Here is a 278,907-nt window from a genome sequence, read left to right on the forward strand (position 1 = left end):
AAATTCTGTCGATTTGACAAACCGCAAGTTGTGCTAGCAGCCATCGATGAAACCCGTGACAAACAACTAGAAATAGGGATCAAAACATGGTATTGCGTCACGACTGTTAAATTTAGCCAAGAACTCTGTTTTTCGTCCACGATATAGATTTCAGCGAATCGAATTTATCTATCGTAGGCGACAAAGCGATGATATTCCTCTATTCCCTACATGTCACTTTACTCTCTGAAGAACAAGTTTTCATAGATCAACTTAAAAACATCTGAGCATGTCAGACAAGAGCGATAACACTACGCTTCTCAAACCGACCCCCACCCCCCGCGATGACTTTTCTCAAAGAGAAATCCCGCCTAATTCTGAGAGCAGTCTTCAAGTGATCCCCAAATAGGCGGTTTATTTTGTCTCCAGATTGGACATGTCTAGCAACTGAATAAACTTTTACAAAATATTTTAGTCACGATGAGTAAACCTGGGAATGTTTCCAGCAATGTTATCTGTCATGCTGGCATTACTTGGGATCCTCATTGACTTTGCCAAGTCACAGCGACCCATCGATATGTTTTCAGCAAAATTCTCTTTTTGTGAAGACGAAATCACAAGAACATGTTTTCATTCTGAGGAAATATTCCAATCATTTGCATTTGCAGCCACTTTGCTTACCTTTTGGAAATATGTATTTTTAAGTTTAGTTCGACGTTTTAGCGGATATGAAAGTCTGTTCTGCTCACAAGGACGACAGATAAAATGCGAAATTCGACCGCGACTACAAAGAATTTGACCTAATAGCTGATCTTCAAAGTGTAGGTAAGTATTACCTAATTCACACAAGCTTCGGCGAATCCCAGTAACATGGCGAGACAAACGCAAAATGTTGGTTTGAGCGCCTGTACAAGACATTTCGGTGTTTGTTTGTAATAAATAAGAGATACAATTTATGTTGTCATGGAAACAGTGTTTACGTAACATGATCGGGTCAAAACACCATCAGCTTCACATACTTCCGGCTGGACAAACATCAGACCAGGACGATAATATCGAATATCGAAAAAGAGTGTAGAGTTTTACGTCTTTTGTTTCTGTTTTAAAAGGTTTGCTTGCGTTTACTTCGCGAATAACAGTGTTACCATGGTAACGGTGGAATTCCTTATGACTGTATGTATCCACAGAAACACAGAATAAATAAAATTTGAATATAAAAAAAATAAATAAAAAAAAATTGACAAACGTACAAATGGAAACGAACTTCCGGAAACTGCAGATAAGCTATGTGAAGTGGTTAGACAAGACATTTAGTTATAAAATTACTTGCATACACGTTAAATTCGACGTAAAATCGCTAAATTAACGTCATCCGAGCATGTAAATAATCTGAGAATGGTTTTATTTTCTTTGATTGTATCCTTCGATTGTTTTCTCGACAACTTGAAATATTGGACACATTCGTGTGCTCTCTTCCTAATGTCGATAAAACTGGAAGATGGCTTTGAGAACATGGTGAAAAAATCGTTTGTTTGATTTTGTAAGGTACTATTTCGCGAAAAACAGGAAATAAGCATGGTTACCTACACAACTCGGCTGTGGGTACACTTCGCGATGTTTCTTCATGCAACCGTTCCTTCATTACAAACTTGGAAATATTCTTACATTTTGGCAAGAGTTTTATTCTGAATTCAAGATGACGACATTGAGCAATTTAGCTTCAGTTATTTGTAGAGAGACGTGTCGTCAAAACGAAATATCGTCATTGGATCGGATCAATTTTCTCAGCATCCACCGACCATGGATATGCAGCTTTAGAAGCAGGTTCCTGAGAATGTGTCCATTATAATATCTATCTATCTATCTATCTATCTATCTATCTATCTATCTATCTATCTATCTATCTATCTATCTATCTATCTATCTATCTATCTATCTATCTATCTATCTATCTATCTATCTGTCTATCTATCTGTTATCTATCTATCTATCTATCTATCTATCTATCTATCTATCTATCTATCTATCTATCTATCTATCTATCTATCTATCTATCTATCTATCTATCTATCTATCTATCTGTCTGTCTGTCTGTCTATCTATCTATATCTATCTATCTATCTATCTATCTATCTATCTATCTATCTGTCTGTCTGTCTATCTATCTAAACACACGAGTACGTAGACAGACAGAAACACACTCACACATACACACAAGGATACAAAAGATTTGACGATGATCAAATTACTGCTACAAAACAAGTCACACATTCCAGTTGAAGGCGTGGCTGGTGACAGTTTTGTAAGTTTGATTAACAGTACATATTACAGGTGTTTGAATTACTTCTCAATGCGTTGCCTTAACCAAAACTGTTCACTCATTTCGATAGAGAAACTCATGAAGACTTGACACAGGTAAACGGCCGGCACGTTGAACCAGGAACGTCCGGTAGAAGTGAAAGTGTCCTAGTCTAGTGCCACTATCTACAGCTCAGGGATTGCCCATTGCTCACGGCGTTATTTCGCCGAATTGACCTTTTATGTTTGTTCTTCGAAAATCAAAAGTACTGTATCCTGCGCTTTTTAATTTCTTTATTTACTTTTAACAAATGTTTGTCTGATATCCGTGTCTGGCTTTGTTGTCGTATCTGTGTGTGTATTATGAGATAACGTGAAAGATCCGGTCCCTGAAATTCTACGATGCTGGTAGTCAACCCGAGACAGTCGATATTTTGCCACTTTTGTGACGATCAGCCCGCAGTCCTATTAAACATTTCGGAATGACATCGCCAACGAGAATAAGCTGCTTCCGATGTCAAGATGACGATGGTCACGACGACTCGCTGTATGACATAACTCGTGACGAGACTGGCTCCTTATCTGTGTTAGCATACTAGCAACGAGGAACTATTCTCACGAAATTTTCAGTCGATACCCGTTAGCAAACGCTGAGAGAAGAGAGGCGAACCGGAAAAGTTCAATAATGTGAGTTCATTGAGCGTGCCAGGCTTGTATGTACGTGATTAACATTTTGCGGAAGACAACTCACTAAAATTACAACGCACGGTACAAATGTACTCATAGCCACCCGTACCGACCGTTCAAAAATCGTGACCCAGTTACAATCAAATCGTCACGCTTCAAGTAGGACGGAAAACTAGCTTTAACCTTTACAGCTGATTCACAATGGCAACCATAAAGGACAGTGTTCATGCTATAGTATTTTGTTATCAGAGGTAGACAGATTTGCAAGGAAATCTCTGCAAATATCTACTGAAAAGCCGGCTTCTTTTGGCTTTCGAGAGTTCGCAAATCTTAAAATAAATTTTAAGATTTGTTTTCTGGATACCGGCGAACAACGAAGCGATCGTGATAATGGTGTAAATATATTTGCAATCCTCGGAAAAACCAAAACGTCTGGTCAAACCTCGAAATGATCTTTGTCTCGTAGAAAACCTTTTCTTCATTTCCCTGTCATGGAAGAACTAATAATAGAATAGGTCTATTTAAATAACAGTATATAAAGTGAACGTCTATGTCATATAGATATCCTCTAGATAGATATAAACTAAGACCCTGTGTTCATCTTAACTTCTGATAATGAAGTATATGCCACAGTTCTACGTCATTCAATGCAATCATTGGGTTACAATGTCGTCAACAGTTTCACTTTCATCGTAGCGTTTCTTGATGTGTTCGTATGTATGTATGTATGTATGTATGTATGTATGTATGTATGTATGTATGTATGTATGTATGTATGTATGTATGTATGTATGTATAAGTATGTATGTATGTATAAGTATGTATGTGTCTGTATGACATATGTCGACAAGTATCCATACAATCAATCATGTATAACACATAGGGGTCTGCAAAGAGACACATAAACTCGCTAACAAATGTATTTATTTTATGTGTATGTCTATCTGTCATATGTATTAATGAAATGACTGCACTGTAAAGTCTCTACCATGACATGAGAAGCAAGTTAAAATGAAGCCGTCAATTAATAGGACCTGGATAGAATTAATAGATAGGGTGCAGGGTTGGTTGGATTGGAGAGGTCCATCTAACGGTTTTTTTGGGAAGCGCCATTTCATTTCGTGCATAAATCAGATTGGGCAGGATCACCAATTTTTAATGTGAATCATGGATTTTCAGCAACTACTGGCCATAGTTCATTTTTTGTGCAGGGATGCGGAAAGTATCAGCGACTAATACTTTGAAGTGCCACACTGAAATTTGAATGCAATAATTGAAAGGACATTTAAGTGAGCGGGAAATAATGAATTATCCACAAGAATGCATAAAAATGACACTGTAGTTTAAACTATACTTGAAAAGTCAACGCACATCCTTGGTACAACAGTTAGAGACATGCATGCAACATTTGCATGACTAACATTTTTCACAAAATCAATTCTCAAACATATTAATCATCAAAACTAACTCAAAAGAAAACCATGTTTCATTTACCATTTACACTGATCACATCTTTTGTTTCCAAGGGCAAATCAAATTATTTGGCATGGGGGGGGGAGGGTAACTGACCTTAATCATGGAGAAGCGGAAAGTCAGCATTTTTTGTGCAAGCAATCAGGTGAGGGTCGGTGTTTTCATGCATCGATTTATTTTTGAAAACACCAGGCCCTCCCTCCCTGTTAATTCTGTCCAGGCGCTTAGATCATTAAAATATGGATGCAGGGTGGCGGAGTAATATAAGTATCTGCTTTTGCGGTGTCCATTCGTGTACAGCAGAACAATCCGATGGGTATAACTCTATGAATGTAGAGAACGCCTCCCCTTGTCAAGCGTTATCCCTGTTGTTAACTTCACATCACTGGTACAAAAACTGTAGCCATTGAGAAGATTTGTCCATTTTGTCCAAAAGTACAAAAAATAATTACAGAAAAAATCAGAGAATTTGGTAAAATATTGCACTGAAATTGTGGTTTGGAAAAATTACAGAAATTGAGTCAAACAACGTCAAACATTATGCGAAAGAAAAGAAGTAGGCTTACACTAACTTAATTCGAAGCACATTGGTTATTAGAGTTCATCATGAACTCGTTGCACTTGTTTTTCAGGAATCGGGAATAATTTGCGTTCTTGGAAGACCTGGAGCCGCACCGAAATCCTGGAATAAGAGTGCGTAGTGGAAGGGTCATGGAATGGTTGGGAAAAGTGGGAAAGTCCCTTGGAACATGATCCCACTGAAAGAAAAACACGTCTAGCACATCTAATATCAGCATACAGCCTTGATCAAATCACCCTCTCAAACCCTAACCCTTCCTGTGTCAGTGCTTGGCCCGGAAAGTTCACATCTCTTCCCCTCTCTCTAACTGCTGAAGTCATCCTTGCCCTAGTTACATTAACCATACCTATGTGTGCAGGCGTGCTTACGTGTGTGTTTGCATGGGTATGTATGTATGTATTACGAACGACAGATGTATGTATGTATGTATGTATGTATGTATGTATGTATGTATGTATGTATAGAGAAATACGTTCACACACACACAAACACACACACACACACACACACACACACACACACACTCTCTCTCTCTCTCTCTCTCTCTCTCTCTCTCTCTCTCTCTCTCTCTCTCCTCTGTAGTAGTGGTGCAATTTTGTATGTGTTCCTTGCTGCATGTCAGAGAGCTATATGACGTCATTTTTGTAGAGGTTATGACACTTTTGTACGCAATTTCGTGATTTACGATGAGTCTGTGATTTCATACAGTGGGTCAGAGCAAGCTACGCGTTGCATCATACCACCGCTGTGTACGTTCCTTCGCCAACGTTCCTGCGCTGATACGCATGCGCCGGCTAACGATCGCTCGATTCCATCGCTCAGGGCATTCACCCCAATGAGTGGGATCAGCCATTTTGCCGCAGTGAGTGGGGTGCAAATTTAGGTCAAGCCACTTTGGGTCAAGGCTACGCTGAATCGTACTCATTTTAGCGTCTCACGTATGCTAACTTATTCAAGGCCGGTCTTTCTCCACATCGCACGACCTCATTAGTGAACCGAGCAAGCTAGGCCAATCCAAGTGTCATTTTTGACCCAGGGTTTTCTAGCAACTACTGGTCGACGAGTCCCTGCGATTTTTAACAAGTAAAAATGTCCGTTCGTTGAATCGAATAGGGGTAATGACACCGTGTGTGTGAAACATTACCGTTTGGTTGTAAACTGAGAAGAGAGTTGTTTCAGAAAAAAGATGGACATTTCTCAATTCGAGAATGCAACAATCAATTATTGCAGAAAATCAGATTTTGTCATTCTCACTTATTTTAATTGCGTCATGACTCTTGACGCCTACAGACCTTGAGATATAATTGCACAGAATTTATCAGATTGTCCACTTTTCCCTTTCCATGGACAGGACAATCCGTGGAGAACAATCAATACAGCTATGCCTGAAGCAAGTAATACTCAACAAAGCAGGTTACCTACAAAGTGAAGTAGTGTGGCAAACGTATATTGTTTCAAAAGCCGGCGAGAAATTTATATAGTTGACTTTACGTGTAAATAGTCGGTCAGTCTGGCCTACAATTGAACTACGGCAGTCGATGTCACTTTCCACACAATCGGAATATTCCTGTCGTCGTAGTGATAACTTTTGATGTCAGTTTTACGACAACCATGGTACAAACAGAAGAATACTGAATCATGGAGGGACACTGAGTTTTTTCGACCATAACGACTATCTTCTAGAACCTCCTACAAAACTGTCGCCATTGCAAAATTTTTGAGGTGATTGATTTATGGTCTTGTTTCGGTCGGACCACAATAAGACAGACGCTACATGTGCAAGGCAGGGCTGGCATAGGAAACATTTTATTTAAATTAATGAGCACGCACTGTGCCTGTCACACAAATTTTCTACTATGCGAAGGCTATAGCATGATTGAAAGTTGCTTATTAACTCAAATCATCTGACGCAATAGTCCGGTCATTGACCTACTGTGTCAATATGTGATACATCGTAGAATGGCAATAGGATTTCTTATCCGTTGCTACGACACTTCATTAAGAATTTTGACACTTTCAGGAATGTTTTCATTCGTATTTGTTGAGAGTAATCTCCTTAATACGATTTTTCAATCACGCTGAAGCACTAATGAAGGTGAAAGACCGTGGTGTGTTCTTCATAAGGTATGCACACTTCTTAATTTTTAAAGTGACTTGCTCAGATTAAAACTGCTACTACTGCTGCTACCTCATAACATTTATACAAGAAACATATATTTTTTAGCTTATCCCAAAATTTCCTAAACACATTATATATATATATATATATATATATATATATATATATATATATATATATATATATATTGTATAATACTTAACATGCTTATTGCTATTTTCTGTTTATTCTTTGTATTTCTTTTTGTAGTCCCGGTTCTTGTCTATGTTCACCCTTGAGGGAATAACGTCAATAAATGTATTATTATGATAATTACTACTTCTATTTTTAGGTCAATGTATGCACGGGTGTGTGTCTTTGTCTCTCTCCGTCTGTCTGCCTGTTTGTCTGCCTGCCTGCCTGCCTGTCTACCTACCTCCCTGTCTGTCTGTCAGTCTGTCAGTATGTCAGTATGTCAGTATGTCAGTATGTATGTATGTATGTATGTATGTATGTATGTATGTATGTATGTATGTATGTATGTATGTATGTATGTATGTATGTATGTATGTATGTATGTATGTATGTATGTATGTATGTATGTACCTACTGTCGTGGGCAATGTATGTACCTACTGTCGTGGGCAATAAGCCGAAATTATAGTATTGCATTCTCCGGGTTTTGCTAAGTCGTCATACGTGTCATAAAGGCAATTGTTTATGTTTATGTCCACTTTAAAGTTGTGGTAAACAAACCAGTAGACAAGAACGTATTTTCGTACCCACCGTTCCGTAAATCAGTAAACCAGTCATTACCTATCTATCTATCTATCTATCTATCTATCTATCTATCTATCTATCTATCTATCTATCTATCTATCTATCTATCTATCTATCTATCTATCTATCTATATCTCTATTTATCTATCTATCAATCTGTGTGTATTTGTTTTACTCTTATTGTGTTATAGATTTATCTTGAAAATTACTCAGCAGAGTCAATGTGATTTTATCTGTGGTTTATGCAGATATTGTGAAAATCTCACCAGGATAGGCCATGGCCCTGGAGATAGCCGCCTTCTCTGCTTTATACGGAATACGTGGGCGTCCGGGAGAAACGAACCAAAATGTATTTAAAAAAATTATACTTAAATATTCAGAGAATGAAATCGTCAATTGATCAGGAGATATTGCTGGCCCTATGTAGTGTAAACCCCTTTCTATTTTTCTTTTTCCTTTGAAATAATGATATTGACTGTAATGTTATTCACTATAAAATGCAATTCAAAGCTCTGGCATTTCTAAGGGGATTAAATTAATAACTTACCATAGGGAAGTACGTTGTGAAAAACCGTTTTATCAGCATTTTGGGTTTATGACGTGTTGTGCAAAGTTTTGAATCGGGAAGTATTAAGCTGTCGAAGTTACACCAATGGTGTGGGGAATGTAAAGTTTGCTTGTGCGGCTGTCTGTGAAATCTATCTGGCATTGACCATAAATAAAAATCTTTGTACTCTGAGATATTTTGAGTTGTTTTTAGCTGATGACTTTCTGTATATAATAAAACTTGTTAATGATAGCGATATTCGATGTGTCTTTTTTCTTTCTTCGTTATCAGAGTGGGTGTTTGGCTCGACAGGTCAGTGACTTCCATTATAGCTTGGATGATCATCGGTGACGGCTGTATGGCTGAACGGCTTGATAGCCTATAAATCCAGCCTGTATTTTGGCGTACCGGGACACAAAACACTCACACATACATGCGTGGAGCTATCCATCGGATCGCTGCTTGTCGACAATAGTAACTGTGGCCGGCTGACCTGACCGACCTCTTTGAAATGTTTGCTCGGTACGAACGTCACTCATTCGGTGAGGTGACAAAGTGCACGTCGGAGCCTGGTCACGTTCGCATCGCTCGGTCTCTATCCGTACGGTTAGTAGCTCAGCACCAGGGACGATGTAGTGTAATGGGTAGAATTCGTCTAAATTGATACAATAATGATACCATTGAGCCAGGCGGCAGGGGGGCTTACGGTCGGGGCAAACGACTAGAAAATAGAATCAAACCAAATAACAACGCCGACCATCCAGGCGACGCGCTAAATTGTTAAAACATAGTAGCTCGAACTTTGGCGCCAAGAAAATAAATATGTCCTCGCGATTATGACATTGTCTACTGACGCTGTAGCCATAGACAAATTGACAAAATATACCCCACCATGACAGTTAATCATGATTATAGCCGCACACGTTGTTTTCAAATTAGCCGACAAAAAACCGCAGGCATGATCGTGGGAGGTCAGTCAACAAGCCCTTACTTATCTCCATGGCAACAAGGAGAGGCATCAAATGCAAATATGGTGTTAGCATATTCAGATTTCGTGTGCCATTGACCTTATAAAACGAAGTGCGCAAACAAATAATTCACTAAATGTAGCACCAATTATAAAGTCCGACGACATTTCTTTGAAGTATAATTTATGTTTTTTATTTCGAATCACATTACATTCAATTCATTGGTATGGGTGCCACAGCTCGTAAAACTGAGATTATCGTCTTGAAAGGCACGCTTGATGTCGTGTTTGAAAGCGCTGTGGACGGATTAAGGAATTGAAAATATAACTTTGTATGAATAAATTGGTTGATTAATGCTTCAAGTTGCATGTCGTGTTAAACGAGGCACCCACGATTGACGTGTATATCCTCTGGGATTATTGCAAGCCCTACACGTCATTGTTGACAATTCAAATCAATGTAACACGCCAGCTTGCTTCAATGAAAATTGCTTGTTAGCTGTAAATGTCAAGATAAGGACATTCTTAAAGAGTAAGACCAACTTAAATTATAAAATATTTTATTAAGCATACAGATTTTGATACAGATCTGCCTGATTCGTCACTAATAACTGAAGGTCAAAGTCCAAGTTCAATCGGGTTTTTTGATCGCAGAAGGTGACTTGGAAACGCGCAGTGGCTGCTGCACGCTGGCAAAGAGAAGACGAGGAAATTAAAAGAACTTGAGAAATATTGATTTGAGCTTTGACCGAGTATTGGATGTACCAGCTATAAGATCAAATGATGGATGGGGCCTCTCTGTTTTTATCGACGTCAAACATCATATAATTCACTCCTCACGGCGAAAACGTCAGCGATACACTGAAAACCGTTAGCCGCTCTACTACAGCAAGCGTCGTCTCATTTTCTTCCCTTCGGTGAGAATTGAAAGTTTGCATGTAAAGACGGATCACATTGCTCTTCCACGATTTTCATCTGCGTTGACAACTGTATGGCTAACGACCTTTCCTCTCTGTCTGACTGTGCTGCAGTCGAGGCAAACAATTCAACTTAATAAAGTATATGCAGGTCATAATATCATATCGACACCGAACACCACAGTGCAAAATCGGACACAACAAATCATTCTCGTTTCATTCACATTTATATCAAATCACACCATGACATTCATGAATTCGTCAGCTATACCTTTGAATGCTTTCTAGTGTCCTTTTTCTGTTAATAAAATACAGTAATATCTCTTCAATTCCAAAATATTACGTAGATATATCAGCTTGTCACTATGCTTGCAATGCCCAATGTATCTATGTTGACAACTGAATTATTGTCCAGACCAGAATTCACTTGTCAACAATTGTATATTGTACACAATGCGATGTGCATACAGAGCAGCTAATATGTCAAACAAAACCCGAGGAATGTATTCCAAAATTTATATTTATTGAATAAAAATGATACAAAAGTCGCACCAATTTTCCCTCTGGACAATTTTACAAAAGTATAAATCATCGCGTTCATAATTTGTAAGTAGTGAGTCTGGAAAATGCGTGCACCATTGCAGACTTAGAAATGTGACTCCGCGCTGTTGATGTTCCACCTGTCACGGTATCATGTTCGTAAGGGGTAGTCCACTATAAAAGCTGAAGCTTTAGAAACATAATTCCTTATTTTTGGTGTCAATTTACCCCCCCCCCCCCTCGAAAAAAATCCCCGAAACTCCTTGATACGACATCGGTTTCTGGAAAACTGTGTTATTACTATACATGGAGCAAATACCAATCTGTCTTCAACACGTGGTACAAAATGTCCCTTTTCAACGTTGCAAGTAGTCTTTATTTTCCCATCACAATTCCATTTATTTCTTATTTTCCTAGATTGTCTTAATCTGTGTCCGTTTTTCACTATGAGCGTGAAGCTGAGAGCCGTATGATTACATTTATTTGCACACAAATACGTGTTCTGTATCTGTAATGTCATTCAGTCTCCTCTGTTATGGTTTCGCGGTCTGATATTTCTTGTTACATCAGAGTCCTTATTGCGAACGAACTGCGGTCGCCCCCCCCCCCAAAAAAAACCCCAACGTAAGGACTTACATTTCTAGTATTTCAGATTTTATGATCGACAGTCCCTAACATGAAATCACACCGTACACAAGTCAAAACCCCTTCTTGAGATAGTATTACATCAGACTGCTATGTGACGTTAACTCACATATACGCACCTGATCACGCCATACTGTTTTCCATGTGAGATACATCTGATGATTTAGCGTGGTGAGGATATCACATTACATTTGCCGCCATTTCATGACTAACTTGTAAATTCATTAAGTCAACTGATAGCGTGAGACTAAAAGCGCTAATATTAGAGGATAAACCTACTTTCTTGCGCCTACGAAAAAGATTATTGCTCTAAATCTCCCCAAATACCTATCAGATAGAAGACGCTGATGTAAACATTCTTAACCTCGTCAAAGCGCCATAAATCGATTTTCATCCCCTCTGGATAAATCCAAGATTTCTGTCACTTGTTGGTAATCTCTCAACACAATCACATTACCTCTAGAGCGAGGTCAGCCTAGCGGCAGCGTGTTTCTTCCCCATAGCTGGCATTCAGTGCCTTCATTATTCATGCCTATCAATTTGCAATGGAAACTTTTGACAAGTGTTATGAAGTGGTGTCCTTCGGCTTCAAGGGCTGTGTATTCACCTGGTTCTTTTGTTAACTCGTGTCCCCTCTTCGACCGTTCAAGCTGGCCGAAAAAAGATAGTCAAACCTTGCTGAATGTATTGGGCATTTCTGTTTGTACCGATGACAGATATAGGTGTGTTCTTTGTCCATTGTATTGTTGCTGATAAAATGCACAACTATACACCAATCGTCAAATCATTGACCGGGCCTCGTTCTTTGAGTTCAACAAGTTGATTGAATTACTACACAGGTGCGAATGGACAGCTTTGTATAAAGCCTTACCGATTGCATGCTAGTTTACTTCTGTAATTAGTATCTCTATCTGTCTCTGTCTGTCTCGCAGTCTCTGTCTGTTTCTGTCTGCCTGTCTGTGTATCTGTCTCTGTGTCTACTCTCTCTCTCTCTCTCTCTCTCTCTCTCTCTCTCTCTCTCTCTCTCTCTCTCTCTCTCTCTCTCTCTCAATACACAAAGTGCGCATTCATTTTGTGATCTTCCTTTTACTTCACTAAAATTATACACTCTAATGATATTAATCTCTCTCGGAGCACCTTTTACTACTGATTCTATCTCTCGTCTATACTCCTGAAGTGAACTCGGCCAACTACAAGTCTTTCCTAAATATCCAAAACGATACCATGCAATTACATCGCATCTACCAACTCCCCTGTCATGCCTGTAAACCCCTCGTAAAGTTGACACTTAGCGAATGAAGCATGTGTCCTCTTTTGAACTCGACACTCTGACTGTGTCAGCCGAATATACTCAACATCTGCACGGGCACGTGCTGTCAGAGTGACCGCAGATGACACCGCTACGCGTCGCCGAGGTTATTACTCTCGCTAGTTAACGTTCATCGTGGTTTTCAACCAAGAAGCCTAAGTTATTCCACGCTCGTGTGAAATGCTTTAACTACCGAGTTAATTGCTATGCACACCAACTCAGTCGCTGTTGACCCCAAGTTACCCAGTAGTTTTCACCGGAAGCATAGGGCGGGGAGGTGGAGAGAATCGAATCCCCTCGACTGCGACGCGGCTGTTCCGTGATTTACGACGGCCAGTCAGGGGGATCCGTGTGATACAGAGGCTAATGACGCCATATTAAAGTTTTAAGAGACAACTGATACACTGTCTTGTTGGTGTGATTCGCAACAAGATGGTTGAATACACGCATAGAAGAAACAAACATGTCATTCTTTTTTACATACATCAGAAGCAAACGAAGAGGCCGATGTAGACAGAGCGCGATCCCACGGTTGTCAACCCTGTCACGTTCCCGTGTGTGCTCTCAATGAAACTGAATTGTCGACAAATCTTCTCCATCCTACAAATATGTCAGTGTAAAGCACACCTTATATCTTCCTCTCACGTAGACATTGTCTTCAAATGCAGTCAATCAGTTGCTTAATGAACCAGCCCTGAATAACCTATGAAACAATATATCATGTATTAAATCGGTTATCCATCGGTTGAATGCACTGTGTAAAACAAACTTAGTTTAACTAAGTTGTATATTGCATGATGAAGAACAGCGATGTACTCAATACTGAGTGCACAAAACGTTTTTTTACTGTTGGTCTTGTGTTTGTATGACTTGAAGGATCACGTTTTTCATGTAAGCTAAACATTTCACTTGCTAAGCCACTTCAACATCTATCACGTATGTATGTATGTATGTATGTATGTATGTATGTATGTATGTATGTATGTATGTATGTATGTATGTATGTATGCATGTCCATCCATGTCCATCCATTCATCTATCTGTCTATCTATCTATCTGTCTGTCTATCTATCTATCTATCTATCTATCTATCTATCTATCTATCTATCTATCTATCTATCTATCTATCTATCTATCTATCTATCTATCTATCTATCTATCTATCTATCTATCTATCTGTCAACGGTAACCATCTGTCTATATTTAACGGTCTCTTGGGCTGTATGTTTCCAAGTTCTACTGTCTGTCACCTGGATTAGCCAGGCGCGTTGATGCGTCCCTCTGTCGTTTTGGCTGCCTAAGTTTCTCTCTATCTGTAAGGTTGTCTGTCCGGCAGTGACTCTTGTCACATTCAATCAAAACTATTTATGCCTTTACTCTATCAAGTCTCTGATCAATCATTCTCTGTCGTTACTTTATCTGTCTTCTAATCTCTTGCAGCCTCTTTGTTTCGAAACAACTGAAGTTGCCACCCGAACCGAATGGTTCGAGTTTCAAAACTAGAAATTGACCCCCACCCTCCTATAAACCCATAACACAGAACTAATTCAATGATGTGTTCCATATGTCGGGCAGACTGTATCTCTGGTTCATGTTCCCTTTTGTTCGCGTGACTTGACAAATAGAAAGGTGATAAAACTTATAATTTAGTATTGTTCGGTTTTGACATATGAAACCCCCGCACTTAACGGCGCGGCTGTTTCGAGTGTGTTTCTCGTTACACCAAAGATTTTAAATCTCGTCGTTTCCGAATGGGATCAAATCATTATCTGTCATTTTGCAAGAGCATTTAATAACTAAAATTGCACATTGCGCAGAGCTTCCCGTATTAGGGAGCTTTCAGTAATTACAGGGGGGTGGGTCGGGGGAATTGGAGGGAGGGTCACTTTTTAGAAAACAGTTCAAGGGGGAGGGTCACTTTTTATAAACCTATCTTGGGGGAGGGTCACTTTTGACAGAAGCTGATTTTATGGCCAAAACTTTGATTGTCCATGTGATATTTCCTGAATAGGAAATCACCAACAAAATACGCACACACTTATAGACCGCCATGCATAGTGAATTGACATTTCAGTGAAATTCCAAAATCAAATTTCTTACACAACCATAGACTTGTAACCACTCTAGTCTAATCAAGAACATTAATATCAATAATCAATAGTACACAAATGCAAAGATTAACCTATTTTTGTATTGGAAAAAAGTATTCATAATTTCATCATGATGGATAGTGAACCAACTTTTTAGATGAAATTCAGAAATCAATTTCTTGTACACAAATGCACATTTTACTTCCCTATGAAGTACATTTAAATACATTATCAAACATATATAAAATACAGATATAGCATGTTTTGTGAGGGTAAATTTCAATAATTTGCCTGATAGAATCCTTGTATTATGATTTGATATTTTTGGATGAAGCACTAAATCAACTACATCTTGCCTTCTTATAGTTGCACAAAATATGGTGACCCTCCCTCAAATGTATGAAATACCATATCTCTTCAAAAATTATTGCGTGATAAATTGCGACTGTCCCTCCAAAAACATCAGCCCTCCCCTCTGTAATTTGTCCCTAACATAACAATTGAACCAATTGTTATGTAAAATAGCTTATACTGTTTTAGTTATTCCTGGGGAAAAAACTGCAGTGGTTGGGGGGGGAGGGTCAAGTTTTAGAATGTCGGACAAGGGGGAGGGTCACATTTTAGACAGGAGTATAGGGGGAGGGTCACATTTTACGGTACAGGTGTGCGCGGAATTCCACCCCCCCCCCCCCCATGTAATTACTGAAAGCTCACTTATTCAGAAAGTTACCAGATAACGACACCAGATGTACTGGCATTTCAGGACATTATTCAAGTTCAATATCAACTGCTGGATTTGTCAGAAGGCGTTCACAAAAATCAAACTCGCTGTATATGGCTCTATTCACCTTTAACTTATACAACTGACTGTCAAATGGAAAACCAATACCAGATATGAGAGAGAGAGAGAGAGAGAGAGAGAGAGAGAGACAGAGAGAAGAGAGAGAGAGAGAGAGAGAGAGAGAGAGAGATCCGGTTTTTAGACTGTCACTCGACACACAAGTCCGGTTTCTGATTGATTTCTGTGGTTTTCCGGGTTCATTGCGCGGACAGCATAGTATAAGCCTAGAACCACACATTTTGCTCATTTTTCCGAAGCGTACCGTTGACTGAAGAGCTGCGCACGCGCAGTAAGTTCTATGAGTTCAACAGGCGGGGCGGCAGGATATGGGAACAGTGCCAAGTAACAGGGTAAAGCAGTACTCAACTTCATACACATGGCACGAAGTCGTAATATATCACTTGGTGTAATTGTTTGCAGTTGCCGAGTCGCGCCTTTCGAGAGGTCAAATCAGTGATTTATTTCATTGTTATGAGTGACGTCAGTAATTCTATGCTCGTTGCGATGAACTGTGTAAAAACTGAACGACATATGTCGATAAAATATGAAGCGTCAAAAGATTTTTCAACATTAAAAGAACAACGAGAAGAACAACAGTTATAGCGTCAAAACAACAACAACAACAACAAAAACAAAAACAACAACAACAATAAGAAGAAGAAGAAGATTTTGATTTTTCAAATGAACGTTTATTACTAAAATTAATCTCCTGTACAGAAAAGTACATATCAAAACAATTCAAATTTTGAGACGAAAAGCAAAAATGAAATCAGACAAATGCGTAATTGCAAATGATGTTCAATTACTGAAAATACTAAGCAAAGTTGGACTATAAAAATCAGCAAAAACTGTAAAATGGCTAAGACACTGATGCTGGAGCGAGACGGAGAGAACTGGTGAAAAGGCAAACAGGTAGCTATATCACAGCAACATGGGGAAAGATATCAATTTAATCTGAAAAAACACAATTTTGTCATTGACAGAAGGCAAGATGCGAGGTGCATGAAAAGTCTTCACTGAATAGGAGAGAAGAAGAACAAGAAGAAGAATTATACGGTGTTTTATCGAAATAGTCGCTCCATATTTGAATTATACCATTGTTGTTTTTCATTAAAAAGACTTGCTACTATTTGCAGCCTCCGTACTGGCGACATAATAAGAGACAGAAGCCATGCGAGTCAGACAATCTCTTCATTTTCGAGTAGATGTAATTACCATGATTATAGCCAGATTGTAACATGTGCACTTGACTGCTGAATGTTCGGTTTTGATACTGTTACTGCGTACTTGACCCCCAATGACCCCGCTTTCTGACAAAAAGTTATGAAACGAAAGAGTCAGTATTGATTTCTGCACTTGACTCACATTAAGTTTTAGGAGAAGTAATCGTCTTTTTATTGGTTTTCTATCTTGGTTTCGGTACTGCTCGTCATCGATTGGGTTACTCTGATTTAAACCAATGTTTGAACTTTGCATATATGGATTAGTACTGAACAAGTGTTCAACCAGTATGAATGTTCACCACCAATTCGGAATTTCACCGTCGCATGGTACATTGAAAGGTAATTGGTAATTATAGCATCTGGTGGCCACACCGTCATGTCTTGATTTAGGGTCGCTAATCTGAAACGGAAACGTGTGTTATGAAGAAGAAGACGAAAAAATCACGGTCATAGGATGTCTATATATAACTGTCAAACAGATGTAATGATAGATGTTTTGACAGGCCTGTAAATGTCGGCCAGTCTCTCTCTTTGTGCAACAATTCGGCATTTGAACGAATTTCTGACGAAAGTCTGACATTCATGTACCATATTCCATAACCACACAAAAACCAAGTCGCATTTGTTCTTTTGAACTCTTTATCCCCTCTATTTGTCACACCATTCTTGGCCCCTCCCCTTTTCTTCCCCGCTCTCTTGTAACCGATTACTCGTGAACCCATCCCCACCCCCGCCGCACCTCTCTCTTATTCTTGTCACGTCGATTCATATACACAATTATTCTCACTATTTCGTGGGGGGGGGGTGGGGGAGGGAGAATTTCCCTGTAGAAGGTGTGCCCTCGCACGTTCGTGAATATTGCACCTCGTCGCTTAGCTGTAGCCATTAGCTGTGTAAATCATTTACCGATGTGTTTATTTAAACAGCCCATTGCGGGGACGTTAACAATGCAGTGAGCACAATATCTGTACGGTCAGTGACACTCACAGTTAGTGTATGAAGATAATCATAAACCCGTCTCTACTGTGACGGAGCGCTTTATACCTCAGCTATCAGCACGATTGAACGGGACAGTTTATTAAAATGTCATATTTTTTGTATCGATGTTCATGTATTTACGGATACTGTAACCTTAGAGTCGAGATCAGTTTACTGTGTTGGATACAATTTGTTTCCCAATTTACACCGAATTGTCATGACAGGCAATGATTGATCTAATCGGTAACGACTTTAATAATGGTACAGTGGAGTCATCGGCCAACATATGAGAGAGAGAGAGAGAGAGAGAGAGAGAGAGAGAGAGAGAGAGAGAGAGAGAGAGAGAGAGAGCAAATCAGTTTACCGACTTGCCGGTCATTGACACTGTAGCTCTGGTCTCAGAGCAGTATCACATACGGCCTGGTCTCTCTGATCATTGAAGCTTGTCAGAACCTGCGCTTCGTAGAACAGGTGAACTCTAACAATGGTCCGTCACCACGGTGCCCTACATAATCTTATTGTACCTTTTTTCACCGCCTTTCATATTTAAACCAACAGGAAACGCTCAACTTTGTTTGCTGTCATGGTAAATTTGACAGGGGGGAACCTCTGAAAACTAGGTCAAGCCACGATGCCAAAGTATAGAGCTCAAAGTATAGAGCTTGTGGGGAGTTGTACAAACGTCGCGGGTGTGTACATACATTGTCATGCGTAAATGTTGATAATAGTTGAGTTAGTAACTCAGGGTACAGGGTGCAGCTACGCACATACACGCACTGGGTTTGCCTTTTTGTGATGGGATAGGTCTTTGACCTGATACTGTGCCTCTGGAGTTAAAACGTACCACTTGTCCCCAAACGATTGGCCCTGATGTGGAAAACATGGATTGATAAAAAACAGTTATATTTGAGTTCCATGTTCTACTCAATTTAGTTTGCCATCGAAATGATTCCAGACCGTGTATATGGCGAAATTCACATCTACTGACTTAAATATACAGCTTATCGTGACCATTCGGGAGGTATGACTATTTTGACTCTGTAATCTTAGATAATGTGGTCTAGTATGTCCCGTGTATGACGATAAACTACATTTATCTATAATATTTCCCACCGGAATAACTTACAACCAAATATCAACACATTTTAAACAGATTATAGACAACTTGAAAATGATAGACAATGTAGACAGTGAATGTGTGGCTAAAATGTAGATGAACACAAAGACAGGCAGCAAACACAGTCCGCTCGGAATGATTTAAACTCGTAGAACGTATTTGTCTCTTGTGTAATGACCGAGTTCCTATTGTATGTAGATTTATCTATTGTCTAGTTTTTGTTATAATTATAGATTCTCACTGGAGATTTGCTATTTGCGTAATAATAGTCCAGGGTCTTAAATGAAAATAAAAGTATGCATGAAAAATGGACATACATTTGTGGAGGGACGGGGTTTTTCACATTGTCTTTTAATAGTCGAATCATGAGGTGATTTGTCGATCGACAACGCAATGCCCGACCCCTGATATTTCTGATGTGTCAACCACCTGTTAACCATGGCAACAGTACAGGTAACGACTAAGAGACTGGCAATTGTATGAAGACGAGATATTCTCCTTGTGACGCCAGCTAGTGTACGTTGGGTTTCGCTCATTTAGTTTTTGCTGAGTCATCAAAGTCAGAATTCGATTGTTAGATGAAAAGAATAAAGATATATTGCAGCACGGGTACACCTACCACTAAGTCAAGTCAATATATCATTCAAACGATATTTTAAATTTTTTTTTAATCAAACTTTAAGGTTTAAACGACGCAGCAAAAACTAAATGAGCGAGACTCAAAATACATGTCTGGGTGTTTTGTCAACTTGAGTTTATAATTGCTGAAACGCCGATGTGAATTATAATCGGACTTAAAGACAACTTTGAATAATTGTGATAATTACAACAGAAAAAAGAAGCTGTAATTATTAGATAAATGACAATGGGGGAATTCATTAAGGAACCGCCAGATGAGCTGTTGGCAAAGTTTTCGCAAGCGGTTCCTTGGCCGGCGGACAATTTTTCACCTTCTATTAGCGAGCTAAGTAAGAGCTGTCGGGCATTGAACTCATTTTAAGCGGGCACATTTAATTTTGTGTCCACCAGCATTCCTTCCACTGTGGTTCACCTAATAATTACAGCTTCTTTTTTCTGTTGTAATATCACGACAAGAAACACATTGTCATGTCGTTCCGAGTCGTTGAACTCATATGAGTAATTCCACCCTGCTCCAACCTTGCAGAGAGTCCGTGTGTGTCTTGGATTTTATTCAAAGTTGTCTTTAAGTCCGATTTCAATTCACATCGGCATTTCAACATCACCTTCACAAACCATACCTTACGTAAATCACTCTATACAACACAATGAATGGATAACCTTGTAGCAGACTCATTTGCAAATCAGGGAGTGTACAAGGCAAAACCGAGGTATATTTCTAGAATTCTGATTACGTCACTGCATGTTCAGTGTTTTGGTGAACCCTTGCTGACACAGCATGTTGAGTGGCTTGAAATTGTGTTCTCGTCCATAGATACTGACTGCCAATGGAACCGCTGGAACCGGTAACGTGTAACATTTAACTTCAGTTAAATACGAATTGAACCAAAACGCAGAACAAAAAGGGACGTATTCAGATATGTATGTATGTATGTATGTATGTATGTATGTATGTATGTATGTATGTATCCATCCATCCATCCATCCATCCATCCATCTCTCTCTATCTATCTATCTATCTATCTATCTATCTATCTATCTATCTATCTATCTATCTATCTATCTATCTATTTATCTATCTATCTATCTATCTATCTATCTATCTATCTATCTATCTATCTATCTATCCGTCTACCGAGGTTACCTGCTAGATGGTAAGCCTCATTTGGAAATCTAAGATTAAGAAAGACACGAATCGCTCTCATGAACGTAATGAAACAAAATGAGGTTGTAATGTATTTGCGATCAAGGACGGTTTTCCAACTTTTGGCAATTTCTGCTTTTGAGTTATGTCAGCGAGATCTGCGTGCTACTGACACGATTGTATCGATTACATCTACCGAAACTACGATGTCAGGTCATTGTTTATACCGCGAACAAATTCCAGTGAACATCTCATCTACAATTTCACTAAGATTCTAGGTTTTGCTTCCCAATTCGAATTCTCTCAAATCAAAGTTGATGTAGCAAGACTTCACTGCTTTTTCCATCGTAGCCAGGAGATTTCTTATTTCTGATCACATTTTCAAAGACAAAAAATTCCTTGAGACTTATTTGCCCTGCAGCTTTTATATAGTAATTGATACAATTGTGATAATAACTTTATCAACGAAGCGAAAAACGGAACGTCATGCATTCATGCACGCCTCGTCTGAATGTTAATGTTGCGAATACATGTCTGGCGTGCTCAACATACGAGCTTGTGATACATTATCCACCCAGACGTCTCCGAAACCACAAAACAAATATACATACTTATGTACAAGACACTCAAAGGTCAGCTAAGAGAACATGATATTTTGTTGCGATTTTTACAGTAAGATCTGGATGTTCCAAGCCTTTGCGTGTCATTTGCGTAATCGGTCAATGCTTTTTGTGTATTGTACATTTGCATATAATATTTGCATATGAAAAGCACTTTTCTGATACACGCTCACTGACACTTCCCCGCCCACGTTATTGTATTCATTGTAATGATTTTCACCGTACTGCTATTGTGTTTGCTGTATTCAACAAAGATCCGATGACCCGGGGTTTTTTTCACGTTACGATGTCAATGCTCTTCACGGCATAGAAATTGAATCAGTCACACTGGACAGCAAGCAGTTTAATTCTATGAATGATGTATCACTCAACTTTCACCTACTGACACAGATTTTATTGATTGAAACACTCTTAAAACTTCCTTATTTTAAAGTTCTCTCTCTCTCTCTCTCTCTCTCTCTCTCTCTCTCTCTCTCTCTCTCTCCCTCTCTCTCTCTCTTTGAAAGGCTGTATATATATATATAATATATATATATATATATATATATATATATAATATACATACATACATACATACATACATACATACATACATACATACATACATACATACATACATACATACATACAAACACTTTCACATTGTTTTATTTGATAAAAAGGTTTCAGACTGCCATCCAATGTTAGGTGAACTGATCATCTTCTCGTCGTACACAATTTTAGTCGGCGGATGCTTTATCTTTTTACCCTGTGTCATTTGATTATTCTCGATTATAGGAGATAAATATAAATGTTTTCTGTGTCTGTACACTCTCTCTCTCTCTCTCTCTCTCTCTCTCTCTCTCTCTCTCTCTCTCTCTCTCTCTCTCTCTCTCTCTCTCTCAGCCTTATCTCAAATTCTGCCTGGTCATACCGTATAACAGCATGGCGTACAATTCGACATGGCCATTTGCACGTTTTTCTACATTATACCTGTTTACACATTTGAAATGTCGGAGCCAAATGACAGAAATATCACATGTTACAATGGTGGTTTCTTCAACCTCTTACCACAGTGTTTACCTTCATTGCATTACGCACTTATGCTGACGATCCTCAGACTCAGAAACTACTGGGCCGCATCTTCTATAGCCTAACGATCTACAGTTCATTGACCCCTTAGCTTTCACAATGTGGGCCTGCTTGAGTCATAAACCACACATTCTCTTGCCGTTTACGCTCGACAATATGCTACACAGCTGTTGTATAACCACACTGCGTTCATGTCATACTGTAGTTGGTGTTGAAAATTGCCCACAGCATGATTTCGAATCTCCATTTGGAATGACCAACTGTTCTAACATATCGTGTACGAGGCGTATCTGCGTCGCGTGGTTCTGATATCTTGCCTCTTTTTAGTAGACGAAATTTTGTGTTTTGTAAACCAATTAAATTATCTTTCAGAAGCTCAATTGTATTAGCACATACATTAGATCAGATCACGACTTGACAGTTGATAATGACAGGACCATTAGTGTTCTACGTCACGACTCGCATGTCCTCTCAATATCATGTCTTGTGTAATAGGGATTTACATGAAATTGATAGACAGCTACAATAATAATAAATTATATATCAAAAGAAAGCTCTCTTCGAGACCAATTTATTGCATTTTGTTTGATGAAAATCGGTTCAGTACATGCAGAGATATGTCCTGTTGAATTTGAAAAAAACTTCCTCCTATTTAGAAATTATGCCATGGTAGACACCTGTAGTTATCATAACCACCAGGTGACCCCATGTTGAACATTGTTTGAGGAAACTAGAATTGCAATTTCTTGTGCTTTTTGCAATAACTGAAGCATTTCTTATTGAAAATTGATGAAATTTTTTGTGGATATTGCTGACGAAATGTTCAATGGTTTTTAATTTTTATAAATGAAAAAGGTTATTTAGAATGCTGTTTACAAGGTAAACAAAAAAACAATACCTGTAAAAAATCAAATGATACCTGTGACATTGATCGCTGTATGCATTATGTATTGTGAACATCAACAGAAATATGATAATAACATTCCATCATATTTACTTTGCATATATGAAAAAAGTTATTTAGATTTATATTTACAAGGTAAACAAATAAACAACAATACCTGTAAACAATCAAATGATACCTGTGACATTTTAGAACTTGATTTAAATTTAACAAAATATTTTTTTAGATTTTTCTTTCATTTGAACTTCGAATTTTTTTAAAAATTATTTTGGGTGATTACAACTTTTATTAAATGATTATGAAATATGTCTGATTAATGTAGATTAGTTTAAAACAAAGAACTCTTCCAAAAAGTCAAAAAAACTTCGTTCTCAACCCTTTGTCAATGCCGTAAAACAGCAACACGGATTTATAGAATGAACGACTGCATTAAACTGGATGCAAAGTTAAGCTGCCCCGGAAATAACATAGACCCTCGAACATGTCGAAGTCAGCGGTCCGAAATACAAACCAGTATAAATACAACTTTTTCAAAGTCCGGGACACCATCAATGAGGAAAGAACAAATTAATAATCTATGGCCTTGTTCTTCAGAGAGAACCAAAATAGTCCCCTTCTCGGGAACTAAAGATAGAAACTAAAATTTCAGTACAGAATCGGCAAAGTGTGGTGCTCGTGCGTATGCCTACACTGCAGTGCAGTGCTGGCTTGACAACTTCTCAGTGTCTATCGAAAAATATCACCCGGAAGTCAAACTACTTCGAACAAGATAACGTTTGAAAGGGTAAAGTATATTTCTCTAGATCCTTGCGTTAGATAAGAAATCAGACAAATCTAGCTGCAAAATCATGAACGTCGGAACTCAGCTTAGACCTCCTGACACAGAACATGCGGCGAAGCGCTTATTACTTGTATGTGATTCCTGGGAGTGCCCGGATGTAAAGTTGGGGTGAAACCATACTCGCTAAAAAGGGCCTTAAGCATCATTTTTCGCATCGTCAGACTCGTAATTATTGCAGAATTACAATTAATATTTATCATAAAATTAAGTTTGGGGCCGAACGTGTAAGGAAATCAAGATTTTCTTTCAAAAAAACACAAACGAAACACAAAGTTTGATCACAGATTGAGTTTTTCTCGGCCGATTTTAACGTTTGCCCCCTCAAAATGAAGCCCATGATCATTTCTTTTGTACCAACCAAAAAAAATAGTGATGCGATCAGAATAAGTCATGCGGAGAGCCTATCAAAGAGGTATATGTTCGATCTCCTTCGCGGGACATTCGAGGTCACGGCACAACGCTCATAATGGACGCCAAAATCGCCGGTACGCGTGAGTTTGTAGTCGTGCTGCTTTGCCATTTATCGTAGTACAAAAGTGAAAATTTCCCAAAATGAAGTTAAAATAATAATCTTCAACACTACAGTTTCATTTTCTCTGATTATTTGGTCTTTTAAGAATTAACACGAAAGTTCGGACTAGACCTGCATCGAACGCGTACGTTCAACACAAATGTCACGTGACCTAAAATCCCTATGTGTAATCAATTGGATAGGCTCTGAGCTTATTACAATTCTATCAAGTATTATTGTCGTGATTCCGTGAAACGACCCTATTACGATAATTTGAGAATTTGACAGAAAATATTGCCGCTTGACTGAGAACATGTTCTGTTTGTAGAATGTTTCGAAAGTTGAAAAACCATACGACCTCTCACCCGTGTACCCGCACCAGACAAAGTCGAAATCTGCTTGCCAAGGTCTTTAAATCAACGCCTACGTCTGCGTACAAATGTCTTGCACTGTGTTTACAATCGCTTCATTGCTCTTGTAAAATAACAATTTACGACAATGATCTTCGGCACTGGAAGTAGTCGCACCAGTAATATGGATACAAAATGGTATGAGTGTTTGTATAAGTACTACTTCAACTTCAAGTTACGTCAGACCCTGTGGTTTCGACGCCTGATTTGAATTGAACCACTGTACTATCGTGTAGTTCTGTGGAAAGGTTCCGTAAAAGGTAGGCGACCAAGCGTAGGTTTATATACAAGAAATGTGGCAAAACGGTGGGGATCACAATCACGAAGAAGTATGACTTGGCGATATTTGCTTGCTTTAGGGATAAAAAAGCGAAATGGATCTTTGAACTAACTACTGTAAAATCCGTGTCCGCTGTTATAGCGAATTATCATACAGGACTTTCACCCCAGTCTTCTTGCCGAATCCACATGTAGGTCAAAGACCAGGGTTAGGAGCATTTCATCACATATGCAATTTTGGGTCAGAATGTTTTCTGTTACCCTCCACCTTTCCTAGAACTGCCGCTATCTTGTGTATTGAACGGCCATGATAAACAAACAGGCCTTTGTACAAGCCTTTCGTACAATCACCTGGCCCAGGTATACATGGAGATTGGCGAAGTTGGGTCAACGGCCACTAGTTGCGTTGGGTTCGTTGACCGCAGCTACTGAGCGTTGCGCTGTGTCCAGATAATGAATCATCGCCCTGTAAATGCAGTGTACATGGTCACCATGGACAGCGTGACCTGACCTTTTTGATCGATTTCGTACTTTGAATACTTTTTGCAGTTGTCATCTATCTTGCACAACTATGTATATTTTTTATATAAATCCTTTATATGTGGTCAATGAACAAATGTACAGTGTAGTGTACGCTGACTTGAAGGAAAGAGTGTATGAATTTGTACTTAGTCCCTACACTCTATTTATGCTTCATGTAACAAGTTGAAGGACCGTAGACTACGATGGCAGTACAGTTATACTGTAATAATTTATACCGCTGTCAAAGTTGTGAAAGTCACCTTTGCTTTTTGCCCTATCTATTTGTTGAAGTATGGTTCGTTCAATGAGTGTCATCGCATGAGTGTAGTAAGCCGATAGCCTGAATTGTCTCGAAATGTATTGTTCAATGCACTCACATGCAGCTAAATTTAAACCAATTGAAGTACCAAACATGATACATGCTTGATAGCTCTACAGATGCACAGTCCTTATCTAACCAAGTGAGTGAAATGACCAACTATCTTGTACACTCAGTCCCTCCATCACGGTGACTATCCTCAGTACAATGAGCTATAACCTGAAATTAAAATAAAATAAAAAGACCACAAAGTGTTTCCACCAGAATTCCTTCGGGAATCAGAAAGGTCGTTAGTGAACTTCACGTGTTTTCTAGGATCAAACGGTTAAAAATAAGAAAAGTGCGGTGATATCGGAAATACACACGGTTCTTCTTTGTCAGTGTTATTATGTATATGACGGATCACACATAATCAGGCTTATGTACAAGGCCCTAAAGTTATTTACATGATCCTACGGGTCTTTACCTTTGGTTGTTGTTTTTAATTTGCTAGTAGCTTTAAAGTATGATAAACTAAGACAGGGAGAACATTATTTAAAATCTTATGAATAAATAAATTCTGCATGAATCCATAAAAACACGGGATTCCCTTCTAGAACTCAATAAAATGGCTTCGTTTTCAAAATCAACATCATTAAATATGCGCTTTAATATTGTTTTAGCATAACCAAAAACTTTTCTATGCGGTAGCCAAAAGCAAAGTTGTCATTATCACTTCTCTGGTGACATGGGTCTGTCATGTTTGTGACTCACGGTTACTTTAACCCAGCGGGTTGGGGTAGAGGGTTAAACCGTGATGCATTATAGAGAATACAACAATGGCCGCAGACCCACATCCGACTCTCTTTTGCCTCTTTCCATTATCCAACACGCTATCCTCTTTTGGTTTGTGGTTTCCATCGGCTAGTCGTTCGTCGCAGCCGTCGTATGCTGTTACTTATTACAAGCACTACTATATTGTCTGTCTTCGTCGACGTCAAAATGTTTGATAAATGGGTCAGTGTCATGCATGTAAAAATTGGAGGGAGGGGGGTCTTCTTGCAAATTGATTTAATTAGGCGATAAAATCCGATTTTTTTTCAGCGATTCTGCATGCTCGCTTTGGCGTTTGTTTGCGTGTGTGGTTTGCGGTAATTAGTTTAATGAGGGAAGGTGTCAATATGCCATGCGTGTCGCAATAAACAGCGGAACCACAGAGGGACCAGAGAGTTTGTTTTGTTGATCCATAGACCCTAATTAGGGTCTATGGTTGATCAGAGACTCCTCCAAAATGTTAAGACACACGTTAAATGTTATTTGAAATATTCCAAACCACACAATGATCAAGAATTTCAGAATTTGAATCAGTTAGAAATGATGTGAGACCCAATCCTGTTCACTATTTGTAAAACACTACCTTATTGTACATGTACTTTGTGTTTTGTGGTTTGTATTTCTTCCATATCTCCATTGTGCCCCTACCCCGATCACTACACGACTATATCTCCGAATGTTGCCGACGTTTTCTGTCAGTGTGGGTGCTAAATCGACATCCATGCTATCAGAACATGCTGTACTTTAAAGCAAGTCGCTGAACCGTAAACACGAGAATAGTGTACGTCTCTGCACGACCAAGTGACCTTATTTATTGGTGCATCGCTTTGATCAATTCCTGAGAATTTTCTAATCACGAGTTTCCGCTGTCTTCCTCCCTGCTACACACATCTTTGATCCCATCTCCCAGCAGCAGAGTGAGGCACATCTGTCCCGTATACCAGACTGAATGAGAGATAAGAATGAAAAACAAACAGAACAATAGCAGAATTCAGATTACGAAAGAGGAAAAATCTCATGATTTCTGTAGTAGAGTGTCAGGAAATGCAATAAACGGGGACTTCATCAATATCAGGCAGATAAGACAGTGACGTAACGGACCACAATCTCTCACAGCAGTGCCTGAAACTTTGCCAGTGTGTCGAGATAAGACATAGCATCCGGTAGAAGACACGACATCCAGCTCCATTTTATGAAGGAATGGCATTTAATAGTAAAACCACTTGTCTGATCCATAAAGTATGCAACACTCGGCGCACAAAATGGTCACAATTTATTATTAAGTTTACAGTGCGTTTCGCTTTGTCTTCAAAGTACTAGTGTTTTCAACGTCACAGTCATTCAAAAGTATTTGAATTTCATTGTTCCGCAGTTAATACCTGTGCCATTGATTGAACAGTTACGTTTCGTCTCTCAGCACACATGTTTTCATTTCTAGCCAGGTGGATCGTATCTGTGTTTTGAGGAGTTTAAGTGTTAAAATACTTTCACAAATCCAGGCGGGGATTTTTGACCAAAACTTCGAGTTTCTAGTTGTTAAAGGAAGAATAACTCAACACTCACATTTTGTAGTATGACTGAAGACAATTTATCGGGATGCCTTGCCAGAATTGCTAAGAATTTGTTTGGATAATGGTTTGTACTGGCTAACACGAAAAATCTTGCAAAAGTATCTGCCATGTAAAGCATAGCATTTACCTAAAATGATAGACATATATGATTGAAATAACACATACATATTCAGAATATGTATTGCACTTTGAAAGAAAAATTGTTTTGTCATCTTTGACATCTCCCGACAGAGTGTATACCAACTGTTGGCGGCCGAAACTTCCAGTGTTAAATCAACTCTTTATATGCGTTTTTCTTGAAGTCACCGCGATGGATAAAGTTGTCGGGTCGGCACGTCACAAAGTTCCCAGAGTCTATTCTGCAAAAAATGTCGTTTTTAATCCGAGTGGCGTTGGTCGCGAATCGCCTCTAATTGAGATCTGTTTTTGTTTATCAAAACAATTTCTCTGAACTGAGCCGACTCCTTGTCGGCGAGTTATCGGCTCTGAGTCGTCTTTCTCCGACACCACACGGGGAGACTGCGACAACGCTTTCTCTCTTTGACTTTGCCGAACTTTTGCATTGTACATTTAACACGCTCGTCCATTCTAGATGACAAGCCTAATAACCTGCTAATCATCGGTATTGTTTACCACAAGATATGGAACAAAAAGGTTTGGATTGGAACATACACACAGGCAGACGTCGGTGCACTTTGTCGGTATTGTCTGTTTTTGTTTTGCCACCAAAAGCAAAAAGAATCAAGCGCTAAAATGCCGATGCACATACTCCAAATGCTCTATCTCGAAGACCGATCTCTGTAACAGGTCTCTCGTTCCGACGCACCAAGGGCGGGCCCTTTCATGTGGTCACTCAGATCTCTTGATCAACGCCGCATGGCTGTTTGTCCGGCACTGAATAGCCCCCTTGCATATGTCCTGTTAACTGGGTCTGAACTTGAATGTCGCGCGAAATTCCCGCGTGTCACTAGAAATATAAATGCTTTGCTAGGCTGAAGTACCCCCAGACTTTCCTGCTGATTAAATAAACGCGGGTTGTTTTAGCTGCTCTTTAAAAGCCACCTATGGAAATGTGATCCACCAGGGTCATTCAACTCGGTCACCAGAGTGTAAAATGTTAATTGTGAACTTCTAAACACATTATGCTGTTAACACTCACTATTCCACTAGCTATGATCATTTCGTTAAGCAGCAGTTATAAAATATGAGACCTAGTCATCGAAATTTAGTCAGGTCTTGTAACTTATCACCTCTTAGTGAATACGCTTCTGAATTGAATACAAACTCTTAGCATTATTGACTACAGAAAGGGGCAAAATATCGACTATTTGCACCAGACTGATAATGTCCATTTAATTTTTCTTTTAACTTTCTAGCGTATTTTCGTAGTTTATGAGATGTCGATCTCTGCTTGTCAATAGGAACACCTCAATGTTCTACGCTTTCTCGTCGCCTAAGAAAACACATTTAGTCAGAACAAACGACAGGAACAGAGTAAGCCGATCAGAGCTATGAATACTATAGTACACTATTTTCTTCGTGATTTAACCATACATATCAAGTCTTACGGATTTTTCCTTCGACGCGAACTTTTCTCATGTTTACATCTGCTTAGTCATTTTAATGATTGATTAAAAAATAATTTCAGTTCATATATATGTTTTACCCCCTGATGCCACATAAGCTTTGCCGGGAAATAGTATCTCCATGGTAACAGTCGTCGTGGGAACGAAGAAGACGCGTTGTGTAAAGCTGCCATCGCTGAGCCAACGCATGTAAGCGCGATGTATAACATAGCCGTTGTCCTGGCCACGGTCCTGGTAACCGTATCCTGGTCCAGTCAAGACTGCCATCACAATGACCGTGACCCGTTCTACCGTCAAGCAATTTCAGTAAATCTGTCTTGCATACCTTTTGCATAACGTATCGCCGCTGCCCGATCGTGTTACGCGTCACCCTGTGTGTATCGCTGGAGTCGTGACCTGCAGTTTCGAGTCTTCTACAACTTGAAGCTAGTCAATCCAGCAGAATGATAAGACACGCCGTAAACACAGTCTATTTATAGATAGAATCGTTAAGTGCAATCCGTAATTCAGGATAAACAGTTGATATTTTGGTCAATTATCGAATCACGATCCCAGTTTTGTAATTATAAAACAATCCTTCGGTCAATACGAGCTCTGCGTCTTATTCCAAATACTCGAAAATTGCGCTTATCATGTTTGTCACTGAGAAATGGGTGCTAAATGTTTATGCCTTCTATTTTGGTAACTTCTGTGATAGCGTACGATGGAAGGGGATGTATGAAAATGTCATATTGCAGTCTCATCCAGCAATATCATACAGTTACAGTAGATTTGACAAAAATTAAAACCTGTTGAGCGTTTCTTTCTCATCGTTTATTTGTCACTTTTGTGGATTGAATATTTCTTGTCTGGAAAAATTGGGTCAGTCGTCGTTCGATGGCGAGACCGGTTTACCACTTTGAGTGGGCGTGAAAGGGAGACACGCTCCATTCTTGTGGTTGACTTGTACAGAATAAGATACAGCGGTAATGAGAAGGACGCATACGTACACCATATGTGTTTACTGAATCTCTTTTGTGTTTTATTTATAGTTCACAGGTCGCCTTCAAAGAACCTAGACACTCCCTTTCACATTTTTCTCCGACGAAAAAAATGTAGACGTCGGGAAATTTCAGACATGCACTACGTTCACCTTGTCTAGTTTTAAGGGATTGGCTTGTTTTTGATGTCTGGTTTCAGGAAAAAGCAGACGGTTGCATTTGTCAGCCTGTGAATATGTCTAGATCGATGATTTTTATGTATTCACTATCGCAAAGAAGATACTAGGTTCCGAGTTAAAACAACCATTGATGACCAGAGAAAAACGATTTTCTCTCTATTCATAGCAAGTGTTACAGACAATTTCTGGTGCACATGCTTGTCGGGCAGTGTGTACATGCACACCCGACAAATACCGATTTGCTGTGGTTTTATGATTAACCGCAAAACTAATGAGAGCGAAGACCAAATTTCCGGCCATTTCCACTTGTACGCACCTCGGCATCACACGAATCACTCATCAATTATGATTTTATTTCTAATTTTATTTTTTCAGAATTTTATAATAGAAATATATCAGTTATATTTTAATACAACAAAAATACATGATTGCCTCCTCCATAAAAGTTTGAGATATTGGTTTTTTTTAATTTTGATACACACACACACACACGTATCCTATTCTGTGCCGTACCGTACACAGGTAGGTAGATATATCGATCAATAGAAAGATAGATGAATAGGTAGATAGATAGATAGATAGACAGATAGATAGATAGATAGATAGATAGATAGATAGATAGATAGATAGATAGATAGATAGATAGATAGATAGATAGATACATCCATCCATTCATCATCCATCCATCTACCTATCCATCCATAGGCTTACAGAATGTTGTTGCGTGTTACCTCGATAATTAAACGGAGTAAACAAAATAACAAATTATTGCTTGATTTCAAGATTACGCCGGTTTATCAGAAATTTGTTGCTAACAGTGTCATTTGCGCTTTACTCCATTGGAATCGTGCACCCTTATTTATTTTAACATACTTTGGACGGTGATCTTCCAAATTTAATATTCTCAATGAAGTAATTCTTTAAATATTCTTCACATCAGGGACAATTTGCGAGAACGTGAAGTTCTCTTGTTTAAGATTTTGTCACATTCTAGGCTCTGCCCTGCAGGTTCGCAAACTCGTAGTCGAGGTTCAGGTAAAAAACTAGCACTTTGCTAAGTACTCAAGTGAAGCAAAATATACTAGGCACAAGATAGGCCTATCAATAGCTGAGAGGAATATTAACAATTGTCCGCACTCAGCGATTTGTGGGGCCTCAACTAATCGAAGTAATGTGTAAAATGCGTCAAAATCTTTGAAATACTGAAAGAAACAACGTAATCACAGAAAAGTACGTAATATGCGATGTCACTGTTGTGGATCGTTCTGGAGTGACCCTCTTCCACGAAGCCGCTAAGCAGTGGTCTTCGTGGTAAACAAAGATAAGCGAACCCAAGTGCAAAAGGTCGTGAGTGCCATATATGGGCATTGCCGCCAACGCACGTATGGATTCTTCTCGGAACCCGACTGACGCAGTCGGATTGTGCTGATGTTTATTAGTTCTTCGAACTCAGATTCATTCATGCCGTCGCACGGTACGACAGCCCCATTCTGATTGGTCAGTGCGCTAATAGATCGCGCTACGACATTTGCATATCAATCGCAGGCATAAACAAGTCCATTGATCGTGACGTCACGGTACTCTGACGTCAACAAACAACAGCTATTTCAAGATAAAAAGCACCACCTTCTTTCATTGAATTTACCCAATGACATGAGCTCATTACCAGAGTGGACCAATCGGGTGAAAGATACTTTATCAAAGAGAATAAACATCATGAATATTTAACAAGACATCGGGTCTTCCCCGAGTTTCATAAAACCAGCCGTATTGCTCTGTCAAGTCAGTACAGCCGAGGACAGAAAAAGGAACGCGCTCGCCGACCAAGTACATCGTTTTATACCTTTTGATATTTTTGATACGAGCTTGTTTACATCTGACTCACAAGTGAGTTCCAACCTCATCGAGTGTCTAATATCGTCTATATTTTTGCCATTCAAATCGGACATTTTGTACATCGTCACGACGTGACTGCGATCACGGTTATCGCTGACACGGTTAACACAGCTGAGAGAGTTCTACGATAGGAACGGCTCACCGACATTAGGAAAAAAATTAGTGACTGGTAGGTAGCAATCTTATAGGTTTCTTGTTGTCTTCTGTCTTTTTAAGTTGTTTTGTAGAGAGAATATTATGTCGCGATCAAGTGTAGGACCCGTCGCGTCGGGCGAATGAGACTCGATCAAAACAACATGGCGGACACTCAACATGTGGGTTGGTGATCCAGTTTATCGTTCGGCTCAACAATATTCACATTTTATCGTTTCGCTCTTTCCCCAGTATTCTTATCCCGTGTGCCTTGGACATCGAGATGTACAGCGTGAAAGTTGAAAACGTTTCGTTCGACAACTCAGGACCCTGCAAGATCGCCAAGGTAAGAAACATCGAGCGCTCATTCAACATGATAGATCATTCGCATGATGCAACGTTGATATGTGTCACCCATCACTGTTCATTCATTCGATCTCTCATTCATTCAAGGCAGCCACACGCGACAAGCCTATTCACAAGCGTTGTTCCTCCGTTGTCGCCCCGTTAAATTGTAATTGCTGCGTTGGAAAACTGTCATATGATAGGGCCGTGAAAATCGCTTACCCGGTAAAACGACAGTCAAGGCCGTTCACTATAAATGCATGTTAAACAAGCTAACCAAATTACGCAATTGTCGATATAGTTAGACGTCTGTCATTTTTACGTGATATAGTTGTAGATTCCGTATTCGGTCATGTTGTGATCAAATTATGTCATAATTAAATTTTCACAAGACCTCAGTTTGGAGTGATGGCTATTATTACGTCGCCGCCGATTTTTATCGAAGTTTGACGGATAAATGGCGGATTTGTCGAGTATTATGAGGGTAGTTTATTTTGGATCACTGTGTGCGTCAATGGTTGATGTGAAGTTGGCATCGTCGTCGACTTCGACTCGTGGTTGTATCACGTTGGCGTTTTGGTCTCGTGTGGCAAGCTATCTGGTACTGTCAGGTCACTGAACGTTTTTACGCAATAGTTGAACGAACGACCAAAACATTTATTCAAGCGAAGCGTCACAAAGGGGAGTGTGCAGTAAAATATTGACAGATTGAACGTAGCCTGTACCTCATTGGTCAAATTACGAGTACTCTCGTGACGTCACGCAAGTGTTGATATTTCGCAGTCAATGACTTCTGGCGCACGTTTGCGCAGAATCCAGCAAGCGTTCGATAATTTTCGTTTAAATTATGGGCGAGAGCAATAATTTGTTTGTTTTTTGAATATTTAAAATCCCGTTGCATTGCTCTTGCGCAATGGCAAGATATGGACCATTGACATGAAAGAGGGAACGTATTCGTTTTAGGTTTCCATCGCTAAATGTGAACTCATCAAAAATGTTTGTAGATTCGAAAATGACACTATTTGATATTAAACCAACATGAAATGGAAAAAAAAATCCAGAGACATAATATTGTCGTCATCTTTGATCTTAAAGGCAGTGGAAGGCCTTGAGTTTGTTGGTATGATATACATCCCCTTTTCCAAGAAGAGAGAGGGGGGCTATCCTATGTCAAAAATCATTCAGTGAAAGTTGTTGTAAAGAGCATTGCAAAGAGTGACTTAGGGCAGAGACAGTTGAGGGGGGAAAGACCTGTAAGTCAACCTTTCATAATTGTGGTTTTGCGGCAATTTGCAAATTAGTTGGAACCTGTAACCTTTTGGAACCCATGCTGATGAGATCAAAACCTGATACATGTAAGAAAGCATCTGCAGCCTCCTTCTGGCCATTGCCATGACAACTTTCTCCAGTACCAATTGGCAGGCTTCCAGACCACAAAGTTCACCCTGATTGGTCAGTGACATTCTCCCTGTTTTGCATATTACAATTATAGGTCTATGCTGGTGAACTGGCTGCTGAAGTGGAGAGGCTGAACAGTATGTTAGGAGATAGCGATAGCTACACTTACAGAGAAACCCCACAACAAGTTGTACCCACTGGGCTTGAACTACCTGACGAACTTCAAATTGGTAAGTCTCAATTCCAATTATATTTCCTTTTATCCAAGTTTCTCCTTCCACTCGTCTTCGTAGTGTTTTGTGATTTTTTCCCACATTTTTTGGATTTTCTGCAGCAGCAGTGGCTGGTTTGTGTGTGTTGTTAGTTGTCACTTGTGACAGCCCGGTGATCTGGTTATGAATTGTATATAAAATAAACTGTAAACACTCTTTGATAGGCAGATATGCTGAAGTGACAGAATTGTTCAATTTCAATCTTGCTAAAGTGAACACAGTAAACTGAAAGATTTTAACATAACTTTTGGCTAAAAAGTATACAGTATATTGATTTGCCATCCAGTGATTCATTCATTCATTCAGGTGTCTTTTGACAAAACAGAGTTTCAAGTTTACTTACTTTGTGCCTCATTAGAAAACTTTCTATTTTCTTGGCTTTTTTGGAAAAATGAAAGTGTCAGAATTTGTACCTGAAAGTTTAAAGAAAAGTAACTTGGATGGTCACATTAGGCTGAAATGGTTGAGTGAAGTCTGTTTACATGTCCTTTAATATGGGGGAGGTGTTTTATGATAGTGTCTGGTTTTTTGTGGCAGACAGACCTAGTCAGACAGGAAACCAGTGCACCCAGACATAGTATGATACACACATAGAGTCAGACAGTCTTGTTCTCTTTAGACATGGCACTCACTCACTCATCAGACAATGTTTAGTTTCTGTCTGATTTCACAGTCACACAGGGAAACAACAGAAGTCGTGAGTTTCAGTTTAAGTCATTCATCTGCCCACTGGCCCAATCTGCTAAGGTCTCCTCCACAGGCCGTCCTCTGCTCTCTGAAGAGCTCACTTGAGCAGGAAACTGCTCTTTCTCTCCTTTTCAGCACTGTTCTTCCCTTAAAAAGGCCTGAGTGAATGGGTTGACGTTTTTCGTGCTAAAAATAGCAATTTTTAAGGGTCACATAAGAAGCCAGGAAGCATTCTGGTTCTCTTATCAGCAATATCACCTGTTCTGCGATGGCTGTAGCAGATTGAGAATGGATGGTGAGTTGTGTAGATTATCGATGGCTAGGCAGTATCAGGGCCTTTCCTTCCTGTTCTGTGAGTGTGGGCAGTTGAGATAATCCAGCAAAAACATAATTGAATCAAAACATGTTATTTCAGACATTGAGATAAGGAACTCAAAACCATACATCATTGTCAAAGTGTTCCTATAAAGGTTTTGTAATTGATCAGAAAAAAATATTTATAATTTTGTATTGTTTACCTACATTTTATCAACTATTTTTCTGAGAAACTTTTGTGATTCAGCATGTGAAATTTATTTATTTGCCAGTCTTCGTGTTTGTGTTGTGCTTTGTTGTTTATCAAAATTTCATATGTTTACTGAAGAGTACCTATTGATGTGACAACCTTGTAATTTGCTTAAAATTGAAAACAACAGTCCATGGGTTTAGATTGTAAACATACAGCAGGCGTAGTTGTTTGTGAATGAGGGGATTATACACTAACTGGTTGGAACTGACTGTAAAAAAACTCTTTGATGGCCATGGTGCGGTGTGCTGTGGCAAAGTTCAAAACACTGACTTCTTCTCTTGCCATTCATTCTGGCGCTGTGACCGCCCCATACCATGACCCAACCCATTGTTTGCCCAATAGTAGCATCTCCTTATATGGGCATGAGAACAAATAGACCATTGATGATGTCACTGTTCATTGAATGTAAATGAAGTATTGATATTCTAATGAGGAGCCACCACTAACCAATGGCAAGTCAGTTGAGTGACAGTGTCAATCTTTCATTGAAGGGGGAGTTTCATAGAAGCATGACAGGGACTTGGCTTCATGGATCGCATCAAAGGCTTCTATTCTTTGCTAATTATCTGTTGTCATCGCTCACCTATGGGACCAAAATGATCCCAAATTATTCCTAGGTGTCTCTGCGTTTTGACTAATTAGGCAAGTGAGTAGCTTATAATTGGCATCGTCATGGGATTATATAGCTATATCCACATTGTAAAATGTAAGAGGAAACTTCATATCTCTGTAGACACTGTTTCATGGCAGCCACGGCGGCGTGATTGCTGGCTATAGTTTGTGTCAGAGAGTAATTGGCATTAATCCAAATTCACAACTCATGTGATGTTTTCTCATCCCTTGCTGCAGGCCAGTTCTATAATAAACATCAATTGTCCGTGTTGATATTTTTTGCAAGGGTAAAAGATAAATTTCAAAAATTAAAATCATAAGTGTTTCAGGGCATTTACATAGTTCACTTTGCTGTGTTTTAAAATGGAAAAAAATTAACTAGCTCACAAATTTGTCACTGTTTTCTTTTTGAGCTGTCGGTGAGTGACTTATTTCAAATAAACAAGCCTAATAGTTTTGTTTTTAGAGCAGGGCTGTCGCAGTGTCATTGACTTACAGAACAATACTTAGCTGTTACATACATTAAAGAAGTACATTGTGAGTGACTAATCTAAAGTGTTGTATCATTTCAGTGAACATCTCCGCGTAGGTAGTGTCTCCATTGTCTCTGACAAACAAGGGTTTAGTTACAATTGTATCATGTCTTTATTGCCCGTCAGAGGGCAGATGTTATTTTCTCCCAAATTTCTCATGGTCTAAGGGGGGTCAAGACTTGTTTGCTGCACCCCAAGCTATGAATAATCCGCCCACCGAAAACTCTCAGTGTTTTATGCCTTGTTGTTGTTTGCTTTGTCATGGTTAGTTAGCGGAGGCTAATGGCCATCAGGTCATTCACCTCTGGTGGTACATGAGTCAGGCTGTTCATGATAGCAGGTCCCAATGTAAAGGTCAGGTTAGGGGGGAACCGGGTGTGAGAACTTGATTTAGATGTCATACAGGGTTACAGATATTCTTCATAAGATTTTCTCAAGATTTGTTAAATGAAGGCTAGGCTGAGTGCAAATAGGGTGCAGTAACACCGACAATGTAATAGGTTGGGGGCTCCCTCTCACAAGCAAGTAGCATTTCTGACAGCTTGGTAAGGTTTTATGTTGAACATAAAAAAATATTTCACCAACATATAAGAGCTTAAAATGGTGTAGCAGTTAGTTGAACATTGCGGTACGAAAGTTGAAGTACAACATTAGATTTTTGTGTCAAAATGTAATCTTCAACGTAACTTAGGTAACTTGGCACATTGCCAAAACTTGTGATGATCAAATGACCACTGCCAATCAATAATTGGAGCCGCAAGTATATTGTCGCCTGGGGAAAAATTTTAAGATGTTTAAAAATATATCAGAGAACAGTTGTCTTTCTTTTGTCGCCAAGATTCCTGCATTATATTAGACTGTATGTTTACGTAGATCTCTTGTTCATCAAAGGGATTTTCAACGCAAAACATGTTACTACAGGTGAACTGCTAAGACAAGAATATACAAATGAAAATCTATTATGTTTGGCCTCTGTCTTAAAAATGATTAAATTTGCTAAGACCGTTCATGCTTGGCTGAGTCTCAAAGAAGCTTTACAAGGGGGTAAAAAAGTAAATGAGTTGATCGTGAATTAAAATCAGCTATGTCTTGTCCTTGTGGAGTGGAGCGTGAAGCTCTCAAACCAGAGATGCAATGACCGCCAGGTCATCTTTTGTAGCACAAAGCAAAATAATAAAACTCTGACCATAATGATATGAATAAGAAATGAGGGCAGGAGTCGGAAAACCAGACTGTTTGTTTTGAAAGAAGTTTGTGGGTTGTCAGCGACCGCTGTAATTGTGTGAATTGTCAATAAAACGCACAAACAGGAGGAAACACATCCATAATACTTGGTGGTCAGTGACATCAAAATCAGCCACTCTGATTGGCCCAAAATTTGCATAAGATAATGAGCCTCGGCTTGTGATTGGCTGGTGATTTATCTATTCATAATGCAACTTCCTGTTGCTTATAAATATAGGTTGCTGACCAGGAGTTCAGTCAGACTAGACGCTGAGATACCAGACAACTAGTAACAGTCAGCCACCACTTGTTAAGTGAGACTCACACTTGTTGCACAGTTATACCTTGTGTTGTTCACACACACACACACTTGTCAGGGCAGAGTTTGAAAGTCTTTAGGATAATGTTGCTTCATCCTCACCAAGCCTCTTGGAAAACCTACCACGTGTACTACCAGAGACAGCAGCCGCCTTCATCCTTTGCTAAGTGCAATTCTTGGATGGACTCTACTGGTACGCAGATCCCTCAACGTAACATTTCCTTTTTCAGTTACTGATGTTGCAGTCCCCAAAGATGACTTTTACTTTACCGTCGCTGATACACAAGCCTGTGTTTTCACAATTCGAAACACAAGTTATTGCACAGCTTTCTAAGTTTGTTCCTCTTTTTTTTACTTTTCAGCAGATATGCATACGCAGGTTCCACCAACCCCAAGGACCAAGGCGCTAGTCAATGCCTGTGTCACAGAGAGTTTCAAAAGTTTCCACAAAGAGAGGGAGAGTCTTGGAATCCCACAAGGTACGCACATTTTTTTTCCCCTGTCATGATTTTAGTTATTTTTTACCAACATGATCTTTCAATTTTGAAATGTTTCATGTGTTTTTTTTTCCTGCTTGTACACACTGCATATAAATATCATGCATGCTGACGGTTTCATGTTCTGTTTTTTTTGACAGATCCACGGAGTTGGGATGAGAGCCATGTGATCCAATGGTTGCTGTGGGCCATCAGGGATTTCTGTTTGGAAGGTGTGGTTGTGGCAGGGTTTGCCATGAAGGGTCATGAACTCTGCAGCATGCCCAAGGAAGAGTTTCTGTCAAGAGCGCCCCCATTTGCCGGCGACATCCTGTGGGAACATCTTGACATGTTACAGAAAGGTGAGTTGAAGTAACTTACTCTTAGAATAGTTTTTGTCAAAATTATCTGAAGTCCAATATTATCTTAAATACTGAGCACTGCAAAGTGCATAGGTAGAGGTTCATTCTCAGAAAATTGCATTCTTTTAACTGTGCAGTGTTTAACTTAATTTTTTGTCCCTTTATGTTACAGAGAGTGACAGAATAACCCAAGCATTGTCATTGGCAACCACGACTGCCACCTGTACCACCACCACTACCAACGTTCCCCTGGAGCACGTACCAGCCAGCTTCTATGAGTCCACGTGTATGCCAGATTTTGATGACTTCCTTTCTAAAGGTAGGTCCACTTATCATTCTTCAGTTAGCCAGTCCATTCTGAGTTCATAAATCTTGCAAGGGCTTCAGCCAACTCCACGCTCCAACGGTCTGACCATTAAGGTGACCAGCATCACCATGGCAATTGTGAACACTTTTCAGTCATCCTGGGTGTTCATATCATTGATATGCGGGCTCCAAGATGATGACATCATTGTCATAAAATCTAGTAGTTCATAGTGGGTGGTCTTGTCAATAGGAGAAGTCAACCAGCCTTTTAGAGATTTTTGTATTGTCTGCACTCTGTAATAATCTGATCAAACAGTCAAGTTGATACAGTGAGACTAAGCCAGATGAATGGAAAATAAGGGTTGTAAATTAGACACAAATCACCCCTTCACTGAGTAGGACAAACAAAAGCCAACAAAAAGACCCTGTATAATTTCATCTTGTGTGGGCCTTTGTCCTGGAGTAATGAAACGTAGAGCGAACAAATGCTATTGACTCTGATAGGAAGCCGGTGAATATCATGGCAGAATGAAATCAGTGTGTTATGAAAGACCACCAAGGATTGAATGTGGCATTGAAAATAATTGAATGAAATAATAAGATCAATCCTACAGCTTATAATAACTTGTCAGACCACCTTTGATGTCTAGATCAAAGTGACACTCCAATTGGAGGAGTGATATGAACAGTAATTCTAACATTTTTCTTCATCTCTTATGTTTTTCCAGGATACGGAAACAACCCTGAGCAACCAAAAGCGATCCCGGTGTCAACTGCTTCATCCAGCTACAGCGAGACCATCTATCCATCTATCTCGGAGAGCTTGCAGACGCTAAACGACATCAACGCCGAGGAACTTCTCAACATCAAGCAAGAAGACACCAGTTCAGATTACTACAGCCAAGAGCCGTCACCGTGCTCCAGCTACAGCGACAACCAGACTTTGGATTTCTATGGTCCAATGATCAACGATCACCAACCACAGCCAAACATCACATTCCAAGGCAAAAGCCTCAACACAAGTAAGTTTTGAGAACTCTGTCTAAGATCTTTCAAAGTAGATGAAAAAAACTTATCAAAAGGAAAGTTGTCAGCTATAAATATGGCATGACCATGATAAAGAGATTTGCTTGAGGTATGTCAAGCAATATTAACATTGACCTTCTCCTTCAAAAATAAAAGTTTATATAATCTTGATGAAATCAAACCAAGCAAGTTCCTTACTTGAGTGGCAAGATATACTTTGACTAATCAAAATTTCTCTCCCTTCCTCTACAGCAAATTTTGGCCGCCTAGATGTCTCCCTCGATGGCAGCTTCAACAGCAGCTACCAGCAAGTTCCCCTCTCCAAGGCGCTAAACGACAAATCGGATCTCGGCAGCAGTTTCAACAGCAGCATCAGTATGTCACGCTGTGATTCACCAGCCAGCACGTCAAGCCAAGAAATCCCATCAAATCCTGTCATCCAGGCAGCAGTACTTGCAGGATATTCAGGTGAGAATCATCACATTTTCTTTCCAAATTCATAAATCATTATTGCATAGCAAGTAGGGCAGACAAAATATCATATTGGCCCCTGTGAAATGTATTATTGCATCGCAAGTGGGACAGACAAAATGTCATATTGATCCACATGAAATGTAGGCCTCTAATGACTAACACATTCCAATATAAAAGGTCAAATATACTTTAATATACTGTTTCAGGGTAACTATAACTAAATATCTGTTTTCTTGTATAACTTTGCAGGTAGCGGACCTATTCAACTGTGGCAGTTTTTGCTCGAGTTGCTGACAGACAAAGCATGCCAACATCTAATCAGCTGGACTGGCGATGGCTGGGAGTTCAAACTCTCAGATCCAGATGAGGTCGCACGCCGATGGGGAAAACGCAAGAACAAGCCAAAGATGAACTACGAAAAACTCAGTCGCGGTCTCCGGTACTACTACGATAAAAACATCATCCACAAAACGTCAGGGAAACGCTACGTCTACCGCTTCGTCTGTGACCTGCAAAGCCTTCTGGGATATACACCAGAGGAGATCCACCAGATGGTCGGCGTCAGACCGTTGGACAAGGACGACGAGTAAATCTTGGTTGCCATAGTTACAGGTTGCTGTCCTGTAATGTCTTGATCTTTCACAACCGGGAAAAGTGCAAAAAACATTAATTGAACTCTGGAACAACCGTGATGCCAGCACTGCATCGCAATGTTTTCCACTTAGCTGTCGCGTCTGATCCAGTCATGTGATGTCTGCCCAACAAAAACCAGAATTATCTCGGCCATCGTCCATGGATTTTTACCAGGGACATCTCTGGCTCATCGGACAATCAGAATCCAAAGCATGCACTGGTTTCAAACAGAACGAGTAACAGCCAAAAAGTTAGCTGATAGTAATACTCTGAACAGCAATAAAAAACATCCGCAGAAAATAAATGTTCACTGAGGTCGTGAGATGAAGCATCTCTCAAACTTGTAGATCAGTTCAGACCTGAGACGTCTCTCGACGCAGTGAGGTGTAGAATTTACAAAATTTGTGTCTCGGTGCTACGTTTCCAAACAGAAACGGATAGTGTGAGAGGGAGTAAACCTTCAAAGATAGTGTTCTAGAATGGAAACCAACTTTTCAGGAGTATGTAGTTGATAACAAGATCTGACCCTCAGCAGGGAGATATTAATATTATTGACCTAGTACAGGAGATATTGACTTTTCACAATATAGACTCCTTTGAAAGATATTGACTCCTTGTTATATGTTTGATTTTGGTTCAAATGTTTTGCCAATGTTTTTTTTTACTTTCATTGTGTCATATGTTTCTAACTACTTATATACTTGTAACTGTTCAAAGTATTAATTTTTGTAACTGCGTTTATCTTATTGTGGAATTCTTTTACTGTAAATTCCTGAAACTTTGAATAGGTAGCTGTAGGTACGTGTAAAGTTCGGAAGTTCTTTCATATAATGGATTTCTGTTGGTGCGGGCATCAGAGAAATACCAAAGAGATTGTAATTTTAAGTTGCCAAATGTATTAATCTTTTCAGTTTTGAGTAGGTACAGACTGGTTATACTGATATTATCATAATGTAAATGGTCAAATTGTAACAGGATCTTTTCCTGAGAATGTTTCAATTTTTTTTATTTTTGTATGGAATAAAACATGTACAGTGTTGAATAATGAAAAAAGTCAAAGTTCTTTGGGATCTTTCTTCCTGTTTTGATATGGTTTAAATCAAAGTGTATCCAACTTTAGCGACAGATTTCTCTTAAATTAAAGAGAATTGGACTGCTTTATTTGATAGATTCTATAATTCAGTTGGCGCAGGGAGCTGGTGCAAATTGCAGCTGTAATTGGCTGGTCCAACTCATTCTGAACATTTACCGGACTCCAGTCCACACAACCTCTATGCCATACAGGCAAAATAGAATCTTCCAGTTCATGCTGGACCATTCCATTGTATGTTTAGGGTTGTGTGGGCCAAAGTCATCTCTGTGCTGTAGAAATGCTTGTTCTTAGGTTGTCTTAATCTGTGAAATTGTCGCAGTCGAGATTTCCACCTTGGTGTCAACATCGCTGCGAATATTGTGGCATGAACGTGGCTGAGTCTAGCCACAGTGGTTTTTGTATTTTGAGAGTTTTCTCATTACAATATTACCGTTTGAACTGCCAGTTTTTCTGTTCAGATATTTGTTGCCTTGTTTGACTTCATGTATTCAAAGTAGTGTACAGTGTTCATGCCAAGTACAGTGTTAACTTAAAGAGGACTCTTCTTCAGATGACTGTCTTTTTAAAAGCCCTCAAGATTTGTCACAAAATTTTCACTATACAACTCCATCTGTTTTTTGTCATGCAGAGGCCATGGCGGTATATATATGTTCATATATAATAATAAAAATGTTCTAAAATTGAAGATATGCTGATGTTGGTTTGATTTTTCAGCTGTGAAAGTATACTGATAGATTAAGATGCTTGATCTGTGTGTGTGTGTGTATGTGTGTGTGTCCGTATCTGGTGTACATGTCTGTGTGTCTGTTGTTTTATCGTCCCTGAAAGATTTTCAAAATTGCACCTCAAAATCCTATAGTTATTATTTTCCATAGGATATCGTACACCACTGACTTTGTTGATTTGACTTTAAAACCTGAAAGATAAATCAAAAATTTCATTTCAAAATTTATCATTTCAATTATACCTTAAATATAACTCTGGCAGTGATACATTTCTCTCATGATTTGATCATTACATTTTCTGCAAGATTTCATCAGCCTAAACTTTTAATCGTGTAGTGTTCAGTTCAAAATGTTAACACAATCTGTATGTTTGCAAGGGCCAATGTTATCATTGCCTGCTAATTTCTTGTCCCTACTAGAATTCAGTGGTTTAGAAGAACTTTACGCAGTGTGTTGTGTTTTTAAATCCTGCCAAGTTCATATATCACCATCAGATCAAGTTGGTTCAAGTCGTTGATATTAACAAAGGCTTGAACATTTTAAGTCCCCCGAAAACAAACAGAGATACTATCACTGTAGATATGAAAATACGTATGGATTTGCCTCAATGCTACTTTTTACTGACTCCGACTCGGTAGATGGGGATATGATACTGTCTTTTACTTTGTATCCCAACAAATTGCAAATAAGACGATGTACCTCTCTTGTTGAACAAAATGTTGCCAGTTACAGCTTTTATCCTTTAATGCAAGAGGTTAAAAGGTTTATAAGAAGACGTGTATTGTTTTGATTATGTCACAAAGTTGTATCTTTTTACACAGTGCTGAAGGTACATCTCTTAGAAACATGTTATTCTACTCCGGTCTGTAACATCAAGGCACAGTTTGTCATTTCAACCCAGTCTGTAACATCAAGGCACAGTTTGTCATTTCAACCCAGTCTGTAACATCAAGGCACAGTTTGTCATTTCAACCCAGTCTGTAACATCAAGGCACAGTTTGTCATTTCAACCCAGTCTGTAACATCAAGGCACAGTTTGTCATTTCAACCCAGTCTGGAGCATAGTTTACCAGTAAACCCAGTTTATAGCAGCCAGTACATCAGTAACCCAGTTTGTATCAATGACTTAGTGAAACTTTGCTGAATTGTTGATGTGCACGCACTGCAAAGTGCCTGGTTGAAGTATTATATGTATGTTCATGTACCGTAGAAATGAGCTAGCTGAATACATGATTTCAGTGAATATTTCTATTACCGTTTGGTTTGTCTGGGTATGTATGGAAGATAATTATACGAATACAAATTCCAAAGTGACAATCCCTTCTCCTTAGTAGGGTACATCATCTGTGACGTTGAACTTCAATTGTGAAAAATTATTCATGGTGTTAAATATTGATTAAAATAATGATTTTTCCTGGTATATTTTTAGTACTTAACTTGGGCGATAATTTATGACTGTAAGCTTAAACGCTAAATGGAATTTTCAACAAGCAGTTTTCACGTTAAAGCATTTAGTTCAGCCTTGTTGTGTATACAATTACTTACTATTGGATGACCTCAAAGTGCGTCTACACGCATTTTAGTAGATCGTCGGAGATTATTGAATCCAAATTATATACTTATATCCGAGGACTCTCAGTTCTTCTCTTCATGGGACGGGGAATTATCACATACCTTTAACAGGTGAGTAGCAAGCTCAGTGGGTGATGGACAGTGTGGGCCGATGTCACGATTTTGTTGTTTGTTGAGTTTGTTGATTGGGAGGGCAATGACTGCGACAAAGAGAGACATCAGTGGGGAAAGGGAAGACTGTAGTGGGAAGAGGGTAAGCTTGGGATTGGGGTTCCCGATGGGTAGAGGTGAAAACGAGTGGGCAAGGACAGTTGGGAAGACAGTCTCTTTTTTCCGTGGAAATTTTACCATTCGTTCAAAATGCTTACAAATTCTGAATACCATTTGATTAGCTGCCTCCGTTTCGCATTTTCTGTTCATCTACCATTCATCAGGGAAACAATTCAGCCCACATATCTTCCAACAAATGATTTGTTTAACTCCTGGTGTACTGATATAAAGCCTGGCTTCACTTTTAATATCACATCTTCTAGAGGGAGCTTGATCACAGTCTTAATGTCCATACTAATGAAATTACATCTCTCCATCACTCCAAATGTATCTACTTTGGATGATTATTTCCAACCCATATATCTCTGTTATATTATGACTTGAGAACGAGCTAAGTTGAACAAGTTTAAATTTTGAAGGTGATCTGAAATTCCAGCTTATCAATTTTCGCCATGTAATGAAATTATGTTTCAAAGATTAAAAGTCAACTGGATATGTAAAATAACCACGCCATTCATCAGACAGACAGATATTACTTTGCAGTGAGTAAGTTTGTGTTATTATTCTGACGATGTGTTTTTAGCATCGAGCACTGTAATTCCGACGAAGGGCTCAACTTATCTTGTCTTCGAATTTTTCCGTTGCTTTGCTTCTGTTGTTTCGCGCTTGGTTCTGCGTGTTCCTGACTCCGTTGTGCGTGTTTCCACACAGTACGCTATAGATGACAAGCTACAAGAAGTTTGTATTTTGTAGAGTAGAAAATGAACTTGCTATTGACATACAAAACAAGAAAAGTGAAGAAAATCGCCAAAAATTACAGCTTCAATAACTTTAATATGGACTATCAGAAAACAAGCTATTACCACCTCATATTTTCTATTTTCAAACTTAAAAATACCTTGGCTGTTACTTGCACGGATGTATTTATCAGTGCCCAGCGTTTGTCAATGAGTGCTGCAGTCACGGTGGACTCGATGCTACCTTCTGTCACTTTGAATATTATTTCCGGACCAGAATTCATTTTTCAAGAGTAATTTGGAATAATTTACAAAATGTGCAGTGTTCACAAAGCTATCTTTCTTAGTTCATTATACTTCAGGACCATTTGGGTAAAAGGAGAATATAAGACTGAATAAATTAATAATGTACACATTTTCAAAATGACTCCAAGCAAACCGTCAACCGGGCGTGGGGGTGGGGGGACTTTGACAATGTGCAGTAACCTACGCCAGCCATGGTTGGACCCGTCAGGTTACTGAAATATTTCAACGAACATGATGAAGCCTCCCAGATTCCAACATACCATTCCATGGCCAGTCCTCAATACATGCAATACAAGGGACTCCGTTTCTTTTTAAACTGTGATTATTTACTTTGGGCGATCTGATCACCAATCCTGTTTCTTAGCTCTCTTGACATGCACCCATTGGTTGATTGATTGATTAATTGGTCCATTCATTTTCTTACTTATCCATTCATTCACGTTTTAAAGTAGACAAAGTTCACCGTATTACCAACATATCTGACTTACGGATATCGGTGGCTTTGGTCTTTCAGCTAAACCATGCATTCCCGTATGCTTCTTCAACACCGTGTCCTATCACAGAAAGCTAACATGCCTGTGGATAACTTTGAAAGGCGAAGAGAATATTGTAGTTTGTTGAGTATACCTAAAGCTTACCACAGAGATTATTCTCAGAAAAACAGGAGTCCCTCATGTACCTTTTATCACTTTTGAAGATCCAAACACTGTTTCATTGTTTAGCATACCATCATGGTGTAATACATCGCCATTGATACGTCTATTATATCTATCACTGCCATTATCATATTGCAACGTGATCATGATATACTGTGACGTACACTCGTTACCGAACCGTTCACAGTAGACAGCGGAAAAAATACAAAACACCGAAGGACAAAGTTGCACACTAATTTCACTTGGTATATTTTTTCAAGCATTAGATAAATGATATACCGCGATCTGTGGCTCCACTCCCTCGATTGTGTCAGTATAAATAGAGCCTCTTTCACCACGTCTACCGTCATAGGGGATGTAGTAGGGCTACGGATCACAGCAATGTAATAATAAAACACTGAATTCCCATGTAATTTATATTTACTTAGGACCGAGATCCGCCGTTTCATCACTACACACAACAGAGAATACCAGGTATGCATACGGATTTAGCTTCAGGAATATAGAGATCAACTTTCACACCGACGTTTCGGTCATGGACTTGAAGTAGCTTGTATCAAAAAAGCACCCGATAACGTCTCCCACGCAACGAATAGGCAACGTTCGACCTTGGTTTCACTAGTCACTGAGGCTCACACCCGAAGTGTTATATTTGGCCCTTTCTCTAGCATTTGCTAGAGCTCTACATAGTCTGCCAATGTCTTCGCGTTAAGGGTTACAAAGTTCGGTTTGTGTTTGGTTATCACCAGTGTCAGCACGGGACCGTGCCAAAGCCGTCTTTACTTACAGAAGTCAAATGTTTTATCATCCATAGGTGTGTTCAACGAACCTCTGTTCATAGCATTCCGAAACAACATGGAGTTGCCTTCTAAAGATACCCTAGATAGAGCGTTAAATGGGGGGGGGGGGGGATTTTGCAGTTAGTGAACAACATTTAGGAAAAAACACATCAATAACTGTTGTGGTATTCTCATACTGTAATATACCGTACTAGTATGTACAGTACTTCCAAAACAATGGAAACAAAAAGAAAACGACATCATGACGTCACTTTTACCAAATGTCAAGGATCAGAAATTAATCTGTTTTTCTTTTGCCGAAACTGATCCCGTAATGTATTGCAACTGTACGCGTGCTAGAGTCGAAACGATCGTCGTCATTGCTACCACTAGTGTGTCAGTAAACATCAATCATACATAACCCTACTCCCGCTTAACTTGCGTGGCACACAACGTCCGGTGGACACTCCTACCGTGCATGTGTCCACAGTATCTGATAACAAGAGACGCGTGACACGCCGGGTTAAGATTGAAGGTGGCGCCAACTACTCGCCAATCTCGCGAATATACTTGCAATGAGTGTTAAAGGAGACTTGTGGTGTCTTTCTAAATATCAGCGAGCCTACCCCTCCTAAGTCTGAAAGACATTGGGACCGTGTGATATTGCATGACCATCACAGAATGTTTATTCAATTAACTCAGATTAAATTTATTTTTATTCAGTCTGTATCAGCCTGTCTGGCTCTGTCTCTGTCGCTCTGACTCTGCGTCTCTCTGTCCTTGCCTGTCTGTGTGTCTGTCTGTCAGTCTCCGCTCTCAATAATATTCTCCCTTAACAAAATAAACCTTCCGGATTGCTAAAGTAGGTTTGTCATTAAACTGTTTAAACACACCACAACTGGCCCACTATTCAATATTGACACTAAATAATGTTGGAATGTTTTTGATTCGGATAAATGATAGTTACTAGACTGTTTTTGTCAGGGCGGTTTTTACGCTGAAACACTACTTGGTTACCGACAGATACGCCGTGTATAGAGCTGACTTCAAGTCGCATGAGAGCAGCGTCAGGTCAGGGTTGCCTCTCAGGTGTTTCCAATGCAGCCCTGTTTGAGCTTACATTACCCTGATTTTCTTACATCAGGGATCACAGGCGCTTGGCACATTGCTGGGATAATAATCGTATTTAATATGTAGAATGTCTATATAAGAATCACTGTACGTGATATTACTAGTGTAGGCTTATAGGCATTATACCGAGTGGCTATAGCTGCCTGGCTCGGCCCGGCGAACGCACTGCATAATCATCAATGTGTAGAATGTCTACATGACTTGATTATTTAATAAAGAATAACGGTACGTGATATTACTGTACATGTCGGCTAGCTTAATCGAGCGGCTGTAGAGCTCTGCAGGGCTTGGGCCCGGCTTGGGCCCGTTGTCCACCGCTGCACATACAGGATGAAAAGGCCGGAAAGCTTTTCACCGCCCGATTTCATAAATCAGCGAAATTCACGAACTCTGAGCGTTTCCGGTGATAAAAACTGGTCAACGGTCAGATGGTTGCATAAACAATCGATCGACTGACCTCTTTTGCCTAAAATCATACCTTACCCTATGCTACTGGTGAGAAATCGTCCTGAAATCGGCTGGGCACCACCAACCCAGCGCCGGCCATTTTGAATCAGCTGCATGCAATGTACGCGTCTGCATACAACCCTTCGCAGATGACGTATTGTCTTTCAATTGCTCTTCTCTCATTGGACGCGTACATTGCATGCAGCTGATTCAAAATGGCCGGCGCTGGGTTGGTGTGCCCAGCCGATTTCAGGACGATTTCTCACCAGTAGCATAGGGTAAGGTATGATTTTAGGCAAAAGAGGTCAGTCGATCGATTGTTTATGCAACCATCTGACCGTTGACCAGTTTTTATCACCGGAAACGCTCAGAGTTCGTGAATTTCGCTGATTTATGAAATCGAGCGGTGAAAAGCTTTCTGGCCTTTTCATCTTGTCTGTGCAGCGGTGGACAACTGGCCCAAGCCGGGCCCAAGCCCTGCAGAGCTCTACAGCCGCTTGGTTAAGCTGGCTCACATGTACAGTAATATCACGTACCGTTATTCTTTATTAAATAATCAAGTCTTGTAGACATTCTACACATTGATGTTTATGCAGTGCGTTCGCCGGGCCCAAGCCATAGCCATTCGTGTATAATGCCAGTCAACATGTAGGCCTATAGGCCTACACTAATATCACGTACAGTGATTCTTTTATTGAATAATCAAGTCGTATATAGATATTCTACATATTAAATACGATTATTATCCCAGCAATGTGCCAAGAGCCTGTGTCAGGGATAGGTTTCTTAGTAAGACATACTACCATTAATCTTAGCAGCTGGTTAGCATGTATTTTTAACTTTGTAATTGAATTTCCAAACAAAATGTTACGCCTATAAGAGCGTTGTCGCTCACACCAAAGTCACTCGAGAGGCCGGGGTCTCAGCTCACAACCGCACCAGCACAGGGTCGGTGTACTGATCGGCTTGGGGTGAATGACCTGGCCGCCATTTGTTATGTCCATGGCACGTGGATTAAAATTCCAAAAGAAAGATCAATAACTAAAAGGAGAAAGGGAACTATCTAAGGTGATAGGCTGATGGCATGCCAAAACAAGAGAAACCATGGCAACTTAAATCATGGCAAACACACGGCAGTGCTGTCTTTAATGATGAACAAGCGTGCTGTGCAACCACACTCAGATTCAAACCATGAAATAACATTATATGTGTGTTCAGCTTCAATTCATAGTGACACATAAGTCAGTTAACGGTCAAGGCTTTTCACCATCGTTCGTATGAATTGTGGTAAGAAACGTAAACGAACACGGTGTTTGACGTGACCGGCTAATGCTGCGGTCAAGGTTATGTACATATTACACACTGTACAGAGATAATAAAGACATCTGTGTGTGTGTGTGTGTGTGAGAGAGAGAGAGAGAGAGAGAGAGAGAGAGAGAGAGAGAGAGAGAGGTGTTCCAACGAGTCACCGAAAGATGCTATATCTTGACATTATCATGATATTTATGTTGATGAATGCGTGGGCAGAAAATGTGTTGACTTCACGTTAAACTGGTTTTGTTTAAACATCAATCACATAGAAAAGCATTGCAGAAGTACCAGATTGGGTAATGACTACCGGTCCGTAAACGTGCAGCGGGTAAATTATTAGCAGGACAGGTGAGACAATTGACGGAAAAAATTCCTAATTTAGATTAAAAAAGTTTGCTGATATCAGAGAAGTGGTATGCCGGTATACAGTATGTAACACGTAATTATCAGTTCAGGTACTGACATGTGGAGGAAACATTACATGTCACCTGCCTGGATGTTTGGTTTATATTTTCGAAGAATTTCATAAACTGAAACCAGTTACACGTTAATTGCAAATAAAGCATCAAAACAACACGAGAAACAGAACTATCACTCGCCTGTTGGAAGTTCAACATCCGATAGTTCGATGTCTATTTTCATTCTAAGAATTTGAATCTTGTGAAACTACGATTCAGCAGAGATTGATTGGTTGATTGGTTCATCGGTTGACTTTACAGAATGATTGAATGATAGAACTGTGAATTTCGGAGACTGCTCTGACTCGGTGAACAAGACTACGTCCAGAGTAATAGAGTAGTACAGTCACCTATCAGCAAAATGCCAACTCGGGGACAGATATTCGGACTCTCAAACTTTTACAATTCTCTTCTGATATACCACTTTTAGGGGTTCATTTTAAAGCTCTTGGTTTAAGAAAACATTTAACCGGCTTAGTTTTTCGAAAATCGAAAATTATATTTTTTTACGTAGAGTTAACACATCGAATGCGGCCATTTTGAATTTTAAATTATCGGTAATCGTGGGTTTCTCTAGTACCAAAATTTGCATGGTGACCCCCGATTTTTATTCTTGATTTAGTAAGAGAATGGCAGAAAGTTTTATGAAGAAAAGTTAGAGCAAAAGTTGAGTCTTTCACTTTCGAGGCGCATACTACCTTAATAGATGAGAAATGTCTAAGTTTATTGATAAAAAATTGCTACCAGTGTTACTTTCCTCGTTGAACGATAATCACCATAGAACGAAATCTGCCAAAGTATCCGCCATGGCTTCAACGTATTGCCATGTGGACTGTATGATTGCAGGTTGTCGTTTAGGTTCCTTCTATGCTAGATTATTTGCACACGTTACTCTTTCAACCATGTGAAGGTATCACGTCCTGGAGAGACAGAGGCGATGCTTGTAATGGCGACAACGTTGACGACGATGACGACAACGACGACGATGATGATGGTGATGACGATGGTGATGATGATTGTGGTGGAAATTATTCTCTGCCGTTAGTTTATGAAGGCTATGGCGATCACGGCAGTCCGGACCAGAAATAGACGGACGTAATGACGATACTCTCGACAAATTGTAATTTTGAGATGATCGTATCTTAACTCAAAAGATTCCAAAGAGACAAGAGTTGTAACTTTGATTATCTCATAGTTATGGTTCTAAAAATCAAACATATTTTCTTATACTTCTCCTTTGTTATACTTATCTATGTTCTCATTCAAAGTATAGCCATTGGACTGAAACCAAGTTGTCAACAAAAACCGCTGGAAATTAAATTAGTTCATATAAGTGGCTGTCTAAAGTTGACAAGTTTAACACTACTAGGCGTTCTGACGTGATTTTTAGAGCGGAACAAGAAACAGAAATTTACAAAAAGGGAAAAAAACAGTAGAATAACTTCCAAACGTTACAGCTAATGGAACTGTAAACAGTGGATTGGCGTTGAAGTATCAAGTAACAAACACTGACTCACAGATATTCAATTCTGTAACAGCTTTCAATAGGTGACAGTGATTGTTCTGTAAGAGATCTCTGGCTAAATATAGAACATGCACAAATGTCGCCATGCCAACCGGGGGCGTATGATCTGCAACCAACTGCTGACGATAACCACAGCCTTGAGCTTAAAGTAGTACTATGCGCCTCGAACAGGAATGAATTAAAACTTTTCCTCAAGCTATCTTCAATGAAAATTTCAACCATACTCTTGCCAAAACAAGAATAAAAATATTGAATCACCGTGCAGTTTGGTACAAGAGAAACGTTACCTGACATTTATGTATATCAATATTTGAAATTCAAGATGGCCGCCATTCCTGTGACGACTCTGTGGTAAAGATTTTAAATCTTCGAAAAAGTAAGACAGGGGAGTTTTTCTTATTCACAGAACTTTAAAATGAGCTCCCACAAGAGGTAGGTCAGAAAAGAAATGTAAAAATTTGAGAGTCCGAATGTCTGTCTCGAGGTGCATTCTCTTACATGTAATGCTAACGATTGGTAGGATGGTTTGGCCATATCAACAAGATTACTATAATGGACAGTGTGGTTTTAGACCACGACCCAGCTCAGGACATGTTACGTTCATAAGCAAGTGCTGGCACGTTTTTGGCGTTGAGAAGTCTGATTTGTAGAGACAGCTGCCAACTTTGCGTGTTGAGTTCTTCTGTTATTAATCGAAACACACATGACATGTAACTATATCGAAACATCATGAGTTAAAATTTAACAGACGCTTGACTTTTGAAAACTTAACTAAGTACTCAATCTTTTTTATTAACTTTCAACTGTGTGACTGAAATTCCCATAAATACACTGTTCTGTCGAAATGTTGAGAAAAAAGTCAACCAGTATAAGATAGGTTGCTCAGAGAGAGAGAGAGAGAGAGAGAGAGAGAGAGAGAGAGAGAGAGAGAGAGAGAGAGAGAGAGAGAGAGAGAGAGAGAGAGAGAGAGAGAGATGTAAATTGGCGGTGCATGACGCGGGATCCGTGTAAGAGGGAAGGGATAGCGTTAATTTTCACGCATTTGAATAGTGCGCTAACATTCTTCAGTATGTGTAGATACGACAGCGTAGTCGACACAGCAACGTCATAAACACCGGTTTTGTTAACTTCCGTGAACTTTTCAGTGACTTATTACTATTTGAACATGTTTGGTAAATAGTTTTGTGATGAAAATCCACTCACTTCTACGACACGCAAAGCCAAGACATGTAATAAAACAGCAATGCTGTCAGAGGTCCCGCCAGATTTTCTCTTGCAGGGTCATTTGGCGACCCTTGTTTTCTTTTATCGGTAGAAGGTCAGTGAACACGCATCGAAACATGATAATCTAGTTTTATAAGCAACATTTAATGCCAAGTATGCACAGAATAAAAAAGTAATTTTGACGATAATTTTTCTCTGCCTTAAGACGATGCGAAGCACCTTTCTCATTAGCTTAGTTCTTTGACGAAGTATTTCTGCCTTCGAAGATTTTTGGCCTTCGCGCATTCCGAAGGAAAAAATATTTCATCTAGGGCTACATTCCCATCGGCAATTCACACTCAGTAAATTCAATTATTTTGTTGCAAAAGGAGGAGGATACTAGGAGTATCAAACAGAACCAAGAAGCGATATCTTCCAAGAACATGTTTTCTAAATTATCTTTCACGGCTTAATTTCGACATCAGAAATTTACAGTCAAGTCGTCTCGGTAATAGCCTAGAATTCTATTCGTCCGCTTGCCTCCGTACCTCCGACCCACTCCCGGTAGTGGGCTGGAGGTACGGAGGCAAGCGGACGAATAGGATTCTAGGCTATCTCGGTAACCGACATCTCTGAATGAAAAGGGCAAAAAGGGGCAGAGAAGTAAACCTACAGGCAACACATAACAAACAAAATTCACCCCGATCCTGCTCTCTCTAAATTTTTCATCTTTGCTTTTGCTCCACACACAGTGAAACTACTTTTATACAAATTATTTATGTCATAGACGCCCATTATCATTTAGCCTTCACTCAAGAGGCACGACTTTCCCTGAAAAAGTGCTTCTGTCACGTGACGGTTGCGCACCGTTCGCCCTTAGTCTATTGCATACAGTGGCTTTCTATAATGCACACTTGTGCCGTTCAAATTATACATGTATACACAACCTCTCAGTTGGTTTTCTGAAGGTCTAGTAGTCCGATATGCGTTACCAATTCAAATTATACTGTATAATACTTCATAAAACGACATCGATCCTAGGTACTCGGTGTGCAAAGAGACAAAACAAACAACCAAATGGCAACGCTGCCCTTGCCACAGGAAACCAACCAGAAGTATCACTGATCCGATCACGCAAAAACCACAAACAATATGGAAGCAAACGAGCTATTATTGTATTACCAATGAAAATGTCGAGAGAGCAGAGACGCGACGTCGAGCCTTATGGCGCGCGAACTGATGAACGCAGACGAGTTTCGGCAATAATTGAACCGAGGCGCGCAGTAGAGTTATCGTAACTTTAATCGGCTGTTATCTGTGGAACAGAGACTACAAGGCTGGTAGTTCATATCTGAAGTCACTACAAATTATCCTTTACAGCTGCCAAACTCCTATCCCCGTTACAGTCTTCATCATCTGTCAGATGGTGTTAGTCAAATACATCTCCCAACAAAGAGAAACTATTTATAAACAACATAAATCATTTGGGTTATCAGGACACATGTTACCTATAAAGCGATAGATGTCAGCAAAATACAGGCCGGGTTGACTTGGTTAAAACTGTCCGAAACCGAAATCTGGGCATAGTTCGACACTGTCGTAATACTTTGCGCCTGCACTTCATATGCGCATGCGCAGATGATGTAGCGCGATGTTGGGACTCGCATCCAATTAGAGTGCGTGGGCGGAGAGATTAAGTTTCAATGGACAAGAAAAGAAAAGATCGCTAAACTATTGGTAGACCAACGACCCGTGTTACAAAACCACTGACGAAACCAGAGCGGTGCGAGCCTTCTATTGCTGTAAATTAGACACGTGGGCGGAGATGGATTATTTTTGCAGAATATTCGTCATTATCGAAGTCGAGACGATCGTCTGGTTTTGGCAGTCTAGTGACCTGTGGATTGTGAGGCAATGTCTAGTCACTGTGTTTTTCAGACATCTCTCCATCGACACTAATATTTGTGTCTGAAATTATTGAATTACCGTCTCGTTTTTGAAGGTGTTCGTTTGAGACACACTATCTCGACCCCATTTCTCTGTACCCTGAGTCCGTTTTTACGTTTTGCTCGGCCGCTGAAGGACAACTGTGTACTTGATATTATTCGTGTGAAAACAGTTTCAAATCGCTACTTTATGGTGACCAGCCAACAAGCTTCCAAATTAGTTTTCTATTTTTGTAAGTTTTGCACTTCCACTTTTGATGTTGGATCAGCGTTGCGTGGACTAGTTTAGTGTAAATAAAGTAAAAGCTGTCTTTCGATATTGTGACATGCCCATGGGACTTGCAAGGCCGTTTTCTCGTGCAAAAATAAATATCCATTATTTCACGCGCCTAATACTTTTCAATTTTGCCAAGCTTGTGATCTAGCAACACAGCATGACACGTTTCTTCAATGCTCGCGACAACTTGAAACTTATCTAACTATTGATAAACTCTTCACAATTTATTCAAAAACCAAACGGCCGCGTTCATACACATTTTAACTTTTGTCATTTGCTATTTAAGTCTTCGAAGGGTCGAAACAAATGCGGTAACATTTTTGAAAGTTGAACTTTTTAATGTCCAGTTTACATAGCATTCATATACATCCTTGACATACGTCGTAAAAAGTCAGCAAAAGGGAGTTTTTAACGTTTTGTCTTGTCACGAACTGTTTAGCCTAGAATCCTATTCGTCCGCTTGCCTCCGTACCTCCGACTAGGGAGGTACGGACGGATAGGATTGTAGGCTACGAACTGTTATATGCCTAGGTGTTTTGTGATTTTCCAAAATCATTTGGAATTGGCCCGTTCGCATAACATCTCGGAAAGTCATTACAAACCTGTGATTTTGAGTGTCTGATTTGACGAGAGTTAGTTCCTCTTATTTCACTTTTGGTTTAGTTGTAGACCAGACTTAAATTAATATTCAAAAATCCCAAGTATTGTACAGAGTTATCCAGACTTCCTTGCATGTATCATTGCTTGGAATCGTGCAGGGTTGGAATGGGATAAGTTAAACGGTGCAACAGATATGGAAAGCTGGTTGAGTCGGAGATCGTGTCGTACTACTTGTACTCAGGCCAGGTGGATATATGGCAAAAAAAGTCGGTCGGGATAATCTGAGAAAGAACTAGTTCATGAGTACGAACGACAGTGAATTGGAATATAATGGTTCTCTCCGCTTCGAAGGTGGATAGAGGGACTGTGGTTGGATCAAGCGAGACACTTTTTCTCTCGGCCTCACTGCCAAGGGTCTTTAATGAGGCCACGGGACAAATTTCACGACTGACCACTGGAAAAGGGCTTCTGTTTATTTCTGCCAAGTTTGTTCACCTGCCTACCAAATATTTTCCACGACAGTCTGAAAAGAACATAAAGCCGAAAATACGACATACTTAGTTTCTAGACGGCGGCATCGGAGGAACTCCGTGAGACGAGACAAGACGGGGTCACTAGACAGTCTCGATCGCTGTCTGATTTTTTTTTTCGGACGGGCCGAAATGATTCAAATAGCCCGAGTTGCCCTTGGCACTAATTTCCAAATATGGAAAGGCTGACGTGTCCATCATGTACGGAGCTATTGTCCAACTGCGATGACATCATCACCAGCATACTAATTTATTGGGAAATTCCTTCCCGTTGAGTAATTACAATACTCGGGACATATTGACTAACTATAGAGGGCGCCGTAACAAAGTGACAGAATTTTTGTGTTGGGAAGAAAAAACGAACAAACGAAAGCAATAATCATGGCGGCAAACTCGAAACCACAACAAAATTAGGCAGTATTAGTATTCGGCTACGTCCTGAAGTTGTCTCACACACTGTCTGTCTTGCTTAAGGAGAAAATTGTGAGTAGCTTGGTGATATACAAAATGATTAGGATTTTTAAGTGAAGTTTTCGTATCCTACTTTCGCGTGCCCTCCGTAATTGAAGTCCCATCCCACAGTGTCGAGGGGGACTGTCATCTGACGTTCTGCCGTTTGCTGAGTGAAAAAGATCATGGGTGTAAAAAGGAGACATCCATGGTAAGACTGAGGTAGCACAAACACCCGAGGAAACAAATTGTGCATGTAACTCCCGTTCATCATTCCGTGGAGGTGTGTCCCCCATGGTTCCACAAACCCACAGTTGCATGTGCGTCGGTGGCTGTCTCCAAGGTCGAACCCCATGCACTCGCATAGGCGTTAATGATTTAGTCTTGCCTGGCCCAAAACCTTCACACTTCTAAATGAAAACGCAGATGAGAAATTTTAATACCTCGCTGCTAGCTCTGCCTGCAGTGTCAACAGTGTGTTGTCGTTGGCTAGCACCTACGCCTACAATGCGTGGCCTGTCGCAAGGAGGTATGGACTGCCTCCTTTTAACAACAGCATTCAGCAAGCTGGCTCGCTGCGCACTGTAGCCTCACCGTTACCACAGTCCCTCGTGGGCTATTCAGCTCTGGGAGGTTCCCAGACACTTCGCACCAAAACCACTTCGCACCATACCATCTCGTCCCATACCATTTCGCACCAAAACCACTTCGCACCAAAACAGGGTCCTACTAATTACTGCCCGTGACTGCCCGTAGCTGCCCGAGGACTGCCCGAGAACTGCCCGAGCACTGCCCGAGGAAAAAGTGAGCCAAATTTCGCCAATTTTAACACTAGGCCAATAGGTTCAGTTTATATCATGCCCAGCCAACCAAAAATATCATTGATTTGGCGTTAACCTGATGTTTTCTCCGGCGGTTTTTGAAACTCTGAAGACGGCCCCGCTCGAAGGACATCCGCCAGCTTGATAGTGAGATCATACCATTTAGTCCGAGAGGTGGTACAATAACCTCGCCGAGTGCGTACAGCTTGATAGCCTACCACCCCTTGCACTGAATGGTATGATCTCACAATCAAGATGGGGACGTCTTTCTCGTCGAAAGCCCGGCGTCTTTCGGGTTCTAAAGCCGCTAAAGAAAACACTAAATAAATTATATTTTTGGTTAGCCAGGCATAATATAAGTTCAAGCTATTGGCTTAGTGTTAAAATTGGCGAAATTTGGCCTACTTGCTCCTCGGGCAGTCCTCGGGCAGTTCTCGGGCAGTCCTCGGGCAGCTACGGGCAGTTACGGGCAGTAATTAGTAGGACCGCGAAAACAACCTCGTACCAAAACCACTTCGCCCCAAAAGTCATGTCCCCAAACCACTTTGCCCAAAACTTATCGCTAACTGGTAAAGCTGAAAATAACCACCTTTCTGTCATCCCGGGACTGAAATCTTGAAAGTGTACGCATTTCGCGAAATTGACATCGTGCAATTCCGCGCAAGGCACCTGAGTTGTAGCATTTGCGTGTTTTTATTTTCTTATTCTATCGTTTATGGTTTCATGCAACAATAAATGGTTCGTGGTAGCCAAAATGTCCTAACACATTAATGCTTCCAAGTTGTAGGTAAAAACAACCTTATGATACGTCGTAACATCGTTGTTTCAGGACGAGTTGACGGTACTATACTTTGGGCGAAATGGTTTAGTACGATGTGTACTTGGGCGAAGTGGGGTTGGGCGAAGTAGTAATTGGGACGAGGTGGTTTTGGTACGAAATGGTTTTGGGACGAAGTTGTGTGGGGCGAACTGGTTTTGGTGCGAAGTGTCTGGACCCCCCCTGGGACTATTCGCCCCATAGACGAGTGTACATAAGCGAGAACAAACCCAAGTCAGGAAATGAAATGGCTATTTTGTATAGGGATTGTGCCACCATGTCATCTTCGACGTTCGATTTTACTGTGAAAAGTAGCAAGTTCATCTATCATGTAACCGTCGACCGTTCCCTATCATTCTCAACATACATACCTGGTACTTAATTTGCTTCACAAACGCTCGTTTCGTGTGATTTTCGGCCGAATTCGACGGACACATCGCTAAAACATAAGGGTGAGCAACATTCCGGTCACCTCACAGTGGACGTTGGGCACCTCCACTTTACTGACGTTAGCGCCGCGTACCAATGAGGGGTGACTGGAAGGTTGTTCATGCCTTATGTTTTGGCGACGTGTCTTCTGAAGTCGGCCAAAAATCACACGAAAATTCATACCTGATACTTCATCTGCTTACAAAATGCTCATTTCGTGTGCTTTTCGGCCGAGTTCGAGAGACACCTCGCCAAAACATAAGCGTGAGCAACATTCCAGTCATCCCTCATGGGTAGGCGGCGCCAATGTCAGTAAAGTGGAGGTACCCAAGAGGTGCCCGGAATGTTGCTCACCCTTATGTTTTGACGATGTGTCCGTAGGTCAAAGGTAACAAATTCTCAAAAATAATATTGTAAAAATCTTCTTAATACTATCATGGCTTAAGACCTAGATATTTGAAACATAGCAACCTTATCGTATGGTCTACAAAATTAATGTACAGAATTTTGATTGATCAATTTTAATGTTACAATTTTACGCACAGTGTGATTTTGAAAAATACTGGCCCTCCCTCCCTATAATTTCTCTCGAGTCCCTTTCTGCATATGCCCCTTGATGTAGAATTCGTAAACACACATTCGCTGGTCACCAGTTCATGCATTTAGAAGGCGGCGTTGAAGCCCTAATGTTGATTTATCCATGAAAATGAATCAGTGAATTAAATTGGAGTGTAAATGCACCTATTTCCAGCTTAACATGCTAAGCGTGCATCTTGAACTTAGGCTCGCGGCACGCGGCACGTGGCAGGTGAATTAGGCTTACCCCAGAACCAACATGCCTGATCATTTACCAACTCGCCCGATTCCAACTCGCCCGATACTAACTCGCCTGATACCAACTCGCCTGCAACCAACTCACCTTATACCAATTCACCCATTGTTTGAGATGTACATGTAGCAATAATATATCTTGTGTTATAGATTCCACACGCTTTGTGTTGTAAAGTTTTACGAAGTTGATAGGCCCTGCGCATTCGTCAAACTGCTTTTCTTCCACCTAAATGAAAAACGTGTCGTTCTTCCATGTAAAAATTACCAAAAAGTTCAAATAAGTCATATATTTAACATTTTTACACATTAACGAAAGCCATCATACACGATACCATATCATGCTAGCAATGGCATTGCATTAGCCTTGTCCAGTACATGTATCATGTTCTATACATGTATTTTGGCCGATTGTCCTTGTCGATTTCAAGTATCTTGTGTCGTGCATATCACATTGTTTTTTATGTCCATGGTCTGACAGACCACATATTCGTCTATCTGCACATGGAGACCGTGGTCGGATGTTCTTTTGATGCATGACCACCGGTTATTGATCAGAAATATCAGAGTTCAAATTAACTGGTGGTCATGCGTCAACTCAGCTGTGGATCACACATAATGACAAATAAGGACTGGTATGGATATTTATTATAGTGACATTTGCACTCGCAGCTCTCCGCTGCAACTGTGACAAAATACAAAATGCAAAACTGTAAAAAATACAATACGTGCAATACGTGTAAGCCCACACAGGCTTACAGGTCACTTAAAAGCAGTAAAATGCGATAAATTAGCGCTGGTGATACAAAAAAGTGACTATAAGGACTATAAGTTGGGACACTGTGGGAATATTGTGTCCAAAAATTAGTCTTGCTTGTGTAAAGTTTGGTTTACTGGTCCTTGGAATACTGTCACTTCATAGCCCTGGATGGCATGACCTTTGACCTATGAGACACTGCTCTGTTTTATCCGAGGAAGATTCTGTGCATTTAATGTCAACAGACCAATAGCTCTTTGTCTTTGTTTCATTGCATTTTATTTGATTTTTCATTGTTTAAATTGAGTATGTAGTCACTGTGTCAGTTCATGTCAACAATTCAGCACAGCCTACTGTTCAACAGTCTCTAGCTGAAACTTTATTATAATCATGTCATCAATTTACCAGTATCACCAGTTTCTGATGGTTTTTGATTGTGATGTGATGCGTTCACAGTATATACAATGAATTCAAACACATGTTGATCATGTTATGGCCTCAGTTACAAACAAAATGATGAAAGACTGCCTACTGTACTCTGAGTTTTGTGGTTTTCTAACACAGCATTCAGCTCATTTGCATGAATGCCTGCTTGATAACAGAAATAATATCATCATTTCTGTACGTTTTGTCAAAAATCTTTCAGCGATTTTCGACATGCTGACCATCTTAAAATATGTGATCATGTGATGAGAGTTTCATAATATTGTCACCCAGCAACTCTGACTTTTCATAATATTTACATTATCTTTGCTTTTTTATGTCAATTAGGAGTTCTTGTTCTACTCCCTAAAGCATGTTGAAATACCAACTATTTAGCTTGCCGTAACATTGTCTTTATGTGAAAAATGTAAGTGTTTAATATATGTAATTTTATTTTATTACCAGAATGCACTGGACAACAATAACAATACAGTCTATACATGTGCAGGCTGAGTTGATAAGCTGAATATCTCAACATGCTTTGGGGAATACACCAAGAAACTGTAGTTGATAAATAAAAACATAAAAGTTAAAAAATTAAAAGTTACAGTCATTGACCCTTTCATTAAATTTGAAATAATTCTCTTTATTCCAGATATGCTTGACGTCTGTCTTTGATTCCAGTGTCTGTTTATTCCAGATATGCTTGACGTCTGTCTTTGATTCCACTGTCTGTTTATCGGTGAAACAGTAACGATGAAGAAACAGACAAGAAGACCACAGAACAATGGATGCGACACTGCTTCACTTGGCAGTGTCAGCCCTGAACAACTAGCAGCTCATTTGCATAGATGGAGCAATGAAGAGATGGGTTTTCAGACACATCAGGGACAGCCTGCGCCGACAATAAAAGATCTGGAATGGTAAGTCCTCCGGTAACAGCTCTTGACAGTTGTCATTGACGGCCTTTTTTTCTGTTTTGTTCTCTTTTATTTTCTTGCTATGCTTCTACTGGAGGGCATCAATATCTATATGGCCTTCAGTGGCTGTTGAGGTCTCTATTCCTCATTAGAATTCAATGCGTAGGTGAGAGCTGTAATCCCCTTAGAAACGCTATTCATACAGTATGGTTTACTGATGTATACACACTATGAAATCATTTACAGTCAGTTCCATGGATTATGATGAAAATTTCGCAAGAACCTCTCTTTCACTGTTTTCAATTTGTTAATAAGCATCAAGATATAACACATTATTATCACCATGCTTTGTTTTTCACACCAGCTTCCTTCATTCCATCACCATAGAACAGCCGTTGATGAGCTGAAACCATCAATAGTATTTGTTTTTGCTGTTACAAAAGCTCTATGCCCAAAATACTTTTGATTCAGCACTGATACATTCTTTTCCCAGTCTATTATTTTATTATCAGCACCGCACTCTAATGTCTTAATATGATTTTTAGAGCTGTTTCAAACAAAGTAAAACTTTAAATGTAACAACTTGTGATTTAACTGTCAATCAGTTTTTGTGCAAGATTGAAGAATATTTGACCCCATTGGATAAGCAACATGCACACAGTAAGTGAGACTACCCACAATTCCCCTTGATTTGTGCACTCAGACTTTATTTGCTTAAGGCTTCTACAATTTTTCAGTTTCTGAATAATTTGAAACTTAGAATTTAATTTAAGGATTATTGGTTAAAACTATGTTCCAAAATTACTGATTTCGTTTAAAATTCAAGAGTAAATTGATTGAGAAATTCGATGTTTGAAGGTGCTGAAAATTGTAAACTTGTCAAGGTAAAGTTATCAGCAACTAAGATGGTCTCATCAGACCACTTGTCAGACATGTTAATTTCTTTTGTCACGAACATTAAAAAAATCAATATCCTTTCTTTTGCCAACACAGATGCAACTTATTCCCTCAGTTTCCTTGAAAATATTGTGTATGGCTGTCAAAATCTATGTTGACGAAATTACGAAATTTCTACTCCTCCATCGAAAAGGGGTTTGTCTTCCCATTATTTACAGTGGGAAATCAGAAAATTGTGATTATCAAAACTATATTGTCAGAATTTTGAGATATAGATCGAGCTGTTCTGTGTATAGAAGAAATTTGCTTCAGTTCAGTGAGTGATCTCTGTGTGTGCCGATCATGGAGAATTGTGGGTAGCCTCACTTACTGTGATGCAGCCACTTGATCGGTTATGTCAGATTGGTTAAGTGGCATATTTACAGCAAGTTAAGGAGTCTTAGTCTAGGGCTCTGTTCTCTATGATTTGCTGCTTGGAAATAATTCAATAAGAATAATGAGTCTCTGCCAACCATTTGTCTAACAGCTTCCGAGACGCTACACATTAACCCCTATTAGACTGTGTCACAAATCAACACAATACTAAGGGGTCCTTTTGTTGTGGCCTACAGGAGGGCCCACTAAGAGAGCTTGATTATTTTGACTATTGTGAAACCTGTTGAAACCGAACCCTGTCTAAATTGGAAACCTGTCTAAACTGAACCTTTTTCCAAGTCCCATTCCAACAAAACTTTATGTTTAAAGGACCTCTATAAACTGAACACCTCTTCAAACCAAACAATTTTCTCAGTCCCTGAACGGTTCAGTTTAGACAGGTTTTACTGTATATTTGTAAGGAAGATTTTGCTCAGTAGTGTTCTTTGGGTTTATATCCTTCAGTTGAACTCTGACAGTATCACAGCAATTTAAGTTCAGGGGATACCGATAGATTCAAATCGCAAAGTAATCATTTCAAGAGGGTATTTGGTATTCAAGACAAAGTGATTTTATTATTATTTAATGTACAATTGAGGACATGACAATGGAGAATTGATCATATAAATGTCTGGTTGCCAGCCTGAGATGTTTTGTCAAAGAAATGCAAGCGATGCAGATAAGTTTTAAAAATATGATTTCATATGTATCTGTGAATTTAGTCCAAACCATCTGACTGTATCTGAGAAAGCTTTCTGTGTCACCAACTTGTCACCAAGCATGAATTTTGACTTTGCCAAAAAATCTATGCTTATCCCTGATGCTTGGGACAAAGTTTCCATTCTACTAAAAGTTGCACACCATTGACCCTAATCTTTTCAAGTTCATATACTGCTACTAGCTGAAGTTGGTTAAAACCAGTGACACATAACAGATCCCTTATGTTGCATCTCAACAAAAGTTGAATATTTGAAGGCAACGGAATACCTTGAAACTGTAAATTTTGTTTTTAATGACGTCCAAGCTTGCAATAACATACCAAGCAAAGAAGTGAAAATTCCTATTGATCTAGCTCAATACAACTTTTTACTGACTTGGCAGATTGGGAAGTCTGGCAGGATTAGGGTTGAGGTTAAAAGTGACTGATAGTGTACAACTTTGATCAGGAATATATAGGGATATTGCAAGCATTAGCAATCCAGTGTGCGTTGAATCTGTCACCGTTGCATTAATAAGATTAATACCATTCAACCAAGAGTATGATTTTTTTTGGTATGATGATATTGATATTTGATGGCATTTATTTGGATTGTAGGATATGTCGGGGAAACATGATGGATATATGGAAGTATGTTCTGACCAATGTTCACTCAAGACAAACTGTTCAGAAGATTAAAGGAAATCTTGCAATGTATCCTTGACACACAAACTAATATTTTAAAAAACAAATAACTCTTATTGATATCATAATTTACTATCAACTGTTGTAATTTTATCTTGTTTTTCTATTAAATTCATGTGATGGCATTCTCTTACTAACCCTAACAAGACTGAGACAGTATTAACCCTTTGAGTGCCAAAGTCAATTTTTGTCCCCTTTTTGAACAATTTTTTTCCCTGATTTTTGCCAAAATTTTGATAAAAATCTGTAGGCAATGTAATGTGATATACATTTGGTCCAAAATTACCCGAAAGCTTACAGAAAAATTCATGAAAATTGGTAAAATGTTGCACTAAAATTTTGATGGGGAAAATTACAGCACTCAAAGGGTTAAGTTACACTTTGAACGATTGTGTTTGGAAAAAATACCCATTTCAGGGATATAAATTATAAATGTTGTCATGCTTAGTCGTGTTTTTGAAACAGGATGCCTTGTGTGTATGTGTGTAGTGTGTATTGAAAGAAAGCATCCGTCAGTTTTAACTATGGTTCCAGTGTAAGTAGATGTGGTGTGTCTCTTGCAGTCTTTGCTGTCTTTGGCCAATTGTATTGGATGTTCCTATCAGTTATTAGCTTGCTTGAGGTGCAGACCTTCCCATTCTTCCTATTCTAGCCATCTTCATCAAATTGAAGAGTGCTAGTTGTATGCATCTAAACTTTACAGAGTGTTAAGGATATACAGAAAAACAGCTCTGTCAAAGTATTTTGACACTTTGGTTCTGAAGGTATCAAGTGTTTTGGTTACTTGAAAATGAAAACCACTTATGTACGACTACAAGCTAGATGGCAAAATACTATAACCATCAGAAAAATATCTGGGATATATTTTGACATCTGAACTTGATTGGCACGATAATATTTTGTAACAAAGCTAACAAAACTCTTGGTTTCTTTTGCTGGAAGGAATGTTGTATTTGTTTATTGAGTTCGTGACTGATACATAAAATGTATTTTTTTTCCTTGATGTGAAAGAACTGATAAAAACTGACTGTGTACTTTTGATGTTGTGAGGGGACAGCTGTACAAATGCTCAACCCATCTCCTTTCATTCTTTAACTTCATAATCAGGTGACTGAGTACCTTTGACCCATGACCTATGACCTACAACCCTTCTGTGCATTTCCATGTATAGGTTTATAATATCAGCATATCAGTGAAAGAGGGTCATAAATTGTTTATTGCTGTTCGTAAAATTTTCATTTGCTTTGTATTTTACATGCCATAGCTTGATGTTTAAATGGGTTTCTAAAGTCGTTCGACGTCACCATGCGAATGCCATGGAAAACCAGATTTGTTTCAGCGCGTGACCTTGTGGAACTTAGCCTACAACTTTCATGTTTATTCTTACTCTGAACCAATAATTCTGTGTTACCTTTCCCACTGTGATGGGAAATGAAAGTGAGGCTACTGCGTTTTCCATATAGTTTTGATACTTCTTGTAACTAAGGGAGTTCAGATTCTTTCCCCTGCTAATGTGCAGCATGCTTGGAAGGTTATATCTGATTGGTTAATTGTCACTATTCACAGCAACTTAGGGTGTCTATTTGTATTATCGAATTATAACGATCACATTCAGCCAACCAATTTGATAACAGCTTCTGAGATGCTGCACATTAGGCCTCCTCTCTTTCTGCAGTGTTCACCAGTGTTCTCAAAAAATAGTTACATGTGTGGGTCTGGATATCATCTGATGTCTGATATAAAAGAACCCTTCCCAACAGTCATTGACATTTTTGTTCAACCATAGACATAGACCTTAAGGTCTATGGTTGAACTCACTCTTTCAATGAAAATGACCAAGTAAGTAACATTCAAATGAATTTAAATCTTTGTGTAACACCATTTAGTCCACATTTGTATGACAGCTCAGTCAAATACAGAAATATGCTGGTCTGGCACAATATAACCGCATCTGTTCAATATTTGACCACCCTCGATTTGTGCAGTGTTTCATCTAGAGAGGGGGATGGGGGGATTCCTCCTCTGTTGACATGTTGGCACTCCCTAGTAATTTGTCAAGGGGGACCAGCCCCCATGAAATGTTGCCAGTCACACCTTAGAGATACAAGTAGAACACATGAACTGGTGCAATCCCCCCTGAATTTTCTGGTAAAGGCAGAAAACCCCCCCTGCTGCTGATGCCATCCTGGATGAAACACTGTTTGTGCACTCATTTTTAGCTGTCTAATACATCCACATGAATACACTAATCAGTGTGTATGAAACCTAGCCTGGGCTAATGTTGTTTGTCAGTGCCTGATGTGTCCTGTTGCTATGGGAGACGTCCATTTCATTGTCACTAATGGTCAGTTGTAATTGAAGATTTCCTGATGTATCAGGTTGCTATGGGAGATGTTCACGCCATTGTAACAAATGGTCAAATTTCTTGCCTGGAGACAAATGGGTCATTTTACAGAGGTTATATGCCAACCACTGTCAACAATATAGCTGTTTTTACCAATACTTTGTTTTCAGAAGCTGTGCAATATTTAAATACAGACAAAATTGCACTTATTATATATTAATGCTGCCAAATTTGTTTTCTGCCTTCTGTCATTTAGGAGTGATAGAGTGTGCTGTATTAAATGTGATAAGGATCATTTTGGAAAATCAAAGTTTTAGACATGTTGTATATTGATTCAACATAAATATGGAAAGTGTATAAAAATGGGACCTCCCCCAGCCAATGTATCCCCAGTGATTTCTGATAGCACAGCGACCAAATTGTATAACTTTACACAGTGTTTTTGCTAAGGTTGGGGAATATTGGTAAATTATTTGGGAACCCTGGTAACATTTCTTCCGTCCCTTAATCTGATTGCATTGATATACCAAGGGGAGCCCTGGTAAAATGACAGGGGAACCCCAGTAACATTTACTGGTGTACCAGCCTGAACAAAAACACTGATATAATTAATTGTTATGTCAAAGAATTTGTATTGTTTTACCAAAATTAAAAGGTAGCGGCCACCATGCTTCTATTGCTGTATGGAGAACACTGCGTTCTAACCAGAAGATACCCACCTATGACGTAACTCTATGACAATACTCCTTTTTTCAACATAAATGGGTCAATAATAGCACATAAATTGTTTTCCTTTGTTTCTGTGACATTAATTTAGATTACTTTTCTTCAATTTACATGTATTTGCAGATAGTTTTGTTAAATTTTCATCAAAACAACATTGAACTTTACTAATGTACAAGTGATAACCTCTTGTATGTACAGTGAAACCTGTCTATATCGAACCCTGTCTAAACTGCAAACCTGTCTAAAGTGAACCCTTTTCCATGTCCCATTCCAATGGAACTCTATGTTAAAAGAACCTCTATACCCCAGACACCTCTCCAAACTGAGCAATTTTCTCAGTCCCTGAATGGTTCGGTTTTGACAGGTTTCACTACATGTTCCAAAGCTAACTGGACCCTGCTTTCAGCTAGTTTATGTTCCTGACCTTTGGAGAGTGTTTTCTTGGCAATGCTAACACAAACTTCCTTTTCAAGAGACATGATAGAATCTTTTGCATACACACTTTGCTTGTGTGATTTCCCTGACCAAAACACAAAGACACGGCAAAGGTGACTATTGCCAGCACAGAGAAGAACTTGTCAGAGAACTGAGAGAGTTGGAAGCGGAGGTGAACATTTCAGTGAGAGATGTCAAAGTGTTACAAGGTGATATACAGAGAATGGAGAAAGATATCATGAACACAGGTGTGTGGATATACTGTTAAAACAAAATCAAAAGAGAATTGTCATTCAAAGTACAAAATGTATCAGAGTATACTTGGGTGATGAAAAATTGCCGTGAATGAAATAAAGTTATAATGTTTTACTTGATCGTTCTGAAATATATGCTCGTACTATTTATATGTGTGGATTGACTGAGACATCATGGCCAAGCTTGAATACGTCGACTTGAATTTTATTTGTTGATCCCTCATGACTTAAGGAATAAATATACAATTTACAGGATAGCCCCATATATCCCCTGACTCTGATCTAAAAAATTAAAGTTTTATATCCAATAAAGAACTTATGACATTGCTCATCAGGGGCCTGCAACTTCAAAGCTTTCATACATTTGGAATTGTGTTGAATTTGATAGAATTCCTAGCTGTTTTTACCCAACGAACAATAAAAGCTGTATTGGTAGTATGGTTGTATTTCCATTGATGCGTGGTGTTCATTTACAGAGAGGGAGTATCAGCAATACTGTGATGGCGTTCGTCAAATGAAACATCAGACAACACTATTGTCAGCGTATTCTGGTCAGTGTAAGGGCTCAGTTGAAAAGTATGATGCATACAGCGCTGAGATGAAAGAAACAACTGACAAGTACGACAAACAGAGGAGGTAAGGTCAGAGAAATAGCGCTGATTGTGACTGTTAGGATTGTTTCTTATACCCATCCTGCCAAGTTCAAATGTCAACATCAGGTCAAGTTGGTTAGAACTTATGGTGCATAACATCTGTCCCGTACATTGCAGTTTAAAAAAAGACCTAAACATTTGAAAGTCCTTAGTCCATAGTTCAGAATTGGGAAAAAACTTGTTTGTTTTACACCAGTGACAACTTATGTAGCCTGCAATCAGGGCTCTTGATGAAAATAGTCTAATGTGATATCATTGGCAATGGTTTATAGAAAATTTGAAACATGAGACATAGTGGTGATGGACAATGATGGCCGTTGCCATAGTGATAGCTACTGTGATGGGCAATGATGGCCATTGCTATAATGACAATGATGATGTACCGAATATGATGTTGTATTCTGTGTGAAATAACAAAAATGAAGTAAAATGTTAATAATTTTTTGGAAAGTATAGTGCATTCCGTAAAGTATATATAGGAGGCAGAAATTCAACTGTATATGGTTTAACTTCTTACATTCTGCATTATTCTTGTTACAGCAAATCATACACAGATACTCTGTACTTCACCAAACAGACATCAGAGGATGTTGAAGATAATGGAGCAGCTCTGGAGACTGCATGTGGGGTATGTATTGAATATTGTAAATCTGTATGTGGGGTATTAGCTGTATGCAGTGGGGTTGGCTGCGTCTATGCGGCCCATCAAAAGGTCAACCCACCACGGACAGCTGCGGGTCGTCTCGTAGGGAAAATCGGTGAACAACCCAACTTGGGTCAGTACTTTTAACGGTAAAAACCAAAGTGAGTGTAATTCAGTAAAATGACCTATACCTGCCTGAACTCGGATTATTGCTCATTCCCTTACTCCTTTTGTGAATAAAGTCTCTCCTTAATTTACATATTTAGGAGTATTCAAAATTTTCACTCCGGTAGCAGACTTTGTCCCCTCACTCTAACGCATGACTTTCTCATTAGCATATCAGTAGGTCTGAGTGAAAATCTTGAGTATTAATTGAAAAATCAGCCTAAATGTGTAAAGGAAGCAGAGATTTTGTACACAAAAGGAGTTAAGGAATGAGCAATGCTGTGTATGGCAGGGTTGACCTTTTGATGACCCGCATAGATGCTGCTGACCCCACCACAGACAGCTGTGTTTCCACAGCTTATGTGGGATATGTATGGAATATTGTGACTCTGGAGACTCTACGTGGGGTATACATGTATATGGATGTAGCAATATTTAACTGTACATGCCATGTTGACATGTTAAATACACGGTATTTGTAGGCAGAGAATGAAGCTGTGGTTGATAAACAGAACAAAATAATGCCATGTTAAAGTTTGCTCAGTATTTGTAAAAAAAGAAAACAATTAAATACAGTAATCTAATACATGACCCAGCACGGTGCAGTTTTAAGTTGTGGCATCTTCACCAATAGTTGTTGTAACACTTATTGTATAGTGAAATTGAACTCTTTCCAAGTTTCACTTCAAGTTTCTGTGCATTGACCAACCATTCTATCAAAACTTGGTGTGGATGTACAAAAGGTTAGCTGTGAAGGCTTTGATTGTGAAACTTCATTGTAGTATTATGCTCATTGAAAAAAACCCAACTATCTATGTGTGATGTAATGCTAGTGGTTCTACTCTGGAATAAAAAGCACGCAATATGTACTACATACTCAGTATGCGCTGTGATGGTGATACAAACAAACCCACATGTACAAATGCTGATGAAATACACATATTTCTGTGTGTGTTTGTGCACATAGATTTGTTTGTACCATGGTCCATTGGAATCCCTTGTTTAACCTATTCACAACAAATGTTTAGATAAGGTGTATATATGCATGTTGCAAAATATGGCTATCTATTGTGTGATTTTATTCCGATATTAATGAGTTCACACCAAACTCATCCATGGTTCTGTTGTTTTCTTCAACAGAGAAGTGTCAGAGAAGCGTGTGAAGCCATTGCATCATTCCACCAGCAACTAGTCAGGGGACAGTTCACAGACAAAGCCACCTTGTAAGTATTCATTGATGAAAAAACATCAGTTCATCAATGTAAACCAGATAGCCCTGTTCTTCTTCAGTAATTGAGTTCATATCTTTTTGAAAACTGTCATACCAACTCTGACGCAGGGTACAGTACTTGCATTTGTGATTGACACTTTTCAACCTCATTACTCAGGAATGTGGATAATTTTCAAATTTTTCAAATTATTCCAAAACAAAAACATGCAGTATGTTTGAAAGTAATTAATGGGTAAATATACTGAACTTTATTCTGTGTATTGATTCTAAAACTTGAAATCTAAAATGTCACTTGATCCAAGAAGTCTCCTTTTCAAGCTCCCAGTTGTCAAGGGAATTCTTTTTCATTTAGCATACTTTTTTGCCGATGATAACTTCATTCAAACTAACTACAGTTTAGATAGCAAGCATCTACACACCAAATACAAGTTGATAGTTCTTAAGTTGATACACTTGATCCAAGAGTTGACCTCTGTCAAATTTGGTGAAAATGTGGGGAAATTTTCATGTTTGTATTTGGGACAATTTCCTGCAATTTAGGTCAAAAATAATTTTCTCTGAATTAACTAATTTTGATGTACCAGGCTGCATAGTGTTGTATGTATGTATGTCCATTGCAACAGTTGCTAACCATTACATACTTTGCCTTAGTATTTGATGAACTATGCATCAAAGTGTTAGCCTAGACCCTATTCGTCACTTTCGTCCTCCGACCAACTCCGTCTAGCCTCGATGTCCACTTTTAGCGCCGCAGCATAAAAAACAGCTCATTTGAAAGTGAATGGTTTCCGGGAGAGACGATGATGTCACTGGCGTCCCTTTGAAAGTTGATCAGTCAAAATGTTCCTCTCATGATTGGCCAATGATTAAATGGGTGTTCCTCATAAACTAGCCAGAGAACGTTTAGACGAAGCGACGAATAGGGTCTAGGCAATCAAAGTGTGTTCAAATGCACTGGACATTATGATTATTACAAGCTATGGCCCATAGAAGCTATCTAATATTGTATGTACCGGTACACTCACTCTGGCCTGGCACATCGAACCAATTGTGAGCCAAGTGTCATTGATGCTATGTTTATTCTTGATTTGTAAGAGAATGGTTGAAAGTTTTGAGAACTGCATTGCCACTGGTAGAAGTTCACTAATTTGGGTTTTTCATTCAACTATTTGCCTTTAAAGGGGAAATTTACCCAGACTTTCTTAGGTATTCAGGTCGTTATTTAGTGAAAAATAATCAAAATAGCATAGGTTTCATTCACTTTCACTTGCGCGTATTAGCACAGTGGCCACTAGCTGAACGCACGGAAACCGGAAGTGACGTATCAAACTTGCTAGTCACAGCGGGTTCAAAGCGAGGTCACTTATAACAAAGCTCTTCTACGCCAAGTGGAGTAAGCGTACGTGGTATGCAAACCTCAGCGCTCGACTGAAAATCATATTATAAATGGCCAAAATAATCGGTAATAACTTCAAACCTGAACGAGCAATCGATGATCCAGACTGACATCGTCAGAAAGTTACAGCGACTCGAGTTCGGAAAGTGACTATTCTAGCTCCGATGACGAAGTTCAAATATTTCTCGGCGATCAATCATGCCTGTCATTGTCAACCCAATCACTGTGAAATCATGCCGACACCGAAGTAATGCCAATGCTCTATAGAGATCGACATTAATTCTAAAAGTGCAAGCATTTTTAATGTGATACAGAACACCCTGATGTAGCCATGATTAGTCTAGAGCCGGCGGTCCTATCTACAGCGTTCCGTTTTTAGTGCCTGAGCGTACGCACAGTCCCATATGTACAAGCAAAGCACTTGGGGCTGGATATGCCCTGGGCAGTTTTCTTTTTGGCTTGTAGTTCAGTAGTTGGACTTGCAACTTTCGCTAAAAGCAGCCCTTCTCAAAGTTGAATTCGCAGAAAACTTTATTTCTGCTCGACTTAAACATCGACACCGAGTGCCTGGCCACTATATTCTGTAGCCATTCTATAAACTATACAGTTGCACACGTCGACTGCTTCAATGACCAAGTTTACGACGTCATTTCCGGTATTTTAGTACACCGCTGTTCGTTAGCCAGTGAGTGAAAGTGAATAAAATCGACTCGAAAGCCTTTCAATGACCATATCAGTTTAATATTCCAAAATTAATTTTCAGGGTAAATTTCCCCTTTAAGGTATAAAATGTTGCCCCTAAGAAAAGAGTCTTTTGGATAAACCATCTTAAAGAAACAATTACACTGCCAGTGTACAGTTATGTTAGTATGTGTGTATGGCAAATTAGGTGACACTGACTAATATCTTTTCTTCAATTAGGCACAAGAAAAGACAGCATCTGTGGACTAAAGTTGAGGTGAGAGTCAAACAAACAAGCACACTCTTTGACATGATTAGTGGTAATTCTGTATATGATAACTTGAATACATGGGTTTCTGTGCCCGAGAGCAGGTGACAATTTGCTCAAAGCCAGGAGGGCAAATTGTCTCCTGCTGTGAAGGCACGTAAACCCATGTAGTCAGGCAATAATATTTTTATTACATGCCTCTTCACAGTTAATGCAATATGACATTTAGTTACATGCAGGGCATTCTCAAACTATTTTACCGTTATCGACATGCATCAAACAGATTTAATGAAAGTCAAAATAGCAGCGTGCGTGTAATAAAGTTAGTTAAAAGGACAAAGTCGGCAATTTTTCATGAATTTTGTTTGATGCGAGATATTACTTATGTTGAAAGATAATGGATGAATGGGTGACCATGCATATATATTTGACCCTGATTTTAGATAAATTAAATGAAACCACCACAAAAATGAATAAATGGTCATGACTATTAATTTATTTTCGCGATGGTTCATTGATCATGTCAAAAATCGGGGTTGAATATATGCATGGTCACCCATTTATTCAACATGTCAAACAATATTAGTAGTATCTCGCATCAAACAAAATTCATGAAAAATGGCCGACTTTGTCCATTTAAGTTCATTTTATGAAATAAAATTTGCAACCCCAATTTTCATATAATTTAGAGTTTCTTCACTTTCTCAGTACTATTTTTTGTAGCTGTCAAAAAATGGCTGACCCCATTCCAATTTTTGAAAAGAGGGTGCACACCCCACACACACTGACAAAGGTAACACAGAAGGAAAATATAATATATATATATATATATATATAATATATATATATATATATATATATATATATATATATATATATATATATTTTTTTTTTTTTTTTTTTTTTTTTTTGAGTATATTTTAAACGTTCAGTCATTCTGTGTTTTGGTGAAATTGTTGTCATGTCAGTTTTAAGATAGGAACCTCAAAGCGTCAATTTTAAAGTTTGAATACAGTATTTTAAATGACTTGTGAATGTATTCCACACTTTCTATGCGTAACCAGATGTCCAGAACTGTTGTACATAAAAGGATGTTAATCACAAATGTCAAAGAGAGAAAAGCAGTAAATCAAAACTTCATTCGGTAATTAGACTTGCCAGTCATCCAATTACATCTCCTGAGAAACAATATCGGGCCATTTTATAGGTTGTAACCGAATCTGATATGCACAGTGTCTGAGAAGACCTTCTCTTTTAACATTGAAACCATAAAAGCACAGCTAGTAATGACAAAAACTGCCTTTTGTCGACTATCATTTTACTCATAAAAACGCCTTGAAAATCTGTGACAGAAAGGATATTAGTTGCATCAATGAGGATGAAAAATATCTTGTCATTTTTCTCTTTGTAAAGTATGTCACTGTATCCAATGTATTGTGAAATATCACAGCATGTTGCTTTCCAATACTGAATTGTCATTGAGAAACCAGAAAAGAATCAGGAATTTGTCATGCTTTTCATATGAACTGCAGATTTCATAATGATTAGTACACTTTGAAAAACAGACTTTCAGTTTGCAAACATCAAGATATCTCTTACACATATATCTGATATATTAATGTTCCGCACCTGAACAGCGTACCGAAAAATATTAAACATCCACATGTCTCATCTCTGATATATATATGTCTATCTCGCCTTCGGCTCGAAGTTGTACGGCTCCGTGAAAAACACTCGTATACGATGACGTCAAACAGAGAAAAATACCATGGGATTATATATTTATCACATGAACAGTCTTCTTATTTTTCTTTTGACGTAGAGGAATCAAAATTATTGTAACAAATTGCGTGAATTTCGTCGTGATTTGTCTTTTATTTACGCGGATCACTTTCATTTAACGGGTAAAACGGCCCGTCACCCAGCGGATACTTTCATTCATAAATCCCATTAAGTTCAAATTTTGATACATGGAACGGTATTTCTACCAATCAGACATACGGATTCGGTCACGTGAAGGTCTCAATCATTGTCTCGCGCTGTCGATACCAGGCAAGTCGTCTAACGGCGGACATGGCTTTCACCACGCTAGCGACGGATAGCCATAGTATTTAGAATATTTACGAATAGATTTATAAAATAAAATGCAACGACACGATCGAAACAGTAATTCTCATTCTTAGAGATGCTGTGGCTTTTGAAAAAATCACACAAGTTTTCGACTTTGGCGAGCGCGAAAGATTCAATTCGATGACACAAATAGTAGGCCACATCGCATGTTTGTTTGTGTGTGGCCGCAACGCTGCCATCACCGGTCTCCGCCGGTGTCAACTCGGATCCCGATCTCGGTCGTCAATGTTTTCGTCTGACGGACTTTGATGTTTGCAGTGACACATATCTCGCCCGTAGATACATCCTAATTTTATTACTTGAGGGAAACTCCGTTCTGATGTGTGTGTTGTCTGAGTCAACTCTCGAAATACATCGGATTCCACGGCGCTGCACTGAAGAGTTATCTTCGCTACAGCCTTACGCTGAGGGTTTGATTCCGAGCTACATTACGGAATTTTTAGTGTGATGAAGGAAATTTATCGTTGTTAGTCGAATGACTTTATGCTTTTGCCTCCTATGTCGCTTTCCCGAAGATTATACTGTACTCATTTATTCAGTTGAACCTACGTTGAGGTGTAGATTTCAGGTTTATTGCCAACCGGGATCGCCAGGTACTATACAGGTACGACTTCCACATTGAGCCTTGCCTTTACGACTCGACTGGAGCCTAGCCGCGACGCGACGTTATTGAGCCATTAAAAAACGATCAACGGTATCCCCATTCGATTCTCGGTAATAGCTATAGTTTTTGCGACTCGAAAGTTCGTTGGACATGCCGTCTATGTTTCCACGTGCGCATTTGTCGGGTCACCTTTTTGTAAAATTGTCATGAGAGCATGGCATAGATCACGACAAATCGGTCTGTGTTCGTCGCGTCTCGAGCTCGACGTGCAGGTGTGAACGGTACCATGCAGGAAAAAAGTTCCGGTTGATGACGTACAACAGGGGTAATATGGATTTCTTATCTGTGCTGGTTTACGTCACACAGGTGGAGATACGGGCCAGTTCATGTGATAATATATGAAAGTTTCACGCCCGCACCAAAAGGGTGCCGAAAAATGCAACTGAGTGATGAAATTGTGGCTGGTACAATGTATTTTAGGCAAGTATGAGCTCGTGTTGAAATTCAAAAACACATTGACACCCCCTATCCCCCCTTGGACATTTCAAAAATATGGTGACTGCCTTCATTATCAAAGTCAAAAACAGGGTGACACCCCCCTTAACAATCTTCTCTAGTGCCAATGTACATCTCATTTGAAATTTCATTTGTATCATCCTTAATGTGAGTACTTTCAAGTTTGTGAAAAACATTTCAATTGGTCAGATGGTTTTACAGCCATTAGATTCTACAGAAAACCTATAATAACCATGATATGATATTAAAAATTATTCTTTACAAGAACCAAAAGACCATTCAAGTTCAGATTTTGCATATAGTATCATCAGTGTAAGTACTTATACCGTGGCAACCGCTTGGGCCCCACCAATGCAGCTCGCAGCTTTAATTAAATATGGTCCTTCTCAATCAGGACCTAATCCTTCCCCCCTCAAATTATCAGTAAAGGGGCCATTCCCCTCTTGTAAGAGAAACTCTGAGAAAGCAGTGTTGTTTGAGAAGTCTAAACGGTGTGGAAATTAATATGACAGAGAAATCCTTAATTCCATTTCTTCTCAAAATAGACTATTTTTAGAATCCTCACAAGCTGTGTCCATACATAATTAGCCCCTTAGGGATGATATGGTCTTCTGTAATATGCAGTGATTCTGCACGCTCTGAAATGATCTGAAGTCGTTAATGGCAAGGACGGTCAGACCCACTTTAATTTCATAATATGCTAACAGATGAGATCAACATTCACCCATCAAATCAGAATTTCCCATTGCCAAAAGTTTTGTTCCCAGCTCCAAAGAAATTGCAATGAAGTTTGAAAGCGAGTATTGGTGCCTGTACATGTGCAAATTTAGCCTTGCAATTCTCACTTTCAACGATAACATGCCCATACTTTTCAGGTGCGACAATATCAATAGACAAGCAAACACAAGGAATAAATTACACAACTAAAATTATTGTGTAAAATTATCAGTTGGATTACCTACCAGAAGCCTTTAAACCAGCTTACAGGGGAGGACAAAATGTGTGAAATGGCAAAAGTGATAAGTGCCAATTAATATTTGTAGTTAAAAACCAGCTGTTGTACTTTCTGGATAAATTCAACATCCTTATTAGTACTCAATATGGTTTTCGGAAACATTACAGCACCACACTGGCTCTTGCCGATCTTGTATCTGATCTCTCTGACAAAATGGACGAAGGTTATATTACATTTGGTATTTTTATTGACTTACGTAAGGCTTTCGACACGATTGATCATAACATTCTCCTTCATAAACTTTCTCACTATGGTATCAGAGGACGTGCCCTCAATTGGTTCGAAAGCTATCTTGAAAATCGGCAACAACTGGTTGATATAGATGGGAACTCGTCATCCCCAATGGAGTTGAAATGTGGTGTGCCTCAAGGTTCTATATTTGGACCTATCCTTTTCCTCCTTTACATCAATGATATTACTTCCTCAACTGATGCTTTCAGCTTTCGTCTTTTTGCAGACGACACTAACCTCTTCAGATCCATTGATACCCCAACTGTTGACTTAGATGATTTAAATGTCCATTTTAACAAGGTGTGTATATGGTGTCGAGCAAATAAGCTCACTATTAGTCTTGAGAAAACTAATTACATGATTATTAAAACTCAGCAGAAGCAGATACATGTTCACGGATCATTAGTTGTTGGTAGTGCGACTATAAACGGTGTGTCCTTAACAACTTACTTGGGGGTATCGATTGACCCTTCATTAACATGGAAAGCTCACATTGAGAGAATACGACGTAAGATTAGTCCCATTGTTGGTATCATTTCGCGTATACGCCACTATGTTCCTAAAACTGCTCTTCTTTTATTATATAATAGTCTCATCTTGCCCCACCTTATGTACTCTCTCGAAATTTGGGGGAATGCTTATCGGTCCACCCTTAAACCGCTTCTCCTTATTCAAAAGAAACTTGTAAGGTTAATTTCTTTTTCTGCTTTTGATGCCCCCTCAGCTCCCCTGTTCGCCAAATTTGGTATCCTTGACATCCATGCACTTTGCAAACAACAGTCCTGCTTGTTCCTATATGATCTTAATACAGGCCACTATGCACATAGTCTTTACCACTATTTACCTCGTCCTGTTCCGCATTTATCTCAACTCGCTCAAGTACCAGTGGAAATTTACCAGTTCCCAAAGTAAAGCTCACAGTCAACCATCACAACTTTAAATATGCAGCAACTCGGCATTGGAATTCCCTTCCTTCAGCCATAAAACATATTACTAATAGACATTAGTTTAAAAAACATCTGAAAAGATATCTCCTGGCAGAGTAATGTTTTCTATTTTCCATCCATATTCTTATTTTATTTTTCTCGCTGTGCATTTGTCTGTGCTATACGATGTATTTTTCATTATTTTCTATAGATCTGATTATTTATGCCTACATGGCATACTGAGAAAGAGTTTTAACTTCTCAGCAATATGTATATTTATCCGCATTTGTTGTTAACATTTGTTAATAGAAGTGATGTCTGTCATTCTTCGTTGTATCTCGCAATAAGATAGGTCTAAATATTCATTACGGACCATAGACTCGACTAGGTATGTATACCTATTTTCTATGGTCCTCACCAGAGTTAGAACTTGCTAAATTCACTATTTGAGTCAGATTTCAACATTAATGTATTTAACTTTGGTGAAATAAACAGTCATATCATATCAATATCTTGTGCAACGTTGCTGTCTCCTTAAAAAACAAGAAGGAACTGAGACTGGTAGTTTACAATGTGTAGACTGCTGCTTGGTGACTGTGTTATCTGATATTGATTTTCCACTTCCCTTGCTCTGTGGAGGAAACTATTCTTATAAAAGTTGACCACAGCACAGTCATGCATCTTTTGCTTACAAGAATGAATGATTATAGTAGTCATACCATAGAAAAAACGGGCTGATGCGCTGACCATTTATGGTCAAGGGCAAGAGGAAAGCCAAAAATTAACGGGCGAGGCTTGCCGAGCCTGGTAATTTGGCTTTCCTCTCGCCTGCGCCCATAAATGAAAGTTAATGGTCAGCACAGAGTCTGTTATTTCAATTATGTTATCAACGAACCCCAAAAAAACATCAAAATGTATGAAAATTTCCCGTGCAAACGATAACGGGGCCCCTGAACCTGTCAGTGAGTTGTGTGAGCACTGTAAAAATTTTGCAAATCCGGAGATTTTTTCAAAAGTGTCTAAACTTGGCCCACAAGTATTCCATTTTATTTTGTGATTGATTATGATCTTTGTGCAAATTACAATTTACGTTTTAGCTGAAAAGTTATGATGTTTACGATATTATTCATATTCACGGGCACATAAACAAACCATTATTGCGTATTTGTGGTTTGTCACCTGGTTCAGCTCGACCAATTAAAATGCGACGGACAGGGCATGGTAATATAATGTGTGTCATTCATTGATTTATATCCTGCATAGCAATTATAGAAGTATAGTTTGTAAAATTCCATGCGGACATTGCTCTGTATATTACTCTCCAAGTTGAACAGCACTGCCTAGCTTGGAAGTAGAGGGAGGTAACACAGTCGGAAAACGGCAGTCTACACATTGTAGACCACCAGTCAAAATTCCTTGCTCTTTTCTGAGGGAGATAGGAACACTTGCAAGGGATATTGATAGGGACTTGCCAATTTTGCTTCCTCAATCATTTTGTTGTCTGCTGTAACATGTCATTCCATTCAAGAATTGAAATACACAACATCAAAAATGAAAGTTATTGCTTTGTTAGTGTTTTACAACATCACTGGTAATGTCTTTATGCATTTTAATACAGTAAAATTCAGCAAAATGACAAAATAATAATAGATGTTCAATGTTGTAGTGGCTTTGTTACAAAGTATCAGAGTCATTATTCATGTGATACTTCAACCTCCTTTATAATTTGGGTACGAAATGTAGCAGTTAACTTTCCGCCCTCTTGGGTAGGTTTAGGAAGAGTTCTTGCGGTAGAATGCACCAGACCCGCAAACTCTTACAATCATTTTATGGCGTACCACTTGTGGAGGCTCATGTTGAAGTTCTTAAAGCCCCACTAGCTTTATCTTTTAGCATCATTTTAGTGATTTTCCTTTCAAACTATAATAAGTTTGTGAGAATGTACTCATTTACATGTGTGTGTACACTTATTATTAGCTACTACCTGGGACTGTATGTGCAATTTTGAACAAGATTAAATATTTGTCCAGCCATTAAATCATAGCCCCGTGCTGAAAAGCAAAAAACCGTGGATACTGTGCATATCTGCACTGAAATCTTCACATAAACTGCACAGAGTAGTCCAATGTAGTGTATAGCCTAGGGTTGAATGTTTTAAACTGTGACATTGTATGTTCTGTTTCCTTTGTAATATTACCAATTTTTAAGAATGGGGGGAAATCAAAATGACCGTTAAAATTTGAATTTACTCGTGAAATGTTTCACAAAGGAATGGTTTCCTAATGCAGTAAAAGCCCATATCCCTTCAGAGGGTAGAATTCAGAGAAAAGCAGAAGAGAGTAGGAAGATATTTTGAGTTCAACAAATTTCAAGCGTTACAGCTAATGGGGCTTTAAGAGAATGACTCAAAAGTATTGTTCAGCAAAGTTTAAGTCTTCTAATTCTGAGACATGTACTACTTTAAAGTTAACTGTCTAATCTTTAATCAATGCCTTGACTACAAGTAATAATCTTGAAAAATTCCCTTCCAAACATACGGTGAACATTTATAGAATCTTTGCTGGAACTCTCTGGCACTCATGACATTCTTTATGGAGTCTTGCAGAGACCCTGCGATTCGCGTTCTTCCCTGTTGGAACACGCGTGCGCCCTTCAGAAACGCGACGCGAACCCCATGGGTCTGGACGTTATTGCAAGCGACCGGTCGGATTTCTGCCTGATCCGGGTACTTTATAGAACTCCACGCATCCGTTAATCAAACAAAAATGACAAGTACCATAGCCAAATAAATAAAAAATGAAAAATAAAAACAATACCGCGTATATAAGTCTACCAGCTACAAGTATATATTCTCTCCGCCAGTTAGATAGGTGTTTCTTTTACATCACTACCCTTATGAATATCATATACTTGCAAGAACCGACAGTCGCTGTGGCTGGCAGCGCGTGCTCACAGCTGCACACAGCCTTCGAATGCAGGCCCATCGCGGTGCGCACAAAACAAGGCACAGCGACTGTGGAGAGTCTATTCTTTATGGTGCTTGAAGTTTCCTGCAGTAAAAGTAGTCAAGGGGTTGAGCTTTTGTCATCAGTTTTAGGATCTTTGCTGTTTTCACAAGCCTGTCATCATACTATAAATTATAATAGTCAGGTGATACGTGATGGAAAGAGCAAAGTTTCACAGCTATTTTAATGAAGCGGATATGTTTTCATGTATTTTTAATTGACCAGGTTTGCCTCATGAGGATGTCAATATATAATGATGGAAAAAACAGAACTCAGTATATGTCAAAGTATCAAAGCCATTGTCAATGACAGAAGCCATGTGGGATCTTTTGATGACTTTGACTTTCATGATATCTTTTTATAAAATTTTTTAGTGAAGTAGTGTGGATCAATTAAAAATCTTGGTGTAGCAATACACGACCTTGAGCCTCCCCTGTGTTTTGTTGTTTCGAGCTCAAGGAAGTTTCTCGCCCACCTTTGTTGACGTACTTGCTGCTGATTTGCTACAGCAATGACACGTCACCATGAACAAAGCAGAAGAAAACCCAAATTGAACAGTTCTTCTAGCCATGCACACGATAAAAATAAACAGGAAGACTGAGGCAAACCTGACAGTAACTACAGGATGGTATTAAGGGAATAAAAACAACCATACATGTGTCAGTCCACGTGTAAGTCATTGTAACCTGAAGGACTTTGATTGAAGTGAAGTAGTGCACTATTCCCTTGATATATCTGAGTTAGAATCAACTCTCATGATCAGTAATTAATCTACATGATTTTGATGTCTATGAAGTTGTTGAGCTAATACCAAGCTCATGAGTACTTTGTTTAGATTATTTTGAAATGCTCATGAAAAACCAGAAGCAACTAGTCAAATCATCTGTTGCCAATATTACATACTTAAACACACATTCCTTTGTATACTATTTATATATTTATTTATTTAGTAGTTTTAGTGTAATCAACAGTGCCATGTGATGGCCTCTCACATAAGGAAAACAAGATAGGATGCGCCTTGAAATAGAAAAACTTTAACTTTTGCTCAGACGTTCCTCAACCATTCTCTTACTGAACTGAGAATGAAAATCAAGGGTCACCATGCGAAGTTTGGTACTTTGAAACAAACTGCCTAACATTTACTGATAGTTGAAATCCAAATTGGTCTCCATCACTGTGTTGTCTATGCAGAGAAAAAATAAAATTTTCAATTTTGAAACAACTAAGATAGTGACAATTTTTCATACCCCAAGAATTTTAAAATAAACCCCCACTAAGTGGTACATCAGAAAAGTATTGATAAAATCTTAGAAGACTTAAACTTTGCTGAACAAAACTTTGAGCCTTTCTATTAAAGCCCCACTAGCTGTAACTCTTGAAATTTGTTGAACTCAAAATATCTACTGGTTTTCTTTGAAGTCTACAGTCTGAAGGGATATGGGCTTTTACTGCATTAGGAAACCATTCCTTTGTGAAACATTTGACAAGTAAATTCAAATTTTATAAATACTACAAGGGAAACAGAACATCATAAAGTCACAGTTGAAAGCATTCACCCCTATGCGTTACATTGGACTACTCTGTGCAGTTTATGTGAAGATTTCAGTGCAGATATGCACAGTATCCACGGTTTTTGCTTTTCCACATGGGGCTGCGATTTAATGTTTGGGCAAACAGTGTAATCTTTATCTTGTTCAAAATTGCATATACAGTCCCAGGTAGTAGCTAATAATAAGTTTAAACACACATGTAAATGAGTACATTCTCACAAACTTGTTATAGTTTGAAAGGAAAATCATAAAAATTATACAAAAGATACAGCTAGTGGGGCTGTAAGAACTTCTATTCAAGACACATTTTACCTCAAGAATTTATTGAAACAGCTGACATATACACCTTATCCCCTACCAATATTATCATATTGATATGACCATATTGGATCATTGCATAAAACAAAGTTATCCTAACTGTTTGAAAGAAACTTAGTGATACATCTCTGTCTCATTCTGTCTCTGTCTCTCTGCACCCCCTGCCCCTTGTCTCTGTCTCTGTTTGTCTGTCTGTCTGTCTGTCTGTCGGTCTATCTGTCTTTTCACTAAGCAGCTTGGCAGCTAAATTTGAAGCAAGTATGTTATGAAAATTCATGTGCATAAATTTACGACTTGTGTCCAGTTTGATAGACTTGGCCCTGAACATGAATCAGTTAACCAGAATTCTGAATGTGGCACTTCCAAAACTGCTGCTAGGCCATCCCTATGATCCCTATCCAAATTAAGAAAAACTATAATTCATTTCTAGACTTTTGCTGGAAAAAGAATCACGTTATGAAGATGCTTGTGACAATTTGCGAGAAGGAAACACCGAGTGGATAATAAATGTGTTAATTTAAAGAAGGCTTCATACTATTTAACATTTGTGATATGTTAAGGAACAGTAACGATTTTTTTCATATTATTGCGTGACAAGAATTACAAAGAAGTCAACTTAGTTTGTAGGAACATTTGAAATAAAAAAAACATGTGTAACTGTCTTCCCTTGATGGTGTCCACAACCACTAGGGACATCAGAATCTGACAGTCAACTGTTGAATTTATGATAGCAATCTGCTAATTGCTCCTTTAGGGTCACACATCCAATTTTTTTCCTTCATGGAATTGCCATCTTTGACCGAGGTGATAACAAGCGACAGAAAATGGTACACAAAATTTGTTTACGGCTAAAAATGCAGTCAAATGTCATAAGGTCCTAAATCTACTCTTTGCCATTAAATTACCCTATGTTTTTATTTACTTCAGTTTTGATCAACAGTTGTAATGATGTGATTAATAAAAAAAGACCTCAGTGAAAACCATGAGTAAAAATCATTGAACACCACAACTGTGTAACCATAGGCATTTGAAAGATGTCACAGTTACCGTCTTGTTGTATTTATTTTATTTAGTTTTTAATTTTCAACAGAAGCCAAATAGATTTATGTCAGAAAACTAACATGTTATAAGTGTGAACATTTTACCCAATGCTATTGGTTGTAGATGTGATACATAAATACTTTGAAGAAGACATTTTTTGTTAAAGGGGAAGTTCACCAAGGTTGATTTTTAGCTTTTGGGTATCTTGTTCTGGAAAAGCCATTTTCACTCAATATAATGTGCATGATTTTTACAAAGAGTATCATGAGAATAGTAGCGGAAGTTGCATTATAGGGCTTCATCAACTCAATGTATTTTGAATCATGGGAAAAAAGCACCAAGCTTGGTGCTTTCATCACTTGATATGGCAGGGACCATCTTCTGATGGGTATGACATTGTCATTCATGTTCAAAACAAGCTGTTTGTATTTGCATAACTATTGATTATGTTTTGTAAATACACACAGCGTGGCATGAACGTGAGTGAGTGGACAATGCCATACCCAACAGAAGATGGTCCCTGCCATATCACATAATAAAAGCGCCAAGCTTGGTGCTTTTTTCCCCATAATTCAAAATACATTGAGTTGATGAAGCCCTAGAATGCAACTTCTGCCGCAATTTTTATCCATTTTTGTAAAAAATTGCACAAGCTATGAAGCGAAAACAGATTTTCTGGAATAAATGACCCAAAAGCCAGCACATATGTAAAAATCACCCTTGGTGAACTTCCTCTATAAAGTATTATAGGCCTTGAAAGTGAAAGACTTAAACTTTTGGCCAAACTTTCCTAATGGAATATTTTAACGATTCTCTTTCAAAATCAAGAATAAAAATCCGGGGTCACCGTGCAAATTTTGGTACCATCCCTCTGTTAACTCTATGGAGAAAATAACATTTTGGATTTTCAAAAAACTAAGACACTGAAATTTTTTCTTACACCAGGAACTTTAAAATGAGCCCCCATAAGTGGTAGATCAGAAAAGAATTGTTTGAATTTGAGAGTCCGAATATCTGTCCCTGAGGCACATTCTACCGTGAGAATGATACCCCAAAAGTAACGGTTGTACCACAAACAATTTTACCTAGGGGTTCCCTGCACATATTACCATAGGGGATCGCACATAAAATCCGTCCGGGCCCCACGAATAGGGATGGGTTAGGGGTGTCTAAGCACATGGTTCTTATTGCTATGGTTTATTTTAATACGTTTGAATATGATATGTATAAGATTTATACCACCAACCTTTCTTAGCAGCTTTTGGTGTCTGTCTTATTTTAGCACTGGTTTTGTGACGATTTCTTTTCGTCCTTCGCCTTGCGACGTATTTGTCCTTTGACAATCTTGACTTTAGCGCAGTTTTGTCACCAGCAAGTTATACCTTGCTGGTGTGTTCGTTGTTGACTTTGTCAAAGTTAATCCGGTGATAATCTGGTGACAGCGTCCACAGATTAGTAATTTACCCTTGCTTACTTTGGCTAATTAGGCACTCAAACTCATCAGATAATAGACTAAATTACTACCCTTGCTTGCCTTGGCGAATTAGGCAATCAAACTAGTAAGATAATAGACACAACACAGTGACAAAACTTCACTTAAGATTGTCAAAGGACAAATACGAAAAAAGAAATTGTTACAAAACCAGTGCTAACATAAGACAAAGACACCAAAGCTGCAAAGAAAGGTTGGTAGTATAAATCTTTATTAGCAATACATCATTGTCAATTAACGGTTAACATAAAATAAACCATAGTAAGAAGAGCTTTGTCCTGAGACCAAGACACCCCTACCCCTGGGGACGGACTTTGGTGGAATTCCCGATGATATTACCTAGGTTTTCCTTTGTACATAAGAGCTGTCATGACACCCCTACCCCAGGGGACGGACTTTGGTGGAATTCCCTATAATATTACCTAGATTTCCTTTGTACATAAGAGCTGTCATGACACCCCTACCCTGGGGACGGACTTTGGTGGAATTCCCTATGATATTACCTAGGTTTTCCTTTGTACATAAGAGCTGTCATGACACCCCTACCCCTGGGGACGGACTTTGGTGGAATTCCCGATGATATTACCTAGGTTTTCCTTTGTACATAAGAGCTGTCATATCAAGAGAAAATAGAAATGCTACCCTCGGTACGTGAAAGCAGTCAAGGGACAAATCATTTACCTTTACACCCAAACCATTAAATTCCTCGAATATTACTGCTGATATAATCTATTATGAATAATAACTTGTTGACAGGATATTCTACGAGATTACAAAGCTGGAAAAGTTGTTCTATCATTGGCTGATAATGCTGGACAGTCTGCCTACAGTTTGCGGGAGATGACATCTAGAATCGATATTTACAGAGACATCGAACAGCTCAAGTAGGTCATGAATTTTGTTACTCCTTTTATCTTTTTTTCTTATTTTTTTTCCCTCAGTAACGCTTTCATATGGCAGCAGTTGGAGATGAGGCAAAGGAACAAAAATAATGCTGAATACTAGACACTTCACTGGAAATAGGATGATATAAAAGTAACAAAGACACTTAAACATTGCATATTGCCCAAAAGTGGATAGGTGGATTGTTGAAAATCTCGATAAATTTGTTCCTAACATGGGTTCTGAATTTTCATCAAATTTTTGTTTGTTGCTAGGTTCAAGTATGAAAGAGGCAGTCTGCAAGATGTGTCCACACAGCCCAGCCCATCACTCACTGTCCGCAAACTGTTGGAGGTAAGTTAAAATGCAGCCAAAACATTCATTGTGTCTGTCAGCATTGACTGTTCCCTGCTTTTCCGCTTAGTTTTCTGATGACATGGAGTGTTACTGCTTTGAGAGTTCCTTCCCTGACGGCAAAGAAATGATTTGTGTTTGTCAAAAACTTCTAAATACCCGCCTTTGGAACAACACAAAATTATCTTGCCCTTCAGTGTTTGCCCAAGACGCAAGCTGTGTAGCCTGCATCGTCAGAGAAGTGTATTCTCCGGGGTTCTGTGTTTTGCAAATAATTACTCTGCAGTGAGAAATCCCAAAGTGAACAATTACATCGTTGGTGATAGCGTGTGTGAGAACTCGGAATTTAATTAGTATTCCTTGAGGAAAGCTAATCTTGTTAATGCAGTTGGAGAAGGGGAAGGTGAAATTGGCTTCGGTAAAATGAACGTGTGTGTTGCCATTCTAAGAACTGTCTTTGCAGAATTCTGCAAATTCTACAAATACAGAAAGTGTGTAGAAATGCCAATTCCCAGCATCCCATCAAGTCAATAGAAATCATTCCCTATGAAGTCAATAGAACAACAGTATCTCACTGTAGAAATAACGGGCCACGCACTGACCATTAGCGTTTATTTGTGGGCAAGGGCGAGAGGAAAGCCCAAAATTAACGGATGAGGCTTGCCGAGCCTGTTAATTTGGCTTTCCTCGAGCCCGCACCCACAAATAAACGTTAATGGTCAGAGCGGAGTCTGTTATTTCCATTATATTATCAGCGAACCCAAGAAAACCGTCAAAATTTCTGAAAATTTCAGGAGTGAATGACAACTGGGCCACAGAAACTGAGCAATATGCGACGCACTGTCACGCTGTGAAAAATTGGCAAATCCGGAGATGCTTTCAGAAAAAAGTATCTCAACTTGACCTACAAATGCTCCATTTTATTTTGTGATTGATTATGATTTATGTTTGAGCTGTAAAGTTATGATACTTTGAGTTGTTAATCTTATTATTCATATTCACGGGCATGTAAACAAACCATTACTGTGTATTTGTGGTCAGTCACGTATTTCAGCTCGACCAATCAAAATGTGACGGGCAGGGCATGGTAATGTAATCTAAAATACCTCTATTTCTGCAGTAAAATTTGATTAATATACATATTAAAATTTGTACTGCCCAAAAAAACTTTATGTCCATCATTGAAATGAAATTCTCATTTAAAAGAGCCAGTAACACAGTAAAGCATGTTGAGATGCACAGTATCCAGCTTGTCCACTCAGCCTGTACATGCGTGGTCTGCATTGTTATTGTTGACAAGTGAATTCTGGTCTGCACTCGAATTCAAATGTAAACAGTGCATTTTCATATATAGATGCTAAGTTGAAAAGCTAAATATTGGATGTTTCAAAATGCCTTTGGGAGTAGAACTTGAAATAAACATCATGGAAAAATCATCACAAGTGTCATGTTTGGGCTCATATAAGAAGTATTTACCAGCACTGCTGTGATACAGGAAACTCATCAAAATTATTATCTCCATAACGTTATTGATATTCAGCTATCAGATTACTGAAAGGGACAATAGCTGTTAATGTAATGAGATCTTTATTAGTTTTTTCTGTAAAACTAATATATTGTATTTCTCTTCCCCTACAATGTATCAAAATATATAATGTCAGCCATGCCAAGACAACTCATTGTATAGTTGACAACAATGCAAGTTTTAGAGTAAAATTCATTGGGAAACAAAGACAGGCATTTCAATTACACAGATCAAGTTGACATGTTGAATGCTCGACATTTTGAAATTATCTGGGGGATGAATAAAGCACTCTCTTTTAATGTAGAACACACCTCAGGGACAGATATTTGGACTCTCTAATTTCTACAAGTTTTTTTTAATCTACTACTTTTGGGGGGCTCATTTAAATCTTCAACATCTTGAATTTCAAATATCGGTAATTTGTTTCTCTTGCTTCCAACTTTGCACGGTGATCCCTGATTTTTATTGTTGATTTTATAAGAGAATGGTTGAAAGTTTCATTGAAGAAAGTTTGAACAACAGATTAAATAAATTTTTCACTTTCGAGGCGCATACCACCCTAATCACTACGAAAATGCTAGAAACCACATCAAAGTTTAAGATTATGATTTATCTTTATGTACAGTGGCCAAATCTGTTAATAGTGTATGTTTGTGCATACTAGTATGTCTTCCAACAACCAAGTTGAAAGAAAACTACTTGAGTGGCAAATCTGCAGACATGTAAAAATTTATGAATGAAATACACAGAAGTGACAAATTTGAATGGATGTAAAAACTCATATCAAATTTGAATGGATGTAAAAAATATCAAATTTGAATGGATGTAAAAAATCATATCAAATTTGAATGGATGTAAAAAATCATATCAAATTTGAATGGATGTAAAAAATCATATCAAATTTGAATGGATGTAAAAAATCATATCAAATTTGAATGGGTATTTGAATGGATGTAAAAAATCATATCAAATTTGAACGGATGTAATCATATCAAATTTGAATGGATGTAAAAAAATCATATCAAATTTGAATGGATGTAAAATCATATCAAATTTGAATGGATGTAAAAAATCATATCAAATTTGAATGGATGTAAAAAATCATATCAAATTTGAATGGATGTAAAAAAATCATATCAAATTTGAATGGATGTAAAAAATCATATCAAATTTGAATGGATGTAAGGAATATAAGGTTATACAAAGACTGACTCATAATCCTGGCAACAGCAAAAACAAGAAAGATGTTGACCTGGTGAATTCCCAAGTGAGAATATTCATGAAATTTTCTTTCATTATTTCTGCCACTGACAGGATGATGTGCGTATGGAAATTGTCAACGCTACGGGAATATTAGTCACTAAGTATATTCACTCAGACTTTTGAGAATGTAGATGATAGATAGTGTCTGTGAGGAATTGTGTACTATGAATGTACATTGGCTCTTATTTCATTAGAATGTGGATGATATGTGGTTTGAGCCCAATAGAGACATCACAAGTGGTTTAGCTTTTACCGTTATAGTGAGTTTATTTTTTGAATTAGTTGTCAAATAAAAAAGTGGAAATGGACAGGCCCAGTTGCATGAAATACTACACAGTGGAGTTGAACCACTCAGATAAATGAAATCGAAATCATCGTGTGCACAATCTGTGAATGAAGGGCTTGCTAACCTGTTGTAATATAGCGCCCTCACACTCTGATTGAAGAGTGTTTGTTAGGGGTTGCTGCGTGATGGCGCCCTCACACGGTTTGAGAGACATGCTGGTATACGGCCCATTCTGGCATTGAGAGTGCAGATTGACAATATCTTAACCGTAGTGTGTATGATGTTGATGTCACTGTCATGCAAAATTAAATTAAAATGAAATATGAAAAATGGGATCAAGTATTATGTTGAAAATATCCTTCTAAATCAGAAAGGTGTTACATAAATTTTGATGATTTTATTTTTAAGGTAAAGGCGGGAGGCCTAAAATTCTGAAGAAACCAAGCATGAAAAAGTTATTTTTAATTTCTTTGTCAAATCCAGTTGTAGTTTCAGTCCTTTAGGTATCATTATTTTCTTATTTTTTTCAATCATTATTTTATTTAAGCCATTCAGAAGCACAGTACTTCCCATTATTATACACCTACTGCCGTAACCTATGGGAGTTTGACCGTCCAATAACTTTCCGTATTTTGTATAGTACGCGGAGTCCCGAATACGGGAGACGCGCGACGCAATTTTATTTCAACAATCGCGCGCGTTCCACTCATATCGCGCGTGCCGCATCCCTCAAAATTTACCATAGAATAAGTTATACGGACGATGAATGGAGGGAGGTGTATAATAATAGGGTTATACACAAAATACGGCCCTGTATGGACTCGGGCTCAGTGAGTGACGTAGGCCTATTGGACTCGCCTTCGGCTCGTCCAATACGTCACTCACTGAGCCGTCTTCCATACAGGGCCGTATTTTGTGAATAACTTATAGTATACAATGGCATAGTTAGGCAGCCCACTTGCTGCAGTGTGTCCTGAAACATACAGCTTTCATCGCCTTCACCTATTTAGGAATAGTCTTGTGGTCAAGGGGTACCATAAATACAGTCGAGTAAATGAATCCTTGAAGATAATCTGGCATAACACTATCCCAGTGTTCTTGTGTTCTTCCTGAAAATTTTGACATGACAATCCTTTATTGGATCAACGTATTCACTACTATGTATGTTTATTGGGAATTATGTTACCATGCCCTGCCTGTCGCATTTTGATTGGTCGAGCTGAACCACGTGACTGACCACAAAATACACAGTAATGGTTTGTTTACATGCCCGTGAATATGAATAATAAAATTAGTAACTCAAAGTATCGTAACTTTACAGCTCAAACATAAATCATGAATGGAGCACTTGCAGGTCAAGCTGAGATACTTTTTTTCTGAAAACATCTCCGGATTTGCCCATTTTTTGCAGCGCGCGTGACAGTGCGTCGCGTATTGCTCAGTTTCTGGGCCCAGTTGTCGTTTGCTCCTGAATTTTCGGAAATTTTGACGGTTTTTCTTGGGTTCGGATATATAATGGAAATAACAGACTCCGCTCTGACCATTAATGTCTATTTGTGGGCGCGGGCTCGAGGAAAGCCGTTAATTTTTGGCCTTCCTCTCGCCCTTGCCCACAAATAAACGTTAATGGTCAGCGCGTCGCCCGTTATTTCTATAATAGTCATGCCTGCCTGTTTATGGCTGTAACATCCTTTGAATGATCTTGACTTTGATATCCAGGATGCACAGAATGAACACATTATGCACTTTGTAGAGCAAGAGAAATTCCTCCAGCAGTCCCAGAATGCGAGAGGAAATCTTGGACTCCTTCAAGAGCAAGTCCATGAACTTTTGATGAAAATATATCAAGGACAAGCAGGGTGTCTGGAAATGGCAAAGTAAGTACAGTTTGTATAAAGAACAGGTGCTTTGAGAATTCATTTGTAATGGAGAAAGGGAATCTTGGTCTTGTTTCTGAACATTAGCATGTACTTGTTGTGGAGGTTGATACCTACATAAAAGACCAAGTCCTCCTCCCTCTCCTTGCAAACTCTAATTTCCACAGTCCATCAAGAGGATGGTCAAATTCTTTTATTGATCCAATATGGCTATTTTCAGGGTCCATTGGCAACTGGAAAGTCTGTGAAAAGTCCTTGACAATGAAAATTATTCCTGAAAAGTCTGTGAAAAGTCCTTGACAATGAAAATTATTCCTGAAAAGTGTTGGAAAATTGACAAGTGACCTCTGCTTTAGGAAATTATGAAATTATTACCAAATTATCCATCATGATATCATAGAAATGATCTGTAAAATGATATGTAAAAATGTCATATCTTGAAAATGATTTGTGTAAAGTTGTACATTGGACCTCAGGAAAGTACTTGAAAATTCCGGAAAAGTTCTTTAAAATAAAATCAAGATACTTTGATTAAATTGTCTTGTTACATAGAATTTTGACTTTCCAGCTGTGAAGGTATCTGGCGTTATGCATGTGTACAGTGACCATTCGAAGTTACCCCATCTTATACATAAATACATTTAGTTTAAAGAGATGTACAGTCTGGCATGATGTTTTTATGAACTCATAGAAAGCATATAATTTCAATATCCATATGCTACCTCAATAGACAAAGAGACTGAACACTGCAGCTTGCATATATATCTTAATGTGGTGTCAATGTGGAAGTGGTGATAAAAATGATTTAATACATCATCAAAATTATAATAGTAGAAGCACTAAAAACTGGAACCAGAGAGAAAGTGCTTCTTAAATCACGGTAGCTGATAGACGCCAGTTCTGGATTTTGGTCAGACTTTGGGTCATGAAAGAGATGGCCATAATTGTAGGTTTGTTACTAAATATAGCATCACAGGTATTGCACTGACTGACTAACAAGTTTTGTCTGTGTGCTTCTGTGTTTATTACAGCAGTTTGTGGTCCTAACCTGTGAAATATGATTTATCTAGTTTTAATCTTGACACTTGTGGTAACATGGTACTAATTTCACCATTCCTGTTAGAGTAATATTTCGAAAACCTTGTGAGAAATTTTGAAGAATATGTGTTTCTGCATTTTAATGATTGATCTGTTGTATACTTCTTTCATGAATTTGAAAAATGCCATACAGAATAAAACAATTAATGAATTTTTACTGTTTCCAGGTGGTCAAAGAACTGTGCCTGTAGCCTATGACTCTTTGGATCAATCTTGTGTTCTACATGTTTTTTCTGCTCTAAGAATTTTGTGTTTGACTGGCTTCATTCTAATAGTTTAAAATTGAAGAGGACATTGTTATGACTATGTCTGAAAATAGCCAAACAACCCAGTTGATGCCCCTATGAATGTCAATTGTACACCGAAAGGTTGCAGGATTATTTTAAAGGGCCAGTAATCCTAACTTTTGACAATTTTTTTTCATTATTTATATTTTATATGTCAATTGCAAGTTTCTACTCTACTCCCATATGAATGTTGAAACACCCACTATTTAGCTTGTCAACGTAACGTCTATATGTGTGAAATGCACTGTTATTGTGTACATTTGAATTCTAGCCCGGACCAGAATTCAATCGTCATCAATAACAATGCAGTCAACACATGTACAGGCTGAGTTGACAAGCTGAATACAGTATATCTCAACATGCTTTGGGCAGTAGAACAAGAAACTTTGGTTACATTAAAACAAAAATTAGTGAAGTTAGCATTACTGGCCCTTCAATAGCCTTATGATCTCATACTTTTCAAAGTAACCAATGCTGAGGATCTACATGTTTGCGACCTTGTCAACACAGGGCAGCGTTTGAATCAGAGATTGACCTAGCATCTGAGAGGGTACTTGTGGAACACCTTGAATACGTGGTTGAAGAACTGGAGCTAAAAGCAACAAAGAGTGAAGCCGAGAGAGCCTCCCTGCAGCAAAAATACAGTAAAATAAAGAATTTCAACAAGGTGGTGGTAAGTCAACACCATTTATATGGTTTTACCTGCTTGTCTTTCTGATGTTGTTGTGCTTACACCTGTACATTTTGTGGAATTGGGATGGGGAGTGATTTAGAATGCTGTGCTACAGTCTGTTTCACACACCATCTATACTTGCAAGTTGCATTCTTTGCCTGAAGGCCCTCAGTATGTTGTGCTTCATATATATAGAACAAAACAAATTCTGACCTAAACATAAAATTTTGTTTATTATTTCATACTGAATTTTAGCAGAGAATGTAAAAGTGAAACCTACACAAGTGATGGTTGTTGGTATCTATGCTATAGCTGCGTAGACTACAAGTGGATGTTGAGAGTTGAGGTGCCAGTGAATTAATCATGGGTTCTAGAATAATTATCCCATGGACATTACCATCCGATTATCTCCCACACATCTGGGGTAAGGGATTTTGACAGTGTAAGGGAAAGGGGCAAGGTAAGGGATAGGGACAGGATAGGGACAGGGACAGGGATAGGGACAGGGTAAGGGATAGGGACAGGGTAAGGGATAGGGACAGGGTAAGGGATAGGGACAGGGTAAGGGGACAGGGTATGGGATAGGGACAGGGTAAGGGTAAGGGATTGTGAGAGAGTATGAATCTGGTGGGTAAATATCCAGGGGGTAGTTCTAATATGACCGAGTCAAGACTTTAGTTTCACACCCACAGCTGTTGTCATATTATATTTTTCACTGACAGGAGGCCAATCAGAACCTAATCCAAGTGTTGCTGAAGCAGAACAATGATGCCAAGGGAAAACTTGAACAGAGACAACACGAGGTAGGTTATGTGAAATATGAAAAACCTGAATGTTTTAATATGCCATAATTAAGGTAGTATGCTCCTCAAAAGTGAAAGACTTACAGTTATGCTCAAACCTGCCTCTGGAAATCTTTGAACCATTCTCTTTCAAAATCAAGAATAAAAATCGGGGCCCACTGTGCAAATTATGGTACTCGAGAACAAATTACCAAAGATTTACCGAGACTCTATATTCAAAATGGCCACCATCCCTGTGTTAACTCTGTGGAGAAAAATGTAATTTTCGATTTTTGAAAAACTATGACTCCAAGAACTTTAAAATGAGCGGCCACAAGTGGCAGATCAGGAAAGAAATATAAAAGTTTGTGAGTCCAAATATCTGTCCCTGAGGTGCATTGTACCTTAATTGATGAGCATATTGCCTTGACCATCCCGAAGATAATGAAGTCTTGTTGTTATCTCAGGACGTGAGAGATCTTTGTGTAATATTGCGAGGTTACTACCAAATACCTCAAACATCAGCACTGCATGTTGCTCTATGCGAAGGGGAGGGTGATGCGTGGTTCAGATAATAATAATAATAATAATATTTATTACTTAAAAAAAAACGCTTTACATGTAAAAACATCTCAAAGCGCAGTACAAAACTGTTCTAAAAAGATCTAAAATACTGTTTAAAAAGATTGTTTTAAGATTAGCTTTAAAACTGCTAAAAGAGCAACATGCGCAATAAAAATGGCAGCCTATTCCACAAACGTGGAGCACAAACGGAAAAAGCCCTGTCACCGTAAAAAGCTGTATTACAAATGGGTTGATAGAGCATATTTGTACCATGAACGGAAGAACGTAAGGCACGACCAGAAGAGCAAATGGTTAATAGTTCCTGAAGATATACAGGGGCCATGTCATGTAAAATCTTGTATACAATACAGAGAATCTTAAATTCAATACGTTTCTGTAGGGGTAACCAATGTAATCTACTCAACACAGGGGTAATGTGATCTGATTTCTTTGTTCTGGAAACTACACGTGCTGCCGAGTTCTGGATTAACTGAATCTTATTGAGTAGATTGCAAGGCAGACCATAAAGAAGACTATTACAATAGTCAAGCCTAGATGTTACAAAGGCATGGACTAATTTTTCTGTCGAGTCTTGATCTAAAAGATGTCGGATTTTACTTATTCTCCACAAAGCAAATGACGCTGATTTACATAAATTGGAAATGTGTGGTTTCATAGACATACATGAATCAAATAATACGCCAAGATCACGGACTGTAGGTGAAGAATGGACGACGACATCACCAACTTGAATGTCGCACTCCCGTGGTTGATTCCCCTTCACAAACTTAGAGGAAAATCTGATAACCTCAGTTTTACCTTCATTGAGAGCAAGCATGTTATTGCTCATCCACAGACGGATTTCCCAGAATACAACTTTCAACCTGATCACAGGGGAAATTATCACGTGAGCAGACGACATACAACTGGGTGTCATCAGCATAGCACATAGTTTCCAGCTTGTGTTTAATTATAATGTCCTCAAGAGGTGCTGTGTATAAAGTGAATAACACGGGTCCAAGTACGGAACCCTGGGGGACACCACAATCAAGTGATTGTACTCCTGACACCACCGACCCAACACTCACTTTCATCATTCTGTCTTGTAAATATGATTCCATCCATTTAAGAACTGTGCCATTAAAACCAAATCTGTGACGAAGTCTATGTATCAAAATTTTATGGTCGATGGTGTCAAAAGCGGCTGACAAATCAAGAAGAACTAAAATAACATTATCCCGCTTGTCAAGAGCCCTCAATACGTCATTTTGGACCCTAATGAGAGCGGTTTCGGTACTATGACCTTCTCGGTAGGCTGACTGACATTTCGCAAATAAATTATTGTTGGCCAGATGTGAATTGATTTGAGTTAAAGCAGATTTTTCAATCAACTTAGATATGTATGGTAAGTTCGAAACTGGTCTGTAGTTTTTCAAAACATTCTTGTCAAGACCCGGTTTCTTCAATAAGGGACGTACAATGGCTGATTTACACAACTGTGGAAATTCACCTGATATGAATGAGGTATTAATTATATGCATAATTATTGGCGATACCTGGTGTATACACTGCTTTATCAGAACTGTTGGTACTGGATCTAGACTTGAGGATTTGGAAGGTAATGAACTGATTAATTTCTCAACAAACTCAATGGTTACTGGTTCAAAGGAACATAAACTGAGTCTAGAGTCAACAGAAATGTCAGATGGTGGAACAAATGACATCTTCTCAGAATCTGCTCATCTTCGAATGAAAAAACTTAGCAAAGATATCAGGTAACTCAACAGGATCCAATTCCGGAATGGTGGAAGCTAGTGCACGCTTAGTGCCGGCAATGTCATCGATATTCCAAACAGATCTTTAGTGTCAGCATTAGCAATACGACTACGATGAAACGATGAATGTGCTTCTCGCAGTTTGGCCGTGTACTGATTCCGAGCAGATTTAAACATTTCCCCATGGACAACAAGACCAGTCTTCCTCCACTGTCTTTCAAGCTGACGGAGATTCCGACGTTCCGGTAACAGATCTTCAATAAACCAAGGAGCACGAGCTTTATCCAGGACGTACTTGTTAACAACAGGCGCAACCTCATCAATGGCCCATGTCATTGCATGTTGTACATCTTCACAAGTTCGTCCACACATACACACAGATATCCATGTGCATCATTTGCAGTATTTTCATAATAGCTCTATTATTATACATCTTACATTCATGACTGGGATGTCAGATGGGCTGAGTAGTGACAATCTTGTGCAATTTTGTAGTTTTTCTTCCAATTTGCATCAATAGTAACTTTTTGAGCTGTTTTAACATAACGCGTCATTTGCAGCACTGTAGCAGATTTTCAGTGGTTTGTGTCAATTTATGACAGAGAGAATCAAGAATTAAGAGCTGTCAGGGTAAGCCAAGATTGAGTCAAACAGTTCTACGTTGCAGTCTGAATAATAGATCTGAATTGACATTAAAAGGTAGAAAAAGGCTGGCGAAGTGTTGATATTGAAAAAAAAATTCTATAGCTTATATATTCAGTTTTTTTCCATTCTTCATAGTAGACCAGTAATGTTTTAGATCTCATGAGTTGTTGACTTATTTATTTATTTACTTATTTATTTATTTGTAACATATCTTGTTAAATTCTATTGTCTTTACTACATTGTTGTTGATAAATATCTTTATCTAATGAATCAATGATAAGATTCTTGATTTATATGAATAAACAAGCTTACAGTAGATATATAGATAAGTATATGGCAACCAAGTTTTACATGCTCAAAAGTCAGAAATGTAACAGGGATCTAGAAAAAGCTTGATGTGAAGCTTATGTAAATCTGGCTCCTGTAAGGACAATACTTGACTCCAGGACCTGACTCCAGGATGATGACATGAGATGAGCAAGTTGATCCCAAAGTGATACGAGTGATGGCAAGAGAATGATCTAATTATTTGTTTGACATGGCGTGGCTGAAATGAGCATAATTATATGTGCATGAATGTCAGCTTGGAGATGAGGTAAAATGACTTTTAAAAGAAATGACAGCATCATACATCCAAAATGGGACATGCAAGGAACAGCCGTGACAACATTTTTGTAAGCAATAATTACAGGAATTTGCAAACATCATCCAGAAACAAAATTAAGCTTAAACAAATGACATAAAAAAGTATGATGAAATTTCAGAAATTTCGAAAAGCATGGCATTGTTTGCTGTGAGTGTGGTATCAGCAACAAATATAGACATTACATTCTTTTTATAGATAATTGAATATTAGATTAATCGTCCAATTTCTTTTTATAATAATTTATCATGGTAATACTGCAGGCAAATGAGTAAACAAAGTGAAAAACAACTGAATAAATCACAAATTTTCAAACAAATTTTAAGTGCAAATTCAGAAATAACAGAAAATGTGAAATATATTTGATGTGAAGTGTTAAGTTTTCCAAAAAAAACTAGAATGGATCCTCAGTTAGCATAATTACACACTCCATATTTGGAATGTCACACATTCCATAGGATGCAATGGTAACTTGTTGGTGACATAATGAGCGGTTAAAAAATGCCTCCATTCTATCTTTACAGTCAAACATGTGTAGTGGTCACAAAAGGACCAAGAAAAAGTGACCACTATATAGAGGTCGCTTTTCTTTAAGGGTTGGTGTGGCATTGCTTTTGGCACAAGTGATGTGGTGAATTTATGAAAAGATAACTTACATTAAATTCAATACCATAAATCTCTGAAAATCATAATATGTGCCTTTAATTTCTGAGACACTTGTGAAGCAGCTATAAAATTTGTCAAAATAGACTCAATTTTTTGCTCTCAGTCTAAGCATTTGTTGACAGAGGTCACTCAAAGTCAGATATGTTGACCAGTATACACAGGTTTTGTACAAGTTAGAGCAATTACATGTGGCCACTGACCACATACGAGAGGTGGCTATTCTGAAGAGGCCCTTTGACATGTAAAATGTTTAGCGACTGCCCTAAGGTAACCACTATAAGGAGGTGGCCGCTCAGTGTGGGTGACCACAAAGACAGGTTTGAGTTCTTTAGCTCTACTGTCAGGGACATTGACCTTATCAAATAGGCTGATTTTCTGTCGTCGTCGGTCTGTTGTCCATCCATCTGTCAATCATCCGTTGTCTGTCAACAATCATCCTCTCCTCTGAAACCACATGTCCAATTGCTTTGAAATTTGATAGGCAGTTCACTTGGGGTGACCTTTAAGATAGCTTTGTTCAAATGCTGGTGAAATTTGGATATTTGTAATTTTTGGCATTTTTTGCTGTTTTTGGTTTAAAAAGTCTTCTCTGAAACCGCATGTCTGATTGATTGAAAATTTGATATGGAGTTCACTCGGAGTAACCTCAGTTAGGTTTGTTCAAATCATTGTGAAATTTGCACATTTGTATTTTTAAGTCAATTTTGTCATTTTTGGTCAAAAAATTTACAAAAATATTCTTCAAAACTGCTTGTCAGACAGCTTTGATATTTGGGATATAGGTCTCTAGGAGTGACCTATTTCAGATTTGTTCACATGGTGCAAAAATATGCAAATTTGTATTTTTAAGGCAATTTTTGTCACTTTTGGTCAAAAATTTATTCCACCAAAAGTGCTTGTCTGACAGCTTTGATATTTGGTTTACAGGTTCATAGGGGTGATCAAAATGTAATATATTCAAATTATGATGAAATCTACAATTTTGTATTTTTGGTCGATTTTTGCTAGTTTTGGTCAAAAAATTTGTTTCTCAAAACTTGCTCGTCTGATAGCTTTGATATTTGGTATCAAGGTTCCTACAGATGAACGAAGTGTGATGTATTGAAATTGTGATGAAATCTGTAATTTTGTATCTTTTGGGCAATTTTTGCCATTTTCAGTCAAAAAACGTCATATCTCATAAACTGCTCGTCTCATAGCTTTTATATTTGGTATACAGGTCCTAGGAAGGTTTTCTTGTTTATGATGTATTGAAATAATGATTAAATCTGCAATTGTGTATTTTTGGGGCAATATTTACCATTTTTAATCAAAAATGTGTTTCTCTAAAAGTTTGTCTGATAGCTTTAAGTTGACATGTTGTTAAAGATGATCTGTGGTATGGTCACATTATGATGAAATCTTCAATTGCGTTGTCAGGCCATCCTGAAATGAGCTATCAAAGATTTCCACCTTCTTTATAAACATAGTCGCAAATAGTCATTCTCTACATAACACAACAGAGCTGTATTGGCTGTTAGGTCACTTACATTTCACCTATCTTTTTGAAAAACAAAAAGGCTAACTGATAATCTACGTCGAATTTGAAACCTAGCTTTTCACACATTCTCAGAGATCCACTGTTAGTGATGTCAACTATACCATAGGGAGTGTGACCCTTTTTTAACATTTCCACAACAACTTTTGCTACTGCAACACCTGAAAAGCCATTTCCCCTGTATTTAGGATCTGTGTAGCCAATTCCCACATCACCATACTCTTTGAACATTGCCCAGGAAATAGGACGACCATTGTGTTCATGGATACCGGCCGTATAACAGTACTGAAGTGACATTGAGAAGTTTGGTGGAGGTGTGTCGTTGTGTTCTCTCCATCGGCTTTCAAGTAAGGATGCTGAGTCAGGCTTTAGTACCCCTGTGGTAAAACCATTGGGCAGTGACTTCTGTGCAGTGCTATGAATGAGTTGTAGACTTGGCAAAGTGGAAAGAAAGCATTTTGCTTCACGGACCAGATTAAATCCTTTCTTTCGGCAGATTTCTTTTGTCACTTCTAAAGCGTTTATTGGAATAGTTTCAAACATTATTTCATCTGTCTTCCAATCGATAACACCAGGCTGTTCAAGCAACCATCTCAGTCTGGCATTGTCAGTTGTGTGAAGAAAATAAGCCCCACTCTTGTCTTGGTAATGAAAATTATTTGCTGCACAAACCACAGTTGTGAGGTCAGGGTTTTCACAATCTGTGTCAGTGTAGATGCTGACATTAGGCCAGACATTTTTGGTTTTGTGGCTGTTTTTGATCAGGTAGTAGACTGGGTAGCTGGCTGGAGTGTGTTTGAAGAGATGTCCCAACAGGGCTACCATCTTGCGGGTGGTCAGCTGGTATATCATCTTAGGTGGGCTGATACTGTTCTAAGTTGCAAATAGTAAAACAGCCTTTTTAGTTGTTTTAATGACAACATACAAATAAATATATATATATATATATATATATATATATATATATATATATATATATATATATATATATATATATATATATATATATATATATATATATATATATATATATAAAATTGATAACAAGTAGCAAACAGGACTTAGGCGTTACTCAGTTTCACGCTACATGTGTACTCTGTGTGTGTGTGTGTGTGTGTATATATATATATATATATATATATATAATATATATATATATATATATATATATATATTATATATATATAATTACTACGGTAATTAGAATATATATATACTATATATATAAATATATAATATAATATATATTTATATATGTTATATACACACACACACACACACACACACATATAAGTAACCTTGAGTTCTACAGATAGCTCCTAGTGTTGTTCGTAGTGTGGCTTAGTAATAGCAGATGAAGATATTTACACACATCTACTGATCTGGTTGTATATATTCTGTTTATTGCATTGTTAATGTTGATACAACGCTTTGACCTAAAAGTAGGACTTCATTAAGTATTTTCCTTCTGTAGACATCTTTGCCTGATCTTCAGGGATGATGTCACAAATTTCATTGGTATTGACAAAGCTGTGATATAAACAACAGGGATATTCTGAGGTATCTCATTATTTGAAACCAAATATGAATTTTTAGCCCCTCTGAAGTCACACAGTATATGAAAACCTGTCACAACCCATACATTTATATATAATGATTTTGCTGAACTACAATTTCTACTTTGCCAATCAAATTTTCATTCCATATGCTTTAACAGCTGACACACTTGGCCCATACCTAGTCAACATAAAAGTATCCTTAAACAATGTTTTCAATTTGTTTGTTAAATTTTACTTAAAAATGCATATAACAGCAAGGTTATTCACAAAATACTGGAATTTAATGTCCTGGCCTGTACATCATATCTTTTCCATATCTTCCATTAAACTTCATACCACAGACAATACCTCCACAGTCTGATACACAGTCTGATACATCATAAATTCCATTTTTTGATGAGTTACCTTATTAACGTCCTAAGGCAAGGTCACACATCATAATGTTGAAAATTGACGTACAGAATTGAAATAGTATGGACACATGAAATACATAGGACAGCCTTATCATGTCAAGTGATGGCAACTATGGCCATATACAGATGGATGTGACAGTATGTAATATGCTGTTGTTTGTAAAAGAATGAAAAAGTCTTAAATATTGTCAAAAGTTGAGGTATGGACTTACTTTCAGTGGTGATGGTATGCGTCTTCCCTAGGTAATGCAATGTAGAATACAGGATTGCAGAGCAGGATATCGATGTAAATGAGGACACACAGATTAGTTCTATTGGTTATTTATAACATGCCTCATATATGGAACTTTGCATGTTTGGTTTCAATGGTAACTTGTCGATGACGTCGTAGGCCGCGCAGTCATCATTTGAGTGAAAGTGAGTCAGAACTATTTTAAGCTGGAAAATTTTGCAATGTAAAAAATGTTGAAATTTCATGTTTTGCATAGGAAATTTTGTTTTTAGAAGATTTTGCATAAAAATTTATAAACCGCATAACAGTGGTGTAAATATATCAATGCGCCACTGGATGATAAAATGGTGCCACTTTTTACTGATTTTCATTTGAGATGGAAATAAAGCATTTGATTATCATTTGCCAATAAATCTAAATATTTGGAGTGAAAACTGTAAGAGAGGCATGTAATAAAATTCGTAACTGTAAAAGGCATGTTTGGGCCGTAATATATGATATATCAGTAGATGGCGTAATTATGTTGTTACCAATGCTGTTTATAACATGGCTAAGTTTAATTTGATTTATGATGCAATAACCACAGACCCAACAGTTTGTTCAAACTATTCATTGTATCTGCTCAACATCTAGAAAGTTCTAAGACATCATCTGGTGCATATCCAAAGGGCAGAAGTGTTCATCAAAACACACAAAGACAGTCTATGTGTTACAATTGTAAAGATGTGCACACTGCGGCACCATTTGATTAAGTTTCTTAAAAAATATTTCAGTGCGAAATCCAAACTCCACATCCATGGCCAGAAGTCGGGATTTTTTCATTTTAGACATTTTTACATTTTAGTAGAGCATGTTTGACATGTTAGGTCAGAACTAACGTGACCAAAAAAGCAAACTTGCAAACCTATCGTGTATCGTGCAGACCCAACATATCCACACCTATCGTTTCTAAAATGTCTACCGTGTATGTCAGGTCGGAACTAACGTGCCTAAAATGCCAAACGTGCAAACCTATCTTGTATCGTGCAGACCTAACGTTAAGAACCTATGTCTAACATGTATAGCATTTAGGGCGTACAAATAAGTCCTATTCTATCATGCCAATCATGCAAACCTATCTAACCTACCTAAATTGTCTTTGGGACAACTGTCCCAACGGTAATGTGAGCAGCTATCGCTGAGGCAGGAAATACAATCTGTCTGATTGGCTCATTTGAGTTTAATCACATGATAACCAGCGACAGGTTATTAAAAAAGATGGAACACTGTTGCATGTGAATGTAAGTTGGGCTTATTGGATTTGAAGAAGTTTCTTTCGTGTGGACACTTAGGTGTTATCGAAAGAGAGCTTGAAATACTATGTAAATAACTGCTGTAAGAATTTATTTATTGTATACTTAGTATCAAATTTGGTTCAAGAAACATTGACTATTATTTAATTCTTCTTTTATTGTGAAATTCCCAATGTGTTTTACTCACTTTTCTTTTTGAAAACCCACCATGCTGAATGATAATCTTCAAAGATTTGAAAACCAAGATTTCTAAACATTCTCAGAGATGCATGATAATTTCCACATACAATAAAGAACAAATTATGCATCAAATTGGGGAAATTTACAGAGTATTATGGTAAACTGGATCTTAAAAGGGACGATGTAAAACAGGGCAAAATTGTTCAATGTAAATTCTCTTTAGGATGAGTGTCACTACGGTAATGTGAATAGCTAGGGCTGTGGCAGGAAATAGAAACCATCTGATTGGTTCAATTTAAATTTAAATCACATGTTTACCAGCTACAGTGTAGCAGTTAGGTATCATTGAAGGAGAACTGGGAGTACCATGTAAAAAATCACTGAAAGAATTCATTCAGTGTATGTATGGAATCTATGGTTTAAGATATATTTATGATAATTTAATCATTCTTTTACTTTGAATGTGTTTCACTCACTTTTCTTTTTGAAAACCCACCATGCTGAATGATAATCTTCAAAGATTTGAAAACCAAGATTTCTAAACATTCTCAGAGATGCATTATTATTGATGTCAACAATAGCATAGGGAGCATGTCCCTGTTTTAACATTTCTACAGCAACATTTGCCACTGTAACCTTTGCAAAACCTCTTCCACGGAATTGAGGAACTGTATGGACATTGCCTATGTCACCGTATTCCTTGAACATCGCCCAAGAGACTGGGCGACCATTTGTTTCGTAGACACACGATGTGTAACAGTACTGAAGTGACATTGAGAAGTTTGGGGGTGGTGTGTCGTTGTGTTCTGGCCATTGGCTTTCAAGTAATGATGCCGAGTCAGGCTTTAGTACTCCTGTGGTAAAACCATTGGGCAGTGACTTCTCTGCAGTGCTATGAATGAGATGTTGACTTGGCAAAGTCAAAACACAACTTCTTTCTTCATGGACTAGATGAAATCCTCTGTCCCTGCAAATTTCCTTCATCACTTCTAAAGTGTTGATTGGAATAGTTTCAAACATTATTTCATCTGTTTTCCAATCGATGACACCAGGCTGTTCAAGCAACCATCTCAGTCTGGCATTGTCAGTTGTGTGAAGAAAATATGACCTGTCCATATACGGATAATGAAAATTATTTGCTGCACAAACCACAGTTGTGAGGTCAGGGTTTTCACAATCTGTGTCAGTGTAAATGCTGACATTAGGCCAGACATTTTGGGTTTTGTGGCTGTTTTTGATCAGGTAGTAGACTGGGTAGCTCGTTGGAGTGTGTTTGAAGAGATGTCCCATGAGTGCTTCCATCTTGCTTGTGGTCAGTTGCAATGCCATCTTTGGTGGGCTGACTCTCTTAAAAGTAAGAAATATTAAAACAATTCTTGGTGATATCATGACAACATGAAAGTATTATCATTATTTAGCCCTGATATTTATAACATGGTAATTATAGTTGAATAACTTTGGGTGCTGCTGGTCAGTATTTTACCTTTTGAAATTACAGCCATTTTATGTCAACATCATGCAAAGCTGACCATTTTAAGGAAATAAGCATTGTCTGATCATGAAGTCACACATTGTACAAAAACTAAAATCAAAATTGATGAATTTGATGAATATAGTGCACAATGCAGAGCTGTACAGAGCATTATGTAAATGAGGACATACTGACGACTTCTCTTTTATATTGCTGTCTTTAATATATTTAGAGGTTATAATAGCAAGCGAGTGTATTTGGTTGTGAATGTAAGACCTCTGGGTAAAAATTAGCATATTTGGCGGGAAATTACCCAAATACGTTAATTTTCACCCCAGAGATCTTATATCCACAACCAAACAGTACCCAAGCGCACTGTTTATAACCTCATTATAATATGCTACAGTTAAATACAAGTGGACAACGTCATAATTTAGGACTGAAGTTGGAACGAGGGTTCAGAAGCCGAGCCTCAACACAAACTCTGAAAAGATCATTTGAGAATATGCATGCGTGCACAGTTGATTCAATACAATATGGTAACGCAAAACATTGATATCTCGATAACAAATGGAACTTGAAGAATTTTACTAAAAAAAAAACCGCTCAAAAAGAACTTAAAACAATTATGTTGCTGTCGCTGCTTATACAAACTCTTCATTTGTAGGTTCATCGAGCTCAACCAGACTAAAATTTTACAAATTGAATCAAAATCAATCTCAAGCTGTAGACTTGTTCGACATTATGGCACATTGAGCTCTCAAGCTGGAGTTCGAAATTTGTGAAAGCTCAAAAATATTAATAAGCAGCAGAGGTTTTCTTGTTGAGAATATAAACCCTGGCTCCAGCCAATCAGATTGCTGGATTCCAGCTTAGCATATTATAAATAGATAAAACGCAATGCTGAGGCCTGTGGTGTTTATATATATATAACATGGCTTAGTTATTTTCATCAAGGGTGTAACAACTAACAGGTATCTGCACAACTTCAAAAAAGGCCTTAGACTTCATCTGGTGCATATCCAAAGAGTAGAATTGTTCAACAAAACATGCAGTGACTGTCAATTTGTTAGAAATATAAAGATATGCACATTGCAGCACAATTGAAAAACTTTTCAAAACCCGTTTTAGTTCCATCACAGGGAATTCATGCCCCTTTTTTGTCTGTTTGTTTATGCTAGTTTTTATTATTTATGTATGATTCTCTCCGCATACAATAAAGAATCAATCAGGCATCAAACATATGGGAAATTTACAAAGTATTATGGTTAACTGGATCTTAAATGGGACGATGTAAAACAGGGCAAAATTGGTCAATGTAAATTCTTTTTGGGATGAGTGTCACTACGGTATTAAATGTGAATACATGTAGCTAGGACTGTGGCAGGAAATACAAACCATCTGATTGGTCCAATTTGAATTTAAATCACATGTTTACCAGCTACAGTGTAGCAGTTAGGTATCATTGAAGGAGAACTGGGAGTACCATGTAAAAAATCACTGAAAGAATTCATTCAGTGTATGTATGGAATCTATGGTTTAAGAAATATTTATGATAATTTAATCATTCTTTTACTTTGAATGTGTTTCACTCACTTTTCTTTTTGAAAACCCACCATGCTGAATTGTAATCTTTGCAGATTTGAAAACCAAGCTTTTTAAACATTGTCAAAGATGCAGTATTATTGACCTCAACAATAGCATAGGGGTGTGTCCCTGTTTTAACATTTCCACAGCAACATTTGCCACTGTAAACTTTGCAAACCCTCTTCCACGGAATTGAGGAACTGTATGGACAATGCCTATGTCACCGTATTCCTTGAACATAGCCCAAGAGACTGGCTGACCATTTGTTTCATAGACACATGATGTGTAACAGTACTGCAGTGACTTTGAGAAGTTTGGGGGTGGTGTGTCATTGACTTCCCACCAGCTATGTTCAAGTATAGATGCAGTGTCAGTCTTTATCCTGCCTACAGAAAATCCATTGGGCAGTGATTGTTTTACTGTTGTGTGAACAAGCTCCTGACTCTGCACAGTCATAACAAGACATTTTTCTTCACAGTGCAGATGGAATCCTTTCTCTCGGCAGATTTCCCTTGTCACTTCTAAAGTTTTGAATGGAACAGTTTCAAACATTATTTCATCTGTGTTCCAGTCAATGACACCAGGCTGTTCAAGCAACCATCTCAGTCTGGCATTGTCAGTTGTGTGAAGAAAATATGACCTGTTGATGTAATAATGATAATTATGTGCTGCACAAACCACAGTCGTGAGGTCAGGGCTTTCACAGTCTCTGTCAGTGTAGATGCTGACATTAGGCCAGACATTTTGGGTTATGTGGCTGTTTTTGATCAGGTAGTAGACTGGGTAGCTGGCTGGAGTGTGTTTGAAGAGATGTCCCAACAGGGCTTTCATCTTGCTTGCAGTCAGTTGCAATGCCATCGTTGATGAGGTGACTCTTTTCTGAATGAATAACAAATATTTTAAAGCAACCTGGAGTGATTTTTATGACAATAATCAAGTAGATCTTTATTGCATTGCTCTGATATTTATTGTATTCATAACATACTGATTACAACCTCTAATGGTCAATTTTGTAACATTGAAAGTGTTGTACCACAACAATAGAATTGCAGGCTTTGAGCTTTTCTCATTCATATCATTGAGGGCGCCCAATCAGAGAGTTCTGCACTGTCATATTATTTTACATATTGCTGTGATGTTTCTACAGCATCCAGTTTCATTATAAATTGCATTTTCCACACTTTGGCCACTCACCAATGTTTTAGATACTCCTAATACGTAGGAATTCCCTAGGTTGTGCGTAGTTTGTCTTGATCAGAATAATATGGGAGGGGGCACACCACAGAAATACCTTAGACAGCTTTGTGATATGACAGCAGCTACGTACACACAGATTGAGCCAACAGTGTGTAATAAAGACATGGAGATGTATGGAAGTGAATGAGAAGGTCCTCAATATTGTCAAAGCAAATAAATCATGATATTGTTGTACATTTTGTAACATGTCTATGATGTGCTGTACTGCAAAGCTAATGCCGTGGCTATCCAATCATGCTGTGATGAATTAATACAAGATGCTGTAACTGATAGCCAGGAGAAAAAAAGGAAGCATTTCTTACCCTTCCCAGTTAATGAAACTCTCTGATAAGATTGTCGGTGAGGTAAAGTAGTGAAAATGTGTGACTTCTTAAGCTCCTCTGGAGATGAAATAAAATCACATTTATCATGAAGATTAGGTATTTTCAAATAGTCCAATAAATGGTTCCTCCAAGGAATGCCAGTAGCTGTCTTGAAAATATGCTGAACTATGATCCCTGAGCTATTTCAAAACTTCAGCTAAACAGAGCCCCCTATCTCCATAATTTCTCGCCAAGTTTTCTTCGCCATATGCCTTGAGTTGAACTCTCGTTGGTTGCTCTGAACAATAGTTTAGAATACAATCAAATAGTTTCACAGAGTGTAACACAATTTATGGAACAATGTCATGATTTTAGAGACGTAGTAACACTATGTCTGTGTGATCATAGTGTTATAAAATTCATTGAAAATCATTCATGACTTGTGAAAGCATGGATTTAAGGCAGCTATTTCATTTTTTAGGCAGTAATAATACCCGTGTGTGCCTGATCATAGTACCTTCAACAATACCACAACACTCTACCAGTACATTTTTAGAGAATTGTTTCCATTCGGTGTAGATAAACAGTCAAAAGGCAATGCCTACAAAGCATTAATGCTGCTTGCACCTTGAAAATGGAATACTACTTGCTCAAACAATATTCCTCAAGTGAATTTTCAACAAACGAAAATCCGGCGTCACCGAACATATGTTGGAAGCTGATAATCTAATGTTGATCGACACTTGAAATTCACAATGGCCATGATCCCTGTGTCAGCTCAGAAAAATGAGACTTTAATGCCGTTATATTTGATAGCCACGCTTACCCATTCTGGACACCTGGTACCGCCACTATTTTGTGGTTCAAGATGACTCCATTGCCTTTGTCATTTTTAATATGTTCCTTGGACCTGGTAAATTTCTTAGTTACCTTGAATGATAACGATTATTGGACCTGATTTGATGTCTATTACTTGTAACTGATGAGAAACAGCAAAATGTAATCAATTTGATTTCTTTCAATATTCCATAAGCTGATGAAAAACAAGATGCCTGACAGGTCCTGAAGTCCAAAAGAATTATTATTTCACAGTATGACTGATCTGTGCATAAAACAAGATGCCTGACAGGTCCTGAAGTCCACAAGAATTATTATTTCACAGTATGACTGATCTGTGCATAAAACATTGAGATGCCTGACAGGTGCTGAAGTCCACAAGAATTATTATTTCACAGTATGACTGATCTGTGCATAAAAAGATCCATAAGTGCAACTTCTTGACTCAATATGTCCATTCATCGATCTTTAGTTTTTCTGTCTGAAAAAAAGTTGGTCCAAGATGGCCAAATAAACAATCTGATACCAGAGTGCATTTTAGGTGAACTTTGAGTCCCAGTTTATGGTCCCAGATTGGCCTTTTAGATACCTTTTCATACTTGCAAGATTGTAAAATGATGACTGGTCCCAGATTTAAAAATAAAAACAAGGGGACTCGTCCCAGATTGCCAAAAAAGCCCCCATGATTTGAAGCCAGTCCTACATGGCCAAAAAACACAGCCTGGGATTGCCAAAAAAAAAACAAGCTGGAACGGTCCCTTAGGACACTTTCGGTAAACAGGCATGGTCCCAGTTTGCAGTCTCAGAGTGCAATTTTGGTACCTGTACATACCTCACATGTGCACACAAAGACACTGTTGATTACACAGAATTACTTACCTGCACAGTCTTCTAAATAAAATAGATAATCACACACATATATTGAAAGATGGTAGTTTTGACTCATAAAATCAGCTATGTTGCAATGGTGCATGGTAAAATCAACAAGGCAGATTAAGAAATCAACCAACACAGCTGTGAGCAGTGTATCAATATACTTTAAAAATTTAGTGTTTGACATTGCCTGTTATGATATTTGTAAGTCTTACAAATAAAAATGAATTTTTGAGGACAACCTTTCGATTATTTGACGTATTTTAATTTACATAGACTATGTCAGCAACAATACATAGCATGCAGTGGCATTTACAGAACAATTAAAAACAGGGCCAAAGTCCCTGAAGCTACTATAGACATGGATACAAAATTAAGTGTTTCCTGACTGTATGAAATTATCTCACTAAGGTCATCCTAGGGACCTGTAAACTAAATATTAAAGCTGTCTGACCAGCGGTTTTGAAAAAAATAAGCGACCCAACAGTTGACAGAGCTCTGCTGTGTTATGTAGAGAATAACTTTTTGTGACACATGTATTGATGAAGAAGGTGGATATCTTTGATAGCTCATTTCAGGATGGCCTGACCAAAAATGGCAAAATTAGCTGCAAAAATACAAAATTGAATATTTCATCATAATTTCAATATATTACATTAAGATAAAGCCTAAGAACCTGTATACCAAATATCAAAGCTATCAGATGGGTAACTTTTGGGGAACAAATATTTTGACCAAAAATGGCAAAAATTGACCCAAAAATACAAAAATTGAAGATTTCATCAACTTTCAATATATCACACTAAGACAACCCCATAGGAACCTGTATACCAAATATCAAAGGCATCAGACAAGTAGTTTTTGAGAAACACTTTTTTTATCAAAAATGGCAAAAATTGCACCAAAAATACAAAATTGCAGATTTCATCATATATTCAATATATCATATTTAGTTCATCTGCGGGAACCTGTATACCAAATATCAAAGCTGTCAGACGAGTGGTTTTGATGAAATAAAGTTTTGACCAAAAATGACAAAAAAATTCCTTAAAAATACAGATTTGCATATTTCATCACAATTTGAACAAATCTAAGTTGGGTTATCCTTAGGGACCTGTATATCAAATAACAAACCTGTCTGACCAGCCATTATGAAGAAGAAGATTTTTTACCAAAAACACCTTTTTTGGTGCTAATTTGCATATTTTCAACAATATCAAAATATTTAAAAAAGCAGTCTCTCATAATCATATTTTTTTTTCGAGACAACACATGTCAAATTAGTACGGACATACATACTTACATACATACATACATACATACATGTACATACATACATACAGACTGACGCCGGACGGATACCCATCCAAATAGCTTCTATAGACTATAGTCTATAGTAGCTAAAAACAAAAATACGTCAAGGACAGTGTGCTCACAATGTCAACAACAAAAAATAGCCAGAGGTTTGATAAAAAGAAACGGTGGGAGTGGGTTAAAAAATGTACAAGGGATCTGGTCAAAAAGTAATGCTACCTCATCAATCTTCTAGACCCTACCCCCTCCTGAATATCAAATGTTCCATCCCTTGGTATTACATAACGCCAGATGACAGGAAATGTATTTACAACCTTGGGGAGTTTTTAATTAATGCAATGAGTGTTATCATTCTAATGTAAACAGCACTTAAGTTAGTTACAGATAGTGAAATGCCTTCCACTGTGGGCGGTGATTACAACATCTGGAATTATCCTGGATCCAAATTTCTCATCAGTTCTTGTATGTCTTACATAGAAAAGTTGCAAAAATTGGTCTGCAATGAGAAAATTCACCTCAGCTTTGTTTTCTGGATCAAATTTTCCAACAAATTGTACCAAATATGACGAAATTATGTTCACAGCCTTCGAAACTGTCTCATAACATATCCAGGGTTGGTGTAGGTCATTTAAGGTCACAAACAGAGAAATTTACCTAAAATATACAAATTTGGGGGTTTCCCAACACTTTGAGCAGAAATTTATCTGATAACATCCCTCGGGACTTTATACCAAATTACAAAGCTATCAAACAAGTAATTTTGAGAACAAGTTTTCTTGACCAAAAATGACAATATTGTCTTAAAAATACAAATTTGTATATTTCAGGACAATTTCCACATATCTAATTATTGTCATCTCTGTACGTCTGTGTACCAAATATTAAAGCTGTCTGTCCAGGGGTTTCAAAAAGAAAATACTGTTTAAAATTTTTTGACCAAAAATGACAAAATTGCTCCAAAATAGAAATTTTCCCAATTTTGTCATAATTTCAACAAATTAGAAGAGTAACACCCTTGCAAACATCCAATCCAAATTTGAGAGCGATTGGGCTGGCGGTTTCAGAGAAGAAGAATTTTTACTGAAAATGAGAAAAATCACCAAAAAATTCAGCAAAAATACAAAATTAAGGATATCTTCACAATATTCATAAAACTGTATAAGGTTCACCTAAGGTACTTGCACACAAATTTTTAAAGCAATCAAAACAGCGGTTCTCGAGATATTAATTCTTGACCATTTTCACATTTTGTAAGCTCATTTGCATAATTTTGGCAATGCAGACTTCATTTGAACAAAATCCCATCTATAGCCCAGGATGCATCCACACACCAAATACCAAGCTGAAACGTGCAGCGGTTTGCATGTTTTTGATGTTGACGGACATACTGTACGTACATACATACATACATACATACATACATACATACATACAGACGCCATTGACTTCAGCTTATACGATAAACTCACATTGGTATAACCAAATGTGAGCTAAAAATGAGCAAAGGCACATGTGTACGTACTTTATTTCATTGATGTAGTGAATCTGGAAAATCTTTATATTGTTATGCTACATGAGAGATGTTTATTATCTTACACTGTACACAACAGTCTAAAGGTATCACTTTGATACAGCCATGGCAGGTCATCTTACACTGTACACAACAGTAAAGATATCACTTTGATACAGCCATAGCAGGTCATCTTCACTATAGAATATTGGAATACCCCAAATTAAGAAAAATCAACTACCTGACAATTATTGCTAGTACAAATCATCACAATCTTAGTAATGATAGGAAAATGAACAGGCTTTGTGCACTGATTTCATATCATTGCACTTTTTTCTTTCTAAACCAGTCTCATATTCACAAATTATTATTATTGTTATTATTATTATACAATGTTTGTATTAAGAAGGAGTTTATTCTATTATTACAGGGTAAATTGACATTTACTAAGAAAGAATAATTAATCTACAATTTTGTATTTATTCACCAAGCTACACCTACAAGATTCCACAGTTTGAAATATTTAGGAAAACATTCCTTGTACCAAAAATCATATTTAGTTTTGTATTTTTTGAGGTATGAGTGGGACATGTTAGGTCTGCAGACAGACAGTTGATGGACAGACAGATAGACAGACGGACACACACACAAACAGATTGACAGACTGACACACACAAACAGATTGACAGACTGATGACCTTGACTTATATACGCGACCTGGACATTCCCAAGGTTGGGGGGGGGGGTTTAAAAATTACTTGATCCATGAGCTTCCATTTGCTATCACTATGATTTCAGCGTCCAGCTCTCTGCTATATCAATAATGCTATATCATTTCCTATACAGCATTCTGATTTTTCCATTTAATATTAGAAAGAGACAAATATTCTCGAATGCAGGTAGATGCAAAAAATTTAGCTGCTGTGTTTGATCAGTCATTTTCACTACATTGAATAGTTTTATAACCACTGATTCAGTAACTATGTATTTTAAGCCCTTAACATGAAATTGTGATTCTTCTTAGGAAGTTTTCAACAAACTACAACCAGTAGTATTTTCAACAAACTCCTACGAAGAGTACTTTCAACAAACTCACACCATATGTACTTTCAAAAAATTACCTCCAGTTGTAGTATATTCAAACAAATGCACACACCATTAGTGCTTTCAACATACTCCCACCATTAGCACTTTCTACAAACCATGAGTGCTTTCAACATACTCCCACCATTAGCACTTTCTACAAACCAGGGAGTGAGGAATTGGCAAGCTGAAGTTTGAAGATGAATTGATTAATCCATTGGTTTTATATACTTCATCCATCTTGGCACCACTCTTGGACGGTGTCCATATTGCTTTGTGACCAGCAAGTAAACTTTATTTTCTTTTGAAAAGATAGGTTAGGTCTTGAAATTACCCAAAGAATGGAGGAAGAAGGTGATGGAAAGGAATTAGATGTTTTCACTGACTTATTATTAGCCAGCAAGGGAGTAAACAATGACTTATATTGTGATTTACATTATTTAACAAATTCTAGAAAAACTGGACTGGAAAGTTGACTGAATGTGAAGTTTGGGTTTTCATCACACGGTGGACATTGCACATTGATGCGGTTTTGTGTACATAGACTTGAACCCCAAAATTGATTTTGATAGTTCACAAAGGAAAGAGTTCAAAAATAAAACCAGGTGAGATCACTATATCTTTGAAACCCAAGTTTTGTGTGCATGTCAGTAGAAATTTCATTGTCTGTCTCAATTTTGATGAAGGGTATTTCTCCTTCTTGCAGTAACATCTTTGATAACTTTGCGGTCAGAATGCTGGCAAATCCTCGCCGTTGGTAACCAGGTGTTGTGTAAGTCATACCAATATCACCATGCTCTTTCACAAAAACCCATGAAATAGGCACTCCTTCCTTGTTATAAATAGCCAGGTTTGGTTGATATTTTATACTGTTCTCAAATCTTTCAAGTCCTTGCGTCTGCCCAGGCTCCCAAGAGGCCCGCACCATCTCTGCATATTTGGTCTCCAGTGGGGCAATTTTGAAGTCAGCTGGAATTGGCCTGTCAGCAGTTTTGTTGGTCAGTTCCACATTGGTGTTAGTGTAGGTATGAAAATCATAAATGTCTTGAGGTTGCCATCCCATTTCTGTAATAATCAGATCTTTCATGACCAAAGTCGCTGCCTCCTTCTCACAGGCTACTCTCACCTTAGCACTTCTTTCCATTGAAAAAACACCAGGTTTCCTGATCAGAATGTTTAATTTATCAGTATCTGTTGTGAAGACATAGTACCATCTTTCAGCTGGATGGAAGTCTTGATACCAGATAGCAACAACACTTGTCAACTGGTTGAGATCTCCACTGTCTACAAAGATTTTTAGATGTGGGTATACATTGCCAGTTTTGTGACAGTTTTCTAACAGCTTGTACGTACTGTAGCATTCCATTTTCCATTTCTCTAGAGTCCTCAACAATGTTGGAATTTCGTCTGTGTTCACTCCATGTGCCTCCGACTAACAGTGAAGAAAATGAAGAAATGATAAATTTGTGTTTAATCACTCCTTAAAGTTTACACATTTGGAAAGCCATTTTAAAGTACACTGGTTCATATTCTTTCACACTGAAACTATCAGTTTGAAAGTTTTTCCAATGTCACTCATTTCTGAAAGTATTCCTGCATAAACCTAAAAAAGTGTTGCAATTGACATGTCAGTGGCCAGTTCAAGTCACATGGTCAATCATTCCAACACACAAAGATGAAACTGTGACTTTCAAGGTATTGAACTGTCACTCTTATACATCACAGATAACGATATTTTTGAAAATCTCTAAGAATGCTGTATTACCTGAAATATAACAAAATTGAATTTGGCCCAGCTTTAGTTCACAGCAATTTCTGTTCTACAATGGAATGACTGACCCTGTTGCCATTCTAAAGTGTTTATATGTTGCTCCTGCTCTCATGATATTTATACCTTTGAAATGAGGCTGGGTTATTTGTAAACAATTGATGTGTGTTCCTTGACTTTAAGAAAACCTACTGTTTGTGCATGGTAAGATTAGGTAGAACAATGCTTGAAGAAGTCATCCAGGATTCAAAGATGTGTTATAAATAAAAAAGAGTGAATATGTACGTTTTTAATTGGTAACCAAGAGAATTCTGTGAATATACGCAGATATATCCTCATATTTGTAGATAAGTGAACAAAGGCAACCTAGCTGGTTGGCAAGGGTCAAGAGATACGATATATAGGCTGCACAGCACATATGAAAATCCTCAAAAAATATAGGGACTTGCAAATGCTCAAATTGATCCATTCACTAAAGATGGAATGCGCCATGGGGAAAGATATTAGGACTCTAACTCCACTGTGAAAGTTTGAATTTTCAATTTTCACAACAAATGACTAAAAATTCTGCACTTCACTCACCAGGTTTCAACATGATTCATACAAGCAGAAGACCATAAAAGTGTATAGCTGTGGGTCCATAGCTGTGGTGTTTTCAGACAGTATTCCTGCCTTTTACTGACAGGTTTTGACTAATACGATTTTTAAAAATCGTAAATGTCGAAACCAGCCCATAAAATTGCCTGTCATTTTGTACCATAATGTCAATTATGTCAAGTACGGGAGTGTTAGATTAATTAGAATATGTCACAGATATACCACATCCTATAATGCAAGGCAGACAGATCCCTAGTCTTGTAAATTGCAGAAAAGTGCAATGGACAATGCTACATAAATTCTCGTTCCCAATACAAACATGCCTGCCATTGATACTGTCAACATTACAATGTACGGATACTGTACTTTGTATGTTGTGGGTACTGGGACAGGACAAAATAAGCACTTCTATAAAATCTGTGAGAATACTCTACAGACATAGGCATATGTTAACTAACAGACGTTTAGCATAATAATCTCCAAAACACAGATATTATTGCATTAAGTATGTCTTGCTTCAGTTATCAACACAGCCATACTAAGGTCAGAATTAGGCTAAGAACTGGATAGAGGATGCCGATAATACAGAGGGCCTGCTAGAGTGATGTCTAGTCTTACTGGGATTTTATATCACTTTGTATTAGGCAAATAAGACATGGAAATATGCAGCAAAATCCCATATTGACTTGGTCATCACTTAAATTTATCACCTGTCTGTCCATGCAGGCATGTACTCGTGTAAAAGGACACCTTCAGCTCTATTGCTGAGTGTTACCCAATGCTGAGCTTGAAGTTTTGTATGATGAGAAAACTACCAGTACTTACACAGTTGTTTGTTGTTGACGTCACTGTTTCTGCCATACTGCACTGCATATGAGATGTCACCAAATCACGATAATGCGCCTGCATGTGCAAAGTCACATAGCATCAGAGGTTTCAATGCCTTGGTGTTTCAGTCCTCTGAGGTCAGACGAGCAATAGATGTGTTTCAAAATGCCTATGTATTCAACCCTTTGAGGTCAGACTGGTGACATGCGGTGACGTAGTTGCCCCAAGTTGTTAGTGGGTCAGTACTTCATAGTGGGGGTACAGAAGTCACTGTAGAAAGTAGGTCAAGTGAAACCTTGAACAATGGACAAATGCAAAACAGATGCAACGTGATGAACAAGAAACAGTAGAAATTTAAATCGCTTTTATGCAAATATTTAGTCAATTTGTTAACCCAAGATTACAATATTGGTTGGGTTCACCTTTTAGCTTGTCAAGCAGTCGTAAGTTGCGTGATGCAGAAGTGTTAGTTTATGCAAATGTAAGCAAATAACCCAATTTCCTGGCTTCTTTTTTCTCCCAAGTTCAAGATTTCCAAAGAATTTAACTCCACATGGCACTGGCTGGGTTAAATTTTCTGAAATTTTCTCATTATGTTTTTTAAATGCTATATAACAAAACCACTATTTTGTTTGGCAATGAAATTCTTATATTTATTTATTTATTATACTTCCTCACTGGCAGACATAGATTACAAGACGGAACAGAGACATCAAAAATAAAAAACAACATTTTGAATAAGAGGCATCTATCTAAGTTTGCTAATCATGATTTTAATCACTTTTTTAGTGTCAGTCTTCAACCCATGCAATTTTAGAATGAGGAGAGATAATGCAGAATAAAATAGTCACTTTTTACTCCTTATACTTTTCTTTAAGATGAAGCATTTCAGAAAAAAAAACAAATTAATTTTTATCATTAATACCAAAATTGAGGTTTTTTACCCAAATATACACCCACCCACTTCATCCTTTGAGTAAACTCCTGCTACCATACTTAACTTTAGAGTCTCTGCTTTTTGAAAATATTTTGTATGAGGGGGTTTCGTTGTCATCTTTGATGAGAAATATTGCATTGAAAAAAACTTTGTTGGCAACATGCACCTTAAAATAAATAGGCTCTTTGGTCATGCATAGACTGTATTGTATCCTAAGTAGTTGACTTTGGTAGTCTCTGGTAGTGTATTTAGCTGATATGCTTTATGAGAGTGTTTAGCTTCAAAAAAATCATATTTTCTCTCCCACTTTCTTCACAATATGCCTTGAGTTTAACTCTTTTTGGTTGCTCCGAGCATAATACAATCAAGCTGTAATGTAGGGTGACCAGTCCAACTAGTTTAAAAGAGTGTAACAAAATTCACTGAACAATGTTAATGATTAGACAAAGCATGGATTAATGCAGCCATGTCGTGGTTGAGAGGTAGTACCGGTAATACTTTCTGTGTTACAAAATTCATTGAAAAGTATGGTATTCATGGTTTGTGAAAGGATGGATTTAAGGCAGCTATTTCATTTCTTAGGCAGAAATAATACCGTGTTTACCTGATCATAGTACCTCCAACAATATCACAAAACTCTAACATTATATTACAATGTTTCATTCAGTGTATATAAACAGTCAAAAAAGGCAATGCCTACAATGCGTTAAGATAGTTTGTAACCTTGAAAATGAAAGGTTAGACTTTTTGCTCAAACTTTCTTCTAGCAAACTTCCAACCAATAACAATCAGAGGTCATTGAACACATTTAGGTAGAAGATGAATTATCTGGCACTAACAGACCCACTGTAACAGTCAAAGGCTGTTGCACATTGAGACATGATTCTGTGCACTACAATCCATTTCAAACAAGTACAAGCAGATATTCAAAATAGCTAAACCCATGGATAAAAGTTGTATCCTTGTCAAGGACACTGTCTCAGCTACCATTGATAAGAAATTATGTAAGACTTCATAATTTTTGACCAAAGTGGCACATACTAAACAGCAGGCTGTACATATCAGATTTCACAAATATCAGTCTTGTGATTTCGGGGTAGATTTTTACCAAAAGTAGAAGAAATTGCTTCAACAAGCGACCTTTAACAGCTGATATAGCTCTGTTATGTTATGTAGAGAATAACTATTTGTGACGTGTTGATTAAGGTGGAAATCTTTGATAGCTCATTGTACTGGCCTGACAAAAATGGCAAAAATAGCTGCAAAAAATACAATTGAAGATTTCGTCTGAATTTGAACTTACCGGTATCACATGAAGATCATTCCAAAGAACATGTCAACCACAGCTATCAGATGAGCAGTTTTTTAAGAAACAAAGTTGCAGATTTCATCATAATTTCAATATATCATATTAAAATAACTCTAGGAATGTGTATATCAAAGCTATCAGACACGCAGTTTTTGAGAATCAAATATTTTGACCAAAAATGGCAAAACTATCAGACACGCAGTTTTTGAGAATCAAATATTTTGACCAAAAATGGCAAAAATTGCTGAAAAAATAAAAAAATCGCAAATTTCATTGTTTCAATATATTACACTAAGATAACCCCCAGGAAGCTGTATCCCAAATATCAAAGCTATTAGACGAGCAGTTTTTGAGAAAAAGTAATCTCAGAGATGATGTACTGGTATTACACCAAAGTTAGAGAAATTATAAAAACAATACAAAAACTTTGTCCTTGTCAGCCCTACAGGAATAAATTATTTTCAGAAACTGAGACACAAAAATACTTGCACCAGTAATTGGAATAAAACTTCATCATTAGTGTATAGTTTTAGATAGGGGAACATGCATATTTTGAATGATAACCTTTTCTGGTAGAAGGATAAATTTATTGTAAGTGTTGCTTTTTTCCTAACTTTAACCCTTTGAGCGCCAAAGTCAACTTCCGTCGCCTTTACAAAATGTACCAAAGTCAAATTTTTTCAGATTTTTGCCATAATTTTGATGAAAACCTGTAGACAATGATATGTGAAGTCCGTTTGGTCCAAAAGAATAAAAAAAATTACAGAAAAATTCATAAAAATTGTCAAAATGTTGCATAAAAATTTTGGTTGGAAAAATTACAGCACTCAAAGGGTTATATCAAGAAAAGCAATGTAGTCTTTGGTGTTGGAGAGTTTGCTTTAAATGTCTTCAATGGAAGTGGTGCTTGTGCGGTAGGTTTTTCATCCAAGATTTGTGTTGTGAACATCATTATGAGCAAGGATAGATAAAGAGGTATTTGATTAGTTTCACAGTTTGGTTTCCCATTCCCATATTATTAGCCTTCTTGTGCCTTATGGCTAGCTGTCCCTAATAAACAGGGCACACGCATAGAATAGTATAATCACCTCTGGGATACTATGGGTTTTCTGTAAATTATAACGATTAAAGTCAGATAGCCAGCTGTTGTGTTCTACTGAAAGCTTTTAATGAATTTGTTTTCTTTACAATTAAGCTCTCCCTTTAAGTTTTACAAAATTAAAAATGTTCTCTTCTTTAAATATTATGCGGCTTGTAGATTGGCCAATAATTTGATTACATGTTTTTCTGATACACGGTGGACTGCATGCTTGTATACTTGTTGTGTACATTGACTTCAACCCAAAAATGATTTTAATAGTTTTCAAAGGTGAAAGTTTAAAAACGAAACCAAGTGAGATCACCATATCTTCGAAACCCAAGTTTTGTGTGCATTTTAGTAGAAATTTCATTGTCTGGTTCAATTTTGATAAAGGGTATTTCTCCTTTCTGAAGTAACATTTTTGATAACTTTGCAATCAGAATGCTGGCAAATCCTCGCCGTTGGTACCGGTGTGGTGTAAGTCATACCAATATCACCATGCTCTTTCACAAACACCCATGAAATAGGCACTCCTTCCTTGTTATAAATAGCCAGGTTTGGTTGATATTTTATACTGTTCTCAAATCTTTCAAGTCCTTGCGTCTGCCCAGGCTCCCAAGAGGCCCGCACCATCTCTGCATGTTTGGTTTCCAGCGGGCCGATTTTGAAGTCAGCAGGAATTGGCCTAGCTGCAATTTTGTCAGTCAGTTCAACGTTGGTATTAGTATAGGTGTGAAAGTCATAAATGTTCTGAGGTTGCCATCCCATTTCTGTAATAATCAGGTCTTTCACTACCAAAGTGGCCTCCTTCTCACACGCAAATCTCACCTTAGTACGTCTTTCAGTGGAAAAAACACCAGGTTTCCTGATAAGAATTTTTAATTGATCAGTATCTGTTGTAAAGACAAAGTAATATCTCTCAGCTTGAGGGAAGTCTTGACACCAGAGAGCAACAACACTTGTCAACTGGTTGAGATCTTCGCCGTCTACAAAGATTTTTAGATGTGGGTACACATTGTCAGTTTTATGACAGTTTTCTAACATCTTGTACGTACTGTAGCATTCCATTTTCCATTTCTCTAGAGTCCTCAACAATGTTGGAATTTCGTCTGTAGTCACCCTCCTCACCTCTGACTAACAGTGAAGAAAATGAATACATGATAAGTTTTTGTAATCACTTAAAACATCTAAAAAGCCTCAACTTCTTTCATGCTGTTAATGAAACTATCAGTTTGAAGGTTTTTCCAATCGTCATTGATTTCAATAGGCATTTCCTGCATAAGTTTTATTATGGAAGTCAATTGCCAGGTTAAGTTCAATTCATGAATCGCCACCTGCATGTCACCACAGGCTGACATTAATTGTGAGATGGTCAACTATTCAGTGAATTTGTAATAAAAAGGTCAATGAAACTATTGTTCAAGTTATTGAACTGTGACTCTCATATGTGTTCCTTTACCTTAAAAAAACCTACTTAACAACGGGCGAAAAAATCATGAAAGATTACAAAACAGAGGATTGGCTATGTTTTCAATGGGTAATCAAGAAACTTCTGTGAAGATAGCAGACAAGTGATCACAGGCAGCCTGGCCGATTAATAGCGAGGGTCAAGTGATACAGCATATAAAGGCTGCACTGCAATGTGAAAATCCTGTAAAACCTATTGATTTGCAAATGCTCAGTTTATCCATTCAAATAAAGGCAGAATGCAACTTGGGGAAAGATATTAGGACTTTTACTCTGAAAGTTTGAATTTTCAATTTTCAAGTACAAGACTGAAAATCCATTCACTTCACTCACCAGGCTTCAACATGTCATTCACACAAGTAAGCAAAAGGCTATAAAAGTGTGTTAGAGTCTGAAAACTGCCGAGACATTAATGTCAGATGTCAGGTAGAGGTTATAGTTAGATTAATTAGAATATGTCACAGATATACCACATCCTATGCAAGGCAGACAGATCCCTTAGTCTTGAAAATATCAGAAAGTGCAATGGACCATGCTTCATTTCTTGTTCCCAATACAAACATGCCCGCCATTGTAGCCCTGCGTACCGTGCTGTATGTTTCGGGCGTCACACGGCCCCCACCGTGTTGTGGTGGGGGCCGTGTAACGCCCGAAACACACAGCACGGTACGCAGGGCTACCGCCATTGATACTGTCAACAATGTACGGATACTGTACTTTGTATGTTGTGGGTACTGGGGCAGGACAAAATAAGCACTCTATAAAATCTGTGAGAATACTCTGTTGACTCCGGCATGTAATGTTAACTGACAGCAGCTGTATTTGGCAAAATAATTTCCAAAACACAGATATTATTGCATTAACTATATTTTGTTTCAGTCATTAATAAAGCCATACTGAGGTCAGTATTAGATTACCAACTGGATAAATGGTGCCAATAATCCAAAGGGCCTGCTAGAGTGATGTATAGTCTTGCACAGACTTTGTGTCAGGCAAATATAAGGTGAAAATACACAGTAAATCACTTGTTGACTGCTTACAAGTTTCTCAATCTGCTTAACTTGTCTATCGATGCAGTGATGTGCTTGTGTAAACGGACACCTTCAGCTTTATTACTGAGTACTACCTAGTATGTACTGCTGAGCTCAAAGTTTGTATGATGAGAAAACTACCAGTCTTAGTACTTACACAGTTGTTTGTTGTTGACGTTACTGTTGCCGCCATACTACACTGCATATTGAGATGTCACATTGCCTCTGCATGAGCACACTCACATTGCGTCAGATGTTTGTCCTGGTATTCAATCCTCTGAGGTCAGACATGAACAATTGGTTTGTTTCAAATGCCTATAAAGCATTCAACCCTTCTAGGTCAGACAGGGGGCGTGCAGTGATGTTTACGCTTCAAGTTGTTAGTGGGTCAATACATAAATAGGCTCATTTGCAGTTTTGCATCGGATCCTCTCAATGGTTGACTATGGTAGTCACTGTGTCTGGTAGTATATTTAGCTGATATGCTTGAGAAGGGTGTTTATTAGGCCAGTGAAGCTAACTTTTGATGATTTTTTAAATTATTTTTTCAAAGTGTAAACAACTTAAGCATGTGTGCATTTCTAGTTTGAGAGCAACAAGTGTATAACAATTCCGGATTGTATTTAACACTGTAAAAGTGTCCTTATGGCTTTTGGTTTTATGCTTACTCTTACACTCCCCCCCCCCCCCCCCCCCCCACTGCTATGGTATAACCCATTTTCAATTGTTTGCATTGATTAGTATACGAAGTGGAAGGATGCAAGGGAAGGGGAGTTGAAAAAGACTTTCACACACAGCTTCTAATGAACATTGTGCCATAGTGGTATTCTGCCAAGGCTGCATCCAGTTAGTCATTCTGGCAAAAAAATAACGCAAGCAAATGGCATGCAAAAATTCTCTGAGTTGTTGAAGCGTTAACAGCATTTGTAACGGTTATCTAACACCCTAGAAGTACATGAAAACTTGCAAACTTGTTGTATTGCACACTATGTATTGACAAAATAGACAGCTGTGACTGGTCAGAACAGAACAGAATCTTATATTTTTCATGTAGATTTGGTCTTGTGATTTTGATGAGTTACCAATTGTCTGAGCCCATTAGAATTAATTTGATACAAATGCTTGTTAGACTGCCTGCTAGTTGGAGTCACCAATGAACAGTCTTGTTTCAATTTCAAGGCCAAGGTTTCAATGAGAGGCAGTGTTTCGAGATGAATGCTTGCAGACACACTAAAGTGAAGTTATTTCAAAGTCATAGTGTTTGTACCTTGCCTTCAACTCCTGAATATCTACAACATTACCTGAGCACAATAAGCTAGCTTATTTTATGTGAAAAATGGGAAGACAACAATGCGACAGAAATTAACTTTATTCCAATTCAATATTGTGAAATTTTAAAATCGATATTTTGCTGATATGACTTTCTAAATAACAGGCATTTCTTCAAAAAACATACTATTTTCTTTGTTCATAATCAGCAAGGAAAACAGAAATATGACAGACATAATCTTTGCAGCCCTGATACGGGTTTTGCAGACCAAGGTTATACATGTATTGCAGAAGGGCACGAGCGCAAGAGGCCTGTACGCTGTACGACCAACGTTTGCAAAACCCATATCACGTCCGTAAAGATTTTTATCATACGTCTTATGGAATGATAGATAATATTTGTTAAAAGTATTGTGCAAAGATTTGGAGATAGAAATACAAGTGATATAAAACATTTACCACCATTTTCATAAATTATTTTGAAAAGCAATGGCTGCATCCCGTCAAGTATTTGTTTACCTGTGTATAACTTGTAGAGCAGCGTATGTATACCAACGAAGAATGAGGCATAAATCAAGAAGTAAGAAGAACGGCGTGGTGAAACTTATCATAAATAACATTACAACGGCAGCGAGATACGATCATCAATGGAGAGTATTGTGCCTGTAAGTTTGTGAGGATTTGATGATGAATTGGCCGGGTACTTAAAGCTGGGCGCTGGCCCAAGTAGCCAAGTGACCAAGTAGCGGCTAGACTTGGCTGTTATCTGTCGTGTGATCACACTTCACCGGACTTACATTCAGTTCATTTTCAAATCTTTCAAAAACACAAACACCATCAATAGCTTGCTTTAAATTAGTTATCATTGCATTTTAATATGAAACCCTGAGCAATATCACCTGATTTCACTCACTTGACTGTGGCCTGTATGAACAGAACAAGGAGATGTTCAAATGTCATGCTGGCTTTGTTTACGAATGGAATGTTTGCTGATAGCAACACGCGTAGTAACCAGAATGAAGCTAGTTCTGAAATGCATGCACTTGCCCCTATTTGGGCAAAGTGTGCCTGGGTATGATATGGCAAAATTTTACACAAATGAGAGGGCGTTTTTGCCATAGTGTTTCACAGGAACGTGGCTTGACGTATATGATAATTAACTTTATTACATTGTGAAACTTGAAAATTTATAAATGTTTGGTTTATGTAACTTCCAAATAACAGGCATTTCTTCAAAAAAATACTACGGTACTTTCTTTCTTCATAATCAGACATCAACTTTGAAAGCCCAACAGTGCTTCAATTTTAAACACCGCTTGGATTTGATCCATGGTCTTATTGGACAAATGGTATATGTGGGAGACAAATTTGTTTAATGTATCAGAAAAGTATTGGCTGGCAAAAGTAACACTTTAATGTAACACTACAAAGTCAAGGCCAAAAGTTACAATGAGAGGTGATGTCCAGATATTACATGTTATGTTTTGCTGGACAAAATTGTTTGGCTCTCCTTCAGTCAAAGTGTACGTATGTGCTTCCTTGGTAGGTTTCAGTGGGAGCGTATTGTACACTGTAACTAAGTAGAGGTCCTAGACAAGTGGTATCAAAGACATTTGCTCAGTGTACCAAAAAGTATTGGCCATGGAATCTGCAACTCTCTTGATTCACCAGCTCTGTAAGTTCGTTATCCAGACAATCAAAAATAATACCATGTGAGATCACCACATCTTTTGAATCCAAGTTTTGTGTGCATTTCAGTGGATATCGTATTGGGGCTTACAATCTTGATAAAGGGGATCTCCTTCCTTTCAAGCAAGATCTTTGCCATCTTTGCAGTCAAAATACTGGCAAATCCTCGGCTACGGTAGCCAGGTGCAGTGTACGTCATACCCATGTCGCCGTATTCCTTCACAAAAACCCAAGACACTGGTGTTCCTTGATTGTTGTAGATGGCAAGGCTGGAATAATATTTGATAAGACATTCAAATCTTTCCAAGGCATACCCAGGCTCCCAGGCAGCACGGACTCTGTCTGCATGAATGGTTTGAAGTGGCCCAATTGTAAAGCCTGCTGGAATATCTTTTTTGGAATGTCCGTCTATGATTTCAAGGTTGTCGTTCGTATAAATACACATGGGGAAAACCTCAGTGGTTTGCAGACCCATTTGTTCGGTGACTAGGTCATAGAAAATCTGAATGGCAGACTTTTCACAAGCCAGTCTGTTCAGAGCATGCTTGTCTACCTGAAAAACACCGGGTCTGCTGATCAGAATTTTCAGTGCATCAGTATTGGTTGTGAAGGCAAAATACCATCTCTCAATTGGAGGGAAATCTTGATGCCAGACAGCCACCACACTGGTAAGCTTGCTGATGTCTTCATTGTCCACAAAGATCTCTACTCGTGGGTATGTGCCATTAGTTCTATGGCTGTTCTCTATAAGTTTGTACGTACTGAAACAATCCAGTTTGTATTGGTTTAATGCCTTCAAGAGTTCAGGGATTTCACACAACTTCACTTTACGCGCCATATCTGATGAAAAGATGACAGCATAGAGGAGAAGATTCTTAGAACATTCTTTTTTTGTTGTTGTCAATCAGCATTTTTGTCTTTCCCTTTATAAATATGCATTTTGTCTGTAGTATGGCAAAATTTTAATTCATAATCACTCACTGAATGCATAGGACTCACTATTTCATCCCCCCTTTAAGTTTTGACTGTCAGCTGACAAGAGATCAGCCGGTAAATCTGTCTTTTGATAATTAAATATTAAATAAATAAGTGAGTGACTAGTCTGTGCTACATCATAACTAATTTGATATCACATCATTCAGTTAATAAATGAATGAATGAATGAATGAATTAGTGAATAAACAAATAAATGAATAAATTATCAGTAGTACAATATGTGCAGAATCATAATGAATTTGTTATAAACTTTGTTTACCATACAAGCTGTACTTGACAATCTTGTACCATATCATGTCACTTATCTTTGATCATTGTTAATCAGTATACGTAGTGATATCTAAAATGCTGGTGTCACATAGATAAACAGGGCCATTGGACACAATCACATCCCACACTGCATACATAGATAAACAAGGCCATTTAACACAATCACACATGCTGCTTACATAGATAAACAGGGCCATTGGACACAATCACAGCCTATTGCTCCATGCATTTGCCTTGACCCCATGTCAAGGAATGCCAAGACATATTTGTCAGTTTATTGTTCACTGTATTTGCCTTCTTTATTCCCAGTTTTTATGTTCATTTGTATCCCAAACTTCACTCCTTAGAAAATTTACTTCACGATGGATGTATTGCTGTTGGATATAAAAACAGAATTTTATTGGAGCTCAGAATTTACAAAAGCTGTAAAGTGATTGAATTGCCTGAGAAGTGAAGTAAACTCCTTTGAGTTTTGCAGATGACATGATTTCAATTCCCACCCTTCTGAAACTGACAAAAAAAAGGTGATTGTATCAAAATAAATTCTTATGGCTTGGCTTACCGTTTCAACGCCTGTGTAGTTCCTGTATTTTCATGTGTTTATGTGTCCGTCTCCTAGCCGTATTTATGCACTACGATGAGTCACAGCTCATATTGGCGATCAATAGATCTAGGTTATGTTTTGTCTGGTGATAGTTTATATACATACACATTGTACGAGTGACTAGAGTGTGCCTTTGTCAAGACAGCTGATCTGCATGACTGTATCCTCTGTGAAATGGTGCATGCTAATGTTTATCAATTGTGGCGAGTAGTGCTGGAGAGTCTCAGTATTAAATTCTCATAGTAAATTCTGCAAAGCTGACTTACCCTTAAGAAAAGTAGGACAGCATACTATTACAGCTGCTGTGCAGCAGAACATTATGCCATTGAATTTAAAAATTAGAGCTTCATGAACCTGTATGTTCACTGCTTTACCATTGATCATGACATTATTGGCGCGGAAGAAACCCTCAATCACCTCCACTTTCACCAAGACTGTTGCCAATTTTGTGGACAGTTTCACCCATGCAATAACAATTCAAGATTTCAGACTTTGAACGTTTAGAATGGATGAATTGAAAAATACTTAGTTTCTGAAAATCATAAGAGGATTAGGGAAGCTGTAGGAATCAGTCTGAACCCAGTTATGTTACTGTATAAACCACTTGTATTAACTTATTGTTGGTCTTGTCTATCAAACTGCTGCCAGAAGTTCAAAGGTCACATGGCATACTTCACCTTGGTACTTGTGTTGCACTGCATATTGTACCCGACCTTCATCAACAATGTGAAATACTTAGTGATAATGTAAGCATTTCCAGGCCTTAAACACAACAATGGTGAAACAGTTGCACTTCAGCGAGTTAGGATATTCGAAGAAATGGCTGCAGAGTTAATTTGCAGTATACCACAGTGACATAGAAATTTGTTCAGCGTGTTACTTTTTAAAAATTTTTTTGAAGGAAAGAGAAGATTAAAGAAAACCATGATTCTGACAAACACATAAACAGTATCACTATAGGAAATAATTGCGAGACTGGAGTGAGAAAGTGATGCTTTCTCACATTTGGTTAGAATCTCCTGTTATTCTCACAGCTGTGGGTGAGAATTTTTTTAATTCTTACTGGTGAGCTGCAAGAAAATGAACTCCTTGGTGAGAATGATTTACTATGATTTACTATGATTGCCATGGAAAAAAAAAACCATGGCAAGAAAGGGAAGGAAGCCTTAAAGGCTTATATAATCCCTCATCCTATTAATATGCTGGTCCAGTCTTATTTTAAAGTCACATACAGTTTTGGCTTGAATAACATGCTCAGGTAAGTCATTCCAGTGGGATACAGTCCGTTGAGTGAAAAAATATTTCCTAGTGTCCAATCTGACGGTTGATTTGGCAAGCTTTAGTGAGTGTCCTCTGGTTTTGCTTGAATGGGCAAATGTAAATAGTTTGTCTACAGCTACTTTATCCCATCCTTGTAGAATCCGAAAGACCTGAATCATGTCCCCACGACGACGTCTTTCCTCCAATGTAGTTAAGTTCAAAGCCTTTAACCTGTCTTTATAACACAAATGCTGCAGCTCTGGTATTAACTTGGTAGCTCTTCTTTGTATGTTTTCAAGTAGATAACAGATTCTCACCGGTGAGACTGGAAATTCTCACCAAGCACGGCGAAAATGGTAATTTTCATGGTGAGAACTTGTCATACTCATCATTTACTGGTGAGAATCAACCAGACTTGCTGCTCACTTGTGAACAGTGAACAGCGAGTCTGGCTGATTCTCACCAGTGAATGATGAGTCTGGTTGATTCTCACCGATGAACAGCGAGTGTGGTTGATTCTCACCTGTGAATTATGAGTATGATACATTCTCACCGTACTTGGTGAAAATTTCCAGTCTCACCAGTGAGAATCTGCTATCATACTTTACTCTAACCAAGATGTGCATTTCTCGCAGCTCACCAGTGAGAATTAAAAAGGGCATTTTTTGCCATAGTGTTTCACAGGAACGTGGGTCGACGTATATGATAAACTTTATTACATTGTGAAACTTTAACATTTATAAATGTGTGGTTTATGTAACTTCCAAATAACCGGCATTCTTCAAAAAAATACTACGGTACTTTCTTTCTTCATAATCAGACATCATATTTGAAAGCACAACAGTGGTTCAAATATAAACTCCACTTGGATTTGATCCATTGGACAAATGGTATATAGGAGATAAATTTGCTTAATGTATCAGAAAAGTATTGGCTAGCAAACAGAACACTTTAATGTAACACTACAAAGTCAAGGCCAAAAGTTACAATGAGAGGTGATGTCCAGAGATTACATGTTATGTTCTGCTGGACAAAATTGTTTGGGATGGGGACCTCTCCTTCAGTCAAAGTGTATGTATGTGCTTCCTTGGTAGGTTTCAGTGGGAGCGTATTGTACACTGTAACTAAGTAGAGGTCCTAGACAAGTGGTATCAAAGACATTTGCTCAGTGTACCAGACAAGTGGTATCAATGACATTTGCTCAGTGTACCAAAAAGTATTGGCCGTGGAATCTGCAACTCTCTTGATTCACCAGCTCTGTAAGTTATCCAAACAATCAAAAATAATACCATGTGAGATCACCACATCTTTTGAATCCAAGTTTTGTGTGCATTTCAGTGGATATCGTATTGGGACTTTCTATCTTGATCAAGGCAATCTCCTTCCTTTCAAGCAAGATCTTTGCCATCTTTGCAGTCAAAATGCTAGCGAATCCTCGGCTACGGTAGCCAGGTGCAGTGTACGTCATACCAATGTCGCCGTATTCCTTCACACAAACCCAGGACACTGGTGTTCCTTGATTGTTGTAGATGGCGAGGCTGGAATAATATTTGATAAGACATTCAAATCTTTCCACGGCATACCCAGGCTCCCAGGCAGCACGGACTCTGTCTGCATGAATGGTTTGAAGTGGCCCAATTGTAAAGCCTGCTGGAATATCTTTTTTGGAATGTCCGTCTATGATTTCAAGATTGTTGTTCGTATAAATACACATGGCGAAAACCTCAGTGGTTTGGAGACCCATTTCTTTGGTGACTAGGTCATAGAAAATCTGAATGGCAGACTTTTCACAAGCCAGTCTGTTCAGAGCATGCTTGTCTACCTGAAAAACACCGGGTTTGCTGATCAGAATTTTCAGTGCATCAGTATTGGTTGTGAAGGCAAAATACCATCTCTCAATTGGAGGGAAATCTTGATACCAGACAGCCACCACACTGGTAAGCTTGCTGATGTCTTCATTGTCCACAAAGATCTCTACTCGTGGGTATGTGCCATTAGTTCTATGGCTGTTCTCTATAAGTTTGTACGTACTGAAACAATCCAGTTTGTATTGGTTTAATGCCTTCAAGAGTTCAGGGATTTCACACAACTTCACTTTACGCGCCATATCTGATGAAAAGATGACAGCATAGAGGAGAAGATTCTTAGAACATTCTTTTTTTGTTGTTGTCAATCAGCATTTTTGTCTTTCCCTGTTCAATATTTTATTAATTTTTTATAACTATTTTAAAAAATTATTGTTATTACTTTATTATTATTATTATATTACCGTACTTTATCCGCAGACGATATTGTAGTAGTGTAGTAAAGTCATTATTGAATTCTGAGGGCAACTATGATCATGTTTTTTGAAAGTTTGTCAGAAGATGTCACTTTCATTTCTGATAAACAGATAAATCATTCTGGGGTTAATGATTTTGTTGCTATTATTGTTTCTAGACAACCAGAGTTTCTTCTTCTATTCCCTGAAGTATATTCAGACACACAGTATGCAAAACACAGACAGATAAGGCCAAAAAAAATAATAGGTTTGTTTCTGGTCATTGAAACAAACCTATTTTTTTTTTTGGCCTTATCTGTCTGTGTTTTGCATACTGTGTGTCTGAATATACTTCAGGAATAGAATACAAGACTCTGGTTGTCTAGTAGTAGAAACAATATCTACAAAATAATGGCCAAATGATGAGGCGATGCGATTTTTTTTTTCAATTTTTTTTTTTTTTTTGGTGAAATTTGATTTCCCCCATTTTTCCATAGGGGCAAATGAAAAACAAGAAAAAAAAAGAGTTTACGTGCACACTTTAAGTGATGCGTGCGCTGACCAGAAATAAGTCAATTTTTGGGGGGGCCTAAGAAACTTGGCAAAAATGTAGAGTGCGTTCTAGTCAGCACTGTTACACTGGTTCAAACAGGGAAATATTTAGATGTGGGGAAGGAGGTTCGATGCCAATTCATCTTGTGAACTTCACTTCTACACTTACTTTGGTGACTAAACTTTCCTTTTTGACATTTTGTTTCTTAACTGTTACACCAAAGAGCTAAAAGCAGGCCCATACTTACTCCTTTCATTTGACAACATCATACTTAGACAAAATGTATATTTAATGAGTTTGGTGACACCAAGCTCATTAAATATGCATTTTGTCTAAGTATGGCAAAATTTTAATCCATAATCACTGACTGAATGCATAGGACTCACTATTTCATCCCCCACTTTAAGTTTTGTCTGTCAGCTGACAAGAGATCAGTCGGTAAATCAATCTTTTACTAAATAAATAAATATTAAATAAATAAATATTAAGTGAATAACTAGTCTGTGCTGTATCATAACTAATTTGATAGCACAACATTTCAGTTAATAAATGAATGAATGAATGAATGAGTGAATTATCAGTAGTACGTTATATAAGTGCACAATCATAATCAATTTGTTAACCTTGTTTACCATACAAGCTGTACTTGACAACTTTGTACCATGTCACTTCTCTCTGATCATTGTTAATCAGTATACACATAGTGATGTCTAAAATGCTGGTGTGACGTAGATAAACAGGGCCATTGGACACCATCACATCCCTTACTGCATACATAGATAAACAAGGCCATTTAACACAATCACACATGCTGCTTACATAGATAAACATGGCCATCCATGGACACAATCACAGCCTAAATTGCTACATGAATTTGCCTTGACCCCATGTCAATGATGCCAAGACATATTTGTCAGGTTATTGTTCACTGTTTCCTTCTTTATTCCCAGTTTTTATGTTCATTTGCATCCAACACTTTACTCCTGAGCAAATTTTCTTCACAATGGATGTACTGATCATGATGCTGGATATAAAAACAGAATTTTGTTGGAGCACAGAATTTACGATTAGCTGTAATTAGTGATTGAATTGCCTGAGAAGTGAAGTAAACTCCTTTAGTTTTGCAGATGATATGATTTCAATTCCCACCCTTCTGAAACTGATGAAAAAGGTGATTGTATCAAAATAAATTCTTATGGCTTAGTAATGGCTTACCGTTTCAACGCCTATGTAATTCCTGTATTTTCATGTGTTCATGTGCCCACATCCTACCAGTATGCACTACGATGAGTCACAGCTCACAGTGGCTATCAATAGGTTTAATGTTTCGTCTGATGATAGTTTATATACATACATGTATGAATGACTAGAGGGTGGCTGACCTGCAGAGTGACCTGGTGACCTGTAAAAGTTTCAGTGCATGCTGATTTTTATCAATTGTTGCAAGTAATGCTGGAGAGTCTCAGTATTAAAATTCTCATTGTAAATTCTGCAAAGCCAACTTACCCTTAACCCTTCCACCACCATAGTTTGGCCCAAACTCATTGTTATCATGGCGATTGTAGACCTGTATACAGGGAAATGGGGGTGAAAAGGTTAAGAAAAGTAGGACGCATACTATTACAGTGGCACACAGTCCATGTAGCCGACAATGAGATGCAAATGATATGCGGTTAAGGTCTCCTCAACTAACTTTCAGCTGGTTGTTCACTTTCTACTATTTTTATAGTATTTTATACAAAGGCACAGACTTATTCTACCTGCAACTTAAAACTGATAGTGATTTTGTAGCCCTTTCTTGACAATTTTTCATAGTTTTTGGTAGCCGGTAACAGACACTTCGTGTTCGTGTCGGCTACATGGACGATCTGCCATTACAGCTGGTGTACAGTAGAGCATATGCCACTGAATGTCAAAAATTAGAGCTTCATGAACCTGTATGTTCACCGCTTAAATCGTGACCTATTTGGCGGAGAAGAGTCCTTCAATCACGTCCACTTTCACCAGGACTGTTGCTTATTTTGTGGACACTTTTCACCCCGGCAATAAAAAGGTTTCAGACTTTGAATATTTATAATGGATGATTTGAAAAAATACTTAGTTTCTGAAATCATAACAGGGTTGGGGAAGCTGTAGGAATCAGTCTGAACCCAGTTAGGCCAAAAAAAAAAATTGATTTGTTTCTGGTCACTGCCCTCATCACTTCAGAGTGTGCGCGTCAACTCTTTTTTTTGCTGGTTTTCATTTGCCCCCGTGGAAAAAGGGGGCAAATGAATCAAATTCCACCAAAAGTTTAAAAAAAATTTGAAAAAAAATTACGTCGCCGCATCATTTTTGCCACATGTCAATGACCAGAAACAAACCTATTTTTTTGGCCTTGTTTGTCTGTCTTACCACCTTTATTAACTTTTGTTGGTCTTGCCTATCAAACTGCTGCCATAAGTTCAAAGGTCACATGGCACTACACCTTAGAACTTGTGTTGCACTGCATATTGTACCCGACCTTCATCAACAATGTGAAATACTTAGTGATAATGTAAGCATTTCCAGGCCTTAAACACAACAATGGTGAAACAGTTGCACTTCAGCGAGTTAGGATATTCGAAGAAATGGCTGCAGAGTTAATTTGCAGTATACCACAGTAACAAAGAAAGTTGTTTAGATTAAAGAAAACTGTGGTTCTGACAAACAAATAAACAGTATATTTATATGGAGCTTCGAAACATGTAATACTGCATAATACTGAATATGTATTTGAGTATTTATATCTATTGTAAATTGCACTCTTTCATTGACAGGATCTTCTTAGCAGATTTCGAAGCTTGTTGAAGTCTTGATCTGACATCCACACATTCTTTTGGAATTCACAGTAAAATCAGTAGATGTGTTCAGAACTGCTTTTGAATCCCCTGTACCAACAAATACAGGGGAAGTATTTTCCAGTTGCTGTTACACTGAACAGGCTTGGAAAAGGAAATTGCATAATACCAGTATGCTTCTTAAATCAAATGTTGAGGACGATTAAGCAATTCTCTCTCACTCATTTCGTGAAACCAGACCAAATTTTCAAAAAAAACAGCATGTCTCGCCATAGTTGCTGTCCTTGTTCTCAAAATGTTTACCAAATAATGTATTTTCAAAACAACAACAATGGTTCATGTATATATGTGTGTTCAAACTGAACAGATGCTTTATTTGGTCAGGGCACTGCCAGTATTGCTTCCAGTGTTGTAGATTTTCACTAAATACAGTATTGCAAACTATCATTTTCTCTGCTTTGCACCCAGGGTTTTGTTTACTGCAGGTTTAGTCTGATCCACCTTTATTTTGATCTCTCTTGTACCTATAATTTTTACACCTTGTTACAATTTTATACAAAATTTTACAAATTTTACTACACGTATGGCACCGTAAAGTTGTCATGGTCTTGTGATTTTTTGCATCTTTTGACAGCTAATTTCATGGTATACGCCTCTGCAGTTTAGTCTGGCAAGTTTTGCTATGTAATCCTCCAGAAAACTGCTGTGATGCCTTGGTCTCTGAGGTACTTTGGACATCCAAGAGTGATTGGATCTTATGCCATGACCTTGGATACGTTTTCAAAATATCAACCAAAAGAACATAAATAAAAAAAGGCCAAAGGATGCTAATGCTACTTAGTCATCATCAGTGTTACCCACTCAAGCTTTCGTGCGACATAGTCTGGAGAAATAGTACCTCAGAATAATGAAAAAAAAAAGGGTGACAGTGCAAATATTTCAAAAGATCTTGACAAAGAAACACATCTATTGTGATACCAATACAACTTCAGCAACTTTAAGATGGTTTACTTTATATTCACTGGAAAATACCTGAAAACTTTGATTTTCTGAAAAATTGTTCTAAACATAAAGAGTATAAGTTCAAACTCCTGTTCACTGCTGTTATTGTCTGTCACCTAATGTGACAGTAATGCTCTCTAGATTGATATTTGGGTTGGGATATACAAGTAGGGTATCTGTTTGTAGCTGAAGTTTGGGTCTAACCTGTAGCTGGTTAGAAGATGTAATACATTTGTTTACAGGATTTACATATACCGTAATAATCTGTTAAGATAGAATGCTCCTCAGGGACAGATACATATCTACCACTTGTGGGGCTCATTTAAAGCTTTTGGTATAACCAAATTGTTCACTGTCTTAGTTTTTCAAAAAATTAAAAATTGTATTTTTCCCCATAGAGTTAACACGGGGATGGTGGCCAATTGAATCAAATTGTGACTGCCAAATGCAACCAAGTAAAAGATGTTAATAATATATTATCTCTCTGATCTTCATCTGAGACTGAAGATGCAGATCTTCCCATGGAATTTTTTATGCTTTTATGCTTGCTGTATAGTAATTGTATTCATGAACAAATGTACAGTATGTATGACAACATGTCAATAGAAAATAGTATTGGTATCACCATCACGTTGCTGAAATCCCAGCTTGGTATGCATGTCAATGGAATGTTTGTTGTCTGTGTCAATTTTAACATATGGAACCTCGTCACGTTCATGCAACTCTTTAGTAGCAATAGCGATCAGAAGACTGGCAAACCCTCGGCGGCGGTAACCGGGCTTGGTGGATGTGTAACCTATGTCTCCATATTCCTTCACAGCGACCCATGCGATTGGATTGTCTTGGTCATTGTAGACAGCCATAGTGTAATGAAATCTGATAAGATTTTCATATCTCTGTAATGGATACGTTGGCTTTCTATAAGCCTGCAGCATCTCGGCATGTTTAACTTCTAGAGGTGCTATTTTAAAGTTTGGTGGAATTGGTCTGTTTGAGATGTACGCTCTAACTTCTTCCAAGTTATTATGGATGTAGGTATACATGTGATGAACACGACTTGGCTGAAGACCCATTTCCTTGGAAACTAGATCTGTAACTACTTGAACGCTTGACCCCTCACACCGGAACGTGATTTTGATACCTGTTTTAATTGTGATGACCCCAGGTGTTCTTATCAGAATGTTCAGTCTCTTGTCATTTAGAGTGAAAACAAAATGCCATTTTTCAGGAGGGTCAATGTCTTGGTACCAAATTGCAACCACACTTGTCATCTCTACAACATCTTTGGTATCCACAAAGATATCCTCCAGATACGGGTATTTGTTTTTAGTTTTGTAACAGTTCTGTATGATATGATAAGTGTTGTAGCATTCCAGCTTCCATGTTTCCAAAACCTTCAGCAATGCTGGTATTTCAGCTACTTCTATCTTGTATGCCATTACTCTGAAATGATCACAAAGTGTCCATCCTGTGTATCATTACTCTGAAATAATCACAGTGTCCATCCTGTGTATCATTACTCTGAAATAATTTCAAAGTCATGACAAGAAGTATTAGTGTTTTATATGTATCAGGCCAACGACCTTGACATGCTGACTGATGGCAATGTTAATGCTTATTTCTCTACTAACAAAACAAGAGTTATCTTTTAATGAACAACTCGCAGATTTTTACTTTATATAAACAAAGAAATACCTAGTTATATTTATTATTAGCTACTATTATTATACTGTAATACTTTATCTTCATTGAAGAAAAATTTGAACTTATTTTTGTATTACACTTTTATTGCCATAAATGTGACGTAAATCCTATATTTACAAGCAAGCAATAAAATATTATTATTATTATTATTATTATTATTATTATTATTCCATGATCCTGGTGTGTTTCCACACTTTGTGTATATAACTTCTATGGTATTTGAACTCAGAGTCTTTTTAGAACACACGTATAGAGGACTTTGGATGAAAGAGACACATTCAATGTAGACAATGGGAAAATCACATGAGACAGCCTGTCTGGGGCTTTCAAAATGCCACGCAATGAACTGGCCTTGATATGATATTACATTGCATCTGGATTAATGGTATATAGCTTAATATTACTCTTAATTTGGTCAGGTTCTGCTCCCTCAATACTGATAAAGGCTTTTTTACAATTCACAGTCACTGTGGTGATTCCATCACAAATCAAGATTGTCTATACCAGATAACAATTAAATTCACTCAAACCAGCACATAAATATGGTGGTGGTTTCTTTGTCAACTGTTGATCTTTTGACAGTCCCCTGGCCGTAAGAGATAAAAGCAGACTGAATGGCATCTCTGATGCACTATTTATCGCCTTTTATCAAAACAGCTGAACCATTCTGAATTGGATGCGGACGAACATGTCATGTTATTTTTACACATTAAAGAAAGACTCACCCGTCACATGCACTACAGTCCACTGCTTGCGTGTGTTTCCATGACCCTATCAGTTGGGGTCATCAACTGAAGTTGATCCCTGATATATGGGCTGTATCAGTTCACCTCAACTACATGTCTGTCATGAGCTGATTTAAGCTATTGGGCGAGGCCAGAGTAAGTAAACTCTTTGTTAAACATCACCCTGTGTGTAGGTTTTCAGATTTTATTTTTTTAGGTTTATTTCGGAAGTTTTATGCTTTGGAGATATTCTGTTGAAAACAAAGCCTTGACTACAAATACATTTTCAGGGCAGTTATACTGCAACCATCGAACCATATGGTAACTTTAAATGGTATACCCTCCAGAAACATAGTTACGTAAATGCATGTATTGTATAAAAAGAAAATTATGCAAAATAAAAGGCAGATGGATGTTGTGTTAATAGTGTGTACCATGTGTGTGTGTGTTTTATGAATGCTTACCCACCTGTTTTGAACATTGATTGAAGTGAATCGGGGAGACTTTGATCTTTGAATTGTTCAAATTTATCAAAAGCTTGGGTTTTTCCACAGCTGAAAGCTGTAATATTACAAATTACTCATAAAAACAGGTGTATTGCAGAAAAAGAAAAGTAGATGAATTTACATGTCTAGATTGTACCAACATTTATACTACACTATCCAATTATCCCAAATTAGGGGAAAAACTAAAATGAAGTGGGAGGCGAGAGGTGAAGGAAGAAGTAGCTTGGGACAAATGACACATAGATATTTACACTACTATTACTCATAACTATTTTCTAAACATAGCAGGCATAAACTTTGACCTTTGACAAAATTAAATTGTTTTAGTTTGTGCCTACCATGATATATACATGTACACGACCAGACAGAAACATGAGCTTTCACTGATGCTGAATGGCGACAAGATATCCACACTTTTATTAGAGAACACATTATACAAATATCAATAAATGAAATATTATCTTCAAGTTCAGGGAATTATGTTTTAGCTGAAATGGGGTTGGCTTTCTGTACAATGGAGAATATACAAAATATACAAGCAAAAAGACTGAAGGGAGCATATAACTTTTACCAATGCTTTGAAGGGGATATGACATTCACAGTGATAGTAGAAAACATTTTGATAACAATATGAAAAAGTGAAATATTGTCCTCACGCTTACTCAGGGACTTATGTTATTTGACTAGGGGGGAGGGGGCTTTGTGTACAATGCATGATATACAAGCACTAGCACCATACTGAAGGCGGGGCCTATAATTATCTCTGATGCCATGAAGGGGTTATGATATTCACAGTGTCAGTAGAGAACACTTTGATAACAATATGCAAAAATGAAATATTGTCCTCATGTTTAAGGGACTTATGTTATTGGATGAAAGGGGGGGGGGTTGTGTAGAAAGCAATATACAAGCACCAGCACCATACTGAATGGGGGCTATAATTATCAGTGATGCCATGAAGGGGGATATGATATTCACAGTGTGAGTAGAGAACACATTGATGAAAATATGCAAAAGTGAAAAATTGTCCTCATGCTTTGAGTACATATGTTATTGGACGAAGTTGGGGGGAAGCCACAGGAAGTGAGGCTACCCACAATTCACCATGATCTGTACACACTGAGATCACTCACTGAACTGAAGCAAATTTCTTCTCTACAGAGAACAACACGGTCCATATTACAAAATTCTGGCAACATAGTTCTGATAATCATAATTTTCTGATTTCTCACTGTGAATAATGAGAAGATCAACCCCTTTTCCACGGAGGAGATAGCAATTTTGTAATTTTGTCGACATAGATTTTTGACAGCCATACACAATATTTTCAAGGAAACTAAGGGAATAAGTTGCATCTGTGTTGGCAAAAGAAAGGGTATTGATTTTTTTTAATGTTCATAACAAAGGAAATTTGCATGTCTGACAGGTGGTATGATGAGACCATCTTAGTTGCTGATAACTTTATCTTGACAAGTGTGCAATTTTTAGCACCTCCAAACATCGACTTCTCATTCAATTTACTCTTGAATTTTAAACATAATCAATAATTTTGGAACATAGTTTCAACAAATAATCCTGAACTTAAATTGTAAGTTAAAAATTGTTATGAAACTGATAAAATTGAAAAAGCCCTTAGCAAAAAATGTCTGAGTGAACAAATCAAGGGGAATTGTGGGTAGCCTCACTTACTGTGGAAGCCATGAAGGGGGAAGTGATATTCACATTGTTAACAGAGAACACTTTGATAACAATATGCAAAAATGAAATATTATCCTTGCCCTAAAGGGACTAATGTTATTGGACAAAGAGAGCAGTGCTTTGGGTAAAATGCAATATATATACGACCACTAACACCAAACTGATGGAGGGGGAGGGGCTATAACTATCACTGATGCCACAAGAGGGGCGGGGGAATAATATTCACAGTGTTGGAAGAAAAAACTGATAATTTGCAAAATTGAAATATTTGTCTCCATGCTTAAGGTACTTACGTTATTGGATGAAGGGGAAGGTTTTGTGTCTAAATGCAATAAACAACCAATAACACCATACTGATGGGGGCATAACTATTCCTGATGCCATGGAGGAGATATGACATTCACAGTGAAAGTACATGTAGAGAACACTTTGATAACAATATGCAAACATAAACTTTTGTCCTATAAACTTTGTATTGTTGACAGCAAAGCTAAAGATCTTGACAGAAAAACACATCTATTGGTGACAGTCCATTACAACTTCAGGAGGTTTAAGATGGGTTTACGTGAGATTCACTGGAAAATACCCTAAAACTTTGATTTTCTGAAAAATTGTTCTAAACATAGAGAGTATAAGATTGAACTCCTGTTCACTGCTGTTATTGTCTGTCACCTAATGTGACAGTAGTGCTGTTTATATTGATGTGCGGGTTGGGATATATGATATCTGTATGTAGGCTAAAGTTTTGTTCTAACCTGTAGCTGGTTAGAAGATGTAATACCTTTGTTTTAGGATTTACATAATATATGTTAAGGTAGAATGCGCCTCAGGGACAGATATTTGGACTCTCAAACTTTTTTAATTCTTTTCTAATCTACCACCTTTTGGGCCTTATTTTAAAGCTCTTGGTGCAAAAATACTTTTCACTGTTTTAATTTTTTTTAAGTGAAAATTTTATTTGCTTTCTAGAGTTAACACAGAATTTCAAATATTAGGAAATCTCAGGTAATTTGTCTCTCTTGTACCAAATTTTGCTTGGTGACCCCCAATTTGATTTGGTAGGAGAACTGTCAAAAGCTTCATTGAGGAAAGTTTGAGCAAAGGTTTATAACTCACTTTTGAGGTGCATGCTAGATTAAGCAAATTGACAGATAGGTCCAATGATCAAATAAAATAACCACTCACAAGTAACTTGTGTGTGACAGCGTGAACAGCTCTAGATCAGGATGCATGTGAAACATTGTCATCAAAAGCTTTTGATAAGAAATTCAAAAATAGAAGGGTCTTTATGAAATTGGCAAGGAAAACTTGGCTTTTACCAGTTTTCAACAAATTTCATGTGGAAGGAGATGTAGTTCAATAAATTGAAAGGGCTCTCTACTACTCATGCATTGTTTTTGAAAATATCATTGCGGCCATGTCTTTCATTTAGGAGGGATTTAGGCACAGTTCACAGTGATGCATGCAGCAATAAATTTTGTAAAAAACAGCGAATTTTTATTTTAGTCTAATTGTAATAATTATTTACATGTATAATAATAGTGACTATACCAAATGCAATCATGTATAAAAGGCGTTGATAATATATTACGTCTCTGATCTTCAACTTAGACTGAAGGTGCAGATCTTCCAATGAAATTTTTTAGTGCTTGCTGTATAAACATTTCTGTTCATGAACAAATGTACATTGTGTATGGCAACATGTCAATAGATAACAGCAGTCACATGACCATATTGCTGAAATCCTAGCTTTGTATGCATGTCAATGGATGTTTTGTTGTCTGTTTCAATTTTAATATATGGAACATCATCACGTTCAAGCAACTCTTTAGTAGCAATAGCAGTCAGAAGACTGGCAAACCCTCGGCGACGGTAACCGGGTGTGGTGTACGTCATACCTATGTCTCCATATTCCTTAACAGCGACCCAAGCGATGGGTGCGTCTTGATCATCATAGATAGCCATAGTGTAATAACTTCTGATAACATATTCGTATCTCTGTAATGGATGCGTAGGCTTACGACAGGCCTGCAGCATCTTAGCGTGTTTAACTTCTAGAGGTGCTATTTTAAAGTTTGGTGGAATTGGTCTGTTTGAGATGTACGCTCTAACTTCTTCCAAGTTATTGTGAATGTAGCTATGCATGTGATAAACACTACTCGGCTGTAGACCCATTTCCTTGGAAACTAGATTTGTAACTGTTTGAACGCTTGACCCCTCACACTGGAACCTGATTGCAATACCTGTTGTCATGGTGATGACCCCAGGCATTCTGATCAGAACATTCAGTCTCTTGTCATTTAGAGTGAAAACAAAATGCCATTTTTCAGGAGGGTCAATGTCTTGGTACCAAATTGCAACCACACTTGTCATCTCTGCAACATCTTTGGTATCCACAAAGATATCCTCCAGATACGGGTATTTGTTTTTGGTTTGTAGCAGTTCTGTATGATATGATAAGTGTTGTAGCAATCCAGCTTCCATGTTTCCAAAACCTTCAGCAATGCTGGTATTTCAGCTACTTCTATCTTGTATGCCATTACTCTGAAATAATCACAAAGTGTCCATTCTGTGTATCATTACTCTGAAATAATTTCAGTCATGACAAATAGTATCAGTGTTTTATAGTGTATCATACCAACAGCCTTGACATACCGATTGAGGGCAATGTTATTCCATGATCTTGGTGTGTTCCTGCACTCTGCGTTTAGCTTCCATGGTTGTATGCAGGCTGCCCTTGTATGATCACTAGTTGATAGATTATATTGTTCTGTACATCAGGTCTGTGTTGATGGTAGGGGACTCAATCCAAGGAAACAAGTTTGTTCTAGCCTGTAAGAAGATTATTTGTTTTCCATTGAAATTGTAATTTAGTAAGTAAATTTCCTGGCAAGACAATCAGACGCATGATCCATGCCGTTAAATGTATAGGTTCATATTATGCTTAATTCATCAGGGTCCACCCTGATAAGGGCTGTGCTGCACTCGTGCTGTTTTACTGTTCCACAGCTGCTGACTTTGTTTTTTACTGTATATTAAATTTGTTTTTTATTGTGCATTATGTTATGTGCCATGTTGTTTTTTATTTTTCAATTTTTAATGTGTGGTGGGGCAGTTATGGAGGTGCTCGTCACCTGTTTGTCTCAACCTTTCACTGGCCGCCATTTTATTCTAGTGTTGAGTGTCACTCCTGGTGAGTTCGTTGTTTGTCATTGTGTTTTCTAATAATAATAATAATCTTTATTACCCTTAATCATAATAATATTACAATTCAATGATGAATGTACATCTGAGTTGTGCTGTGATAAAGGGTAAATGGAAACGGAAAATAGCAAATGCTAGTCTAGTCCGTTCTTTGTCTTTGTTTGCCAGTGATGAAGTTTAATAAATAAATATATAAATAAAATAGTGCCTTTTATCAAAACAGCTGAACTGTTCTGAATTGGATGCTGAAGAACATGTCATATTGTTTTTAAGCGTTAAAAAAGGACTCACCTCGCATGAACTACAGTCCACTACTTGTGTATTCATTGACCCTATCAGTTGGGGTCATCAACCGAAGCTGAACCCTGACATGGGGCGTATCAGTTTATTTCCATAACACTCTGTCATGAGGTGATTATGTCATGGTGTTTGGGTGAGGCCAGAGTAAGTAAATTCTTTGTTTTACATCACCTTGTGTGTAGCTTTTCAGATTTGAGGAAACAGAGACTTTTCTTTCGGAATTTTCATGCTTTGGAGATATTCTGTTGAAAACAAAGCAATGACTTATACTTTACTACAACTACTTTTTCAGGGCAGTTATACTGCAACCATCGAGCCATATGGTGACTTTGAATGGTACCCTCCAGAAACATAGTTAAATACGTGCATGTATTGTATGAAAAGAAAAAAAAATGCAATATAAAAGGCAAATGGATGTTGTGTTATAGTGTGTGTTTGTTTTATTACTGCTTACCGACCTGTTTTGAACATGATTGGAACGAATTTGGGATTAAAGGATCTTTTAATTGTTCAAATTCATCAAAATCGTTAGGTACCCCACAGCTAAAAATTGCAATATTACAAATTACCCATAAAAACCGATGTAATGACATAAAAAGAAAAAGCAGATGAGCTTACATTTGTAGATTATACCAACGTTGTTAGTACACACTATCTCATTATCCCAAATTAGTTCTAATTTTGTTTTTGGGAATTTTGAGAGTTTGAAGTGCAAAGAATTTACGCACTTTGGCTGAACTGGAATAAATGAAGGCACAATGAAGGTTAATGAACTGATTGGCAGCAGACCGTATTCGTAGAAAGGAGGGCAGAACAAAATGTCCTCATAAAAGAGGGCAGCACTGGACATCTGTAGAAAAGAGGGCAGCACAGTGTATCCCTAGAAAGGAGGGCAGCACAGCATATCCCTATAAAGGAGGGCAGTATAGCATATCTTTTCAAAGGAGAGCAGCACAGGGCATCCTTAATCTTTACTTGCCAAGGTCTCCTCTCCGGGCAATTTGATGCTTCCCGAAATCAGACCTTGGCTGATCGACCCCCTAGATCGTCTTTTAAAGCGCCACCACATGACTGTATGTGACCAGTAAATAGCCAATCAGATAATCGGTTACTACGAATGTGGTAGTATAAGTCTTTTTTCCACTTTTTCTTGGTGTTACATTTAGAAGTATTCGTGGTCGCTGTTTAAATTTCATGCTAAATTCTTCTTACACATTTTCAACGCGAGTACGTAAATTCTTGACACTGTCTTGCAGCTTCGCTAAAGTATTTACTTTGGCGAAGCATGGCTTGCAAATGTACTTAGATCCCACATGCTCTTTCAGTTGTCCGCAAAATTTGCTTAAAACGCCAAGTAAGTCCCTTGGAAACGTTGATGTGAAGATCGTTCGTCAATCTCTAGGGCCTAGGTCGCAGTCGCATGCTCTACACTTAGCCGGCACCATCTCGGATTTCCCGGGACTTGTAACGCGTGCTCTGATTGGTCCGCCTGATTTTCTAATTCCATCCAACTCCCTTAACGCAATATAGTGGCGGTATCCCACGCGGCGTGGTTAGTGGAAGACTCTTGTCTGGCTAACGAGCCGTGCGAGCGGACGATGGGCATCCTTAGAAAGGAGGGCAGCTCAGCGTATTCCCTGGAAGGAGGGCACAGTCAGTAGATCATTTGAATGAAGTTCAGAACAGAGTATCCTTAGAAAGGAGAGAATGGGACCAAGTACGGTACGGTAAAAGTGCATCACCAAGACTGTTTTTTATGCAAGGTTGTGTCGTTGTCACACTAGACTGGGGTTCTCAATGAGTAAACACGGTCTTCAGAATTTAAAGTGTGTTTGGAAAGTGAAGTTAAGGACACAGAAAACTAACAGATGTCAAAAAAGAGTTAAGAGCTGGTACAAGCATTTTGCTGATTTTACATCCAAGATGTTTTTGATTCATGAATTTCCTTCAATGTTCTCTCAGTTCAATGATGCAAAACAGACATCTGACAGCGAAACGTGTTTGTCAATGATAAACTTCAAATATTTCATTATTGATTATGTTTGGCATAAAAGTTTATAAATGCTTCTTGTTTTCCGGTTTATATGTCAAAACTATCATACAGTTTGAGACCAGAACATTAACTTTGCAAGCTGCATGGTTTCTTGATATTACTAAAATAAATTTTTCATTAAACATTGAGGGGTGACAGTATCTTGTTTTCTCTCTGGCAAGAATAACAGGAAAAGGAGAGTTGGAAAAGTTTGATATTCAGGAGTGGGAAGTGAAATGAAATGTCCAATAGTCAAGAGGAATGTGCAAAGAGCTGGTGAGAGTGAGCAGGGTTGATGTACGCCCTCAACGACAGGGCCATGTGAAACAACACTGGTGAAAGTTGGGTGCAGTCATCACCTCAAAGAATACATCAGTTATATTTGTGCGCAAAATACTCATTTTCTCAACTGTCCACATGGATTACAACTATCAATGTAAACAACATTCTTTTTTAATTTGCAACACTTCGACAACCTTAAACCATTGCATTGCAACGTCCCCCTTCTGAGACTATTGAAATTACATCCAGTCAGCAGTCTCCGCCAAGCAGCATTGACAAACATAACCATTTCCTGTATTTTCTGATGATGGATTTCTGTATGTACTGTTCATAATTACAGAAAGATGTGCTCCTGCAGCAATGGCCAAGTTTTCAACTACATTTGACAAAAGTCCTCAACTTAGACGTTTTCATCAGTGGCTTGATGCTTAAGTTGTGCATTGCATTTCAATGTTGTTTCAACTGAGTTTCAGCAAAATACACAATACAATACGTTGTCGTTGAGGAATGTGACTGTATGTTGATAGACTCTGATGGTGTTAAAGTCATGTAACTATTGAAATGTCAACTATTATCATGAGATTGGAAAGGCACAAACCTAACTGAAAGCAAGCAACTTTCTTTGTTGCCAGCACACAGACACAATTTTAATGGGACTACACTTAGTTGGTACCGGTAAACTATAGCTAATGGGAGCTAATAGTTAAAGACAGACATTTCTTTTAAAGCCCCAGTAGCTGTGAATGTGTAATTAATCGATCTCAAAACATGGCCTGTTTTCTCAGTTTTCTTTAAATAAGACCCATTAAAGACTGAAAAAGTGTATAGCAATGTCTAAGTGTTGAAAGTGGCATGTAAATTCAAACGTTTGAACATCACTTTAGATTTCTTGCCATTTTCAAAAACTAATTGTGTACCATTGTGCGTTGGGCATTCAACTAAATTGCATAATGCTTGTTTCTTATATGATCAGGATGTGTACGTGCAGGAAATAGTGCATTTTTTGTACTTTTCAATGGGGGCACCATTTCATGAGTGTGGCACCCGTTTATCATTTAACCTGTTGAAGTGTGTAGATATGGTCCAAATCAACTGGCAGTGATACTTCTGTACATGTCCTTCAGTCATCACATTAACACGAATCAACTTGGTTCGAAAATAAAATCATCAAAATAATGCATAAAATGTGCAGCTATTGGGGACTTTAAAAAGCAAGAAAAATTTAATTTCAAGAGCTTGTTTGAACTGGTATGGATTCAAGATCTGTGTACAGGATGCATTTTGAGTTTGATCAAATGAAATGCATGCCCGGCCTGGGTCAATGGTTTCACTCTATGAATCATTGCTATCCATGTATGCGAAGGCAAGTTGCATATTTATTTCCAAATCCCTTTTACCTAAATAAACACAAAAACCAAACTTTGCAAAAAAAATGAAATACAAATCACAAATAAAGGAAAAAAAAAATTAAGTCAAACATAACTGAAAGAAATTAAATACGATTTAAACTCAATAACTGATTATTTGGTTCCAGTTGATGATTGCTCTCAGGACAGAAAGCCCCCTTTTATACTGCTGACATTCTTATTGTTTAAACCATAAGGTACAAACCTTGACACTGAAAAGTTTTGAACCTTTGCTCATACTTTCCTCACAGTAATATGCCGTGGTCAGAGCAGGAATGGCAGATGAAGAGCTACAACCCGGCAAATTAAGATTTATCTTGAAAGTGAAATTGCAGATTACCAATAGCATTCAGTAGAAGTTAGATTTTTTACATCATTGTGTACTTCCGTAGACTGTCTTGTTCCCGTTCCTCTCTCATGTTTTCCCTTTTCATGTTTGCATTCCAAGGTAAAGTTAGAAATAAATGTAAACTTTTAATCCCTGACTGAGTACATCAACAACCAGGCTGCCATCATGCAATACAAAAGCAGTCCCTGACATGAATACTCATAAAAAGTCAAATCATAAGTGTTCCTAAATTTTGTACGACCAAATTGAAAACCACTTTTCTGTACACAGTTAAAGTGGGACAACTAATGTCTTTGATCAAAAGACAAAGCCAATGTACAACCATTGAAAATGGTCTGGTGGTTGTAATCCTCTGCTAACACAATTAGAGAAGTTATTGATTGTTGTTTCAGAGAAGACAAGTGGCAAGGTTACCCATTTGGTGTGAATGTTGCAAAGAATATAAGGCACAAGTTAAAGTGCTGTTATGACGGGGAACATCTAAGAGTAGTCAATCCTCAATTTATGGGCAGCGTGTATCGTTTTCAACACTACCAACGGCTCCATCTTAAGGCACATTGCAGCCCAAACCAACCAACCAATCAAGACACTGCATTTTGCTGATTGGCTCTTGACTCGCAAACATGACTCTAATGTTCAGGATGTTTGGATGACTTAAAAGTTCAGATACAAGTGAATTCACGCAGTTGTGTTGTACCACGGTAGCTGCTGGTTTGAGTAAGTTTACATTAGAAAAAATAGAATCTCATGCATGTTTAAATAAACAATTGTGATTTGGACTGTATACAAACATAATAAAAGTAAATACAAGAAAACAAAAAAATCTGACAAATATTTTGCGTAGTGCAAAAATTGTACACACATAATATAATTATAAATACATCAGATTTAAATGAACAAAACTTAATCTTAAGTTGCATATTAGAATTCTTTGAGTTTAAATATCACTATTAATTTTAACAATAGCCTACAGTGACACATTTGTATGTCACAAAATTCCTAGTGTAGTTTAATTGCCATATATCAGAAGTTTACTTGGGAAATATACAGCTCCTCAAACTCCCCCCGTTCCCATGACACAAATACTTTATTTTGAAGTTTTCTGAATTTTAGATTATTTTCAGGAAAATCACACACTTAGTATCCATAGAGAGTTGGGGGTCCTTGAAAACCGGTGTGAAATGTTTACATTAATTAGCGTACTGCATTGAATTACACATCTGCTAGGCAATTTTCAATGCTTTCTGGAAGGCCCTTCACGCATTAAAGGGACAAAGTCACTCATTTTGATATTTTTGTGATATCAAGAAAACATGGAATATCTTGCATGAGAGTCATGCAGTTTACAAAATGACAACGGTATGCAAACAGATGATTTTTTGTGACTTCAAGACATGACGGATTTTTCCTATTTGGACTTTCTTTCTTATGATAAATAAACATTGCCACAATGTAATGGAGAGCTGCTATCCTTGTCTACATGAAAGACACCATTGATTAAGATTTCATACAAAAGCTTGCATGAGGTCCAAACTGTACATAACAGTGTGTGTTCAGCCATGCATTATGAGAGTTGAACTTGATTTTTTGTTTCACTGAATGTTTATTCCTGTCTGGCTTCAGCACGGAAGCTGAGTTGAGGTTGTGCACAGTTGACTCAGTGTTTCAGCATGTTTCAAGAAGTAAACAACGCAAAACAATTTTCATATCAAAACAAAATTCATGAAAAACTAAAACTAAAGAGTCACTTTGTCTGTTTCAGTGGTGTCGATTCAAAGGGAAAATAAAAAGTCAATCATAATACTTGATGCAAGAAGTAACAGTTTTGATTATCCAGATTATCTCCAAGCTAAATTGCACACACTGTCATATCCAATGTCTTCAGCATATTTACACACAGTATTTTCTTAGTCTTATTTGATAATCTAAGAAGTTGCCATTATGTGGCGATATTACCATGCTTTGTTGAAAAATATTGATTTAATAAAGTTACTTTTCTAACAAAAAGTTGACAATTATGATCCGAAAGTTTGCATTAATTTAAGATTACCAATATTTATTTATTTAAATTAATTATTGCTGGTTCCAGAGGAATTCAAAATCTTGCATATTTCAGTGAAAAATATTTACAATTAGTAAATTTGTTCTTCTGTGAGTGATGTGTTCAAGGCATAAAATGATCCGCCCTTCATCTATTCTCCCCACCCCCATGATTGCAATGATAAGGAATCAAACTGATACAGCGTGACACATACGGGTCATTCCAACTTTCAAATTTGGGGGTGTTTGATTGTCATTGTGTGTTTACTTACTCAAAGTAAACCATGCAGTCACAACATCCTCATGGCGCCTGAAACCGAGCTTCGTGTGCAACAGTATAGAAGCAGTGTCATTATCACCGATAACAATAAAGGCGCTCTCCCCCTTGTCTAGCATGTGTTTCAGCAGATTGGCAGACACGATGCTGGTGAACCCGTGGTGCTGATATTCAACAGTGGTGTAGGCCATGGACAGGTCACCACACTCCTTGATTAATGCCCATGAGACTGGGCTACCTTTATCATCGTAGATAGCTAGTGTGGGCATGTATTGGATTAATTTCTGAAACCTCTCCACAGATGGGCAGTCTGCCACAGAGGAGGCAGCATACTGACAGGCACTTTGCAGTGTGCTAGAGTGTTCATTTTTGAGTGGTGCCATTGTGAAATCAGGTGGAATTTCACAGCTGGAGACTTTGTACACTGTGTCGATATAATTTGCAAGCGTGTATGTATGATACATCTCTTCAACAGACGCCTGTAAACCGTGTTCTCTTCCTACATCCACAAGAACAGGCAGAGCTGAAATCGGAAGTAGAGAGAACAGAATATTGTCACTGTTCCAGTCTATGACACCCGGCTGCCGTAGAACAGTCCGAAGTTTCTCGTTATCCCTGGAGAAGAGATAATAGCATTTTCCGTATTCGGCGGGGTCGAGGTTCTCACAACAACATACAACACTTGTGAGAGTTTCCAGGTTGTTACTGTCTGTGTAGATCTGAATTGAAGGCCACTGGTTTTCACTTTTGAAACTATTCTTGATCAGGTGATACACTGGTAAACTAGCTGGAGTCCATTTGCCAAGCACCTCCCACAGTGGTTGAACTTCACTTGATGAAACTGAATATGCCATGATCCTGCAGGGGAAAATCCAAAGTGTGAATTTGTGTGAAGTCAGACACTAACATCTTTGTCATTTGTGTTGTATTAATAACGTAGTTTGTGCTTAGAAATTAAACAATTTTTTTTAAACCTTGCCCAAACTTTCCTCAAATTAAACCATTCCCTTTAAAAATCAGGAATAAAAGCCAGGGAATCACCAAGGAAACTATTAAGAAACAAAATATTTGAAATTTACCAACACCTGAAATTTGAAAAGGGTGCCATCCCTGTGTTACTCCTTGACCTTGGGGGACAAAGAAAATTTTCGATTTTCACAAAAATGTGCTGGTGAAAAGTTTATTTAATATTGTGAGTGGTTGACCAAAAAAAGTGTTTTGAAAGTTTGAGAGTCTGAATATCTGTCCCTGAGGTTTGTCAAGTCAATTTGCCTAAAAATGTTGGTGTTTGGCATGTGTTCCTTGAGCTGTAATGGAGTTAGCATTGTTCACTTTTCCGCGACACATGTTTTTCATTTTTAAATAACAGATTTATCAATTATAAGTCAAGTTTAACAATAGTTAAGCAAAAATATTTAGCGGTGTTGGCATGAAACTTATTGATGACTCAGACAAAAACCTGTAAATAATAAACACCTACCAGATATGTAACAAAGTAAATGTATAGTGTGCATAACAATCTGACCGGTGACCTCTGACCTGTTTTTTGCATATTACAGCATGGTTCATGTTATTTGAACCATATAATGGACTTGCTCCAAGTCTGTGAGCATTATTCTATATAACATATGATAAATTGAAGGACTCAACATCAGCAGACCGCAAGCTATTGTAGGCTGTTGCGTATATCATGGATTGAACGCCTTGGCCAGCTAGTGACCCAGCTGCCGAGAAAAGCCGGGCGACTGGAGGCCAGTCTAGAGTCATCTGAGGTTGACTTATTCTAATTTTGGCAGATGGTTCGATTTGTGTACTTCATCTAGAAAACTATGTTGTGACAAATAATAATTACTGGGGTTTTGGGAGTTGAATAACTTGCAGAACACGACAAGATCGTGCACAAATCGGAGTACTACAGCAATGTCGGTAGTGACACAGCAGAAATACGTTTGTGTCTCTCGCTTCTATTGAAATGGACTAACCAAGCCAAGCGTGTGCGACGCGTCAGGTCAACTCGCGTCGCACGTCTGGAAGAACTCAAATCAAGGTCACGATCGATCGACTGCACGCAGCGGCCAGCGGCTACCAGCGGCTATCCGCTCATTCCTCTAAAAATAAATGTTATAGTCCCTTACCTGAGAAACAAAATTATAAAAACGGTACTGCCTGGACAACCGGACTCTTTCCAACATTAATTTCGCAACTTCACCCTTGAGAAAAAAAAACAAATAATGGGGCGAATATGCTATCCGGGTCGACAGGAAAATGGCGTCGATGACCTAAAACGTAGGTCAGAGACGTCGTCATGTGACTAAAGCAAACTGCGGTCAACGGGAATAGCGCCATCTACAGGCGTTTTAAACCAACTTGACCAAAGATGGAGTCCAGTCGGAATCTTGTAGCGCCATCGCCAGTCAATCCTGTCGCGATAGTTACAGAATTGACCAGTTTCATGTGGAACTGTAATGCTATTAACTATATATGGAATAAAAACATACTGAGCAACATAATAAAATCGGGTTCAAATTGCAACGTAATACAAACAACATTGAAACCAAATGCCGTTTTGTGTCACAGTCAGTACTTTTAGCACTGTCTTTTATACGAGGCTTCGAAGTCGCCTTTGAAAACGATAACAAGTAACCGGGTTCTTTTCACCAAACTGGAAAATAGTAGTCTTACGGTATTTAATAGTTTTTGGCATTTATGACACTCCAATCGCCCTGATCGGGCAATCTGGTATTTGTGAAACACAGGCAATTTATGCAAAATCGATAATTTTGTATCCCCAACATATTGTTGACAGTAACCATGGTAACACTAAAACTATGGAATGTTTCCAAAGTTTATAAACATAGGAAAAATGGATTCTAATCAGTGATATACACTATGATATGCTGTGCTGAAAGATAAATAATATTTGTTACAGCATGAGAACATTTTGAAACCAACTCAGAGAGTTTGTTTAACAGGATAGTTTTATCAGCATTGATGTGTAACTTTTCTGATCGACAAAGAGTACATCGTTTTTTTTATGTTAGAGTAACTTAATGCTTCGGCAATAATTGACCATTAAACATCAATGTTCTGGTCCTTGTTCTTAAGAGACCAAAACAACTGTCAATAAATCTTGGTTGCAGTACTAGTTGGTTGACCAGCTTGCATGGATCACCACTTTCAAAATGGATTTGCTAGCCAATGCCAACATTCCTGCAGTTGTCACGGTTGATTTGTCCACTAGTTTTGACCAGTCAGATAGACCTGATTATTCAAGCGGCAAACATGTATAAACATTGGTTACATTTGGCCCTTTGATTTTTATTGCTGTATTGCTTCATAGAACATTACACTACCTCTACACCTCAATGAGCAATGCAGAGAAAACTAGATGGCTGCAATGGTGTACAAAATCAGTCAACCATTAATTTATTTACTGAATTATTCATAAACAAATCCAATAATCTGTTCAGTTATTAATTTATCTCGCCATCTGTCTGTGTCTGTTCCAATTTCAGTTGATGAAGTACATTGAGAGCACATTGTGCAGTCATGAAGCTGGTGTCGTTTCCATGGTATCCAAACTGCATGACCATGTGAAATTGGAAGCACAGAAGTTTCTGTCTTTGGCATTGCCTAACTTGATGTTAACCAACCTAGATGAGTGAGTCATGTGACTTTGTATTCTTGTTGAAAGTTGTATGAATTTTGATTGCCATGTGACCAGAAACTTGTATTTAACCGTTTCACAACTCTGGTTTTTGCAAAACACAGTCATGGATAGGGCACTGAGATCAACAGGTTTAACTAATAGTTGAAAGATATTAGTATTTTTTTGCCATTCTTTTGAAGAGTTAGAATAATAGATGCTGTTAATACTCTTTCAAGCGTATTGAAACACTTTCAAAGGCTTCGGCATACCAAAAGTGAATTTTTATTGTTTTTGAAAGAATGTGAAAGAAATATACCAAACAGTTAAGTGAGGCTGTCATCAGAACTGGATGTGTGTGACTTTCTTCTGTACAAACAATGTATTTTATGCACGATATCGAGATGCATCACGTAAATAGAATTACAACATGTGAATTTTACGATATTCAATATGAACAAATATGTTTTAACTTTCATCAAATTGCCAACGTACCCTAGATACAGTGTTTACATTGGTCGTAGAGGTCACTGGCAACCTTTGAGCAGAGTTCTGATTACAGCCTTCGTTTAGCAAAGCCTTTTCTGTCCTTTGATTGGTCAAATATGTATTGTAAATTCATTTGATTTTTTACTCTACCAAGTTTATATAAATTGTAAGCTTTTGGAAAAGTACTAATACTAGCGTGTAATGAATTTAATTTTTAGCTCCAACACAATAGCTGTGCCAAGCCTGTCAATAAGGAGATTTGATAATAACCTATTCAGCCAGGGAGATGACGCCATGCAGCATACTCTTACAGCGCTCAAATTTCCAGTCTTTAAGGTAAGTTAAAGAAAACAGCGTCAGCATTGTGATGAAATTGAAAGCTCAATTTCTTGTGCCCTCTCTATGCAATCATGAGTGGTGTTAGCGACAATTTATTTCATTTATTGCCTTTTTTAAATCTTTGACAAGTTCATTATTACAAAAACTAAAATAGGCAAAGGCAAATATGGATCCAGAAAAAATAGCTATTTGCTAATCGAGTCTGGTCCCATTCCCTTAAATATTTATATTACATATTCCACCATGTGGCGCTCAGTGAAGTTAATAGTATTAAACTTTCTCAACTAGTTTTAAAACAACCACTGTTTTAATGATTTTATGAACTGATATCGAGATGTACTTATTTTAACAGTATTCAGTAAATTGTTCCATAACTTGGCACCAATGGACACGAAAATATGCACACAGTAAACAGAGTTACTGTAATATCATGACAGAGTTTTTCTGCCACCAAACCTTGTGGTTTGGATAATCAGCCTGCAGTCATCAGAGTGTAGTGATCATCAGGAAGGGACATGATCTGACACTCATGATGACAAGATTTAACCTTTTGAGTGCTGTATTTTTCCCACCAAAATTTAGTGCAACATTTTAACAATTTTTATGGATTTTTTCTGTAATTTTATAATAATTTGGACCAAATGGAAACCATATTTCATAAGCTACAATTTTTAATCAAAATTGCGGCAAAAAACTGAAAAAATTGAACTGAAAAAATTGACAGATTATGAAGGCAATAAAAATTAACCGTGGCACTCAAAGGGTTACTGACATCTTCTACCACTTCATTAAATAAACTCAGAGACTTGTTAAGATTGAGTAAAATTGAATTTGTCAAGACACTCATGACCTGGAGAGGAGAGGATGCTTACGTCAAATAGTTGGTGACAACTATTATGCTTGGTGTGCTGCACAGTGAAAAGAGGTCTAGAAAATTCAAGCATTTTGGCGCATGCTCGGCTGCGACGAACAGCTCTTTGGACGACCTCCCGTGTTTTATGTTCTACAGTCCTTCCTGTCTCATTTTTAGGCAGAAGCCCTTCTTGTTATTTTACTATAAGTGTATAATGTCGTCAATCGTTAGATGTCTGTGTGTTCTACTCATTGCTCTTTCGCTTGTGAGTGATTTCTGTACTGGTCTGGATATCAGAGGTGACCAAAATGGTGGCCTGACGTACACACGTGAGCAGCTTCTCCTGCTTCGTCCAGTTTCAACATCACACCTGTTGTCAACTGTCATCTCCTTTGATGGCCCGAAACAACGTAAAAGAGGTAGGCGTGGAGGTGTACGTACAAGACTGCGTAAGAGGCCTACCAAACCACCTCTACCAGCAATGGTATTTGCAAATGTGCAGTCTTTTTGAGAAACAAAATGGACGAACTTCATGTGAATAGTCGTTTCGATAATGTATACAGAGAGGCATGTGTTATGGCTTTTTGTGAGACTTGGCTAAATGATAACGTGACAGATGATGATATCAGTCTGGATGGATTCACCGTATTTCGTGGCGACAGGAACTCTCACTCTGGCAAAAGCAGAGGTGGGGGCGTTTGTTTCTATATTAATTCTCGTTGGTGTACTAACATCAAAATGCACAAGAGGCTTTGTAACCCAGATTTCGAGATACTAACTTTGTCACTACGTCCTTTTTATCTGCCACGCGAGTTTTCAAACATTGTGCTATCCTGTGTCTATATTCCACCTCGTGCGGATGTACGTATAGCAGCTGATGCCATAGCCAATCACACCCAGAATATGCTGTCTCACTATCCTGACGCTCCGATGTTTATATTAGGTGATTTTAATAGCTGCAGATTAGAAGACATTTTGCCATCCTTCCATCAATATGTTGATGTTGCGACAAGGAAAGAAAAGACTATCGATCTTTGCTATGGGAATATTACCAACGCGTACACTGCCCGTTTGCGCGCACCTCTGGGTCGTGCCGACCACAACGTGATCCAGCTCATTCCAACTTATCGACAGGTGCTCAAAAGAATGAAACCAAATAAAATCCAGGTTCGTCATTGGTCGGAAGACTCCATCGCACAGCTGCAGGGCTGCTTTGCCAGTACTAACTGGGATGTTTTCACACCAGAGTCAGGAGATCTGAATGATCATGCATCTGTTGTCACTGATTATATCAATTTTTGTACAGATTCCATAGTGTCTACAAAGTCTGTTTTAGTCTATCCCAATTCAAAACCATGGGTTACTTCAAATATCAAATTCTTACTTAAACAGAAACAATCAGCATTCCGATCAAGAGATAGTCTTCTAAGGGCAAATAGATTACTACGTGCAGAAATCAAGGAAGCAAAACATAAATTCAGGAAGAAAGTTGAAAGTGAGTTTAGTAACATGAATTCAAGGAAAGCTTTTCAGTATTTGAAAAAGATGTCCGGTCAAAGCGTCGTACAATCAACATCATCTTTATCTGATCCACAATCATTGGCTTCAGATCTTAATATGTTTTACACCAGGTTTGACAAAAAAGACTTTTCTGCAGAATGTAACAGAAGGCTGACCTCCTGTCCACTTCCACTTCAAAATGACATAGTCATTACTGCTTGTGATGTACGGCGCCAGCTGAAAGGTACGAAACCGCGCAAAGCCGCAGGCCCAGACAGTGTTACTGGTCGGGTGCTGAGGGCGTGCGCTGATGATCTTGGTCCTGTGTTTCAAAATTTATTTCAGCGTTCCATTGACACTGGCACTATCCCTAAAATTTGGAAAACGTCGACAATCGTACCCGTTCCCAAAATTTCATCACCTTCTGAATTAAATCACTATAGACCAGTAGCTCTCACATCTCTCATTATGAAATGTTTTGAAAGGTTGATCCTGTCAACTCTCCTCCCCACGTGCAATCAAAACTGGACCCAAATCAGTTTGCATATCAACATAAAAGAGGTCGCTTGCCTTCTCCATAGATTGTTAGAACATCTTGATAAAGCTGGTAACTATGCCAAGATTCTATTCATTGATTTCAGTTCTGCTTTTAACACTATTCAGCGACATATTATGATAGATAAATTAATGAAGTTCAATGTTCCATCTTCAATTATTCATTGGGTTTATAATTTCCTAACTGACAGACCACAGTGTGTAAGGGTTGGACAGTCCAAATCCACGATGATTTCTACAAACACTGGTGCCCCACAAGGATGTGTTTTAAGTCCGTTCTTGTTTATTTTGTATACAAATGATTGCCAAAGTAGTTCTCCAACTAGCCCATTTTCAAATTTTCAGATGATGCAGCTGTACTTGCTCTCCTTAGTGACTTAAACTCGAAAATTGATTACATAAATTCTGTTAAATATTTTTCTGATTGGTGTAGCTCGAATTTCCTAGAGCTAAATGTATCAAAGACGAAAGAGCTTACAATCGACTTTCGTCAGGTTCCTGACCAACATGACCCGATTTGTATTGATGGAGAACCTGTTGAACAAGTGACCTTTTTCAAGTACCTTGGCGTAATTCTCGACAGTAAACTTTCATTAGTCATCATACAACAGCCCTTCTAAAGAAATGTCAGCAGAGGTTGCACGTGCTTAGGAGGCTGCGTTCCTTTGATGTGGATTCACATCTGTTACTCTTACTATATCGGAGTATTATTGAACCACTTCTGACTTATTGCAATATCTGCTACTTTTCGTTGCTCTCTACCGTAAATCGCAATAAGTTGTTAAAAATCTCGCAAACTGCTGCTAAGATAATTGGTAGACGCACTCCGTCCCTTTCAGTGCTCACGGATAGTGCAATACTGCGCAAAGCACGATCAATCACTGCTGACGTAAACCATCCTTTGTATTCCTCTTTTGAATTATTGCCTTCAGGAAGGAGATTTCGCTGCTTGAAGTGTAACAAATTAAGGTACAGAAAGAGCTTTGTCCCAACAGCCATTAAGAGACTCAATCTCTGAAGTGTATTTTTTTTCCGTGTGTTTCTGACTTAGTTTGTGTTTGTTTTTTTTTTTTTTTTTATGTCTGTCAGGTCGTTATTTTTATCCTCTGAGCTGTAAGGTGATTATCCTTTTTAGGACAATAAAGTATATAATAAATAATAATATTCCATGTTCTGACCTCGGATTGTCTTGATCAAGTTGATGGTCCTGGAGTGTCAACATATACCGGGGTCCAGACATTTCGCACCAAAACCAGGTCGTCCAACACAACTTCGTCCCAAACCATTTCGTACCAAATCCACTTCACCCCAAGTACAACCTTCTACTAAAACCAGTTCGCCCCAAGTATAGTACCACCATAGGCCCATACCTAACCGTCCTGAAACAACAGTGTACCACAGCGTTGTTTTTACCTTCAACTTGGAAGCATTAGTGTTTCAGGACATTTTTGCCACCACGAACCATTTATTCTTGCAGCAAACCATAAACGATAGAATTAGAAAAAAAAGGATAAACGTAAACTACTAAATGCTACAACTAAGGTGCCATGCTCGAATTGCGTGATGTCCTTTTCTCAAAATGTCTATACTTTCGAAGTGGTTTTGGTGTGAAGTGTCTGGGAGCCTATATGCCTGCACCTTTCAATCTTTACTACCACTTGAGACACAAGACTAGAGATATTTTCCCAGCCAGGAAGACATTATTTTTGAATCAGAAAATTGATAAATATTGGTGTAAAACATTTTGATTTTGTACTCATAGTATTAGAGTGTGTCTTGACGTTTCTTCATGCTGTTTGTCTTCTGTAAATGTATTATTGTCAAAATGTTGACCTCATTCTTTTATTCCTAATAAATTTAAAAACTGTTAGGTATATTTATCATGCATGCAGTAAATAAACAAATTAGTGCTAAGATTGACTTCATTTGTAATTTGCAGGCCCCAGAAAGTCTGTTGCCAAGGGTGATTGACTTGAAGATAGAGATGGACGATTTAGTTCTTTGATCGCATCACAGGAAGAGCTCAAAGTGACCATCACCAGTTTACAATCAGGAACCAGCATTGATGATATCAGATGTGAGTTTGCCATATTTCAAGTTAATTTATTCCGTCTCCTTTGGACTTCGTCGAAAGTGATGCACCAAAACTATGGAAAGAAGGCTGGAATAGACACTTGTCATAAATTGAATATTTAACTTTTTCGACGATGGAAATTTTGTACCAGGATATTGAAGACAGGCAAATCCACACTTTAATGTGGGAACCAAAAACTTTCAAAGATTAAAGATGAATGACTGCCTTGCCTTATACATGTATTAATGAACACACAGTATAATACACACATTATCCACACATACTATATACATGTGCACATACATGCAGTACATCCTGCCTTTATGCATGCATTATACAGAGATATATGCATAAATACATATGTACATGTATACATACATAGATACATGCATACATACATACATGCATACATACATGCATACTTATACATACATACATAAATACATACTCCTATGTGTATGTACACATTTAATTATCAAAATCCATTACAAAAGTTTTGACTTCATTTTGTAAATTTGCAAGCAAACCCTCAGTGTAACTTTGAATGATGAGATAGATACCCATGCTGTTCATTCTGAAGTGTTGTTGTCAAAGCATGAATATGTCAAGACCCAAATTTGAATATCTCCTTTGCGAAAAATCCTATGATGGGATGTTTATCGCTACAGGTTTAATTGAAGAAATGTCGATTCATGACAAAGAACAGAAAAGACGTCTACTTCCAGTTTTGCTGCAAAGACTGTCTGAGGTCCCTCCTGCCAAGGAAAAACTAAACAGAATCAGAAACCTGGTAGAAGAATGGTATGTAGACTTGGACTTAATTTTATCAATGGATTGCTTTGTTAGAACAGAGAATTTCTTGAAGCAAGGCTGCAATTGAAGCAAGGCTCCAAATTAACTTTTTTCTTTGCATGCAGTGAAAGTCCTTCAACACTCATAACTGATGATGTCTTTCTTGACTACAGCGGCAGATAGAGTAATCAATCAGTCCAAGGACAACTTTCTTCAAGTGCATTCACAGTTTGTAAACAGCTTAACTCACACACACAGAATAAAATTTGCAACCTATCTGTTGCTTTCATGACCTATTTGTTGCTCTGATAACTTTTACCAAAACTCTCTTAATAACTTTACTTTAAGGTCAGCAATTTGGGAAATTCTGCACTCAGTTTGTTATTTTTTAAGACCATTGTAATTACAGTATAACAGTTCTCTGCCTGAATCATTATTTGAAGTTGTTCATATGTGTCAAGATCAGTCCATGTTCATAACTATGGCTACAAGACGGTAATTTATTGAACTTTGATGGATTACCTCTTCTCAACAACTCTGTTATTTGTGTTGTTCTGTTGTTTTAAATTCACACAAAAACTCCATTCAAACACTCATACAGCCAACATCACTTGAAAATATGGAATCACAAAGTATTCATCCAAATCGTTCTGAATTAATGAACTTCAGATAATGGAGACCTCACAGTTTATTATTTAGTGATGTCTTGTCACTTGACAAATAAAATGGGAGACATTGTTTTGATATCAATGTTGTTATGATCACGCATGCAACATCAATGTCATAAATTGTCTTCCCTGTGAAATTATCCTGACTTCCCTGCACTGAGTTGTATTTGTGTTCCTTGATCAGAATTTACCCATTAGACTTGGCATTTATGATAATGATGTTTTTGTAGTGGCATTGAAACATGGGCATTCAATGTAGTTGCCATTTGAAAAAAAAATTGAATCAAATGGTTTCTCCACTGTTACTGTTGTAGGTTCTACCTTTGATCATTCAATGTGCCATATATGCCTAATATAAAAACAAGAATTGTCAAAAAATGCCCAAAGATAGTTTATTATATATTATATATTATAGCCCAAACATGGGACTATGTGCCCGAGGGTAGGTGACCATTTGCCCAACGTAAGAATGGCAAATGGTCTCCTGCCCGAGGGTACATAGTCCCTTGTTTGGGCTATAATGATTTTATTACATGCCTCTCTTACTCAGTTTGCACCAAAAATATTTACGTTTATCGGCAAATTATAGTCAAATGCTTTATTTTCATTTTAGACGAAAAACGGTTAAAAATAGAACGATTTTCATCATCGAATGGCGCATCGATATATTTAAACTACTGTTATGCGGTTTATCAAATTTTTATGCGAAAGTTTCCATAAACCGGATTTTCTGTGAAAACATGCAATTTCAACATTTACATCAAAAAGTTTTCAAGTTGAAAATAGTTCCGGTTCACTTTCAGTCCAGTGATGACTATGCGGCCCGCGACGTCATCGGCGAGTTACCATTGAATCCTATGGAGCGCGCGACGTTCGATATACGAGGCATGTAATAAATCCCTTTCTTGACAGGTTATCATTCATTTTGTCTTACCAGGTGGGAGCAACCAGCCCAGAACATTGTAACCTGGCTGCAAGTTGATGACAGAACATTTCAGCAAGTCAGGGATCAGTGGACTGCAGCTGCCACACAACTGCTGCAGTAGACACTAACTGATGCAGTAGACATGAAACTGATGCTAATTAAACTGTACATACAGAATTACTTGTTGAAGACCTTGTCTTGCAAACTGCCGTTACTGATGAACTGTGTCACTGTTGTTGGTAACTTCAGTATCATAAGATAGCAATTACACTATATGCCAATATGAACTCACTCCCATGTTACTGTCTTCAACAGAATCTCATGCAGTTCTGTTGTTGCATGAGCTAACATGACTGCTTCCTGTATTCAAAGAATTGTATATGCATCAATAGACAGCAATGAGACAAGAAAACTTTCTTTCTGTATCTCAGCATTGAGAAAGTGACATGACTTGTGCAGACTTATCATACTACACACCAATAATTAACAGTGAATTCTATCATACTACCCACCGATAATTAACGGTGAATTCTATCATGCTACACACCGATAATTAACGGTGAATTCTATCATGCTACACACCGATAATTAACGGTGAATTCTATCATGCTACACACCGATAATTAACGGTGAATTCTATCATGCTACACACCGATAATTAACGGTGAATTCTATCATGCTACACACCGATAATTAACGGTGAATTCTATCATGCTACCCACCGATAATTAACGGTGAATTCTATCATGCTACACACCGATAATTAACGGTGAATCTATCATGCTACACACCGATAATTAACGGTGAATTCTATCATGCTACCCACCGATAATTAACGGTGAATTCTATCATGCTACACACCGATAATTAACGGTGAATTCTATCATGCTACCCACCGATAATTAACGGTGAATTCTATCATGCTACACACCGATAATTAACGGTGAATTCTATCATGCTACACACCGATAATTAACGGTGAATTCTATCATGCTACACACCGATAATTAACGGTGAATTCTATCATGCTACACACGATAATTAACGGTGAATTCTATCATGCTACCCACCGATAATTAACGGTGAATTCTATCATGCTACACACCGATAATTAACGGTGAATTCTATCATGCTACACACCGATAATTAACGGTGAATTCTATCATGCTACACACCGATAATTAACGGTGAATTCTATCATGCTACACACCGATAATTAACGGTGAATTCTATCATGCTACACACCGATAATTAACGGTGAATTCTATCATGCTACACACCGATAATTAACGGTGAATTCTATCATGCTACACACCGATAATTAACGGTGAATTCTATCATGCTACACACCGATAATTAACGGTGAATTCTATCATGCTACCCACCGATAATTAACGGTGAATTCTATCATGCTACACACCGATAATTAACGGTGAATTCTATCATGCTACCCACCGATAATTAACGGTGAATTCTATCATGCTACACACCGATAATTAACGGTGAATTCTATCATGCTACCCACCGATAATTAACGGTGAATTCTATCATGCTACACACCGATAATTAACGGTGAATTCTATCATGCTACACACCGATAATTAACGGTGAATTCTATCATGCTACACACCGATAATTAACGGTGAATTCTATCATGCTACACACCGATAATTAACGGTGAATTCTATCATGCTACCCACCGATAATTAACGGTGAATTCTATCATGCTACACACCGATAATTAACGGTGAATTCTATCATACTACCCACCGATAATTAACGGTGAATTCTATCATGCTACACACCGATAATTAACGGTGAATTCTATCATGCTACACACCGATAATTAACGGTGAATTCTATCATGCTACCCACCGATAATTAACGGTGAATTCTATCATGCTACCCACCGATAATTAACGGTGAATTCTATCATGCTACACACGATAATTAACGGTGAATTCTATCATGCTACACACCGATAATTAACGGTGAATTCTATCATACTACCCACCGATAATTAACGGTGAATTCTATCATGTACACACCGATAATTAACAGTGAATTCTACTGACCTTGAAATGTTTACTTGATTAGTGTGATAGAGGCAGCCACCAAGTGTTAAAGAGTCAGCAACAACAAGAATGAAAGTCTTCTTCCACCAATTATTCCATCATTGTGATTTTATAGTACCGTGTCAATATCATCTACATTGATGTTATTTCATGAAATCTTTGAAATGTGACTTATTAGTTTTGTAAACTACTGTCACGCAACACTGTGAGTGGAAATGACAGTTTATCATTAAATATCAATACAATATGCCTATGTCCCTGCTAGTACGTCTCCTTCCAACAATCACTCTATAACACTAACCTGTCTCCTAAAAAACTAGTATTAATATAAACATCAAATGCACCAAGCAAAGAACACAAAATATATGTGACTTGAGGTCACATTATAATACCCTGTGTGTAGTGACTACACAATATTTTGTAATCCCAGTGGGCCATTGTGATAGTGTGTCGCTGTCTGCAAAAGCTATAAAGATTGCATTTAGGTGTATTTTAACCTGATGAGTAGGTAATCCTTATAACTTGATGCTAAAGAAAATCATGGTTTGTAAAGCCAGGATGTTTAAAACGTTCACTTGGAATTGCAGCTATTAACAGTCTTTGAAATATGACCTATTAGTTTCTGTATGTCTGTATGACATCTGCAGTTTTCAGGTGGGCTAAAACCTGCAGATGTCATACAAACATACAAACACTCTTGCAAGTATGGTAAAACATACATTGCAAATCAATTATACACTCAAACTTACAGTTTGAGCTCCCATTCAACAAGTACACTCTGCTATGAAAGGATGTTTGGTATGTCCACCTTCAGTCCTGACCCAGCTGAAAGTCACTTGCAATTTTCCTGTTGTATTAAACCAACACTTACTTCATCAAGACATAACCTTGAAAGCTATGCCTGTCATCACTTGTTCCTGATAAGATCATCATATTATGTCACTTACAGAAGACACTGTACATGTATTCATATGTGATGAATGTCTTATAATTATATGTAGCAAGTACTTGTATTCACCTAGTGTGCCTTGATTATAATGATATCAAATAAAACCTGTCTTCAATGCACATGCTTTGTTAGAATCAAGTAATTAAAAGTTATTTAGAAAACATGGTTGATTTCCATTTCCAGTGTTTGGATAAAATTATGGCACATTTTATGGGATTAAGAGATATATTTCACAGTAACAAAATAAAAATCACATTCAGAAATTTCATGCTCACGCCTTTTTTAACAGTTTTTCTCCATAGAGCTGTATAACTCCCATGATGTCTCACATGATAATGTCAAGAGCTGATTCCAGGAATGACATTACAATTTATCGACTTATCTCTCTTTTGCCACTTTTTCAGCCAGATCTTTGAGAGCTTAGTTCATAAATCTAATGTGTTCCATGCATAATTCTCAGCACAAGTTTCTCCCGCACAGATCAGCAGCCGCTAACCCCGTCTCTTACAAAGAGACAAGATTAGGGGTTGTTTTCTGACCGAGATCGTTTCTTCAGGTACCCAAGTCGACAGCTTTTGTACAATTTCTACAAAGCTTTTGATTTAGCTTATCATAAACTTCTGGCTCATAAACTACAATTTTTGTGGTTTACACAGTAACCTACTGTCATGGTTTCACTCATACCTTGAGGGTGGGAGACAGAGGGTTGTCATCGGAGGACACGAGGCTGACAAGTCTGATGAGAAGTGTGTCCCCTCTTTACTCAGTCACTCTTGTTATTTTCTTAATGATCTACTACTTCCATCAATCATTCCACCATGTCTCTCTATGCTGATGACTTAAATTTTGTCGGCTCATCAACACTGAATCTGATTGCAGGCTACTGCAATCAAATATTTTTTCTAGTTGGCAGATAGCAAAACTTTGAAGTCCATCCGAATCCTAAAAAATGTAATGTCATCTCCTCTTTGAATAAGGGGAACATTGTTAACTTCAATTACGGCTTCACACCTGTCACAAAGACCTTGGCGTTTTTTTCTCTCTTGCAACTAAAGTTTAGCCCACCACGACAACCAGATCATTAAAAAAAACATGTTGGTTTCATTAAGCAGACATACTCTGATTTTACTGATACTGTTTCCATCAGAAGTCTTTCTATTTCTCTTGTTAGGAGTATCCTGGAGTACTGTTTCGTACTGTTGTCTGCACACCATAAATCTTTTATCGACAAAATTAAACAGGTTCTAAAGAAATTTATAAAATTTCTTCGTTTTAGGGAGGAACAGAAGTATAATATTGAAAATTATTATATTTATGTTATTATTCTAATCTTTTACCATGCTACATACGTCGTCAAATTTAAAATCTTTGCTTTGTTCACAAGTGTGCCAATTTTGGCTGATTGTCCTGATATTGCCTGCAAGCTTCATTTTTACGTCCCTCCAAGGCGTCTCAGGTTTTCTGACTTATTCAGGATACTCAATCATCGAGTAAATCTCAGAAAGTATAACACCATGTGAACTAATTTGCGATAATTGGATGGTGAAGTAATGTCGATTTAATCTACAAATGTGATCTCATCTGCTTTTCTTTTTATATTACACACTTGATTTTATGAGCAATTTGCAATATTGCAACATTCAGCTATATGGCACCTAACACTTTTGAGAAATTTGCAAAAAATGAAAATCCAAAATTATCACAAATTACTTCCAGTTGTGTTGTATTCGTTTTTATCTCTGGCAACGAATCTTATAATAGTGTCTATCGTTCTGACGTTGATCTGTTTTGCTAGTTTTGTGCTTTTTAACCAAAGCGTTCACAGATCTCTTGCCGATAAACCATTCAGTGCTTAACGAAGTTGGTGTTTGTCGATCTATCCTTTGATATGCTGCGTGTCTTTCTTTGTTTTGTCTTGTCCTATTATTTGATTTGCTCCGTTCATTTTATCGACCGCATCTAGTCATTGGGCTTCGCCTGTTGGATGTCAGCATACGTATAATAAATAAATAAATAAATAATAGATAGATAAATAAAAAATTGTGTGCTTGTGTGTGTAATGTTCTTATTATACCGCGAGTTTTAACTAGCTGCAAATAGTATACCGTAAACAAGACCAACAGATGGATTGTTTCGTCATTATCCAATACGTAATAATGGAGGTATTCTTATTAACTACACGAATAAATAAATGTAAGAACAAAAAGATATTCCTAAAAGCTTTAAATTGATGTTGAAATACTCTGAGCATACAACATATACAATCATACTCTTCAAGATACGACTAAACAGATACTCGGTATTTGCATTGTCAGAAGAGATAAAACGACAGGAATGTCTCTCAGATGTCGTGGCGGCGCTGTACAATTTCCTGGTTAGTGTCCTGCTAAAGGTCACATGAGGAGTTATATATAAACAGATTGTTTAGGCCAACTTACACAAAAAGCCCTCCGGTTACGTTTGAGAACTCTTGAAATATGCCTGTTGAATGTCCATAGAATAAGAAGCGGATACGAGACACCTTGTTTTCGTATTTTGTATCCAGGAAACATGATACTATAAGGGCAGAGACTATTTTTTGAGGTAAGGACCGATTCTGTAGTGTCCATATTTCTCTGTTTTATTGGTTATGTGCGAGTGAAAATTTCTTCTCACTTTTCCTGGTTTTACGTATGATTCACTTAGGCTCTAAATATAACCTTTACACAGTTTGACAGAAATGTTCTTCATATCCTGGAATTTAGAAATTTCGGATTTTTCTTGTAGTCTTAGGTGGTAGGCCGTCACATGATCAGGCTGTTGGGGGAATCCCCTTTACGAGCAAAGCGCTGAGTGCACACTCACAAATTTCCAGACCACAGGTGCCGCCAACTGGTAAATTTCATCAATTTCACAAATCATTACAAAACATGTTTTGAAGGCTGATATACGGATTTTGCTTATTTTTGACCTTGACCTAAAATTTGGAGGGGAAAGTAGAGCTAGCTATTCGTCACCGCGCTCCCACTGACATATACGGAAACTGAATTTTGATGCAGTATCCATGTATGGTCTGCCAGCTCCCCACTCCCCATAACAATTTAAACTCCCCACTGCCCTCTCTCTCCTACTGAAATCCCCTTAGTATAGCCCAAGATATCCATTGAGCTATATTACCCAGATCAACGCAAAACCGTGCGAGCAGCATACTTTGGAACTTTTTAGGCGCGTAATCTCCCCTCAAGTTCTATCCGCCATGGCATCCCGCACCCCACTCTATGTGTACCCACTGTCAAAAATTTTTTCCCTCCCTCAGAAAAAATGGAATTTCTTCCCCGCCAAGAGTAAATATCGATGTTTTCTCTCTCCCCCCCCCCCCGCTGATTAGTTTTTGAACTTGCCCGCCCGCTGAAAAATTGCGCACGAACATCTTTTTGCACGAACAGCTTAGTTGGCTGCACCTGAGACCATAATAAAGTCTCAGCTTCATAATATGGTGTTTTTGCAGACTTTGTCAAATTACAGACAGTAGAAGGCCCCCTCTGCTATGGTCGAATACGTCGAAGAAGATCTAGATCAGATGAATTAGTGTTTTTACGATCGGCATACGCTATCTAGAGCCAGCTCACAGGCGTGGTGTTTTCTGGGTAGTTTCTATAAGCGTAGTTATTCTACGTTTCGACGTTCTCTTCCGTAGCCTAATCACGTCGAAACGTAGAATAAACTACACTTAGGTAGTTTCTATAAGCGTAGTTTATTCTACGTTTCGACGTTCTCTTCCGTAGCCTAATCAGGTCGAAACGTAGAATAAACTACACTTATAGAAACTACCCAGAAAACATCACGCCTGTGAGCCAGCTACTAGCTGAGCTGTAAAGATTTTAAGGTAAACAAACAAACAAACAAACCGAGATCAGCCTTGCGTATGCATTTTTTTGCAATCGCATTTTTCAGAGTCGAATTGATATCCTATGACTAGACTGGCGTAAGCTATGAGGGTAGATATCATAAAACAAACTTAGAAACATGATGGTTGCAAAATGAACACTGGAACTGAATGAGCTTATATTTGCAGATTAAAGCGACATAAGTTCACTGTCCAATTTATCAAAAATTAGTTCCAATCGTGTTAGTTGAAGTTTTTATTCTATAAACATATTTTCTGGGTCAATCAAACTTGACTTTTTAACGGAACAACATATTCTCTTCGATCGATTGACCCTATCATCATGTCGTAAATCAAACTTCCCCTTTGGAAATCATAACAAGAAGTTGATCAGCCATTGTTGACATTGGTGTAAATGGAGCTTCCCTGGCCGCCTTACGTTTTTCGGTTTTGTAAACAACGTATGCCATGCCATGCCAGTGTAGGAATTTGTTCTTTCGTTATATATTGCTTGTACTCATAGAATAGTTTTTGATCGGTCCAATCATCATCAAAATTGTCTTCAAAATCGGAGAAAATTTCGCGTGGTTTAGTGTGCATGTCACCATACCTGTATATTGATTCGTTAGGTTTTGGTTCAATCTGTCACACATCTGCGAAGAAATCAAGAAGACCGTCCAGTCAAAGCCGGCCAAGGTGATAATAATAATTTCATTTTCGGATGAACGTAACCCATATGTCATAAAAGAAAATACCAAAGTTGACAGTCCCCGAGTTCTTTTAGGGTCTATGGACGCAGAAGGATCGAAAAGACAACATGAGGTGCCGATTTTGGGATTTACCGTGCGCCATTCATTACGGGGATGACAGTAAAAAAAGACAGAGTTGGATAAATTCTTACTTATTGAAAGATTTTTGCGTGATTTGTAACCTTGGCTTAAATTGAATAGGCGAAGTACATATGTTGAGGACCATCAAAATGGTTCCACATTACCTGTTAAGTAAAACAAATTACACTGATGTCACCTGCGCAAGAACGTCACAAGACTTCGTAAGGGCTACGCAGTATATAAAACTGTCGGGATAACCTTTCCATTTGACAAATAGTACATTCTTCCATTCCATTTTCTTAGTCTTCGGTATTTTTCCACTCGGTATAAATCGGCACGGCCCAGCAGGCATATTTTCTTAGAACGTCGATCACAGTTAGTAGATATCGAACAGCAGTTGTCGCTAGCAACAACTTGCATATCAGTGAGTTCAGCTTGCCATTCGTTTTTTTTCTATGACAACTGTGAAACTGGTGCTTCTATGGATTGGCTTGCAGAGACTTGTGTAATTTGTCTGATCATACACAGCTAAAGACTGACAGACCTGTGCCAGGATTTGACTGTAACAGGTCTGACACATGTGTGCAGCATATATGACCGAGCAGGTATTCTGCAGGTCTGGCATATCTGACCTGCAGCATACCTGCCATGTCAGGTATGCTGCAGGTCTGATGAGACAAACATGCAGCATACCTGCCATGTCAGGTATGCTGCAGGTCTGATGAGACAAACATGCAGCATACCTGCCTGGTCAGGTATGCTGCATGATTGATGAGACAATCATGCAGCATACCTGACAGGGCAGGTATGCTGCAGGTCTGATGAGACAATCATGCAGCATACCTGCCTGGTCAGGTATGCTGCAGGTCTGATGAGACAAACATGCAGCATACCTGACATGGCAGGTATGCTGCAGGTCTGGTGAGACAAACATGTAGCATACCTGACATGGCAGGCAGGCATTTCATCACTCCAGCATACCTGATTGTGTTTTTCATAATGGTACACCAAGGAAAATATGCCACTGTGTCTTCTTAATGTCTCCACGTTGCAAATGACCTAAATGCTTCCTAAGTTAATAATAAATAAATACGATCGATTTATGTGTGCATGTGTGTTTGATTTGTTTGAAAATACGCACAGACAAAGCATACTTCTTTTCGGCCAACATTTTTTTTGAACATCCACAAACATTAACAATAACATGCAAAGAATCAAAGCTGCAAGTTGTAGGGCCAAGCACTTGCAAACACTGGCAAAAGTACCTGAATGGCAATAATAACACTCAATGATGATACTCCAATGCTGATGGTATTACAAATAATTAAATTAAATGGTGTCGCACATTTGGTTACTGAATTATAGGAACATTTATCTATCTATCTATCTATCTATCTATCTAGAAAATTTGTATAGCGCCAAATATCCAAAGTTAAACATGTTCAGTGGCGCTTAGAGTTTGACAATGAAAATTCTCTCTGGAAGATGCAAGATTTTAAGTGTTTTTTGAAATTGTTGACATTAGGAGATGTTTCTATGTCCAGGGTAAAGAGTTCCAAACCACTGTAATTGTAATTTATGAATCAAGGTAAAAGGTTGTGTGGGTCTCTTAAGGATTTGGCGAAAAACTTGTTCCAAACTTTCTCCATGTATACCAAAAATCAGACTTCTATTTCTGTTTGCTTGCGCAAAATGAGAAATGCACATAATTAATGAGGTACAGGATGAGGAGCAATAAGGGCCCCTCACTACTGAATATTAAGGGTGTAGAACTTGTGGTTAGATATTTAAAGGCATATATGCATATATGAGGTCAGAGGTCACTGAGGTCACATGACATTTTGTCAAAAAAAATTTCCTCCTATTATTATCCCTTTGTCAATATACCTACATTATTCGATTGACAACACCCCTCTCAGATTCTGGTATAGTCCAGATTTATATGGCTTTAGTTTTGCTACAGAGGTATAGCACAGGTCAAAGGTTATCGAAAAATGTGAAAAATGTTACTTTAAAAATCTTCTTACAAAAATTAATGTGCCTTTGAAATGTGGCATGAAAGAGCCTTATCATATAGTCTACAAATGTTGAAACAAAACTTTGATTGATAAATTTTTATGCAAATGCAATGGATTTAAAAGTTTCAATTATTAAAGATTAAAATGCACTTTTCATGATAGCCAATATGGCCGCCATGCCACGTGACCGATCCAAATGACTTTTGCAAACCTGAAACTTAGCACTAATGATGATACAGGTGAAATTTCAGTTCAATTGGTGTGTTGGTTCTGGTTCTGGTGTTTTTAAAGCTAAAATTGGTATTCAAATCCAATATGGTGTCTAGCAGAGCTGGGTCTGTGAATCATAATCCAAAGAACTGTTGTTCGAGTCATCGTTTTCATCATCAGTACTGGTATACTGTTGCATTGTGTCGTTTTGTAGGACAAATTGCAGATCAAGTTTCCATTGCCAACAGTTTCATACCAGGTTTGATAAGAAGACCAGAATCCTTTCCTTTCAGGTTGCTCTTCTCTTTGAAATTTCCTCTGAGTGAAAAAAGAATAAATATACAAATATATATTAATAATGAATTTCTAAAAGCTTGTTAAAGTAAATATGCATTTTTATTGTTGATTTTCAATTAAAGCTTAATCCTGTTGCCAAAGGTGCAGAAAGTTTAGTTTTGAATTAAAAAAATCAATTATGTTGGTACATAAGACCACATGACATTCAGTCATGCATGGTATGACATAATATGAGGCAGTCCAATTATTTAACAAAACACAACACAGCATTACAGCATACTTGAGGTAACCTAGAGGTGACATGATGTTGAGTTGTGAACCAAAATGTTGCACATATAAAAGGTAAGTATTGGTCGACCCATACATTTATTTTTTCAGATCGACTAATATCAAAGAAAAAATATAACCCTCACCAGTAATGCAACACAAGTTTGTATCATTGTAGTTGGTACTGTCATTTTGTTGCCACATAGGTCGGCTGTTAGTTCTTCAGTTGTCATTTTCTTGTACTTTTGTTTGGTTTCTTCCACACATAGAATCTATAAAGTATAAATAAAGTGATATTTTATTTGATGCTGAAAATAATTGCAGAAAATAGTAGAAATAGTAAAGGTGAATGTACTTTTAAATTTCTCTTTTTTATAAATCTTGCACACCTGTTAAAAAAATGTTGAAAGCATATGTCATCATTGTTTCATTACATTCTGTACATTACATTACATTCATCAATTAAGTATGCAAATTAAGTATGCAAATAAGGAATTGAAAAGTAAAATTGCTTTATGACTTTCAATAATGTTGTTATCATAGTATTTTGGTCAAGTCAATCAAGATATATAACTATATCTTGATTGACTATAATTAGGAAATTTCATTAAATATGCAAATTAGGAATTGGCTGCAGTAAAAGTGCTTGATGATTTCCAATAGTGTTGTATGATAGTATCTCCCATGTACATAGCAAATTTGGTCAAGTTATTCAAAATATATAAACCTAATTAGGAAAGTTCATTAAATATGCAAATTAACATTGGCTGCAATAAATATGCAAATTAGACTTTCAATTCTGTTGAATCATAGTATTTTCAATGTCCATGGCAATTTTTGTCAAGTTTGGTTAGGTCAATCAAGATATATAACCTTAATTAGGAGAGTTCAGTAAATATCCAAATTAGGAATTAGCTGCATTAAAAATCCAAAATGACTTTCAATACTGTTCTACCATTGATAGCATCTTCGATGTACATAGCAAGTTTTGTCAAGTTTGATTGAGGCAATCAAGATATATATCTCTAATTAGGAAAGTTCATTAAATATGCAAATTAGGAATTAGCTGCATTAAAATGTTTAATGACTCTCAACAATGTTGTATCATATTATCCTCCATGTACATAGCAAGTTTGGTCAAGTTTGGTTGAGGCAATCTCTAATTAGGAAAGTTCATTAAATATGCAAATTAGGAATTAGCTGCATTAAAATGTTTATTGACTCTCAACAATGTTGTATCATATTATCCTCCATGTACATAGCAAGTTTTGTCAAGTTTGATTGAGGCAATCAAGATATATATCTCTAATTAGGAAAGTTCATTAAATATGCAAATTAGGAATTAGCTGCATTAAAATGTTTATTGACTCTCAACAATGTTGTATCATATTATCCTCCATGTACATAGCAAGTTTGGTCAAGTTTGATTGAGGCAATCAAGATATATATCTCTAATTAGGAAAGTTCATTAAATATGCAAATTAGGAATTAGCTGCATTAAAATGTTTATTGACTCTCAACAATGTTGTATCATATTATCCTCCATGTACATAGCAAGTTTGGTCAAGTTTGATTGAGGCAATCAAGATATATATCTCTAATTAGGAAAGTTCATTAAATATGCAAATTAGGAATTAGCTGCATTAAAATGTTTATTGACTCTCAACAATGTTGTATCATATTATCCTCCATGTACATAGCAAGTTTGGTCAAGTTTGATTGAGGCAATCAAGATATATATCTCTAATTAGGAAAGTTCATTAAATATGCAAATTAGGAATTCGCTGCATTAAAAATCAAAAATGACTTTCAATACTGTTCTATCATAGCATCTTCAATGTACGTAGCAGTTTCGTCAATTTTGATTCTGTCATTTTCGGATATAGATCCCTAATTAGAACAGTTTATCAAATATGCAAATTAGCAATTAACTTTCATGTCAGTCTTACGTCTTTATGGCCAATAAATCCTTGTGTGATCAATATATGTAGCAAATTTTTTTCTACAATCATTAATTATGTAAATGAGCATGAAATATGCAAACCACAACCACAACAAACTAATCACTTCTTGCCGTTCGCAAACTGCATCTATGTACCAAATTTGATTCTGATCCAATCAGCTGTTCTTGAGATATTTCCCCAAAAAGACAGACAGACAGACAGACATCGCTGCGACATTAGCTCAAATGTGTGAACATTTGAGCTAAAAATGTTCTCAATTTACCTTCCTTGCTTCTTCTTGCCTCCATTCCCCAATCTTTATTTTGCAAAAGGATAATAATTTTTGTAGAATGGCCATATTACTTGTAACTTCTGGTACTGTATCCTGGAGCATATCCTGTAATTTGAACATGATGGTCCAAACCATATTGATCACGGGTCTTGAGTGCAAATAATTGAAACAAAAAAAAAAAAAAAAATACTGCCTATATACAGCTATCAAACATAAATTTGGGTTACACAAATCATTACTTTTAATTTAACAAAAGTAATTTAGACTCTCAAATTCTACAGTTCTTTTTTGATCTACCATTTTGGGGGGCTCATCTTGAAGCTCCTGGAGAAGAAAAACTACATTGTCTTTGTTTTATAAAAATCCCAAATCAATTTTCCCAAAAAGAGTTAACACAAGGATGGTTGCCCTTTTGAATTCAAGATATTGCTAAATGTTAGGCAATTTGTTTCACCAATTCCAAATTTTGCACAGTGACCCTGAATTTTATTGTTGCTGTTGTAAGAGAATGGCAAAGAAACTTTCATTTAGGAAAGTTTGAGCAAAGTGTGAGTCTTTCACTTTCAATGTGCATATTATCTTAACAAAGTCACACTCTGACACTTATATGAAGTGTTGTGTATTAATCAAATATAATTTAATTCTATCCAAACATCTTCAATCACCACTCAGTTGAAGTATTAAAATAAGCATACGGATACATTTTTTAAAACCTGAAATGATGACAAATTAAGCAAGTGTAGTTTTAGAGAGACATTACCTGTATACCAGTTGCAATTTTTCAATATTCTTTTTCAAAAAAAAAATCAGATTCATGTATCTGGCTGTCAGAAAGGCCTTCCTATGTAAAGTGATAATTGTAACATGTTGACAAATGGAGTCAAAGTTTCATTCAATCATCACTGATGACGTTTCTTAAAAAAATATAGAAATGAAAAGCTAAAGTGAGTATGTCATCATGCCACAGGAATTATTCATTCAATTAAAACTCAGGTTCTATTCACTCTATATAAACTCACCAACATTTTTTGCCTTGGTACAGTCCTGGAGGTGTGGTTAAGTACAGTTTAGCCAGTGATGGGACAATGGCATTCTGTTGAGAAATTAAAATACGAATGTTTTACCAACTGTTTGAGTGACTTGACTGAATATTAGTCTTTCACTGTACATATATTTTAGTTTCATCTTCATGTAAAATCATTGACATTTATTAAAGTATATGTTTACAGTTTCTTTTTGTTTAATTGAGAACCAGAGGAATACACTGAAGGTCTTTGTGTTTCAAATTATTTTTTGTTTTCCACTGAAGCAATAGGATGTCATTTTAATACTTACATATTCTGCTGTTCCTTTACTTATTTTGAAATCCCTTATGTGTCGTTTGTTTAGTTTGTTTACAGTCGACCGCAGTGCTCCAATCATTTTCTTCATCTCACTCTGTTCCTTTATCATCACATCAATTTTTTTCCCTTGTTCTTCCATTTTCCTGTTCATTGATTTTAAAGTATTGTTGATGGATAACATTGTTGGTATGGCATGACCCGAACTCTGCTGACTGGAGGCAACTGCTGTCATGTCTGGAAATGTAAAAAAGCATTGAGAGTCTAATCCTGTTTTGGTATTTTGACAATAACTTTAATAAAATGTGTTTGCCCTAGAGTACATTGTGTTAATACTAATAATATGAACATACTGTATGGTATTGCTGTTTCATCCATTGAATATAATATTGAGGAAATTTGTATACAGGTGTTCTTTGGCTTTTTGTCAGATTAATACTGTAAGGGACTGATCAGTTTCTTTGGGTTTTGGAGGGGGGTGGAGTGTATTATTTTTTGGACATCAAAAAGTGGCTCACCCCTATCCAACATTTAAAAACAGGGTGACACCCCTTATTTTAACTTGTGAAAACTGGATGGATCTCCCCTACGACAATGGTAAAACAAATAGTGTTATATTATATATACATATATTTAATTTTTTAATATATTTAAACATTCAGTCATTCTGTATTATTGTGAAATTGTTGACATATCAGTTGTGAGACAGTACTTTCAAAGTTTGAATTTTAAAGTTTGAATTCAGTATTGTGAATGAGTTGTGAATGTATTTCAGTGGGTAATGACTGGTGTCTGCAGTCATCCAATTATATCATGAGAAGCCATAGAGAGCTATTTTTGTTGTAGCCAAATCTGATTAATGCAAGTGTCTGTGAGGGCCTTTTCTTTCAATGTGGAAACCGTAAAAGTACTGCCTTTTGTTAGCTATCATTATACTCATGAAGAAAATCAGCTTTTACCTGAAACTTGTGACCTGAAGGAACTAGCTTCATTGATTATGAGAACAAAAATATCTTATCATTTTACTCGTTCTAAAACATGTTACTGTGTCAAATGTATTGTGAAACACTAGTGTACGTTGCTTTCTTATACTGAATTCTCAAAAAGAAAACAGGAAAGGATCAGGAATTTGTCATACTTTTCGTATGAACTGCAGGTTCTTATGATTAGTACACTTTGTACAGCAGACTTTCAATGTGCAAACATCCAGATATAGACATATTTCTCTAATATATTAAAGTTCTGCACCTGAAGGATATATTGAAAACTGTAACTGAAAGGTGCACTTTGTGTCTGGTATGATACTTTGCAAAACAAACTTTCAATATGCAAACATGCATTCAGATACCTCAGATATATATATATATATATATATATATATATATATATATATATATATATATATATATACATATATATATTGTAAATCAAAAAGCACACCACCCACTACTCCCCATCGAGTATTTCCAAAACATTAACACCCCCCCCCCCCCAAAAAAAAAATCACCAAAGTCAAAAACAGGGTACACCCCCAACCCCTACCCCCCAACCTCCACCGGCTGAAGAAACTGACTGTCCTTAACAAGAAATATATCACAATATGTAGAAGTGATGACAATGCCATGGGCGAAAAAAAATGCACTAACCTTGTCGTAACCTCTTGGGTAGGGCCAGTGTCCGGAAAAGTTGGACTCATGCTTGCAGAGTCGCCTGTTGCGCAATGCATTGTTTTTTGAACTTTTTGCTTTCCGACGGAGGTCGTGATCGATGCTTGTGGGTACTAGGCCCTGCCAGTCCCGATAAACTTGTAGATGGTTTTCTATTCATTATTAAATATGAGACACTAACAATGGTGCGTTAACCTAACATGTATGGTTGACAAATGGTACAGATCGAGTGGCGTTCTCTGCACTGTGTCAGCACTGTCAGTGAATCAGTTTGTTGTAAACGATTGACATGAATGACAGGGCGCGCCTAGCCTAATATTTGTGGTCGCGTCGCGCCTGCTAAGCACGTACGGCAAGCATAATTATTTATAGTGATTTGTTAAAACATTGGATGTCGTGACATTTTTTCTACATGTACAGGACGGGAATAACGTACCTATTTGAACTGAACCAAAAATTTTATGAATAGTTCAGAAATTACTAAAATAGCGTAGGTTTGACATTGCGATGAGGTTTTGTTTATATTTTTGCAAGTCAAAGTTCATATCACACACATGAAACACTTCGTATCATTGGATGTTACCACGCACATTGCAAAATTTGACCAATCATATACAGGCTTATTATCCCACAAGTTATCACACTGTACGACCGATCAGTGACATTTATCTGTTTATGAGAGAGCGGGATGTTCCGTTTGTAGCTCATCACGTCGTTCGGTGCGAAAATCACGACGATACGCTTTTAAAATTGTATAATATTTGAAAAGTATCCCTGGGCAGCGATGGCTGATAGCAACAAAAGCACATTTTGGTAAGTTTTGACTTTTTTTAAAAATTTTATCGATGAAAGTGTGGCTTTTGACTGCGTGACCGAGTCCAGTGTTGTGTGTACAACAGCAGGGTGACACGTATGGCTCAAACTTAATTCAAGTTAGCTGCAAAATTGTAGCGCTACGGTGAGGCGGTCGGTGATTTTGGTTTTGTGACTTCGCTCACCAGTAGCGCTACAAGGCCGATGGCCCTGGGGGTATCATATAAGCGCGTCGTACTCGACCAGGCGTTTTGATGTGGAATGCAACATATTTACTGCATTTGGTCGTACCGATTTATCACTACTGAAGACTAAACAGTATACTGCACTAACTTTGTCATTATGGGGTTTGGAATTTGTTCAACACGACGATCGCGTTCTGAAAACATTGAGCGTGGGGCGTCGGTGTTTGTGGGAGCCGCCATTACCGGAAGTTGGTAATGACGGCTCCCAGAAATGTTTCGGAACGCGATCGTCGTGTTTGAACAAATTCCAAACCCCATAAATGACAAAGTTAGTGCAGTATACTGTTTAGTCTTCAGTAGTGATAAATCGGTACGACCAAATGCAGTAAATATGTTGCATTCCACATCAAAACGCCTGGTCGAGTACGACGCGCTTATATGATACTCCCCAGGGCCATCGGCCTTGTAGCGCTACTGGTGAGCGAAGTCGCAAAAACCAAAAATCACCGACCGCCTCACCGTAGCGCTACAATTTTGCAGCTAAATTCAAGTCAAAGTTAATTCGGTCCACTTTCGGCAAAACAAAATCATTTCAGACCAAAAAACAATCGAGTTGTTTCCGGCCTAAGAATCACGTCAATATTCGTATTTTTAGCTTTTACACAGCTTCCGTGTTCCATGGTTCGCAGGATAGTGACAACACACAAACATGTACACTTCAGCATGCTGCGTTGAAAAAATGAAAAACAATATAAAGTTGAATAACACCGTACTATCTTACAAGAGGGAGTTCGATAGCGCTACTCTTGATTTAGTATATTTAGATAGAGTCATGCCTGCCGCCTGCTTGGTTCGAAAACGAATTTGCTTCGCCAAAAGTCGGGCCGAATAAAAACGATTTTGTACCTTATCGTCAATAAACCGTGTGCACGCTCGTCCTTGTCGAAACGACCGTTGAGTTTGCTGAGTTTTGTAATTTTTGCCTTACCGCACTCCTGAGTGTGTTGTTGAGCAATAAAGTATTGTATTGTTGATATGTATTTGTTACAAAGACAAAACAGTTACCTATAACTTATTACAAGCCAAAGAATGAAACTATGGTGGTGGGTGACCAGGCTGTGAATGTGTGTTTATATCGGGGGAATCGCGATCTGACTCAATATTTCGTGTCATGTGAGACAGTTTTACTTGCGTTATGCATGAGATGATAAGTAGGCAGCAGCTATACCATTTTTTGGAGGGGGGGGTGTTGTAGACTAGAATTCAGTTTCCATTATGATATTGATGATTGCACATATACCTGTTGTGCTGAGAAGCTAACTACATAGTATTTCACCATGCTTTAGGATTGATAAAAGAAACAGCTTGAGGGAATCATCGAAGGATGTTTGAAAAGTAGTTAAAAGTTAGAGTTACAGAGGCGTTTAAAAGTATTTTTTTTTAGTTCCAGTAAAACCTGTGAGATTTGTGTGAAAGATTTTTATACATCTAGACATTTGATCAGGCACGAGGGGACTGTTAGTCATCCAAGAGAGAAAAGATGTCTACTCTTGGAAAATGCTGATAGGCAGGTAAGGGGTGGACCATTTGATATTCTTGGGAGGTCTGGACCATAATGTATTATTTTTCCCACTTTCTCTTCTGGAATTTTTTTTTCTTTTGAAAAATTCTGGTATTTTTTTTTCATAGGCACTTCTTCAGGGTAATTTATTTTTACTCTGCTATCGGAAACACCTATCTTTTAAGTATGTTTGATTGTCCATCATCGTCTTTTGTCCATACTTCAACATATTATTTTATTGGTTTAAGTACAGAGGTTTTTATAGGAAAATTGTAAGGAAAAAAAATGCAATATTGTATTTTGGGAGCAATTTTAGCCATATTGATCAAAATCTCTGAATCTGATTGCTGATTGCAGAATTTCAGATGTATGTGCCATCCCCCCCCCATTTTTTCTTCCGGTCCCGTCGTTAATAATGCCTTTTCTGTAATTGAGATGTTTTCATTGGATATTGAAAAATACAGTGCATATGATAAAGCTAATGTTTCAAAGGCTTTACTTACAGTCTTTGTTTTAAGGTTTGCTATTGCAATAACATAAATAACAATATTTTTCTGTAATGTTGTAGGTGACAAATAAAAGACTTTGCCCAGATTCTGACAATTCAACAAATAAGGTAGGTTTGTAAATTCATCTGTTCACTTGATTGGTCTGAAACAAATGAAAACTTTTTCTTGGAATTCTCATTGGTTTATAACACCCTACTCAGAAAGTTGAATGGCAGGTATTAACATTAAAGAGACTCCAAAATGTGAAAATCAATCAGATTTTTAAAAAATTTCTGTGATTTAGAATTTTTAGCTCACATTTGGTATACCAATGTGAGGTTATCGTATAAGCTGAATCAGTTCATTTGCATCCATTTGCATGTCTGTATGTATGTATGTATGTACGTATGTATGTATGTATGTCCGTCCACGTCAAAAACTCCTAAACCGCAGCACCTACTGTCTTAGTATTTGGTGTACAGGTGCACCTAGGGGTGGAGATGTGAATTTGTTCAAATGAACTTGTCAGTGTCAAAAATATGCAAATGAGGGGAAAAAAGGAAAAACCCTGCAAATTGCTAAAACTCTGTAATCGTTGGTCATTGGGTTGAAACTTGGTGCGCAGGTTTCTGTAGGTATTCTACATTAGGTGTGTACAAATTTGGGTGAAATTTGCATCTTTGTTTTTTTGGGTAATTTTTTCAGTTTTTGTAAAAAAATCTTTTTCTCTGAAACAGCTTGTCCGATTGCTTTGGAAGTTGGTATCCATGTTCCATGCGATGACCTAAGTCATATATGTAAAAATTACAGTGAAATTTTCATATTTGTAATTTTGGGCAATTTTCCCAATTTTTGATCGATTTTTTTCAAAAACTGCTAATCTGATAGCTTTGATATTTGGTATACAGATGCCCAGGGATGGCAATAGTTGGATATATGGAAATTGTCCAGAAATATGCAAATTTGTATTTTTAAGACAATTTTGTCATTTTTGGTCAAGAAAACATTTTTTTAAAACAATTTTGTCATTTTTGGTCAAGAAAACTTGTTCTCAAAAACTACTTATCTGATAGCTTTGTAATTTGGTATAAAAGTCCTGAAGGATGTTATCTTCTGCTCAAAGTGTTGGGAAACCCCAAATTTGTATAATTTAGGTAATTTTTCTCAGTCTGTGACCTTAAATGACCTATACCAACCCAGGATATGTTGTGAGACCATGGTTAAAGCTGTGAACATAATTTTGTCATATTTGGTATCAATTTGTAGTGAAATTTGATCCAGAAAACAAACCTGAGTTTAATTTTTTCATTTTGGACCAATGTTTACAACTTTTCCATGTAAAAGACACACAAGAACTGGTAAGAAATTTTGATCCAGGATAATTCCAGATGTCATAATCACCCCCCACAGTGCAAGGCATTTCACCATCTGTAACTAACTTAAGTGCTGTTTACATTCCAATGACAGCTCTGATAGCATTTAAAAAATCCCCAAGGTTGTGAATAACTCATCTACTGTACATTTCCCCACTCTCTTACCTTTTTTTTTGTCAAGCCTTCTGTAGCTGATTTTTTATTAGCATTTGCTAATGTATGTAGGATCTGCTTGTCCCATTGATGTAGAAATTAGTATGCATGTTTCTAAAGTTTACCTCCAGTACCTATGTTGCAGACCTTATTTGCTGTTGTCATTCTTGTTTTTCTGGTTGTACTGTGCAGAAATCATTGTCATAACATCAATGCAGAATTTTGCTACACTGAACAGATAGAGACAGCATTCATCGTTGATCTTTGGTACCAATACTGGTATGTATCAATTCTAATCAAATGTAAGCGACACCGTATCATTGGCGGTATTTTTTAATAATGTTGCATGGCTTAACTCCAAAAAAGAAAATAGTTAAAGTTTTTTGGGTTAGTGGAATGACCATGCTTTGGGTTATGTGTAGGTTCTGCAAACACACAGTCTTATTTGTCCGACCATATATATTTTTTCTCTGTCTAGGAAATTGAATACACTGTTTCTGTTGACAACTTTGAGGAGTCAGCCACACATATCCAAATTGTCAATGATGGAGAATTGACAAATGATGATGATTTTATCAGTGATGATCTATGTGAAGATGAGGAACTTACAGAACAAGAAGGTGAGCATGATGATTGAATAATTAATGCATAACTAGATTGTAAATTCTATTCAGATTGTTTAACTATGTCTTAAATCACGCAAATTGCAATTACTCCCATAATTCGGTTTGTAACCATTGTCACAAGATGTGTAATGTGTAGCAGTGAATAAAGCTGATAGCGTAGTTTAGTGGTTTAATTAATGACTGCATGTTTCCCATGTAAATAAGTTTGGCAAGAACATTACCAAACATTTTCTTCAAGCAAAGAGAAAATGAAGTTACTGCTTCAAATAACAAAAGGAATAATGTCAAAAGAGTAAATGATTTTTTGAAATGTTTATATCCGTATCAATCTTAAAGTTTATATATCAATTTCCTCACCTGAGTCCTATATATTTTTAACTTATGATGTCAAATCTTGTTATGTTATGGAGAACTTCTACTCATTGATAGCATATTGTCTAATAGTCCCAAAGGGAACAGTGCACTCTTCAATATATTCCCCCCCCTCCCATTTTTACACTGCAGTGTGTGAGGAGGACATGCATCAACATGGTCTGAGGAATATGAAAATCCGTGGTATCCTTTTCCTGACGAACATTATGCTGAGCTAAGTTGTCTTGTGAATGCTCCAAACCATTGGTATGTATGCTTCATGTATGTCTTTATTTTTGTCCTCTTTTACTTTTTACTTAAAGTATTATATAATGTCTCAGTGAGACATGTCAACCAATCTGTGTGTCAAGTAAATAGTCTATGACTATATAAATGCATAACCTGTGCAGACATGGTCAGTAACATGCTAATAATGGGCGACGCGCTGACCATTAACGTTTATGTATGGGCAAGGGCGAGGCTTGCCGAGCCTGTAAATTTGGCTTTCCTCTCACCCGCACCCATAAATAAACGTTAATGGCCAGCGTGTTTCAATTATGTTAACAACGAACCCCGAAAAACCATCAAAATTTACAAAAATTTCACGTGCGAACAACAACCTGGCCCCTGAACCTGTCAGTGAGTTACTAGCTTGCGCACTGCAAAAATTTTGCAAATCCAGAACTTCTTTGAAAAAAGCGTCCTAAACTTGGCCCACAAATGCTCCATTTTATTTTGTGGTTGATTATGATCTTTGTACAAATAACAATTTTCATTTTAGCTGTAAAGTTACTATGTTTACAATATTATTCATATTCAAAATGCATGAAAACAAACCATTACTGTTATTTGTGGGCAGTCACGTGGTTCAGCTCCACCAATTAAAATGCATGGACAGGGCATAGTAATATAATAATTTAGTGTTCTATATTATATTAAATCTTCTGTAGGGTGATGCTAATCTTCAGTATATCTTTCATCTATTACGAAAAAGGGACCCATCAACGCCATCATTGTTCAAAGTACGGGAAGTATGTTCTGAATTACCTGGCAGAATGGAGGTGAACACAGTAAGTTTCTTGTGCCTTTCTTTTTAAAAGGCTTTGTTGGTCAATGACTCCTAGAGTGTTTGGGGTTATACTGTATGACATACACAATGCAATTCAGTCAATCTCCAAAGACTTCTAAGGCAGAGCATACCAAATTTGCTGAAGCTTCAAAAAAAATGCCATGTACCGTACATGAACACTAATTTGCAGAGTCTCCATCTTACACAGAAGAAAACAGTAAAAATGACATTTAAACATGGGAGTCACTTGTGCTGTCACCTTGGAAACATGCTTTCACTAAGGCCCTCTATAAAGGAAAGTGAATATTTGTGTGATAATGGATGTATTTTGTTAACACGTTTTACTTAACAATTGATCACTGTAGATAATTTATCAATGGCCAAGAGTGCCATGGTGTCTTATCTTAAATGAATGACACCATCAGCAGCTGTCATTAATGTATCTAGATAATGTGTAAAAAAGTTAAGTTATGTATACCATTGACCTCAATTTGTGTATTTATTGATAGTTTGCAGATACTGATGGAAAAGAGTTTTCATCTTTGTCTATCATCGATACTATTCGGCAAAGAATGGCCATTCCATCTATAGCATCAAATCTAGCAAGATATCCATAGAGGTCTTCAAGTGGAATTATCAGGTACATGTATGCCATATATATATGAGTAGAAAATTAAAGTCAATAAAAATTGAGGCTCAATTTCTGATTTCTTGACAATTACTTTGCCATGCAGGTTATATATTATATTTGTTGAATTATAGTTAGGAAATTTATGGAAATTTTGGTTAAATAATCTGCATTAGAACATCTTCTTTTAATTTGTTATTTAGCTTTTGATAAAAATCATCCTTGATAGTGTGAAGTCTCCAGTCAATTTGAAATTTGGATAGGAGTTTGTAGGAGTGAACCTAGCCATTTGTAACATGGCACGTGTCAAAAACATGTTGCTGTGAACCACTTTGATGATCCTATTATTAGTCCCCACGGACACCGTCCGGGGGGACTTATAGGTTTGGTTATGTCCGTGCGTGCGTGCGTGCGTCTGTGCGTCCGTCCGTGCGTCCGTCCGTTCACGCAGATATCTCAGAGATGCCTGGAGCAATTTCATTCAACTTGGTACAAGGATTACTTCATATGTCATACAGATGCACGTCAATTTGTAAATTTGGCTTTCCTCTCACCCGCACCCATAAATAAACGTTAATGGCCAGCGTGTTTCAATTATGTTAACAACGAACCCCGAAAAACCATCAAAATTTACAAAAATTTCACGTGCGAACAACAACCTGGCCCCTGACCTGTCAGTGAGTTACTAGCTTGCGCACTGCAAAAATTTTGCAAATCCAGAGACTTCTTTGAAAAAAGCGTCTAAACTTGGCCCACAAATGCTCCATTTTATTTTGTGGTTGATTATGATCTTGTACAATAACAATTTTCATTTTAGCTGTAAATTTCTATTTTTACAATATTATTCATATTCAAAATGCATGAAAACAAACCATTACTGTTTACCCCAAATCCAACATTTCAATATATTACATTGTGCAAATTTATGTCTTTAATATACTTTTGCCAAAAAAGTTCTTATCAGAAAAAGCTTTCCCCTGTTTGCTTCAGATTAGGTTTTTAAGGTACCTAGAGCTTTGATTAAATAACAACAAAATTAGAACAACACATCAAGTCTTTTGGCACCTTTTAGATCGAGAAAACTTCTTTTCCCTGGAAACGACATGTCCAAATGCCCTGAAATGTGATGTTTTAATTGTATCTCTGTACACTTGTGAACTCCATTATTTTCCAAATGACTGATGATCTCTTCATTCAATAAGGTTGTCATGAAAATACTGCAAAGGATGCACGCGGACATTGGTGCGGGGTATCGCCTGATGCAAAGCAGAATGCGATACATAGCGCCAATGTCTGTGTTAATTCCTTGCTGTATTTTCAAGACAACAATATTATACATCTTTCATTTGTAACTGGCACATCAACTTGTCCAAGTATTGACCTTTTTCCTGCAATGTCATCAATTTTTATTCCGATTTATAGCACAAGTGTGGCATGCTATCTTTGATGCGCTTCGATAGCCTGTGCACTACAGAGTGTGAGACATCTTCTGGCACTCGATCGTCCAATGGGTTCCCTGAAACCAGGCCAGCAGTGAATGCACAGATACAGCTCCAGGGGTGCAGGCGCGCCTTGAAATTGTAATTACCATTTCAAGGAAAAGTCATATGGAACAGGTGTTGTGTACAGCCTTTTAACACAAAAAAATCTAGTATTGTTCTTGATGGTAGATGTATAATAATTAAGAATACCTATCTCTCGTTTTCATTATGTAACCAATAATACAGAATATGTGCCAACAAATGTTTTTTTGTCTTTTCAGACCGCCTATGGAAAAATGATTCAAGGTGTGAGACTAAAGGGTGCAGCTGGTCACCAGGAAGTCTGTCAAGTTTTTCAGATGCTTCCGTGCACACCAATGAGATATGACCATTTTAACTGCAGCGTCATAAAAATGACAGACAATATTATATTTATACCAATTGAGAAAATTATTTAGAGAAAAGTGTGAATCCAACATTGTTGTGAATACACAACTTGCAGAATGCTCAGAGGAAAATAGCAGCATGAGCCTTTGTATAGATACTATCGAGTAAACAGATTTTTCCTTTCAGAAGATTTGTAAATGTAAGATGCCACTATTTATAAAGATGATTTGTACGAAAGTTTTCTATTTTATGTAAATCACTACTGTAACATCTTATACTGACCAAGGGTATAATCTATAGACTTTATGACTCCTCAGAAAAAAGAAGCTATTTGCACAATGTCTACAGTTTGTGTGACTTTTTATTTGTTGATACAGTGTATGTTGTTTACACATATTTTTTAACGGAACAGAAGTAACTGGCCAAATGACATTCTACAGAGGGATATAATTCCACTGAAAATAGTCCATTCATTAATGATAGATGTTTTGTGCTGTGATACACAATAAAATTTTGTAGGTAAATATGAAATGCTGTGGATAAGTAATGGGTATACACAATATGTACATGTACACGACAAACATACACAAATCCAACGTCACAACTTCAGTCGCAGATTATGCAACACATGAATTTCAGTTTATTAAAAATATGATGAAATCAGTCCGCTATTGCAAACTGTCTGCACAGAAATCGAAAACCCATTATATCCATGACAATAGTATCTAATGAAAAAAATGCAAGTAGAACTGCAAGAAAAACATCAAATCTGATCTGTTAGACTGTGCACTGCTTAGCATCACACCTGCTCCAAATTTCACAGTTCAGAAATGCAGCAGGTCTAAGAGGTCAGTCTTATTGCAGGCCTGACACAGCAGGTGTGCTACAGGAACGACAGATCAGTCTTGTTGCAGGTCTGATAGGTCAGTCCTGTCGCAGGTCTGACAGGTCATGCCTGTTGCAGGTCTGACAGGTCAGTCCTGTTGCAGGTCTGACGGTTCAGGTCTGGTGCAGGTCTGACAGGTCAGGTCTGGTGCAGGTGTGACAGGTCAGACCTGCTGCAGGTCTGACAGGTCAGTCTGGTGCAGGTCTGACAGGTCAGACCTGCAGCAGTCTGCTGGATCAGACCTGTAGCAGGTCTGATCCAGCAGACTGCTGCAGGTCTGTGTCCATATCGGTGCACATGCCCTGTTGGCCAGACATGCACGGCCATGCACCAGGTCTGGTGCAGACCTGGTGAACTTAGTTGTGTAGAGAAAGATAGATAGAGTGGCAACGGGTATTGTTTAAGGCGTGAATCGGTTACGTAACCCATCCATGTTCGCCTCGCCTAAGGTTGCTCTCGCCTCTCTTTTCCGAACAGTGCCGACCATGAATCCTTCGGTAGTTTTCGGATTTTCGCCAATTGCTAAGCGAAAGTATGTTCGGCAAGTTTGTGTTGTTGTTGTCGTGTGGTGCTGAGCAGAATTGACGTGCTGGCGAAAACGGGAGTGTTTTGAGCTTCAGGAAAACGAGTTTTACCGTTTTAAAAATTCCTCTCATATTTTATGAATATATAATGAGTGTGTTTGAACCAAATTTGAAAGTCTTTTATCGATACTGTCTGGTTTTACTCAATGGTTTACGGTCAGTCGTACCCTGTTTTACACGTGCGTCAAGGAAAGACATGTTTATGAAACTGCTGGCGTGTTATGTTTTGATTGCGTGAAGCAGTGTTTCTGGCCTGAGAGCTCACAAAGTAACTATGGTTGCTACGCGACTGGCAGTACGATGCCATCTCGTCGTATTTTTCGCATAATCTCGTGTAATCATCAACCACAAACAAAGCCTCCAAAAAGTTTAACACCTTTGGAGCTCATTTTAATATGAAAAGCCAATAGTCTACCGAGACGACCATGGAACAAAAGGCATGCAAGTGTTGCTACTCTGTCTATTTTACTCTGTGGTCTGATAAATCATTGCTTGACTGTCGTATAACCTGAAGCCCCTCTTCGATTGCTCTACGATATAGGTCCTCAATGTATTAAAACGAGTCCCTGGGTTTTGGTATATACATCTAAGCTGCTGTTCTGTGACCTTCGTAAAATGTTTTGTCCCCATTTTCTTTCTGATCTTCGTCTGAGACGTCTAGTTTATCTGACATTATTATCAAACCATGGCAGTTGTGGCCTAGGAACAATTTGCTTTGTCCTCACAGGGGCATGTTTATCAATAAGTTCTTTCAATACAGAACCGTATGTTCAGACTAAAGTGTCTAAATGGTCACTCAACGGAATGTCGGGGTCACAATGCTGATTCTAATTTATCGCTTTTAAAATTCAGCATATGAACTGACTTTACCTCAACACACCAATTAAGTTTAGGAAGATTGATAATTACAATTAGTGATTGGATATAAAGTAAGTATTCACGGGTGGCGTAACCATGATTTAATCATCAACCTTGGTTATAATCAAATCAAGGCTGTATCCTGCTTGATTCATGTTTAGACTAGATGCATGTTAAATGAGATTATTTTGCAAACAAATGCGCTAAATGTAGCAGGAGCCTGACCATCAGCGTTTTACAGCTAATTTTCGCAAACACTGGACATTCTGTTCCGGACTTCAAATTTTAATGGATCATAATAGTGTGTTAGGGTATATATTTAACTATGAAAATAAAGAAATAAGCAAGCAAGCAAGCAAACAACCTACAATTTAATGCGCAAAACGGCAATAATAAATGTCATTTGATTTTGTCCTTTACATACAATTTACAATGTGTGTGGAATGTCACATGTAATGGTTAGCTTGTGCGTTGTTAAATTTACAAAGCAAATAGTACAACCTACCCGTACCTTTCTCAAAACTAAATAAAATCCCAAATTACAGTCTAACTTCTAATTACAGATTATATTACCATGCCCTACCCGTCGCATTTTGATTGGGCGAGCTGAACAACTTGACTAACCACAAATACACAGTAATGGTTTGTTACAGGCCCGTGAATATGAATAATAAGATTAACAACTCAAAGTATCGTAACTTTACAGCTCAGACGTAAATCATAATCAATCACAAAATAAAATGGAGCACTTGTAGGTCAAGTTGAGATACTTTTTTCTGAAAACATCTCCGGATTTGCCAATTTTTACAGCGCACGTGACAGTGCGTCGCGTATTGCTCAGTTTCTGGGACCCAGTTGTCGTTCGCTCCTGAAATTTTCGGAAATTTTGACGGTTTTCTGGGTCCGCTGATAATATAATGGAAATAACAGACTCCGCTCTGACCATTAACGTTTATTTGTGGGCGCGGGCTCGAGGAAAGCCAAATTAACGGGCTCAGCAAGCCTCGCCCATCAATTTTTGGCTTTCCTTTCGCCCTTGCCCACAAATGTAGAAATAACGGGCGACGCGCTGACCATAAACGTTAATGGTCAGCGAGTCGCTCGTTATTTCTATACTAATCGTCAGTCATGAAATCTGTCGGTCAAAAGAAATTGTAATCTGTCTTGCATCAATATTATAACAATGGCATAATAGAAAGAGTCATAAATGTTATTGTTGGTCCTTGCAAATATGTTTGTACTACATGTATATTTAACATGATGTCATGTTTTCTTTACTACCATCTAGGGTCTGAATATTCTGTTACACAGGGCTCCAGAAAGAGATATGAAATTGTTGAAGTGCTGGTGAACATTGCAATGAATGTAAACTCAAAAGGAAATGTAAGCAGACACTTTAATACTTCAGATCAGCATCATCTCACTTCATACATTGTTAGTGGCCATGAACAAAGTCCGGTTGACTCATAGTTTTATCAAATCAGTCCCTCCGTCAGTCTGTCCATTCATCCATCGTCAAATTTTTTCAGTGATGCCTGGCGATGTTTTTCAAAGTGTGTCAGAGTGTAAGACCTTTGTCTATTGGTTAGTTTTGCAATACGGTACAATATGGCCACAAGGCTGCCATATTGAATAGTTTCTTGTCATTTTAGAGGTAAAACTAAGATATGCCAGGACTTATTTGTTCGAAAGATGGTAAAAGAAAATAACCCTATATTTTAGGTATTTACATTAAATTGTTTCCCTATACGATCAAATATAGCGCCAAAGTAGAAAATTACCTGCATTCGTATTATCTGAAAGAAAACGTATGAATCAGACACACAAACAAACACACACACACGTGCGCGCGCACGCATATATATATATATTATATATATATATATATATATATATATATAATATATATATATATATATATAATACATATATATATATATCCTATAAAGTTTGGAAATCTTCTCTGTGTATAACAGTGTTCAATGCCTGTATGGCAGAGCGATTTATAGCGATTTCTGATGATCGTCACAGAGAACACATGTAGCGTTAAACTCTGAGTAACGCCCAAGTCCTGTTTTCTACTAGTTATATATATATATTATATATTATATATTATATATATATATATAGAGAGAGAGAGAGAAGAGAGAGAGAGAGAGAGAGAGAGAGAGAGAGAGAGAGAGAGAGAGAGATATGTATACACGTGTGTGGTTCGTTTGTGTGTGTGTAAAATATTACACCTTCACTCAACTGCTTTCAAGGGACTCTCTGATGCCGTAAAATTCCCCATCGATGCCAGTGCTGATTCAATATAAAGAACTAACTTGGGTACTTTTTTGTCATTATATATTTACTTATATAACTGTACATTAAAGGCCCGACAGCTGTCTCTTTTAGCATTAGTTTTTGTGATTTGACTTCCAAATTAAAACAAGTTCATGGGAATGTACTCCTTGAAGGGTGTTTATACAGGTAGAATAAACTGTCCATTGTGACTACATGTGCTATTTTTAGCAAGATAAATAATGAATGTTTGCCCAAACATGAAATGGCGCCCTCATGCAAATAAAGAAAAAACAATACGCTGTGCATATATGCATTGGAATCTTCAGAGAAACAACAGAGTAGCCCGATATAATGCATAGTGCTGAATGTTCTCCACTTGGACACTATATGCTATGTTTTCTTTGTAATATTATCAATTTTTAAAATGGCGGGAAATCAAAATAACGGTTAAAATTTAAATTTATTTGTCCAATTTTTCAGTATTAAAAGATTATATCCTTTAAATTTGTAGAATTTAAAGGAAACTAGAGAAAATTGAAAGCTTTTTTCAGGTTAACAAATTTCAAGAGTTACAGCTACAAGGGCTTTAATTTGGGGCTCAGAATTGACATAAACCATATATTTCAAACTGGCTTTGTGTATACCGAAATAATTTGATTTATTGTTTACCGGAAGTGATAGTTGTCAGAGTTTATATCTTACAGTAAGACATGTTTTGAATGAAGTGCCTTTCTGTCTTATAGATAACGTATAATTTGTTAATTATTTCACAGAATGAAAGGACTCCAATTCATCATGCTGCGAGAGAAGGACACTTTGATATTTTGAAAACTCTAATAGAGTCCGATGGTAATGTTAATGCGACTGACACAGTAAGTCATCTTTCTAACCACAAATACCGTATGTTGACCATACGTAAAAATAAAGTGTTTGAAAATATGTTATAAGGTGCGGATACTACACCTCACAAATAAGGGAACTCTTTCGTTGTAAAATATTGTTGATACCGTTGCTATCACATGAAAATAGCACAGATTGTTATTTAACGTATGACAAACTTGCATTGATAGTACAAACTGTGTAACATTATGAACTATCATACACGCATTCTTATCGTCACATTTCACCTCTTTCGAATGCTGATACTAATGTTCACTATACTGGTCAGCTTCATTAATAGATGTGAATGTTGCGAAGAAGTGCAATCTCTCGACATCGATACTTCATTTTGACCACTTGGTTTATTTCGAACTGTTTCCAAACTTACAAAGTAAATTACAAGCAATATAACCTTTACAAAGAAAATTCTTTGAAGGGTTTTAAATACTCTCTTATATTCAAATTTAGAGTGAGCTATATGAACGCAAATTTTCAGTGGAGGAATAAAGTGTCCTTTTTTTCCATTCTCCCTCTCATCAATATGTGTAAACATGTTGATTCTGTCTGCTGTTGTTCATAATCCATTATGAAAATTTGAATAAACTCAGAAAAGATTACTCCTTTAGATCCAACTTCTCCATGTTCAATGTCTATGTACAAAGTTCACAGTTCCAGTGGGCACACTTTGTTGATTGGTCGAGTCAGTTTTGTACGACCAACTTTTACAGTGACTACGCGCACATGTCCATCAGCACCAGGATGTACCTCAGTAACTCTTCCCAAGGGCCAACATCCACGTTGTACATCAGGAGATACCACTAACACCACATCATCTCCTTGTAGGTCTCTGGGACTCCAACCATTTTTTCCTTGCATTCAAACCTGGTAACCATTCCCGTACCAATCATTGCCACAATTCTTCTTAGATCATTCGTTCTTTTTGCAATCTACAATTGTCCAAATAGCGGCACACCCATGCTTGAATTTCTGTAAGTCGTGTCCAACTTTAAAAGAAACGTAAAGGATTCAATCGGCAGGATACAAATTTCAGCATCTCAATTTGCCCCTTTAATGACAGGGTTTTGGGCCAGTCCAATACAGATTTTGCTAGATACTCTGGACCTTTCCACCAAGATTCTTCACAGGCCAACTCTGAGGCTGTCATTCCCCTAGTTACTCAATCAGCAGGATTCTCCTTTGTTGAAATGTATCTTTATTGTTCAGGACATGACGAACTGTGAATTTCACCTACTCTGTTGGCGATAAAGGGCTTAAACCTTTAACTTCGACCTCGTATCCACCACAGGACGTTCATACTGTTAGACCAGAATATTGCTTGATGCATATCAATATCAAGAACTTCTGAAATTTATTTTGCCAATCTCAGTCCTAAGACTGCACCCATCAACTCCAAATCAGGAATACTTGTGCTTGTTAGTGGAGCTACACGGGTTTTAGCAGCTACCAGACGGCAAGAAACTGAGGTGTCTTGATATTTATATCTAGCATACACAACAGAACCATGGGCGTCGTGTGAAGCATCCACAAACGCATGTAGTGTCAGTGACGCTTGCTCCTTTGGTAATTAGGGAAACTAGGAACTTGGATTTTCTCCAGATCTGCCAATTCATCAAACCATTTACGAGCTCTTAGGGTGAGATTATTGTCAGGGTTTTCATCCCAATCTAGGCCATTCATCCACATTTCTTGAAGCAGTACTTTTGCTCGGATGATAAACGGCGCAAGAAAACCCACCGGATCAAATAATGTTGCAATCTTCTTCAGAAAACTGCGCTTTGTAATATCATAGTTCTGGTCGGGAGGATTCGCTCTGAAAGTGAACATATCTTCTTCAGCTATCCACCATACTCCTAGTGTCTTCATTGAAGGCAAATTACCTTTGTCTATATCTACTTCAAATGCTCTGTCTTTAGTTGGTATCTTTTCTAAAACACCTTCTGAGTTTGACAACCATGTATGTGTATGCATTCCTGCTTGTTCCCAAAGTTCAGATAACTCTTTGAATAGTCTTATACCCTGTTCGTCATTTCTCACTGAATCCATACCATCGTCCATGTATGTAGACTTCAATACAGTCTCAGAAGCCATCGGAAATTCATTTGCATATTCTTGGGCGTGAGTTTGCGTCACTAGTTGTGCCAAGAATGGAGAAGAATTGACTCCGAAAACAACTCTACTGAATTCATACTCATCTGGTGCCCTCTGTTGATCAAGATCTCTCCACAGAAATCGATGAAAGGGTCGGTCTTCAAGTGGAATTTCTATTCTTAAGTACATCTCGGCTATGTCACAGACTAAAGCTACTTGGTTCTTTCGAAAACGGAGTAACACATCGAATAGTTCATGTTGTAATTTTGGTCCTTGATAAATCACATCATTTAAAGAGATCCCTTGACATCTCGCAGACGCATCAAATACAATACGTGTCTTTGTTGTAGCTCTGTCAGGTCTTACTATTGGAAAATGTGGCAAATACCATTTCTTCTCTGGTTTTTCCTCAGTTGATGGAACTTTCCGAATGTAGCCCTTCTCTATATATTGACTTAAGTTCTTTGAATACGCGGCTGCAACTTCTGAGTTTTTCATCAGTCGTTTCTCGGTGTTCTCTAACCGACGTAATGCCATATTATAATTATCAGGTAATTCTGGAGCATCTTCTCTCAAGGAATTCCCACTTGATAGCGACCATTTTGAAGTTTAAGTGACTTCTTAGCTTGATCTACTGCAGCCTGATCTTCCCATGACATAGTTAAAGTCTCTACCGGACTGCTGAGATTTTCTATCTCCCAGAATTTGCGAAGAGTAGAATTTATATCTTCTAAACGTCCTTGGTCTTGAACAAAGTAAGTTCGTACAAAGTTTGTCTTGAGAGCATGTCCTTGATTACCATTTGGATTACCAATACAAGTCCAACCTAATGGTGTGAGTCTTGCAATTGGTTCACCTGGCTTTCCTCTTATGTCTCTGAATGAGTAATGCAGATCAGCACAATCTAGACCAATAAGAATATCAACAATTGGTCTGGCACCAAGTTTTGGAAAGTCTATATCTTTCAGGTGGGGTCATCTTTCAGCTTGCTTTCTCCAGTTTATCACTCGCATGTTGCCTGTTACTCTATTTGTTGTGAATGCACTTATCTTTATATCTACATCACCACTGATACTCTCAAGTCCGACTTCAACAGGAGCCGATTGGAAAGTTTTCACATGTCCATTTAACACATTTACAGATACACTTTGAGTATGTCCCTGTAGTCCTAATTCACGAGCAACATCAGTTTTGATGTAAGTTCCAGTACTAGCATCATCGAGCAGGGCATTAACTCTGAGGTTACGATTACCATGCTTCAGTATAACAGGTACAGTTGGCAATGTAATTCGTTCTATATCAGATATCTCAGAAACCATTGTTGTTGTTGTCTGTAATGTCTTTTCATCGTCATGATACCCCCCCCTCAGTGAAACCTATAGCTTCATTTCTAGAAACAGAGGCTGAATTGTCCCTGGTTTTTTGTTTTTTAGATTCTTTTCTCTGACCAACAATAGATCTACTTACAGTATCTTGGGTTGATGATTGTGGACCATTTTGATTCCAGTTTCTGTGCAGTAGTCTATTGTGAGTGTCTCTTCAACCGTACATACCACATATTCTTCTTCAGGTGTAATTACGGCCCTGGTGATCGTCTCCTAGACATTGAAAGTCTGAACTGTTTTGCAATTTCCCATCTTTGTGAAATGTACATCTTCATGAATCGATCTCAACTCCTTACACCATGTTGTTTACCACAAACTTTGCATGATCTACGACCTTTACTGTAACTTCTTCGACTTTCACTTGCCTGAGAATTTCCAAAGAATGTGCGTGACATGTTCGATTTGTCTCGTCTATAGTCCACCTTCCTATTCAAACTTGTTAGTCCTTGAACAGTTTCAGATGCTATGGTCTGGAATTCTGCTTCTTGGATTACCCATTCTCGAAGTGTTTCAACAGATTCAACCTTGTTTTTGTCAAAGACCCATCTATGATATTGTGCAAGCATAGACTCTGTCATCTTTTTCTGTAGCTTTGTATATAATGAACCATTTCCCAATTCTTCAGTTCGACCAGCTTCTCTCAAGTTAACTACAGCAACGTCCAGTAAGTCTGCAAAATGTTCAATGTCTCTACAATTTCCTGGTCGTATGGGTTTAATATTGTCCAGTTCTTCTAAGTACAGTGCGATTTGACGACGTTTGCCACCATATTTTCGCTCAAGTCTATCTTTTGCAGCTTCGTATGCAGTTGCAGAATGACCCAAATTCTCTATCACTTTAAGAGCTTCTCCTGACAAATATTGACGAAGTTGGAGAAGTTTATATTCTGGAGTCGCAGGAGCTTGATCAATACATGCAAAGAAGGCTGCTTTCCAACTTTCATAAAGTCTTTTGTCACCAGAGAATATTGGAATTGATACTCTTTGTAACTGCTTCCATAAATCTTGACCTAATGCAACTGAATGTGGCACTTGATTTAAAGTCTGATTAGGAGTATATTCCATACCTTGCCTTGTATGATATTCTTCTATTCTATCTTGCTGTTGGGCTGTTGCTCGGTACAATTGGCTCACCCATGCAAGAAGTTTGGCAAACCTCAGTTCTAGATGTTGATGGCTGATTTCTTACACCAGTTCAGCCTTGGCCCTGGACTTGCTTTGCTTCAGCTCTTCCAGATGCTCTTCGGTATCATCGTTGACCCTGGTAGATGCAGCTATGGCCTTGGTCTTGCTGTGGTTCGGCTGTCCTCTGTAGTCATCTCCTCCAGACTGCTCAGCTTCTTCTTCCTCTGCATGCTAACCATATTCTTGTACTTCGTCCATGACTGCTTAACCATGCTCTGCTACCAACATTGTAGCAAATTTCTGTTTCTTTTTTGTTTCTATTAGTGTTGAATTTGTCTCGTTTACACGTTGTATATGATTTTATTACAGGATGGATATACCCCTCTTCACTCTGCTGCTTCTAATGGACAATATGAAGTCTTTAAAATTCTCATCGATTCTGGAGCTGATATTAAGGCTAGGAGCAAGGTTGGACATACTCTTATTTTATTTTAATTGGTGAAACCAGATCTCAACGCTTCACCACCGGGATAGTTAATTAGGTATAGTCACCATGCTGTCATTGAATTAAAAGCAGTCACAAATCACATTACTTGGATATTGTATACGACAACATTCTGTTCATCGGAATAGGAAGTGATGAGTGTTCACTTGTCCAAGAGATACGTCATATTTATTAACAAACCCATGCCGCCTTGAAAAAAAAAAGAAATGTCGAGACAGGCTTTTGTTTAGTGTACCCTTGATTTAAAGATTTGTTCTTGTACAACGAATAAGCTGATATATTTATACCCGACTGGCCTGTGAGAGTGGAATTCTTCCATCGAGATTTGGGAAACGTATGGGAGTAGAAAACACGCTTATAGATTGCAAAAAGTTCATGAGGGATATTTAAGTTTCAAAAGGTGGAATCTAGTTCTTTCGATCGCGTTTTGCACGCTGGCTTTACGATCAAGACATCATAGTAAATCGGCAAAGATTGGAAGGACTGCTTTTTTCATAGCAAATAAATTGAAATGGATACCTTTTACCGCCATGAAAGATTAAATGAATCTGCCTTTGTGGATAGAGATTAGACTCTGTCGCTTGATCCAAATACCACAAGATATGGAACCATAGACTCCTGAAAAAGGAATATGTCCCAACAAACGTTTTACGAAGATAGCAAATGAATCACATTAGGAAGTGGAAATTTTGCAATAAGTGTATGCAATCTATTTTACTCGCTACCCTACTTTACGAATTAGAAATGATGACCTTGGCAATATGACAGTTTACAGTACAGTTACAGTCACCCTTAAACATCACAAAATAAGGAAGTGTGGGGAAGTGTCAAGGACAATTGCCAGCTATCGAAGACGCGTAACGTCGAGGACAATACCGTAGCGTACGATGTACGAGGACATAAATCCCGGTATTTTGTAAATAACCTTATTATTATACACCTTTTTAGTCCAACTTTACTTGTAAAAAGTCGAAATTTAGGCATTTTTGGATGCTTCTGCACTGAGCGATCGCGAGCAGACTTGGAACGCCTTCAGCGCATCCGCTAAGTGCACAGAACGAACTTTCAACCCGTGCTGCGCAGTGCGCGTGGTAGAAATTTTACGTCACACAGCATAATTTCACTCAAATTCACCGATTTTGGACTGACCATGATTTACTTTTGTGAAGTACTAAATGTTACGAAGCATATATTGTTGTAAAATTGTAAAATATTATCTTCTTTTTCCTCGCGTTGATGTAAAAATGCTTTGAGGTCAAAGGTCAAATAGTGTCCAATAACCTCTAAAGTTATTGTACTCTGCGTCAAAGTTATTGGACTCCGCGTCCTCTGATACCGAAACTTACTGTACGACGAATCTCCATAGGTTACAGACGTAGGTGTATAATAATGGCTTTATTAAGGAAAGGAAGAGTCAGCAATGTTGGATACTGCTCCAATCTATCAACAAAGAGCATGGAGGTAAATTCTCAACGTCCGGCGATTGCTACTGATTGAAGCTGCTATTTCTGCAGATTTGTCACCTAAGAATCGGCCCGGCAAGCCCCCAGCCCCCAGTTCAGACCCCAAATTTAGAACAAAAGAATAAATACTCCATCGTCATTTCCAAAAGTACCCCTACACCGTTTCCGAAAAATGCTGTGGGGGTCATACGGAGAGCCCTAGGGAAGGCCCGCTATTCTTTTTTGTCCAGTTCCTTCCAGTATTCTTTAATGATGCTCTCATTGTCTGTCTTGCTCGGAATGTAGAAAAGCATGAACATCCCAATGTTCTCCAGACCTTTTTCTTAAGCTTATGTATAGCTCTGTTAGGACTGAGGCGGTCATGCAGGGCGCTGAATCCCACGTTGACTAGCTTGCCACTCCGCTTCTTCACATCCTTTGATGTGACACGTACTCTAAGATTATCAACATCGCGGTTTCTGCCTGTGTTTTACTGACCATCTTTTGCCATTTGCTTACACCTACACCTATGCCTGCGCAGGGCATTTAGAGGATGATGAAGTCATCGTATTTGAACTGGAACCTCTTGTGGTAGGATTGGTTTTTCAGGAAACTGGGGTACTAGAAAACAATAAGGCTCAGGTATTCTGTAATGCCGTGACAGGTGGGCCCTTTTATGATCATTTAAAAGGTGGTTCTACCCACAAACTGCATCCATCTCTTCCGTCAGGTGCGAGATATGCACACCAATACTTAGAAGAGAATATTGCTGGGATGGTTATGTTCAAACAAACCTGCACATAGGCCAGCATGTGGACTTGCGCCAGCAACCTGTCATTCTGGTCTTCTGTGGCTGTGTTTTTTCAACGTATTTCCAGCGGCGTTCCATCCTTCATGTTCCTCACTCTCAGGTCATTGCCATGGAAATTTTTATGCTTGAAAGTTCTCAAGTACACAAATAGGCAAAACCTGTTCTTAAAGAAATCGGTTTCAATTGCATCGATGTCATGGTCTTTGACACTCTCTATGAAGAAGCAGCAGGCCTCCTTCCAGAAATGTTAGGGTGCCATTGTCTGGGCATATACTTCGTCCACGATCCCTTCCATCATCACACTAATGCTTTTGATGCATCGATTTATGAATAGCTCACTGTCTAGCCGGGCTTGTGCCTGTACCTTTCTGAACAGAATGAGCAGTACTTTCATACTTCAATAAGGGATATTGACATTCTCATTGATGATGGTGTCGATTTGTGTGAAGGGATCGTGCGGAAATTGTTGACATGCTAGTACAAGTAACTTTAAATGCAGTAGTCAGTTATGTCTCAGGCCAAGCCCTTGTATTTGATAGTTTCCTACTACATCTTCATATTAATCGGTGAGTACCAGATCAGTGGTGTCCTCAGAGACTATCAGCTGAGCGGCCGGCGCCAGGGTGATTTCCCAGGTTATATCCTTTCTGGCTTTCTCATATTTGTAAAGATCTCTGTATGTCTTGATCATGTGGTATTGTGATGAATTGAAAAGGAGCTCTCCTCCGAATTTGAGGACCACCCGGCTGATGGATTTTGCCAATATTTGCAAAGCATTCTTTTCTTTTTTCTCCAAATCAAACACCAGGTCAAAGGAATTGGACACAAGCATGACATGAGATTCCAATTATGGGTACCAGATGTACAGTGTCTCACCCAGCTGCGCTTGGTAGGGAGTATGAATGACCAAATGGCGAGTCCTCGCTGATTTTGTTCCTTTGGAAATCTGCGTAATTGAGGGCAGGATTGCCAAATGGAATGGCCTCAACCCCGAATATGTAGTTACAAACATGAGCAAACCCTTTTGGGGATCACCAAGGGTTGTAACCTGAGCTTCAAGCCTAACTAGCTTAAATCAACCACCAGATCGAGGCACTACATACCTGGGAGTATCAGGGAGTTTATGAAAGAATGACTCCAACAAGGACTTTTCAATAATCCATATCTAAAGCTAAAAACGAAATTGACAGGGTTGTTAAAATGTTAAATGGAAAGGGCTAACTAATGGATTCCTGCTATATTCCTGCTATATTCCTGGCGATCACAGCACTCGCTGTTGATCTACAAAATGTTGGAGGTCCCTGAGGTGCAAAATGTGGTGACCCACCCGATGGTGACACAGTTGATGGCCCCTTGGGGAACGCGTATGATGAGGCAAAAGAAGCGGTCAAATAACTTGGCCAATAGGTGAAGACCTTGGCTGCAAAAAGTGCTGCAGCTATCGCTAGATTGATCAGCATCATCATCAGTTTCGTCCTTAAAATCGCTGGCACAATGATAGGCTCTGTGGGCAAATAGTTGTGGATTTTAATGACAGCACTTTTATTGTACATGGTTAATAGGCTGACAAGGTTTCTTCAGAAACACAAAAAAATGTTCGGCTTCACCATTGAGCAAGAATGGTGCTGCCTGTGGAAAGAAAACAGACATATCCCCTAGGAAACCCCAGCAAAAGGCTAATAAGCATGCTCTTATAATTAAACCTTGATTTTGTGCTAGAATGTCAAAAGGCCGACTTTTTCAATAGACTGGTCTTTACTGATGTGTTTCGAGATCCAGAAGAAAGCAAAGAGCAATGTTATCTTAACGAATATTGCGCACTGAAGCTGGTCCATGACACAAAAAACAGATGCATATTTCAATCTCATGGAGATTAGCATGTGATATTATAAAATTATTTTCACGTCTCAGTCTTTACATAAGCCTCCATGCTAGCTGATTATGTGAAAAGAACAGCCCCTTCTTACTGGTGCCGGTGATTGGCCAAATCAATTGTGTCTGAACATCGCACAAGGCATGCTTATCAGCAGCATTCTGGCCATTCAACAGTCGTAGGGGCAATTGCCCTTTCTGGCATTGTCACCGAGGTCATCCATACGAGCTCTGGGATAAATGGGAAAAGAAAAATATACAAACAGCAGCAAATCTGGTGCAATCAGCTACTCATAGAAGTAAGGCTGTGATTGATATGCCCTTGCTGCGGATGACCCAGGCTCGGCCATTATCAGTGATATCTTTGCTAAGGTGTTCCAGATCTAGAAGGCAGAGAGCTTCACTCCACCACTTGAAAGGTTTATGCAGAAGTACTGTCTCAAGGATTATACTGACGAAGAGAAGGAGGGTTAGCGACGACCGTTGTTCCCATCAATGATTTTATTGCTTTGTATATGGGTAGGATGGCTGGGTTCCGAGACAGTATGAAGCATAATGAGGATCTGCGCCAGGTGGTCTCGATTATGGATAAGGCACGGGCACTGCCTGTGGGTGATGTTAAGGCACTACTGACTGGACTCCAAATGTACATGACCATGACAGAAACGTTTGTCACCCATCCCACAGACATATTCAACAATAATATCCTTGCCTAAAGGAACGTAAAGGAGCAAAAAGGCTTACTTGGCCAGCACACACAACCAGTACTGGCCCCTGCAGTTAAACTTCACTGTTTGATATGTCACATCTGGCTGTGGCGTAACTTTCCGAGTCCACGTGTTGGCCTCAAACCTGTTCTCCTTTTTAATGTACATTTCAGAATCGGGTGCATTCTCAACTAGATGGAGGTTGCACTCCCTGATGAATGTGCTTTCAAGTATTGGAACAACCCTGATGACAAGGTTACTTACAAAGCGCTATGCCAGGAGTCTAGCATCAGTGACAACGAGGATTTCAACAACCATTCCAACTACAGTCACATGGTAAACTTAAGAGAATGTGAAAAACCATTGTGATATGCCACTCTGAGGTTATTCATGTTTTTGTGAGTGTACTGCCACCAAAACTGAGAAAAATACATACTAGTACAATGAAAACCAAACAGAGTGACTTTCATTATTTCATGATTATTGCAATTTCAGACTTTGTGGATCAATGAATTGGCCTGAACATAGACTTTATGAACTTGTTTCTTTATATCTGCATCATCTGTCATTGTGTCAGAGACATCTTAATCAATGTTTTTGAGTTCGGAAACAAAGTTTAAAATCTGACCCCCTTTTATGGTTCATAACAATATCGCCGACGGTCATTTTTGTTCGTTTGTTTTGATTTTTGGCCCGGGAGGGGGGTACTCCCATAGAAAGGAGAACGGGTATGTGCCGCCCAAATGGGTCACTTTTTCGCGGAAAAATCCCTAAATATGGGTCGACTTTTCATAGGAAAAATCCCAAAACATGGGTCGGAAACACAGCGAACGTCCCTAAATTTTTTACATGGATTAGAATAACGGTATAAAATCCTCAAGACTCATCCCTCGGGCCGGGCCTGGTTGACCCCACTGAAAGACTGTTACTTAGCAACCAATGTCGTCAGTTCCTGTGCGTCTGATCCTTGGAAGTCATCTGTCATGGCGGCGTTTGGTGTTTAAGTTGTCGCGGGAGGTTTTGCTCATGGCATTCACACATTTGAGGTTAGGATTCCATTTTTTTTCCAGAAAATCCACGTAGTTTAAGTTATAATAAACCCCCGGAAATAAACCTCTATCTTTTATTCAAATGTTACAAAGAGTACGAAGCCGTGAAGATATCGGGATTTGATTTCATTCATATGTTGTCGTCTGCATGGCTTCCTTGGCATGGCTTCCAGTCACACATAGCCGGAAAGATGAAATGTGCTGTGCCGAGCGAGCTCAGAGGATATACTGTGCAGTTATTGTGATTTTGCATATTCTCAAAAATGATTCAGGCTACACAGTGAAAATCCATTTCTGTTTTTTGATGACTGATGGAAACGTGGGCTTATATAGCACAGTGGCAGTAAAGACATTGCATGCATGATAATTAAGGGACTCGTCAGTTTCTTCGGCCTAGGGGGCGGGAGGGCCGATGGATTCATGGGGGGTCACCCTGGTTTTGATTTGGTGATAGGGGTCACCATGTTTTTGAAATGCCAAATAAGGGTCAGTGTGTTTTTGGATTTTGACACGGCCTCATAATTGCGTAAAATGCATCGAGTCAGCCACAAATTTCATCATTCAGTAATTTGTTGCAGTTTTCGGCACGCCCTTCGGGCGCGTAACTTTAATAATCAGACATAATTTTCAGCACACCCAACTTAAATATATCAGACATACATATATCAGAGACATATCATATCTGTATGTTCAATACCCGGGTTTAATATTTTTCAGTGGGCTCTTTGAGCGCATTAATTAATCTATCAGACATTTTTCAGCACACCCTTCCAGCTGATGACTTAGATATATAAGACATATATATCAGAGATATCAGGATGTTTCATATTTTTCGGTGCGCCCTTCGGGCGCCGTACTTTAATGAATCAGACATATATGTCAGAGATATCTTGACGTTTGCTAAGTGAAAGTGTACCATTATGAAATCTGCAGTTCATATGAAAAGCATGACAAATTCATGACAAATTATTTTGTTTTGTTGTACGTGAGCCACGTCTAAGACAACAAAAGTATTGTTTAAGTCTCAGCTAAATGTTCAATGAATTAGTCAAATGTTACCTCAGATGCCACCAGAGAACACCATTTCCACTCAAAAATTTCATTCTTCGCCTTGCGAGAGGGGGACAACCCTCTGGCGCTTTCCCCCTCGGTCACTTCGCTCCCTCGCTGTCCACCAGTCTACTTTCTTAAATTACCTGGCTACTTTTAAATATAGGGACAACACTTTCTGACTATAAGTTACATGGACCGCTGAATGTAAGCACATATGGAAGTTTTAAACTGATAAATGATCAAATGGTACCACACCCAAATGTGGCCACCCCATGTGAATTTTCAAACAGACAGTGAAACCAGTGCATAAATCTACAAGAATTGTACAGACCAACGTGTTTCCATCCAATCGATCTCATGGGACAGAATATACTTCATTGAGACAAGGTATTCTCTATTTTCATTGTAATATGTGAAGTATTGGAAAATTGCGGGAAATTTAAGTTAACTTATTAGACTATGTAAAAATTCCTGGCTGTTTTGTAACAAATTATTGTTTTCATGTCAGTGCAAGGTAATATCACTTTATTGCTAGAAATCAAATAATATCTGAAATTATTGGAAATATTTGAACTTGAACAAATTCAATGACATTGCAGCTCACGGCCCTTTAATACTTTTGTTTGCTAGTATTCTACTTGACAACTGGTCGGCTTATTTTCTTTTTTGATCGCTGCATTTTGCCCGAACTATGGGTCTGATTTTGACAAAAAAGTCCCTAACAATGGGTCTATTTTTGACAATACACATGGGTAGATGTTTTAAACTTTGGCCGCACACCCCCGTATGAAAATATTGAAAGTACCCCTGGGGGGTTTTGACATAGGCATTTATAAAACCGTTTGTGTGTGGCGTAACATTTCTTACAACTGTATTTTGAGATAAAGGATTTTCTTATAGAAATTGAATTGCATATTTTACCGAAGTGAGGAATGTTTGACTATTTAACAATTGTTTGCATATTCTAAACTGAGATATGTGTAACCTCTTTTCTCTAACATTCCTATATCAATATATATCAATAAGACCCTTCTGTCATAATTAATGTACATGTGGAGATATTGTACTGTTTCGCATTAAACAAATTCTGCTGATAATTTCAATGAAACTTTGGAAAAGCGACGAAGGTAATTAAAGCCGTTTGTGTGTGACGTTAAATATTCCTTATACAATTATTTTGAGACAAAGTGTTTTCTTATAGAAACTGAATTGCATTTTTTAACGAAGTGAGGAATGTTTAGCTATATAACAATTGTTTGCATATTTTTAACGAACTTTGTGTAAGTAGTCTTTTTAACCAATCTTATATTAATATCAGGCTAATTATAGCTATGGACCTTGAAGATAACCATTTTTTTTCTATTGTTCATAACAATATCATTAAAGAAAGGAGCTACATCCCTTTACCTTGCCGCCCAAGAGGGACACTCTGATGCCCTGAAAATTCTCATCGATGCTGGCTCTAGTATTAACGTGCATGAAAAGGTAAATTCATCCTTTTAAACGTCTTTTCATGGTTTTTTGGATTTATCATAGTGTTGTACAACATAACAAGCATTATTACAATGCCTTTCTGTCTTCCACTGAAAGGTGATTTTTGTCTACATTCATGGGTGTTAAAGAGTTTTATCTTTAGATTTTAATGTTTATAACATCGGTTGTCTACGATATATAAAATTGACGCAAGGGCTACATTTAGATCCTTCGTGCATAATTAATGTACATGTGGAGATATTGCACTATTTCGAATTAAAAAATTCTGCTGATAATTTCAAAGAAACTTTGGAAAAGCGATGAAGGTCATTTTAAACGTTAAACTTGCTTGTGTTTTTGACATAGGTATTTATAAAGCCGTTTGTATGTGACGTAAAATATTCCTTATACCAGTACTTTTAGATAAAGTCCTTTCGTATAGAAACTGAATTGCATGTTTTTTACGGAGTGAGGAATGTTTAACTATATAACGATTGTTTGCAATATTAAAGTACGATTTGAGTAACCACTTTTCTCGAAAAATCGTATATTAGTATCAGGTCATGTACAGCTATGGAGCTTCAATGTAATGATTTTCTTCTTCATGCTCCATAACGATATCATTACAGAAAGGAGCTACACCCCTTTACATTGCCGCCCAAAACGGACACGCTGATGCCCTAAAAATACTCATCGATGCTAAGTGTGATGTAAACCCGCAGACTACGGTAAATCCATCTCTTTCAATACCTTTTCATGAACGCTACATATATTAAGGTGTTGTACAACATAACAGGCATTATTCCAATGCCTTTCTGTCTGCCATTGAAAGGTGATTTTGTTGTACATTCATGGATGTTAAACAGTTTTCTTTTTAGACGTTGTTATTTATAACATCGCTTGTCTACGATATATAAAGGTGGCGCAAGGGCTACATTAAGATCCTTCTGTCATAATTAATGTACATGTGGAAATATTGTACTGTTTCGCATATAACGTGCATGGAAAGGTAAATTCATCCTTTTAAACGTCTTTTCATGACAACTAACATAACAGGCATTATTGCAATGCCATTCTGTCTTCCATTGAAAGGTGATTTTTGTCTACGTTTATGGATGTTAAACAGATTTATCTTTAGATTTTGATATTTATAACATCGCTTGTCTACGATATTTAAAATTGACATTTAGATCCTTGTTCCATAATTAATGTACATGTGGAGATATTGCACTATTTAAAATTAAAAAATTCTGCTGATAATTTTAATGAAACTTTGGAAAGCGATGAAGGTCATCTTTGTTCGTTTGTTTTTGTTTTTGACATAGATATTTATAAAGCCGTTTGTATGTGACGTAAAATATTCCTTATACAAGTATTTTTGGATAAGTCTTTTCGTATAGAAACTGAATTGCATTTCTAACAAAGTGAGTAATGTTCAACTATATAACGATTGTTTGCATATATTAAACTACGATTTGAGTAACCACTTTTCTCGAAAAATCGTATATTAGTATCAGGTCATGTACAGCTATGGAGCTTCAATGTAATGATTTTCTTCTTCATGCACCATAACGATATCATTACAGAAAGGATTTACACCCCTTCACATTGCCGCCCATAACGGACACTCTGATGCCCTAAAAATTCTCATCGATGCTAAGTGTGAGATTAACCTGCAGACTACGGTAAATCCATCTCTTTCAATACCTTTTCATGAACGCTACATATATTATGGTGTTGTACAATATAACACGCTTTATTCCAATGCCTTTCTGTCTTCCATAGAAGGGCGATTTTGTTCTACGTTAAAATAGTTTGTCTTAAGATGTTGATATTTATAACATCGCTTGTCTACGATATATAAAATTGACGCAAGGGCTACATTTAGATCCTCCGTCCATAAAATAATGTACATGTGGAGATATTGCACTATTTCGAATTAAAAAATCCTGCTGATAATTTTAATTAAACTATGGAAAAGCGATGAAGGTCATTTTGTTCGTTTGTTTTTGTTTTTGACATAGGTATTTATAAAGCCGTTTGTATGTGACGTAAAATATTCCTTATACCAGTATTTTTAGATAAAGTCTTTTCGTATAGAAACTGAATTGAATTTTAACGGAGTGAGGAATGTTTAACTATATAACGATTGTTTGCATATATTAAACTACGATTTGAGTAACCACTTTTCTCGAAAAATCGTATATTAGTATCAGGTCATGTACAGCTATGGAGCTTCAATGTAATGATTTTCTTCTTCATGCACCATAACGATATCATTACAGGAAGGATTTACACCCCTTTACCTTGCCGCCCAAAACGGACACTCTGATGCCCTGAAAATTCTCATCGATGCTGGATCTAGTATTAACGTGCATGAAAAGGTAAACTCATCCTTTTAAACCTCTTTTCATGGTTTTTAGCTTTATCATAGTGTTCTACAACATAACAAGCAGTATTGCAATGCCTTTCTGTCTTCCATTGAAAGGTAATTTTTGTCTACATTCATGGGTGTTAAAGAGTTTTATCTTTAGATGTTGATATTTATAACATCGCTTGTCTACGATATATAAAATTGACGCAAGGGCTACATTTCGATCCTTCGTCCATAATTAATGTACATGTGGAGATATTGCACTATTTCGAATTAAAAAATTCTGCTGATAATTTTAATGAAACTATGGAAAAGCGATGAAGGTCATTTTGTTCGTTTGTTTTTGTTTTTGACATAGGTATTTATAAAGCCGTTTGTATGTGACGTAAAATATTCCTTATACCAGTATTTTTAGAAGAGTCTTTTCGTATAGAAACTGAATTGAATTTCTTAACGAAGTGAATGTTTAGCTATATAACGATTGTTTGCGTATATTAAACTAAGATTTGAGTAACCACTTTTCTCGAAAAATCGTATATTAGTATCAGGTCATGTACAGCTATGGAGCTTCAATGTCATGATTTTCTTCTTCATGCTTCATAACGATATCATTACAGAAAGGAGCTACACCCCTTCACATTGCCGCCCAAAACGGACACGCTGATGCTCTAAAAATACTCATCGATGCTAAGTGTGAGATTAACCTACAGACTACGGTAAATCCATCTCTTTCAATACCTTTTCATGAACGCTACATATATTATGATGTTGTACAACATAACAGGCATTATTACAATGCCTTTCTGTCTTCCATTGAAAGGTTATTTGGTCTACGTTAAAATAGTTTGTTGTTAGATGTTGATATTTATAACATCGCTTGTCTACGATATATAAAATTGAGATTTAGACACTTCGTCCATGATTAATGTACATATGGAGATATTGCACTATTTCGAATTAAAAAATTCTGCTGATAATTCAATGAAAGTTTGGAAAAGCGATGGAGGTCATTTTGTTCGTTTCTTTTTGTTATTGCATAGGTATTTATAAAGCCGTTTGTATGTGACGTAAATATTCCTTATACCAGTATTTTTGGATAAAGTCTTTTCGTATAGAAACTGAATTGCATTTCTAACAAAGTGAGTAATGTTAAACTATATAACGATTGTTTGCATATATTAAACTACGATTTGAGTAACCACTTTTCTCGAAAAATCGTATAGCAGTATCAGTCATGTACAGGTATGGAGCTTCAATGTAATGATTTTCTTCTTCATGCACCATAACATATCATTACAGAAAGGATCTACACCCCTTCACATTGCCGCCCAAAACGGCCACTCTGATGCCCTAAAAATTCTCATTGATGCTAAGTGTGATATTAACCTGCAGACTATGGTAAATCCATCTGTTTCAATACTTTTCCATGAATGCTTCATATAGTATGGTGTTGTACAACATAACTGACATTATTACAATGCCTTTCTGTCTTCCATAGAAATGTGATTTGGTCTACGTTAAAATAGTCTGTCGTTAGATGTTGATATTTATAACATCGCTTGTCTACGATATATAAAATTGACGCAAGGGCTACATTTAGATCCTTCGTCCATAATTAATGTACATGTGGAGATATTGCACTATTTCGAATTAAAAATTCTGCTGATAATTTTAATTAAACTATGGAAAAGCGATGAAGGTCATTTTGTTCGTTTGTTTTTGTTTTCGACATAGGTATTTATAAAGCCGTGTGTATGTGACGTACAACATTACTTATACCAGTATTTTTAGATAAAGTCTTTTCGTATAGAAACTGAATTGCATTTTTAACGGAGTGGAATGTTTACCTATATAACGATTGTTTGCATATATTAATCTACGATTTGAGTAACCACTTTTCTCGAAAAATCGTATATTAGTATCAGGTCATGTACAGCTATGGAGCTTCAATGTAATGATTTTCTTCTTCATGCACCATAACGATATCATTACAGGAAGGATTTACACCCCTTCACATTGCCGCCCAAAACGGCCACTCTGATGCCCTAAAAATTCTCATCGATGCTGGATCTACTATTAACGTGCATGAAAAGGTAAACTCATACTTTTAAACGTCTTTTCATGCGTTTTTAGCTGTATTATGGTGTTGTACAACATAACAGGCATTATTACAATGCCTTTCTGTCTTCCATTGAAAGGTAATTTTTGTCTACATTCATGGGTGTTAAAGAGTTTTATCTTTAGATGTTGATATTTATAACATCGCTTGTCTACGATATATAAAATTGACGCAAGGGCTACATTTAGATCCTTCGTGCATAATTAATGTACATGTGGAGATATTGCACTATTTCGAATTAAAAAATTCTGCTGATAATTTCAATGAAACTTTGGAAAAGCGATGAAGGTCATTTTGTTCGTTTGTTTTTGTTTTTGACATAGGTATTTATAAAGCCGTTTGTATGTGACGTAAAATATTCCTTATACCAGTATTTTTAGATGAAGTCTTTTCGTATAGAAACTGAATTGAATTTCTTAACGAAGTGTAGTTTAACTATATAACGATTGTTTGCTGATGTAAAGTACGATTTGAGTAACCACTTTTCTCGAAAAATCGTATATTAGTATCAGGTCATGTACAGCTATGGAGCTTCAATGTAATGATTTTCTTCTTCATGCACCATAACGATATCATTACAGGAAGGATTTACACCCCTTCACATTGCCGCCCATAACGGACACTCTGATGCCCTGAAAATTCTCATCGATGCTAAGTGTGATATTAACCTGCAGACTACGGTAAATCCATCTCTTTTCAATACCTTTTCATGAATGCTACATATATTATGGTGTTGTACAACATAACAGGCATTATTAGAATGCCTTTCTGTCTTCCACAGAAAGGTTATTTTGGTCTACGTTAAAATATTTTGTCTTAAGATGTTGATACTTATAACATCGATTGTCTACGATATATAAAATTGAGATTTAGACACTTCGTCCATGATTAATGTACATGTGGAGATATTGCACTATTTAAAATTAAAAAATTCTGATGATAATTTCAATGTAACATTGGAAAAGCGATGGAGGTCATTTTGTTCGTTTGTTTTTGTTTTTGACATGGGTATTTATAAAGCCGTTTGTATGTGACGTAAAATATTCCTTATACCAGCACTTTTGGATAAAGTCTTTTCGTATAGAAACTGAATTGCATTTCTAACAAAGTGAGTAATGTTAAACTATATAACGATTGTTTGCATATATTAAACTACGATTTGAGTAACCACTTTTCTCGAAAAATCGTATATTAGTATCAGGTCATGTACAGCTATGGAGCTTCAATGTAATGATTTTCTTCTTCATGCACCATAACGATATCATTACAGAAAGGATCTACACCCCTTCACATTGCCGCCCAAAAGGGCCACTCTGATGCGCTAAAAATTCTCATCGATGCTAAGTGTGCGATTAACCTGCAGACTACGGTAAATCCATCTTTTTCAATACTTTTTATGAATGCTTCATATAGTATGGTGTTGTACAATATAACACGCTTTATTCCAATGCCTTTCTGTCTTCCATAGAAAGGTGATTTTGGTCTACGTTAAAATAGTTTGTTGTTAGATGTTGATATTTATAACATCGCTTGTCTACGATATATAAATTGATGCAAGGGCTACATTTAGATCGTTCGTCCATAATTAATGTACATGTGGAGATATTGCACTATTTCGAATTATAAAATTCTGCTGATAATTTTACTTTAACTATGGAAAAGCGATGAAGGTTATTTTGTTCGTTTGTTTTTGTTTTCGACATAGGTATTTATAAAGCCGTGTGTATGTGACGTACAATATTACTTATACCAGTATTTTTAGATAAAGTCTTTTAGTATAGAAACTGAATTGCATTTTAACGGAGTTGGTAATGTTTAACTATATAACGATTGTTTGCATATATTAAACTAGATTTGAGTACCACTTTTCTCGAAAAATCGTATATTAGTATCAGGTCATGTACAGCTATGGACCTTCAATGTAATGATTTTCTTCTTCATGCACCATAACGATATCTTTACAGGAAGGATTTACACCCCTTCACATTGCCGCCCAAAAGGGCCACTCTGATGCCCTTAAAATTCTCATCGATGCTGGATCTACTATTAACGTGCATGAAAAGGTAAACTCATACTTTTAAACGCCTTTTCATGCGTTTTTAGCTGTATCATAGTGTTGTACAACATAACAGGCATTATTGGAATGCCTTTCTGTCTTCCATTGAAATGTGATTTTGTCTTCATTCATTATCTTTAGATGTTGATATTTAAATTATAACATCGCTTGTCTACGATATATAAAATTGACGCAAAGGCTACATTTCGATCCTTCGTTCATGATTAATGTACATGTGGAGATATGCGCACTATTTCGAATTAAAAAATTCTGCTGATAATTTCAATGAAACTTTGGAAAAGCGATGAAGGTCATTTTGTTCGTTTGTTTTTGTTTTTGACATAGGTATTTATAAAGCCGTTTGTATGTGACGTAAAATATTCCTTATACCAGTATTTTTAGATGAAGTCTTTTCGTATCGAAACTGAATTGAATTTCTTAACGAAGTGAATGTTTAACTGTATAACGATTGTTTGCATATATTAAACTACGATTTGAGTAACCACTTTTCTCGAAAAATCGTATATTAGTATCAGGTCATGTACAGCTATGGAGCTTCAATGTAATGATTTTCTTCTTCATGCACCATAACGATATCATTACAGACAGGATTTACACCCCTTCACATTGCCGCCCAAAACGGCCACTCTGATGCCCTAAAAATTCTCATCGATGCTAAGTGTGAGATTAACCTGCAGACTACGGTAAATCCATCTCTTTCAATACCTTTTCATGAACGCTACATATATTATGGTGTTGTACAACATAACAGGCATTATTACAATGCCTTTCTGTCTTCCATAGAAGGGCGATTTTGTTCTACGTTAAAATAGTTTGTCTTAAGATGTTGATATTTATAACATCGCTTGTCTACGATATATAAAATTGACATTTAGATCCTTCGTCCATGATTAATGTACATGTGGAGATATTGCACTATTTCGAATTAAAAAATTCTGCTGATAATTTCAATGAAACTTTGGAAAAGCGATGAAGGTCATTTTGTTCGTTTGTTTTTGTTTTTGACATAGGTATTTATAAAGCCGTTTGTATGTGACGTAAAATATTCCTTATACCAGTACTTTTAGATAAAGTCTTTTTGTATGGAAACGATTGTTTGCATATATTAAACTACGATTTGAGTAACCACTTTTCTCGAAAAATCGTATAGCAGTATCAGGTCATGTACAGCTATGGAGCTTCAATGTAATGATTTTCTTCTTCATGCACCATAACGATATCATTACAGGAAGGATTAACACCCCTTCACATTGCCGCCCAAAACGGACACTCTGATGCCCTAAAAATTCTCATCGATGCTAAGTGTGAGATTAACCTGCAGACTACGGTAAATCCATCTCTTCCAATACTTTTTCATGAATGCTACATATATTATGATGTTGTACAACATAACAGGCATTATTACAATGCCTTTCTGTCTTCCATAGAAAGGTGATTTTGGTCTACGTTAAAATAGTTTGTCTTAAGATGTTGATATTTATAACATCGCTTGTCTACGATATATAAAATTGACGCAAGGGCTACATTTAGATCCTTCGTCCATAATTAATGTACATGTGGAGATATTGCACTATTTCGAATTAAAAAATTCTGCTGATAATTTTACTTTAACTATGGAAAAGCGATGAAGGTCATTTTGTTCGTTTGTTTTTATTTTCGACATAGGTATTTATAAAGCCGTTTGTATGTGACGTAAAATATTCCTTATACCAGTACTTTTAGATAAAGTCCTTTCGTATAGAAACTGAATTGCATGTTTTTTACGGAGTGAGGAATGTTTAACTATATAACGATTGTTTGCAATATTAAAGTACGATTTGAGTAACCACTTTTCTCGAAAAATCGTATATTAGTATCAGGTCATGTACAGCTATGGAGCTTCAATGTAATGATTTTCTTCTTCATGCACCATAACGATATCATTACAGAAAGGATTTACACCCCTTCACATTGCCGCCCAAAAGGACACTCTGATGCCCTAAAAATTCTCATCGATGCTGGATCTACTATTAACGTGCATGAAAAGGTAAACTCATACTTTTAAACGTCCTTTTCATGCGTTTTTAGCTGTATCATAGTGTGTACAACATAACAGGCATTATTGGAATGCCTTTCTGTCTTCCATTGAAATGTGATTTTGTCTTCATTCATGGGTGTTAAACAGTTTTATCTTTAGATGTTGATATTTATAACATCGCTTGTCTACGATATATAAAATTGACGCAAGGGCTACATTTAGATCCTTCGTTCATAATTAATGTACATGTGGAGATATTGCACTATTTCGAATTAAAAAATTCTGCTGATAATTTCAATGAAACTTTGGAAAAGCGATGAAGGTCATTTTGTTCGTTTGTTTTTGTTTTTGACATAGGTATTTATAAAGCCGTTTGTATGTGACGTAAAATATTCCTTATACCAGTATTTTTAGATGAAGTCTTTTCGTATCAAAACTGAATTGAATTTCTTAACGAAGTGAGGAATGTTTAACTGTATAACGATTGTTTGCATATATTAAAGTACGATTTGAGTAACCACTTTTCTCGAAAAATCGTATATTAGTATCAGGTCATGTACAGCTATGAAGCTTCAATGTCATGATTTTCTTCTTCATGCTTCATAACGATATCATTACAGGAAGGAGCTACACCCCTTCATATTGCCGCCCAAAACGGACACGCTGATGCCCTAAAAATACTCATCGATGCTAAGTGTGATGTAAACCCGCAGGCTACGGTAAATCCATCTCTTTCAATACCTTTTCATGAACGCTACATATATTAAGGTGTTGTACAACATAACAGGCATTATTACAATGCCTTTCTGTCTTCCATAGAAAGGTGATTTTGGTCTACGTTAAAATATTTTCTCTTAAGATGTTGATACTTATAACATCGATTGTCTACGATATATAAAATTGAGATTTAGACACTTCGTCCATGATAAATGTACATGTGGAGATATTGCACTATTTAAAATTAAAAAATTCTGATGATAATTTCAATGTAACATTGGAAAAGCGATGGGGTCATTTTGTTCGTTTGTTTTTGTTTTTGACATAGTATTTATAAAGCCGTTTGTATGTGACGTAAAATATTCCTTATACCAGCATTTTTGGATAAAGTCTTTTCGTATAGAAACTGAATTGCATTTCTAACAAAGTGAGTAATGTTAAACTATATAACGATTGTTTGCATATATTAAACTACGATTTGAGTAATCACTTTTCTCGAAAAATCGTATATTAGTATCAGGTCATGTACAGCTATGGAGCTTCAATGTAATGATTTTCTTCTTCATGCACCATAACGATATCATTACAGAAAGGATCTACACCCCTTCACATTGCCGCCCAAAAGGGCCACTCTGATGCGCTAAAAATTCTCATCGATGCTAAGTGTGCGATTAACCTGCAGACTACGGTAAATCCATCTTTTTCAATACTTTTTCATGAATGCTTCATATAGTATGGTGTTGTACAATATAACACGCTTTATTCCAATGCCTTCTGTCTTCCATAGAAAGGTGATTTTGGTCTACGTTAAAATAGTTTGTTGTTAGATGTTGATATTTATAACATCGCTTGTCTACGATATATAAATTTGATGCAAGGGCTACATTTAGATCGTTCGTCCATAATTAATGTACATGTGGAGATATTGCACTATTTCGAATTAAAAATTCTGCTGATAATTTTACTTTAACTATGGAAAAGCGATGAAGGTTATTTTGTTCGTTTGTTTTTGTTTTCGACATAGGTATTTATAAAGCCGTGTGTATGTGACGTACAATATTACTTATACCAGTATTTTTAGATAAAGTCTTTTAGTATAGAAACTGAATTGCATTTTAACGGAGTTGGTAATGTTTAACTATATAACGATTGTTTGCATATATTAAACTACGATTTGAGTAACCACTTTTCTCGAAAAATCGTATATTAGTATCAGGTCATGTACAGCTATGGAGCTTCAATGTAATGATTTTCTTCTTCATGCACCATAACGATATCATTACAGGAAGGATTTACACCCCTTCACATTGCCGCCCAAAAGGGCCACTCTGATGCCCTTAAAATTCTCATCGATGCTGGATCTAGTATTAACGTGCATGAAAAGGTAAACTCATCCTTTTAAACCTCTTTTCATGGTTTTTTAGCTTTATCATAGTGTTGTACAACATAACAGGCATTATTACAATGCCTTTCTGTCTTCCATTGAAAGGTGATTTTGTTCTACATTCATGGGTGTTAAACAGTTTTATCTTTAGATGTTGATATTTATAACATCGCTTGTCTACGATATATAAAATTGGCGCAAGGGCTACATTAAGATCCTTCTGTCATAATTAATGTACATGTGGAAATATTGTACTGTTTCGCATTCAACAAATTCTGCTGATAATTTCGTTGAAACTTTGGAAAAGCGACGAAGGCCATTTTGTTCGTTTGTTTTGTTTTTTGACATAGGTATTTATAAAGCCGTTTGTATGTGACGTAAAATATTCCTTATACCAGTATTTTTAGAAGAAGTCTTTTCGTATCGAAACTGAATTGAATTTCTTAACGAAGTGAGGAATGTTTAGCTATATAACGATTGTTTGCATATATTAAACTAAGATTTGAGTAACCACTTTTCTCGAAAAATCGTATATTAGTATCAGGTCATGTACAGCTATGGAGCTTCAATGTCATGATTTTCTTCTTCATGCACCATAACGATATCTTTACAGAAAGGATTTACACCCCTTCACATTGCCGCCCAAAACGGCCACTCTGATGCCCTAAAATTCTCATTGATGCTAAGTGTGAGATTAACCGGCAGACTACGGTAAATCCATCTCTTTAATACCTTTGCATGAACGCTACATATATTATGGTGTTGTACAACATAACAGGCATTATTACAATGCCTTTCTGTCTTCCATAGAAAGGTGATTTTGGTCTACGTTAAAATAGTTTGTCTTAAGATGTTGATATTTATAACATCGCTTGTCTACGATATATAAAATTGACATTTCGATCCTTCGTCCATGATTAATGTACATGTGGAGATATTGCACTATTTCGAATTAAAAAATTCTGCTGATAATTTCAATGAAACTTTGGAAAAGCGATGAAGGTCATTTTGTTCGTTTGTTTTTGTTTTTGACATAGGTATTTATAAAGCCGTTTGTATGTGACGTAAAATATTCCTTATACCAGTATTTTGGATAAAGTCTTTTTTGTATAGAAACTGAATTTCATTTTTCAACGAAGTGAGGAATGTTTAACTATATAACGATTGTTTGCATATATTAAACTACGATTTGAGTAACCACTTTTCTCGAAAAATCGTATATTAGTATCAGGTCATGTACAGCTATGGAGCTTCAATGTCATGATTTTCTTCTTCATGCTTCATAACGATATCATTACAGGAAGGATTAACACCCCTTCACATTGCCGCCCAAAACGGACACTCTGATGCCCTAAAAATTCTCATCGATGCTAAGTGTGAGATTAACCTACAGACTATGGTAAATCCATCTCTTTCAATACCTTTTCATGAACGCTACATATATTATGATGTTGTACAACATAACAGGCACTTTTACAATGCCTTTCTGACTTCCCTTGAAAGGTGATTTTGGTCTAGGTTAGAATAGTTTGTCTTAAGATGTTGATATTTATAACATCGCTTGTCTACGATATATAAAATTGACGCAAGTGCTACATTTAGATTCTTCGTCCATAATTAATGTATATGTGGGAATATTGTATTGTTTCGCATTCAACAAATTCTGCTGATAATTTCAATGAAGCTTTGGAAAAGCGACGAAGGTAATTTTGTTCGTTTGTTTTTGTTTTTGACATAGGTATTTATAAAGCCGTTTGTATGTGACGTAAAATATTCCTTATACCAGTATTTTTAGATAAAGTCTTTTCGTATAGAAACTGAATTTCATTTTTCAACGAAGTGAGGAATGTTTAGCTATATAACGATTGTTTGCATATATTAAAGTACGATTTGAGTACCCACTTTTCTCGAAAAATCGTATATTAGTATCAGGTCATGTACAGCTATGGAGCTTCAATGTAATGATTTTCTTCTTCATGCACCATAACGATATCATTACAGAAAGGATTTACACCCCTTTATCTTGCCGCCCGAAACGGACACTCTGATGCCCTGAAAATTCTCATCTATGCTGGATCTAGTATTAACGTGCATGAAAAGGTAAACTCATCCTTTTAAACCTCTTTTCATGGTTTTTAGCTTTATCATAGTGTTCTACAACATAACAAGCAGTATTGCAATGCCTTTCTGTCTTCCATTGAAATGTGATTTTGTCTTCATTCATGGGTGTTAAACAGTTTTTATCTTTAGATGTTGATATTTATAACATTGCTTGTCTACGATATATAAAATTGACGCAAAGGCTACATTTCGATCCTTCGTTCATGATTAATGTACATGTGGAGATATTGCACTATTTGGAATTAAAAAATTCTGCTGATAATTTTAATGAAATTTTGGAAAAGCGATGAAGGCCATTTTGTTCGTTTGTTTTTGTTTTTGACATAGGTATTTATAAAGCCGTTTGTATGTGACGTAAAATATTCCTTATACCAGTATTTTAGAAGAAGTCTTTTCGTATCGAAACTGAATTGAATTTCTTAACGAAGTGTATGTTAAACTATATAACGATTGTTTGCATATAATAAAGTACGATTTGAGTAACCACTTTTCTCGAAAAATCGTATATTAGTATCAGGTCATGTACAGCTATGGAGCTTCAATGTAATGATTTTCTTCTTCATGCGCCATAACGATATCTTTACAGGAAGGATTAACACCCCTTCACATTGCCGCCCAAAACGGCCACTCTGATGCCCTAAAAATTCTCATCGATGCTAAGTGTGAGATTAACCTGCAGACTACGGTAAATCCATCTCTTTCAATACTTTTTCATGAATGCTTCATATAGTATGGTGTTGTACAACATAACAGGCATTATTAGAATGCCTTTCTGTCTTCTACAGAAAGGTTATTTTGGTCTACGTTTAAATATTTTCTCTTAAGATGTTGATACTTATAACATCACTTGTCTACGATATATAAAATTGAGATTTAGACACTTCGTCCATGATTAATGTACATGTGGAGATATTGCACTATTTCAAATTTAAAAATTCTGATGATAATTTCAATGTAACATTGGAAAAGCGATGGAGGTCATTTTGTTCGTTGTTTTTGTTTTTGACATAGGTATTTATAAAGCCGTTTGTATGTGACGTAAAATATTCCTTATACCAGTATTTTTGGATAAAGTCTTTTCGTATAGAAACTGAATTGCTTTTCTAACAAAGTGAGTAATGTTAAACTATATAACGATTGTTTGCATATATTAAACTACGATTTGAGTAACCACTTTTCTCGAAAAATCGTATATTAGTATCAGGTCATGTACAGCTATGGAGCTTTAATGTCATGATTTTCTTCTTCATGCTTCATAACGATATCATTACAGGAAGGATTAACACCCCTTCACATTGCCGCCAAAAACGGACACTCTGATGCCCTAAAATTCTCATCGATGCTAAGTGTGCGATTAACCCGCAGGCTACGGTAAATCCATCTTTTTCAATACTTTTTCATGAACGCTACATATATTATGGTGTTGTACAATATAACAGGCATTATTACAATGCCTTTCTGTCTAACATAGAAAGGTGATTTTGGTCTACATTAAAATAGTTTGTATTTAGATGTTGATATTTATAACATCGATTGTCTACGATATATAAATTGACGCAAGGGCTACATTTCGATCCTTCGTTCATGATAAATGTACATGTGGAGATATTGCACTATTTCAAATTAAACATTTCTGCTGATAATTTCAAGTAATCATTGGAAAAGCGATGAAGGTCATTTTGTTCGTTTGTTTTTGTTTTTGACATAGGTATTTATAAAGCCTTTTGTATGTGACGTAAAATATTCCTTATACCAGTATTTTTGGATAAAGTCTTTTCGTTAAGAAACTGAATTGCATTTCTAACAAAGTGAGTAATGTTAAACTATATAACGATTGTTTGCATATATTAAACTACGATTTGAGTAACCACTTTTCTCGAAAAATCGTATATTAGTATCATGTCATGTACAGGTATGGAGCTTCAATGTAATGATTTTCTTCTTCATGCACCATAACGATATCATTACAGAAAGGATTTACACCCCTTCACATTGCCGCCCATAACGGACACTCTGATGCGCTAAAAATTCTCATCGATGCTAAGTGTGCGATTAACCCGCAGGCTACGGTAAATCCATCTTTTTCAATACTTTTTCATGAATGCTACATATATTATGATGTTGTACAATATAACAGGCATTATTACAATGCCTTTCTGTCTTCCATAGAAAGGTGATTTTGGTCTACATTAAAATAGTTTGTATTTAGATGTTGATATTTATAACATCGATTGTCTACGATATATAAATTGACGCAAGGGCTACATTTCGATCCTTCGTTCATGATAAATGTACATGTGGAGATATTGCACTATTTCAAATTAAACATTTCTGCTGATAATTTCAAGTAATCATTGGAAAAGCGATGAAGGTCATTTTGTTCGTTTGTTTTTGTTTTTGACATAGGTATTTATAAAGCCGTTTGTATGTGACGTAAAATATTCCTTATACCAGTATTTTTAGATAAAGGGTTTTCGTATAGAAACTGAATTGAATTTCGTAACGAAGTGAGAATGTTTAACTATATAACGATTGTTTGCATATATTAAACTACGATTTGAGTAACCACTTTTCTCGAAAAATCGTATATTAGTATCAGGTCATGTACAGCTATGGAGCTTCAATGTAATGATTTTCTTCTTCATGCACCATAACGATATCATTACAGGAAGGATTAACACCCCTTCACATTGCCGCCCATAACGGACACTCTGATGCCCTAAAAATTCTCATCGATGCTAAGTGTGAGATTAACCTGCAGACTACGGTAAATCCATCTCTTTCAATACCTTTTCATGAACGCTACATATATTATGGTGTTGTACAACATAACAGGCATTATTACAATGCCTTTCTGTCTTCCATAGAAAGGTGATTTTGGTCTACGTTAGAATAGTTTGTCTTAAGATGTTGATATTTATAACATCGCTTGTCTACGATATATAAAATTGACGCAAGGGCTACATTTAGATCCTTCGTCCATAATTAATGTACATGTGGAGATATTGCACTATTTCGAATTAAAAAATTCTGCTGATAATTTCAATAAAACTTTGGAAAAGCGATGAAGGTCATTTCGTTCGTTTGTTTTTGTTTTTGACATAGATATTTATAAAGCCGTTTGTATGCGATGTAAAATATTCCTTATACCAGTATTTTTAAATAAAGCATTTTCATATCGAAACTGAATTGAATTTCTTAACGAAGTGAGGAATGTTTTACTATATAACGATTGTTTGCATATATTAAACTACGATTTGAGTAACCACTTTTCTCGAAAAATCGTATATTAGTATCAGGTCATGTACAGCTATGGAGCTTCAATGTAATGATTTTCTTCTTCATGCACCATAACGATATCATTACAGCAAGGAGCTACACCCCTTTTGCTTGCCGCCCAAAACGGCCACTCTGATGCCCTAAAAATTCTCATCGATGCTAAGTGTGAGATTAACCTGCAGACTACGGTAAATCCATCTCTTCCAATACCTTTTCATGAACGCTACATATATTATGATGTTGTACAATATAACACCCTTTATTCCAATGCCTTTCTGTCTTCCATAGGAGGGCGATTTTGTTCTACGTTAAAATAGTTTGTCTTAAGATGTTGATATTTATAACATCGCTTGTCTACGATATATAAAATTGACGCAAGGGCTACATTTCGATCCTTCGTCCATAATTAATGTACATGTGGAGATATTGCACTATTTCGAATTAAAAAATTCTGCTGATAATTTCAATGAAACTTTGGAAAAGCGATGAAGGTCATTTTAATCGTTAAATTTGTTTTTGTGTTTGACATAGGTATTTATAAAGCCGTTTGTATGTGACGTAAAATATTCCTTATACCAGTATTTTTAGATAAAGTCTTTTCGTATAGAAACTGAATTGAATTTCTTAACGAAGTGAGGAATGTTTAATTATATAACGATTGTTTGCATATATTAAACTACGATTTGAGTACCCACTTTTCTCGAAAGATCGTATATTAGTATCAGGTCATGTACAGCTATGGAGCTTCAATGTAATGATTTTCTTCTTCATGCACCATAACGATATCATTACAGGAAGGATTTACACCCCTTCACATTGCCGCCCAAAACGGACACTCTGATGCCCTAAAAATTCTCATCGATGCTAAGTGTGAGATTAACCTGCAGACTACGGTAAATCCATCTCTTTCAATACCTTTTCATGAACGCTACATATATTATGGTGTTGTACAACATAACAGGCATTATTACAATGCCTTTCTGTCTTCCATAGAAAGGTGATTTTGGTCTACGTTAAAATAGTTTGTCTTAAGATGTTGATATTTATAACATCGCTTGTCTACGATATATAAAATTGACGCAAGGGCTACATTTAGATCCTTCGTCCATAATTAATGTACATGTGGAAATATTGCACAATTTGGAATTAAAAATTCTGCTGATAATTTACTTTAACTATGGAAAAGCGATGAAGGTCATTTCGTTCGTTTGTTTTTGTTTTTGACATAGATATTTATAAAGCCGTTTGTATGCGATGTAAAATATTCCTTATACCAGTATTTTGAGATAAAGTCTTTTCGTATAGAAACTGAATTGAATTTCTTAACGAAGTGAGGAATGTTTAGCTATATAACGATTGTTTGCATATATTAAACTACGATTTGAGTAACCACTTTTCTCGAAAAATCGTATATTAGTATCAGGTCATGTACAGCTATGGAGCTTCAATGTCATGATTTTCTTCTTCATGCTTCATAACGATATCATTACAGAAAGGAGCTACACCCCTTCACATTGCCGCCCAAAACGGACACGCTGATGCCCTAAAAATTCTCATCGATGCTAAGTGTGTGATTAACCTGCAGACTACGGTAAATCCATCTTTTTCAATACTTTTTCATGAATGCTTCATATAGTATGGTGTTGTACAATATAACACGCTTTATTCCAATGCCTTTCTGTCTTCCATAGAAAGGTGATTTTGGTCTACGTTAAAATAGTTTGTCTTAAGATGTTGATATTTATAACATCGCTTGTCTACGATATATAAAATTGACGCAAGGGCTACATTTAGATCCTTCGTGCATAATTAATGTACATGTGGAGATATTGCACTATTTCGAATTAAAAAATTCTGCTGATAATTTCAATGAAACTTTGGAAAAGCGATGAAGGTCATTTTGTTCATTTGTTTTTGTTTTTGACATAGGTATTTATAAAGCCGTTTGTGTGTGACGTTAAATATTCCTTATACAATTATTTTGAGACAAAGTGTTTTCTTATAGAAACTGAATTTCATTTTTTAACGAAGTGAGGAATGTTTAACTATATAACGATTGTTTGCATATATTAAACTACGATTTGAGTAACCACTTTTCTCGAAAAATCGTATATTAGTATCAGGTCATGTACAGCTATGGAGCTTCAATGTCATGATTTTCTTCTTCATGCTTCATAACGATATCATTACAGGAAGGAGCTACACCCCTTCACATTGCCGCCCAAAGGGACACTCTGATGCCCTAAAAATTCTCATCGATGCTAAGTGTGAGATTAACCTGCAGACTACGGTAAATCCATCTCTTTCAATACCTTTTCATGAACGCTACATATATTATGATGTTGTACAATATAACACGCGTTATTCCAATGCCTTTCTGTCTTCCATAGGAGGGCGATTTTGTTCTACGTTAAAATAGTTTGTCTTAAGATGTTGATATTTATAACATCGCTTGTCTACGATATATAAAATTGACATTTCGATCCTTCGTCCATGATTAATGTACATGTGGAGATATTGCACTATTTCGAATTAAAAAATTCTGCTGATAATTTCAATGAAACTTTGGAAAAGCGATGAAGGTCATTTTGGTTTTTTTTGTTTTTGTTTTTTACATAGTGTTACGTGCAGAGAAAACGAACAAAGGTGAACTCAGCAGTTAACGTTTAACAAAATTTATTACAAAATAAAAGTAATTGCTAAGTCAGGGATAGAGTACAAGCTTTAAAAGTGTACAGACTACTTATCTCAGCTGGGACGGCAAAGCTCCAGTCTCAGAGTTGTAACAGTCAGTCGGATGAATGAACAGTCCTTTGGCTTGCAGGCTGGAAGCTGCACAAAGTCCACAGTATAAATCCAGCGTTGGCAGTGAAGGTCTTGAAAAGTCTTGAGAATGACTACTGCTGGAGTTTAGTAACACACAAGAGACACGATCCCAAAAGTCTGACTGGAAGCTGTGCACGTCCCTTTTATACACATGCGCTTACATAAGAGCATATAAGAACAGTCTAGAACTTTTATTGACTAATTACTGTTCTAAAATTATCTCTCTTACACAACTAATCAACTTTCCAGAACATTCCAAACATGACTAATTGAATTCAAGGTTGTGAGGTCATTAAGGGCAGTGACCTTGAGAATGTTCTAGACTAATTGAACTCAGGTCATGATGAGTGTGGGGGGAAATGACCTACATAACAATAGGTATTTATAAAGCCGTTTGTATGCGACGTAAAATATTCCTTTCACCAGTATTTTGAGATAAACGAGATTACGGTGTTGTAGAACATAACACGCAATATTCCATTGCCTTTCTGTCTTCAATATAAAACATTAAGGTCATTTTGCTCTACACTCATGGATATTAAATAGTTTGTCCTTCGACATTGCAGTGGTTTTCTGTGTTCAACAGTAAGGTCATTTTATTCTACATTCATTTATTGAGAAGCTATGACACATCATTATCATTACAGACAGGATTTCCCCTCCTCCCTATGGTTGCTGTTAGCAGAATTCATTCTGGCGCAATAATGTTGTTTAGATGCTGGCGCTAATATTTACGGCAGGGAGAAACTACGCCCCTTTCCTGGTCATAAATAAGCTTTTAAAATAGCGATATTGTGCTTGTGAGCTTCGACACATATGCACGATAATTATGAATTTGTGCACTTTGTTGATGTTCTTATTACACTACCCTGCAAAGCTGTAATGAAAATGAAATGTTTATAATAACAATTGTTTGTATATTTTTAAGTAAGAATAACCTTTTTTACAATCTTAAATTAATCTCAGGTTTATTATAACTATGGGCCATGAGGGTGATGATTATGTTTCCATTGTTCATAAAAATATCATTATAGGAAGGAGCTACAGCCCTTCACTTTTCTGCCAATCAGGGACGCTCTGATGCCTTAAGAATTCTCATCGATGCTGGCTGTGATATTGGCGTCAAGGATAAGGTAAACCCCATCCATTAGATATGCCTATTCGTTTATGTTACATATATTGCGTTGTACTCTATAACACCCCTCATTACAATACTCTTTGTGTCAAAATTTCATGAAACTTTTCACGGATAACAATCTCAGAACATTATGTCATGTCAATTATCTCCCCATTTGCATATTTATTGAACTTTTGTAATTAGTGACATAATTCTGATACTGCTGCACCAAATTTGATGATACATGCAACAAATATTGATCTGATATATATCGAATTGTACTTAGCAACATTTGGTGAATGTCAAGTTAATAAATAGCCGATTTGCATATTTTATTAAGTTTTGTAATTAGTCATATAACTCCAAAATAACTTCACCAGATTTGACAGACAAATGTCTGATTGAGTTGTAAAGCATTGAATAATGTAAAGTTAATTAAGGTTTCATTTACATATTTAATGAACTTCGTAGGTTGGAAATAACTCTGAAAATACAGCACCCAATGCGGAAAAACCTGCTACAGATATTGATCTGATATGTATCTAATTGCACTGAGAAACATTGGGCAATGTCAAGTTAATAAATAGCCGATTTCCATATTTTATTAAGTTTTGTAATTATTCATATAACTCTAAAATAACTGCACCAAATTTGATGAAATCTGCTGCAGATACTTATCCATCAGATATCTGATTGTGCTGTAAAGCATTTAGTAGTGTGAAATTAATTTTTAAGAGTTCATTTATATAAATGAACTTTGTAATTATGTATATAACTCTAAAATTATGGCGCCAAATTTGGTGAAACTGATCTGATAAATTTCTAATTGTGTCATGAGAAACATGAAGCAGTGTCAAGTTAATTAAAACTTCATTTGCATATTTTAATGAACTTTGAAATTAGTGATATTACTCCAAAATAAAAGCATTGAATTTGACGTAACGTGTTACAAATATTGATCTGATAGATCTGTCCCATAAAGTATTGAGTAGTGTCAAGTTAATGAAGGGTTCATTGGCATATTTGATGAACTACATACATACATACATACATACATACATACATACATACATACATACATACAAGAAAAAAATGATACTCGTATAAGCAACTGCTATAATTATGATTAAAGTCGAAAGTAATTACTGTTTCGTCTTATTATTAATCATTTGTTACTTAAGTCTGTCGTCTTCATTTAGTTCTCATAATAAAAAATTGTTTTCGACGTAAATTAGCTTTGCATTTGTCATTTTTTAGCTTATATTCAGATTCAGATTTCTCTTACGATCGTTTATGGCGAAGATTTTTAGAAAAGGCATTCTACGTAAGCCATTTTTTGACAATGTATGTATTTTTTCTTGATAGGTTTATTGCAGTACATTTCCTAACCTATTTATTTTTTGTTCAACGTCTTTGAGAGTTTGTAATGTAACATTTTTATTTCTCAGGTCAAATAATATACGAAGATATTTAAACAACGATGAGCAAGAAGTCTACGAGGTGCATTAAGTTTAAAGTGAAGAGCCTGGGAAATCATTCATCAGAAATCTTATATAGCCTGATCTCTGTACCAGTGAGATAAATCAAATTCATCTCAACAAACATATTATGTAAGCTTAAGTATAGAATCACTGTAACTGTTTCTTACACTCTTATCTTTTCCATAATTCGTCAACTTATCTGCATGTTATCCTTTTGTTCAAAAAAGGACAACAGGAATGCCCTACACCTCGCGGCGATGAATGGATACTTACAAGTTGCCAAAACCTTGTGTGAGAAAGGCGTGGATAAAAACGCTATTGATAAGGTAAATGCGGACAAATAATTTTGACTTATTAGAGAATACGCTCGTCAATGTAAAAATAATAAACCACGTGAAATACAATGAGATCTCTAAGAAGTTTCTTATCTGGCAGAGTCAGCCGTACATTACTTGAGGTTATTCTTTTTATTGAATTATACTGTGGTTATATTAGAATAATCAGTGTATATCTACGTTGATAACAACATTATACATCGCCAACGTTTTACACACTAGGACAATCGAACAGCCATTCACCTCGCAGCCGCGGAAGGTAAATTCATTCTTATTGAGTATCTATGTGATATTGGAATCAACATAAATGCCACAGACAAGGTAAGTTTGAATTATCAATTGCAACACCTACAAAATCTGTTTTTTAACATTAAAGCGATGGAAACTAAAGAATTTTTACTTCGTTATGACAGGTTTTCATATCAAAGACATTTTGAGCCTCAAAAAGTCCAGACTATGATCTTATACTAGTCTTCGAGCAATGTTTAAGTCGTAACGTCAGTAGGTGTTCTTTTGCTATTATTGCGATAGTACACCTTGACGTTCGCCAGCTAAATGGTGTACTAATTGCGTTGATAAACTGTTCATGCGATGTGTGATGGAGAATATGTGAGTGTTAATACCTCATGAACTCTACAGCGTATGGAGGGGTCGCAGTAAGAAAGAGTGTACCAACTTAGCCCGGTTACAAGGACACTACTCCCACGAATTAAACCAGACTAGATCTTTACTGTTTCCATGGATCCACAAAGAGAGTCTATCAAATAGATATTCACATCCTTCAATGGCATGAGAATTAGAAGTTCTTCCTAATGTCGATGAACTCTTAGACATGGGTGTATGGCATCTCTCATTGTCACTTGCTCTATTTAAACTTTTATCATTTTGATGTCAAATGTTGCACTGAGTCAGAAAGGTGCACGCAAAAGGAGGCATATATCTAGAAAACAAAAACAACTCGACACCACTTCAAGCAAGCACTACCATGTTTATTACCAAACACAGTAATTTCGTTCATCTTATTCTTAGTCATTTTGTAACTTAATTCAGCCGTCTTCATTCAGTTATCATGATACCACCAACGAGCAAAACGTCCATTAGCTTTGCATTAGCAATGTCTCTAGCTCTTATTCATACTTCACTCTTAATATCGAATAGGACCCCAAACAACACGAATGGCGATGACTTTAAGATAGGACATTCTCCAGAATTCATGCACTTTGGAATTATATTTCTTCATTAATATGTTTATATTTGTATATTTACTGATTTATTTATGTGCATAGTACTTGAGAGTTTGTGATGCATATTTATCACGCGCGTCGACAAAACTTTGAAGCATTGATCCTTTATATTTTGCAATCAATGTTTGCAATATTACATTATCATTATCAAAGATAGGAATGCTTCTTTTATACAAAACAGAACTGCGGGCCTACGATACGCATTGACTAACAGTGACAACAAGTGCAGGACACGCACATCTAAAATCTTTTATTAGAATCCTTATAAAACCAATACATGTGTCCCTGTGACATAGCCAAAGTGAGCTCAACCAATACGTATATAGGTTACAAATAAACTAAAGTATAAAATATGTAAACAGTCACTGTAACTGTCTTACACTCTTATCTTTTCCATCATTTCGTCAACTTATGTGCATGTTTTCCCTTTTTTCACAAAAAAGGACAACAGGAATGCCCTTCACCTTGCAGCGATTAATGGACACCTACAAGTTGCCAAAACCCTGCGTGAGAAAGGCGTAGATATGAACGCTATTGATAAGGTAAATGCGGAAACAATATTTGACTTATTCGAGAATACACTCGTTAATATAAAAATAATTAGCCACTTGCAAAACTATGAAATTAGATCTCTAGCAAGCTACTTATCTGGCGGAGTCATTCGTACATTACTTGACTTTGCTGTTTTCACGGAAGTAACACATCTGTGGTTATATTAGGATGATCGGTATATTTACATTGATGACAACATCATACACCGTCCATATTTTACACACTAGGACAACCGAACAGCCCTTCACCTGGCAGCTATGGAAGGTAAATTCATTGTTACTGAGTATCTCTGTGATATCGGAATCGACATATGTGCCACAGATAAGGTTAGTTTGAATAATCAATAACAAAACCTACAATAATTAATCTGATGCTAAAGTGGCACGCCCACTTGGTAACATTTTTAAAACACATTGTTAATGCCAATGGTCGATATTTGACGTGGCAACTGCGCGCGGATCGTGCGATATCGATAAAAAACATGTCATTTCCCCAGCGTATTTTTCACATCCCGAAGTTTTATCATCGTTTATGGCTCGATATCCCTGAAGGTTTGTTGTTGTGCTGATTCTTGGGAGTCCATAACGAACGAAAAATTAATTTACCTCCCACTGCGAAGACTTTATATACAGCAGTATGCCTTTACCCCAGGTAAGTTTTTAAAAACTTCTCCTAAGTTTTTGTCGTTTTCATTATTCTCAATCAGTTGTGTTACATTTTTAACCAATACCACATAGATATCAGTTTTTATGTGTAAAATATTAGGTGGGTCTGAATTTAGGTGGGCCACCGGAAGTGAAACTTTTACTTTTTGAGGACATGTTTTTATCGATATCACGCGATCCGCGCGCAGTCGCCACGTCAAATATCGACCGTTTGCATTAAAAATGTGTTTTAAAAATGTTACCAAGTGGAAGTGCCACTTTAATGTTAAAACAATAGAAACTGCAATTTTTTTCTCCTTTAGTCGGTTAAAGATAAGTCAGAAGCTGAAGTTCAACGTCTTCAAATATTGATTGTGTGTGATTGATTGATTATTACTTGATATAGCATAGCTTACAATGATGCAAGCAAAATGGCAATAATATCCCATTTTGTTCTTATAAATAATTTTATATGCATTTTGTTCGTTAACTAGGACAATAGAAATGCTCTCCACCTTGCAGCCCTTAACGGACATCCACGTATTGCAAGTGTTCTTTGTGAAAAAGGCATGAATATGAATGCTGTCGATAAGGTAATGAGAGAGAGAGAGAGAGAGTTTCATATTTTCGTTTATCTTTCTACTTTGAGTTTAATGTACAATAGTACAATATCAGAGAGATAAGTATCAGAGTGGTTCAATACAATGGTAGTGTATGTAGTGTATTGCATATTATTAGAAGTCTGTTTCTGGGGACATTTTCTAGAAACACGTACCCGAATTTCGCACCTTTGTTGTTCAAAAAAGTCAACAGGCACAGGGCCAACTTCGTAATTACTTAGAACTTCGCGTAGCATTGACGAATACGTAGTTAGTCACATTTCAATATGAGTATTTCGATCTACCTGGGAAATAGGTCTGTTTCAAGTATCGTGGAGTTTACGGAGTATCAAATATTCTTGAATAGTATCAAGCTGTTCATCATCCTGTTAATCCTTAAATTCACCAATTACTGCAGCCTAGACCGATGCCCTTTTAAGGTATTCCGCGAAGCGCAACGGGGTCAATATTTCAACTTCAAAATGGAGGTTCCCAGGGCTATATGTGTGTACGTGCACTATTGTTATATCTTGACACAGATAACTCAGCTGAGACTAGCAAAACCAATTTAATCAAATGGCAACAAAGATACCTCGTTTTCATTTACAATTCGTTTTCATTTACAATGAATTGTGTCGACTATATTAACCCAAACTCTTTAGTTCGATATGCAGCATATTCTATCATGAGTTGGGTCATCCTCAACTACATTCACTCCATGCGATAGAAAGTTATCATTAGGTCTTGATAACCTATGCCCTTCATTGATGAAACAGACCAACAATGCCTGACCATATTTCCAAATAGGTGCCCCATCAACTTTGCAGGCAAGATGGAAGTGCCTTTTCTTCGCAAACTAATTTGAATATTAATCATCACTCAAACTTACATACAATACGGCTACCTTTGAGAGCATCTTCTCCGCGAGCTCTGTATCATATCGACCACGTTGCTTTTATTTGTTATTAGCGGTTGGAGACTTCCTATGTCTAAGCTGCGTATAAAATCAATGGCCTTATATCGGAGTATGGTACAATCAAAGTGGAACTGTATGACTTTTTTGTTGTTTTACTTTAGACACATTCAACTCACTACAATGTAGGCAACATTGTGAAGGGCCACAATACCTGAGAAATGTTGCATAATTATCTACACTGACAGCGCGGGAGACAGCGCGCTCTACTTGTTATGATTACTTTTTGCCCCACTTTCATTTGAGCTCAGGAGTCGTAGACAGCTGTCTTCGTTTCTTCTATAGTTAATCGTATCATCACTGACACATCTGTCGCTGAACAACAAATCTTGGATCTGGGACTAGAAACTTCACCAAGTGGAAAACAGGCCAGAGCAACTCGACGAAAGCCAGCGACAAGAAAAGCTGGAAAAGGAAAGGTGGCTACCATGAATACGATGAGCAGAATCAAAATGGCTACACCTCGCCCGAACGGTGGGAAATGTATGGTCATCAGTAAACCTACAGCTACACCAGTTGAATGTACAAGAACAGAAGCTTGTTGCGACTTGAGAAAGAAGAATTGGAGGCAGAAATAAAAACACGCTGCAAGAACAAATGAAGTGGAGGCCTTAAGCCTGGAACTTGAGAAATTACGCACAGCAAAACGGGAGGAGCCGGAGCTGCACGCGACACGATTTCTGGCACTAAGAACCTGACGTTACCTCACCTCAGACACATGGCGCAAGATGACTCTCATCTACAATGGTCCCTACAATCAGGTCTTCCATGGTGTCAGCCAGAGGCAGGCGGTGTTAACTTCAAGCAACACAGCGACTCTGCAAACTTCGGGTCTCCATTGGGAAGCATGGCGACTGGCGCGAACAAAGCAGGTACGTTGAAATCCATGCATTTCTAGACCAGGTTTGACTACGTACGGGCACAGATTTTGTGGCCGCACATGTTCATACGACCAAGAACGTTTACGTCCGCAACGCCATGGTACGATGATCTATCTATGGCAGAATTTATGGAGGGGAACTTAGCAATATTGCAAACGGCCACCATTCCTGGATCCCAAAAGCTATGCGATTGTAACATTCGCAGGCCTTGATGAGAGATATGGCAAGTGTAAAAAGCAGGAAGATTGCACATTCAAGCATTACTGCGAAGCATGCCTAAAGTTTCGGAACACCTTAGCCAAGCATCCCGAGCAGAGTGCCCGTGGAAAGACAAAGCGTTCAGGGAAAAGGAAGGACAACTTAGCTAAAAAGACAATGACGAGGTAGTAGGGAGCAAATCGAATCATTCTTTGCAAAACTCACATGTTGCTTCATGTATTACCAGGTCAGTCGCTGACAAAACACTTCACACTGAAGGTGTAACAGGTTCCACCACTAATGGGACAAACAGTGGTACCTTCAGTAACAATTAATATACCAAATTAAAGAGCAACAGCATTGCTCTTTGTGAATTGAGTAGTAGCCAAGACGAATTAGGTAAAGCTAAGTGTGTATCAGATTCACACGGCGTCATTAATGTGGTATATGATAGTACTGAGGGTTATCATGCTTGCATGAATCGCCAAGGGTATTCAACAAATGTTTGCAATGATAATTGCCCCAAATAGTTGAGGGTAGTGCTACTGTTATTAATCGCTGTGTTTTATATGATATAACCGGGCAGGTTTGTGCAGACAGACATGCTACCACAGCCATAGTGGATAGTAACTCCACAGAATTACAGGTTAACGGGTTTCAATTTCCGATTCTGATCTCACAGATCACAATGCTATTGTAGACGATAGCATCGTCAAACCTAGTGGTATAGCACAGGAGGAACTGATTTGCGCTACAGTTGCAGGTAGTCAATCGGTTGATGTGCAGGGTGTTAATAACTCTGGTGTCAACACCGTCGTTTCAAGTGGCCCAGATGATTTTATTGCTATCAGGTCTGAAAAGGTGGAGGGCACACACAAAACAACACTGTGGAGTCAAATATCACTGAGAGTTGCAGCACAAGGGATAAAATCCCTGAAACGGTTTATAAGGTCAACATGGGGGACACACACGATTGAAATAGAGCTGCTGAATTATTCCAGGGTATATGGCCACCACGTCCGTCAGTTAAGTTGCTATATGTGGTTGCAATGCATGAAACCGTCGCCAAGTCAGGCCCCCGAATTGTCAGTCTTCCTGGATTTCGGTGCCATCAAATTTGCAGATACCAATTTGGCGGGCAAAATTACAGCAGTTTCATGACAAAATTTTTTGCGATTATCTCGAACTTGGCTGGCTAATAAATTATACATTTCTTCATCCTGCAAGTCATTTCCTTATACATTTGTGGCACTGTTATCTTGCTACTACAAAATCCACTCTGTACAATTAGAAGGTCCTCTCTAATCGACGTTGTTATCCAAATCTTCTCACCAATACTGAACGTTGGTTTTCTTTTGTCACTGGCAAGGACAAGTCCTTAACGAGCTTCAAATGTTTGATGATGGTTACTAGCTATCGTATGAATATTTCAATGCTTTGCACTGTTGTAATTCAGGTAACACGTCAGTCCATCGCCTTATCCGTTTACGGGTAAAATATTTCCATGTGCGTCTTTTTATTTTCCGCATGAAACCAATGAACATTCACCTTAGGGAGCACAGCTTTTATCTTTTTTCGTGAATTCATGACCTTGAACAGTCTGTAGTGTTTCTTGTCGTAGTCGAGGCAATGCGGACGTTCAGTGCTCGTCGGGAAGACATTCTTGAATGCATCAAGTGTATCTTCACCAGTCTTTGTCTTATATGCTAAGGACATCAATGATGTAAGCAGATATCGGACCTAATGGTTGTCGCTAGCAAACTTCTGCATATTCTACAGTTTACTTGTCATTATCCATCTATCTCTGATGGATTGATCTGTGCAATGTATGTGTCAACTGAGTCTGTAACAATCTTTTATATGCTGAGTAAATAAGAGAACTGACGGCACGAATCCTATCGCAGAATGATTTGAAAGGTCTGAAGGTGATCATAAAGAGAAGAAGAAGAGGAATGATAGGAAATCTCACAACCTTGTATACAACAAACATAATACACTACAGCTCAAACCCAAGGTGTCGCCAAAGCTAAAGGAAATGTACTTTTTTGACCTAGCTCCCTCTGAGAAGCAGGCAGATGTCCATGCCCCTGTACAGCAGCAGAATTTAGAACAGGCTGTTTTTCATTGTGTTTGCATCGTACCATGTAAGCTTTGCTTCTGTTCAAACCAGTCATTGTGCCCTCAATTCTATCTCAACATTAGTAAAAATATCAATGAGTCACCTGCTGAGATTGTCACTCAGCAACCATTGCACCTAGATGAGCTTTATATCAAAATTGGGACTTTTTGAGGTACAAAATGTCTTTGATGAGAACGATTTTCACAACGATTTTCACAAAAGTAAGTCTTCGCGAGCAATATTTGAGTGGACCTTTCTTTACTTTATGTGCTGTACCATGGTTTCAAAACACTTCAGTTACGTAAGCAATCGGTGTCGTCCTAGTGCGGCCGGAGTCCAAGGCATGTGTGTATTGTATCTCTCGTTGACACTTGTTCTCTTTAACCTGTCATCATTATGTCATTGCAATTTATAAAAAACATCCATAAAAAGAACGAAGGGTTATACGTGATGAGAAAAACCCATGAATCCCTTTTTCGTATTTATAGTTGCATTTGTTTTGAATATTGCTTTTCAATATCATTTATAGGATAATAATGATGCTCTCAATTTAGCATCCAGAGAAGGTCACAGTCAAGTCGTCAGAACTTTGCTTGAAGCTAATCAGAGGGGATATAATGCGGTAAGTAAAAGTTTCTGTTCTGGCATATTGATGATTTTTGCATCAAGTTAACTCTTTTTAACATGTCAAAACTTACACAACATAAAGAATTAGATACATTTTGCATTTGTCCAAAATACGCCTGTTATCTCTGTTGTGCTTTGCATAATTGAAATGTGTGGATGTAGTTGCTCATTTTCATACTATTGTTCGGTGGAGCTCGAGGCGATTTGGTGTCTTACACTATCTGCTAGTTTCCAGTTAGATTAATCAAACCAAATTGAAGAGGAGAAATCGAACACTTAGACGCATAATCGGTTAGGAAGCAAAATTGAAGACAATGCAAACAAACGACCTGGCAGTGAAACAAATGCTCTGAAGTAGCACCACAGTATATCGCTTCGAACCTCTCTCATTATATATATATATATATATATATATATATATATATATATATATATATATATATATATATATATAATCCCATGGAATTTATCTGTTTTGCGTCATTGGATACGAGTGTGATTACAGAACCGTACAGCTTCGAGCTGAATATTTATCACATGAACAGTCTGCTTACTTTCGTTTGATGTGGCATTATTGTCGAAGATTGCAAAAATATTTTCGCAATCTTGGTTTTAAGCCCTTAAATTACTTTCATTTAATGAGCAAAACGGCCCATCATCTTGGAAGTATACAAATATTTACTGTGTATTTTCACTCACTAGTTTAACTTCACAAGTTTAATTTTGGTACACTGGAAGCCATCTTCACCAACCAAACATATGGATTTGGTCACGTGAACTTGTCAATCTTTGTCTCTTTCCTGATGCCAAAGGAAGTCAGCCATCGGCTGGTAGTGGGACTTTACCACGCTAGCGCCTGACAACGAAAGTATTATGACCAGAGTTATCTCGAATATTTTCAAAGATATTTAGGAAGTGAAGGTAACAACCAGATAAACATAGTAGTTCCTATTCTAGCTGTTATGGGTTTCAAAATCTCACAGCTTACGATCTTGGCAAGCCCGAAAAGTTCCATTCGATGGCCCCCACTGTAACCCAGATTACGTACCCGGCCACAATTTTTATGTCTTCCGGACTTACTTGCGGATGTTTGCAGTGACATGTATCTCGCCCGTCTATACTTCCAAATCTTGTCAGTTGACGAAAACTCTGTTCTGTTGTTTGGGTCAACTTTCGATAATACATCCATAGCGCTGCAATGTTCAGGCTGCTGATAACGTCGCTACAGCCCTACGCTGTTATTCAGTTTAACTGACATTGAGATGTAGTTTTCGGGTTTACCGCATGCAACGTTTCTGCGCTATTTCCGATGGCACCCCATGATATTCAAGAGAATAGCTAGAATGTTAAGGACTAGAAATTCTTGGTAATGCCTCCCTTGTCTCTATGTCTGGAATATATCGCGTCATCTTTTCGTAAAAAAATGTCATGAGAGCACTGCATCGATCGGTCACAGATCAGTCTGTGCATACAAGCGTCTCAGCATCCATGTATGAACAGTACTTGTGCAAGAAAAAAGTTTCTTTTGACGAGGTAGAACAGGATAATTCGGATTTTCATATCCGTCCTGCTCTACGTCACACCAGTGGCGATTCGCGCGATTTCATGTAATATATAAAATATAATTAGGCATTTTCCATTGTTGGTATAATGAGCTACTATTTAAGTGAGGATACACGATGGCATGCATTTGGCAAGCTAGCATATCTTTTGATAAACATGAGTTATGCATTGATGCGGCCTTGATTCAATCAATGAAATGTTTATTTCAAGAACATGTAGTGACTGGTTATATGGTTAATTGTTTTCAGGTGAGTATACCCTCAGTCACAACGCCACAGGGAATAGCTATGCCACAGGCAATGGATTTTGGACACCATCAAAGAAGAAATAATGGCTCAGTAGTTCCAGGCGATCATTTAATCTCAAGAGGAATGACAGGTAGTAGCCATTATGTCGTAATAGACTAGAACAAATGCCACAAAGATTTAAAGAACGGTTCTTTACTTATATTGTACAATGCATACTTATGTTTAATATAGTTTATTCACAGCACAAAAACAAACAAAAAAACAATTACAAGACAACGAGAGAAGGCAAGAGAAATGTTACAAATACAGAAAAATTACAAATCACAGTGCTAGGTTATGGACCATTTTGTTTCGTACATTTTTGTGACACATCATTGTTTTGCAATTTTGCTCTTTGAGGTACGGATCTCTTTTACTTTTTCTTTGAATAAGCAAATTCAGTATGGAATAAGCAACACACTAGTTATTTATTCCAGAAGCAAAGATATATAAAACATTTACTAATTAGAAGAAGGTGATTTAAAAGAATTCGGTTTCTAAGGTTACTCGAGTGTAAGCCAAGAGTCACACTTGAACAGTCAAGATGGAGCACTTGACCTGATTTACTAAGACAATATGTCTAATTGTTTTTCAAAAAATCATGACCTCTGCAGCATTCCCAAAACAAATGCTCAATAGTCTCGAGTTCCTTGCAATGATCAAGTTAATTATAAGGGCGTAACTTCTTATTGTAAAGGAATTTGTTCTTTCAAATATTCTGTGCAGTACTTTGTACTGAAATATGCCCAATGAACTAAAATGTTACGATGTCTCTCATAAGCTGCTTGGCATGTTGCAACAATAATTGTTTCTGTCATAAATTTCTCATACATCATCTTAACTGAACCATCGCAAAGTGGGCATGTTTTGCCACACTTGGAAGTGTTCTTTGCCCCATTTTGTCCAACATTCTATTTTATTTTCCATTTCTGGATGGCACTACGGTATTTCAAATAATCGCTCTTATCGATATTATATTTTACTGCACAAATATGCCAAGGAAGGAAATTTCCATCCCTTATCAAAAGATAAAAAAATCTGTTTGATGCCATTATCGTACCAACTTTTATACAAAAATGTAAACATCTTTCCAATATGCCTTGAATAAATATAATAAAGGAAGAAAGGCAGTTTCACAATTTCCCGCTTGGAAAATCATCGAACATGCACACGGTTCAGAAGATGGCTTAATTCAACTCTGAGAGTCGTCTCATATGTCAACAAGCTCGTTGATTTCTTCAACGATACTTGCTTCTAGTACGTGATGTAGTTGTCCGAGAATCAATCAATGCCTTGACCAATGAAAATGTAAAAACGAGGCACGTTTGTCCTCGTAAATGGACATTGACTCACAAAGTGTAATTGCAGAAATGAATTTATCATGCCTTCACGCTACCACATAGAAATACAAAGACATTGACAACGTTGACGGTATACCCACATCTTCCATGTCTTCCTCCTCGTTTCATTGTCAATAACCTGAAAAGTGACCTCATAAAACTGGAAGAATAGCAAGTGTTTTTAGATTATTTTTAGATTATTCTTCCTTTTTATGTTCAATAGTCTAAGAGTTACTGTAACGTACTCTCCCATTTTAATCGCAGATCAGCCTCAAGTATTACCTTCAGCATACACGCAGATATCAGCTATCTCTGGGACAATTCAACCACGGGATAATGTGAGTTGGCTTCGAATCTAGGGCGTCAACAATTATATAATCAACAGGTGCAACCTTCCTTCATGCAGAACATTGTATCTGGCTTTACAATGCGTCCTACTTTGACATATTCGCCTTCAACTATTGCTTCACTAAATAGCGGGACACATAGTGTTCAAACCCGAGCAAGAACAGAACTTGCACCAATTGGTACATTCCAGGCTCAGACGGTCCAACACGCAGACATTCACACAGGTGTTGCCATTCAATCAGGAACATCATTCCAAAGCCCTTCTAATCCATCATCAACTCCTGTCCTCCAATCGCAACCCAGAACATATGGTACTGGTGTTGCAACGCCACAACCATTCATATCAAATTTGCAAGGTATGTATTTCTGCAAGTCAGTGTTTGCTAGAGCTATTGATGGTTTTGCAAAGATATAGCAACTTTATTGACAAAAAGTTATTATATTATTCATCGCGTAAAAAATTACACTGATTATTAACGGCAGGAGATGTGGATGTAGAATAAAATTCGGACACGTTTCACCAGGAAAGAATTCTGTTAAGCTTGTTTACTAATTGAAAGAAGGTGATTGACAAGGATTCGGTTTCTAAGGTTACTCGAGTGCAAGCCAAAAATCACACTTGAACAGTCAAGATGGAGCACTTGACCTGATTTACTGAGCCAATAAGTCTCAAACAAATGCTCAATAGGCTCGAGTTTCTTGCAATGATCACGTTAAATAAGAGGTAACGTACTATTGTAAAGGAATTTGTTCGTTACAACTATTCTATGCAGTACTTTGTAGTGAAAACTACGTTAAGACTCCAAATACATGCACAATCGACTAAAATGTTACAATATCACTCATAAACTGCTTGGCTTGTTGCAGCAACATCATCTTAACCGACCCATCGCCAAGTAGGCATATTTGGCCAGACTTGGACGTGTGCTTTGCCTCATTTTGTCAAACATTCTGTTTTATTTTCCATTTCTGGCTGGCACGACGTTATTTCAAATAATCGCCCGTATTGATATTATATTTTACAGCAAAAATATGCCAGGGATGCATAATTGCAGAAATGAATTTATCATGCCTTCACGCTACCACATAGAAATACAAAGACATTGACAACGTTGATGATTACCCACATCTTCCATGTCTTCCTCCTCGTTTCATTGTCAAAACCTGAAAAGTGACCTTATAAAACTGGAAGAATAGCACGTGTTTGAGATAAATTTTTTCTGCCTTTTTATATTCAATAGTCTAGGAGTTACTGTAATGTACTCTCCCATTTTAATCGCAGATCAGCCTCAAGTATTACCTTCAGCATACACGCAGATATCAGCTATCTCTGGCACAATTCCACCACGGGATAATGTGAGTCTAGGGCGTCAACAATTACATAATCAACAGGTGCAACCTTCCTTCATGCAGAACATTGTATCTGGCTTTACAATGAGTCCTACTTTGACATATTGGCCTTCAACAGTTCCTTCACTAAATAGCGGGACACAAAGTGTTCAAACCCGAGCAAGAGCAGAACTTGCACCAATTGGTATATTCCAGGTTCAGACGGTCCAACACGCAGACATTCACACAGGTGTAGCCATTCAATCAGGAACGTCATTCCAAAGCCCTCCTAATCTATCATCAACTCCTGTCCTCCAACCGCAACCTAGAACACACGATACTGGTGTTGCGATGCCACAAGCATCAAGTTTGCAAGGTATGTATTCCTGCAAATCAATGTTTGTTCGAGCTTTTGACGGTTATGCAAAGATATAAAACTTTATTAACGGTAAATTATTATATTATTCATCGCGTAAAAAATTACACAGATTATTAACGGCAGGAAATGTGGATACAGAATATAATTCGGACTCGTTTCACCTGGAAAGAATTCTGTTAAGGATGTACGATCGGAAAAGTAGTAGCGTCCTGCGCAGATTTCCGCGCAGAAATGTATCGGTAGTAACCACGCGCGCACAGTGACGTTCAGAACGTTTTTGCGTTGTACAAAATGTCATCTGCAGGTAAAGCGAAATTTCTATCTCGGGGAGAAAAATCGTGACAAGAAAATGATCATCGTGCCCTCAAAAACGCTGGAAGGTACGAGAATTCAGCGAAGAGATAAAAAATTCAAGATGACAATAGCCTGACTGTACAGTAAGTCAGAAGTGTGACGTCCGATTCACTATACAAGAGGGGGTAGTGGAAAATGATAGTGTCGCTAGTAGACCTACCGGAGAATGGAAGAATGGCCGTCGCATTGTCGATTTGAGTGTACTAGCACTAAGTTTTCTTGATTTAAATCAAACATTAATCTGTGTCGTTCTGTCACCCGATTTTTTAAAATGTCAACCTTTATTTCACAGGTTCTCATAACCAACATCCAAGTCTAGTTCCGTTGCCAGCACAGAGTTTCATGCCATCAACCAATAACCCTAACACGACTACAACACCGCTTTCCGCAGAGGAAATTGCAAATGTGTAAGTTAATTAACATTTGCAATAAAATCGTCGTGGCTTTAGTATTTCCTCGTGCAATTGTTCTGTATTAATAAACATATATATATTATACATATATATATATATAATATGCCTGATTTTGACACAGAACACATGAGAGAGAGAGAGAGAGAGAGAGAGAGAGAGAGAGAGAGAGAGAGAGAGAGAGAGAGAGAAGAGGCAACTTCACACATCGCTTCTACCCCGCACTTTGTTACTGGTACAGTATACTGAGTCGATCAATATGGTTTCATTATTTCATAACCCGCCATGTTTCATCGTAAAAATGGCGGTACACTGGTGAATCGATGTGGCTTTGACTTTGGTCATGTGACATTGGTCCATAACAAAACGTTGTATATTTCATTCGTCCTGATAGTATTTCGGGACTGAAGTTGGATCCCTTCATCAGTCACTCGTATTGATATGTATTCCCACATCTTTAGTTTGATGTAGCCGTTGTCCATGAATGATGTATGCTAAGCTCGTTATATTGTTGTCTGACTGTTGCGTGGTATGTTGCCGAATAGTTCCATTGTACTATCCATGTTTGAATTTTGCTTGAACGGGGATATCGTTAATGTTTTTATTAGTTTATTTGAAATATTAGGTTTTTCTGGAAAATTTCGGCTAGAACTGCTTGATCATAAATGAAATGAAGGCAACTTAACACACCGGTTTTACCTTTCCTAGTGATACTGTGTAGTAAAATAGGTCAACATGGTTTATTTGTTCTATTTCCCTGTTTGGTCTGTTCTTGAACGAGGATGCTTTTATCCTTTTTATGTCTTATCTAAAAATGTCAATATCTTAAAAGCAGAAAGATCTCATATTAAAGAAAAAAGTAAGACTTAACATCAGCTACACCACATCGGTAAAGAAAAGAGTAATGGCATAACAACAATGTCGTCAACACAACTACCTTTAATCTATTCAACATAACAAGCACAATCAAACAATTTCTAATTACGAATTGGAAAGTGATAGAGTGCGATCAAAAATGGCCATCGCGGTATGTAGTTAAATACAATACTCCAACATCCAAATTCCATAAACAGCAAGTCCGCCTGTCAAGTCAATGAGTTCCTATTTCTTCTGGCTAGCATAGCCGGTATAATAGTCAGCAAAGTTATCACATTTAGTTCTCTTTCATTAATCTTCATGTTATCAAATTTTTTTCCAGTCTTGAATATTTTCCTATTGTTCACAATATTTCTCAGTGACTTCGTTGAATTTGTGTAAGGCCTAGTCATGCCTTTCTCTTTCCTGAATCATTTCGTAAATTCTGCTTGATAACCTTGAGACGGAGAATACAGCTTCCTGTAAATGCCTTTGCACTGTTCACTGCTCCCAAAACACTAACACCTCCTGCTGTTGCCACGTTTATCTCTTGTAAGCTTAGAATTAGATTTTTCTGCTCGAGAAAATATATTTTGTTGCAACTGCTACTTTGAGATTTCTGTTCAGAGGTAATATTGTGAGAGACCCAATTCCAGTCTTGTTAATTATTTCTAAAGTCACAGAATAGGCAAGAGCCAAACAGCTAATATTGATTCATCATACAATTTATAACATACGTAGACAAAATTATTCCTATACTATGACGTCTCAAATTTGGTATGTGACTACAATTAATCCATATTCCATATGTGGTGGAAATGGGACCCGGACTACCTTGGCATAAACGAACAAAATGAGCTGTTCAGAAATGATTTTCAATTTCTCTAAACGCAAGAGTAGAAGGTTATTAAAAGAAGCATAGAGAAATACAGGTAGTAAATACCCGTGTAAAATGCAAACTCTTTCGACTCTATAATTTTATCTTTTTTTTGCGTTTGTTTGCGATTAACTATTCAGTGTCTTCAGCGCTAACATCTACGTGGCGTTACTCTTACATTTTGTGTTGTCTACTTGAATGTAAGCCAACATTAAAAGTGTCGACGATGACCATAGACAGTACACAGTAGCAGGGTGTTCTATGCAAGGTATCTAGTAGCAGTCGCTAGTCAACGAGTCGAGTTGAGGAAGCGCTAAGTGCTTGCCATTTCTAACAACAGCAGTGCAGTTTTATTGTCGCAGATTTTTAGTAAATTTGAAGGTTTAAGTTATTGTATTATGCACGCATATCATGCGCCACAGTTCCTGAATTTCGCCTTCTTGTTGAACTTCCGAACTTTGGAACACGCCTACTATTTTGAATTCGAGCCAAAAACCGCTCCTCATTATCTTTCAACAAGCTCGTTTTGTTACTATTAACGTACATTGATAAAAAGAAAAAGATAACGTTGATTTATGTCGAAAATTAATAAGGAGTTTCCAAAGAAAATTCACGTGAGTGATGTTCGAATACTGACAAATCCGTTACTTTTATGAATGAATTTTCACTCACATTAATATTATTATGCGTACCAAACTGTATGTCTCATAGAGGAAGTTATCTTTAATATTATTCGGGACAACCTGTGCATCATTCCTTGGTTTATGCATGTTTTCTGACTGCTAAGGGCTCATATCTATTCCATCTCTCTTAAGATGAATAGGTCTCTGTAGCATTCACTTTTATTATGATGACTGAAATCGGAGAGTTGGTACCCTTATTGAACGTGCCCTTGCACTTTGTTATCAGAACATTAATTTCCAGCAATGGTGAACTTTTGCTTGCTACCCTCCCTTCCAAGGGCATGGCTATGAAGTACTTCAATTGCTTGGTGGCCATACATAGACTTCACATATTTCAGTTTCATATGAATACTCCCATACTTTGCATTGTTTTAGCTTTAAAGTTATTCAGATGTCGGCCCATCGCATAATCTGTTCATAGGTAAGCTATTTGCGAATACGTCCTATCAACGTCTGATTGAAATGTCCTGCAACGCTGCTTTTCTTATCTCTGTACATATGAAACTAATAAATGTTCTTGTTGTGGAGACAATCTTGCATCATCTTGACACATACGCACGACGTGCAGAGTATGCTATTGAATGCAGTCAGAGGTTCTTCACAAGTCTTTGTTACATTCGGCACTAGAAGATATATTTGAGGAGGGCTCAATCACTGTAAGTAGATATCGGTTCCCACGGCTGTCTCTGGCAATATCCTGCATCTCCACTAAGTCTGCCACTTTTCATTATCTTTGTAATGATTTAAAGCTGGCTGTAATACGTGGAATTGGCCTTTTGAATCTGAAGTCAGTCCTGTTCTCTTATTGTTCTGCACACTGTTTCAGCTCTGTGAAAACCTTCTCTGGATCGTAATACAACTCTATCGGTTGTTTTAGAACCTTCTATTGGCTTCACCTGAAAGGTGCCCATTATATTAGGAGAAAAGAAAACAAGAAATGCAAAATAGAGGTTGAGTCTCGTAAAACTGCTACAAGCTGTAAAACTTGGTTCACTTCTAACCGTAAATTCTAACTCTTCTCACTGGTTCTATAAATATATGCATATTCGGAAACCACAAATCACAAGTAAAGTTTTAATAGGCATAGATCTTGTATTTTGCCTTACTATATTACGGTAAAGAGTTTATTTCTTAGAGAAGTTGAAATGTATCTAATCCAAACATAATTGGAACTAATTTGGGATAATTGGATAGTGAAGTAATGTAAGTTTAATCTGCAAATGTGAGCTCATCTACTATACACTTGTTTAGTGAGTTATACGACATTGTAATATTCAGCTGTAGAGCTCTTAATACTTTTGAGAATTTTAAGGTATATAAATATTAGATTATCCCAAATTAGTTCCAATCGTGTTCCAATGAAATTGCTGCACAGGCCGGGAGGGACGGTCAGTCTCGAAATCACTAACTTCATTTTTATACTTTATTCCGAAATGTATTCGGTCAATCTTCACTAATCAATAATCTATATTTTTCCTTTGATCGCACCGTATGATCTCCAGCGTCATTATAAATGCGATATCACAGTTTATATTTCCTCCTTCATTTCTAAAGGACGAGCAATAGTTGCAGTCGCTATATTTGCTTTACAAACAGGCAATGACAAATTGCAAAATTTCTGGACTGGGCTTCGGTGGAACTAATGGTTTTAGTTCCAGAGTGTCATCACCTTTGATGTACACCAGATTGTAAGATTGCCAATCATTCCCTTATCAACACTTTTCATGTCGTTTAAATCGGTCAACGATATGTTTTTGTGCAATTCTCAGTACCTTCAATACGATTTTGTCACCTAAGTGAGTACTAAAAGTATTAGTAGATGCCAGGAATATTATAACTTGAAAATGTTATTCATCCGGTAGACAAGTGAAACGAAAGGAATTTCGATCATGACTTGCTATATACATTACTAGCTCAGATATGGTGTCCGAGGGATGCTCATGGTGATATACAGTGGTCGAATTCAGGACAAACTGTTTTTGAGCATATTGTACCATAGAATATAGACTCTTATTATTCGAACCAGTCTTTGTACACTACCAAATTTTAACATTTCACATTTTATGCAGCTCTAATTTCAAATCTACACAAAGTCCAAAATTTCCTGCTAACTTTATATTAAATGAGTTGCAAAAATATTTTTCATGCAAAGTCCTAGGTGGTGCCCGTGCCAATCTGGCACGAAGCTGCCCACTGGCCGTTGAGAAGTAGTTTTGTTTTTCTTCCAAACTAGCATGAGGGCGCCCTGCTGCAAAATGCAACTCGGACATATCTAAACCAATAGCTGCCGGATAAGGGGCTACTTTCACAAACACAAAATGATATTTAGTGTGCAGGGCTGTGGCGGTATGCTCTGACTAAACGGACCACAAAAGGGTCTTTTGTTCACAGCACAAAGGTTCAAGCATGCATAACTACACTACATAGGTCATGGCAATAGCGTTAGCTGTGTAGGTACACTCCTAGTGTAGACATTCACTGTAAATATACAGAAGTGTCATTCCAGAATCACTGAAACTTTGTAAAATCTGGAAATTATAGACAGAAACAGTTCTTTTTGTACTATTGACATTGCTTACAATGACATGCAGATGATCTGAAAGACATATTAGGATTTCCAAACAATATTTTATAAAATTTTAACAAAATATGCTATCATAAATTTACGAAATGTACCTGTGATATTAATCATAATATTATATGGTTCATTGACGTACATTTTGAAGTTTCATTTCAGTAAGCTACTGATTGCAAAGTTATTGAAAGTGTCAATTCGGGTAACATATATCGAGACATGGACCATTGTCAGTTTAAGTCTGGTGGTAAGATTCAGTGAACCCTGGAGCGTCAATATTATTTACTACATGATATGTTTGGTCAACAGAATCAGCTTCCCTCAAAGTGTGCCGCAAACTAAACGTCTTCATGATGGATCATCAAAGGCAATGACACCTACCACATCAGCTTTTACAAATAACATCCCGTCAATGAATACAGGCAATCTAGGAGGAAAACGACAACGACTCGACGAAGTTATCTCAGACACAGCGACCAATCGCAACAAAGAGTACGATGAAACAGATCCAGGTAACACTCACCATAGGGACATTGTGATTACATTATCCAAGTCTGATACACTTTGATATTCTTAACATCTATTTGACCAGATTCTTCAGAGTCAGAAAGGTCTATAAAATATTAAACCAGTTCCCGTCTGCAAGGAGTTATCTTCCCAAAATTATCCATAGCAACGTTCAGCCGGGTAATGTCAAACATTATTGTTTGATAGGCAATAATACTGTCTCTTGTTTGCTGCGGGATGTGTGCACCACGATAATATTTACGGATTAAGGTTAAATTATGACCTAATTTGCTGCCAACAATAGTTCGATAAGTACGTGTATTCTGCACAAACATTGTTGATTTAGAAAGAAAATATCACTCCTGTAAATAATAGATTCACTAGCTCCAAATTGGCTATCTCTAATACCAAGTTTTTTAGTCAAGCCATGAACATGTTTCACTCTTACATTAATTTATCAATAGGGAAATTACTTGCAACAGAATTACGCACTTGATAATACGTTTGTTATTTATGTCCTTATAGGAGAAAAGTGTAATTTAAATACAAAGCGATATTCTCTGAACAACTCTGAATTTAACTGTGCTGCCAGTATCACTTATCCGGCACAAATGTTCAGCAGAATAACCTTAATAGTCGCGCAAGCGCTTACTGACTACGCATGCGCTTATTCATAATATACTATGCGAGTAACCGGAAGTGTACCCTTCTTCTCCATGAGCGCCGCCATGTTTTTTTATTGAGTACTCGTAAATAAACAAATACGAAACAAATTACAATTATATAACATGCCTTTTATAAAATATACCTCTCTTATTAGCCAGTAAATGTTATTATGCACCTTGTCGCTGATACAAATATCGTTAATATAGATAAAGGGAGAAAACTGTCGTGCATATGAACGGTGGCATACGCAAAGAATGCTGGGATGGAATTATAAGAGCGCCCTCTGTGTCAATAATTAGATTCAAAAATTGTCAGTTTTTAGACGGACGCTATAGTTTTCAGCTTGCAAGTGGAAGATGGGCAATGCGGTTACCATTGCAATGATAATGATTGCATAATACGTCCCTTGTTTAACGCAATAGGCTGTTATCATTGTAAAAATTGCAAATTTTTGTCCAAAATCTTACACGCTACAGAAAATCTATACCTGCCCTGCTGCAGGGTTTGACGTCGTGTACGTACTTGAACTGCTTTCATCAGAGGGAAGCTGGGCATAGTTGTCATATAAACGTTTATGAAGTAACAATTACAGTTTATCATGAATCAATACAAATAACATTGCCAATCTTAACCCCTGGCGCTACACCAAGGGCTGAGCCTATATAACCTTAATATCAAATTATGCGGTGTGCAAACTGCTGTCTTTTGAATTAAATATTTCCGCTGTGCAGGGCAATAATGCATATTTTCATGGTACTCTGAAAACATCAATTTACAATGACAAATACATGTTTGCTGTTATCAAATCAAAGATCTATAACTAAACTGAACCAAGGAGCCCGTCAGAATACTTATTCTCTTCATAATTATCAATAACGACAAATGCTATTAGTACGATCTGAAAATAATCATGTTTTCTTGATAACAGATGTGATGTTAAGCATCGAAAACGATAAAATAGATGTTTCTGGAACTGGCAGTGGCACCAGCACCACCAATGATGTGCAGACAAGTGCACTTGTTCAAAATCAGTCCGTAAGTGTTTTTGTTCAAAACATGTCACACCAACATGTATGCATAATCGTTATCAATAGGAAAACCAACTTAGCGTTAACATTTACATTGTATTTGACTTTGGAAATGCATTTTAGAGAAGATCATTAGTTTTCAATCTCGAAACAAGTTGCTGATATTTTTGCAGTTTCAAATGAACCTATAGAAGGTCAGAAAGACAATATTTCCGTATATTTTTGCACGTGGGATGATAAAATACGTGAACCATACTGTCTGTTCTTTCTGTCAATGTGAAACATTGTTTTCTGACCCTTTTTAATGTAATATCTCGTATATATAAACTTTAAGCCCACATGTACAATGAGTACCACCATCTAGTCATTTTGGAATATGCAAATCAGTTTCATGTTTTTGAAGTTTTAGCAATAATGATTCACTCCAAACGAAATAATTTCACAGCTCGTCGACAAAGGTAGTGAGATTTCGCAAACAGACGATGACAGTGAGACCTCGCAAAGAGACCAAGACAGTGCATCATGGACGAGCAACTCAAGATCACAGTCGTTCCAATGCCAAGAATGCAAGTTGGTATTTAATACAATACCAGAACTCAGGACTCATAATGAAAGCCACAAAACTCACGTTTGTTGTATTTGTGATAAGCCTTTTACGTCTGCTGCCGATCTGAAAGAGCATGAGATTATGCACAAACAGATATACGCATGCGAGCAGTGTGATGCCAAATTTACGATGAAAAGAAACGTAGCAAGGCACGTCCAATCAAAACATGGTCCGTCTTTACAAATGAAATGTGACAAATGCAATAAAACTTTCAAAACAAAGCAAAATTTGAAGGAACACCAAGTTGTTCATGAAAATAAGGAAGCATCCTTTGCGTGTGATAAATGTGGGAAAAAATATAAACGAAAGAAGGATTTAAATGATCATCAACGTAAGAAACACTAACTGAGGTTTTCTTATTGTTAATGAAGTTCAACTTAGTTTTGTACTTTTTTCAAGAATGGCAGAAATAGTTTCTTATCAAAATGGTTCTTATGTATAAAAGGACGCACGATGTTACTGCGTTTTAGTGTCCAGACACACAGCAATTGTCTTCTTTCTCATAGCAAGTAATAATTTTTTTCTCTCTGCAAAACGTAGCTTCAATACCTTCAGAGTTCAAAACATGGTTTTAATCATATGTTTAGCATTGCCAACATATAGGTAATAAAAAGAGATGAGTTTTAAGTTTTCAACAATTCATATTTCCATTATATAAATGGTATTAAATCATTTAATCTCAGCAGTGAAATAGTAATTAAGTCTAATATAGGTTTTGACATGTCGTACCTATGAATGATTTTGAATTTATATGTTACCGGTTAATGTCTTTATCTTAGTGTAAGTACTTTTCAGCTTTACATATTTTTGTAAATTTTTCTCAGCTCAAATGAATAGCATAGTATTGCCTAAAATGTATACATCTGCAGGTCAATCTTTAATATCTTTGACAGGGGCAAAACTATAGAGCACTTTCCCGAATTCAATTAAAACTCAAATATCTGGGTGTTAGTTCACAAAAGCCCTGAAAGACTCTCTCTTCCGAAAATATCTTTCTTTGTATTAATGTGCTTGTGTAATTGATAGAATTCGAAGGTCAAACAAATTCGAGATGTAATAAACTAGCATTATAAGTCTTTTCACAGTCAGTTTTATCTCTACTAAAGTACTTGTATCATTTATTGGGCAGCAACCCTTAATACGTCTTGATAGTGCAATGTACATACTGCACGAGCTATCAAGGAGAGCTCGACAAGCGTATGGCCATATCCCTAGCCCTTTACTGTCATTGTATTCTATGGTACTTGAATTTTGTTGTTTCTGTAAATTTAAAAAATGACCAAAAAAAATGATTATAATGGTGATGATTAAATCAAATATTTTAGTAGTGAATTTATGGCTTGACTTTTTTATTTTGACTTCATATGAAGATTTACATGATGTAAACTTTTGTATAGAATAAGTCAAAGGAAATGAAAGTTGACTGAGAGAACGCAAAGTACAGCATTGCTTTCGTACTAGCGAGCTAAACTTTCTGACCAAGAGTCAATTTTCTTTAATTTGATTTCATTCCGGCACACGAGCTTTCCACCGATTTCTTGTCTACTGCCTCGAAATTTGTGGGAAAAACAGATTGGCCGAGTTTCGAAATACATAGAATTACGTGAACGAGAAGACCACCAATTACTATGCCTGTGGCTGATATATATGTGTAAAATTTCCAACGTTACGACATCCACAGACCTAGAAAACTTTCTTATGGACTCTTTGAGAGAGGGGGGTTTTTGGTACTTTTAGAGATAATTTCGTCCTGTGAACCCGTATGTCTCAAAATGGCACAGAAACAGTTTTTTGTGACATCAAAGTGTGGAATGGTGTGTATCTCTGTTGCCAAATAAAGTCTCCGTAAGGGGCCAAAAATGTTTTCAACGAAGTCTCTGGAAAGGCATTCATTGTGTATTACCACTCTTCATCCTGCAGTACTGGCAAGATAAGAACATCTTTATTCTGAAAAAAATTCTAGCTCAAGGTAAGGAATAGGAGAAGAAGTGAATTGCTGTATATCAGTCTGCCCTCCTCCAATGTTTGCAAACTCTAGAAGTTTTGATTCTGTTTTATCTCAATAAGGTCCGTTTAACCATTTAAATGCAAAACACAAAATGGATACCATTTCCACGATGAAAATGTCGGAATCATTTGACTTTAATACTACGACATACGATTTTTAAAAATACTCTGCAATGAAACGGGCGTGACCTTTATCTTCGACAATAAACCGATGACCTTGACCTTGATAATAAAAGTTGATCTTGTGGCATATTAATGTAATGTCATTATTTCTAAATGCCAGGAATGCAGGATACAGTAAGGCTGAATTATTAACATACACAGGGAATATAGTATGTATTGTAGTAAGGGACCTATCATTTTTTGGGAAGAATTGGAATTTAAACTGAGGGTGAAATATAAAAGGTTACCATCCAAAATTCACCAAATATAATAATTATGAACCCGTTCATAGACATCTCTTTATGATAGAACAAGGCTTAGAAAACGTTTCTAGAAATTATACATTCAAGAACGACGAAAAGCTATACAAAGTGCAACAGAAGACATTTGTCAAACACTGAAATAATTTTTTGTTAAATTACCAGCAACAGTGTCAAAACGCATGTTCGATATGCCATATATACCAACACATGTACAACAATGGATAGGTCTGTGATAAATTTGATCATGGTGGAATACCTTACCGGCACCCCTTCACAGACTCCTTTGGAATGACGGGGAGGGGAGAATCCATAAAATACATTTGCCAAAATTTTTCGTATGCCTCCACTGCACAAACAACTCAAAACGCGTTCAAATATACCCTTCTGACTTCCAATCTCCATCAAAATAAAACTGACGTGATTTTGGAATGGTGTATTTATTTTATTTTCTGGATATTTTGATGTAATACAGCAAATATTTTGTGTGCTCAGCTGAACAAATTTGGACTTTTCGTAAGCAGCCAAACACCTCTGTTTCTTCGAATTACTCAGACTAACAAATCAATGCAAAGCTGCATAGACATTGCTAAGGGGTGATCCATTTGGTATTCGGGGAGGGGGGAGGGCTTGAAAGATTGACTATTGAGCATTACTTCTTTCTCCCTAGTTCACTGGATTTATTTTCGGTTCAACTGTGTGAAATCTGGCATCTTTCTTTTCTTTTCTTTTCTTCATTTCCCTTCTCAGGGTACTCTATTTTCGTGAGCGGATACGCGCGGTGAAATGCCATTACCCGCTGTTGTTTTGTTAAGATGCTTTCCTTAATATAAAATGGGAAAACTGAATAATAATATCGGGTTCTTATATAGCGCACATATCCACAAGTACATGTGATCAAGGCGCTTTACAATTATTATTACCCCTGGTCACTGGACCTAATATGATACCACTCAACTCCCTGGGGAGCAAACAACAGCTCACATGTGCAGCCAATAAGCGCAGCAGAGCTAAACGCACACATAACAACCTCTGTCCTACCAGGTACCCATCACTCCTGGGTGGGGAGAAGCAATGAGGAATAAAGTGCCTTGCTCAAGGACACAACACCACAGCCATGCCGGGGCTCGAACTCACCATCCTTTGATCGTGAGTCTACTGCTCTAGCCACTGGCCCATGATGCCTCCATTAAAATGGGAAAACTGAATAAGGAAACAACTGTATAGCAGCAACAAGTTACCATGTAACTATAAGCAAATAGCATCTGCTTCAGGAATGTAGAATGTTTGGAAGAAAACAGAGGCATCCTTTACTACAGCAAAATAACTGAAGGATACAGAAGTCATCGAGGTCTCAATCTGTAAGAAAGCCGTTACCACTGTTTGTGGTTCAGTTTGTTCTACGTACTAGACTAAATGCATGTGTCAGAACCGACTAAACATTTGAAAGACGCAAATGCATAGATGTTTTTGAAATCTAAAATGATATTATTCCAATTACTTGGGGTTGTTATGAGGGGGTTTCTCTCTCCTGAAACAGTAAACTTTGAATTTTACAATGGAGTTCTTTAGTGGCCATTTTGAGTATTTTTGCTAAGTTTCATATATAAGCTACATGTGCTTGGGATGTCTGATCTTTCAAAAGATTATGTGATACATTGATTCCAATTAAGTAAAACTGTAGCAGAAGTAGAACAGAGAATAATGCTACTTACTTATTGTAAAACAGCGGGCGTAAGTGTAGGTTAAAATATTAATCAAATCAGGACTTTAATGAAATAAAATGCATCGTATTCAGATGTTATAAAAATGTCGTGATACAAGACGAAAATGAGAAAAATATGCTATGAACAATGAGACGCCCGATGGGCGCAAAGATTCAGGGGTATAATAAAAATGGTGTGCCCGAAGGGCAAGCCAATAAGTGAAATATGTTATAAAATGGGGCACACCAAAAATGGAAAGAAAAGACTGTCCGTGCATTATTTTTTTGTTCATATCTGCTGACAATCCTTTTTGTTTTCCATCATCTACAGCTGGATTTTTTAAAGGCAAACTTTCGAAATCTTTTCCCAAAATTTTCCAAACCGCCTGGGATATTAATTGGTCTATTCCTTACCACCATGCCAGTCGCCGGGAATAATTCCCTTCATTCTCAGCAACACAGATCAATCGTGCATGGTAACACTGGATGGTAACTTTACTGTTGTCGAAAATCTCATGTCCTCTGCTGATGTAGATCTTGACAAACAATTTTTCAGCCTCTCTTGTCTCGCTGTACGCTTTCACAGTATATTACTCGCACACAGAAGACTCCAGAGCACTTGACTGAATATCACCATCTCCACAATTTATCTAAAATTTTCAATGCAACTCGTGAAAATAGTGAGAATTTTTCAGATCTTACCCGAAATTCTCTAAACTGTCGTCACTCGATGCTTTGATACTCTAACTTAAAGTTTGGGGATTTCTTGTTCATTGATTTAGTTGAATTTGTAACACTTTCAGTGTCTACGTACTTTCTAATCTACTAGACAGTCTGCCATCACTTCGGTCAAATAAAAAACCCGTGGATTACGGAAGGTAAACAGTACAGCATAAGGCGAAAACTTGATGTCATCAGAACTGTGCGAAAACAGTTAAGGAAACTCAATACTGTGAAATAAAAGGGAGGCACCGTGGCCCAGTGGTTAGGGTAACGGACTCACTGTCAAAGGGTGGTGGGTTCGAGACCCGGTATTTCCAGAGTAACGGACTCACTGTCGGAGGATGGTGAGATCGAGACTCCAGCACGGTGTTGTGCCCTTGAGCAAGGCACTTTACTCCTAAGTGCTCCATTGGGGGTTAGTGGGTTATGCATACCTCATCCTGTAATTGGGCTAACGCCTGTTGGATGATGGACTGAATAAAAAAAAATTAAAGAAAAGAAAAAAAAAATAACAGTCAGCATACATTGCAAAGACAATATCCATGAGTGTGTGATGGTAATACTCAAACAAACAATAGTTATATATCATGTCTATTCCTTCGCTTGTGATAGCGTACTGAGAAAATCCTGGACAGTTACATGAGGGCGCCAATATTTATTTATTTATTTATTTATTTATTTATTTATTTATTTATTTATTTATTTATTTATTTATTTATTTATTTATTTATTTATTTATTTATTTATTTATTTATTTATTTATTCAGTATGCTTAAATATGCACGGATAAATACAAAATAATGATAAGAAATAATTAAAATAATAAAGACAGAACAGTTGCTACAAAGGAGCAATTTAACCTTCATAGTATTCAATAACATACCTAGACAGATAACAAAAGTTCATCTACCAACTGGGCTAAAATCGAATCCCACCAATTGTATCAAGTACGCTACAATCACATAACAGGTGTTTTCTTAATGACTTTCTTAACATACTTAAAAGGCGATTCTCTACTTAATATTTGGTATGCAAAAAATATTTCATTGGCTGTAATTGTTTCTGATGTTTGAAATAAGTCAATCTGAAAAGCACACATGTCTTTACATAACATTGCAATTTCGGACCAATGTGAATAGTGTACGGTTACATCATTGCTCTAAGTTTTTAAATATAACATGATCGTGTCATAAAAAAAAACATTTGTAACTAAAACAGATAATGCATTTATAATAATTTCCTTATACATAAATATAATCAAGTTAAACAATATCAATTATGACGAGCGTCTACAGTGAAACTACAGTTTCAGTTCGGATCCAAATGGAACCCAGTTTGTAAGATTATGGTGTAAAATATTTTGTTAGAATGAAGGTTAATCGGAGATTGAAAAACAAACATGAAAACAACAAGTTAATTCTTAGTGCATGAAAACATAATTCAGATAAAATATAAGGGCCTGATAAATGCTGTTTGCGCATTTGCGTGAACATTTCATGTTGTAGGAGATACAGGTTATGATACAGGTTAATTTAGAAAGAGCATGTCACCATCGACAACAGATGAAGAAAATCATAAACACTGAAATATGACTTCAAACAATCCTCAGCTCCCGTTGATACTGTGCAGCATACTCACTGATTACAGCAAATATTGTGTGTGCTGAGACGAAGAAATATTATCACTTCATGAGTAACCAATCATCTCTATTCGCTTGATGTAGGCTCGAACTATAAGATCTAAACTGGACAGACATTCCTCACTGTCCTTTCAGTTGCCGCGAATAATTCTCCTCATTCCTAGGGACAAAATAGTGTCAAACTTTGTTTCTACTCGCATGTCAGATGATAACAGTATCACCAAGCTTAAGACTGGTAAGCCAGAAGACCATTGACAAGTGTGTCCATTCCGAGGTTGATTCAGTCTATCTTAAAGAACAGATAAATTACAACTTTCCAATGAGGACACTTAGTCCCTTAAAGGCACTGTTCGCGATCCCTGGGATCGCCTTTGATCTAATCTGTTAGAGGATTATGGAGGTGTGATAGCCTTTTGTTTTCTATTGAAATTGTAAATCTGATGGGTAAATTTTCTGATGAGACTATCTGGTGCCAACACTACGAGATCTCGCCTGAATGTTAGGAAATTTTCCTATCTTCCAAGATCCATGCCGTTTTACAACGATCTAGTGTATAAATACAATTTGGTTGAAATCTTCACCAATACGTCTGTCTTCCGTCAGACCGTTGAAGCTATTTTTTACAGATAATATGTGTGTGTGTTTTATGTTTGTTACAGATTTTTATCTTAGCTTTTATTGTCAGACCTGTCGGTTGGCTTTTGGCCTGTTGGTTCCCAATGGAAAATAAATAAAATAAAATAGACTAATCAATAATGATGTAAGAATATAACATAGATGTGTTATAAATGTGTATATAACACAGATGTGTTCTAAAATGTGTAACCGAAACATGATAATTAGTGCATTTATTATTATTTTGTTATAAAGAAATATCATCAAATGAAAATATGAGTTCTGATGAGCATAGTGATTGGCAAACTACGCAGTTTGAGTTGGACTCCAAAGGAACCTCAGTTGGTAAGATGTGGGTGTGAAATATGGTGGTAGGGTGGAAGTTGAGAGAATTCAAACAAACATGAGAACAACAACCAAGAGGCCTAAAAAACAAGCATTTATATCATCATTTATTCACATAGAGTAGACGAAATCTTTGGCTCGAAATTACACCATGGACGTTTTTTGTCCTCAGCCATGAAGAACAGTTAAGGAACTTGCAGTTTTCTGGCCTCTGGATGATTTATACCACTATATTTGTGTTGCTATGTGTTCACACATGATTGCGTCTCTTAAGAAGACGGGGGACCTTGGGATAATGCCTGGGTTTCAAACAAACGCCACAATCACAATGTATAGCGCCCCCACACGTCTGCATTCATGAGACGTCACTGTAATTGTCAGTAAGGCCAAAGTAATTAAATTCTATGTTTTGCGTCCACTCTAAATGGGAAAAGGTACGAGTCTAAGCGGCTGAAAAACACACACAAGAAAATTAACACAATGTAATTTGATTGCAGCAAATAAAAAATTGTAACAACATTTTAGTTCAGAAAAGCTAAGCGGTTATGTCCTAAAATTTCCTATTCAAATACACTGTGTGTGTTTTTCATGAAAACCTTAAAAACCTAGGCGGATTTGGACGCAAAACAAAGAATTTAATTACTTTGGCCTAAATGAATCGCACATCACAAAACACAAAACCAGAGTACTGTTTAAAATGTTTTATTGCATAAATTCTGTTACAAGCCTGTGCATATGCAAGTGTACGAAATTTTTTACGTATTGTAAAAATACTTCAACTTCCACAACAAATCACCCAAAAATACAGTAATAAAATCAACATGATGAAGTATGACTTCATTTTTCATTGTTTTCCTACTCCAAACACATATTGAGATACTCGGTATTCAGCTTGTCAACTCTGCCCGTACATGTGCAGGCTGCATTATTACTGTCGACACAAGTGAAAATTCTGATGCTGACCGAGATTCCAATGTAAACAAAACTGTACTTCTCACATGTAGACACTGTGTTGTCAAGCTGAACTACGGATGATTGAACACGTTAAACATGTTGAATAACATATAATGCAGTAGAAATATAAAACAAAACAGTGGAAAAATCCTAGATAGTGTCAGCTAATGGCGCTGTAATACCTTGACAACAATCATATCAAAGGTTTGTACCTGCACCATTATTTGTAAGAAATTGTCCACTACTATTGTTTCACACGATTTCATGACATTGTGAATTACTATCAAAACATTCTACGAAAAGGTTTCAAGAAAATTTGTCTGTTTAATAGATGACCTGGATGTCGAAGTCATCCAGTATCTACAACGTTAAACATTCTAAATCTCAGCTAATCGTCATGTTGTTTGGATTAGAGTTTAATAAATTTTGCGTTAATATGCGCACCTTTGACTTAGTCAGGCATCATCTCACTTGTGATTAACTAAAGCGTGAATTGACATGGAAAACATATTGAACAATGTAAAGAGCTAAGCTAGATTTCTATATTTTTAAATTCCTGGCTACATTCTGTAACACTCTGTTAAACAAAAACCAGAGACGGGCATAGTTTGCATCATTCAATGCTCTTCTCTTCTAATATATCAGCTTCCTCCCCTTCCTTCGTCTGACATGGGGAAACTGATCTCTAGATCTGATCCAATCAGATTAGGTCCCACTACTACAAATGCACGCTACCCAGTTATCATGCATATACAGTTTCTGAATAATCTGAGTAAAAACACACTAGAAAGCGATGAACTGAGATCAGCTGTTAAGTAGGAACAACATTAAACTGGCTCGTTCATTGGCAATGATATTTTGCGCCAAATATTGCCAGTACCAGTCCGATGAACGTCATTGGCAATGCGACCTTTGACCTACCAGCGCCGCTTTTATTACACAGATCACCTTGACAACAATAACGACAACTCCATACGTTGTATTTTGTATCACAGTGATAATCTACTGCCAACTTGGCCTTTTCCTGAAGACAGTCATCAAGGGAGTGTTTACTGAATGAACCGTAGCAGCCCTTGGTTATACGGAGTTTGCCGTCGTCACCTGAGAAAATACGAAAGTGAGTGAGTGAGTGAGTGAGTGAGTTGTTGTTGTTGTTGTTGTTGTTGTTGTTGTTTCTTTATTCCTCCTCAAGAAAGAGAAGATTTACAACACACAAATAAACTCATACAGATGCAAAGGAAAATGAGAAAAAAGAGGAAATTACATTTCAAATCATTCTTTCAGCTGAATAAGCTAAAATGTTCAAACATCTAAAGCTCGTTTACATCAAAAAGATATTGATAAGTTATCATTTTCCATGTATTTGATTTACCACTTGTGGCTGTTGAAAGTTGTGGTTGTTATCTTGTAAAATACAAGAAACAAACCCAATATCATCTAAGTTAAATAAAGTAACAGCAAAATATACATTAACCTTATGAAATACTGTTGTCCAAATAGCATCCCTCAATTCAGTAGTGTCAATACAGGAAGTGAGCAAGTGGGTTAAATATTTTTATACAGCACACTGAAATTTCGTACATAGAAGTTCTGCTGGTAACGCAAGAGCTGCTGCAATTCTATAAATAGTAAACCTTTGATGCGGGAGGTTACGTAATACAGTATATAAATAAAGAGATTTGATATTTTTGTGTAGTTAGAAAAAAGAAATAAATCTCCTTTTCCTTCAAGCCTTTGTCTTCAAGCAGTATACTCTTTTTCATTAATAGCTTCCTTCACAATAGTTTCCAATATTGCTTTTGGAGGAAAATACCCTGTTGCACAAAATTCATCAAAAAATACAGAAGGTTGTATTTTGACAAAATTCTCGTAATATCAGGAATAAATCCTGGAGAGTTTTGAACAGAGGCAAGCTTAAATTCAAAGAGAAGTTATCAAAATATAAATTTTCTAATGGCTACATTATCACAGTTACAAAGCATTCCAAAAACACGCAGTTTGCAATTATCAATGTAAGCTTCAACTGATATCAATCCTAAAACACTTAAAACTAAGTCAGTGGGTGTTCTTTGAGGTAAACCTTTGATAACTTTGGCAGCATAACGCTGACACTTTTCAAGCATTTGCAGTTCAATATTTGTAATAGTCCATAGTTCACAAGTATGTAATGCTGCTGGAAGACACATGCGTTTCCACACTTCCGTGCTTACAATAGGATTTAGACGATGTGGTCCAATGCAAACACTACGTAAATAATGAATTAAACATCTTTTTTTTTACAAGCTGAAAGTGTACGTTCCATTCTTGATAATGTGTTTGTGATTTGCATACCAATAACAGTGATATCATTGACTTTTTCGAGACGACAGTTATGCAGAGAAATATTTCTATGCTTACACAGTCGTTTGCGTTCTCTTTTACTTTCTCAAAAAACAATGATTGTGAGTGGGTGAATGAGTGAGTGTGTAAGTGAGTGTGTGTGAGTCAGTGAGTCAGTGAGTCCGTGAGTGAGTGAGTGAGTCAGCGAGTGAGAGAAGCAAAAGGAAAGAGGAGTTTCATTAGACAAACCCTCATAAAATAGGGTAGGGCAGTTGAGAACTTTCTGGTTAGACTTTCAATTTTAGTTGAAACGATCAATCAAAAAATCAGCAAATTCATGCTTGATGTTTGAAAATGAGAAAAAAGTTAAAGGTCGGAGGGTTTTCAATCGGGTGGGTCTGTTACGGAAACACAATTGCTTTAATCGAGACCGTCTCAATGCTTTGTACTCTTCGACGACCTCGCCCTTGCGGTGGGCAACATGAACCCTAACATGCATGCGATAACATGAGACACTGTAAATCTGCGTATAATATTCAAATAACTAGTCATCTTACTGTTGTACTCGACCTGAGTAGAGCAGGTATCGTGAGTCTCATTGGTCGGCAGAACAGTGTCGTCACATATCGTTTCATTTAGACATTCTGAGTTGTCATTGGCAACGGGTGGCATTTGACCGTCATACTGTTCCTTGCAGATGTAACACTTTAGGCTGTACACTGAAAGGTAAAATGTAAAATGGATTGTCATCAGCAGACATCGAAGAACAACGGCTGCTGATGTTGTGACGTATTTTACCTGGCTCCATCTGACACGACATGTAACAAAGGTGTAACACAAGGTTACAAAAGCTGTACATGTTTTTATAGCAAAGGTAAAATAAAAATATAAAAGATTGTCGGTTCCTATCCATACCAGTTTCAGAGAAACTAGACACACTGGCTAACAACTTCAACCGAAGCGCAAAGCTGGTATAATGAGGTTCATAAATTTTAAAATTATCAGCGTGAATGACTTCAATGCGGCCGTTGAAACTTTCATGGTCAAGGCGACTTTCACCAAATGACATTGTCGACATAAAAATTTTCCATCTTCAGAATCTAGATAATTTTTATCGAGAACGTACCCGGCTGACTTATTGGGTGATGATATTACAGCCAGAAATCAACAACTATATCATACCAGCGTTCTGATTGGACGAGATGTGAAAAGAACCATGGCATATTCGCAATGTACCACGGTTGGCACACGCGCGAGCTTTCGGCAAAAGCAAAAACCTTTTCTGACGTTCCATGCCAGAATTTCAATACAATGTTATGATATGATAGCAATAAATCACACCCACAGAGGGTATATTACTCGATTTTGACCAGTTCACTTCATAGATGCACTCGCTATCGCTCGTGCATATATGTAGTGTACTGGTCAAAATCTCGTGGTATACTGTCGCTGGGTATGCTTTGTTGCTTAAATAAACAACGTCAAAGTGTACGCCTTGGCTTGTAGTCTTTGCAAACCAGAACGTAATTGTAAAATCAAATTATATAAATCAATGTATCACTTTCTGACACATTTGTGAATATGAAATAGCTAGTTCCACCAATAAATAGTAAACACATTATACAAACGTACATGAAATGTCGGTCAAGCAGAAGTCGCTTTCCACCATATTACTCACATTCTCTTTGTTTGTTCCATATTTAATGCATTAGTAACACCCTAAGAACACAATCGGACACAAATACCAGCAGATATACCAATAACTGATGTCGCAAGCGATATACACAATAGGTAAGTTTACAGCCATCGTCTTGAACAGTGTAACTAAGACGAATAATGTGCTGATCCCTAGGTCAGGTCTTTAGAAATCAGAGCTACTTGCTAAGGCATTTCGTCCCAGGTGACAAGATTCACTGATAACTGAAGCCGTATACCAAGACCCTGTCTATTTATATCGTAGTAATCATTCAGCTATGCAGTCGCGTTTCTCTCTCTACAGACAACTGTCACCTTATTTGACCAGCAAATATACTACCACAAAGATTCCTCAAGCTGCGCGTAATTCATCCTTGCGCGTAAATAAAGCACCCTAACAACAAACAGGTGGTTGTGTAGGAGCAGTTATTCCTTTTTATACAGAGTGAAAACTGAACATTTACAGTATTAAACAAAATGACAACTTCAAACAAAGTCGATTGATAAGATCCATGGTTGTTCAAAAGGCACTCGCATATTATGTCAAAACTAAGAGTGTGTTCATATTGATTTATAAGAACATTTTTGTGTTCCTAGGGGAACTTTTATTGTCATGTTTGTTTTATATGTGATGAAAAACGACGTGTCAAAACGTTCAAATATCACATCAGAGATTGTTCAGTTGTGAGGATATATAATCTATTTTACTGCAAGTCCGGGATTATCAAGCTGTGAAACAAACTAACTTTAATGTTGTTTGTATAACCTGGAAATTCTTTTTTTCCGCAAAACAACATAAAAGGACTCTATAAAACGAATAATCAAGGTCTTCTTTGTCTTCATCTACATTTACTTGTTTTAATCCCACTACTCCAATAAGATTGAAATATGCATGTGACTGGTATACCGGCTGACTGTAACTGACTGGGGTCATCGCCACAGAACTGCTTGGAGCCAAACCATAGGCTTTCTTGGTAGTTTATTATGACACTGATTAATTCCCAAACTGATAAGTTAATCTTTGAATAACTCAGCCATTTGCTGCTTTATAACGTGATCTATATGACTAATCTCCCACTCCTGCTAACTACCTTGACAGTATAGTAGCAACAATAATTTCCATCATTTTTCCCGTACACCGTTGATGGTTTCTGTTCAAACTGTGAACTTTTGATCTGTAACATGTTCAATGTGCTATACGCTAGAGAGCGAAAATTCAAATGCCAGCAGAAACCGTCGACGGCTTACGGAACAAAATTTTACAGCGCGCACGACAGTCCGTCGTGTATTGCACTACTAACTGACAAAAACACTGAGCTCGCAATACAGCGCAACACTTCACTGTTAAGTAAATAAAACATTTGCGTAATACAAGTTCTTGGGCCCCGTTGTCTTTCGCCTGGGAAATTTTCATAAATTTCGACGATTTTTTTGGGTTCTTTGATAATGTAATGGAAATAACAGACTCCGCCGGGACCATTAACGTATATTTGTTGGCGCGGGCGAGAGGAAAGCCAAAATTTATGGGCGCGAAGCCTGGGCGCGAAGCCTTGCCCTTTAATTTTCGGCTCCCCTCTCGCCCTTGTTCATAAATAAATGTTAATGGTCAGAGCGTCGCCCTTTGTTTCTATACAATTCAACATTTTGACGAGCACATAGGCATAAGGCATTCTACAGGGTGAACCACTTTAAACTGGTGAAAAAGCTCATTGACAGGAATGTTCTATGTACATTTTCAGATTACTTTATTATTGATATAGAAATCAGTAATTCTGTGTAAAATGGGTTGATTCTTTGTCAGACTGGTTTCATGTTTCGAATGGTGTGAGACAAGGGGGTGTTTTTCCCCATATCTCTTCAATGTGTACGTTGACGATTTGATAAATAAGTTTTCTGATTGTGATATAGGTTGCCATATTAGTGGCGTCTGTGCAAATAAGTTAGCTTCTGCTGACGACATGACTTTACTCAGCCCAAGTGTGAAGGGCGTACAGTGTCTCCTTAGAATTTGTGAAATTTACACCAAAGAGTTTGACATCACTTTCAATCCTTGTAAAACTGTGTGCATGATTTTAATGGGACAAAAGTAAAAACCAAAAGAATTCCTAGACTGACTCTCAGTGAAAAAATCTTGACTTTTGTATCCACGCATACCTACCTTGGTCATGTCATTTGTAGAACTGTGCATGACGATGACGATATTGAGAGACAGAGACGGGCATTTTGGGCAATTTAAATTTTGTTTATTTGCAGCTCAATGTGGAAATCTATACTGTTGCCATATTTGGGTAACTTACAGAGTTAAAGTTATGAATAAGTTATAGGTTATGTATAGTAATGTGTGGAGAAGACTTTTAGGTCTTCCTTCATTTAGTAGTGCTTCTACGATGTATGCTACAAATCATATCATGTCTTTTAGAGAAGTTATGCGCAGAAATAGCTATAGCTTTAAATGCAGACTTAAAAAATCAACAAATGTACTTATTGTCGCTATCTCTTCATCAGATAGAGTAATTGATAGTGCATTCTTTAAGTTTTGGAGAAAGCAACTGAATTTGAGTTTTGTATTCATATTCATTTACTTAATTTCTTTTCTGTATATGGACTATCGAGTCTGAAATAAATAGTAATAATAATAACATAGCTATCGGGTTTATTATGCTGAATAGCAATTACTATGAAATCGAAATCACTTGCATGACGAAAGTTAGATTCACACGGAAATGGAATATTTTCAATACGCATAGAGTAGATATGTAATCATGGCGGTATCTAATCTATTAGTGTGATTGACTATTGTGCCGTGTGAATGGAAACCGAAATCGTCAGTAAGGTGACGAAAAACTTTCAGCTGCCTCGTAGTTCTATCAATGGAGTCAGATTTTGTGTATCGGCTACAGAACACACACCCCGCCGTATCAAATACAATTGTCGACATCCAGAGATGCAGGCAGCCAAAGGAAGGAAGAGATTGGAGCAGAAATATCCTGCTTTTAAGACCTAAAATCAGACTTTGAAGCCGCTGGAATGTAATCGACAGATATAAGTAGATCTGATGTTCTGTGCTAGCTGATTCTTGACGCATGATAATGTGGGAACGCTGGTTTTCCGATATGATTAAACCGTCACGTCGCATGTAGGCAACACCTCCTCTTGCACATGTTTAATGAAACCGTCAGGGACATAACCCTGGCATAGACACTTACCACAAGTAGATACAGCAAACATCATGATCAGGGTTAGGTATACCTTCATATTGTAGAGCGGCTCCAGCGAGATCTATCCAGTAAGTTCTTGATCGAGTAGGAAATGTTGGAAATGATGGCGACTATTGGGGGTGTGGACGACATAAGTTAATGTTTGTTGTAGCTACGGTCTTTTACTTTTAACTGATGTGGTAAGTCAGAATGATTGATGAGGCTGCCAAGCAAAGTGAAAATTGTAAATTTATACGCCCCAAGGAAGGCCTCTTTACAGCATTCATTTGTGTTTCAATTGTAAGAGGCCTCGACCTCGTAGATTTTACATGAAATGTGGCTTTCATTATTTGAGCAAAAAGGTTTTAGTGAAAACAGTTAAATTTGTAGCTATGTTATAATGATTTCAAACGGTATCATTGAGGCGTAATTTGCAATCGCTAACCTAAGCTTCATGGGGATTATTGGTTCGTTTACACGACTCAAGTACTTGTCGTCAAACTCAACTGTTGACAAGATTTTGTTTGTTACCTTGGTTGGCTCCCTGTTCAAGAGTCACACAGCTCCACACTTACTATGGGGATAGAGCGTTTTCAATTTGTGCGCCTTGTTTGTGAAATTCTTTACCGTCACACCTTTGTGCTCTTCAGTCATTTGATAATGTTAAAATAGGCTTAAAAACTTACCATTTTAAGTCATTTTGCACATGAGATGTATATTTCGATCTATTTAATCGTTCTGTGATTTTATAAGTTGTTGCTTTTATTGAATCATTGCAGCAGTTATTTTTCAACTTTTTAATGTAAAGCGCATTGAGATATTTAAATGTGTAATGTGCTATATAAGAAATTATAATAATTTGATTATGATTACATGTTTTAATCTGTCGTTTGCTGGGTTTAACGACCTTTCATTAATTCGTGGTTGAGTCTTTGAAACACTTTATATCAGGAAACTACAGAACACGAGAGTGATTCATTCATCTTTGTTGGCGGGAAATGTTTCTCGGTAAAGCCGCACACTTATAGCGCTGCTCCTTCCAGCTGCTCAAAATTAAACATTACCAAGACACGTTTTCGACACGGCTGCTTAGACTGACATCGTGAATTTGAAAACTATTGTAACCTAATGTAAAATTTAAAAAAACATGTTTCTTCTACCCCATCACACCCTATTTTAAAACTTTCAACCCTAAAAAATGATTTCTCCATTAAAATGATTTTGGTCGCATTATTATTGTTTTTATGGAAGTAACACATCAGCCACATAAATAATAAATATGTCAATAAAAATAGGTTATCGATCAACCCATGAGGTAGCTGGGTAACGGAAATACAAACTTTTCATTAGCGGAATATTATTTGAGAAATGTCGTGTATGGTAGATAAGTATCCCGCACCAGCGTCCTCCTTTATTCGTAAAATCAATCTATTATTCAATCGAAAAAGCTGTCAGGGGTAAAGGATTTTAAGTTTTTTTCAGACATGAATTGTGTCACTCTATGAACAATAACAAAATTAGTGGCTTTATTTTGTTATTCATACTTGTGATTTCCACTCTGAATGCAGCCTCTCAATTCAGAATGGGTCAAATAGTTCGAAATAATGATGTGACTTAACCTGCGTACTGGTCAGAGAGAGGTAGCGGCGGCGACTGTATATTTTGGCACTTTAAAGCCGTCTTATCGGTTGCAATGTCTCAGCGATAAAGTCGTTCGAATTGGAATCTAATTTGTCATTCGTAAAATTTGTCAATTTGAAACATTCCAATGCTTATCTGCCTATCACACATGAAGAGAAAATTGAATTATATAAAGAAAAACACGATTGGAACTAATTTGGGATATTTTGATGGTGTTACGTGCTGAGAAAACGAACAAAAAGGGTGAACTCAGCAGTTAACGTTTAAACAAAATTTATTACGATAATAAATTTAATTGCTAAGTCAGGGATAGAGTACAAGCTTTAAAAGTGTACAGACTATACTTATCTCAGCTGGGACGGCAAAGCTCCAGTCTCAGAGTTGTAACAGTCTGTCGGATGAATGAAAAGTCCTTTGGCTTGCAGGCTTGAAGTTGCACAAAGTCCACAGAGTAAATCCAGCGTTGGCAGTGAAGGTCTTGAGAAGTCTTGAAAATTACTACGGCTGGAGTTTCATAACACACAAGAGACACGATCCCAAAAGTCTGACTGGAAGCTGTGCACGTCCCTTTTATACCCATGTGCTTACATAAAGGCATATAAGAACAATCTAGAACTTTTATTGACATGCTAATTACTGTTCTAAAATTATCTCTCTTACACAACTAATTAAATTTCTAGAACATTCCAAACATGACTAATTGAATTCAAGGTTGTGAGGTCATTAAGGGCAGTGACCTTGAGAATGTTCTAGACTAATTGAACTCAGGTCATGATGAGTATGGGGGAAATGACCTACATAACACACCCCCTCTTCAAAAAGAAAATGTTTCAAAGAAAAATCTTTCTTTTACAAATGTAATCTTAAAAGTGTGAACAACAATAAGCTCTAAATACGAGAGAGACAGTCTGCAATTAAATTGTCTCTGCCTTTGATATGTCTAATGTCAAGATTAAACTCCTGTAACATTAAACTCCATCTTAGCAATCTCTGATTTTTGCCTTTAAATTTCTGCAGAAAAACAAGAGGGTTGTGATCAATATAAACCACCATTGGCTGATTTGAAGAAGTAACATAAACTTCAAAATGCTGTAAAGCTAATATCAAAGATAAACACTCTTTTTCAATTGTAGAGTAGTTTCTCTGGGATTTGTTAAATTTGCGTGAAAAATAGCAAACAGGATGATCTACATCATGACTATCCTCTTGCAATAAAACAGCACCAGCAGCCGTATCACTAGCATCCACAGCTAATTTGAATGGCAAAGTGAAATCTGGCTCAGACAACACTGGATCATTTTGCAGTATGGCTGTAAGTGTATCAAATGCCTGTTGGCATTGCTCTGACCAAACAAACTTTACTTTCTTTTTAAGTAAGTTAGTCAAAGGCTCAGTAATTGTGGAGAAATTTGGACAGAATTTTCCGTAGTAACCAGCCATACTGAGAAAGCGCATCAGTTGTCGTTTGCAATTTGGTATGGGAAAACTTGAAATGGCACTGATTTTGGCATCAACAGGTTTTACCTCACCCTGTCCTACAGTATGTCCGAGGTAAGTCACCCTCGCCCAACCAAACTCAGATTTGGCAAGGTTGACAGTCAGCATTGCTTTGCTCAGTCTCTCAAAGAACTTCCGCATGAGCTTGATGTGTTCCTCCCAGGTGTCACTATACAGGACGACGTCGTTAACGTAAGCTGCACACCCGTCTAGCCCGGATATGACGTCATTGATCATCCGTTGGAACGTTGCTGGAGAGTTCTTCATTCTGAATGGCATCACCTTGTACTGGAACAATCCCTCTGGTGTAACAAAGGCGGATATTTCACGAGCACGATCCGTCAGAGGGACTTGCCAAAATCCCTTCAGTAGGTGGACTTTCGTCACATACTTGGCTTTTCCCGCTCGGTCGATGCAGTCATCAATCCGCGGGATTGGGAAAGTGTCTGTCTTTGTTAAAGTGTTGACTTTCCTAAAGTCCGTGCACATACGAAAACTGTGATCTGATTTGGGAACAAGTATGCACGGCGAACTCCAGTTACTTTTACTGGGTTCAATAAAGTCATTGTCCAGCAGGTATTTGACTTCTTCCTGGAGATATTTCGCTTTTGTTGGATTCAGTCTGTATGGATGTTGTTTTACAGGCTTACTGTCCCCAACATCAACGTTGTGATAGATGACGTTTGTCCTCGTTGGAACATTCTGAAACAGGTGTTTATATTCATGGAGCAGTTCTTTCACCTGTTGTTGTTGTTCTGGCTGGAGGTGTGCCAACTTTGTAGACTCCAGCTTCTCCAGGATTTCTGATTTCTGAAGCTTGACCTTGCCCAGCTTTGAGTTTAGAGTATTTTCCCTCAAGTCAGTTTCAATATCACCATCTTCATAATGGTTTGAACTGACTGCACTGACAGGCTTTGTTTTAGTAGGATTATCCCTATCCAAATATGGCTTAAGCATATTTATGTGACATAGCTGTTTTTGTTTTCGCCTGTCAGGTGTTATTATGATGTAATTTAAATCGCTTAATTTTTTATCAATTAGGTATGGCCCAAAGTAACGAGCATGGAGTGGTTTGCCAGGAACCGGAAGTAGAACAAGAACTTTTTGACCTGGTTAAAACTTCCGTTTTGAGGTGTTTTTATCATATTTGGTTTTCATTGACTGCTGGGATGACTCAAGATTTTCTCTGGCTAATTCACATGCTTTAGAGAGTTTTGTACGGAAATCTGACACATATTGCAAAATATTCAGACAATCATTGTCGTCTGATAGGAATTTCTCTTTAACGAGCTTAAGTGGGCCACGGACTGTATGTCCAAATACCAGCTCAAATGGGCTAAAACCAAGAGACTCTTGAATCGACTCTCTAACAGCAAAGAGCAGAAAATGTATTCCTTCGTCCCACTGCTTCTCTGTGTCAAAACAGTAGGTCCTAATCATGTTTTTCAAAGTCTGATGAAATCGCTCAGGAGCACCCTGACTTTCTGGATGATAGGCGGATGACCTATACTGTTTAATGCCTAGCTGATCCATTACTTGTTGAAATACCAGACATAAAGTTGGAGCCTTGATCGGACTGGACACATTTAGGGAGGCCGAATAAAGTGAAAAATTTGACTAAAGCTCTCACTATAGTCTTTGTCTTTATATTTCTCAGAGGTATGGCTTTGGGGAACCGAGTTGATGTACACATTATTGTCAGAATGTACTCATTTCCTGATCTTGTTTTTGGTAGTGGCCCAACACAGTCTATTAGTATCCTACTAAATGGTTCTTGAAATGCAGGAATTGGCTGTAAAGGGGCCTTTGGAATGGTCTGATTTGGCTTTCCTACCATTTGACATGTGTGACAAGTTTTACAGAAATGTGCTACATCCTGCCTGAGATTAGGCGAATAAAAGTGACTGAGAATTTTATGATAAGTTTTCCTTACTCCTTACTGACCAGCCTAGGGCGTTTCATGGGCTAGGCGCAACATTCCAGCACGATAGGGCTTTGGAACCACAATTTGATGTTTTATAGCCCAATCGTCATCAACCAAAACATCTGGAGGTCTCCATTTACGCATGAGAATACCAGATTTTGTATAATAGGAAACAGAGCTATCTGAAGTTTTACATTCATCATCTACCCTGTCAAACAAAGACAAAATATTTGGGTCTTTGTGTTGTTCTGCAATGAGATTTGATCTAGAAAATGTCTGACTTTGGTCAGCAGAAGTTTTACTGGAAGTTTCAAATCCACGAGGGATAACGGAATGATCCGTGTCAAACACCTGACTGAGAAAGGTGTCATTTAAGTCAACATCTGTGACATTATTTTTGAGAGTATTTTGATTCTCAGAAGTTTTCTTTGACATGGCTCGAGTAATAGCACATGAAGGGAAAAGCCGGGAATTTCTTCCTCTATTGGCTCTGGATTCTGATCTAAACTAGGATTATCAGTCACAAGTGGATTAGTAATGACCTTGTCCCAAGCAAGGTCGTTTCCAAGAAGAAGGTGAATCCCTTCAAAAGGCAAAAAAGGCCTAATACCTAAAGTCACAGGTCCAGAAACAAAGTCCGAAGACAAATAGACATTATGGAGAGGAACAGGAATGTAGTCATTACAATCTTCCCCCTTAATAAGAACTTTAGAACTTAGAAAACGAAAACGTTTCAGAAAACAGCAGGGTATCTGCCAACAAAAGAGACTGGGACGCCCCGGTATCTCTTAAAATTTTGACAGGGGTAGCGGAAGAGAAATCACTAGAAAGTGATATAAAACCATCATGAATGAATGGTTCGAAAATACCCATAATGCTACTTGAGAAGAATTGACCTTGACCTCATTAATTGGGGATGAGAGGGATTTAACCTCAGAAAATGTGTTGCACTAATTGAGTTGATGAAGAAATAAAGCCGGTGGGCTTAGATCCACTTTGACCACTTTGACCTTCACGTTTTCTTTTCAATTTGAAACTATCTGACATTAAATGGCCCTATTTCTTACAATAATTACAAGAACGTGTACCGAACTGCTTGTCAGAAGGAGATTGAGACTTGGGATCTGATGATGTGGGAGTGTTACTTGAATTTTGTGAACTGTTGTCATTTAATTTTCTACTCTCCTTTGAAAAATTCTTGGATGAAAAGGAGGAGTTAAATTTACCTGCATTGTTTCTGTATGAAAAGGACTGGGATGGTTTGCTGAAAAAGGAAGATTTGTGGGTCAATGAATAATCATCGGCCAAACGTGCAGCAACCTCCAATGTATCTGCCTTTTGTTCATTGATAAACGTCTTGATGTCACTCCGGATGCACCTTTTAAATTCCTCAATCAAAACAAGCTGTCGTAATTTTTCATAATTCTGACTGACTTTTTCAGAAGAACACCAACGATCAAACAGTTGTTCCTTTGTTCGAGCAAATTCAACATAAGTTTGATCCTTCACCTTCTCGCAATCCCTAAATTTCTGACGGTAAGCCTCAGGCACCAACTCATAGCCCTTGAGAATTAATTCCTTCACAGAATCATAGTTTGAAGCCTGCTCACTGACAACTGAATGTAAATTTCTCTAGCTTTACCCACCAAAGCACTCTGCAAAAGCATAGACCAGGACTCCTTAGGCCAATTCAGACTCTGAGCAATTTTCTCAAAATGAAGGAAATATTCATCAACATCCTTTTCTTGGAAGGGGGGAAATAACCTGAAATGCTTAGTGATGTCAAAATTGTCCGAGGGGAAGAATTTTCCTGACTGTCCAAGCTCTAAACGTTTTATTTCTACCTGTAATCGCTGTTCTTCTAATCGCAATTCTTTTTCTCTCTGTCTTTCTTCCATTTGCAATATTTCCTGCCTTTCCCTTTCTTCCATTTCTAACTGCATTTGTATTTTTTCTTTTTCTAATGCCTGTCTCTCTTTTTCCATTTGTAATTCTTTCTCTCTCATTTGTAATTCTAGTTTCTTGATCTCCAAATTTGTCTGCATTTCTAATTCTAATTTTCTGAGTTCAGAGGTAGACTCAGGCTCATAATCTTTCAGGGTGGATTCCTCAAATTGGCCTAAATCAACTAGATGTTTGGCAATACGGTACTGTATTTCCCTCTTGCGCATAGATCTTTTGACTTCTACTTTAAGGAAATTGGCCAGTGTTATGAGGTCGTCTTTTCTGAGGGAATCAAATGTGTCCTGATCAAGGTCATCCATTTCCTCTGGTTTAAATTCCTTCATGATTAAATTTCGCTGAGTTCACAGTATACAGTAGTTTTGAAAAGGTTGGCAAAATGTTGTCAAATGGCTCAAAATATTCGTATCCCGGACAAGCCCCCAATTTTGTTACGTGCTGAGAAAACGAACAAAAGGGTGAACTCAGCAGTTAACGTTTAAACAAAATTTATTACGATAATAAATCTAATTGCTAAGTCAGGGATAGAGTACAAGCTTTAAAAGTGTACAGACTATACTTATCTCAACTGGGACGGCAAAGCTCCAGTCTCAGAGTTGTAACAGTCTGTCAGATGAATGAAAAGTCCTTTGGCTTGCAGGCTTGAAGTTGCACAAAGTCCACAGAGTAAATCCAGCGTTGGCAGTGAAGGTCTTGAGAAGTCTTGAAAATTACTACGGCTGGAGTTTAGTAACACACAAGAGACACGATCCCAAAAGTCTGACTGGAAGCTGTGCACGTCCCTTTTATACCCATGTGCTTACATAAAGGCATATAAGAACAATCTAGAACTTTTATTGACATGCTAATTGCTGTTCAAAAATTATCTCTCTTACACAACTAATTAACTTTCCAGAACATTCCAAACATGACTAATTGAATTCAAGGTTGTAAGGTCATTAAGGGTAGTGACCTTGAGAATGTTCTAGACTAATTGAACTCCGGTCATGATGAGTGTGGGGAAATGACCTACATAACAATGGTGAATTAATATCGATTGAATCTACAAATGTCATCTCATCTGCTTTTCTTATTATATTACACACTTGTTTTGTGAGTAATCTGCGATATTGCAAAATTCAGCTATATAGCACCTAACACTTTTGAGAAATTTGCAAAATATGAAAATCCAATTATCCAAATTAGTTCCAATCGTGTTAAACTTGAAAGAACATGACAAACAAAACTGCAGAGAGCACCCTGACTTTCTTTGTGATAGGCAGAGGATCTACACTATTTAATGCCTGGCTGATCCATGACTTCTTGAAAATTCCAGACATAAAATTGGAGCCTTGATGGGACTGGACACATTTAGGGAGGCCAAATAAAGTGAAAAATTTGACTAAACCTCTCACTATAGTCTTTGTCGTTATGTTTCTCAATGGTATGGCGCAGATACGTTTCTTGTGACATCAAAGTATGGAATGGTTTGTACAAAAAAAAAATTTTATTCTGAAAAATATTTTCTAGCTCAAGGTATGGAACAGGAGAAGAGGTGAATAAAGTCTCTGTAATGTTTGTGGTTCAGTTTCTTCTACGTACTAGACTAAAAACATGTGTCAGAACCGACTAAACATTTGAAAGACGCAAATGCATAGAGCGTTTTTGAAAACTAATTAAAAATGACATTATTTCAATTACTTTGGGTTTGCTACGAGGGAGTTCCTCTCTCCTGAAACAGTAAACTTTGAATTTTACAATGGAGTTCTTTGGTGGCCATTTTGCGTATTTTGCTAAGTTTCATATATACGTTACAGATGTGCTTGGGATTTCTGATCTTTCGAAAGATTATGTGATACATTGATTCCAATTAATTATTGGTATGACTATTCATTTTTGAATGCAACTGTTTTTAGGATATTAACGGGTGTATCCTATAACATTCTTTGTAAGACCAAAAAACACATAAAACATATTGGGAAGATATTTTAAGTAGATCTATTTTACGGTATAAACTCTTTCACCCTATCAAACCGTCGTCACATTGCATGGCGAAGATAAGAATGTGCTTCAAGTCGTTGGAAATTAAAAGTTTTATGTTGGTATGAGTGCGGGAACCACTTTATGTTCAAGAAATGCTTTGTTCACAAGTCATGATAAGCCTGGCACATCATTTTAAAGAACAGCAATTGGTAGAGGATATACATTGCAGACTAAGTGCACAAGCTCTATTGAATTTTAAGGTATTTTCAGGTGTAAGAATGTAAAACTGTAGCTGAAGCCACAGAGAATAATGCTACTTACTTATTAACTGTTGTAAAACAGCTGCATAAGTATAAGTTAAAATATTACTCAAATTGGGGCTTTAATGAAATAAAATGCATCGTATTCAGATGTTATGAAAATGTCGTTACCCAAGACGAAAATGAAAGAAAGATTATATGAACAATAAGACGCCCGAAGGGCGCATACCTTCAGGGGTATAATAAAAAATTGTGTGCCAGAAGGGCAAGCCCGTAAGTAAAAAAGATTATTAAAATGGGGCACACGAAAAATAGAAAGAAGAGACTGTCCATGCATTATTTTTTGTTCATATCTGCTGACAATCCTTTTTGTTTTCTTTAATCTTTTGCTGGATTTTTAAAGGGAAACTTTCAAAATCTCTTTCACAAAATTTTTCCAACTTTCTTAGATATTAATTGGTCTATTCCTTACTATCCTGTCAGTCGCAGGGAATAATTCCCTTTATTCCCAGCAACACCGATCAATCGTGCATCATGGTTCACAGTGACGTTCCTGTAACACTGGATGGTAACTTTACAGTCATCGAAAATCTCATATCTCCTGCTGATGCAGATCTTGACAAATAATTTTTTAGTCTTTCTTGTCTCGCGGTTCACTTTCACAGTATATTACTCTTACACAGGAGACTATAGAGCACTTGACTGAGTATCGCCATCTCCACAATTTATCTACAATTTTCAATGCCATTGTAGATAGTCAGAATTTGTGATCTTACCCGAAATTCTCTAAACTGTTGCAATTGTCACTCGATGTTTTGAAACTCTAACTTAACACTGAAGTAGGGGGATTTCTTGTCCATTGATTTAGTTGAATTTGTAACACTTTCAATGACATTGTCTGTGTACTTTTTAATCGACTAGACAGTCTGCCATCACGTCGGTCAAATACAAAACCTGTGGATTAAGGAAGGTAAACAGTACGGCATAATGCGAAAACTTGATATCATCAGAACTATGCTAAGGAGATTGAGGAAACCCAATACTTTGAAATAAGAGTCGGCATACATTGCAAAGAGAATATCCATGAGTGCGTCATGGCGATACTCAAATAAACATGTCTCTTCCTTTGTGATAGCGTAGTGGGAATAACCTCGACAGTCACACGAGGGCGCCAAACAGAAAAAAAAGTATTTTAAGTGTTCGAAACAGTCGTATCTGAAAAGGTCAATCTGAAAAGCACACATGTCCTTTCATTACATTGCAATTTTGTATGGTAAAGTCGTTGTAACAATAATTTTCTCATACATAAATATAATCAAGTTAAACAATATGAATTATGACGGGCGTCTACAGTGAAACTACAGTTTAAGTTCGAATAAAAGTGGACCCTAGTTTGTAAGATTAAGGTATTGAATATTTTGGTAGAGTAGGTTAATCAGAGAGAATCAATAAAACAAACAGGAAATATAATTATCATTAAGATGAAATATTAGGGCCTGATAAATGCCGTTTGCGCATTTGCGTGAACATTTCATATTATAGGAGATAAATGTTGATTTATAGACAGCATGTCACCATACTTCACAGACAATATGAGATCGTCTTTGTAATGAAGTTATATTTGAAACAATGATATGCTACACATTACAATTCATGAATGCTACATATAAATAAACATTTAAGTAAACAAGGTAGCTTGTAATAAATAAATAACTTCA

At 37.4% G+C, this 278,907-nt stretch overlaps 7 protein-coding genes and 7 long non-coding RNA genes across 17 annotated transcripts; 8 read left to right on the top strand and 6 right to left on the bottom strand.

The window, feature by feature from the left end:
- Positions 1-33,196: 33,196 nt before the first annotated feature.
- LOC139125469 (protein C-ets-1-like) lies at positions 33,197-44,498 on the top strand. 4 transcript variants are annotated; one of them, XM_070691544.1, is made up of 9 exons: positions 33,197-33,522; positions 33,738-33,831; positions 35,323-35,458; positions 39,806-39,922; positions 40,081-40,281; positions 40,454-40,600; positions 41,316-41,609; positions 41,866-42,081; positions 42,337-44,498. In XM_070691544.1, exons 2-9 carry the CDS (start codon positions 33,769-33,771, stop codon positions 42,675-42,677), a joined length of 1,515 nt encoding a protein of 504 aa, XP_070547645.1. In that variant the 5' UTR covers positions 33,197-33,522; positions 33,738-33,768; the 3' UTR covers positions 42,678-44,498. The 4 variants fall into 4 exon arrangements, with proteins under 4 accessions (XP_070547645.1, XP_070547646.1, XP_070547648.1 ...); XM_070691545.1 differs by having other exon boundaries at positions 33,207-33,522; positions 39,809-39,922; XM_070691547.1 differs by lacking the exons at positions 33,197-33,522; positions 33,738-33,831; positions 35,323-35,458 and adding an exon at positions 39,380-39,636 and having other exon boundaries at positions 39,809-39,922.
- Positions 44,499-58,629: 14,131 nt separating this feature from the next.
- On the top strand, positions 58,630-165,433 carry LOC139125324 (HAUS augmin-like complex subunit 5). The gene is made up of 18 exons (XM_070691423.1): positions 58,630-58,769; positions 63,512-63,734; positions 66,358-66,453; positions 70,052-70,197; positions 70,680-70,839; positions 71,397-71,484; positions 72,805-72,887; positions 75,213-75,249; positions 88,825-88,952; positions 89,226-89,304; positions 94,098-94,255; positions 96,151-96,313; positions 97,036-97,116; positions 156,614-156,759; positions 157,452-157,569; positions 162,420-162,557; positions 163,223-163,355; positions 164,952-165,433. Exons 2-16 carry the CDS (start codon positions 63,568-63,570, stop codon positions 162,483-162,485), a joined length of 1,716 nt encoding a protein of 571 aa, XP_070547524.1. The 5' UTR covers positions 58,630-58,769; positions 63,512-63,567; the 3' UTR covers positions 162,486-162,557; positions 163,223-163,355; positions 164,952-165,433.
- Positions 116,497-120,380, bottom strand: LOC139125126 (putative glycine N-acyltransferase-like protein 1B). Its single transcript, XM_070691230.1, has 2 exons — positions 120,026-120,380; positions 116,497-118,267 (listed from the first exon to the last, which is right to left on the bottom strand). The coding sequence occupies exons 1-2, from the start codon at positions 120,107-120,109 to the stop codon at positions 117,425-117,427; spliced, it is 927 nt and encodes a 308-aa protein (XP_070547331.1). The 5' UTR covers positions 120,110-120,380; the 3' UTR covers positions 116,497-117,424.
- Positions 123,421-126,157, bottom strand: LOC139125127 (uncharacterized). The gene is made up of 2 exons (XR_011550151.1): positions 126,011-126,157; positions 123,421-124,489 (listed from the first exon to the last, which is right to left on the bottom strand). It is a non-coding gene; the product is annotated as an uncharacterized lncRNA (long non-coding RNA).
- LOC139125327 (uncharacterized) lies at positions 128,269-131,879 on the bottom strand. The gene is made up of 2 exons (XR_011550196.1): positions 130,640-131,879; positions 128,269-129,651 (listed from the first exon to the last, which is right to left on the bottom strand). It is a non-coding gene; the product is annotated as an uncharacterized lncRNA (long non-coding RNA).
- LOC139125326 (uncharacterized) lies at positions 137,909-141,235 on the bottom strand. Its single transcript, XR_011550195.1, has 2 exons — positions 141,005-141,235; positions 137,909-140,018 (listed from the first exon to the last, which is right to left on the bottom strand). It is a non-coding gene; the product is annotated as an uncharacterized lncRNA (long non-coding RNA).
- LOC139125325 (glycine N-acyltransferase-like protein Keg1) lies at positions 152,811-155,394 on the bottom strand. Its single transcript, XM_070691424.1, has 2 exons — positions 155,234-155,394; positions 152,811-153,956 (listed from the first exon to the last, which is right to left on the bottom strand). The coding sequence occupies exon 2, from the start codon at positions 153,950-153,952 to the stop codon at positions 153,086-153,088; it is 867 nt and encodes a 288-aa protein (XP_070547525.1). The 5' UTR covers positions 153,953-153,956; positions 155,234-155,394; the 3' UTR covers positions 152,811-153,085.
- Positions 165,434-173,566: 8,133 nt separating the features above from the next.
- LOC139125378 (uncharacterized) lies at positions 173,567-179,258 on the bottom strand. The gene is made up of 6 exons (XM_070691471.1): positions 179,021-179,258; positions 178,705-178,778; positions 177,677-177,790; positions 175,597-175,722; positions 175,143-175,204; positions 173,567-173,728 (listed from the first exon to the last, which is right to left on the bottom strand). The coding sequence occupies exons 2-6, from the start codon at positions 178,708-178,710 to the stop codon at positions 173,653-173,655; spliced, it is 384 nt and encodes a 127-aa protein (XP_070547572.1). The 5' UTR covers positions 178,711-178,778; positions 179,021-179,258; the 3' UTR covers positions 173,567-173,652.
- Positions 179,259-181,017: 1,759 nt separating this feature from the next.
- LOC139125585 (uncharacterized) lies at positions 181,018-186,514 on the top strand. Its single transcript, XM_070691686.1, has 5 exons — positions 181,018-181,505; positions 183,135-183,261; positions 183,820-183,867; positions 185,744-185,885; positions 186,396-186,514. Exons 1-5 carry the CDS (start codon positions 181,477-181,479, stop codon positions 186,479-186,481), a joined length of 432 nt encoding a protein of 143 aa, XP_070547787.1. The 5' UTR covers positions 181,018-181,476; the 3' UTR covers positions 186,482-186,514.
- Positions 186,515-187,191: 677 nt separating this feature from the next.
- LOC139125385 (uncharacterized) lies at positions 187,192-190,338 on the top strand. Its single transcript, XR_011550219.1, has 3 exons — positions 187,192-187,312; positions 187,821-187,951; positions 189,702-190,338. It is a non-coding gene; the product is annotated as an uncharacterized lncRNA (long non-coding RNA).
- Positions 190,339-213,910: 23,572 nt separating this feature from the next.
- Positions 213,911-216,147, top strand: LOC139125609 (uncharacterized). Its single transcript, XR_011550297.1, has 4 exons — positions 213,911-214,003; positions 214,594-214,692; positions 215,288-215,386; positions 215,985-216,147. It is a non-coding gene; the product is annotated as an uncharacterized lncRNA (long non-coding RNA).
- Positions 216,148-224,315: 8,168 nt separating this feature from the next.
- Positions 224,316-225,926, top strand: LOC139125668 (uncharacterized). The gene is made up of 3 exons (XR_011550329.1): positions 224,316-224,406; positions 225,008-225,106; positions 225,713-225,926. It is a non-coding gene; the product is annotated as an uncharacterized lncRNA (long non-coding RNA).
- Positions 225,927-228,395: 2,469 nt separating this feature from the next.
- On the top strand, positions 228,396-250,082 carry LOC139125230 (ankyrin repeat domain-containing protein 50-like). The gene is made up of 11 exons (XM_070691327.1): positions 228,396-228,877; positions 230,570-230,668; positions 230,900-230,998; positions 232,365-232,463; positions 232,701-232,799; positions 233,612-233,710; positions 238,417-238,509; positions 240,326-240,455; positions 243,335-243,757; positions 244,407-244,521; positions 249,824-250,082. The coding sequence occupies exons 2-11, from the start codon at positions 230,600-230,602 to the stop codon at positions 250,080-250,082; spliced, it is 1,485 nt and encodes a 494-aa protein (XP_070547428.1). The 5' UTR covers positions 228,396-228,877; positions 230,570-230,599.
- Positions 250,083-251,355: 1,273 nt separating this feature from the next.
- LOC139125282 (uncharacterized) lies at positions 251,356-254,195 on the top strand. Its single transcript, XR_011550183.1, has 2 exons — positions 251,356-251,722; positions 252,161-254,195. It is a non-coding gene; the product is annotated as an uncharacterized lncRNA (long non-coding RNA).
- Positions 254,196-278,907: the final 24,712 nt, after the last annotated feature.

Source organism: Ptychodera flava, assembly GCF_041260155.1.
Source record: "Ptychodera flava strain L36383 chromosome 3 unlocalized genomic scaffold, AS_Pfla_20210202 Scaffold_25__1_contigs__length_14229661_pilon, whole genome shotgun sequence".
Lineage (NCBI taxonomy): Eukaryota > Metazoa > Hemichordata > Enteropneusta > Ptychoderidae > Ptychodera > Ptychodera flava.

What these genes read in the sequence shown, in the direction of transcription:
- LOC139125378 (XM_070691471.1), bottom strand. An exon ending in GGCAAGAAGAAGCAAGGAAG is followed by an intron (nt 175,723 to 177,676) that starts GTAAATTGAGAA and finishes TATACTTTATAG; the next exon opens with ATTCTATGTGTGGAAGAAAC. An exon ending in AAACTTGTGTTGCATTACTG is followed by an intron (nt 175,205 to 175,596) that starts GTGAGGGTTATA and finishes TTTTTCACTCAG; the next exon opens with AGGAAATTTCAAAGAGAAGA.
- LOC139125585 (XM_070691686.1), top strand. Translation starts at nt 181,477, where the DNA reads ATGGCTGATAGCAACAAAAGCACATTTTG. An exon ending in AGCAACAAAAGCACATTTTG is followed by an intron (nt 181,506 to 183,134) that starts GTAAGTTTTGAC and finishes ATTTTTTTTTAG; the next exon opens with TTCCAGTAAAACCTGTGAGA. An exon ending in TGGAAAATGCTGATAGGCAG is followed by an intron (nt 183,262 to 183,819) that starts GTAAGGGGTGGA and finishes GTAATGTTGTAG; the next exon opens with GTGACAAATAAAAGACTTTG.
- LOC139125324 (XM_070691423.1), top strand. Translation starts at nt 63,568, where the DNA reads ATGAAGAAACAGACAAGAAGACCACAGAACAATGGATGCGACACTGCT. An exon ending in ATTAAAGGAAATCTTGCAAT is followed by an intron (nt 66,454 to 70,051) that starts GTATCCTTGACA and finishes CAAAACACAAAG; the next exon opens with ACACGGCAAAGGTGACTATT. An exon ending in CTCTGGAGACTGCATGTGGG is followed by an intron (nt 71,485 to 72,804) that starts GTATGTATTGAA and finishes TTTCTTCAACAG; the next exon opens with AGAAGTGTCAGAGAAGCGTG.
- LOC139125469 (XM_070691544.1), top strand. Translation starts at nt 33,769, where the DNA reads ATGTACAGCGTGAAAGTTGAAAACGTTTCGTTCGACAACTCAGGACCC. An exon ending in TGATGACTTCCTTTCTAAAG is followed by an intron (nt 40,601 to 41,315) that starts GTAGGTCCACTT and finishes ATGTTTTTCCAG; the next exon opens with GATACGGAAACAACCCTGAG. An exon ending in AGTACTTGCAGGATATTCAG is followed by an intron (nt 42,082 to 42,336) that starts GTGAGAATCATC and finishes ATAACTTTGCAG; the next exon opens with GTAGCGGACCTATTCAACTG.
- LOC139125325 (XM_070691424.1), bottom strand. Translation starts at nt 153,952, where the DNA reads ATGGCATATTCAGTTTCATCAAGTGAAGTTCAACCACTGTGGGAGGTG.
- LOC139125126 (XM_070691230.1), bottom strand. Translation starts at nt 120,109, where the DNA reads ATGCAGGCGCATTATCGTGATTTGGTGACATCTCATATGCAGTGCAGT. An exon ending in CGTCAACAACAAACAACTGT is followed by an intron (nt 118,268 to 120,025) that starts GTAAGTACTGGT and finishes CTTCACTGTTAG; the next exon opens with TCGGAGGCACATGGAGTGAA.
- LOC139125230 (XM_070691327.1), top strand. Translation starts at nt 230,600, where the DNA reads ATGAATGGATACTTACAAGTTGCCAAAACCTTGTGTGAGAAAGGCGTG. An exon ending in ACATATGTGCCACAGATAAG is followed by an intron (nt 232,800 to 233,611) that starts GTTAGTTTGAAT and finishes TTCGTTAACTAG; the next exon opens with GACAATAGAAATGCTCTCCA. An exon ending in ATATGAATGCTGTCGATAAG is followed by an intron (nt 233,711 to 238,416) that starts GTAATGAGAGAG and finishes TATCATTTATAG; the next exon opens with GATAATAATGATGCTCTCAA.